Source organism: Salvelinus namaycush, chromosome 24 (assembly GCF_016432855.1).
Source record: "Salvelinus namaycush isolate Seneca chromosome 24, SaNama_1.0, whole genome shotgun sequence".
NCBI classification, from domain to species: Eukaryota; Metazoa; Chordata; class Actinopteri; order Salmoniformes; family Salmonidae; genus Salvelinus; species Salvelinus namaycush.
In genome coordinates, this window is record NC_052330.1 from 3728201 (window position 1) to 4016558 (window position 288358).

The window sequence follows — 288358 nt, forward strand, 5'->3', positions numbered from 1 at the left end:
CATTAGCCTCATATACCCGAAGACAAAGCCTCACAAACAATGGACATTTATTGATGAGCTTTGGGAAACTTAAATCAGTTGTACCAAATTTCTATCAGCATGGTAAATGTGCAACCAGAGGGAAAAGAACTCTGGACACCTATACTCCACACACAGAGACACGTACAAAGCTCTCCCTCGCCCTCCATTTGGCAAATCTGACCATAATTCCATTCTCCTGATGCCTGCTTACAAGCTAACATTAAAGCAGGAAGCACCAGTGACTAGATCAATAAGAAAAGTGGTCAGATGAAGCAGATGCTAAGCTACAGGACTGTTTTGCTAGCACAGACAGGAATATGTTCCGGGATTCCTCCAATGGCATTCAGGAGTACACCACGTCTGTCATTGGTTTCATCAATAACTGCATCGATGACGTCGTCCCCACACTCTCTCTGCAGCCGATGTGAGTAAGACCTTTAGACAGGTCAACATTCACAAGGCCGCAAGGTCAGACGGATTACCAGGATGTGTACTGCGAGCATGCGCTGACCAACTAGCAAGTGTCTTCACTGACATTTTCAACCTCTCCATGTCCGAGTCTATAATACCAACATGTTTTAAGCAGACCACCATAGGGCCTGTGCCCAAGAACACTAAGGTAACGTCTGGAGCCATGAAGTGCTTTGAAAGGCTGGTCATAGCTCACAAACACCATCATCCCAGAAACCCTAGACCCACTCCAATTTGCATACTGCCCCAACAGATCCACAGATGATGGAATCTCTATTGCACACCACACTGCCCTTTCCCACCTGGACAAAAGGAACACCTATGTGAGAATGCTATTCATTGACTACAGCTCAGCGTTCAACACCATAGTGCCCTCAAAGCTCATCAATAAGCTAAGGACCCTGGGACTAAACACCTCCCTCTGCAACTTGATCCTGGACATCCTGACGGGCCTCCCCCAGGTGGAAAGGGTAGGTAACAACACATCCACCACGCTGATCCTCAACACAGGGGCCCCTCAGGGGTGTGTGCTCAGCCCCCTCTGTACTCCCTGCTCACTCATGACTGCACGGGCAGGCACGACTCCAACACCCTCATTAAATTTGTCGATGACACAACACTGGTAGGCCTGTTCACCGACAACGAGGCAGCCTATAGGGAGGAGGTCAGAGACCTGGCCATGTGAGGCCAGGACAACAACCTCTCCCTCAACGTGACCAAGACAAAGGAGATGATTGTGGACTACAGGAAAAAGAGGACCGAGCATGCCCCCATTCTCATCAATGGGGCTGCAGTGGAGCAGGTTGAGAGCTTCAAGTTTCTTGGTGTTCACATCACCAACAAACGAACATGGTCCAAGCACACCAATACAGTCGTGAAGCAAGCACGACAAAACCTATTCCCCCACAGGAGACTTAAAAGATTTGGCATGGGTCAGATCCTCAAAATGTTCTACAGCTGCACCATCGAGAGCATCCTGACTGGTTGCATCAATGCCTGGTATGGCAACTGCTTGGCCTCAGACCGCAAGCACTACAGAGGATAGTGTGAACAATGTACTGGGGCCAAGCTTCCTGCCACCCAGGACCTCTATACCAGGCAGTGTCAAAGGAAGGCCCTAAAAATTGTCAAAAACTCCAGCCACCCTAGTCATAGACTGTTCTCTCTGCTACCGGAAGGCAAGCGGTACCGGAGCACCAAGTCTAGGTCCAAGAGGCTTCTAAACAGCATCTACCCCAAGCCATAAGACTCCTGAACATCTAGTCAAATTGCTACCCAGACTATTTGCATTGCCCCTCCCCTCTCCACACCACTGCCACTCTCTGTTGTCATCTATGCATAGTCACTTTAATAACTCTACCTACATGTACATACTACCTCAACTAACCGGTGCCCCCTCACATTGACTCCGTACCAGCACCCCCCTGTACATATTGTTATTTTTTACTGCTCCTCTTTAATTACTTGTTACTTTTATCTCTTATTCTTATTATTCTCAGTTCTACCTGCATATAATAGACAATATGAAATCCATAGTTTTTTATAATTCAGTTTCCTTTTACTGTAAACCACTCTACATTTTTGGGTTGAGTGTCAAATGTGTGCATTTTTGGAAACATACTATCTAAAAGTGAATGAGTCACCTTTACTTCATAGAATGTACAGTAGAAAAAAATTCTAAATGACAGAATTTCTGCAGTAAAAGCTTTATTAGCAACATGAAATTACTGCCAGTGATCAACAAAACATCCTACACACATGGCCTATGGGTCAAAATAAAACAATTACAGTAAAAACGGCACAGAAGGGGAAAAAACACAAAAACGCACAGTCCTGTTCTAATCTAAACGATCTTCAGCATTTGGCCACATGCTCTCGTCCACATCACATCTTATGTCGTCTCTTGCTATGCACCTGCTTGGCATGCCATATCCACCCCTGGCAGTCTTCAGCTGAGATGTCTCTGCAGCCGGCATCCATTGCATCCAGGAGGGACATTTGGTCATGTGGCCGATGATCATGCACTTTCCACCTCCAGGCAGAAAGGCGAGTAGGTGGGGAGGAAAAGGGAAACCGTTCATGGATGGGCTGCAAACCAGTTTGTGATTGCATGTGAATGGCGGAATGCTACATTGTCCCATGCAATCACAAATGTCCTCATGTTTCCTCCCAGCGGTTCCCTTTCTGCTTCTGGCGCCAGTTGTTTGTGGAGGTCATCTAAAAACAAAAGAAGGAGCTCAGTGTTGTAGGGATTAATCTGGCATTTGTGCAGGACCAAACCAGCACTCGAGATTGCAGCACACATTGTGATATTTGCTCCTCTCTGACCCGGCACATCAACGGTGGCACTTTTCCCGATGACGTTTCTTCCCGCCGACGTGTTTTTGCCAGGTTAAACCCTGCCTCGTCTACGTTAATGATTTCATGTGTCTGATTAGCCTCCAACTCCATGACTTTCTGAAAGAAATCAAACACAGTATGTTTCAGTACGTCCTACTGTATGTACTGTAACCCAGAGTAGCATAGTGTAAAACTCACTGGAGAACAAGACATAGACATACCTGGACGTATTGGTGCCGGAGTTCCTTGACCCACTCACTATTCCTTTCAAAAGGAACTGTGTACAACTGTTTCATTCAAACTCTGTGTTTGCTCAGAGTCCGAGCAATGGTAGTCAAGCTGATGCTTTCCACATTGTGAAATACCAGGTTGTCCTCTACAATTCTGGTCTGAATTTCTCTCACTTTTATTGCATTGTCAGCAATGACCAATCCTACAATAGCTCTTGGTTTTCACTGAGGAGCTTTTCTCTTCCCCAAGAGGGAGGAAGACGTTACGTCCTTTAGAGGAACAAAAATACAACATACAGTTGAAGACGGAAGTTTACATACACTTAGGTTGTGGTCATTAAAACTCATTTTTCAACCACTCCGCAAATTTCTTGTCATCAAAATCTATTTTTGGCAAGTCGGTTAGGACATCTACTTTGTGCATGACACAAGTCATTTTTCCAACAACTGTTTACAGACAGATTTCACTTATAATTCACTGTATCACAATTCCAGTGGGTCAGAAGTTTACATACATGAAGTTGACTGTGACTTTAAAAAGCTTGGAAAATTCCAGATAATGATGTCATGGCTTTAGAAGCTTCTGATAGGCTAATTGACATCATTTGAGTCAATTGGAGGTGTACCTGTGGCTGTATTTCAAGGCCTACCTTCAAACTCAGTGCCTCTTTGCTTGACATCATGGGAAAATCAAAAGAAATCAGCCAAGACCTCAGAAAGAAAATTGTGGACCTCCACAAGTCTGGTTCATCCTTGGGAGCAATTTCCAAATGCCTGAAGGTACCACGTTCATCTGTACAAACAATACTTCGCAAGTATAAACACCATGGGGACCCAGCAGCCGACATACCGCTCAGGAAGGAGACGCGTTGTGTTTCCTAGAGATCAACTTACTTTGGTGCGAAAAGTGCAAATCAATCCTAGAACAACAGCAAAAGACCTTGTGAAGATGCTGGAGGAAACGGGTACAAAAGTATCTATATCCACAGTAAAACGAGTCCTATATCGACATAACCTGAAAGGCCGCTCAGCAAGAAAGAAGCCACTGCTCCAAAACCGCAATTTAAAAAAAAGCCAGACTACAGTTTGCAGCTGCACATGGGGACAAAGATTGTACATTTTGGAGAAATTAACACTGGTCTGATGAAACAAAAATAGTACTGTTTGGCCATAATGACCATCGTTATGTTGAGGAAAAAGGAGGAGGCTTGCAAGCTTAGGAACACCATACCAACCGTGAAGCACGGGGGTGGCAGCATCATGTTATGGGGGTGCTTTGCTGCAGGAGGGACTGGTGCACTTCACAAAAAAATTGATGACTTCATGAGGGAGGAAAATTATGTGGATATATTGAAGCAACATCTCAAGACATCAGTCAGGAAGTTAAAGCTTGGTCACAAATGGGTCTTCCAAATGGACATTGACCCCAAGAATACTTCCAAAGTTGTGGCAAAATGACTTAAGGACAAAAAGTTAAGGTATTGGAGTGGCCATCACAAAGCCCTGACCTCAATACTATAGAAAATTTGTGGGTAGAACTGAAAAAGCGTGTGGAGCAAGGAGGCCTACAAACCAGACTCAGTGAAACCAGCTGTCAGGGGGAATGGGCAAAAATTCACCCAACCTATTGTGGGAAGCTTGTGGAAGGCTACCCGAGGTGTTTGACCCAAGGTAAACAATTTAAAGGCAATGCTACCAAAAACTAATTGAGTGTATGTAAACTTCTGACCCACTGGGAATGTGATGAAGGAAATAAAAGCTGAAATAAATCATTCTCTCTACTATTATTCTGACATTTAACATTCTTAAATTAAAGTGCTCATCCTAACTGACTTAAGACAGGGAACCTTTACTAGGACTAAATGTCAGGAATTGAGAAAAAACTGAGTTTAAATGTATTTGGCTAAGGTGTATTTAAACTTCCGACTTCAACTGTATGTATTTGAATTGGGACTGGTGGCCTACAGTTACTGTGGGACATAGCAACAGTAATGATAGAAGAAGCCCTTGTGAAATCCATTACTTACCTGTTGGTTTGTTGAATATTCTGGATAATGGAAGCCACGGTTGACCGTCTGAGATTAGGCTGGACTCTTTCACCAGTATCCCTCAGTGATAGACCATGGTTTATCACATGGTCTATGATGGTGGCTCTTATTTCATCAGTGACAACAGCTCTTACTCTCCTTTAAACACCACCACGCATTCTTACTCCTCTCCTCTCCCCTTACCTCACCTTCTCCCTTGTCCTGGTCCAGCTACTCCTCTCACTGGTCCAGCTACTCCTCTGCCTGGTCCAAGTACTCCTCTCCCACTACCTCTCCTTCTCCCTTGTCCTGGTCCAGCTACTCCTCTCCCTGGTCCAACTACTTCTCTCCCTGGTCCAACTACTCCTCTGCCTGGTCCAACTACTCCTCTGCCTGGTCCAGCTACTCCTCTGCCTGGTCCAGCTACTCCTCTGCCTGGTCCAGCTACTCCTCTGCCTGGTCCAGCTACTCCTCTGCCTGGTCCAACTACTCCTCTGCCTGGTCCAGCTACTCCTCTGCCTGGTCCAGCTACTCCTCTGCCTGGTCCAGCTACTCCTCTGCCTGGTCCAACTACTCCTCTGCCTGGTCCAGCTACTCCTCTGCCTGGTCCAGCTACTCCTCTGCCTGGTCCAGCTACTCCTCTGCCTGGTCCAACTACTCCTCTGCCTGGTCCAACTACTCCTCTGCCTGGTCCAGCTACTCCTCTGCCTGGTCCAGCTACTCCTCTGCCTGGTCCAACTACTCCTCTGCCTGGTCCAACTACTCCTCTGCCTGGTCCAACTACTCCTCTGCCTTGTCCAGCTACTCCTCTATCTGGTCCAGCTACTCCTCTGCCTGATCCAGCTACTCCTCTGCCTGGTCCAGCTACTCCTCTGCCTGGTCCAGCTACTCCTCTGCCTGGTCCAGCTACTCCTCTGCCTGGTCCAGCTACTCCTCTGCCTGGTCCAGCTACTCCTCTGCCTGGTCCATCTACTCCTCTGCCTGGTCCAGCTACTCCTCTGCCTGGTTCAGCTACTCCTCTCTCTGGTCCAGACATTATTTTTTCTCTCTCTACTCTGTGTTGTTCTGTAACCACATTAAACGAAATCAATCCCAAAAGTGACCTTTTTACAGTGTATGTCCATGTAATTGAAAGAACTTCAACATCTGGCTATGTCTCTGATTGAGATTGGAATCAGCTGTGGTTGGTCTATTTTACACAATTTACAGTAAATCATCTATTTCCCAATGTTTCAATGATCTGTTCATTCAAAAAGGCTTATCAGCTGTTTCAATACAGCTTTTGAGCTGCTGTTGTTGCAGAAGTAGAGGCTTTATACTATATTTAAGGTTTTGAACATTAGGTCTTCATTTCTGGCATGTTGTGTGCAAGCATTTGTAAATTAGACAAAGATCCATCATTTTTGTATTGGGTAAGCTTGAATGTAAAGAAAATGTAAGCTTTTTAGAAATGTGTTAATTGACTGCATATTCTGTGAAAACAACATGAATTGTGTTAATGGTATGGTCAATAACAGACGGATGTTGTGCTAATTGTTTTGAAAATGTGAATACAGATTGGACAAAAGTGTCACATCTGCTCCTGCCACACCCCCTAGTGGACATCTGGTGTCTCCTTGACCTGCAGCCACTCCTCCAGTACACACTCTCTCTCTCCCCCTCCCTTTCTGTTTGTTTGTGATTGTGTGGTTGGAGACAGGTGTGCTGGAGCCAGAGCAGATCCTCACCAGCTGCAACCCATTCCATAATCAAGACCTCTACAAATAGTCAGTCCTGCCACTTCCACTCTGCCAGATCGTAATCTCTGCTCATTTTGCCGCTCTGACTCTGTCTCCTGTTCCACATCTCGCTACCCTGTTCTGGATTCACCATACCACTACTCCATTGGATTCCTCTCCGGACCTGTTTACCCTGTTCCAACCCAGCTCACTCCAACCTCAGCCTCCACGTCTACCACTCATCCGAGCTTCCCCGGATCTGCACTCCATATCTCCCTGTGTTACAATAAATACCTTGTATCATTCATCCCTGTTTCTTGGTCTGAGTCTGCTCTTGGGTTCCCCTGTGTTGCTCCGCCTAACAAAAAGGATGTTAGTGATTGTAAAAAAATAAAAAAATAAAAAATAAAAAAATTCTCTATGCTATGCTGTACTCTATTAAGGAACTACTTAGAACTTCGCCATGAGTTTCCGATATTTGTCCCAGCAGGTCTTGGAAGCTTCTTGCAATATCAACTTAGACTTAGAGAATGTGCCCATTGAACACACATTAGTGTGAACGTGCACACACACACACACACACACACACACAATCCTAAAGAGGCTTAGGGATTATAGTCTGGCCTGTACAGTACAGAGTCATGTGACACACACATTGAAACGCACATATTTTATTTTTGCATATGAGTGCATTTGTGTGTGTGTGTATATGTTTGAAAACATAGGTGTATGTGTAAAAGTATACGTGCAGTGTTTGTTTGAGTGGTTGTGTGCATAGATGTTACATGTAGCGGAACTGTGTGTGTGGACAGGCTGACCTTTGCACTGTGGGGGGCAGCCCATTAGGGCCTTGACTGGAGTAAGCAGATAAGGAAACCTGTGTGTGTGTGTACAACCTGGTCTTCAGACAGCAACACAACCACTTTACCCTCACCTCCGTCTTGACATGCCATAGATCAAGGTGACCAGAGATGATCCAGTGTGAGTGACTAGATCCTTTTTAAAATGACAGGCTGATCCCTACTGTGACACACATAGAGGGCCATTGGGAAAACACTCTATCGTGCCACGGTCCAAGAATGTCAATGACCTTATGTCACAGTTGGGTTTGTTAATTGAGTCATATTGTGTGTGTGTGTGTGTGTGTGTGTGAGAAACTGGCCCCTCTGAGGGGTTCACCTTAATGACCAAAGAGCTGACCCCTTCCATCTTCAGTTTACTACCCCCCCCCCCTTAATTTCTCTATGTTCTAGGGTTTCATAACAGCCTAGCAGACAAGGCGGTGACAATCCTGCCTTACACTTCACCCATCATCCAACTCCTGGGTGCTAGAATACACATCGCACCACCATGACAGCTACACCTAATATGGCTCTCATATGCACGATCTAAGGAATAGATCGTATCACGTTACAGTTTTATCATCACTTGCCGTTATAATGCTATGATCCTTTGTAATGCCTTATTAAATCATTGTGTTGATAAACCACATAGGGAGCATAAATTGCAGTGGATTGTGGATTGCAGAATATTCTCATATACACTACCATTCAAATTTTGTGTCACTTAGAAATGTCCTTGTTTTTGAAAGAAAAGCAATTTTTTTGTCCATTAAAACAACATCAAATTGATCAGAAATACAGTGTGGACATTGCTAATGTTGTAAATTACTATTGTAGCTGGAAACGGCAGATTTTTGGATGGAATATCTACATAGGCGTACAGAGGCCCATTATCAGCAACCATCACTCCTGTGTTCCAATGGCACGTTGTGTTAGCTAATCCAAGTTTATCATTTTAAAAGGCTAATTGATCATTAGAAAACCCTTTTGCAATTATGTTAGCACAGCTGAAAATGGTTGTTCTGATTAAAGAAGCATTAAAACTGTCCTTCTTTAGACAAGTTGAGTATCTGGAGCATCAGCATTTGTGGGTTTGATTTCAGGCTCATCTAAGCTACAATCTAAGCTTGATGCCCTCAATCTCACACAAATTATCAATGAACTTTGGGGTACCGCCCCAAAGCCGTAAACACGGGCACCCTCATAGATATCATCCTAACCAACTTGCCCTCTAAATACACCTCTGTTGTTTTCAACCAAGATCTCAGCAATCACTGCCTCATTGCCTGCATCCGTAATGGGTCAGCGGTCAAACGACCTCCACTCATCACTGTCAAACGCTCCCTGAAACACTTCAGAGAGCAGGCCTTTCTAATCGACCTGGCCGGGGTATCCTGGAAGGATATTGATCTCATCCCATCAGTAGAGGATGCCTGGTTATTTTTTTTAAATGCCTTCCTCACCATCTTAAATAAGCATGCCCCATTCAAGACATTTAGAACCAGGAACAGATATAGCCCTTGGTTCTCTCCAGACCTGACTGCCCTTAACCAACACAAAAACATCCTATGGCGTTCTGCATTAGCATCGAACAGCCCCCGTGATATGCAACTTTCAGGAAAGCTAGAAACCAATATACACAGGCAGTTAGAAAAGCCAAGGCTAGCTTTTTCAAGCAGAAATTTGCTTCCTGCAACACAAACTCAAAAATGTTCTGGGACATTGTAAATTCCATGGAGAACACCTTCTCCCAGCTGCCCACTGCACTGAGGATAGGAAACACTGTCACCACCGATAAATCCACTATAATTGAGAATTTCAATAAGCATTTTTCTACGGCTGGCCATGCTTTCCACCTGGCTAACCCTACCCCGGTCAACAGCACTGCACCCCCTACAGCAACTCGCCCAAGCCTTCCCCATTTCTCCTTCTCCCAAATCCAATCAGCTGATGTTCTGAAAGAGCTGCAAAATCTGGACAACCAAACAAATCAGCCGGGCTAGACAACCTGGACCCTTTCTTTCTAAAATTATCTGCCGAAATTGTTGCAACCCCTATTACTAGCCTCTTCAACCTCTCTATCGTGTCGTCTGAGATTCCCAAAGATTGGAAAGCAGCTGCGGTCATCCCCCTCTTCAAAGGGGGGGACACTCTTGACCATAACTGCTACAGACCTATATCTATCCTACCCTGCCTTTCTAAGGTCTTCGAAAGCCAAGTCAACAAACAGATTACCGACCATTTCGAATCACACCATACCTACTCCGCTATGCAATCTGGTTTCGGAGCTGGTCATGGGTGCACCTCAGCCACGCTCAAGGTCCTAAACGATATCTTAACTGCCATCGATAAGAAACAATACTGTGCAGCCGTATTCATTGACCTGGCCAAGGCTTTCGACTCTTTCAATCAACACATCCTCATCGGCAGACTCGATAGCCTTGGTTTCTCAAATGATTGCCTCACCTGGTACACCAACTACTTCTCTGATAGAGTTCAGTGGGTCGAATCGGAGGGCCTGTTGTCCGGGCCTCTGGCAGTCTCTATGGGGGTGCCACAGGGTTCAATTCTTGGACCGACTCTCTTCTCTGTATACATCAATGATGTCGCTCTTGCTGCTGGAGATTCTCTGATCCACCTCTATGCAGACGACACCATTCTGTATACTTCTGGCCCTTCTTTGGACACTGTATTAACAACCCTCCAGACGAGCTTCAACCTCATACAATTCTCCTTCCGTGGCCTCCAATTGCTCTTAAATACAAGTAAAACTAAATGCATGCTCTTCAACCGATCGCTGCCTGCACCTGCCCGCCCATCCAACATTACTACTCTGGACAGTTCTGACTTAGAATATGTGGACAACTACAAATACCTAGGTGTCTGGTTAGACTGTAAAATCCAGAAAATCACATTGTATGATTTTTAAGTAATTCATTTGCATTTTATTGCATGACATAAGTATTTGATACATCAGAAAAGCAGACCTTAATATTTGGTACAGAAACCTTTGTTTGCAATTACAGAGATCATACGTTTCCTGTAGTTCTTGACCAGGTTTGCACACACTGCAGCAGGGATTTTGGCCCACACCTTCTCCAGATCCTTCAGGTTTCGGGGCTGTCGCTGGGCAATACGGACTTTCAGCTCCCTCCAAAGATTATCTATTGGGTTCAGGTCTGGAGACTGGCTAGGCCACTCCAGGACCTTGAGACGCTTCTTATGGAGCCACTCCTTAGTTGCCCTGGCTGTGTGTTGTCATGCTGGAAGACCCAGCCACGACCCATCTTCAATGCTCTTACTGAGGGAAGGAGGTTGTTGGCCAAGATCTCGCGATACATGGCCCCATCCATCCTCCCGTCAATACGGTGCAGTCGTCCTGTCCCCTTTGCAGAAAAGCATCCCCAAAGAATGATGTTTCCACCTCCATGCTTCACGGTTGGGATGGTGTTCTTGGGGTTGTACTCATCCTTCTTCTTCCTCCAAACACGGCGAGTGGAGTTTAGACCAAAAAGCTCTATTGTTGTCTCATCAGACCACATGACCTTCTCCCATTCCTTCTCTGGATCATCCAGATGGTCATTGGCAAACTTCAGACGGGCCTGGACATGCGCTGGCTTGAGCAGGGGGACCTTGCGTGCTCTGCAAGATTGTAAACAAAAAAAATGACAAATCCATTTTAATACCATTTTGTAACAACATTTTTGGTAAAAAAATCAAGTGGTGTGAATACTTTCTGAAGGCACTGTAGTTGTCATCATGTGGTTGTTGTGAGCAAATATATATACACTATATACAGTACCAGTCAAAAGTTTGGACACACCTACTCATTGAAGGGTTTTTCTTTTTTTTTTATATATATATATTTTCTACATTGTAGAATAATAGTGAAGACATCAAAACTATGAAATAGAATATGGAATCATGTAGTAACCAAAAAAGTGTTCAACAAATATATTCTTCAAAGTAGCCCCCCTTTTCCTTGATGACAGCTTTGCACACTCTTGACATTCTCTCAACCAGCTTCATGGGGAATGCTTTTCCAAGAGTCCTGAAGGAGTTCCCACATATGCTGAGCACTTATTGGCTGCGTTTCCTTCACTCTGCTGTCCAACTCATCCCAAACCATCTCAACTGGGTTGAGGTCGGGTGATTGTGGAGGCCAGGTCATCTGATGCAGCACTCCATCACTCTCCTTCTTGGTAAAATAGCCCTTACATAGCCTGGAGATGTGTTTTGGGTCATTGTGATGTTGAAAAACAAATGATAGTCCCACTAAGCGCAAACCAGATGGGATGACGTAGCGCTGCGGAATGCTGTGATAGCCATGCTGGTTACGTGTGCCTTCTAAATAAATCACAGACAGTGTCACCAGCAAAGCACCCCCACACCATCACACTTCCTCCTCCATGCTTCACGGTGGAAACCACACATGCGGAGATCATCCGTTCACCTACTCTGCGTCTCACAAAGACACGGCGGTTGAAACCAAAAATCTCTAATTTGGACAAGCAAGTATTTTCTTCTTATTGATGTCCGTTAGTAGTGGTTTCTTTGCAGCAATTCGACCATGAAGGCCTGATTCATGCAGTCTCCTATGAACAATTGATGTTGAGATGTGTCTGTTACTTGAACTCTGAAGCATTTATTTGGGCTGCAATTTCTCAGGCTGATAACTCTAATGAACTTATCCTCTGTAGCAGAGGTAACTCTGGGTCTTCCTTTCCTGTGGCGGTCCTCATGAGAGCCAATCTCATCACAGCGCTTGATGGTCTTTGCGACTGAAATTTTCCAGATTGACTGACCTTCATGTCTTAAAGTAATGATGAACTGTTGTTTATTTGAGCTGTTGCTTGCCATAAGATGGACTTGGTATTTTACCAAATAGGGTTATGTTCTGTATACCACCACTACCTTGTCACAACACAACAGATTGGCTCCTAAGCATTAAGGAAAGCAATTCCACAAATTAACTTTTTACAAGGCACACACAAGGCACACGCACTTAATTGAAATGCATTCCAGGTGACTACCTCATGAAGCTGGTTGAGAGAATGCCAAGAGTGTGCAAAGCTGTCATCAAGGCAAAGAGTGGCTAATTTGAAGAATCTCAAACATAAAATATATTTTGATTTGTGAAACATTTATGTGTTATTTCATAGTGGTGATGTCTTCACTATTATTCTACAATGTAGAAAATAGTAAAAATTAGTAGAATGAGTAGGTGTGTCCAAACTTTTGACTGGTACTGTATACAAAAGTACTGCATGTGGACACCCCTTCAAATGAGTGAATGTGACTATTTCAACCACACCCGTTGCTGAGAGATGTATAAAATCGAGCACACAGCCATGCAATCTCCATAGAAAAATGTGGAAGTATTTGGTATTTTATTAGGATCCCCATTAGCAGTTGCAAAAGCAGCAGCTACTCTTCCTTGGGTTCCACACAAAACATGAAACATTACATATTACATATTACAGAACATTAATAGAAAAGAACAGCTCAAGGAATGAACTACATAAAAAAAACTTTTTTTTAAGGCATCACAAGTAGAATGGTCTTACTGACAATCTGAGTGACTTTCAATGTGGCACCGTCATAGAATGCCGCCTTTCCAAAAGGACAATTCGTCAAATGTCTGCCCTGCTAGAGCTGCCCCGGTCAACCGTAAGTGCCGTTATTGTGAAGTGGAAACGTCTAGGAGCAACAACGGTTCAGCCACGAAGTGGTAGGCCACACAAGCTCACAGAACAGGAGTGCTGAAGCGCGTAACACGTAAAAATCACCTGTCCTCGGTTGCAACATTTACTACCGAGTTCCGAACTGCTTCTGGAAACAATGTCAGCACACAAACTATTCCTCGGGAGCTTCATGAAAAATCCCAAAGCCAAGCAGCCACACACAAGCCTGAGATCACCATGCGCAATGCCAAGCGTCGGCTGGAATGGTGTAAAGCTCGCCACCGTTGGACTCTGGAGCGGTGGAAATGCGTTCTCTGGAGTGATGAATCTCGCTTCACGATCACACAGTCCAATGGGCGAATCTGGGTTTGGCGGATATCAGAAGAATTCTAGCTACCCGAATGCATAGTGTCCTGTAAAGTTTGGTGTAGGAGGAATAATGGTCTGGGGCTGTTTTTCATAGTTCATGCTAGGCTCCTTAGATCCAGTGAAGGGAAATCTTAACCCTATAGCATACAATGACATTCTAGACGATTCTGTGCTTCCAACTTTGTGACAACAGTTTGGGGGAAGGCCCTTTACTGTGGCAACAGGTTTGGGAAGGCCCTTTCCTGTTTCAGCATGACAATGCCCCCGTACACAAAGCGAGGTCCATATAGAAATGGTTTGTCGAGATTGGTGCGGAATAACTTAACTGGCCTGCACAGAGCCCTGACCTCAACCCCATCGAGCACCTTTGGGATGAAATGGAATGCCGACGGCGAGCCAGGCCTAATCGCCCAACATCAGTGGCCAACCTCACTAATGCTCTTGTGACTGAATGGAAGTAAGTCCCCGCAGCAATGTTCCAACATCTAGTGGAACGCATTGCCAACAATGGCGGGCATTGTTGGCAATGCCCGCCAGCCACACACCCCTCTCCGCCAACACTATCACTGGTACCCAGGCTGTTGATCCACTGGCACTGCCCACTAGACTGCCCTTGGTGAGCAATGTCCATGCAATGTGTATGGTGCAACCCAGGCTGTGTGTGTGTGTCTGCGTGTGCATGCTTCTGGAGGGCAGACTGCTATGGGATGGTCCCTGGATAAAAGAAAGAATGGAGGAAGGATGAGAGCGTCAGGGAGAGAGGAGAAAAAAAAGCCGGGCACAGTCCCAAACACCCACACACAGACCTGACCAGGTGCACTCTGGTAGAGTTCAGCGCTGCAGCAGTGACTGCAGTGGTTGGCCCTTCCTCCTCCTCCATCCATCCAATAAACTCCTCCTCTTTCCACTGGCTTGCTCCTCTACCGACTGGAGTCCTGTCCCGACTAGGTAAGTGAAGATGTTGCCCGGGTCAGAGAGTGCGAGGCTAGGGAGAAAAGGAGTCGGAGTGGGGGGGGCTGGATGTTGAATGGTGGACACACTGTTCCCAAAGCAGAGCGACCGCACAGCCTTATCCGTGCACTCTAAATCATTCATACAGTACGGCTAGGCCTGGGAGCACATGGGGTCTGTGGCGAAGCTCTGACTGCCTAATCTGCTCCTATATGGTACAAGCCATCTGTGTCCTCCAGCGCTATGTGAATTATGTAAAAGGCCACAGAATGAGAGAGAAAGAGAGAGAGGCCATGAGACATAGAAAAAAAGGTAGAGGGAAATGTAAATGGAGAGAGAGAAAGAGTGAAGAGGGAGGAGCATAGGAAGAGGGGGAGTGAAAGAAAGAGTGAAGATTGGAACAAGGAAGAGTGAAGAGAAAGGGAGACCGAGGGAGAGGTGTTCGGATTAACGATAACAAGAGGGAGTATTTAGAAATGGAGACAGGGGATCTGTGAATACGAAGAGATGCACAGATTAAAGGGGAGAGAGGGAGAAGTAGCCTACAGCAAGGGATGGCTTGAGATAAGAAAGAGGATGAAATAGAGAGGAAGGGTGATGTATAAGTGAGTCAGAGGTAATGAGAGAGAGATGGATAGAGAATCTGTTCACACACTAACCCCCCCCCCCCCCCCCCCCACAACTCTCCTCCATCCTAACAGCCTTACAGCAAGCAACAGTGATCAATAACTTGTGACAGCCCTGTGTGTGTGTGTGTGTGTGTGTGTGTGTGTGTGTGTGTGTGTGTGTGTGTGTGTGTGTGTGTGTGTGTGTGTGTGTGTGTGTGTGTGTGTGTGTGTGTGTGTGTGTGTGTGTGTGTGTGTGTGTGTGCATCCAGCCTCCCGCACTGGCCTCCTGTCATTCAAAATTAATTATCACAGCCAAACGCAAGAGCCGAGTCAAGGAGATCCATCATTTATACAATTGTCAGGCAGTAGAACATTTTAAAGTGCATGTACTGGGATTGCCTGTAAAACAGCTATAGTTAGCTGCGGCATTTGTTGATTGGCATCAATAGAGCTTTGAAATCCTTCTGTGCATTTGCTTCCTCTGCTGCCGCTTCGTTGCACAGACACAGGTGGAGAGCGTTTACGGGGAGGAGGAGGGAAGGGTGGGAGACTAGGAGAAAGTGTGAAGGAGAGAGGACGGTTTTGCTCTGTTCTTCCTTCGCTTTGAAGAGAGAACAAAATGGCATTGAGAGAAGTGCCGACACGGCCGGTTGCCATGTCGAGTGGCCAACGCGGATGCCAGGACTCTGTGTGCCTGCGTTTTGAGGGCTCTTCCGCTGTTATTGGTGTTCTGAGGTTGGTTCTGGGGAAAGAACATAAACCACAGTAACACAGGACAGGTTTTCATCAGGCCTGATCTGAAGCCCGGGTTCAAAATGGCACCCCATTATTCCCTTTATAGTTCAGTACTTTTGACCAAGGCCCATAGGGCTCTGGTCAAAAGTAGTACACTATAAGGGGAATAGGGTACCATTTGGGAAGCACAGAAATTCCGGGCTTGAGAATTTAGGGCATAATAGTGCATAGTAGTAGGGTGTGTACTGAGTAGAAACAAGCGGGTGGGAAGAGGAGGGGGAAGAGAGAGAGCCAATCAGAATGTCCTTGGAGGAGGCGGGCAGAGCAAATGACAGTGATGGATGCTTGGTATTAAAAACATCCAAAGGTATGGGGCAAGGGGACAGTGGCACATAACTCAGTGGGAAAACACACCGCTAATGCAAGGAGTGTCATCCTACTTTTCCTGAGGTTTCAAGTTCTACAAAACAGGTCACCGACACCAACTATATTCTCAAATGAATTATCCTGATAGCTCAAACGCAAATGACCTTATAGCAGGTAGTGACGCTTACAGACTCAAACAAGATATGATGCTACAAATGTATTTTTGCATTTAACTGAGACAAAATGGAGGCACTTTGATAATCTGAGATTATGCAGGGCTCATAAAGATGAATGTGAACTGCATAACCAAAATGGATTACTACTTCTGGGAAAGAGAAAGCAAGGCTAAGAGACACGGAGACAGAAAGAGAAAGAGGGACGCTGCTGTGGTGCACTCATGCATTTGTCCTTGGTTTTCTGGTTGTCATAGATATTGGAACTAGCCTGCAATATGTTCTTAGACACAAATAGCGTTGATGACATACAGTACACGCTGTTCATGTGTTTTATATCAAGGTCTTTGCTATGAATATGCATTTCAACTTCACACCATTTGAATTAAGAGATCCTCCCATTTGCTATTAGACCGACAAGTAAGGCACAGATTGTATCATCCCATGGCATGAATCACCCATTCTACCTCCCCTCTACATTTGAATCATCACTACTTCACATTCGGAGGGAATGGATGGCAAAAAGCAGCGAGGGAAACAATGGATGACCACATAATCGAGGATGCTCTTTCCCAAAAGCACTCATGGCTGGCCCTTCAGAGCACTCGTCTGGTAGAAAACCAGAAGGGTTTTTAGGAAAGGAAGATAATGATGTCGCTCTTGCTGCTGGTGATTCTCTGATCCACCTCTCCGCAGACGACACCATTCTGTATACCTCTGGCCCTTCTTTGGACACTGTTAACAACCCTCCAGACGAGCTTCAACGCCATACAACACTCCTTCCGTGGCCTCCGACTGCTCTTAAATGCAAGTAAAACTAAATGCATGCTCTTCAACCGATCGCTGCCCACACCTACCCACCCGTCCAGCATCACTACTCTGGACGGTTCTCTTAGAATATGTGGTCAACTACAAATACCTACGTGTCTGGTTAGACTGTAAACTCTCCTTCCAGACTCACATCAAGCATCTACAATCCAAAATTAAATCTAGAATCAGCTTCCTATTTCGCAACAAAGCATCCTTCACTAATGCTGCCAAACATACCCTCGTAAAACTGACCATCCTACCGATCCTCAACTTTGGCGATGTCATTTACAAAATAGCCTCCAACACTCTACTCAACAAATTGGATGCAGTCTATCACAGTGCCATCCGTTTTGACACCAAAGCCCCATATACTACCCGCCACTGCGACCTGTACGCTCTCGTTGGCTGGCCCTCGCTTCACACTCGCCGCCAAACCCACTGGCTCCAGGTCATCTATAAGTCTCTGCTAGGTAAAGCCCCGCCTTATCTCAGCTCACTGGTCACCATAGCAGCACCCACCCATAGCACGCGCTCCAGCAGGTATTTCTCACTGGTCACCCCCAAAGCCAATTCTTCTTTTGGCCGCCTTTCCATCCAGTTCTCTGCTGCCAATGACTGGAATGAACTGCAAAAATCACTGAAGCTGGAGACTCATATCTCCCTCACTAGCTTTAAGCACCAGCTGTCAGAGCAGCTCACAGATCACTGCACCCGTACATAGCCCATCTGTAAATAGCCCATCCAACTATCTCATCCCCATATTGTTATTTATTTATTTATTTTGCTCCTTTGCACCCCAGTATCTCTACTTGCTCATTCATCTTCTGCACATCTATCTACCATTCCAGTGTTTAATTGCTAGATTGTAATTACTTCGCCACCATGGCCTATTTATTGCCTTACCTCCCTTATCCTACCTCATTTGCACACACACTGTATATAGACTTTTTCTACTGTATTATTGACTGTATGTTTGTTTATTCCATGTGTAACTCTGTGGTGTTGTATGTGTCGAACTGCTTTGCTTTATCTTGGCCAGGTCGCAGTTGTAAATGAGAACTTGTTCTCAACTAGCCTACCTGGTTAAATAAAGGTGAAATAAAAAAATAAAAAAATCATATTTTAATAACCAAGAGCGTCTGACTAACTGGCGAACCCAAAGTAGGCAGGCAGGTAGCCTGGGGGTAAGAGGCAAATAGGGGATGCTGAGAGAGGAGAAGGCATTAAGTTACTGCTGTTTTTGTTCTCATGGCAACAATGGAACCCAATGTTTCATTTAAAACAGTGGCTCAGAGTTCATATGCAAATGCAGGAGGTGATGAATGGTAGTGGAGAGAGAGAGAGGTGGAGAGGAGGAGGCGGTAATGAAGCAGGGAAGGACAGTTGGATCTTGAGCTGTCCAGCTCGACCGACCGACCGACCGACCGACCGACCGACCGACCGACCGACCGACCGACCGACCGACCGACCGTTATAACAGATAAACAGATATACTGTACATACACAGAGTCAAACAGACAGACAGTGTATAACTGTCATAACATGACAGGCAGACATACATAGACTCAGACAGACAGACTAGAGCCATGCTGACATGTATGATGAGTCAGAGCTCTATTTACCGCCACAGAGCCGGAATCAATTCAGAAGGAAAGATAGCTTTTTCCACCCTCGGACTGCCGCAAGGCTTGCAGGAACTGGGTAGCAGACGGATGAAGGTGACCAGAGGAGGAAGTGAATGTCGCTTTGTGGAGAGGAGGGGAGGAGAGTGGAGGCAGAGCAGAGATGGAGAAATAATATGCTCCTGCTAAAAATACTTCAGTGTTATAGCTAGCTCCTCTGCCCATATCAAGTCACATTATCCTTTATTAACCATTGATAGAAAATGAATTTGGTTGTTGAAGCGCCTCATAAAAACACATTATAGAAACTGGGCAACCCGACCTAATTCACATAGAAATGTGAGTTATAGATCGGTCATTTTCATTGAAAGCAAGTCTAAGAAGCAGCAGAGCTGTTCATGCACACTATTTCTATGCTTCCCGTTCTTAAGTTTAGTTTTTGCATCTTTTACCTTCGGTTTTGTACACCAGCTTCAAACAGCTGAAAATACAATATTTTTGCTTATGGAAAATATATTTATTAGCGGTTTAGATGGTACAATGAGGCTCTACACTAAACTTGTAGAGCCTGTTTTGTGAACTATTAGAATTTAGCAAACAATGGCGGAGCGATTTCTGCTTAGTGCACCTTTAAAACAAACATAGGAGGTTGAGCAAATCCCATGAAAGAAATAAGAATGAGACTGAGTTACTAAATACACTGAACAAAAATATAAACGCAACATGTCAAGTGTTGGTCTCATGAGCTGAAGTAAAAGATCCCAGAAATATTCCATATGAACAAAAAGTTTATTTCTCTCAAATGTTGTGCACAAAGTTGTTTACATCCCTGTTATCAAGCATTTCTCCTATGTCAAAATAGTCCCATCCACCTGACAAGTGTGGCATATCAAGAAGCTGATTACACAGGTGCACCTTGTGCTGTGGAGTTTTGTCCCACAGTACAATGCCACAAATGTCTCAAGTTTTGATGGAGCGTGCAATTGGCATTCCGAATGCAGGAATGTCCACCAGAGCTGTTGCAAGACAATTTAATGTTCATTTCTCTATCATTAGCTGCCTCCAGCATCGTTTTAGGGAACTTGGCAGTAAGTCCAACCGGCCTCACAACCATAGACCACGTTTATGGCGTCGTGTGGGCGAGCAGTTTGCTGAGTGCCCCATGGTGGTGGTGGGGTTATCGTGCCATTCATCTGCCCGCCATCACCTCATATTTCAGCATAATAACGCACATCCCAATGTCACAAGGATCTGTACACAATTCCATGGACTGCAGTTCTTCCATGGCCTGTCACCCATTCATCATGTTTGGTATGCTCTGGATTGACGTGTACAACAGCGTACTCCAGTTCTGGCCAATATCAAGCAACTTCACACAGCCATTGAAGAGGAGTGGGACAACATTCCACAAGCCACAATCAACAGCCTAACTAATCAAATCAAATCAAATGTTATTTGTCACATACACATGGTTAGCAGATGTTAATGCGAGTGTAGCGAAATGCTTGTGCTTCTAGTTCCGACCATGCAGTAATATCTAACAAGTAATCTAACAATTTCACAACAACTACCTTATACACACAAGTGTATATGAATTAATAAGAGGAATCACAAGGAAAAAAATATAAAAACAGAAGTATTAGGACCTTAGATGAATATATTTGGACCACAGTTATTCTGCATGACTGTAACTCATCTACTATCCTTGGCATCATATGTGTGAAATACAATGCCTTCAATTTAGGGATAACATTAGTACAGAACTTCACATCAAAAGGCACATCAATAACAACCTGCTCGGCCTCCCGGGTTGCGCAGTGGTCTAAGGCACTGCATCGCAGTGCTAGCTGTGCCACCAGAGATTCTGGGTTCGAGCCCAAGCTCTGTCGCAGCCGGCCGCGACCGGGAGGTCCATGGGGCGACGCACAAATGGCCCAGCGTCGTCCGGGTTAGGGAGGGTTTGGCCGGCAGGGATATCCTTGTCTCATTGCGCACTAGCGACTCCTGTGGCGGGCTGGGTGCAGTGTACGCTGACCAGGTTGCCAGGTGTACGGTGTTTCCTCCGACCCATTGGTGCAGCTAGCTTCCGGGATGGATGTGCATTGTGTCAAGAAGTAGTGCGGCTAGGTTGGGTTGTGTTTCGGAGAACGCATGGCTCTCGACCTTCGCCTCTCTCGAGTCCGTACGGGAGTTGCAGCGATGAGACAAGACTGTAACTACTACCAATTGGATACCACAAAATTGGGGAGAAAAAAGGGGTAAAAAAAAAAGATAACCTGCTCAGATGGAGCCCAGACAGCAGTTTGCATCTCTCCAGTCCTGGAGAGTCCTGGAGCATGCCCATTTCTCTCCAGTCCTGGAGCATGCCCATTTGCACCTGCATGTAGTACCCACAGGCTCCATTAGGTTGCAGCTGAGGAACCCCATCTACCAGCTTCACGTCAGTGAGTTAGCCAGAGAAGAGTTCAGTCAGAGACTCACACTTACTCGGAACAGGACATTTGATTTCTAGAACTTCTTGAGAGTTTAACACTCTATCTGGGCTTGCAGAAAGTCATGGCTCCTTGACACTCACTACTGTGCCTCTAACCGTTACTCTCCAGACTAAACCCGCAGGTATCATCACAATTAGCTAGCTAGCTAAGTAACTAGCTAACGTCAAACGTATCAGTTATAGAAAGGGCAAGTTATGATAAACAAAAAGCCAGCGAGTTAGCTACCTTCCATAGTATTGCAGCTGCATGACTGTAAGACTTCCCCTGCCCTGCAACACATGAACACCCTACAGTCTCCAGATTACAAGAACCCAGGCAGAATGATGCTGTGTTTTACTCTGACTGGGCTGGACATCTGCATTGAGGAACACCAAGTTGTCATCCTCAAGACAGTGAATAAGCACCAGCTTTGTCACTGCGGAGGTATTGATTTGCCTCTGTGCTTTTGTAGCTACTAATCTCTGACCCATCCACACTGAGAGACAAGACAATGATAATTGAAGATGTCTTCGTAGCTGATATGTGGCCATTTTTTCATATCATCCTCCCACTCTTGAATAATCCGCAGATGTGGCACAGACTTGCCATTCGACTTTGAAAGGTTTTTCTTGGTATGATCCCACGACATTTTGACATAGCTAGCTAACGTTCGCAAAACAGCAAGAACGCCACAATGGAAGTTCTCCACAAAACAGAACGTTCAGACATTGTTTAGTTTCCGGGTTCTTAAATAAGGTGAATTCTCAGCTGTAACCAGGACTGAGTCCCAAATGGCAGCCTATTCCATACATAGTGCACTACTTTTAGAGTAGAGCCCTATGGGCCCTGGAAAAAAGTCGTGCAATACTGTACATAGAGAATAGGGTGCCATTTTGGACGCAGAAGCAAGTGCAGACCACATGACACCTCGTCTGCAGTGTTGCCACAGAATGTCCTGGGTAACGAGGATGGCCAGAAGGCCAGTGGGTTCTGTGAAGCAGCTAAAAGGCTTAATTCAGTGCATCAGGGCGCTTTAGCACATCAGCTAGCCCGTGATAAGAGCACCATCTGTGTACGAAGTCACGTGATGGGTGAGTGACACCAGCCATGGAAGAGGCTGAATCAGAGGAAGAGTCCAAGCAGAATCTTTCTCAGAAGGATGGAATGTGCTCAGTGGTATCACTCGTACATACCTCACATACACACACACACTACAAAAATGAGGGGTGGCATGAGTCCGGTGTGGGACAGGCAGACAGCGTAGTGATTCGAGTGGATTCCTTACCTCACAGTGCGTGATCATGGCGGAACTACCTACTGGAAGCACCTGAGCTCTATTATATCGCTCCAATCAAATCGTCCCTACATCATGCCTGACCCCCACTGAGCTTATGTGTGTGTGTGTGAGAGAGAGAGGGAGTATTACGCAATAGGGAATCTGTGCATCCGCCAACTGCACTTTCACTTGATCCACCGGGGATCTTGTTATCCACAAGATGAGCTGAGCACACAATTTTAGCATTGTGCAAAAGTGAGGATGTTTCAATGCAAAGCTAGAGCTAAATAGTCCATATGCAGGGGCCAAGAGATAAGGGAGGCCACCGTTTAGCATATTAGCAGGACTCTTCTGACATGAGGCATAAAGCTTGTCTTAATCACAGCGTACGGAGAAAGAGGCGTTACGTAATCCAACGCATAACTCTCTGATCTATTGCAGCCTACACTGAGGTAGCTTCAATGAAGCCATGAAGGTGTCAGTTCAGCCTTCATTCTTAAGGAGGACCCTTCGCCTTGTGTTTATCGGGGGGTTGCATGTTCAAGGGCTGTCATTGTGGCTACCTTAAAATCACCTGCTAACAAAGCCGCTGCTACAGCAGATTGTGTGGGGGATGGGGAGTGTGTGTGAAAAGGGGAAATGTATGGTGAGAAGCCTCAGCCCCCCCTTCAAAACGCTGTGTTGATTAACAGCAAGCGCTCTTTAGAATCCCTGACTCTGAACATCTCTTTCTCTGCCTCAGTCTCTCCTGCCACAGAAAACGTTGCTTTGCGTCGCTCGAGGTCATGCGGTCGCAGCCAAACGCAAACACACGTACACAGCCACAGAAATGTCTATGATAGCCCTTGCAAATCCATCACGAGACAGTTTATTTGGATAGGGATAGGTCAAAACAAATTGACACATTGAATAAACAATCAGCCCTCGTACCATTAGCATGTATAGCGCATGCTAATATTCAACACCTGTCCCTATATGGGACACAGACACAGACAGGCTAGCAGACACTGACAGTGAGCATGGTATACCATGCTACAATTGAAACACCTCCACCCTGGAACAGAACCATCCCAGATTTATCCTGCCAATAGAAGAATAGCAGGGCACACTTTCTATGCACTACTGGCCCCTCTCTCTAGCAGAGGAAGGGGTGAAGGATTGATTATTCAAGATAATTACGCTCTTATAAAACATCTCTGGTGACCTACATTCATGTGGCTGGTTAAAAATGCAAGAAATGCCACTATTGACTGTCATGCGGGCTACTTTGATGGAAGGGGAAAAATTGAGGCTAGCATTGGAGTTCGGGTTTCATATGTCATTGGTGCATTACCCATACAGTAGCTGATGGTGTTCATCATTGAAGGACCTCGTTGCTCAAAACAAATGTATGATTTCCTAGACCCAGATTAAGCCTACTCTTGAACTAAAAAGCATGCTCAACAGAGAATCTCCATTGAGAGTGCTTTTAGTCCAGGATCTGTGCCTGGGAAACCGGCCCTAGAGGTTGTCAAATGGTTATCCGACGGGAACTACCTAAAGTTGTAATTATTCTCGTGACCCAATGTACCTAGTCAGCCTACAGTGGCTGAACCCTTTGGAATGATCTGGATTTCTATTCTATCGGTTACTATTCTTTAACTTAGAATTTTTGGTTGAGATGTGAATCCAACATGTCAATTATACAAGCATTTCGCTACGCCCGCAATAACATCTGCAAAATATGTGTATGTGACCAATCAAATTTTATTTGATCTTGATTTAATTTGTTCACAAACTGGATATTGAATTGAGTTTGGTTGTCAAGACCAAATGTCAACATTTGAAGGAGACGCTTCTTCTACTTGGATAGTTCTATCTGTGCTACTGACCTAGTGTCTGGCTTTAATTCCAGTTTGTCTACAAATTAATATGTTGGTGTAACGATCGTTTTTGGGTGAGAGAGTGGACCAAGGCGCAGCGGGTGATGAATACATAATGATTTATTTGACAAGACGAACACTGACACGAAATACACTATATAATTACAAAATAACAAACGCACGTAGACAGACCTGAACTAACGAACTTACATATACACGAAGAACGCATGAACAGGAACAGACTACATAAAATGAACGAACAAACCGAAACAGTCCCGTGTGGTGCATAGACACAGACACGGAAGACAACCATCCACAACAAACAATGTGAAACAACCTACCTTAATATGGCTCTCAATCAGAGGAAACGTAAACCACCTGCCTCTAATTGAGAACCATATCAGGTAACCCATTAACCAACATAGATACACAAACATAGAATGCCCACCCCAACTCACGCCCTGACCGACTAAACACATACAAAACAACAGAAAACAGGTCAGGAACGTGACATAACCCCCCCCTCAATGTGCGAACTCCGGACGCACCAGCATAAAGTCTAGGGGAGGGTCTGGGTGGGCATCTGACCACGGTGGTGGTTCAGGCTCTGGGCGAGTTCCCCACCCCACCATAGTCACTACCCGCTTTCGTAGCCTTCTCCAAATGGCCACCCTCCACATTAACCCCACTGGATTAAGGGGCAGCACCGGACTAAGGGGCAGCACCGGACTAAGGGGCATCACCGGACTAAGGGGCAGCACCGGACTAAGGGGCAGCACCAGGATAAGGGGCAGCACCAGGATAAGGGGCAGCACCAGGATAAGGGGCAGCACCAGGATAAGGGGCAGCACCAGGATAAGGGGCGGCTCCGGACTGAGGGACGGATCCTGGCTGGATGGCGGATCCTGGCTGGCTGGCTCTGGCGGATCCTGGCTGGATGACGGCTCTGGCGGATCCTGGCTGGACGGCTCATGGCTGGCTGACGGATCTGGCTGCTCATGGCTGGCTGACGGATCTGGCTGCTCATGGCTGGCTGACGGATCTGGCTGCTCATGGCTGGCTGACGGATCTGGCTGCTCATGGCTGGCTGACGGATCTGGCTGCTCATGGCTGGCTGACGGCTCTGGCTGGTCATGGCTCGCTGACGGCTCTGGCTGGTCATGGCTCGCTGACGGCTCTGGCTGGTCATGGCTCGCTGACGGCTCTGGCTGATCCGGTCTGGCAGAAGGCTCTGGCTGATCCGGTCTGGCGGAAGGCTCTGGCTGATCCGGTCTGGCGGAAGGCTCTGGCTGATCCGGTCTGGCGGAAGGCTCTGGCTGATACGGTCTGGCGGAAGGCTCTGGCTGATCCGGTCTGGCGGAAGGCTCTGGCTGATCCGGTCTGGCGGAAGGCTCTGGCTGCTCCGGTCTGGCGGAAGGCTCTGGCTGCTCCGGTCTGGCGGAAGGCTCTGGCTGATCCGGTCTGGCGGAAGGCTCTGGCTGATCCGGTCTGGCGGAAGGCTCTGGCTGCTCCTGTCTGGCGGAAGGCTCTAGCGGCTCCTGTCTGGCGGACGGCTCTAGCGGCTCCTGTCTGGCGGACGGCTCTGTAGGCTCATGGCAGACGGGCGGCTTTGCAGGCTCAATACAGACGGGCAGTTCATGCGGCGCTTGGCAGACGGACAGTTCAGACGGCGTTGGGCAGACGGGCAGTTCAGGCGCCGTTTGGCAGACGGGCAGTTCAGGCGCCGCTTGGCAGACGGGCAGTTCAGGCGCCGCTTGGCAGACGGGCAGTTCAGGCGCCGCTTGGCAGACGGGCAGTTCAGGCGCCGCTTGGCAGACGGGCAGTTCAGGCGCCGCTTGGCAGACGGGCAGTTCAGGCGCCGCTTGGCAGACGGGCAGTTCAGGCACCGCTGGGCAGACGGCAGACTCTGGCCGGCTGAGACGCACTGTAGGCCTGGTGCGTGGTGCCGGAACTGGAGGCACAGGGTTAAGGACACGCACCTTCAGGCTAGTGCGGGGAACAACAACAGGACGCACAGGACTCTGGGGACACACAGGAGGCTTGGTGCGTGGTGCCGGAACTGGTGGTACCGGGCTAAGGACACGCACCTTCAGGCTAGTGCGTGGAGGAGGAACAGGGCTCTGGATACGCACTGGAAGCCTGGTGCGTGGTGTAGGCACTGGTGGTACTGGGTTAGGGCGGGGAGGTGGCGCCGGAAATACCGGACCATGCAGGCGTACTGGCTCCCTTGAGCACTGAGCCTGCCCAACCTTACCTGGTTGTATACTCCCCGTCGCCCGACCAGTCCGGGGAGGTGGAATAACCCGCACCGGGCTATGTAGGCGAACCGGGTACACCATGCGTAAGGGTGGTGCCATGTAAGCCGGCCCGAGGAGACGCACTGGTGGCCAGATATGTAGGGCCGGCTTCATGACATCCGGCTCAATACTCAATCTAGCCCTGCCAGTGCGGGGAGGTGGAATAACCCGCACCGGGCTATGCACACGTACAGGAGACACCGTGCGCTCTACTGCGTAACACGGTGTCTGCCCGTACTCTCGCTCTCCACGGTAAGTACAGGGAGTAGGCGAAGGTCTCCTACCTGACTTCGCCACTCTCCCTTCTAGCCCCCCCCCCCCAAGAAATTTTTGGGGTTTACTCACAGGCTTCCGTGCTAGACTCGTCCCCTCATAACGCCGGTTCCTCTCTCCGGTTTCCTCCGCTCTCCGAGCTGCCTCCAGCTGTTCCCATGGGAGGCGATCCTTTCCAGCCAGGATCTCCTCCCATGTGTAGCAACCCTTGCCGTTCAAAACATCCTCCCATGTCCATTCCTCCTTCGTGCGCTGTCTCTCTCTCCCGTTACACCGCTGCTTGATCCTTTGTTGGTGGGTGGTTCTTTAACGATCGTTTTTGGGTGAGAGAGTGGACCAAGGCGCAGCGGGTGATGAATACATAATGATTTATTTGACAAGACGAACACTGACACGAAATACACTATATAATTACAAAATAACAAACGCACGTAGACAGACCTGAACTAACGAACTTACATATACACGAAGAACGCATGAACAGGAACAGACTACATAAAATGAACGAACAAACCGAAACAGTCCCGTGTGGTGCATAGACACAGACACGGAAGACAACCACCCACAACAAACAATGTGAAACAACCTACCTTAATATGGCTCTCAATCAGAGGAAACGTAAACCACCTGCCTCTAATTGAGAACCATATCAGGTAACCCATTAACCAACATAGATACACATAACGTAGAATGCCCACCCCAACTCACGCCCTGACCGACTAAACACATACAAAACAACAGAAAACAGGTCAGGAACGTGACAGTTGGATTCACATTTCCACTCCAACCAAAAATATCTAAATTTAAGAATAGGATTAAGCCAGTGGCTCAGATGAAACTATGCAAGCATTAGATACAGTACATTTCCTTTAAATGTTGATATTTGGTTGCGTTGTCAACCAAACACGATTCAATGTTACTTTTGTAATACAGTAAATAACCTAAAGTTAAGGCTATTTTACAAACTAACGTAAGAGTATTTATTCAAATGAGTAACACATCCATGGCCACATTTTGAGGTTACTGTTACTAAATATCTTCCTATGTATGTACAGTAATCATAGAAAGCGTGCATGTTCAAGATAGCATGCAAAAGCCTCCGGTCTGTGGAGATCTTCCCAACTGCTATAATAATCTGTGCAGAATCTTGAACAGCATTCATGTAATCTCAACTACAAGCCTGGTCATTTGCTGTGCTATTAGATGAAGCACAGAGATAACACGTTTTAGTCCCATTTGAGCTTTGTTATGTTTTAAAATGGTTGAAGGTGCAGTAATAACACATTTAGATGCCAACTAAAACAAAAATCAGGCATTGTTATTCCATAAAAATGTGGTTATGCTTTTAGATGGTTGAATAACACTTTGGGTATTCAACAATTTTCTGCCTGTCTATTTGAGTGGGTGAATAAAGGTTGAAATCTCATTGATCAACGTCTCAACCAACTATTACCAACATTTCAAATCAAATCAAATTGTATTTGTCACATACACATGGTTAGCAGATGTTAATGCGAGTGTGGTGAAATGCTTGTGCTTCTAGTTCCGACCATGCAGTAATATCTAACAAGTAATCTAACAATTTCACAACAACTACCTTATACACACAAGTGTAAAGGAATGAAAAAGAATATGTACATAAAAATATATATGGATGAGCGATGGCCGAACGGCATAGGCAAGATGCAGTAGATGGTATAGAGTACAGTATATACATACAGTAGTGTAGGGTATGTAAACATAAGTGGCATAGTTTAAAGTGACTAGTGATACATTTATTACATCCAATTTTTTATTATTAAAGTGGCTAGAGATTGAGTAAGTATGTTGGCAGCAGCCACTCAATGTTACTGAAAGGAGAGGGCTGAGAACACACCCTTGTGGGGCCCCAGTGTTGAGTGTTGAGGATCAGCGGGGTGGAGATGTTGTTTCCTACCCTCACCACCTGGGGCGGCCCGTCTGGAAGTCCAGGACCCAGCTGCACAGGGCGGGGTCGAGACCCAGTGTCTCGAGCTTAATGACGAGTTTGGAGGGTACTATGGTGTTAAATGCTGAGCTGTAATCGATGAACAGCATTCTTACAAAGGTTTTCCTCTTGTCCAGATGGGTTAGGGCAGTGTGCAGTGTGATTGCGTCGTCTGTGGACCTATTGGGGTGGTAAGCAAATTGGAGTGGGTCTAGGGTGTCAGGTAGGGTGGAGGTGATATGATCCTTGACTGGTCTCTCAAAGCACTTCATGATGACGGAGGTCACCTCTCGTGTCTGAGCCATTGAATTGCGACTCTACTTTGTCTCTATACTGACGCTTAGCTTGTTTGATTTCCTTGCAGAGGGAATAGCTACATTGTTTGTATTCAGTCATGTTTCCGGTCGCCTTGCCCTGATTAAAAGCAGTGGTTCGCGCTTTCAGGTTCGCAGGAATGCTGCCATCAATCCACGGTTTCTGGTTGGGGAAGGTTTTAATAGTTGCTGTGGGTACAACATCACCGATGCACTTGCTAATAAACTCACTCACCGAATCAGCGTATTCATCAATGTTATTGTTCGACGCTATGCGGAACATATCCCAGTCCACTTGATCGAAGCAATCTTGAAGCGTGGAATCAGATTGGTCGGACCAGCATTGAACAGACCTGAGCACGGCCATTTCCTGTTTTAGTTTCTGTCTATAGGCTGGGAGCAACAAAATGGAGTCGTGGTCAGATTTTCCGAAAGGAGGGCGGGGCAGGGCTTTGTATGCATCGCGGAAGTTAGAGTAGCAATGGTCCAGGATTTTTTCCGCCCGGGTAGCGCATTCGATATGCTGATAAAATTTAGGGAGTCTTGTTTTCAGATTAGCCTTGCTAAAATCCCCAGCTACAATGAATGCAGCCTCAGGATATGTGGTTTCCAGTTTACATCGAGTCCAATGAAGTTCATTCAGGGCCATCGATGTGTCTGCTTGGGGGGGATATATATATACGGCTGTGATTATAATCGAAGGGAATTCTCTTGGTAGATAATGCGGTTGACATTTGATTGTAAGGAATTCTTGGTCAGGTGAGCAAAAGGACTTGAGTTCCTGTATGTTGTTATGATCACACCACGTCTCATTAATCATAAGGCATACCCCCCGCCCTTCTTCTTACCAGAGAGATGTTTGTTTCTGTCGGCGCGATGCGTGAAGAAACCAGGTGGCTGTACCAACTCCGATAGCCTGTCTCGAGTGAGCCACGTTTCCGTGAAACAAAGAACGTTACAATCTCTGATGTCTCTCTGGAAGGCAACCCTTGCTCGGATTTCGTCTACCTTGTTGTCAAGAGACTGGACGTTGGCGAGTAGTAAACTCGCCAAACGTTGGTGTGCCCAGTGGGATAACTGTGGGCGGGGAATGCAGTGATTATTTAGGTAGAGGTGAATATGTGGTTATAAGAGTGTATCTGTAAATACATTGTGGGTCTGACACATATTTGTTTCTGGAGAAATGCAAAGACATTGATTCATCGATGATCAGATGGGAGTGACAGGCAATTCAGTGAGGTACTGAAGGGTAATGAAGCTCTACCTAGTCCAGTATGGAAAATAATACTTCACATCATTTCATTTGAGGTAAGCATAACTTCTATAAAACATTTACAATTTTCAGAACATTGCTTCCCCTTTTTCTGCATTGTAATTCCCATTTGAACTATCAATAGAACTACTGCAACCGCAGTCTATTGGGACTGCTCAAAACCAAATGTTGACAGTCACCTCTCAATCTCCAAGAAAGATGATTTCCTTTCCTTCTTCGGCTATTGAAAGGGTTCTTTGAAAAGAGAACTCCTCCGTTCTAGACCAACTGGAGCGGCACTTTGGGCATTTTGGTCTCTTAACATTACGATGTGTCTGCTGAGCTTCTGTCACCTTTCTCCTCGCCTCTCTGCTCTCTCCAGCTGTGCCGTTGTCTGATGTCCGTCCTCCTCATGAATATTCACGACGGCACATCCGTCAGTCAGAAACAGGGAGCCAAGTGCAACTCTGGGCATGCGGAGTCTCACAAACTACCTGTGCTGCTGACATTTTACTGTGTCCCCTCTGACAGAACTGCAAAGAGATGGTGCCTACTAAGCAATAACAAAGCTTCGTTTTCCAGAATATGTTGGATGGTTAAAATAGCACTTTTCTGATGTTTGTTTTGTTCACAACTGCACTGAGCCATCTCTGGAACACTGACATGATGTCATGAAGAAAAAGTTTGCCTTTCAACATGTCTGAATGTTTCCCGCAAGGCCATGCATAACTGAACGCATTCTAATAACGTTCAGGAAACATTGTCCTGTAATGTCATCTCACAACCATCTCACAACCAGGGAGGTGTGCTCTTCACCTCTGCTAGGCAATTACCAATTAGTGTTAGTACTTCAGTCTCCCCTGGTTTCTCAGCGGCAGCTGTAAGCAGCGGTTGTGTCAGTGGTGGTCTCGTCTGCAAAACTAAGACCGTTGTGGAAACAAAGACTGTTCTGCTGTAACGGCAGCCTTCCCTCTCTTCACGAGAAGAGAGAATGTAGCAGGGATCGGACCAACACGCAGCGTAGCCAGTGCTCAACATGTTTAATTACGACAAATAAATGTGAACACTTACAAAACAAAATAACAAATGTGGCAAACCGATACAGTCCTTTCTGGTGCAGACAAAACACAAAGACAGGAAACAACCACCCACAAAATCCCAACACAAAACAAGCCACCTATACATGATTCTCAATCAGGGACAACGATTGACAGCTGCCTCTGATTGAGAACCATATTAGTCCGAACACAGAAACAGACAAACTAGACACACAACATAGAATGCCCACCCAGCTCACGTCCTGACCAACACTAAAACAAGCAAAACACATAAGAACTATGGTCAGAACGTGACATTTGCCAAGTTGTTCTGCAGAGTTCTCTGAGGAAGGAAAGAGAGGAGTCCTCCTCACCACTCTCTCACTTGAGTATCTTACCTAGGTATTTTATGATTATCTCATTTTGCTCTTTTGTAGCTGTTGCAACTACGTGTGTGTTTTCTATTAGGGATGCACCGATATCAAATTTTGGGCTGATACCGATATCTGATATTTTCCTTGCCAAAAAAACCTGATACCGATAACCGATATTAGAAAATGTTGCAGCCTTTTAAGCATTCTAGTACAGTTAAACAATTGAAATAAACACACTGTCGTGTCTGGACTGTCATTAAATGTGCAGACTTATTTTATCAAATCAATTTTCTATGTGTTATTAATACGTGATTAAACTAACCATGTACTCTTTAATTAACTAGGAAGTCGGAGCACCACAGATTTGTTGCTCTAGAGTCTCTATTTCCCGAATCCGACTCTTCAGATATTTTCATATCTTATCAAAATAGTCGCTTATTAGTGAATTATTATTACCTCATCAGTTCTCATTACTGAACATCGCAAACCCTTGGATATCTGCACAAACCCAAGCCTAAATGATGAATCAGCGATATACAAATTGGCTTAATTATTTATTTACTATCTAACTAAATAACCAAAGAAATACATAAACAAACAGTAGATATTTGAGCTACTACATGATACAAAGAAAAAGTCCCTAGCGGACGAAGCCGATATGGCGGATTGGTAGACAAAGGAAAGGGGTGAGGACTGAGAAGGAGAGGGAAAGACAAAAGGGATTCACTGTACAAGGTTAATAATTATATTAATTGAAATGCTAATCCTTTGCACATGAACGGCCGCTCATTCGAGAATAATTACAATGTACAGTTGAAGTCGGAAGTTTACATACACTTAGGTTGGATTCATTAAAACTACTTTTTCAACCACTCCACAAATGTATTGTTAACAAACTATACGTAATTTTTCCAACAATTGTTTACAGACAGATTATTTTCACTTATAATTCACTGTATCACAATTCCAGTGGGTCAGAAGTTTACATACACGAAGTTGACTGTGCCTTTAAACAGCTTGGAAAATTCCAGAAAATTATGTCATGGTTTTAGAAGCTTCTGATAGGCTAATTGACATCATTTGAGTCAATTGGAGGTGTACCTGTGGATGTATTTCAAGGCCCACCTTCAAACTCAGTGCCTCTTTGCTTGACATCATGGGAAAATCTAAATAAATCAGCCAAGACCACAGAAAATAAATTGTAGACCTCCACAAGTCTGGTTCATCCTTGGGAGCAATTTCCAAACGCCTGAAGGTACCACGTTCATCTGTACAAACAATACTGCGCAAGTATAAACACCATGGGACCAGGCAGCCGTCATACCGCTCAGGAAGGAGACGCATTCTGTCTCCTAGAGACGAACGTACTTTGGTGCGAAAAGTGCAAATCAATCCCAGAGCAACAGCAAAGGACCTTGTGAAGATGCTGGAGGAAACAGGTACAAAAGTATCTATATCCACAGTAAAACGAGTCCTATATCGACATAACCTGAAAGGCCGCTCAGCAAGGAAGAGGCCACTGCTCCAAAACCACCATAAAAAAAGCCAGACTACGGTTTGCAACTTCACATTGGGGACAAAGATTGTACTTTTTGGAGAAATGTCCTCTGGTCTGATGAAACAAAAACAGAACAGTTAGGCCATAATGACAATCGTTAAGTTTGGAGGAAAAAGGGGGAGGCTTGCAAGCCGAAGAACACCATCCCAACCGCGAAGCACGGGGGTGGCAGCATCATGTTGTGGGGGTGCTTTGCTGCAGGAGGGACTGGTGCACTTCACAGAATAGATGGCATCATGAGGTAGGAAAATTATGTGGATATATTGAAGCAATATCTCAAGACATCAGTCAGGAAGTTAAAGCTTGGTCGCAAATGATCTTCCAAATGGACAATGACCCCAAGCATTCTTCCAAAGTTGTGGCAAAATGGCTTAAGGACAACAAAGTCAAGGTATTGGAGTGGCCATCACAAAGCCCTGACCTCAATCCTATAGAACATTTGTGTGCAGAACTGAAAAAGCGTGTAGGAGCAAGGAGGCCTACAAACCTGACTCAGTTACACCAGCTCTGCCAGGAGGAATGGGCCAAAATTCACCCAGCTTATTGTGGGAAGCTTGTTGAAGGTTACCAGAAACGTTTGACCGAAGTTAAACAATTTAAAGGCAATGCTACCAAACAATAATTGAGTGTATGTAAACTTCTGACTCATTGGGAATGTGATGAAAGAAAGAAATCATTCTCTCTACTATTATTATTAATTTCACTTCCTAAAATAAAGTGGTGATCCTAACTGACCTAAGACAGGGAATTTTTACTTGGATTAAATGTCAGGAATTGTGAAAAACTTAGTTTAAATGTATTTGGCTAAGGTGTATGTAAACTTCCAACTTCAACTGTATATATTTACGCACGTATGTCGTTGTTGTCTTCTCTGTTGGAATCGCCGGTCCGTCTGCTGGAGAGTCAGTTCATCAGAGTGTCTCTGGTTAACTTCCCCAGAAGTCACAATGTCCTTCGTGGTTGTAGCTTTCTCCGCGGCTCTGGATAGTGTCTGTTGTAATGGATACGTCAGGCCTACAGAGAATAGATGCATAGAATAGATGCTTCCACGGTTGTCGGTATTCTTGTACTAGACTTACGTAATTTCCAGCTGCAGACTAGTAGTTAATCATCTAGGATTTGCTCTTATTCTGTAGTGATCGTCTCAGAGTTTAACCATTTCTAGCCATGTAGCCAAAACTACAGCTGTATGGTCTCTGTGGCCTATGGAGTTGTAGTTCTTAACCATTTCACATGTAGTGTCAGCTCCATATTTTATGGTCTGATGGCCTATAGAATGGTAGCCATCCCAACATGGGTACTCTGTCCTGGCGTTCTCTGACTTAATGTACATTTTGTAGAAAGTGGTTTCATACTCTGTGGAAAAAGGGGCGATTCTATGACCCCTGATGTAATGTCTGGCCTCACGGGGGCGTGGCCACTGACTAGTTAAAACTTTACATCTTAACAAGTATCTAATTTAGAAGGCCAACATCACATTACATCTTCTCACTAATAGTTTCATATCTACTCACAAATTTTACCATACAGCTGGGAAATGTACACTTATATGTGTTTCCTGTCCTTCATGAGATCACCAAATGAAACACACTCGTCATTACTGTCCCTTAAGTGTCCACGGAGCACTCCCACGTTCTCAAAAATAGAAATATTGTTTCAATTATTCAATCTTTTGACGTCCAAGAGTCTCTCTGTGTTCCACAGTTTACATTCCAACTCGAACACTACAGAGCATAGGGGCAGCGTATTTTATGACCGACCATAAAACAGACGACTTCCCGCTCTCCCCGTCTGTAGAGCGGACCCACTGTAACCTGATCCTTCAGATCGTCACAGGAGAGTTATGACAACATAACCAAAAATTATTTTGTTGGCATTTACGTATGTCCCCATTACCAGTAAAACATAATCAAAACCTATTTCTTTCACTTACTGGCTGTGCTGTTTGTTGTTAATTTGTTCAGTCTAAACCAGGATTTCATCATACATGTCAAGCAGTGAAGTTTCAGCTCTGCCTCTCTTTTGCCTCTCCTCCTCGGTGCGCACTGTCACTGTGTCCGTTTCCATCTTGTCCAACAGTGTCTGTAACATTTCACGTAAACCCTGTTTCTTGTCTGCATCGAAGTAGCGGTCATTGTACCTAGCATCGAGCATGGTGGCGACACAGTAGAGGCTCAGAGAGAATGCCACCGAATCGCTTGTTCACAGCCTCTAGTAGAGTACTTCTCCAAGTTAACCCGACGGTCTGTGTTGGCATTTTTGTTGAGCAGGCGTTTCAATGCCATGACAGGGTATCACGTCTGCTGCAAACGCAGTTGAGCTTATTTCTCCAGTCAGTTGTTTGAATGGAGCTAGGAGTGTTCATGCTTAAAACATGTTCTCAAATGCCATTGAAATGGCAGCAGCGGTATGAGAACCAGCACATTAATGAGCATGCAATACGGCTTTCCTCAGTAGGAAATCCTCGTCGACCCACTGTGCTTTCAGACTCATAATGCTCATGGGGCTTACAATCGCTGGTCCAAATGTCAGTTGTGAAGGTAATAGCAGTGGCGCCCATAGCAAGTAGCTCATGGGTGTGAGTTTCAACAATACTGTGTAACTTCGGTAGGGCAATATCTGAAAAATAGAGCTTACTTGGTAATGCGTACCGGTACTCGACCAGTCAGCGAAAACCAACATCATCCACGACAGAGAACAGTAGATTGTCAAAGGCAATGAATTCCATTATCTTCGTGTTAATGGATTTCGCCAAGAAATCTCGCAGAAATGTTCTTACACTTTCAAATGACTGCTCGACTTGTTGACATTGTGGGCTAGGATAGGAATGCTGTATTGCACATGTAGTGCTATATTTTAAATTGCGTCATTACGTTATATAGGTATGCACGTCAGCTTGGACATCGGTTTTGCACATCGGCGTTAAACTAGACATCGGGCCGATGTTGGCATTTTTAGCTAATCTCTGATATGCTTACCAATAAATCTTGCATCCCTATTTTCTATACCTGTTAGCTCTTCTCCCTTTAGGCTTTACAGATGCTCCCCACCCCTTGGCTGCAACCATTCCAATTTAATGTACCCTGCTCACACAACCCATGTGGAATTCTGGGTCTCTGGCAGCGTTTGGAACTGCTGATCTGCGGTCCAAAACGCTGAGTTCATTTCAGCCTATGCTGCCCTTCAGTCCCTTGACTTTTTGGACCTTACTGGGACAGGCAATATGCTTCAGCTCATCTTACTAGAGGCTGTTCACCTACTAATCTCACTGCAACCCCTCTCCAGGTCTCTGATCACTACTTTGTTTCCTTTTCTGTTTTCTTTCTTCCTTTCCTCCAACCCTAGCCGGTTTTCACTCTCTCTCTCCCACTACTCTCTCCTCTTCTATCCTATAATCTCTCCCTTCTGCTAAATCCTTCTCCCTCCTGTCACCTCATTGTGCCTCTTCAAACCTTCTCTCCTCCATTTCCGCATCCTATGACTCGCACTGTCCTCTTTCCTCACGGCCGGCTCGGCATTTCCCCCCTCCTTAATTCTCCACCCCTCCCCCTCCCTCCTCCCTCTCCATGGACAACTTTGTCAACCACTTTGAAAAGAAGGTTGTCGACATCCACTCCTCATCCACTCAGCCTATTGAGTCCACTGGTCCCACTCACACAGAACTACTCTACGCCTTGATCTCTTTCTCCCCTCTCTCTCCAGATGAAATCCTTCAACTAGCGCGGGCCGCCCGACAACCGGTCCGGTCGACCCATGCAAACGATAACATACAGACTCCCAGGCATACACAGTCACACACAATGAAATGCATAAACAAGCACAGACAATATGTGAAAAGCTCTGTCAGCTCTCGGATGGCTGCAGTTGCGGCCTGTCATCGAACTGCTTCCTGTGACGCGTCAGTCACAACAACGGCGCTGCATCTCGTTAACAGTTCCCACTCAGGATTATACTCTGACGCAAAAACAAGACCCGTTCAGTGTGCATTTTAGCGTCTGCCACAAACTGTAGTGCCTTCAGAAAGTATTTAAAATACGATTGAATTGAGATTTGATCAGTGGTGGAAAAAGTACCCAATTGTCATACTTGAGTTAAGATACTTTAATAGAAAATGACTCAAGTGAAAGTCAACCAGTAAATTACTTGAGTAAAAGTATTTGGTTTTAAATATACTTAAAATTCAAAAGTAAATGTTATTCCTAAAATATACTTAAGTATCACATTTTATTTTTTTATTTTTTTATTTAATCTTTATTTAACTAGGCAAGTCAGTTAAGAACACATTCTTATTTACAATGATGGCCTACCCCGGTCAAACCTGGACGGCGATGGGCCAATTGTGCGATGCCCTACGGGACTCCCAATCTCGACCGGATGTGATGCAGCCTGGAAGGAAGGAAAAGTATAAATCCTTTCAAATTCTTTATATCCTTAAATTCCGGCCTCTGGTTAGACAAGGGGTGGCGGCCAATGCATATTTGTAAACAACAGCTGGTGCACAAAATCTAAGGAAGTCTCAAGGTTTTGCTCGCCTGAGGTGGAGTATCTCATGATAAGCTGTAGACCACACTATTTACCAAGAGAGTTTACATCTATATTTTTTGTAGCTGTCTATATACCACCGCAGACCGATGATGGCACTAAGACCGCACTCAATGAGCTGTATACGGCCATAAGCAAACAGGGAAATGCTCATCCAGAGGCGGTACTTTAATGCAGGGAAACTTAAATCAGTTTTACCTAATGTCTTTCAGCATGGTAAATGTGCAACCAGAGGGGGAAAAAAACTCTAGACCACCTTTACTCCACACACAGAGATGCGTACAAAGCTCTCCCTCGCCCTCCATTTGGCAAATCTGACCATAATTCTATCCTCCTGATTCCTGCTTACAAGCAAAAAGTAAAGCAGGAATCACCAGTGACTCGGTCAATAAGAAAGTGGTCATATGAAGCAGATGCTAAGCTACAGGACTGTTTTGCTAGCACAGACTGGAATATGTTCCCGGGATTCTTCCGATTGCATTGAGGAGTACACCACATCAGTCATTAGCGTCATCAATAAGTGCATCAAGGTCGTTGTTCCCACAGTGACTGTACGTACATACCCCAACCAGAAGCCATGGATTACAGGCAACATTCGTACTGAGCTAAAGGGTAGAGCTGCCGCTTTCAAGGAGTGGGACTCTAACCCGGAAGCTTATAAGAAATGCCGCAATGCCCTCCGACGAACCATTAAACAGGCAAAGCATCAATACAGGACTAAGATTGAATCGTACTACACCGGCTCCGACGCTCGTCAGATGTGGTAGGGCTTGCAAAGGAAAGCACAGCCACGAGCTGCCCAGTGACACGAACCTACCAGACGAGAATTTACTTCTATGCTCGCTTCGAGGCAAGTAACACTGATACATGCATGAGAGCACCAGCTGGCCCGGACGACTGTGTGATCACGCTCTCCGTAGCCGATGTGGTCAACATTCAAAAGGCTGCTGGGCCATACGGATTACCAGGACATGTACTCTGAGCATGCGCTGACCAACTGGCAAATGTCTTCACTGACATGTTCAACCTCTCCCTGACTGAGTCTGTAATACCAACATGTTTCAAGCAGACCAACGTAGTCCCTGTGCCTAAGAACACTAAGGTAACCTACCTAAAAGACTACCGACCCGTAGCAGTCACGTCTGCACCATGAAGTGCTTTGAAAGGCTGGTCATGGCTCACATCAACATCATCATCCCAGAAACCCTAGACCCACTCCAATTTGCATACCACCCCAACAGATCCACAGATAATGCCATTTCTATTGCACTCAACACTGCCCTTTCCCACCTGGACAAAATAAATACCGATGTGAGAATGGTATTCATTGACTACAGCTCAGCTTTTAACACCATAGTGCCCTCAAAGCTATTCACTAAGCGAAGGACCCTGGGACTAAACACCTCCCCCTGCAACTGGATCCTGCACTTCCTGATGGGCTGCCCGCAGGTGGTAACAACACATTCGCCATGCTGATCCTCAACACAGGGGCCCCTCAGGGGTGCAAGCTCAGTCTCCTCCTGTACTCCCTGTTCACTCATGACTGCATGGCCAGGCACGACTCCAACACCATCATCAAGTTTGCCGATGACACAACAGTGGCAGGCCTCATCTCCAACAACGATGAGACAAGGAGGAGGTCAGAGACCTGGTCGTGTGGTGCCAGGACAACAACCTCTCCCTCAACGTGATCAAGACAAAGGAGATGATTGTGGACTACAGGAAAAGGAGGACCGAGCACGCCCCCATTCTCTTCGACGGGCTGTAGTGGAACAGGTTGAGAGCTTCAAGTTCCAAAAAACTATCATGGTCCAAACACACTAAGACAGTCGTGATGAGAGCACGACAAAGCCTATTCCCCCTCAGGAGACTGAAAAGATCAAAGATCTCTAAAAGTCAGTGTACGGTAAGACAAATTGTCTATAAATTGAGAAATTTCAGCACTGTTGCTACTCTCCCTAGGAGTGGCCGTCCTGCAAAGATGACTGCAAGAGCACAGCGCAGAATGCTCAATGAGGTTAAGAAGAATCCTCGAGTGTGAGCTAAAGACTTACAGAAATCTCTGGAAGATGCTAACAACTCTGTTGACCAGTCTACAATAGGTAAAACACTAAACAAGAATGTTGTTCAAGGGTGGACACAATGGAAGGAGCCACTGCTGTCCAAAAAAAACACAGCACTACTGGCAAAATATTCTGTGGACAGATGTAACTAAAGTTGAGTTGTTTGGAAGGAACACACAACACTATGTGTGGAGAAAAAAAGGCTCAGCACACCAACATCAAAACCTCATCCCATATGTAAACTATGGTGGAGGGAGTACCATGGTTTGGGGCTGCTTTGCTGCCTCAGGACCTGGACTGCTTGCTATCATCAACAGAAAAATGAATTCCCAAGTTTATTTTGCAGGAGAACGTAATGCTTCACAGATACATTAACTTTTTTTTAAAGTAGGGGTGTTGATCAGAAAACCAGTCAGTATTGATGTGATCACTATTTGATTAAAGCAGCGCGACACCTCTCCTTTGCATAGAGTTGATCAGGCTGTTGATTGTGGCCTAGGGAATGTTGTCCCACTCCTCTTCAATAGCTGTGTTGACTTGTTGGACATTGTTGGGAACTGGAAAACGCTGTTGTACACATCTATCCAGAGCATCCCAAACATGCTCAATGGGTGACATGTCTGGTGAGTAATGCAGGCCATGAAAGAACTGGAACATGTTCAGCTTCCAGGAATTGTGAACAGAACTGGAACATTTCTGCTTCCAGGTATTGTGAACAGATCCTTGCGACATGGGGCCGTGCATTATCATGCCGAAACATAAGGTGATGGCGGCGGATGAATGGCACGATAATGAGTCTCAGGATCTCGTCACGGTATCTCTGTGCATTCAAATTGCCATCGATAAAATGCAATTGTGTTCGTTGTCTGTAGCTTATGCCTGCCCATACCATAACCCCACCACCATGGGGCACTCTGTTCACAACGCTGACATCAGCAGACTGCTTTCCCACACAACACCATACACGTGGTCTGCGTTTGTGAGGCCGGTTAGATTTACTGCCAAATTCTCTATAACAACATTGGAGGCGGCTTATGGTAGAGAAATTACAATTAAATTATCTGGCAGCAGCTCTGTTGGACATTCCTGCAGTCAGCATGCCAATTGCACACTCCCTCAAAACTTGAGAAATCTGTGGCTTTGTGTTGTGTGACAAAACTGCACATTTTAGAGTGGCCTTTAATTTCCCCCAGCACAAGGTGCACCTGTGTAATGATCATGCTGTTAAATCAGCTTCTTGATATGCCACACCTGTCACATGGATGGATTATCTCGGCAAAGGAGAAATGCTCACCAACAAAGATGTAAACACATTTGTGCACATAGTTTGAGAGAAATAAGCTTTCTGTGCGTATGAAACATTTCTGGGATGTTTTATTACTGTTGTAAGTCAATTGAATGATTGAAAACAACAACATTGACCATTACTGATGTTAAGGTAGGATCACGTTCAATCAGATGCATGGTTCATCAGGTTAGCCATTTTATTGGACATACTATTATGACCCTCCTTGAATCACATAGATAGATGTTAGATTCCAAAGATGGCGCCGATAGAGATGGCAGCGTTCTTAGGAACCTGGCAGTATTTCGTTTTTTTATGTATTATTTCTTACATTGTTAGCCCAGAAAACCTTAAGTCTTATTACATACAGCCGGGAAGAACTATTGGATATCAGAGAGACGTCAACTTACCAACACAACCAGCATTACGACCAGGAATACAACTTTCCCAAAGCGGATCCTTTGTCTGCACCTTCCAGGGCATTTGAAGTGATTCCAGAGGCCGACCCAAAACAACGCCACTGGAGGAGAGGGTGCCGGAGCGGTCTTCTAGTGAGGCTTCGGATGCGCGCACACCACCCACCACTTCCGAGTATATTACTCGCTAATGTCCAGTCCCTAGTTAACAAAGTCGACGAAATCAGGGCAAGAGTTGCTTTCCGAAGAGATATCCGGGATTGTAACATACTCTGTTTCACGGAAACATGGCTAGCTTGGGACATGCTGTCGGAGTCAGTACAGCCAATGGGATTTTCAGTGCATCGCGCCGACAGGAATAAACATCTCTCCCGTAAGAAGAAGGGCGAGGGTGAATGTTCCATGATTAACTACTCATGGTGTAATTGTAACAACATACAGGAACTCAAGTCATTTTGTTCACCTGACCTAGAATTCCTCACAATCAAATGCTGACCGTATTATCTCCCAAGAGAACTTTCCTCGGTTATTGTCACAGCCATGTATATCCCCCGCAAGCTGATACCAAGATGGCCACCCAGGAACTTCACTGGACTTTATGCAAACTGGAACCCATATACCTGAGGCTGCATTTGTTTTAGCTGGGGATTTTAACAAAGCTAATTTGAGAACAAGGCTACCTAAATTCTATCAGCATATCAATTGCAGTACACGAGTGAGTAACACGCTCGACCATTGCTACCCTAACTTCCGCAATGCATACAAGGCCCTCCCCAGACCTCCTTTTGGCAAATCTGACCATGACTCCATCTTGTTGCTCCCTTCCTATAGGCAGAAACTAAAACAGGAAGTGCTTAGGTCTATCCAATGCTGGTCTGATTAATCGGATTGCACGCTTCAAGATTGCTTCGATCACGTGAACTGGGATGTGTTCCGGGTAGCCTCAGAGAACAACATTGACGTATACGCTGACTCGGTGAGCAAAACAAAAGAGATGATCGTGGACTTCAGGAAACAGCAAAGGGAGCGTTTTAAGTTCCTCTGTGTACGTATCACCGACAAACTGAAATGGTCCACGCACACGGACAGTGTGGTGAAGAAGGCTCAACGGCACCGATTCAACCTCAGGAGGCTGAAAAATTGTGAAATTGTCACCGAAAACCCTCACTAACTTTTACAGGTGCACAATTGAGAGCATCCTGTCGGGCTGTATCACCGCCTGGTACGGCAACTGCACCGCCCACAACCACAGGGCTCTCCAGAGGGTGGTGCCGTCCACACAACGCATCAACGGGGGCAAACTACCTGCCCTACAGGACACCTACAACACCCGATGTCACAGGAAGGCAAAAAAGATAATCAAGGACAATAACCACCCGAGCCACTGCCTGTTCACCCCGCTTCTATCCAGAAGGCGAGGTCAGTACAGGTGCATCAAAGCTGGGAAAAAGAGATTGAAAAACAGCTTCTATCTCAAGGCCTTCAGATTGTTAAACAGCCATCACTAGCACAGAGAGGCGGCTGCCTAGCTACAGACTTGATATCATTGGCCACTTTAATAAATGGAACACTCGTCACTTTAATATAGCCACTTTAAGAATGTTTACATATCTCGCATTACTTATCTCATATGTATATACTGTATACTGTATCCTACACTATCTATTCTATACTATGTATTGCATCTTAGCCGCTCTGTCAATGCTCATCCATATATTTTATACTTATATATTCTCATCCCATTCCCTTACTAGAGTGTGTGTATTAGGCTTTGTTGTGGAATTTGTTAGATATTAGGTTTTGTTGTGGAATTGTTAGATATTACTTGTTAGATACTGCTGCACTGTCGGATCTAGAAGCATAAGCATTTCACTACACTCATAATAACATCTTCTAACTGTGTGTATGTGACTAAAAACCTTTTGATTTAATGGCTTTGGAAAAAGTTATGCTCTCATAACAATGCTTTGATAATCGTCTCTTTATCGAAACAGAAAACCTACTTGAGGTCTTATCGCGACTGAATGTCAACTCATGCATTCTATACCAGTGGAAGAGTGGCATGGGAAATGCAATCACTGTCACAACAATGTCAATGAATCGACGCTCGAGGGGAAAGTAGAATGCTTGTATCACAAATACATCAAAAGGAGTGGCATGATGACATCTATATTGGGCTATAGGGGAGGACAGATAAAGGGCCGGCACTCCAGTGATGATGTCATGAAACAGTCACTTCTCATTTGCTGATCCACACACGATAAGCAACAACAACACATCATTGAACATGGTAATGAACGAAGAGGCCTCTAGGGATTCTTGTGGAATGACTTCAGTGATGCTGAGCCTTCTTGAAGTGTTTCTGTCACACGTAAAGGGAAAGAAAACAACACACCAGTTGGGTAGTGCATCTTCTGCTTCAGAGAGTCATCTTAATGAGAGCTCCATACAGGCATCAGCAAGATGTCATATTTAATAGAAATGCTCCCTACATGGAAGGCAACCGTGCAGCTTTTAATCTCTGAGGTACACCTTATCTCAGCTCACCGGTCACCATAGCAGCACCCACTCGTAGCACGCGCTCCAGCAGGTATATCTCACTGGTCACCCGCAAAGCTAATTCCTCTTTTGGCCGCCTTTCCTTACAGTTCTTTGCTGCCAATGACTGGAACGAACTGCAAAAATCACTGAAGCTGGAGACTCATCTCCCTCACTATCTTTAAGCATCAGCTATCAGAGCAGATTACAGATCATTGCACCTGTACATAGCCCATCAGTAAATAGCCCATCCAACTACCTCATCCCCATATTGTTATTTATTTTATTTATTTTGCTCCTTTGCACCCCAGTATCTCTACTTGCACATTAATCTTCTGCACATCTATCACTCCAGTGTTATTTTCAAAATTGTAATTATTTCCCCACTACGGCCTATTTATTGCCTTACCTATCCTAATCTTACTTCATTTACACACACTATATATGGGAATGTCTTATGTCCGTCCTACATGTAGTGTTGGTACATTGAATATTCCTCAACTGCATAGATCATAAATTGCTATTGCAAATATAAGTATTATGTTCAACAACTGACATTTTCAGATATTATTTTGACAAACACACCTTGGTGCTTACAATTCATTCTCTATTGTCATAGATTTGGTGGGCGCTGTCATCTGTGATCTTTGTGATATGACTTTCTTTAAGCACGTACTGATGAAACTGTCTCTTAATATTTTTTTCTTAAAGTCTACAAACGCTCTACATTTATTCACTCTGTGATAGGGTTGGATCCTATATGCTACTTTTATTATTGTCCTGTAAATGGTTCAGTGCCTATAATTTAGGCTGCGTGTAAAATGGGGCATAAAGGAAATTACCTCTACTACTAAATTACTACTAGATTATAGTGATAAGGAAAACAGCATACCAATTTGGCCTGTGTATTTATTTGCCTATAACTAATCAGAATTCCATTATGTTTACATAAAAAAAGAGAGTACTTCAAAATGAGAAGATCCTGCCATGGAAAGGACGACTGGGTGGACATAAAGTGGAAAGGAGGGGAAATAACTCACACAATGCAGCTGGACACCTTCAGCTGCGGGGTCTTTGTAATGCAGGTTTGATAGTTATATTTTCAGTAATGAATGGTTAGCTGTTATGTGACGATTAGGTCAAAAACTCTATTTTACTTTTTGGTGTAGATGGTCTGTAAAGCTTACAGATTTAAGTCTGATAACATGAGATGAAAGTAGACAAACATCAGAGTGTGCGATATGAAGGCATAGTCAGTGGACATTCTGAACCTTGTTTGAGGTCACATGACCAAGGAGCTATTGAATTTTGAAATTTTGAAAAATTCATGTAAAATAATGTAAGATGAAAATGGACAAACTAAAGGGTGTGCAACGTGTAGGCCCACTGAGTGGACATTCTGACCTTGTTTGAAGTCACTAGGTCACATGACCAAGGAGCTATTGAAATTCTAAATTTTGAAAAATTAATGTAAAAACGTGTGACATGAAAATGGACAAACTAAAGGGTGTGTAATATAGAAGGGTAGTCAGTGGACATTCTGAACCTTGTTTGAGTCCAGTAGGTCATATGACCAATGAGCTATTGAAATTCAAAAATGTAAATAAATCATTTAAAATAGTGCGAGATGTAAATCGACAACAACAAAAAATGTGTGCAATGTGTGTCTATGCCATCAGGTTAGCTAGAAACAGTTTTTAAAGTTTTAGGAGTAGTGGTTAAATAGCTATTGAAATTTGAAAAATTTGATTTGTCACTATGTTGACGGTCCCTAACTGCTGTTGGTGGAGGTAAGGAAAACTAGCAGGCGAATATCGTCGAATATCCAACCTGAAACTGTCTTTACCTCGTTTTTTTTGGGGGGGGGGATATGCCACATGGAGCATATAATATGCCTATTGTTAAAACGGTATTACAAATGAGCCACACAAAAGCACTGGAATATGAAAATAAAACATTATTCATATATATTAATAGGCCACTAAATGTCCGCATCATCATAAAGAACAACGACATTCCCCTGAAACAGCCCAACATTTTAGTTTATGTATATGTATATGTACATCCACCGGATGTGTACCAAACTCACTAAAAGTGGCAGTAATAAAGCCTCTCTTGAAAAAGCCAAACCTTGACCCGGAAAATATAAAAAACTATCGGCCTATATCGAATCTTCCATTCCTCTCAAACATTTTAGAAAAAGCTGTTGCGCAGCAACTCACTGCCTTCCTGAAGACAAACAATGTATACGAAATGCTTCAGTCTGGTTTTAGACCCCATCATAGCACTGAGACTGCACTTGTGAAGGTGGTAAATGACCTTTTAATGGCGTCAGACCGAGGCTCTGCATCTGTCCTCGTGCTACTAGACCTTAGTGCTGCCTTTGACACCATCGATCACCACATTCTTTTGGAGAGACTGGAAACCCAAATTGGTCTACACGGACAAGTTCTGGCCTGGTTTAGATCTTACCTGTCGGAAAGATATCAGTTTGTCTCTGTGAATGGTTTGTCCTCTGACAAATCAACTGTACATTTCGGTGTTCCTCAAGGTTCCGTTTTAGGACCACTATTGTTTTCACTATATATTTTACCTCTTGGGGATGTTATTCGAAAACATAATGTTAACTTTCACTGCTATGCGGATGACACACAGCTGTACATTTCAATGAAACATGGTGAAGCCCCAAAATTGCCCTCGCTAGAAGCCTGTGTTTCAGACATAAGGAAGTGGATGGCTGAAAACTTTCTACTTTTAAACTCGGACAAAACAGAGATGCTTGTTCTAGGTCCCAAGAAACAAAGAGATATTCTGTTAAATCTGACAATTCATCTTGATGGTTGTAAAGTCGTCTCAAATAAAACTGTGAAGGACCTCGGCGTTACTCTTGACCCTGATCTCTCTTTTGACGAACATATCAAGACTGTTTCAAGGACAGCTTTTTTCCATCTACGTAACATTGCAAAAATCAGAAATTTTCTGTCCAAAAATGATGCAGAAAATTTAATCCATGCATTTGTTACTTCTAGGTTAGACTACTGCAATGCTCTACTTTCCGGCTACCCGGATAAAGCACTAAATAAACTTCAGTTAGTGCTAAATACGGCTGCTAGAATCCTGACTAGAACCAAGAAATTTGATCATATTACTCCAGTGCTAGCTTCCCTACACTGGCTTCCTGTTAAGGCAAGGGCTGATTTCAAGGTTTTACTGTTAACCTATAAAGCGTTACATGGGCTTGCTCCTACCTATCTTTCCGAGTTGGTCCTGCCGTACATACCTATACGTACGCTACGGTCACAAGACGCAGGCCTCCTAATTGTCCCTAGAATTTCTAAGCAAACAGCGGGAGGCAGGGCTTTCTCCTATAGATCTCCATTTTTATGGAACAGTCTGCCTACCCATGTGAGAGACGCAGACTCGGTCTCAACCTTTAAGTCTTTACTGAAGACTTATCTCTTCAGTAGGTCATATGATTGAGTGTAGTCTGGCCCAGGAGTGTGAAGGTGAACGGAAAGGCTCTGGAGCAACGAACCGCCCTTGCTGTCTCTGCCTGGCCGGTTCCCCTCTCTCCACTGGGATTCTCTGCCTCTAACCCTATTACAGGGGCTGAGTCACTGGCTTACTGGTGCTCTTTCATGCCGTCCCTAGGTGGGGTGTGTCACTTGAGTGGGTTGAGTTACTGACGTGATCTTCCTGTCTGGGTTGGCGCCCCCCCTTGGTTTATGCTGTGGTGGAGATCTTTGTGGGCTATACTCGGCCTTGTCTCAGGATTGTAAGTTGGTGGTTGAAGATATCCCTCTAGTGGTGCGGGGGCTGTGCTTTGGCAAAGTGGGTGGGGTTATATCCTTCCTGTTTGGCCCTGTCCGGGGGTATCTTCGGATGGGGCCACAGTGTCTCCTGACCGCTCCTGTCTCAGCCTCCAGTATTTATGCTGCAGTAGTTTATGTGTCGGGGGGCTAGGGTCAGTTGGTTATACCTGGAGTACTTCTCCTGTCTTATCCAGTGTCCTGTGTGAATTTAAGTATGCTCTCTCTAATTCTCTTGTTCTCTCTTTCTTTCTCTCTCTCTGAGAACCTGAGCCCTAGGACCATACGTCAGGACTACCGGGCATGATGACTCCTTGCTGTCCCCAGTCCGCCTGGCCTTGCTGCTATTCCAGTTTCAACTGTTCTGCCTGCAGTTATGGAACCGCCACCTGTCCCAGACCTGTTGTTTTTCAACTCTTAATGATCGGCTATGAAAAGCCAACTGAAAATTATTCATGATTATTATTTGACCATGCTTGTCACTTATGAACATTTTTGAACATCTTGGCATAGTTCTGTTATAATCTCCACCCGGCACAGCCAGAAGAGGACTGGCCACCCCTCATAGCCTGGTTCCTCTCTAGGTTTCTTCCTAGGTTTTGGCCTTTCTAGGGAGTTTTTCCTAGCCACCGTGCTTCTACACCTGCATTGCTTGCTGTTTGGGGTTTTAGGCTGGGTTTCTGTACAGCACTTCGAGATATTAGCTGATGTACGAAGGGCTATATAAAATAAACTTGATTGATTGATTGATAGGCTACCTGAAGCCCATTTGACCATATTTGACATTGCTACATGAGCAAGGCAGGGTTCTGTGTGTTGTGACATTCAGGCTTGCTAGGAGAATCAATATCCATCCATCCCAGTGCGGATAAATGGAATGTAGCCACTGGTACCATTCAATTCTCTCTTACTGTTGTCAATAAAGAGATCTGTCAAGGATAGCACCACTTGATCTGAGAGGTTTCGGCTGTTAAATCGCAGCGGTGACGCTATATGCAATTGCGTTATTCCCATCTCCAATAGGATGAATGAACTTTAAATAGTATCCAATCAGAGGAGAGCTCTCTGGCATATAAAAACCTAGCGAAGCTGATTCATTCTGGACACCATTATTAGCTTTGGTGTGTCGAGAAAAAGGATTTGTGTCTTTCCCAAAGAAAAACGTCCTACGGTGGGTTTATTTTTTATTTTTACGTTGTATAAATGCATAAGTATGTCATCATATTTGCAGAACTGTTAGGTGTCTAATGTGCTTTGTATTTAATACATGTATTGGCTATATGATAATGGCAAAACGTTTGGAATATAGGCTGAACAAAGACTGGTATTTTAGACAGCATCTCGGGAAAGCGCATCTAACTCTAGAGAAATGGGGAGACGTCAGTGATTTGGTTTCACGCAAAACGATTAAATCGAACTGACATGTACAATATTTCATCCTGGTTAAAATCGTCTCAACTAGTGTAGAGGGGTGTATTTTCCGTTTGGCATAGCAGTTTACAAGGAAGAGACCGCAAGGTCGTGGTCTATCTGCAAGGTCTTATCTGGTGCTGGACATTACGCATTCGGTTTCTTCAAACAAATGTGAACAGTATGGCCTCGCATTGTAACCTACATATTTGGATTAACGTGGATGAATATGCATTCCCTTTATGTTGGACATTTTATATTTTAGAGAAAATAAATTACTATATTTGGGCACTGATTGTATGTTGCGTGTACCCTCTCGGATTATGAGGAATTGGCACGCTGGCAGGAATTTGTTTGCTACCTCAAAACCAGGTGTCGAAATAGCCTACCACTGCGTCACAATGCATACAGTAACTTCTCAAGTCTTTGTCGACCCTGTTCCTATGAGTTATTTCATTTGCCGGGTATAGGCTCTTGACCACTGACATCGCTTCTTTTCATCCTTGCGCACAGGTGAACGCAGTCATGCCTTTCGGTGACACCCACAACAAACTGAAGATGAGCTACTCCACGGAGCAGGAGTACCCCGACCTCAGCCAACATAACAACCACATGACCAAGGTGCTCACTCCAGACATGTACGCCAACCTGCGGGACAAAGAGACTCCAAGTGGATTTACCGTGGATGATGTCATTCAAACTGGAGTTGATAACCCCGGTAAACAGCCCGAGCTTGCCAAATTGGTCATAAGCCGTCTGTTATGCCGCGTCGAGAGGGCGGAGGGTTTTAGCCTACCCACTCATCCGGTGCTTGGATTTTGCAATGTCAGCCATGTACCGAGTGAAAAACCTCCGCTGTTGGTAACAAGGTCACCGTTGCAAGTGCCTGTGATGTGGCCACTAATGCAATGTTCAGTATAATAATAGGAATTCATTATTTGTGGCCTTGTCGAGCGCATTGTTCCAGTTAACTATCAATGCATTAGGACTGACATGGGACCCATGGCCATACACCAATTTATTCCAATTTGTCACAGCAGCATCACCAACGAAATTTGTTGAGCAAGGTCAAGTCCACTATTTGTCTGCAGGTGACATTACAGGCTAAATTGAGGCCTTGTATTTTATTCCCCTCTGTTGTTGGGTCACATGTCCATTTAACAGCAGAATTACTGACTTTGAATTGTAATGTAGGCCTTTCATTTGATCATGTCTATTGTGAGGCCCTACTACAACATCCAGTGTAAGCGGCAACCAGCGGAAGATGTGTACCGGTATGCACACTAGACCTGGGTTTAAATACTACTTCAAATACTTTCACATTTTGAGTAGTAGCGTATATATGTTTTTTATTTTAAAATACAAGTAGTTGAGTATTGGAATGTATTTGGAAATGCATGTAAGGTATTGGCATGCATTTAAAAATATATATATATTTGTACTCCCATGCATTTTAACTTGGGTCCTACATTGGGAGTATTTTAAATACATGTATTTGAAAACTCAAATACACAGAAAATAAGTATTTAAATGACAAATAATTCAATACAAATTATTTTAAACCCAGGTCTCCTGCAAACCTTAGTCACCTCAACATTGTTCTTAATCAGAACATGTACAGCATTATGAATGTCAACCCAAATGTGTATTAATGCCCAATGGGTTCATTGTAGATCATGTTACTCTGACAGCAGTTTGCATCTGAAGGGTGGCTAAAGCTATTATTGGAACTAAGACCGGTGTGACTGCTGGCACAGCTGACCAATTTTGTATAAAATTCCAAAACCAATTACTGACGACCAATGGACAGCATTTTGTCAGTGAAATTTTCACTTGGATGGTGTCAACTGTTGGCACCATTGGCTGGCATTTTATTCCTTCACTTTGTCCCTGTTTTATTCCAGGCCACCCCTTCATCATGACGGTGGGCTGTGTGGCCGGAGACGAGGAGACGTACGAGGTGTTCAAGGAGCTGCTGGACCCCATCATTGAAGACCGCCACGGCGGGTACAAGCCCTCAGACAAACACAAGACCGACCTGAACCCAGATAACCTTGTGGTAAAGGCACACAATGTCCACACACTCTGAATCGCCTCACACTCTGATTCACCACATACACACTCCCAAGGTTGTCCTACATGAGTCAACAACTATTTGGGAAATTAATTTGAAAATTAATTTGTCAATGAAAATCCATATTGGGCATAATGGCCACACAATGCATTATTTTCAAACCTCCATGTAGCCCCAACCCTGGTTTAGTCGATGTCAAATGTCCATACCTGTTTGCTTTCATGCTAATTGCTAACACGACGGTTGTTGTTTTGGCAGGGTGGGGATGACCTGGACCCCAACTTCGTCCTGAGCTCCAGAGTGCGAACTGGCAGGAGTGTCCGCGGTTTCTGCCTCCCCCCACACTGCAGCCGTGGGGAGCGACGTGCCATTGAGAACATGGCAATCGAAAGTGCGTATCCGAGCCCTGTCCTCTTCAATGTCGAGTCCTGCTGCATGCCCTTTGTGACACTGCCCCCTGACAGCACTGAGTGGAACTGTCTTAATTATACTATTGAAGTCATGCCACACTGCAATTGACTTGCTGCTCTTGACTGGCATTGGTTAAGACTTCATTATTCTAGATGCGTTTTATATAGTGGCAGTTGTGTGAAAAGTAGCCAATTGTCAAAGTAAAGATGCCTTCATAGAAAAATAAAGTAAAATACTACTTGCGTAAAAGTATGTGGTTTTAAATGTACTTGAGTATCAAAAGTAAATGTAATTGCTGAAATATACTAAAGTATAAGGAATTTGGAATTATTTATATTAAGCAAACCAGTCAGTACAATTTTTATTTACAGATAGCCAGGGGCACACCAACACGCCGACATAATTTAAGCATTTGTGTTTAGTGGGTCTGCCAGATCAGAGGCAGTAGAAAGTGTAGTAAAGTAAAAGCAGTCACCCCCAAAAATACTTGGGTAGTACTTTAAAGTATTTTTACTTAAGCACTTTACCCCACTGTGTAATTGAAGCCTTAACTAAAATTGCCACTTTGCAAAAAATATAACTGCTTGATTGTTGGTCTAATCCTTACAAATATGCAATTTGCTTTATATTTGGTGAAAAAGGATGACCACTCATGTAGGCCTACTTGTTTCACTGAAGTTCTCATTTTTTGCAGGTCTAGCCTCACTGGATGGGGACCTCAATGGCCAGTATTACGCCCTGAAGAACATGACAGACGATGAGCAGCAACAGCTGATTGACGACCACTTCCTGTTTGACAAGCCCGTGTCCCCCCTGCTGTTGGCGTCCGGGATGGGCCGTGACTGGCCTGACGGCAGGGGCATCTGGTGAGTTCCCCGGGCACCACAGCAGAGTTTACTCCATGTAGACGTCAAATGGCTTCCCTTTCCTTTCATGATGGCAGATGAATAAAGGGACTTAGTCTGGCATTCTCCTGCCATTCAGCTTTTCTAGTGAATTCCTCCCATGGTCTGTCGGTATTCATTAAGGAAGGAGCAAAAGTGCCGTAAAGGATAAAATGGTGCCGGAGAATGCTGACGTTTTACGTGTCCCCAACCAATTTTTATTATTTTTTATTTTATTTGCATTATTTCTAACTTTCTTTAAACTTATTTTGTACATGATGTTGCCTCTACCGTCTATGACCGAAAATAGCTTCTGGACATCAGGACTGGGATTACTCACCACGGACTGGCAGAATACTCTTTTTCCTTTGACGAGTCTGACGAGCCCGACGCGAATGATTTACTGCTTTCTCGGGAACAGGCCCAGATCCCCGTGATTAGCGTGAAGAGGAGGCGAAGAGAAAGGTGCCAGAGGGTGTACTGACTTCTGAGAATTTGTAGGCGATCGAATAAACCCCCACTTCCTTCCATTCTGCTAGCAAATCTGCAATCTTTGGAGAATAAAATTGATGACCAATGCAGGAGATTAAACTACCAACGGGACATTAAACTCTAATCTCTTATGCTTCACGGAGTCGTGGCTGAACGACGACACTATCAACATGCAGCTGGCTGGTTATACGATGTACTGGCAGGATAGAACAGCAGCGTCTGGTAAGACTAGGGGGGGTAGTTTATGTATTTTTGTAAACAACAGCTGGTGCACGTTATCTAAGTCTTGCGCTATTGCTCGCCTGAGGTAGAGTATCTCATGATAAGCTGTAGACCACACTATCTACCTAGAGTTCATCTGTATTTTTCATAGCCGTTTACATACCACCACAGGAGGCTGGCACTAAGACAGCATTGAATTAGCTGTATTCCGCCTTAAGCAAACAAGAAAACGCTCGCCCAGAGGCGGTGCTCCTAGTAGCTGGGGACTTGAATGCAAAGAAGCTTACATCTGTTTTACCAAATTTCTATCAGCATGTTAAATGTGCAACCAGAAACTCTGGACCACCTTTACTCCACACACCGAGACGCATACAAAGCTCTCCCTCGCTCTCCATTTGGCAAATCTGACCACAATTCTATCCTCCTGCTTACAAGCAAAAATTAGAGCAGGACGCACCAGTGACGAGCAATAAGTGGTCAGATGAAGCAGATGCTAAGCTACAGGATTGTTTTGTAGCACAGACTGGAATATGTTCTCGGATTCTTCGGATGGTCACTGGCTTCATCGATGACATCATCCCCACAGTGACTGTACGTACATACCCCAACCAGAAGCCACGGATTACAGGCAACATCCACACTGAGCTGCCGCTTTCAAGGAGCAGGACTCTAACCCGGAAGCTTATAATAAATCCCGCTATGCCCTCCGAAGAACCATCACAGGCAAAGCGTCGATACAGGACTAAGATTGAAACGTACTACACCGGCTCTACCGCTCGTCGGATGTGGCAGGGTTTGCAAACCATTAGACTACAAAGGGAAGCACAGCCGAGAGCTGCCCAGTGGCACGAGCCTACCAGACGAGCTAAACTACTTCTATGCTCGCTTCGAGGCAAAGAACACTAAAATATGTATGAAAGCACCAGCTGTTCCGGGAAGATTGTGTGATCACGGTCTCCGCAGCCGATGTAAGACCTTTTAAACAAGTCAAAATTCACAAGGCCACAGGGCACGACGGATTACCAGGATGTGAACTGACCAACTGGCAAGCGTCTTCACTGACGTTTTCACCCTCTCCCTGTCCGAGTCTGTAATACCAACATATTGCCTGTGCCCAAGAACTAAGGTAACCTGCCTACATGACTGCCCTCACGTCTGTAGCCATGAAGTGCTTTGAAAGGCTGGTCATGGCTCACATCAACACCATTATCCCAGAAACCCTAGACCCGCTCCAATTTGCATACCGCACCAACAGATCCACAGATGCGATATCTATTGCACTCCACACTGCTCTTTCCCACCTGGACAAAAGGAAAACCTATTTGAGAAATGCTACTCATTGACTACGGCTCAGCGTTCGACACAATAGTGCCCTCAAAGCTCATCACTAAGCTAAGGACCCTGGGACTAAACACCTCCCTCTGCAACTGGATCCTTGTCTTCCTGACAGGCTGCCCCCAGGTGGTAAGGGTAGGTAACACATCCGCCACGCTGATCCTCAAAACAGGGCACCCTCAGGGGTACGTGCTCAGTCCCCTCCTGTACTCCCTGTTCACTCATGACTGCACGACTCCAACGCCATCAAGTTTGCCGATGACAAGTGGTAGGCCTGATCACCGACAGCAACGAGACAGCCTATAGGGAGGTCAGAACTGGCCGTGTGGTGCCAGGACAACCTCTCCCTCAACGTGATCAAGACAAAGGGGTGGCAGGTAGTCTGGTGGTTAGTGTTGGACTAGTAACCGGAAGGTTGCAAGATCGAATCCCTGAGCTGACAAGGTGTAAATCTGTTCTACCCCTGAACAGCAGTTAATCTCTCTGGAATATCGTCCAACGTCCAGTGAAAATGCAGAGCTTCAAATAAATAACTATAAAAATTAAACTTTCATGAAATCACACATGCAATACACCAAATTAAAGCTGCATGTGTTGTGAATCCAGCCAACATGTCAGATTTCAAAAAGGCTTTACGGCTAAAGCAAACGATGCTATTATCTGAGGACGGCACCCCAGTAAACACAGACAATCCTATTTCAACCCTCCAGGTGCGACACAAGACGCAGAAATAAAGATATAATTCATGCCTTGCCTTTGACGAGCTTCTTCTGTTGGCACTCCAATATGTCCCATAAACATCACAAATGGTCCTTTTGTTCGATTAATTCCGTCTATATATATATATATATATATATATATATATATATATATATATATATATATATATATATATATATATATCCAAAATGTCCATTTATTTGGCACGTATGATCCAGAAAAACACCGGTTCCAACTTACGCAACTACAAAATATCTCATAAGTAACCTGTAAAATTTGTTCAAACATTTCAAACTACTTTTGTAATACGACTTTTAGGTATTTTTTTTACGTAAATAATCGATCAAATTCAAGACGAGATCTGTGTTCAATACCGAGGGGAAACAAAGTGTAGCTAGCTTTCAGGTCACGCGCCTCTAACAGAGTACACTTCCCTCGAGCCTCATTCTGAACAGTGCTACTTCATTTCTCAAAGGAAAAACCTCAACCAATTTCTAAAGACTGACATCCAGTGGAAGCGATAGGAACTGCAAGAAGGTCCCTTAGAAATCTGGATTCCCATTGCAAAGTGACCTTAAAAAAATAAATTCTGAATGGTTTGTCCTCGGGGTTTCGCCTGCCAAATAAGTTATGTTATACTCAGACGGGATTCAAACAGTTTTAGAAACTTCAGTGTTTTCTACAAATCTACTAATAATATGCATATCTTAGCTTCTGGACCTGAGTAGCAGGCAGTTTACTTTGGACACGTTTTTCATCCGGGCGTGAAAATACTGCCACCTATCCCAGGGAAGTTAACCCACTGTTCCTAGGCCGTCATTGAAAATAAGAATTTGTTCGTAACTGACTTGCCTAGTTAAATAAAGGTAATAAAAAAAAAAGTGGACTACAGGATAGAGGACCGAGCATTCTCATCGAGGCTGCAGTTTGAGAGCTTCAAGTTCCTTGGTGTCCACATCCGCAACAAACTAACATGGTCCAAGCACACCAAGACAGTCAGAGGGCATGACACAACCTATTCCCCCTCAGGAGACTGAAAATATTTGGCATGGGTCCTCAGTTCCTCTTAATGTTCTACAGCTGCACCATCGAGAGCATCCTGACTGGTTGCATCGCTGCCTGATATGGCAACTGCTCGGCTTCTGACAGTGTAGTGCGTACGGCTCAGTACATCACTGGGGCCAAGCTTCCTGCTATCCAGGAACTCTACCAGGCGGTGTCAGAGCAAGGCCCTAAAAATTGTCAAAGACTCCAGCCACCCTAGTCATAGACTGTTCTCTCACTTTAATAGCTCTACCTACATGTACATATTACCTCAACGAGCCGGTGCCACCGCACATTGACGCTGTATATAGTCTCGCTATCGTTATTTTGCTGCTGCTCTTTAATTACTCGTAACTTTTTCTGATTCTTATCTGTATTCTTTAAATGCATTGTTCGTTATAGGCTCGTAAGTAAGCATTTCACTAAGGTCTACCTACGCCTGTTGTCTTCGGTGCATGTGCCAATAAAATGGATGCTAGTTGACGTCTTCAATGGTCAAAATTCACTGGAGGCCCCATCTACGATTCTTCAATCCACATTATACTCCAAAACGGGGGTGGTCAACCCTGTTCCTGAACAGTTATGAGTCATCTAATTATTAGAACCAGGTGTGCTAGATTAGGGTGAGTGTGAATACCTACAGAATGTTAGCTCTCCAGGAACCGGGTTGGCGTGCCCTGCTCTAAAATAGTGATATGCAGTTATGTTCTCTGATGTTGTGAGTCAATTAAAGGAGGCTCTGGGTCGAAGTTCCACTAAGTACAGATCTAGGACAAGCTACCCTCCCCGAATCCTAACCATTAGTGGTGGATTTATTTTTTAAATCTACCCAAGATCAGCGTCTATGACTAACTTCTCCCTACACTGGAGTACCAGCTGGAGGGTGCCTTCAGTGAGAATAAACATGATCGTTATGTATAATGGCGTCTCATTCCAGCCAATGTTGAACTAATATGTTGATTTTTGTTGACAGGCACAATGATGGCAAGACCTTCCTGGTCTGGGTGAATGAGGAGGACCATCTGCGTGTCATCTCTATGCAGAAGGGTGGCAATATGAAGGAGGTGTTCCACCGCTTCTGCACAGGCCTCACAAAGGTGTGTCATAAACTGTTGCCAAAAAAAGGGGGAAACCTTTTAAACTTAAACAGTCCCCCAACACTGCAGTTGCTTTCTCAACACAACGTATAACCTTTGGCTCCTTACCTCCCTGTTTCCTCTGACCACTTCAGATTGAGAGCCTGTTCAAGGACAAGGGCCATGAGTTCATGTGGAACGAGCACCTGGGCTACGTGCTCACCTGCCCCTCCAACCTGGGCACAGGGCTGCGTGCCGGCGTGCACGTCAAGCTGCCCAACATGAGCAAGCACGAGAAATTCAGCGAGGTCCTCAAGAGGTTGAGGCTGCAGAAGCGTGGCACAGGTATGTACATTTTCAATACACCAATTCTATTAGGAAATGTAGATGGGGCATTCTGTCTAGCAGTTATTGGGATTAAGTGAACGTCGAGCAGATCTGGAATAGTCTCTCTACGTTTGATTTATTAACCAATGTTTGTTACTGTAGCCTGGTAAAACCATTGTGCATTCAAGATGTCAATGTTTAATTGAATCGGAATCCATGTACTTAAATTGACAGTTATACAAATCCAACATGGCTGTAACTGGCTACAATTCTCCTAAATGTGGATAACACTTTCCACTAGGTCTTAAAACTTCTTATGGCTGCAATCCCGTTAACGGGATGATATGACAACAGCCAGTGAAAGTGCAGGGCGCCAAATTCAAACAACAAATCTCATAATTAAAATTCCTCAAACATACATGTATCTTATACCATTTTAAAAGTAATCTTGTTGTTCATCTCACCAAGGTGTCCGATTTCAAATAGGCTTCACAGCGAAAGCACCACAAACGATTGTTAGGTCAACGCAAAATCAGACACAGTCATTTTTCCAGCCAAAGACAGGAGTCATAAAAAGCAGAAATAGAGAGAAAATTAATCACTAACCTTTGATCTTCATCAGATGACACTCATAGGACTTCATGTTACACAATAGATGTTTTGTTCGATAAAGCTCATATTTATATCCAAAAACCTCAGTTTACATTGGCGCCATGTTCAGAAATGCCTCCAAAATAGCCGGAGAAATTGCAGAGAGCCACGTCATAACACAAATACTCATCATAACCTTTGAAAGATACATGTTTTACATAGAATTAAAGATACGGTTGCATTAATGCAACCGCTGTGTCAGATTTCAAAAAGCTTTACGGCAAAAGCACAATTCAATCTGAGAACCGCGTTCAGCCACAAAAGGAAGCCATACAGTTACCCGGCAAATTGTGCAGTCAACAAAACTCATAAAAGCATTATAAATCTTCACTTACCTCTGCTGATCTTCGTCGGAATGCACTCCCAGGACTCCCACTTCCACAAGAAATGTTTGTTTTGTTCGGTAATATCCATTTATGTCCAAATAGCTATTTTTGTTAGCGTGTTTTAAACAAATCCAAAGTCAGGAAGCGCGTTCACTAAAAGCTGACAATGTCCAGAAGTTCCGTAACAGTCAGAAACATGTCAAACGATGTATTGAATCAATCTTTAGAATGTCTTTAACAAATCTTCAATAAAGTTCTAACCGGAGAATTACATTGACTTCAGATGTGCGATGGAACAGAGCTCCATGTGAACGCGCATGGCCAGGTCATGGTAGACCTGTCTCCTTCGGCCCCACTTCACAGTAGAGGCATCAGACAAGGTTCTAAAGACTGTAGACATCTAGTGGAAGTCGTAGGAAGTGCAAACTCATCCATATCCCACTGTGTTCAATAGGGGCTGTGAAAATTGACCAACCTCAGAATTCCCACTTCCTGTTTGGATTTTTTCTCAGGTTTTTGCCTGCCATACGAGTTCTGTTATACTCACATACATCATTCAAACAGTTTTAGAAACTTCAGAGTGTTTTCTATCCAATACGAATAATAATATGCATATATTAGCAACTGGGACTGAGGAGCAGGCAGTTTACTATGGGCACCTCTGTGCACCTTTTATCCAAGCTACTCAATACTGCCCCTGCAGCCATAAGAAGTTAACTGTCCACTGAATAGGGCCAGGATGGCCAACTCTCCTCCTGGGGAGCTACACTGCTGTGGGATTTTGATTCAGCCCTACTCCTATTTTGGCTAAATAGCTGCTCCTCGGGCCTCATAACTGTACACCACTTCTGAAAAGACTGCACACGTACAAAAGTACTGAGATTTATAAACTACGTGCACGCCCGTTATAAATCAGACTTGTCCTGAAACTGCATGTGTGAACAAGCATTAAAACACTGCCTGAAATGCCCATCTTTCCCTTTTTTATGGTGACAACACAGCACGTCTCTCTAGATGTATTGGAATTAGGCCAAGGCGGTTTCCAAAGGCAATGGTCAACTACATCAAATGTCTCTCTGGAGGTGTTGGCAGAATGTTTTAAACTTTTAGTTACGTTTGCTCTGACAGTTCCTGAAAAACGATTTGCAAATTGTTGAGGACCTGTAAACATGGTTGTTTAGTTTTCCCGACCCTAAATATACTGCACTGCCTGCAAATTCTGAAACATTGTCTGTTGAATTTTAAACTACAGTAGGCCTACTTAGTGGTAGTCTACACACTTCAAAGCAAAAAGTCAACTCTGTTCATTTGCATTCTACTGTATTATAAATCACACTCCCTTTTCTGATGCATAGAGCAAAACACTTCAAATAATAGCTTATCTAACCCAATTTAAATGAGGGATGCCCATGGTAATTTGTAGGCTAAAGCTTATTCTGTAATGGTTATGACAATTATGTTTATTAATGAAATATTGTTTACGTGATACATTTGCAATTACAGTAGGCTAAGATGTGCAGTACCCTAAAATGTAAGTTGAAAAGGTGAACCTTCTGTTCTACCTTTTAAACTGCGCTTGATTGGATTGCATGGACCTAATACTTAAGACAAACCACTCATGGGCTGCCAGTTGGGGAACCCTGGTCTAAAGGCTGCAGGAAGCTAAGCACATTCATGTCAAATTCCATTGTATAAATGCTCACTTTTGAGGGAACTGGAGCATGCATATTTGTGTATTTTGTGCATATGCAACTTTGGAGGCCCCAGGACTTAGATTACAGTAGCTGAAAGGTGTTAAAGTAGGGCTGCCTGGAACTAAAACCTGCATACCCACTGGCTCTCCAGGAGCAGGATTGGCCGATCACCCCTAGTTGTGGAGAAGCCAACCGTATCCAGCACCATTTGGCTCAGCTTTTCTTTGGTACCCCCTCCCAGGTGGTGTGGACACTGCAGCGGTAGGCGGTGTCTTCGACATCTCCAACGCAGACCGTCTGGGCTTCTCCGAGGTGGAGCTGGTGCAGATGGTTGTCGACGGCGTCAAGACCCTTGTTGAGATGGAAAAGCGTCTGGAGGGCGGCCAGTCCTTCAACGACCTGATGCCCGACCAGAAGTGAACACGCTCTCTCTCAAACCTTCTAACCTCTTACCTCTCACCTCGTCACCAATATATCCCCCTTGTCTCCATAAACAGTCTTAACTACATCAAGGAAATGCACTCTGCCCGACACGTTTAGTGGCACAAAAGTTAGATGAGTCTTCATCTGCGTGATGAAGGATTTTGTATCAAATGCAATCTTTGCGGATGGATATTAACACCTGAAATAAAAGTATCTTTGGCCCATGGAATGTGCTTGTTGTGTTTTTCACTTTGAGCAAGTGATTTGTTTGCACATTGTGTCATGAATTAGTCATTTCTAATACTTTCTCTGTGCTTAATTACACTTGCCTACTGTAGCTCAATTGACAAAGGGAAATTCTGATGCAATTCCTTATGCCATTTGTCTCCATTTATTCTCACCTTTAACTTAAGCATAATAGCATGCTATTTGTAGGGAGTGGAAACCAAATGCATGGTGTCTATAGATGCATTGTATTCTGACTGAATTCCCTTAGTGTAAAACCTTCTGTGCAATTGTTACCCTTCCAATGAGCTTATATAAACTACAACGCGAAAAGTACGGTTTACTTCACTTTAAATCATTTCAGCACAGGTAACAGCCGTTTAGTCTTGTTTTTCATTCTTACTCAAACGGTTTCTTTATTTCCCATGTGCTTCACCCGAGTACCCCCTAGTGGCTGGAATACAACTATATTAAGCCCCTTACACAATCGTTGAACAACGTTCAACCTGTCAGTTCCAAGTGGAACATCTACCTTTTTCCTGAAAGGCAATAGCGCTTGTCAATTAGAGAATGGTGCTATGTAAATGAGTAAGCCATTTGGTTAAGAGGATTGTAAATATTAATTGTTTTGGCTCCATTTTAACACTGGAGACATGTGAAACCAGTCATACATGAAGCATGTCATCTCTTCCACAGAGGTTTATGAAATGCTTGTCTTAACTTGGAATGAAATTGAAACCCAAGCTATAGGCTTCTGTAGCCATGTGCAAATGACAGTATAGCACCAAACCTAGTTTATTTGTTTTAATTATCCCCAGACTTAATGTTTCGTTAAATATTAGTCATTATCGGTAGCCATCGTCAGTTAAACCTACATGTTACTGACTTGTTCATTTACATTTCTTTCCTCAAGTTAATGTGGTTGTTCCTGAGGATAGCTAGCAATGGTGGATCATATTAGGTTTACTTATTTAGTTGCGCAATTTGGGACGTGGCTGATTTGAATCATTACGGAACGCAGACCATAGGTAGCAGTTTAAACCTGGAGCCTGGTTCACTACGACTGGACCATTGTCATAACGGGATCATTATTGAAGATTATTAGGGTTGAGTATTACGACTACTGTTCAACCCCTATTGTACACTTCTCACCTTCCAATATGTCATGAATGTCAACTTCCAGGATGACTCAACCCCTAAATAATATACACGATCAGTATTTTTAATCTACCAATTGGTGAAGACATTAGTTTACATTGTCTTAATATTTTAAACCGTTCTCGCCATAAATTAGAATTAAAAAGTACACAATTTAAAGGGATGGCTTCAGATACTTACTGAAAATCTGTTGGCCAGAAAGTGGGGTTTTAAGCGGTTTAATTGTCTTCGGCGCATGTAAGAATCATGCCTATTACGCATCTGCAGAAGTTAAGTCGGAATACTAACTACTGAAATGTACGCCTTAAGTCTGAATCGGGCCCCGATAGAATAGACATAACTGTAAATCCTGCCCATTTGGCACTACGTGCAGGCTAGAGCAACCACTCAACGTATTTGAACCCAGGTCTTGAGTCAGAGTAGCATCACTACTCTGGACGGTTCTGACTTATATGTGGACAACTATAAATACCTAGGTGTCTGGTTAGACTGTAAATTCTCCCAGACTCACATTAAGCATCTCCAATCCAAAATTAAATCTAGAATATGCTTATTTCGCAACAAAGCCTCCTTCACTCATGCTGCCAAACATAAATCTGACTATCCTACCGATCCTTGACTTCGGCGATGTCATTTACAAAATAGCCTCCAACACTATACTCAGCAAATTGGATGCTGTCTATCACAGTGCCATCCGTTTCGTCACCAACGCCCCTTATACCACCCACCATTGCGACCTGTATGCTCGCGTTGGCTGGTCCTCGCTACATACTCGTCGCCAAACCCACTGGCTCCAGGTCATCTATAAGTCTTTGCTAGGTAAAGCCCTGCCTTATCTCAGCTCACTGGTCACCATAGCAGCACCCACCCGTAGCACGCGCTCCAGCCGGTATATTTCACTGGTCACCCCCAAAACCAACACCTCTTTTGGCCACCTTTCCTTCCAGTTCTCTGCTGCCAATGACTGGAACGAATTGCAAAAATCAGACGTTGGAGACATATCTCCCTCACTAACTTCAAGCATCGGCTGTCAGAGCAGCTTACCGATTGCTGCAGCTGTACATAGCCCAACTATCTACCTCATCCCCATATTTCTTTTTTTCTGCTCTTGCACCCCAGTATTTCTACTTGCACATCATCATCTGCACATCTATCACTCCAGTGTTATTTGCTAAATTGTAATTACTTCGCCACTATGGCCTATTTATTGCCTTACCTCTTCCATTTACACACACTGTATACAGATTTTCTATTGTGTTATTGATTGTACGTTTGTTTATCCCATGTGTAACTGTTTGTGTCGCACTGCTTTGCTTTCTTGGCCATGTCACAGTTGTAAATGAGAACTTTTTCTCAACTGGTTAAATAAAATGTAAAACAATTTAGTTTGAATAATTTTATAGGATTAGTTCTCATTCTTAAGCCTTGTTAAGAATGTTAATAGTTGAATGCTCACCCTTGACTAATTGTTTCGATAAGATTTTGACATATCTAGCTACACCATGTTGGTATCCACTGAACCATATGATCTGAGAATCTATTCATATTCATAGCCAAACTGTTTAACGTAACTAACTGCCTTCAGTCTGGACCACGATTATTGTTAGCATGTGTAATACTGCTGTGTTAATACTGCCCTGTCATACAGTGACACCTAGTGGTCCCATTTATGGGAGCCTACCTGTGGGGGAAGTCATTCAATTCAACAGAACCCATGGTAACACTTTCTTACCCACTGTAGCCAAAGTATTAAGACATCTGTTAAATACAAACCAGCTCAGTAACATAAGATAGGCGTGTAGCTGTGAGCACAGTTCACTCAATGACTCAGGAATGGGTCCCAAATGGAGCCTTATTTCTTATTCCAACTGGGCCCTGTTCAAAAGAAAATGCATTACAAAGGGGATAGGGTGCCGTTTAGGACTCACCCACAGCCCTGCTAAAAGACCGACAACTGATGGGGCCAGAAACCTACAATTTAGAGTCATGGAGCTGTTCTTGAATACGGTGATCTAAACAGTGGCATAGATCTACAGTACATCGGAAGATCTACACATGCTTATCCAGATGTCAGGTCATTGAAAGCAGAGCAATAGGCATTCTATTTCGATTCCCAATCTGCGACACTGCATCCATTTTTGGACTTTAAAATGCATGATACATACCCATTGATTCTTGAAGAATATAACTTAAATTCCCCATGAGCTTAGTTCAACTGTCGTACTCCATCAGAACCCAAAATATGCCTGTTTTCTGTTTGTAAACATGTTCATTGTAAAATACACTGTATAGCCTCGAAGCATGGTTAAAACTATCATTTTAAAATCATGGATGGTCAGTCCCCGCTTGCGTAATTTAAATGGTACAAATTAATCAATGTGGCATGAACACAACCAGTCATGATGGTTTCAACTGATTGTCAAACAAAACACTTAAAGTAGGCTATCTGTGCATGTTTGTCCACTCCAAAATAATCCAAACAGTGCAATGCATGTACACTCGTGCCATTTAAAGAATTTTAAACATGTCTATTTCCAAACACAAAGTGTGCCCAATGACATTCTTGCTGACAAATGTACCTTTTTTTTTTGTAACCTAAAATGGGCCTGAAACTGTCCCGGGATGGTCACCCTCACACATGGTCAATTATCGTGACTGGGCTAAAATGTGTAATAGGCCTATTACCATAAAATTCAAATAGGCCTACAGGTAGCTAGTGGTAGAAAAAAATAATTGGTTGATAAACTCTGATTGCCGGTCCCGTGATCTTACGCTCCATATACTTTCAATGCATTTTTCTGAAAAGGGAGGGTCAACTGCGTTCAGTTGTGTTTACCCTCCATTAGGCCTACACCACTGCCGATAGATTACCCTCTAAACTGATGCAGTTTTACACACGCAGAACAGGTAGCCTACATTAATATAACACACACGTTGAATTCAAATGTGTTTACACCCTAATTCATGAGTTGAATGCTTGTCTTCACAGATTGTGTGACATAAAAGACTACCTTTCTTTCCTTACATTAATGACAGTGTTATTTGTCATTATTAAGCATTTAACAATTTAATTCGATTCCTGGATCTTGGAGATGTCAGAAAATGCATTGTAACTATGCAACATTTTATTATGTTTCTCTGTGAAAACAGTTCTCATGGGCACTCAAATCCAAAATAATGAAGGTCTACGCCATTGCAAAATCAAATGCTTCTAAACGAAAGAGTCAACTATCGTTCATCTTGGGATGTTTTGGATGCGCACTGGTGTCTAGCCGTAGGCTAGTTGTCTAGTGATATTGGCGACCATCATCAGCTGATCCAGGAAAGAAAACAAATATTGATATTGATAGAAAATAAAGTTAAATAAATGGTCTACTTCTGGCCACATTTAGGGGAGCTAATATCTCATTCATGGAAGCTGAACCCCCCCCTGGCTCCCCTGTAATTTGCACCCTGATCAGACCTTGCATCCATTGTCTCGGTCTATGAATTTGAGTCTCCAGCTCCATCCCTTAATTTTTTTACTAAAACAGTGGCAGGGTTTCTGCTTTGTTATTGATGAAACCGCAGATGGCCCCTTTAATGCCTTTTCAGTGTCAATGACGGCTGAGTAATGTAACAATGTAGGCACTTTCTTCAACCTTCATTACTGCAATAGATAACATGGAAAAATATAAAAGATCTCACATTACCCGCATCCTTTTTTCAAAACTATAGTCACATAATATAGCATTTTCATCTAAAACTTTATTGACCAAATAGCTTTTGCAAGAGAGAATATGGTCACTTTATTTCTAAAGCGACTTCTGAAGTCAACACATTCGTTAGGTGTCTCATGCGGGAATCGAACCCACAACCCTTGAAGTTGCCATGGATTCAGTCAGACACAGAGGCTAGTCACTGAAGGTATTTTAATAGAGACACGTGTTAAACTTACCCGGTGATGAATGAGTTAACACTAATTCCACAGCTCCGGGCTCAATAAAAAAACAAGGAAGTATATCAATATGCAGCTGTTGCAAAACTAAGGTATATTATTTACATTCTCCCCCACCCCCCCAAAAAAAACAGTGCCAGCGTTTTTAGGAGGGTGGAAGTGAATACTGAAGGCCTGAATATGGCCGTGGTTGATCTTCGATCTGTTCCAGGAATGGCCGACCACATCTGAACCGGCCCAGGTAGGTGGGACCAGATAGAAGGGGGCATTTCAGTAATATCTGAGAAGAGAACCGTTGAAACAATTATGCAAACAAAGGGGAAAAAAACTAAATATGCAGATATGCCAGGAAGGAAAATCTTCACTGAAGTCTCTTTTTTGTAGCGAGTGACCCAGTCCCATGATACTTTGCAACAATCCCCCATTTTAAATCGTGGGTCTGCCGAAGTGCGTCATCCTCCAGGCCCTGCTTTCTGGAGTGGGTGACCCCGTACAGCAGAGGCTTAGCTGGGTCCATACATTGCATTTATGCTGTTATCACATGGATGAACAACCGGTTCAAATCATAGAATGAAAGTGTGTGTGCAAGTGTGTAGAAGCTGGCTAAGTAAGGGTAGAGGGCGCAAACTGCCAAAATCAACAGTATTTGACAATAATACCGTAACTACTTGTGCAATTAGCTAGGCTATCCAACCACTCATATCTGGCAGCCATATTCTCTTGGCAAGAGAGATTCTGGGTACTCTGTAAGAGGGGGAAGGGGTCCATTTGTAATGTTCTTCCTCCACTCCCTCGTATGAGAGTTTAAACTCCCAATGGGGAGGCATCTTCCAGACAAGGGCTCTCCAACCCTGTTCCTGGAGAGCTACCTTCCGGTAGGTTTTCAATCCAACCACAGTTGTAACTAACCTGATGTAGCAAAAACCTACAGGATGATAGCTCTCCGGGAGCAGGCTTGGAGAGCCCTGTTCCAGAGCCACAATGGCATTAATGCGTTCGGCAAAAAAACAAGACAACTAAATGTCAATGTCAGACCAACGTCCCGACAGCTCAAGACCACCTCTCACATCATCAACAATGATAATGCTCCAAAGACACAGGAAATGATTGTCAAAAGCTATACATAGTTTTCAATACATACTTTGTAAGTGTCTTGGAGGAAAACCGTTGTGAATTTGCGACCTAAGTTTTTTTTATAACGACTGTACGGCTCGTTCAGAGTCCATTTTGAAGCGCTTTCTTTCCCCCACGTTACGCAGCCTCCTTTAGTCCCGTCAAATACAACTCTGGACCTCAAAGCCAGTTCCACCGCATGTTTTCATTGTTCCCCTCTAATCAGGGACTGATTTAGACCTGGGACACAAGATTGGGTGCAATTATTTATCATCAGGTAGAACAGAAAACCAGCAGGCTCCGGCCCTCATAGGGTAAGAGTTGAATATCCCTGCTTTAGTCTATTTCAAATCGCAAGATTTTACCTGCTCGATCAACACTCCCCCACCCTCGTATCTTTAGGAGGCCCTACAACTTGAGCTCGTTGGCGATTTTGGACGCAATGTTCTTAAAGGCGATGGATGTGCCCGAGATCCGCTTGAAGCGCACACCGTTGAGTGAGAGTCGCGGCAGTTTGCACACTTCCATCTCCCACTGAACCAGGCTCTCGGCGTGGCCGTCACCGTGCACACATAGCAGCAGGAAGCGCTCGCGCTGCTCGTAGTCGCAGCTGTTGGCGTCCAGCACCTTGCGGATCTCGCTCATCATGTCGTGGGGCTCCATGGACGATGTGGTCTTCATGCTCCAGGTGAAGCGGAGGGAGCGTGGCTTGGTGTCCTTGGGGTGTTGGCCGTGGGGGGGCTGAGGCTGCTGCTGGTCCTCCTGATCACCTGACATGTTGCGACTGCCGGGGAGGAGAGGAGTTAGTTAGAGGGGTGGAGATGGAGGGGTGTGTGTGTGTGAGAATCTATGCATCTGCCTAAGTGAGTTTTGTCGTGGCAGAATCAGATTTAGCAAGGTAACATAGATAGATAAGATGTTATTTTCATCATATGCTTGTGAGATACTTGTCATTAGAATCTTCTGAGCTAGGGATTGGTAACTTGGGGCCAGAGAGGGGAGAGGTCAGGCTTGTCTTCATAAGTCAATGTATCTGTTAAACCATGTGAATGCTAAATAGAATATCAGAAGGGGAGGAGGACAGAGTGGAACGTTGGTTTCTTATGGGAACGTTGTTTGTAACTATTCCTAAACCATGTGAAGGGATGGAGTTATTAATTGGGGAACCAGTTAGTTATCTCATACAATGTCTGTACGCCAGTCACTCCCTACTTTTCTCATAGGGGGAAGGAGTTTGGCCGTGTTTGGAACTATTGTATGTCCCCTCTGAGGTTGCCCTTATCTTGACCTACTATTTGACCTAAGGGGCTCACTGTCTGATTTTGAGTTTGTCCAGGTTTGGGAATATCTAGAAATGACAATTGATATACAGTGATCCCTCGCCACTTCGCGGTTCACTTATCGCGGATTCGCTATTTCGCGGATTTTCATAATGCATTTTTTTTTTTTTTTTGGTGCATTGTGCTCTGCATTCTGATTCGCTAAAAACTCACTCCCGCTTCTTGTATCAAAACATGCTACGAATTGTGCTATCATTTTGTCGTCTCGTGCAGTTATGTGTACGTACATAAAACAGCTTGGCAAATTTACATTAAGTTGGCCAAATTATCTTGTAATTTCGAACATCTCCTAAACCCATAATGTCGACGAAACGGCCTACACGTGAGTCACTGTATTTGTATACATGTAATAGTTGCTAATTGTAAAAAAAAAAAAAAGTTTTCTATTTCGCGGATTTCACTTATCGCGGGTCATTTTCGGAACGTAACCCCCGCGATAAACGAGGGATTACTGTATACCATTGGATGAGGTAATGGTTGGTAGACAGTGAAGTACCAAGCATGAGATTGAAACCTTGTCTTGGGAGATCAAACTGAACGATGATTTATAGCTGATGCTGTCTAGCGATAGGATACTCCTCTTTCGGGTAAAGGATTCTTTGTAAGTTGAGAGGGGTGTATCTTGGCTATAAATTAAACTAAGAATTGTTTTGTAGACACTCTCAGAGAATTCATTTATACACACTGAATTGATCTGAGAGTCATTGAAGGGCTTTGGTGAAGCTTGTATATATATTAAAGATGGAATATATAATTTAACTCTGACTTGTGTGTGGTTGGCTCTCTCTCTCTCTTTATTGAGTAATACAGGAAATTACCACGACAGTTTTGAATGCCAATGTGTTTAAATATGTAACATGATCAAATGTGTGTAGTGGATCACCTGTTCACACATTTAATTTAGCCTGCTCATGAATATCTTACAGGCTACAACACCATATCGACACATGGCACTGAGTGTACAAAACATTAAGAACACCTTCCTAATATTGAGTTGCACTCCCCCCTTTGCCCTCAGAACCACCTCAATTCATCAGGGCATGGACTACAGGGATGCTGGCCCATGTTGACACCAATGCTTTCCACAGAGGTGTCAAGTTGGCTGGATGTTCTTTTGGTGGTGGACCATTCAGTGTGGAAAAACACAGCGTTTCAGACACAAACCGGTGCGACTGGCACCTACTACCATATGTCGTTCAAAGGGACTTAAATCTTTTGTCTTGCCCATTCACCGTCAATGGCACACATACACAATCCATGTCTCCATTGTCTCAAGGCTTAAAAATCCTTTTTCCCCTTCATCTACGCTGATTTATGTGGATTTAATAAGGGATCATAGCTTTCACCTGGTCAGTCTGACATGTTTTGTACACTCAGTGTATATAAGCAGACACTGGTGACAGATTCATTTTAACGTCATTGGTGCATTTACACCCCACGTCCATGCAGCGGCACTCTTGTGTACTTTCAACAGGCAGTCATGCAGTGGGGGGGACACAAAGGCAATTTCACAATACATCTAGTGACATGCACAAGAATGCAGACTTCACTTCTGCATGCAGGCAAGGCAGAAAATCACTTGCCACTAATCAAAATAATTCCAACACATGAAATAGAGCATTATGTTCAACCAGAACCGTTGTTCTACATGGGCAAGGTAATGCCATTGACTCAAATTAAAGTCTGCTCCCATTACACTGGTTCGCATTAATGAGTTTCACCATTAGATGTCAGTAAAAAACAGGAATTCAAAATTGAGGGAGAGTCAGGGCTGTCCTCTGTTGGACTCCTAGCCACTCTCATAATGGTCCTATTGGAGACAGCAGTACCTCTACACATACAGAGAACCAGTGTACATGTTCAGCACTGTGCATAGCAAAATAGATCAGCGTGAACTAGGTCCAGCAGGGCCTTATTTTTTTTGCCTGATTCCATTGTTTTCCCAAATTCTGTTTTCTCTGTCTTGTTTTTCCAGGTTTCCGTTTATCATTAACATTGTTACTAACAGCTACATAGCATACAATTGTGGCCAAAAGTTTTGAGAATGACACAAATACATTTTCAGTTTGTATGATGGCAATTTGCATATACTCCAGAATGTTAGGAAGAGTGATCTAATGAATTGCAATCAAGTCCCTCTTTGCCATGAAAATTAACTGAATCCCACAAAAACATTTCCACTGCATTTCAGCCCTGCCACAAAAGGATCAGCTGACATCATGTCAGTGATTATCTCGTTAACACAGGTGTGAGTGTTGACGAGGACAAAGCTGGAGATCACTCTGTCATGCTGATTGAGTTTGAATAACAGACTGGAAGCTTCAAAAGGAGGGTGGTGCTTGGAATCATTGTTCTTCTGTCAACCATGGTTACCTGCAAGGAAACACATGCCGTCATCATTGCTTTGCACAAAAAGGGCTTCACAGGCAAGGATATTGCTGCCAGTAAGATTGCGCCTAAATCAACCATTTATCGGATCATCAAGAACTTCAAGGAAAGCGGTTCAATTGTTGTGAAGAAGGCTTCAGGGCACCCAAGAAAGTTCAGCAAGCGCCAGGACCGTCTCCTAAAGTTGATTCAGCTGCGGGATCGGGGCACCACCAGTACAGAGCTTGCTCAGGAATGGCAGCAGGCAGGTGTGAGTGCATCTGCACGCACAGTGAGGCGAAGACTTTTGGAGGATGGCCTGATGTCAAGAAGGGCAGCAAAGAAGCAACGTCTTTCCAGGAAAAACATCAGGGACAGACTGATATTCTGCAAAAGGTAAAGGGACTGGACTGCTGAGGACTGGGGTAAAGTCATTTTCTCTGATGAATCCCCTTTCCGATTGTTTGGGGCATCCGGAAAAGCTTGTCCGTAGAAGACAAGGTGAGCGCTACCATCAGTCCTGTGTCATGCCAACAGTAATGCATCCTGATACCATTCATGTGTGGGGTTGCTTCTCAGCCAAGGGAGTGGGCTCACTCACAATTTTGCCTAAGAACACAGCCATGAATAAAGAATGGTACCAACACATCCTCCGAGAGCAACTTCTCCCAACCATCCAGGAACAGTTTGGTGATGAACAATGCCCTCTAGCATGATGGAGCACCTTGCCATACGGCAAAAGTGATAAGAAAGTGGCTCGGGGAACAAAACATCGATATTTTGGGTCCATGGCCAGGAAACTCCCAAGACCTTAATCCAATTGAGAAGTTGTGGTCCATCCTCAAGAGGCGGGTGGACAAACTCCAAGCATTGATTATGCAAGAATGGGCTGCCATCAGTCAGGACGTGGCCCAGAAGTTAATTGACAGCATGCCAGGGCGGATTGCAGAGGTCTTGAAAAAGAAGGGTCAACACTGCAAATATTGACTCTGCATCAACTTCATGTAATTGTCAATAAAAGCCTTTGACACTTACGAAATGCTTGTAATTATACTTCAGTATTCCATAGTAACATCTGACAAAAATATCTAAAGACACTGAGGCAGCAGACTTTGTGACAATTAATATTTGTGTCATTCTCAAAACTTTTGGCCAAGACTGTAGACTAGACATACACGCTCACAACACACACAGATGGGCCGTTTCCGACATTTACTTTATGTCCTACTAAGTTCAATACATTTTTGAATATTGTTCAATTCCATTTTAATGTCTGGATTCCGTACACGTTTTCCACAATGCAGACCCAAAACCCCAGGCACGCCTGGAGTGGAGACCCAGGATGGCAGAGCAGATGCCTGGGTTGACTATACATTAGGTTGGAGGGGATAAGAGATGAAGGTGGAAGAAAACACTGATGATTTTAAGTATTCCGTCTCACCTTGAACCCTCCAACCTCCCGTTTCTCTCAAACTCTGCTGGGCCTCTGAGATATGGAGGCGTGAGAGAACACAGAGAGGAGAGAGGAAGAAAGACATGGAGAGAGAAAATCTGATCTTACAGTCCAGTTAAAAAGAGAGCGGATCAAAAATACTGATACAGAAGGGGGAAAGACACATTTTAGGTATTAGGAAATGAGAGAGAGAGAGAGAGAGAGGAAAAGAAGGGGAAAAGACAGTATTGACAGGAAGGCAGTGTTAAAACTGTATCTACTCCATAAAGGACCATGCCTAATGGCACGTCTGGTAGTCGGACATTTCACACCACCAGTATAGGACGTGCAAACAGCAGAGAAGTCCTGTGAGTTGTGATGAAACAAAAGGCAGATGCTGTGTGTCAGTGCTGAACTTCCTGTCCTCAATATTGCCATGCAGCTCCAGCCAGTTTGATTACCTATATACATTCTCTTTGGCAATGGGAAGGGAAAACAAAGGGAGCACAAAAGAGTGAAGAGAGACAGTTTGTTTTGTGGGGGTGTTTGGTTGAGGCGTGCAGGCAGCTGTGTGTGAGTTCAGATAAATACTTTAAGGCATATTCACACACTCAAGTGCAGATACAGTACATTCGGAAAGTATTCAGACCGCTTGACTATTTCCACATTTTGTTACGTTAAAGCCTTACTCTAAAATGTATTAAATAGTTGTTTCCCCTCACCATTCTACACACAATACCCCATAATGACAAATCCAAAGCAAATTTTTGCCCCCCTAAAAAATGAAATATCACATTCAGACCCTTCACTCAGTACTTCGTTGAAGCACCTTTGGCAGCGATTACAACCGCAAGTCTTCTTGGGTATGACGCTACAAGCTTGGCACACCTGTAGTGGGGAGTTTATCCCATTCTCTGTAGATCCTCTCAAGCTCTGTCAGGTTGTATGGCGAGCGTCGCTGAACAGCTATTTTCAGGTCTCTCGAGATGTTTGATCGTGTTCAAGTCCGGCCACTCAAGAACATTCAGAGACTTGTCACGAAGCCACTTCTGCGTTGTCTCTGTACGTTGCTCTGTTTATCTTTGCCTCGATCCTGATTAGTCTCTCAGACCCTGCCACTGAAAAATATCTCCACAGCATGATGCTGCCACCACCATGCTTCACCGCAGGGATGGTGCACGGTTTCCTCCAGACGTAATACCTGGCATTCAGGCCAAGTAGTTCAATCTTGGTTTCATCAGACCAGAGAATCTTGTTTCTCATGGTCAGAGTCCTTTAGCTTGCTTGGAGTTTTCCAAAAGACACCTATCATGTGCCTTTTACTGAGGAGTGGCTTCCGTCTGGCCACTCTACCATAAAGGCCTGATTGGGGGAGTGCTGCAGAGATGGTTGTCCTTCTGCAAGGTTCTCCCATCTCCACAGAGGAGCTCTGGAGTTCTGTCAGAGTGACCATTGGGTTCTTGGTCACCCCTCTGACCAAGGTCCTTCTCCCCTGATTGCTCAGTTTTTGGCCGGGCGGCCAGCTCTAGGAAGAGTCTTGGTGGTTCCAAACTTCTTCCATTTAAGAATAATGGAAGCCACTGTGTTCTTGGGGACTTTCAATGCTACAGAAATGTTTTGGTACCCTTCCCCAGATCTGTGCTGAGACACAATCCTGTCTCTACAACTATTCCTTTGACTTCATGGCTTGGTTTTTGCTCTGACATGCACTGTCAACTGTGGGACCTTATATAGACAGGTGTGTGCCTATCCTAATCATGACCAATCAATTGAATTTACCACAGGTGGACTCCAATCAAGTTGTAGAAACATCTCAAGGATGATCAATGGAAACAGGATGCACCTGAGCTCGATTTCGAGTCTCATAGCAAAGGGTCTGAATACTTATGTAAATTCAATCGCTTTATCATTATGGGGTATTGTGTGTAGATTGATGAGGAATCCATTTTAGAATAAGGCTGTAACGTAACAAAATGTGGTAAAAGGGGTCTGAATAATTTGAATGCACTGTATAAGTAGACACACACACACACACACATTCACGCCAAACCCTCTCACACAGATGCACACAGACACATCGAATAGTCATGCGGGTGGAGAATGCTGGACCTAGTTGGCTGTGAGATTGAAAAAAAAACAAAGCGAGAAAGGTTGTTCGATGCTCAGACAGAAGGAACATTATCTCTGGGCTGGATGGACTGGAGTTCCCCTGAAAAGAGACAGGACACTAGAACTGGTGGAACAACGATTGTGGTACTACACCATAGAACTACACCCTATTAATAGAGCAAGACTGTACTGAACTGAAGAGCTTCAAAATACAGCTATAATTGAAGTCCACAAAGCATGGCTCATGTGGCTACGCTTCACAGCTAAACCAAGGCCTGCACTTTTGAGCTGCACTGTGCAGGTAATCGACAGTCATCAGGAAAACTTAAAGGCCTACTTGGAACTGATTCTAAGTCAGTCATACTACTCTGTGCGTCTGTCTGGGACTGAGTCAAGGAGAAATTGAGGGACAAGTTCCTTAGCCAGGTGGATAAGGGTTGGGCCACCAGCTTGCAAATCAAGGATAAGTTCCATTGCTGGGCCAGAATAGCTTCGAGGGACACCAACGTGAGGAGAGAGAGGACGATGGGGAGGAATGTATCTATAGTCTGGGGGATTCGGTACCTGAACTCCGTCCTGCAACGAACCACTTCTCAAATCATCATCTCGATCGGCAGCCACATTAAGAGCCCAGTAGGGTACCCTAAATTACACAGCCAAGAAGAAAAATGAAGCAGAGCTCTCTGAAATTAAAGATGGTGTCCATTGCGTGTGAGAAAAAAGTACAGCCTAGCCCTAGCCCACGAAACTATTCTCTTTAAGAATGTTGGTTGTCTTCAGTGTGTGTGTGTGTGTATATATATTTATATAGTTGAAGTTGGAAGTTTACATACACTTAGGTTGGAGTCATTAAAACTAATTTTTCAACCACTCCACTCCATTTCTTGTTAACAAACTACAGTTTTGGCAAGTCGGTTAGGACATCTACTTTGTGCATGACACAAGTAATTTTTCCAACAATTGTTTACAGACAGATCATTTCACTTATAATTCACTGTATCAAAATTCCAGTGGGTCAGATGTTTACATACACTAAGTTGACTGTGCCTTTAAACAGCTTGGAAAATTCCAGAAAATGATGTCATGGCTGTAGAAGCTTCTGATAGGCTAATTGACATCATTTGAGCCAATTGGAGGTGTACCTGTGGATGTATTTCAAGGCCTACATTCAAACTCAGTGCCTCTTTGTTTGACATCATGGGAAAATCAAAAGAAATCAGCCAAGAAAAAAAAAATGGTAGACCTCCACAAGTCTGGTTCATCCTTGGGAGCAATTTTCAAATGCCTGAATGTACCACATTCATCTGTACAAACAATAGTACGCAATTATAAACACCATGGGACCACACAGCAGTCATACCGCTCAGGAAGGAGACGCGTTCTGTCTCCTAGAGATGAACGTACTTTGGTGCGAAAAGTGCAAATCAATCCCAGAACAACAGCAAAAGACCTTGTGAAGATGCTGGAGGAAACAGGTACAAAAGTATCTATATCCACAGTAAAACGAGTCCTATATCGACATAACCTGAAAGGCCGCTCAGCAAGGAAGAAGCCACTGCTCCAAAACCTCCATAAAAAAGCCAGACGGTTTGCAACTGCACATGGGGACAAAGATTGTACTTTTTGGAGAAATGTCCTCTGGTCTGATGAAACAAAAATAGAACTGTTTGGCCATAATGACCATCGTTATGTTTGGAGGAAAAAGGGGGAAGATTGCAAGCCGAAGAACACCATCCCAACCGTGAAGCATGGGGGTGGCAGCATCATGTTGTGGGGTTGCTTTGATGCAGGAGGGACTGGTGCACTTCACAAAATAGATGGCATTATGAGGCAGAAAAATTATGTGGATATATTGAAGCAACATCTCAAGACATCAGTCAGGAAGTTAAAGCTTGGTCGCAAATGGGTCTTCCAAATGGACAATGACCCCAAGCATTCTTCAAAGTTGTGGCAAAATGGCTTAAGGACAACAAAGTCAAGGTATTGGAGTGGCCATCACAAAGCCCTGACTTCAATCTCATAGAAATGTTGTGGGCAGAACTGAAAAAGCGTGTGCGAGCAAGGAGGCCTACAAACCTGACTCAGTTACACCAGCTCTGTCAGGAGGAATGGGCCAAAATTCACCCAACTTATTTTGGGAAGCTTGTGGAAGGCTAACCAAAACGTTTGACCCAAGTTTAACAATTTAAAGGCAATGTTACCAAATACTAATTGAGTGTATGTAAACTTCTGACCCACTGGGAATGTGATGAAGGAAATAAAAGCTGAAATAAATCATTGTCTGACATAATCTGACATTTCACATTCTTAAAATAAAGTGGTGATCCTAAAACAGGGAATTTTTACTTGGATTAAATGTCAGGGATTGTGAAAAACTGAGATTAAATGTATTTGGCAAAGGAGTATGTAAACTTCCGACTTCAAATGTGTTTGTGTATGTATGTATATACACACATATACATATATACACACACACATATAAATATATATATATACACATATATATACACACATATATACATATACACACATATATATACACATATATATATATATATACATACTCATTCATATATATATATATATACACACATATACATACATTCATATATACGCACACACACATATATATATATATATATATATATATATATATATATATATATACACACATACACATATATATATATATATATATATACACACATACACATATATATATATATATACATACACACACACACACACACACACACACACACACACACACACACACACACACACACACACACACACACACACACACACACACACACACATATATATATGTACATACATATATATACATATATACACATACATACATATATATACACACATATATATATACACATACACACATATATATATACACACATATATATATACACATACACTCATACATATATTACACACACACACACACACACACACACACACACACACACACACACACACACACACACACACACACACACACACACACACACACACACACACACACACACACACACACACACACACACACACACACACACACACATATACATATATTACACACGCACACATATATTACACCGGTCAAAAGTTTTAGAACACCTACTCATTGAAGGGTTTTTCTTTATCTTTACTATTTTCCACATTGCAGAACAATAGTGAAGACATAACACACAAGGAAATAACACACAGGGAATCATGTAGTAACCCCTCCTCCCCCACAACACAACTGATTGGCTCAAATGCATCTTGGCATTCTCTTAACCAGCTTCATTAGGTAGTCACCTGGAATGCATTTCAATTAACAGGTGTGCCTTCTTGAAAGTTATTCTGTGGAATTTATTTTCTTAACATGATAAGAAAGCATATAGGTCTTAGACATGCTAAATTGCACACCGATTAGGGCTTGACGAGCCAAGAGGTCAGTCAGTTTCAGGCATTTTATTCAAGCTCTTTGTCCACACAGGGTTAAAAAATGAATTACACAGCTGACCGATTAGTCGTGTTTCTGATTAATTGCACACTGAGCCAATTGGCGGGGTCTTCCTACCTTTTAATAAACCTGAATGAAATATTTGTATAAAAAAAAATGTAACAACCAGTCAAATTTTGTACAAACAAATATTTCGTTTTCAAAAAAAATAAAAAATATCATGTTTGACATTTATTTTTTTGGAGGAGCATAATACATATCAGTAGATTTTACGTGTCAACATTTCTGTGAGACATCTCTGTCTGAGCCTGGCTGCTAGCATCTGTTACTGGCATATTTCAGACAGCTTGGATAATGAATCATTGCAGCTTCCCTAGTATAGAGTATAATTCTAGAGTTTAGGTGTTTTAAATCTGGTCCAGGAAATACCTGAATAGCAGCTATGAAAGGATAAAGTGTGTGAAAAAAGTTTAATTAATATATTAAATAATACTTTCATGTCATGTTAATTTTCTGATTGAACTTGAGGGTCTTTGTTCTTTAGTCATCTAAAGCAAAAAGGCCCCAAGAAGTAATGAAGCGATTCTGTACATGACAGAGCATCGTGACATCAAAATATAATTTGGGTTAAAATGTGGAACCAGATTGATTCTGAGGGGAGGCTATTCATCTCACTTTTCAAACGAATTTCAGTCTATGACCATATCTGTCTGGACAGAATAATGAATATTACCCACAAAAACTGAGACGCTGCCTCTATTCATTCTAATTCTGGTACACAAACAAATGAAAAGCCGCATTGATAGATTTTGTCAGTGGGGAAGCCAACATGGACTACAAAGAGAAGTGAGAGATATACATATTGGCATTTAGTGTTAAAAGCAGGTCTATTACTCAGTTACACTAAATCCAAGTGTACAACATGGCAGACCTTTGAGGGAATGATGTAGCTGCACTAAGACTAAGGCACTGTAAAGGGGTTTCTGAGGTAACAGAAAAACAACTTTCATTTCACTCAGTGAGTCAAACTACAGTGAGCTCCAAAAATATTGGGACAGTGACATTTTTTGTTGTTTTGGCTTTGTACTCCAGCCCTTTGTGACGGGGGTTCAAGTGCAGACTGTCAGCTTTAATTTGAGGGTATTTTCATCCATATCGGGTGAACCTTTAGAAATTATAGCACTTTTATACAAAGTTTTCGTCAATATGATGGTTATTATATACATTCTTTAGCATAATCAATTTTACCGACACAAAAAGATCCCACCTTGTCTATCGTATTTTGTTGCCATTTGGAAAGTTTTTTCTTCATTTCCATCAGGCCTGTCATGACATTTCTTATCCGACGTACTTTACTCGCATAAAAAGGTTGGATGGAAACCTAGTTACTTTCCCAATACTTTTGGAGCTCACTTTATATGACTGGGCGATATGGTCAAAAATCCATATCACAATTTATCACATTTTATTGAGTCTAATCATCACAATGAAGATGTGAAGGATGATATTATATCCACCTAAATTAGACAGACTTGAGTATGAAATAGGGTATGGATACATTCCTCAAACCCCCGGTGCTGAACACAGCGTACAGTGGGAAGTTGTAATTGTTTCGGGGATACCATTGGCGGCTTTGACTTACCTGCGTGTGAGCTTGGAGGTGAGCTTGGTGAAGAGGTTGGAGGAGCCGCGGCTGCGGGACTGCGAGAGGGGTGTGGCGTCATGCGAGAGCGTGGGCGAAGCAGGCGGGCCGTTGTAGGTGGCAGTGCGGCGCTCCCGCAGCTGGCCGCCGTGGAAGGTGCTGCGGCTGGCCGTGCCACGGGGGAAATGCACCCGGTCGGGGGGCGTGGCGCCGCCAGGGTTCCGTTGACTGGACGTCGCCGTTGTGCTGGGGAGGAAAGCGGGGTGGAAGGAAGGGGAGGAGTTAAGGGTCAAGACTACACAATCAAGCCTGGGTCACGGTCTGTTTTTCTACGTTAGGCAAAAAAGTTGGCTAAAGCAGAATGGGTTCCAGGTTATTCATGTTCATAACAGAGGGTAGCATCACCCTGCAGCAGATGTCAACTCGGATGGTTTGGTTAGTTATGACTTTATCAACCACATCATGTGAACACTTGTTTTTATTGTTTAGTTGACTAAAGAGTTAAAGGGACACTAAAAACAGAACCTTTAGGACATTCGAGCCAATGAAAAAGAGGTTGCTTATCTTTGCTACATTAGGGATGGTTTGTTAATCAGGTGGCTAGCACTACTTTCGGACCAAATACACTTGGGGTATGTTAGAGGAAAGAGACCAGAGCAGGAGGCAATCCTTCTTCGTATTAAGACACACATGGACCTTTAAAGGGGGTCCTCAGCCATTGGAGGTGGTGTTTTGGGGGGTGAAGCTAACGGAATGACAAGTGAGCAAATGTGTGGGATGAGTGTTCGGGAGGGAAAGGGTACGACTGGTCAGAAACTCATTCAGTGGGAGGTCAGAGGGCGTTAGAGAGAGAAAGTGTGGACAGAGGGGGATGGAAAACGAGGTTAGAGAGAAAAGCAGACAGATCAAATGGGACCCCCTGGCCATACCCCTTGGAGTTGGGGTGGGAAGCCTCTTACTTAGGCCTGAAGTCAACGCCTTCGGTAGGTGGCAGCGTTTGGCGGCATGTGTGGCCCGAAGCCGACAGGGCCTTCTGGTGGCGCAGGCGGACTGAGGCCGAGGAGGAGGTGAGGGCCTTGGAGTAGGCAGAGAGGCTAGTGGTGCAGGCCGCCGACATTTCACTCGTGCTGCCCCCAAAGAGGACAGGAGGCGAAGTGGGGCGAAAAAGGCCACAGGGCCAGAGCAGAAAGCGTGGATTGTAATAAAGCATTGAGGGCATAAAAGGACAGAAAAGGCTCTATTGAATTTATGTACTGTAGCAGCAGTGTAGTATAGCTAGTTAGACAAGCAGAAGTTTAAGGGAGCTTATTTGGCAGTGGTGACTGCGTCTGTATTGGGTTGCACTGGTAAACGGGTGTGGATTGTCGAATGGATAGGAGTGTGTCGCCCTCAGTCCGATACATATCGGTTTTATTTATAATTGAGGGGAATTGGATCAGTGTATAGCAATGCTGCATTGCACTAATTTTATTTGTGAATGTAGTGAATAACTCATTCGCCGACATGCATGACTCATTCAAAAAGTCATCTCGCTGATAAATCTGAGCACTCAACATTAATTGCCATGGTAACACAAGGAATCTCGGCAAAACAAAATGTGCGTTTCTTAGTGGGCAAACCCAGGTAAGTCCAGCCCCGTTTTACTCAATCTCTTCCATTTGGTGCCTAATGAACACGAGAAAGATGAAAGACTGTGACCCCTGCTAACCGACGGCGGTCAAATAACGGTCAACAACCAATAGAGGACAAGCTTACATCTCAGTTTTAAACCATGAGTAGAAATTCAAACATACCTTCCAAGCACTTTTGTCCTCAAGATTCTCTTGGAATTGTCTATCTTAAACATGACCAGGCTCGTATAGTTGTAATCAGAACACTTCACCAAGCAGGCCATCTATTGTATTTTCGAAGAACTCAGAGTTAGGACTTTCAAAAGTGTTTTATCCAACGCTACATATGGACTACTTAAAAAGACAGGATAAGACAGTCCTTTCAAAGTAGCAGTCTTGCGTAATATACACTTTGGTTTTTCTTGAGCTTGACATTTACCGGCCCCAATGTATCCTTCTGTTGTTCCAAACCAATGGGTTTCTGGCATGGCTGTGTCCCCCTAGTGTTACAGAGCAAACACTGTGTGATAATGATGAATAGGGCCTTCCGGCACCTCTATTGAAACAACAACCCCCCTTCAGAGACACAGCGTTTAACTAGAACACCATATTCAAGGCCAGCATGAATTTTGAATAGGGTGCTGTACGGAGCTGCCGCGGGCATAATGTTTCTTCCAATAGTGTGGAAAGAGATGTGTGAAATTGTGTGTCTTTGTTCATGAGACAGAGAGTGTGAGAGTGCGTTCGTGAGAGTGTGTGTGTGAGAGAGTGCGAGCGTGCATGCGTTTGTGGGAGTGTGTGTGTGTGTGTGTGAGAGTGCGTTCGTGAGAGTGTGAAAAACCAAAGTGTATATTACCCAAGATTGCTACTTTGAAAGGGGGGAGGGGCAAAGCAAATAGTCTGGGTAGCCATTTGATTAGATGTTCAGGCGTCTTATGGCTTGGGGGTAAAAGCTGTTTAGAAGTCTCTTGGACCTAGTACCGCTTGCCATGCGGTAGCAGAGAGAACAGTCTATGACTAGAGTGGCTGGAGTCTGACAATTTTTAGGGCCTTCCTCTGGTATAGAGGTCCTGGATAGGAGGATGCTTGGCCCCAGTGATGTACTGGGCCATACGCACTATCCTCTGTAGTGCCTTGCGGTCGGAAGCCGAGCAGTTTCCATACCAGGCAGTGATGCAACCCGTCAGGATACTCTCTGGTGCAGCTGTAAACCCTTTTGAGGATCTGAGGACCCATGTCAAATATTTTCAGTCTCCTGAGGGGGAATAGGTTATGTCGCGCCCTCTTCATGACTGTCTTGGTGTGCTTGGACCATGTTAGTTTGTTGCTGATGTGGACACCAAGGAACTTGAAGCTCTCAACCTGCTCCACTACAGCCCCGTCGATGAGAATGGGGGCGTGCTCAGTCCTCCTTTTCCTGTAGTCCACAATCATCTCCGTTGTCTTGATCACGTTGAGGGAGAGGTTGTTGTCCTGGCACCACACGGTCAGGTCTCTGACCTCCTCCCTGCAGGCTGTCTCATCGTTGTCGGTGATCAGGCCTACCACTGTTGTGTCACCGGCAAACTTAATGGTGGTGTTGGAGTTGTGCCTGGCCGTGCAGTCATGAGTGATCAGCGCGGCGGATGTGTTGTTACCTACCCTTACAACCTGGGGGCAGCCCATCAGGAAGTCCAGGATCCAGTTGCAGAGGGAGGTGTTTAGTTTCAGGGTCCTTAGCTTAGTGATGAGCTTTGTGGGCACTATGGTGTTGAACGCTGAGCTGTAGTCAATGAATAGCATTCTCACATAGGCGTTCCTTTTGTCCAGGTGTGAAAGGGCAGTGTGGAGTGCAATAGAGATTGTATCATCTGTGGATCTGTTGGAGTGGTATGCAAATTGGAGTGGGTCTAGGGTTTCTGGGATATTGGTGTTGATGTAAGCAATGACCAGCCTTTCAAAGCACTTCATGGCTCCAGACATGAGTGCTACGAGTCATTAGTCATTTAGGCAGGTTACCTCGGTGTTCTTGGGCACAGGGACTATGGTGGTCTGCTTAAAACATGTTGGTATTACAGACTCGGACAGGGAGAGATTGAAAATGCCATTGAAGACACTTGCCAGTTGGTCAGCGCATGCTCGGAGTACACGTCCTGGTAATCCGTCTGGCCCTGCAGCCTTGTGAATGTTGACCTGTTTAAAGGTCTTACTCACATTGGCTGCGGAGAACATGTTCACACAATCATCCAGAACAGCTGATGCTCTCAATGCATTTTTCAGTGTTACTTGCCTCAAAGCGAGAACTAATTTTGCTCGTCTTACTGGGCAGCTCTCGGCTGTGCTTCTCTACGTAGTCTGTAATAGTTTGCAAGCCCTGCTACATCCGACGAGCATCGGATCCGGTGTAGTACGTTTCGATCTTAGTCCTGTATTGACGCTTTGCCTGTTTGATGGTTCGTCGGAGGGTATAGCGTTATTTCTTATAAGCTTCCAGGTTAGTGTCCCACTCCTTGAAAGCGGCAGCTCTACCCTTTAGCTCAATGCGGATGTTGCCTGTAATCCATGGCTTCTGGTTGGGGTATGTACGTACAGTCACTGTGGGGATGACGTCCTCAATGCACTTTTTGAGGAAGCCAGTGACTGATGTGGTGTACTCCTCAATGTCATCGGAAGAGTCCCAGAACATATTCCCAGTCTGTGCTAGCAAAACAGTCCTGTAGCTTAGCATCTGCTTCATCTGACCACGTTTTTTGTTGGCTCAGTCACTGGTGCTTCCTGCTTAAATTTTTGCTTGTAAGCAGGAATCAGGAGGATAGATGTATGGTTATATTTGCCAAATGGAGGGCGAGGGAGAGCTTTGTACGCATGTCTGTGTGTGGAGTAAAGGTGATGTAGAGTTGTTTTCCCTCTGCTTGCACAATTGACATGCTGGTAGAAATGAGGTAAAACGGATTTACTAAGTTTCCCTGCATAAAAGTCCTCAGCCACTAGGAGCGCCACCTCTGGATGAGCGTTTTCCTGTTTGCTTATGTCCGTATACAGCTCATTGAGTGCGGTCTTAGTGCCAGCATCGGTTTGTGGTGGTAAATAGACAGCTAAGAAGGATATAGATGAAAACTCTCTAGGTAGATAGTGTGGTCTACAGCTTATCATGAGATACTCTACCTCAGGCGAGCAAAATATCGAGACTTCCTTAGATATCGTGCACCAGCTGTTGTTTACAAATATACATAGACTCCCACCCCTTGTCTTATCAGAGGCTGCTGTTCTATCCTGCCGGTACATTGTATAACCCACCAGCTGTATGTTACTCATGATGTCGTTCAGCCACGACTCTGTGAAACGTAAGATATTACAATTTTTAATGCCATGGTGGTAGGATATACGTGCTTTTAGTTCGTCCATTTTATTATTGAGCGATTGTACGTTGGCAAAGGCAGATTAGCCACTCGTCGCCTGTTCCTCACAAGGCACCCCGATCTCCTTCCGCAGAATCTCTCTTTCTCCTGCGAATGACGGGGATGAGGGCCTGTTCGGGTGTCTTGGAAAATCCCTCTCGTCCGGCTCATTAAAGAAAAAATCTTCCAGTTTTTTAAAAAACGTGTGTGTATGCATGCATCTGGGTCTGTGTGCCTGTATTTAGGGGGCCAGGAGGGACAACAGGACAGACAGAGCTTTGGCTTCTCTCACCTGTTCTCTTTTCCATTCTGGATGACAGCAGAGTGGCGGTCCGAGGCATTCCTGTCACTACACACATACGTGTTCCTCCTCGTCATGCCCCCTGACACTGAGTTAGCCTGGAGGGAGAGAGAGAGGGTTATGAAAAGAGAGAAAGAGGATAAGGGTGAGAGAGTGAAAGAAAGAGAGGAATTGTTGTTTTCAAAGAACACAATCCAGTTACACTGTTGTGCTTTGGCAATGTCAGTTCTTTCACTTTTCGTGCCAATAAAGTTTCTTCAATTGAATTGATCGAGGGTGAGGAAGGAAGCTGAGATAGATGGTGACAGACAGAGAAATAGATACAGAAATAATGAAAGAACAAACAGAAGAAAGAACGTCATGCAGACTACAACACACTAGCTCATAACTGTAGAAGAATTATGGAGTGGATAACAGGCAATCAAAGAAAGAACAAGAGAAGATACTGCACCAATGAGGACCAGTACAAATGCTGTAAACATTCTCTCTCTCTGTCTCTCTTTTTCTAACATTGACATCAACACTACCCTGTGAGCGAGAATGTTTGTGTGTTAATGTCTGCGTAATTGTGGTTGGTGTGTGAACCTGTGTGTGTATACACTATACAGTGCACTTGGAAGTATTCAGACACCTTCACTTTTTTTCACATTTTGTTACATTGCAGCCTTATTCCAACATTGATAGAAAAAATGTTTAATGATCACCAATCTACACACAATACCCCATAATGACGAAGCAAAAACAGGTTTAGAAACGTTTGCAAATAAAAATTAAAATATCACATTTACGTAAGTAATCAGACCCTTTACTCGGTACTTTGTTGAAGCACCTTTGGCAGCGATTACAGCCTCGAGTCTTCTTGGGTATGACGCTACAAACTTGGCACACCTGTATTTGGGGAGTTTCTCCCATTCTTCTCTGCAGATCCTCTCAAGCTCTGTCAGTTTGGATGGATCTCTCCAGAGATGTTCAGTCGGGTTCATGTCCGGGCTCTGGCTGGGCCACTCAAGGACATTTAGAGACTTGTCACGAAGCCACTCCTGCGTTGTCTTGGCTGTGTGCTTAGGGTCGTTGTCCTGTTGGAAGGTGAACCTAGCCCCAGAGGTCCTGAGCGCTCTGGAGCAGGTTTTCATCAAGGATCTCGCTGTACTTTGCTCCGTTCATCTTTCCCTTGATCCTGACTAATCTTCCAGTCCCTGCCGCTGAAAAACATCCACACAGCATGTTGCTGCCACCACCATGCTTCACCGTAGAGATGGTACCAGGTTTCTTCCAAATGTGACGCTAGGCATTCAGGCCAAAAAGTTAAATATTGGTTTCATCAGACCAGAGAATCTTGTTTCTCTTGGTCTGAGAGTCCTTTAGGTTCCTTTTGGCAAACTACAAGTGAGCTGTCGTGGCTTTTACTGAGGAGTGGCTTCCGTCTGACCACTCTACCATAAAGGCCTGATTGGTAAAGTGCTGCAGAGATGGTTGTCCTTCTGGAAGGTTCTCCCATCTCCACAAAGGAACTCTGGAGTTCTGTCAGACTGACCACTGGGTTCTTGGTCACCTCTCTGACCAAGGTCCTTCTCCCCCGATTGCTCAGTTTTTGGCCGGGCGGCCAGCTCTAGGAAGAGTCTTGGTGGTTCCAAACTTCTTCCATTTAAGAATGATGGAGGCCACTGTGTTCTTGGGGACCTTCAATGCTGTAGAATGGTTTCGGTACCCTTCCCCAGATCTGTGCCTTGAAACAATCCTGTCTCGGAGCTCTACGGACAATTCCTTGGACCTCATGGTTTGGTTTTTGCTCTGACATGCACTGTCAACTCTGGGACCTTATTTTGACAGGTGTGCCTTACCAAATCATGTCCAATCAATTGAATTTATCACAGGTGGATTACAATCAAGTTGTAGAAACATTTCAAGGATGATCAATGGAAACAGGATGCACCTGAGAAATTTTGAGTCTCATAGCAAAGGCTCTGAATACTTATGTAAATAAGGGTTCTCTTTTTTATACATTTGCAAAAATGCTTTGTTATTATGGGGTAATTGCGTGTAGTTTGGTGAGAAAAAACTAAATGTAACAAAATGTGAAAAAAAGTCAAGGGGTTTGAATACTTTACGAATGCACTGTGTATACGAAACGTCTAGGAGCAACAACCGCTCAGCCGCGAAGTGGTAGGCCCACACAAGCTCACAGAACAGGACTGCCGAGTGCTGAAGCGCGTAAAAACCATCTGTCCTCAGTTGCATCACTCACTACTCAGTTCCAAACTGCCTGTATATGAAATGGATTTCTATGGCCGAGTAATCACACACAAGCCTAAGATCACCATGCGCAGCCTGCCGAGTGGCGCAGTGGTCTAAGGCACTGCATCACAGTGCTTGAGGCGTCATTACAGACCCGGGTTCGATCCCAGGCTGTGTCACAACCGCCGTGACCGGGTGTCCCATAGGGCGGCGCACAATTGGCCCAGCGTCGTCCGGGTTAGGAAAGGATTTGGCCGGGGGGGCTTTACTTGGCTCATTGCGTTCTAGTGACTCCTTGTGGCGGGCCTGGCGCCTGCAGGTGGACTTCGGTTGTCAGTTGAGCGGTGTTTCCTCCGAAACATTGGCGCAGCTGGCTTCCGGGTTAAGCGGGGGCGGATGTTAAGAAGAGCGGTTCGGCGGGTCATGTTTCGGAGGACGCATGACTCGACCTTTGCCTCACCCGAGTCTGTTGGGGAGTTGCAGCGATGAGACAAAATAGTAATTGGAGAGAAAAAGGGGGTCAAATACAAAAAAATGCACAATGCAAAGCGTTGGCTGGAGTGGTGTAAAGCTTGCCGCCATTGGACTCTGGAGCAGTGGAAATGCGTTCTCTGGAGTGATGAATCACGCTTCACCATCTGGCAGTCCGACATACGAATCTGGGTTTGGCGGATGCCAGGAGAACGCTACCTGCCCGAATGCGTAGTGCCAACTGTAAAGTTTGGTGGAGGAGGAATAACGGTCTGGAGCTGTTTTTCATGGTTCGAGCTAGGCCCCTTAGTTCCAGTGAAAGGAAATATTAACGCTACAGCATACAATGACATTGTAGACGATTCAGTGCTTCCAACTTTGTGGCAACAGTTTGGGGAAGGCCCTTTCCTGTTTCAGCATGACAATGCCTCCATGCACAACGCAACGGTCCGTACAGAAATGGTTTGTCGAGATTGGTGTGGAAGAACTTGACTGGCCTGCACACCTTTGGGATGAATTGAATAGCCAACTGCGAGCCAGGCCTAATCGCCCAACATCACTAATGCTCGTGGCTGAATGGAAGTCCCTACAGCAATGTTCCAACATCTAGTTGAAAGCCTTCCCAAAAGAGTGGAGGCTGTTGTAGCAGCAATTAATGACCATGATTTTTGAATGAGTGTAGTGTATCTTCCGTGTGTATATTCTTTGTACTCACGGTGGGTGTGGTGGAGCCTTTCTTGTGGTCGGGGATGTCGGCCTTGTTGGGGTTGTTGGCATTATCCAGTAGAGGACTGGCAGGGGCAATGCCGCTGCTGCGCCCACCCGACGAACCAGACTTCCGGGTCTGAGCACCCCCGTCCTCTTTGTAGTCGCCGTTGTCGGCTGAGGTGGTCTGGCTCCTCTTGGGGTAGCCCACCGAGGGGATGGACGGACCGGCTGGATGGATGGAGGGAGAGATACAGGGATCAGTGTGGAGTTAGAATGGGAACTGTGCTGCATTGGAGGTTCACATCCATCTTCCTATATTATCCCATATTCTCTTTACCTCCTTTCCTCCTGTCCCACTTACATCATCTTCCTCCCTCCCCTCTCTCCTCCCTCCCTGCCCCTCTCTCTCCCTCCCTCCCTGCCCCTCTCTCTCTCCCTCCCAGCCCCTCTCTCTCTCTCTCTCCCTCCCAGCCCCTCTCTCTCTCTCTCCCTCCCAGCCCCTCTCTCTCTCTCCCTCCCTCCCTCCCAGCCCCTCTCCCTCTCTCCCTCCCTCCCAGCCCCTCTCTCTCTCTCCCTCCCTCCCAGCCCCTCTCTCTCTCTCCCTCCCTCCCAGCCCCTCTCTCTCCCTCCCTCCCCCCTCTTCCCTGCCCCCTCCCAGCCCTCTCTCTCCCTCTGCTCCCTCCATGCCCCCTCTGCTCCCTCCATGCCCCCTCTGCTCCCTCCATGCCCCCTCTGCTCCCTCTCTCTCACCCTGGTCGCTGTAGCGTCTCTGTTTCTGGGTGCTGGAGATGGACCGCTGGGTCTTGAGATGGGCAGAAGACTGGTCGTTGTTGTTGTGCTCGCTGGCGGGCCGCGCCTTGGCCAGAGACAAGTTACTGCTAGAGCTGGAGTCACTGGCCTCCAACTTCGAGAGAGAAGAAAGGTTTCCAATTAAATCACGCTGCAGATGAGTTTCACTGTATTTTTTGGACAGATCTGTGCATTTGAAAAGTCACTCAATATGTTTAACATAGCATTTCAAATAGGGACATGTGTGACTGTGACGGTATCATCCAAACAGACTGTATCACTTCAGATATCATGCATGTCATTTGGTTTCAAACCTGTATACGTTCAACCACTTAAATTGTGCTAAAAGCGAGGAACCAATACATGATAGAACCAGTGCTTTCTAACATGGTAATTTATGGCCAGGTACTGGGTCAATCCCAAGTCGTTCCTTTAACCCTACACACTTGTGGAGATTGAGAGGATTTGATTGGTATAAGCAATATTGTGAAACTTCCACCGAGCCTATCAGAGGGCAAGGTGGAGCTATTACCAGATTGATTACACAGGTCAAATCCTCTCAGCATCCGCTCAGTGCAGGGCTTGGGGGACAATTTGGGATTGGGCCACTCTTGCCCTGTCTGTCCTTACCTCTGTGGACTTCCTGCCCAGTAGCAGGTAGGTGGCGGTGATCTCATCGTACTTCATCTTGGTTAAAGACTCAGTGACCTCCTCTTGAGTGTAGCCCATCTCCACCATGATGTCTGCAGGGGATCAGGAGTGGGACAGGACAGGACATTAGACCTTATAACTGGAACCTCGATCAGAAGCTAGGCTTCAGAGGCCAGCCAGCTAATTAGCTACTAGCTATTTAGTCATTGTTAGCCACCGCTAGCAGTCTTTACCTTTAGCACAGACACCAGCTACTTTAGCCCGGATAATATCTGCCAGTCTGCATAGTGCAATATCAGCCCTGAGCATATCGGACTGCTTTCCCCCCCCACTACATCTCCGGATTCCTGCCGCAAGGTCTGGACCATTAGACCGGATCATCGCAGCTAGCTAGCGGCTACCGAGTGGCTATCGTGGCTAACGCCCTTGTCCAGAAGCAAGCACCAGTTAGTTAGCCTCGAGCTAGGCCCATTCCCCCGGCTAGCAAACAAAGTACACCAACTACAATACCTCTCTTGCCAATTGGCCTGGACCCTCTGTCGACACAGAGCCCCGCCGATCCATCACGACTGGTCTGCTGATGTATTTCGACCGATGTGCTCTCAACCGGCCTCTGCGTCGTTGATGTTGGTGAGGACCCAGCTACTAGCCCCGGCCCGCTAACTCTCTGAGCGCCGTGTCTACCGCTCGCCTAGCGTAGTGACGACTGTCGAGCGGCTCACTGTTTCGTAAATTGCTGCTTATTGGACACTATGATCACTCGGCTACACAGCTGATGCCTACTGGACTGTTCATTAACACGGTACTCATTTTGTTTATTTGTCGGCCCCAGCCTCGAACTCAGGCCCCGTGTGTAGCTAACTGACCCTCTCTGCCTATTCATCGCCATTTACCCGTTGTTGTTGTCTTAGCTGTTTACCCGTTGTTGTCTTAGCCCTCCCAATCAACACCTGTGATTGCTTTATGCCTCCCTCTAATGTCAATCTGCCTTGTATACTGTTGTTTAGGGTAGCTCTGATTGTTTTACTGCGGAGCCCCTAGTCCCTCTCTACATGCCTCGGTTAGCTCCCTTGCCCCACCCCAACACACATGCGGAGACCGCACCTAGTTTAACTGGCGCCTCCAGAGATGCAGCCTCTCTCATCGTCACTCAATGCCTAGGTTTACCTCCACTGTTCTCGCACCCTACCATGCCCTTGTCTGAGCATTATGCCCTAAATCTATCCTACCACGCCCAGAAGTCTGCTCTGTTCTGAACGCACTAGATGACCAGTTCTTATAGCCTTTAGCCGTACCCTTATCCTACTCTATTCCTCTGGTGATGTAGAGGTTAACCCAGGACCTGTGTGTCCCTAAGCGCTCTCATTTGTTGACTTCTGTAACCGGAAAAGCCTTGGGTTCATGCATGTTAACATCAGAAGCCTCCTCCCTAAGTTTGTTTTATTCACCACTTTAGCACACTCCGCAAACCCTGATGTCGTAGCCGTGTCTGAATCCTGGCTTAGGAAGGCCACCAAAAATTCAGAAATTTCCATCTCCAATTACAACATTGTCCGTCAAGATAGAACTGCTAAAGGGGGCGGAGTTTCAATCTACTGTAGAGATAGCCTGCAGAGTTCTGTCCTACTATCCAGGTCTCTGCCCAAACAGTTCGAGCTTCTACTTTTAAAAATCCATCTCTCCAGAAATAAGTCTCTCACTGTTGCCGCTTGTTATAGACCCCCCTCAGCCCCCAGCTGTGCCCTGGACACCATATGTTAATTGATTGCCCCCCATCTATCTTCAGAGTTCATACTGTTAGGTGACCTAAACTGGGACATGCTTAACACCCCGGCCGCCCTACAATCTAAGCTAGACGCCCTCAATGTCAAACAAATTAGCAAGGAACCAACCAGGTACAACCCCAAATCCGTAAACATGGGCACCCTCATAGATATCATCCTGACCAACTTGCCCTCTAAATACACCTCTGCTGTCTTCAACCAGGATCTCAGCGATCACTGCCTCATTGCCTGCGTCCGTTATGGGTCCGACCACCCCTCATCACTGTCAAACACCCCCTAAAACACTTCTGCAAGCAGGCCTTTCTAATCGACCTGGCCCGGGTATCCTGGAAGGATATTGACGTCAGTAGAGGATGCCTGGTTATTCTTCAAAAGTGCCTTCCTCACCATCTTCAATAAGCATGCCCCATTCAAAAAATTTAGAACTAAGAACAGATATAGCCCTTGGTTCACTCCAGACCTGACTGCCCTTGACCAGCACAAAAACATCCTGTGGCGCACTGCATTAGCTTCGAATAGTCCCCGCGATATGCAACTTTTCAGGGAAGTCAGTTAGTTAGAAAAGTTAGTTAGAAAAAAGGCTAGCTTTTTCAAACAGAAATGTGCATCCTGCAGCACTAATTCCAAAAGGTTTTGGGACACTAAAGTCCATGGAGAATAAGAGCACCTCCTCCCAGCTGCCCACTGCACTGAGACTAGGAAACACTGTCACCAACGACAAATCCACGATAATCGAGAATTTCAAGAAGCATTTCGCTACGGCTGGCCACGCTTCCACCTAGTTACCCCAACCCCGGCCAACAGCTCTGCGCCCTCCCCGCAGCAACTGGCCCAAGCCCAACCTACCTAGTTATATAAAAGTGAAATACATTTTTTAAATAAAAACACCCAATAGGCTGTGGCCTGTGGTCGTCTAGCAGTTAGGGCTGCTGCCTACAGAACACACATCTACCGAGTCGGCGTGGGTTTGAATCCGGCCCACACCCTTCTGACACAAACCCTCTCAACTTTCCCGTCTCTCCCACTCACGGCCTCTATTCAATAAAGAAACAAATATGTGAGGAAAAAAGCAAATAACCAATAGGCTGGGAGTGTGTGAACATCTATCGCCATTTCCTATTTGTTAAGGGGAAACCAAAAATACTAGGGGGCATTGAACTTATTAATTTAATTGAATAAACATTATTAATCCCACAAGGCTAAATTGGAGGTACAGCAACAACATACTAATGCATACATCAGAGGCATATTGACAGAGCACTGACGGCTGGTGAAACAAACAAAACTCAACCCAAAATCTAAATCTAAAATGAAGACCGTAAATAAAGGTGAATAAACTGTACATAATGTGGGGAAACAAACAGGGCCTCCTTGTTGTTGAGGTTGTGGAATATCCTTTCTGACACACACTCGTCTCTCTCCCACTGCTGAGTGAGATCAATGCTGCCATCGACAGAGGGCATGGTAGGGGAGGGGGCAAGCCCTGGGGGTCCGAGTGTAAAGAACCAGGCCTGCCAGACTGTATCGACTTGTGGATCTGTGTGTGCGTTTGTGTGTTCGCACGCACACATGTATTTCAATAATGACTGTGTTACTGAGTGTGGTTCTGTTAATGCATGGTCGTGCATGATTTTTAATGACTCTGTGTTTTAATGACTGTGTGTGTGTGTGTGTGTGTGTCTAAGTGATGTGCTAGACCATGTGCTGCCTGTGTGTGTCTGAAAACAACACAGCTCTGCCAGGCTCACGTTGGGCACAGCATGCAAGGCTAGCCCCTAACACAGGGGGTAAGGGGCGATTCCCTCTAAATACATGTGCCAACCCATCTGAATCAGGTGTGTTAGAGCTAGACAGGAACAAAAGCCTGTATACTCAGTAACTCTCCATGAAGAGGCATGACCATCCCTGGTTTAATAAAGTCATTGACTGTGTCCCAAATGGCACCCTATTCCCTACATAGTGCACTACTTTTGACATAGTATCAAACATAGTACATTATATAGGGAATGGGGTGCCATTTAGGACGATACAGTGTATAGATTTATAGATGTAAAGCCAGTCCCCAATTCCCTCCCTAACCCCTCCTTAATGCAGATCTAAGGTGTAAGCAATATGGTAGAAGCTCCACCCCTACACTCTTTAAACCTATACCTGTTCAGATCTGAAAACATTGAAAGGTAAGGAAGCAAATTGGGAGTGTTTGAGTCAATGTACCTATTCTCTTCTGGTCTGTGATGTCCTGTTCTGGCTCCATGAATGGCTTCAGTTCATGCTCCTCTAGGCCTGCGTTTATCCACCGGTCCTTCATGATTTGCTATGAGGGAGAAGGACAGACACAAACATCAGTCTCTGCTCTAGAGGCCCAATTACCCGCCAAACGAAGAGGAATTTCATAACAGTGATGCCCAATCCTAAATCAACCACTCACCCCTACACCATGCGCATATGCACGTAGATCTGTAAAGGATTGGATAGATACTACCAGCAATTTGTAAATATTTTCACCTAAGCTATCAAAAGGCAAAATTAGGAGCCATTATAATATTGCTTATCTAATCCTTTCAGATCTACCCAAGTGAGGTAAGGCGAGGGCTCGCGGGTAGGGGTAAGGGGTCGATTTGGGATTGGGTAAAATAGTGGCATATACAGTGCATTAAGAAATGATTCAGACCTCTTGACTTTTTCTACATTTTGTTACGTTACAGCCTTATTCTAAAATGGATTACATTCCTTTTCCCCTCAAAACCCATAATAACAAAGCAAAAACAGGTTTTTAGAAATGTTTGCTAATTATTATAATTTTTTCAACAGAAACACCTAATTTACATAAGTATTCAGACCCTTTACTCAGTACTTTGTTGAAGCACCCTTGGCAGCAAAAACAGGACGAGTCTCAGAGCAAAGGGTCTGAATACTTATGTAAATTAGGTGTTGCTGTTTTTTTTTCTTAGCAAAAATGTCTAAAAACATGTTTTCGCTTTGTCATTATGGGGTATAGTGTGGAGATTGATGAGGAAAAAATGTAACTTAACCAATTTTAGAGCAAGGCTGTAACGTAGCAAAATGTGGAAAAATTGAAGGGATCTGAATACTTTTTGAATGCACTGTTTGTGCCGGTCTCTTTCTGCTTCGGCCAACTCTTTTCTCATAGGCTTGTTTGACAATTCCAGGAAGTGGGGTTGCTGAATGTAGAACCAGCCTGGCACCCTACCCTGAATGTTAGGAATGGATCCTTTAGTACAGGGGTAATGACAGGGTTGGACTCAATTCCATTTCAATTCACATTTGGTTCAATTCTTTGAATTTAAATAGTATTGTGCCCAACTCTGGTACTCAAGTCACAGCTTGGACGTCTGCAGTACTGCTGGTTTTAGATTCTTCCTGGTAGTAAAATTATTGATTCATTTCACTGAATGGCCCGAGATGCCATTCACCTAGGTTGTGTTCATTGGGGCACACCACAGAAAACATTTCGAAACGTTTTCCAACAGAGAACACAAACAAGCGTTGGTGCCTAATGAAATCGACCCTAGTGTCCCATGTCTGAATAGTTCCTTGATTAGAAGGGAAGGATGAAAACCAGCAGAGTGGCGGACCTCCAGGCCCAGATTTGACAGAGGGGGGTAGGGTTGGGACCAATTCCAATTTCATTTCAAATCAGGAATTGACTGAATTGAAATAGAATTCACCACAACTCTGGATGAGGGTCTGTAGAAGGACTGTCGGTCAGTAGAGTACTTTACTGGGGTCACATTCAGCAGAGAACTTTACATACCATTCAGATTGAAGAATACATCTTTCTCTCTCAAGAGGGAATTGTGTCAACTCTATACAATATATTTATATCTGCAACATTCTGGAACGTTGCAACATCCTGAACGTGACCCAGGATCCTTTCCAATGGGGAGCATCTGATAAGTTGAATGGGGGAGCCAGAGTTGGGCTCAGTTCCATTTCACTTCAGCCATTTCAGGGAATCGAATGCTTTGGTTCAAATTTTTGGGACTTTTAGCATAAAGCAAGATTGAGATCTTAGTGTTTTCATTCCGAGCTAGGTAAAAAAGCAGTTTTCCTAAAATGGCCTTATAAATGGGGATGTACCAGTGTTTGAGCCTGCATGTTGCAAGTGATGTCCACCTGACAGCACTGTAGCGATCGCAATGAGTTAGACGTCTCCGATTGGTGACAAAACAAAGGGCTGCAAGATACACAGCGCCAAGAGCCTTCATTGTAGAGCTAGAGTCTTGAGTCACATAAATAGTATGACCATAGTCCAAGTACAACAAAATCAAATCAAGTTTATTTTATATAGCCCTTCGTACATCAGCTAATATCTCGAAGTGCTGTACAGAAACCCAGCCTAAAACCCCAAACAGCAAGCAATGCAGGTGTAGAAGCACTGCTGCCACTTGAATAGAGAACAGTGTCATCCAAAACTATTTTCTCGCGGCATAGGAAAACAAGCTTTGTGCCGGTAATAGAACCCAATACGCAGCTTGAGTTTCCTGGCAAGGTTCTCCACATGGGTGGTGAAGCTCAACTTCTCATCCACCCAAACTCCCTGATATTTGTACGTTCTGATTTGCTCTATAGAATGTCAATCCAAGGTTGTAATTACATGGTTTTCAGGGTGGTTAGTATTAGAAAATAGCAAGCATTTTGTTTTAGAAGATTTCAGAACAAGCTTGAAATTGTACAGATTCTGTTGAACGATGTTAAAAGTCAAACTGCTGCCACTTGAATAGAGAACAGTGTCATCCACATAAAAATGAACATCAGCTGTCTCAATATGGCTCCCAATGTTGTTGATATAGATAATAAACAGGAGGACCTAAAATGTATCTTTACGGTGTCCGACTCACAACCATCTGGCTTAACACACTGTGCTTGAAAATACAGAGAGAGGTACTCAGTAATGTGTTGTATTGGATTTGCCCCAAACATAACACGTTGTATTCAGGACAAAAAGTGAATTGCTTTGCCTAATTTTTAGCTAAATAAATAAGCCTGTACAGAATAAAAATATGCATTGTGTTTAATGGCTATGCATATTTTTATTCTGTACAGGCTTATTTATTTTCACTCTGTCAAAGAGGTTATTATTGTGGAGTAACTACAATGTTGTTGATCCATCCTCAGTGTTCTCCTATCACAGCCATTAAACTCTGGAACTGTTTTAAATTCACCATTGGCCTCCGTTTCCTTCCTCTCCGCAACTTAAGTCAGGAAGGACGCCTGTATCTTTGTAGTGACTGGGTGTATTGATACACCATCCAAAGTGTAATTAATAACTTCACCATGCTCAAAGGGATATTCAATGTCTGCTTTTTTTGTTTTTACCCATCTACCAATAGGTGCCCTTCTTTGCGAGGCATTGGAAAAGCTCCCCGGTCTTTGTGGTTGAATCTGTATTTGAAATTCATTGCTTGTTAAGCAAATGTTTACTCCTAAACTTATTTATGCTTGCCATAACAAAGGAGTTGAATACTTATTGACTCAGGACATTTCAGCTTCATTGTTTATTAATTTATATAAAAAAAAAAAAATAGTAATAATAATTCATTCCACTTTGACAATATGGGGTATTGTGTGTAGGCCAGTGACCAAAAATATCTACATTTAATACTCAGGCTTTAACATAACAAAATGTGGGAAAAGTCAAGGCACTCTTGTTCACAAACCACTCCAGACATTACCAGTAATCCCAATACACTTCAATATCTGCACCAAGACAGACAGTATGTTCCACACTGTCAAACGCCTTTGACTAGTCTATCGATACAGATACACAATGAAGATTCTTGTCCAGAACACAGTGAAAATCATTCAAAACCCTCAACGTTGCTATGACAGTGCTGTGGCTAGACCTGAAACCTGATTGCATACCACTCAAAATATTTTTTCCCTGGAGGTAAGGCCTCCAATACCTCTGCCAGAACAGACTATTTAGATGTGGGCCAATAGTTATTCAGAAGACCTCCTTTCAAAAGAGGTTGGACAAATCCTGATTTCCACAACTTGAATATTTCATTCTAGGGTGAGGTTAAAGATGCATGTTAACTCATCCTCCTGAAACTTGAAAGCATTTTACACGACAATACTCATCCCCTTCACTCAAATACTCATCCCCTTCACTCAAAATGCAGTCACAGCAGCAGCCAGACAAGGGGAAAGAAACTTCTTCGAAAGAAAATGAAAACAGATAGATATGGAGACTATTCCGACATCCATTAGGCTGTATAATAGATCGTCTGTTGGTCCCAAGAGTATACACCATATTGCACTTTCACTTTAAATGTGTAGCTATAGCACTTTGAATGAATTATTGTGTAGTTTAGGTTTTCATGTTGTATGTATTTTTTAAGGACATGAACAAATGAATTTCTCCCTGGTGGGATAATAAAGTTGATATGAATCTAAAGGAGGAGCAATGACGTCTGCAGCTCCGAGACAGAGAACCTGGAGAAGGCTTGCTTTTTTATTTCATTTCACCTTTATCTAACCAGGTAGGCCAGTTGAGAACAAGTTCTCATTTACAACTGCCACCTGGCCAAGATAAAGCAAAGCAGTGCGACACAAACAACACAGAGTTAGACATGGGATAAACAAACGTACAGTCAATAACACAATAGAAAAATCTATATACAGTGTGTGCAAATGTAGTAAGATTAGGGAGTGATAGAGTGATTATTGGAGTGATAGATGTCCAGAAGAGGAATGTGCAAGTAGAGATACTGGGGTGCAAAGGAGAAAGAAAATAACAACATGGGGATGAGGTAGTTGGGTGGGCTATGTACAGTACAGGTGCAATGATCGGTAAACTGCTCTGACAGCTGATGCTTAAAGTTAGTGAGGGAAATATAAGTCTCCAGCTTCAGTGATTTTTGCAATTCGTTCCAGTCATTGGCAGCAGAGAACTGGAAGGAAAGGCGGCCAAAGGAGGAGTTGGCTTTGGGGTTGACCAGTGAAACACCCACCCGCGTGCTGCGGGTGGGTGTTGCTATGGTGACCAGTGAGCTAAGGAAGAGCTTTACCTAGCTAAGACTTATAGATGACCTGGAGCCAGTGGGTTTGGAGACAAATATGAAGCGAGGGCCAGCCAACGAGAGCATACAAGTCACAGTGGTGGGTAGTATATGGGGCTTTGGTGACAAAACGGATGGCACTGTGATAGACTACATCCAATTTCCTGAGTAGTGTTGGAGGCTATTTTGAAAATGACATCGCCGAAGGCAAGGATCGGTAGGATAGTCAGTTTTACAAGGGTATGTTTGGCAGCATGAGTGAAGGATGCTCTGTTGCGAAATAGGAAGCCGATTCTACATTTAATTTGGATTGAAGATGCTTAATGTGAGTCTGGAAGGAGAGTTTACACTAAACCAGACACCTAGGTATTTGTAGATGTCCACATATTCTAAATCAGAACCGTCCAGAGTAGTGATGCTAGACGCGCGGGCAGGTGCAGGCAGCAATCGGTTGAAGAGCATGCATTTAGTTTTGCTTGCATTTAAGAGCAGTTGGAGGCCACGGAAGGAGTGCTGTATGGCATTGAAGCTCGTCTGGAGGTTTGTTAACACAGTGTCCAAAGATGGGCCAGAAGTATACAGAATGGTGTCGTCTGCATAGAGGTGGATCAGAGAATCACCAGCAGCAAGAGCGACATCATTGATGTATACAGAAAAAAAGCAAATTCAACATCAGGGATGAATTCAACTTTATTCCAGGCAAAGTTAAAAACATCATGTACAAAACCCTGAGTATCAAACTGCTTCCAATTCCTTTTCATGATGATACGTGAAGGAAGTTTAGGAATTTTACAATCCCTCACATAGGCAACAGCACAGTGATCACTTAAATAATTTGAAGTTTAAGATGAGGGAGGACAATAAAAAATGTTTATGCGCATGGCCTTATTTCTATTACAGCATATTGGAACTGTCATCCATTTTCCATTCACCCAGTTCAAAACATAATTGAAAGGCTGAGGCTACTACATGATACTTAAACTTTCCATATACCCATCATGAGGTTGCTACAACCTAGCCTATGAATGACATTTTACAACGTACACTACATTCGAAAAGTATTCGGACCCTTGACATTTGTTACTTTACAGCCTTTTTCTAAAATGGATTAAATACTTTTCTTTCCACATCAATCTACACACAATACCTCCTATTGACAAAGCAAAAACAGTTTTTTAGAATTTTTTACAAATGTATTAAAATAAAAAAACAGAAATGCATTATTTACATAAGTATTCAGACCCTTTGCTACGAGACTCAAAATTGAACTCAAAGTTCCCATTGATCATCCTTGAGATGTTAATACAACTTGAATGGATTGTGGTAAACTCAATTGATTGGACATGATTTGGAAAGGCACACACCTGTCTATATAAAAGGTCCCACAGTTAACAGTATACAGTTGAAGTCGGAAGTTTACATACACCTTAGCCAAATACATTTAAACTCAGTTTTTCACAATTCCTGACATTTAATCCTAGTAAGAATTCCCTGTCTTAGGTCAGTTAGGATCACCACTTTATTTTAAGGATGTGAAATGTCAGAATAATAGTAGAGAGAATTATTTCTTTCAGCTTTTATTTCTTTCATCACATTCCCAGTTGGTCAGAAGTTTACATACACTCAATTAGTATTTGGTAGCATTGCCTTTAAATTGTTTAACTTTGGCCAAACATTTCAGGTAGCAATCTACAAGCTTCCCACAATAAGTTGGGTGAATTCTGTCCCATTCCTCCTGACAGAGCTGGTGTAACTGAGTCTGGTTTGTAGGCCTCCTTGCTCGCACACACTTTTTCAGTTCTGCCCACAAAATGTATATAGGATGGAGGTCAGGGCTTTGTGATGGTCACTCCAGTACCTTGACTTTGTTGTCCTTAAGCCATTTTGCAACAACTTTGGAAGTATGCTTGGGGTCATTGTCCATTTGGAAGACCCATTTGCGACCAAGCTTTAACTTCCAGGCTGATGTCTTGAGATGTTGCTTCAATATATCCACATAATTTCCCTTGCTAATGATGCCATCTATTTTGTGAAGTGCACCAGTCCCTCCTGCATCAAAGCACCCCCACAACATGATGCTGCCACCCCCGTGCGTCACGGTTGGGATGGTGTTTTTCGGCTTGCAAGCCTCCCCCTTTTTCCTCCAAACATAACAATGGTCATTATGGCCAAACAATTCTATTTTTGTTTCATCAGACCAGAGGACATTTATCCAAAAAGTACGATCTTTGTCCCCATGTGCAGTTGCAAACCATAGTCTGGCTTTTTTATGGCGGTTTTGGAGCAGTGGCTTCTTCCTTGCAGAGCGGCTTTTCAGGTTATGTCGATATAGGACTCGTTTTACTGTGGATATAGATACTTTTGTACCCGTTTCCTCCAGCATCTTCACAAGGTCCTTTGCTGTTGCTCTGGGGTTGATTTGCACTTTTGGCACCAAAGTAAGTTAATCTCTAGGAGACAGAACGCGTATCCTTCCTGAGCGATATAACGGCTGCGTGGTCCCATGGTGTTTATATTTGCATGCTATTGTTTGTACAGATGAACGTGGTACCTTCAGGCGTTTGGAAATTGCTCCCAAGGATGAACCAGACTTGTGGAGGTCAACAATTATTTTTCTGATGTCTTGGCTGATTTCTTTTGATTTTCCCAAGAAATCAAGCAGAGGCACTGAGTTTGAAGGTAGGCCTTGAAATACATCCACAGGTATTTGGCTCAAATGACGTCAATTAGCCTATCAGAAGCTTCTAAAGCCATGACATAATTTTCTGTAATTTTCCAAGCTGTTTAAAGGCAAAGTCAACTTAGTGTATGTACATTTCTGACCCACTGGAATTGTGATACAGTAAATTATAAGTGAAATAATCTGTTAGTAAACAATTGTTGGAAAAATTACTTGTGTCATGCACCAAGTAGATGTCCTAACCAACTTGCTGTCGCGATCGTCTTGCGAAGAGAGTGAGGACCAAAATGCAGCGTGTGGAAAGTACATCTTCTTTATTAAAGAAAGAAGACAAAAAACGACACGAACACTATACATAAACTAACAAAATAACAAACTGACGACCGTGAAGCTATACATATAAATAGTGCTGACACAAACACTACACATAGACAATTACCCACAAATGCATGATGCCCATGGCTGCCTTAAATATGGCTCCCAATCAGAGACAAATGAAAGACATCTGTCTCTGATTGAGAACCACTCAGGCAACCATAGACATACCTAGAAACATTCACTCAACACAAACTCATACACTACACCCAACACCCCCTTTACCATATAACCACCCAAAATGACAAAACACAAACATTCCCCATGTTACACCCTGACCTAACTAAAATAATAAAGAAAACAAAGAATACTAAGGCCAGGGCGTGACATAACCCCCCCCTTAAGGTGCGAACTCCGGGCGCACCAGCATAAAGTCTAGGGGAGGGTCTGGGTGGGCGTCTGTCCACGGTGGCGGCTCTGGCACTGGTCGTGGTCCCCACCCCACCATAGTCACTACCCGCTTTCGTAGCCTCCTCCAAATGACCACCCTCCACATTAACCCCACTGGATTAAGGGGCAGCACCGGACTAAGGGGCAGCACCGGACTAAGGGGCAGCACCGGACTAAGGGGCAGCACCGGACTAAGGGGCAGCACCGGACTAAGGGGCAGCACCGGACTAAGGGGCAGCACCGGACTAAGGGGCAGCACCGGACTAAGGGGCAGCACCGGACTAAGGGGCAGCACCAGGATAAGGGGCAGCACCAGGATAAGGGGCAGCACCAGGATAAGGGGCAGCACCAGGATAAGGGGCAGCACCAGGATAAGGGGCAGCTCCGGACTGAGGGACGGCAGCTCCGGACTGAGGGACGGCAGCTCCGGACTGAGGGACGGCAGCTCCGGACTGAGGGACGGCAGCTCCGGACTGAGGGACGGCAGCTCCGGACTGAGGGACGGATCCTGGCTGGATGACGGCTCTGGCGGATCCTGGCTGGACGGCTCTGGCGGATCCTGGCTGGACGGCTCATGGCTGGCTGACGGATCTGGCTGCTCATGGCTGGCTGACGGATCTGGCTGCTCATGGCTGGCTGACGGATCTGGCTGCTCATGGCTGGCTGACGGATCTGGCTGCTCATGGCTGGCTGACGGATCTGGCTGCTCATGGCTGGCTGACGGATCTGGCTGCTCATGGCTGGCTGACGGATCTGGCTGCTCATGGCTGGCTGACGGATCTGGCTGCTCATGGCTGGCTGGCGGCTCTGGCAGATCCTGTCTGGTTGGCGGCTCTGGCAGATCCTGTCTGGTTGGCGGCTCTGGCAGATCCTGTCTGGTTGGCGGCTCTGGCAGATCCTGTCTGGTTGGCGGCTCTGGCAGATCCTGTCTGGTTGGCGGCTCTGGCAGATCCTGTCTGGTTGGCGGCTCTGGCAGATCCTGACTGACGAATGGCTCTAGCGGCTCCTGACTGACTAACGGCTCTGACGGCTCGGGACAGACGGGCGGCTCTAATGGCTCGGGACAGACGGATGGCTCAGATGGCGCTGGGGAGACGGATGGCTCAGATGGCGCTGGGGAGACGGATGGCTCAGATGGCGCTGGGGAGACGGATGGCTCAGATGGCGCTGGGGAGACGGATGGCTCTGGCCGGATGAGGCGCACTGTAGGCCTGGTGCGTGGTGCCGGAACTGGAGGCACCGGGCTAAGGACACGCACCTTCAGGCTAGTGCGGGGAGAAGGAACAGGGCATACTGGACCCTGGGGACGCACATTAGGCCTAGTGCGTGGTGCCGGAACTGGTGGTACCGGGCTGGGGACACGCATCTCAGGGCTAGTGCGGGGAGCAGCAACAGGATGCACAGGACTCTGGAGACGCACAGGAGGCTTGGTGCGTGGTGCCGGAATTGGTGGTACCGGGCTGGAGACACGCACCATAGGACGAGTGCGTGGAGGAGGAACAAGGCTCTGGAGACACACTGGAAGCCTGTTGCGTGGTGTAGGCACTGGTGGAACTGGACTCGGGCGGGAAGGTGGCGCCGGAAATACCGGACCGTGCAGGCGTACTGGCTCCCTTGAGCACCGAGCCTGCCCAACCTTACCTGGTTGAATGCTCCCCGTCGCCCGACCAGTGCGGGGAGGTGAAATAACCCGCACCGGGCTATGTAGGCGAACCGGGGACACCATGCGTAAGGCTGGTGCCATGTATGCCGGCCCGAGGAGACGCACTGGAGACCAGACGCGTTGAGCCGGCTTCATGGCACCTGGCTCAATGCCCAATCTAGCCCTACCAGTGCGGGGAGGTGGAATAACCCGCACCGGGCTATGAACACGTACAGGAGACACCGTGCGCTCTACTGCGTAACACGGTGTTCGCCCGTACTCCCGCTCTCCACGGTTAGCCTGGGAAGTGGGCGCAGGTCTCCTACCTGCCCTTGGCCCACTACCTCTTAGCCCCCCCCAAGAAATTTTTGGGGTTTCTTCGCGGGCTTCCAGCCACGTCTCCTTGCTGCCTCCTCATACCACCGCTCCTGGGCTGTGGCTGCCTCCTTCCACTCACGAGAGTGGCGATATTCTCCAGTTTGCGCCCAGGGTCCCTTTCCGTCCAGTATTTCCTCCCATGTCCAGAAATCCTCCTTATTCCTGTAATCCTGCGTTTGTAGTTGCTGCTTTTTCCCTCGTTGCTTGATCCTTTGTTGGTGGGTGGTTCTGTACGAGGTCGTCTTGCGAAGAGAGTGAGGACCAAAATGCAGCGTGTGGAAAGTACATCTTCTTTATTAAAGAAAGAAGACGAAAACGACACGAACACTATACATAAACTAACAAAATAACAAACTGACGACCGTGAAGCTATACATATAAATAGTGCTGACACAAACACTACACATAGACAATTACCCACAAATGCATGATGCCCATGGCTGCCTTAAATATGGCTCCCAATCAGAGACAAATGAAAGACATCTGTCTCTGATTGAGAACCACTCAGGCAACCATAGACATACCTAGACACATTCACTCAACCATAGACATACCTAGAAACATTCACTCAACACAAACTCATACACTACACCCAACACCCCCTTTACCATATAACCACCCAAAATGACAAAACACAAACATTCCCCATGTCACACCCTGACCTAACTAAAATAATAAAGAAAACAAAGAATACTAAGGCCAGGGCGTGACACTTGCCAAAACTATAGTTAGTTAACAAGAAATTTTTGGAGTGGTTGAAAAACGAGTTTTAATGATTCCAACCTAAGTGTATGTAAACTTCCGACTTCAACTGTATATCCTACCAATGGGACATTAAAAACTGTAATATCTTATGTTTCACCGAGTCGTGGCTGAATGACGACATTAAGAACATACAGCTGGCGGGTTATACACTCCATCGGCAGGACAGAACAGCAGCCTCTGGTAAGACACGGGCGGGGGCCTATGCATATATGTGAACAACAGCTGGTGCATGATATCTAAGGAGGTCTCAAGGTTTTGCTCGCCTGAGGTAGAGTTTCTCATGATAAGCTGCAGACCACACCATCTATCTAGATCGTTTTCATCTGTACTTTTCGTAGCTGTCTACATACAATCACAGACCAATGCTGGCACTAGAACTGCGCTCAATGAGCTGTATACCGCCATAAGCAAACAGGAAAACGCTCATCCAGAGGCGGCACTCCTAGTGGCCGGGAACTTTAATGCAGGGAAACTTAAATCAGTTTTACCTCATTTCTATCAGCATGTTAAATTTGTAACCAGAGGAAAAACTATTCTAGACCACCACAAAGCTCTCCATTGCCCTCCATTTGGCAAATCTGACCATAATTCTATCCTCCTGATTCCAGCTTACAAGCTAAAATTAAAGCAAAAAGCACCAGTGACACGGTCTATAAAAAAGTGGTCAGATGAAGCAGATGCTAATACTACAGGAATGCTTTGCTAGCACAGACTGGAATATGTTCCGAGATTCTTCCGATGGCATTGAGGAGTACACCACATCAGTCACTGGTTTTATCAATAAGTGCATCGAGGACGTCATCCCCACAGTGACTGTACGTACATACCCCAACCAGAAGCCATGGATTACAGGCAACATTCGCACTGAGCTAAAGAGTAGAGCTGCCGCTTTCAAGGAGCGGGACTCTAACCCAGAAACTTATAAGAAATCCCGCTCTGCCCTCCGACGAACCATCAAACAGACAAAGCTTCACTACAAGACTAAGATCGAATCGTACTACACTGGCTCCGACGCTCGTCGGATGTGGTAGGTCTTGCAAAATATTACAGACTACCAAGGGAAACACAGCCGAGAGCTGCCCAGTGACACGAACCTACCAGACGAGCTAAATAACTTCTATGCTCGCTTTGAGGCAAGTAACACTGAAACATGAGCATCAGCTGTTCCGTACGACAGTGGGATCACGCTCTCCGCAGTCGATGCGAGTAAGACCTTGAAGCAGATCAACATTCCCAAGGCCGCAGGCCCAGACGGATTACCAGGACGTGTACTCTGAGCATGCGCTGACCAACTGGCAAGTATCTTCACTGACATTTTCAACCTCTCCCTGTCTGAGTCTGTAATACCAACATGTTTTAAGCAGACCACCATAGTCCCTGTGCCCAAGAACACTAAGGTAACCTGCCTAAATGACTACCGACCCGTAGCACTCACGTCTGGAGCCATGAATTCTTTGAAAGGCTGGTCATGGCTCACATCAACAACATTATCCCAGAATCCCTAGACGCACTCCAATTTGCATACCGCACCAACAGATCCACAGATGATGCAATCTCTATTGCACTCCACACTGCCCTTTCACACCTGGACAAAAGGAACACCTATGTGAGAATGCTATTCATTTACAGCCCAGCGTTCAACACCATAGTGCCCTCAAAGCTCATCACTAAGCTAAGGACCTTGGGACTAAACACCTCCCTCTGCAACTACATCCTGGACATCCTGATGGGCCGCCCCCAGGTGATAAGGGTAGGTAACAGCACATCCGCCACGCTAATCCTCAACACGGGGGCCCCTCAGGGGTACTCTCTGTTCACTCATGACTGCACGGCCAGGCACGATTTCAACACCATCATCAAGTTTGCCGGTGACACAACAGTGGTAGGCCTGATCACCGACAACGATGAGACAGCCTGCAGGGAGGAGGTCAGAGACCTGACCGTGTGGTGCAAAGACAACAACCTCTCCCGCAACGTGATCAAGACAAAGGAGATGATTGTGGACTACAGGAAAAGGAGGACCGAGCACGCCCCCATTCTCATCGACGGGGCTGTAGTGGAGCAGGTTGAGAGCTTCAAGTTCCTTGGCGTCCACATCACCAACAAACTAACCTGGGCCAAGTACACCAAGACAGTCGTGAAGAAGGCATGATAAAACCTACTCCCCCTCAGGAGACTGAAAAGATTTGGTATGGGTCCTCAGATCCTCAAAAAGTTATACAGCTAAACCATCGAGAGCATCCTGACGGGTTGCATCACTGCCTGGTACGGCAACTGCTCGGCTTCCGACCACAAGGCACTACAGAGGGTAGTGAGTACGGCCCAGTACATCACCGGGGACAAACTTCCTGCCATCCAGGACCTCTATACCAGGCGGTGTCAAAGAAAGGCCCTAAAAATTGTCAAAGACTCCAGCCACCCTAGTCATAGACTGTTCTCTCTGACCGCACGACAAGCGGTACCGGAGCGCCAAGTCTAGGTCCAAGAGGCTTCGAAACCCCAAGCCATAGCACTCCTGAACCGCTAACCAATTGGCTACCCACACTATTTGCATTGCCTTTACGCTGCTGCTACCCTCTGTTATTATGTTATTATCTATGCATAGTCGCTTTAATAGCTTTACCCACATGTACATATTACCTCAATTACCTCGACACCGGTGCCTCCGCACGTTGACTCTGTACCGGTACCCCCTGTATATAGCCCCTCTATTGTTATTTACTGCTGCTCTTTAATTATTTGTTATTCTTATCTTTTGGGGGGGGTATTTTCTTAAAACTGCATTGTTGGTTAAGGGCTTGTCAGGAAGCATTTCACTGTACGGTCTACACACCTGTTCTATTCGGCGCATGTGACAAATAACATTTTATTTGAAGACACGGTTTTATTTTCCCCCCCAAGAATGAAGTTGCCCCTAGACACTGATCTGAGGTCAGCTTTAGATAAATACTAAAATGTACACAAATGCACACACACGGACACACACAAAGAACTCTCACACACACGTGATGTGAGTGGTAGGACTGCCGTTTGCTGTTTCATTAATGATGTCTGTTTCCTCAGCACAGGGCGATGAGTGTGTGTACAGACAGGACTATGGTCTAGATGGGGGAGGGATAGGTGTGTGTGTGAGTGTGCGTGCGAGTGCATGTGCGTCTAGGAGTGGGAAATCGACTTTATCGGATGGAAGAGGTGTGTGTGTGCACGTACCAGCGTGTGCATGTACGCATGCGTGTGGGCGACCACACGAAGGTGCTGTGTTCAAACCTTTACATCCCATACATCTCCACACAGACAGAAACCAGGCAGGAGTGACGTGAAGGAAGGAAGGAGTCCGCGGACGACGAAGTAAAATAAGTAGTAAGCGTAAGACATATTTACATTTTGGACATCCTCCCTCACCTCAAGTGTACCACGCTTGGATGGGTTGAGCACCAAGAAGCGCTTGAGGAGGTTTTCGCAGTCGGTGGACATGTAGAAAGGGATACGGTATTTACCCCTCAGAACACGCTCTCTCAGCTCCTATAGGGGGAGATAGAGAGGAGAGGTTAAAGGCAGGGTCGGAGGTCAGGGGTCAGTTGGTGGACATGTAGAAGGGGATACAGTATTTCCCCCTCTGACAACACTTTCAGCTCCTACAGAGGACATATAGACCCTGTGTCTCAACCTGTCTCCCAAAGTGTGCAATCTGGTACTCTTCCCCACACAGTTAGCATGGTAGGCAAGTGTAAGCATGGACTAGATGGAGGTTTCCACCATTCTTACACTAGTCCTTTCCTTTCAAAGCAAGTGCACATTTAGGACAGATGGGTAGAGAATTGGGACATAAGAGTGGAGGCCAGGGTTAAAGGTTAACACACACACACAGAGATTTGCACACACCTTCAGATTCTGACCGTCGAAGGGCAGCGACCCTGACACGAGCGTGTACAGTATGACTCCCAGGCTCCAGACATCCACCTCAGGCCCGTCGTACTTCTTTCCCTGGAACAGCTCTGGGGCGGCGTAGGGTGGGGAGCCGCAGAATGTGTCCAGCTTACTGCCCATTGTGAACTCGTTACTGAAGCCAAAGTCGGCGATCTTGATGTTCATGTCGGCGTCCAGGAGTAAGTTCTCAGCCTGTGGCGGGGGGGGGGGCGAGAAGGTGAAGTGGGTGTGTTTGCGTGTGGCATTTATTCTGTGATGTGAAACACTGGACATTGTTGTTGTTTACAATGAAAAGAAGGGGGATGTAGATGGGTAGGTTTTACACCGGAACTAGTGAACTATAAGTGGGGTGTGTGGGGACATCATTCAGTGTGACACAAGATGTCGATCCCACGTGGCTTAGTTGGTAGAGCATGGAGCTTTCAATGCCAGAGTTGTGGGTTTGATTCCAACGGGGGACAAGAACGAAAAATGTCAGTCGTTCTGGATGAGAGCGTCTGCTAAATGACTCAAAATTCTACAACGTATGAGACGCTAATAGCGAAGTGAACATTGGACATTTACACCCGGCAGTAGCGTTGTCAGACCGTCAGTCACCCACACTTTATAGTCGTGAATGTTGCAGGTCAAAAAGAATGAATAGAGCCGACACGATTCCCAGTTGTTCTGACAATAACAATATACACTAGACATTCATGTCGGTGTTCTCTAACGTTACGTCCTCCTGAACAGGACACAGGTCTCGTGACATGCCTGTGGATCTCCTCAAACAATCAATGTGTCGTTATGAACGATAACAAGTTACATCAGGTCATAATGCGGACAATAATAGGCACTTCTAATGCAGTAATAAGTAAGTGCATTCACAGTGTAATAAGAAGTAGACACATGCAAAGTTCTTTCTTTCCTTCTTCTGGTTTCTACCACTCCATCTTCCTCTCCCTCTAATGTTTGTCTATCCAACTCTTTCTGGTCCTTCCTCCCACTTTCTCCCTCCATCTTGTGCAACTGCATCATTCAGGACATGTCACCGTGGAAACAGAGTGGCGGGAACAGCCGTGTACTGCCCTGTGGAGACTACTATAGTATGTCACACGCACCTCCGGGGGATGGTAACACCACATCCCTTTGTCGTAGCAGGTGAGAGGATGGAGATGGGAGGTGGGAGATGTGGGATGTGATAATGAACAGGGTTTCTGCCAGGGCTGTGAAGGAGTGAGTGTGTGTATGCCAGGGTACATGTGTGTGTGTACATAAAGCGTTCATTACCTTCAGGTCTCTGTGGACAATCTTTTTCTGATGGCAGTACTGCACAGCTGACACAATCTGGAAAGGAATGGACCAAGACCATAGAATTAAAGTTAGAAGATATTATGGCGTTTATAAGTTGTTATAAAAGTTATTATAACTACAGCCACTGCAGCCCTTTAGATTTGGAGTTTGACACGTGACAGAGGAGCTTGGGGTTAATTTGGCACTGGTCAACACTGTCTGGTGTGTGTCTGTGTGTGTATGTAAGATCTGGTGGTTTTCTCCATCCAGGTAAGCAGGGGTTGAACAGAACTAGCTAGTGACTGATTACTGTCACTAACATACTATATAACTACAACAACATCTATCAATGTACCTATCCATTGGGGTAATACATATCAATGTACCTATCCATTGGGGTAATACATATCAATGTACCTATCCATTGGGGTAATACATATCAATGTACCTATCCATTGGGGTAATACATATCAATGTACCTATCCATTGGGATAATACATATCAATGTACCTATCCATTGGGATAATACATATCAATGTACCTATCCATTGGGATAATACATATCAATGTACCTATCCATTGGGATAATACATATCAATGTACCTATCCATTGGGATAATACATATCAATGTACCTATCCATTGGGATAATACATATCAATGTACCTATCCATTGGGATAATACATATCAATGTACCTATCCATTGGGATAATACATATCAATGTACCTATCCATTGGGATAATACATATCAATGTACCTATCCATTGGGGTAATACATATCAATGTACCTATCCATTGGGGTAATACATATCAATGTACCTATCCATTGGGGTAATACATTTTCATTTTATTAATTTTGACGTGTCCTGGTTGCTCTCCTCTCTCCTATCCTCCTCTTTTATCCCATCCCTCTTTTCTCCCCCTCCACCTCCCCTCTCCTTTACTCCTCTTTCATCCATCCCTCTTTTCTCCCATCCCTCTTTTCTCCCCCTCCACCTCCTCTCCTTTACTCCTCTTTCATCCATCCCTCTTTTCCCCCCCTCCATCTCCCCTCTCCTTTACTCCTCTTTCACCCATCCCTCTTTTCTCCCCCTCCATCTCCCCTCTCCTTTACTCCTCTTTCACCCATCCCTCTTTTCTCCCCCTCCACCTCTCCTTTACTCCTCTTTCATCCATCCCTCTTTTCCCCCCCTCCATCTCCCCTCTCCTTTACTCCTCTTTCACCCATCCCTCTTTTCTCCCCCTCCATCTCCCCTCTCCTTTACTCCTCTTTCACCCATCCCTCTTTTCTCCCCCTCCACCTCCCCTCTCCTTTACTCCTCTTTCATCCATCCCTCTTTCCTTCCCCTCCATCTCCCCTCTCCTTTACTCCTCTTTCACCCATCCCTCTTTTCTCCCCCTCCATCTCCCCTCTCCTTTACTCCTCTTTCACCCATCCCTCTTTTCTCCCCCTCCACCTCCCCTCTCCTTTACTCCTCTTTCATCCATCCCTCTTTCCTTCCCCTCCATCTCCCCTCTCCTTTACTCCTCTTTTATCATCCCTCTTTTCTCCCCTCCCCTCTCCTTTACTCCTCTTTTATCCATCCCTCTTTTCTCCCCTCCCCTTTACTCCTCTTTTATCCATCCCTCTTTTCTCCCCTCCCCTCTCCTTTACTCCTCTTTCATCCATCCCTCTTTCCTTCCCCTCCATCTCCCCTCCCCTTTACTCCTCTTTTATCCATCCCTCTTTTCTCCCCTCCCCTCTCCTTTACTCCTCTTTTATCCATCCCTCTTTTCTCCCCCTCCCCTCCCCTCTCCTTTACTCCTCTTTTATCCTATCCCTCTTTTCTCCCCCTCCCCTCCCCTCTCCTTTACTCCTCTTTTATCCTATCCCTCTTTTCTCCCCCTCCTCTCCTTTACTCCTCTTTTATCCATCCATATTTTCTCCCATCTTCCTTTCACCCCCCTTCTCCTAGCTCCCTGTCCCAGCTCTTACATCAAGTGACCCAGATATCCCCATCTCCACAGCGACAGTGGGCTGAACCAATGAGGAGAAGGGGTGGGGTCAGGGGAGTTACGGGAGACCCCCTTTCACTGATTGGCTGAAAATGACAGGAATGGCCAAGGATCTTCCGAGTTCCCTACAAAATATGATGATATGTGTGTGTGTTAGCATGTTTGTGTGTGAGGGGGGGCTTAAGTCTGTGTGTGTGTGTGTGCGGCTTGAAAGTCTGTCACCCAGCCAGGGTGACTTTGAACATGGGGCGTGTATGTTAGTGTATGTGCGTACGTGTAGGGCCGAATCCAGTCTGCTGCAGTACCTGTCTAAATTTAGCCCTGGCTTCCTTCTCCTTCATCCTCCCGTGAGCTACGAGGTAGTCAAAGACCTCCCCTGAAAGGAAGGGAGAGCGAGACAGAGAGAGAGTGGGGGAGAGAGCAATATAGAGTGAAGGGAAAGAGAGAGAGAGACAGAGAGGGAGAGAGAGACAGAGAGAGAGAGAGAGTCCGAGAGAGGTTTAAGTTCAACTTTGACCGAATGGAGACATTCTAAAATTTGGTCTCAGTCTCCCAACTTATTCTTAATGTCTGGAACCCATCAACAAAGCATCAATTGCTAGTTCGGCAGCCTCATTTGTACTAGATTAAGGCAATACTATGTGTTATAATAAAGTACTATGGATATCAGGAGACAGACCAACCCTCCTCCTGGAGAGCTACTGGTTGTGCAGGATTTTGCTCCAACCCTGCCCTTAAACACAGCTAATTCCACTAATAGACAACTAATCAGAACCTTGATTGCCTGAAGCAGGTGAGTTACCCGGTAGCTCTCCAACAGAAGGGTGTCATACTATAATAATCATAATGCTTGTATTTTAGATAAATAAATGAGCTTTTCATGGATTATGCTCAAAGCATATTATAAATATGATGTTGTACAGTATGTCATATTGCTAAGTAACTTACCTCCACTGGCATATTCCATCACCAGGTAGAGAGTTTTCTCAGTCTCTATCACCTCAAACAGTTTCACTGTGGAGGGAGGGAGAGAGAGAGAGAGGTAGCGGGTGAGCGAGTGCACGTGACATAACGAGATTAGCCAGGTTGCCTCAGGAAAGAATCAGAATGGCTGAATCAAATCAAAATTGTTGCAACCCCTATTACTAGCTTGTTCAACCTCTCTTTCGTATCGTCTGAGATCCCCAAAGACTGGAAAGCTGCCGCAGTCATCCCCCTCTTCAAAGGGGAGACACTCGAGACCCAAACTGTTACAGACCTATATCTATCCTACCCTGGCTTTCTAAGGTCTTCGAAAGCCAAGTTAACAAACAGATCACTGACCATTTCGAATCCCACCGTACCTTCTCCGCTATGCAATCTGGCTTCCGAGCTGGACATGGGGGCACCTCAGCCACGCTCAAGGTCCTAAACGATATCATAACCTCCATCGATAAAAGACAATACTGTGCAGCCGTATTCATCGACCTGGACAAGGCTTTCGACTCTGTCAATCACAGCATTCTTATCGGCAGACTCAACAGCCTTGGTTTCTTAAATGACTGTCTCGCATGGTTCATGCGTAGAGTGCCTCCAACACTCTACTCAGCAAATTGGATGCAGTCTATCACAGTGCCATCCGTTTTGTCACCAAAGCCCCATATACTACCAACCACTGCGACCGGCTGGCCCTCGCTTCATATCCATCGCCAAACCCACTGGCTCCAGGTCATCTATAAGTCTCTGCTAGGTAAAGCCCCGCCTTATCTCAGCTCACTGGTCACCATAGCAGCACACGCTCCAGCAGGTATATTTCACTGGTCGCCCCCAAAGCCAATTCCTCCTTTGGTTGTCTTTCCTTCCAGTTCTCTGCTGCCAATGACTGGAACGAATTGCAAAAATCACTGAAGCTGGAGACTCATATCTCCCTCACTAGCTTTAAGCACCAGCTGTCAGAGCAGCTCACAGATCACTGCACCTGTACATAGCCCATCCAACTACCTCATCACCATATTGTTATTTATGTTATTTATTTTATTTATTTGCTCCTTTGCACCCCAGTATCTCTACTTGCAGACTCATCTTCTGCACATCTACCATTCCAGTGTTTAATTGCTATATTGTAATTACTTCGCCATCATGGCCTATTTATTGCCAGTAGACTCTTTCTACTGTATTATTGACTGTATGTTTGTTTATTCCATGTGTAACTCTGTGTTGTTGTATGTGTCGAACTGCTTTGCTTTATCTTGGCCAGGTCGCAGTTGTAAATGAGAACTTGTTCTCAACTGGCCGACCTGGTTAAATAAAGGTGAAATAAAATTAATTTTAAAAAACATGAGACAGACAGGTCTTAGGGCCACAGGCAGACGGGCAGACACAAAAAGACACAAGAAAAGACTGACGAGTAGACCGTCTCTACCATAGCAGCTCACAGCAACTCTGCTGCAGCCTCCAGCCCACCACCACCTGAGCAGATAACGTGTGTGTGTGTGTTCCGGGGGAACAGGAGTGTGTAACGCACGGGATACAGAGCATGGAAACGGTGAAAGGAAAGAAACAACACATATGGGTGATGTGTGTGCGTGCCTCCAAGCACTCTCATAGCCATTTCTCATAGGCCTTGAATGCATTATGCCAATTGCTTCAGTGATGTGCCATGACTGGACACGAAGCGCTAGGCTGAGGGAATGTGAAATCAAAGCATACAGTTAGATGGAAAATCACCAGCCATCAGGCTAAATCCCTTCCCATCTAATTGGAGCAGAGATGAGCACGACTCTCTCTTTCTCGCTTTCTAAATCACTATCTGTTTCACTGTGTCTGTGGGTGCACTCCAGAATACACACATTTTGCAGAATTAGGATAACGTGACAATATTGACATCATATTGATGTGTGGTTCATTAAAAACTTATGTGGATGTTGAATTGCACAGAATGCACCCGGCTTGTCTGTCGGTTAGGGCTGCACAATTAATCAAATTCACATCCAAATATTGACATGTGCGATATCCATATCGCATGCAATATTTTGAAGAACTATTTTTTTAACTAGGCAAGTCAGTTAAGAACCAATTCTTATTCTGCCTTGTTCAGGGGCAGAATGAGAGCTTTTTACCTTGTAAGCTCGGGGATTCGATCCAGCAACCTTTTGGTTACTAGCCCAACCACGAGGCTACCTACCGCCCCAATGACGCTGCCTTCCACTTTGCTTCTTAATATAAATCATTCTATTACTATGATTCCAACAGTTCACCCAAGTGTTTTGATTTATATCAAATCAAATTGCAATATTTGGTTTAAAAAAAAGATTACATTTTTTGCCCATATCGTGCAGTCCTACAAACTGTCTGTCATTCAGACTTGCTCAACTGATCACTAAGTTCTTGATTGGGCAAATCAGGAGTGTTTTTTAAATTTAATTTAACCAGGCAAGTCAGTTGAGAACAAATTCTTATTTACAATGACGGCCTAGGAACAGTGGGTTAACTGTCTTGTTCAGGGGCAGAACGACAGATTTTTACCTTGTCAGCTTGGGGATTCGATCTAGCAACCTTTCGGTTACTGACCCAACGCTCTAGCCACTAGGCTACCTGCCACCCCTATATGCCAGTGTTAGAGATGAGAGAGAACAAAACTGTGCACTCCCTGGGTGTCCCCACCAACAATGGAAACCCTGCTATTAAGGTAAGAAAACTGAAAATATGGTCCAAAATTCACAGTTACTCTTAGCAACATTTGGCATAATCTGAACATTTATGTATCTGGGTGCTTAATTTTTTTTTTTTTTTAGGCTACTTTTCATCCTGCCGAAGAAATTGTCGAGGAGAGAAAACTTGCAGATTTTTCGAGCATATGTTGGTGCCAGGCTCAATGGCCACATACTGTTCCGAAATGAGACCGCAGCCAACTAATCTCACAGTCACTGTCTGTATCAATTAGTCTCGCATCTCTCCCTCTGTCTTGCTATTTCCTTCAGTCTGTCTCCCTCTATATGACTTCTTCATTGTCTGTATCACTCAGTCTCTCTCCCTCTCTTCCAATGTCTGTATCCCTCCGTCTCTCTTCCCCACCAACAATGTTCCCTCTAAGGTGCGCGCACCTCCTCTGGGACTGCAGGGCATGAAAAAATGCCAGGCTGCGCAGCGACAAGAGATTGAACTTCACTTCAGTTCGCACAATTAGTTTGCATTATATGGATCAATGTTTTTTCTGTGATCGAATTAAAATTATGTCAGCCCCTTTTCAATGCAACAAACCAAAAACAAATCCGATCAGTTGAGAGCCACGTTTTCACATCTGTTGATATTCTTTGCTAATTAGCAAGTTATTAGCCCAGTTATAGATAAGTATAGGTCAGCCATGGGGAGTTACTGCTTCCTACAAGAGTACAAAACGTGTAGGCTTATAGCCTGACTAAACCGCTTGCGTCGCGTGCGCAAGCGTTACAAAATCAATGTAGAAATCTATATTATTCAATTATTGCACCCACACTGCTCGCGCGCGCCAACAAGCGTCTGCGTTGCCAAGGGCTAAAATAGAAGTCAGTTCTATTTGTGATGCGTTGCCAAGGGCTAAAATAGAAGTCAGTTCTATTTGTGATGCAGATCGCGCTGCCTCTTCCAGTCCTGCCTCTCCCATCTCCTCATTGTTTTCTAGAAGCAGATACCCACGTGCCATCTCCTCATTGGTTATACCCACATGGGTGACTGAAAGACAAACGAGGTCGGTGGTGGTAATGCACCTAATTTATGAAAGTTGCCAATCGCAATGTAAAGTCCAGAGAAGAAAAGGCCTGAAAGGAGGAGAGATGACTCGAAACGATTCGGTTGACCGTTTTATGTGTGGATTAATTGTCGGAGTAGAGGACCTTGTGCAATTCAGGTAAAATAACTCAATGTTTATATCCCAGGACAAATTAGCTAGCAACAGCAAGCTAGTTAAATAGCTAGTTAAACTGCTGCTCCAGTTTCAACTGTTCTGCCTGCGGCTATGGAACCCTGACCTGTTCACCGGATGTGCTACCTGTCCCAGACCTGCTGTTTTCAACTCTCTAGAGACCGCAGGAGCGGTAGAGATACTCCTGAATGATCGGCTATGAAAAGCCAACTGAAATTTACTCCTGAGGTGCTGACCTGTTGCACCCTCGACAACTACTGTGATTATTATTATTTGACCCTGCTGGTCATCTATGAACATCTTGGCCACGTTCTGTTATAATCTCCACCCGGCACAGCCAGAAGAGAACTGGCCACCCCTCATAGCCTGGTTCCTCTCTAGGTTTTGGCCTTTCTAGGGAGTTTTTCCTAGCCACTGTGCTTCTACACCTGCATTGCTTGCTGTTTGGGGTTTTAGACTGGGTTTCTGTACAGCACTTTGTGGCATCAGCTGATGTAAGAAGAGCTTTATAAATACATTTGATTTGACAAATTAGCTAGCAAGTGCAAGCTAGCTAGATAAATTGCCATAAATGTTAAATGCTTTTCGACCTGTCCCCAAATTAATGTAATTGGTTCAGAATTTGTTTTGATATTTTAACCTGCGTGTCATTATCGCGTTTGGTGTAGGGGGACAAAATAAATGTATGCACGATGGCAGACGGTTTGGGTTCCGTGTTAGCCTACATTTCAAGCTGTCTTGAGAACAGCCAGTCAGGTCAAATATGCAATTAAGCCAACAGGCAGAGGGGTAGCTTACATTGTCTAATTCTCTGTATGGTAATAATTCATGTTATTTTGTAAAGTAAACACAGTAAAATGCAGTTTAAAGTCACCTATTTGGCCCATGGTGTTACAGACCAAGTAAAAAATTACAAATTAAAATGTCAAGTCTTCATAATGTAAAAAGCATTTTTTTAAAGTGTCATGCAATGTAAGCCTGAATTGATCCCCAGATATAGGCTACTGTAGGCTATATTGCAAAAATCTAAAAGCTATTTCCATGTGAAAATGTTATGGGATTTGTTCCATTAGTTTTGTTGGTAGGCCTACATTATACTCAAATTGCCACAATAGCCTATTGGCTACTGTCTTAAACTGTGAGGGTACAGCCTCAGTGGTCACTGTAAACGACCACCAGAAGTTGCACAAAATTCTCACAACATTCGCGTTTTCGCTCACAAGACCTCAAATGTGCTCGGCGGCAAAAACATGAGGGAACATTGCCCACCTCGTCTCTCACTTTTCTTGAACACCTGTCATATTTGAACTCAATATGCTTTATTGGCATCGCAATTTGAAATTCACTGAGGGCATATCTTTCCGTCCCTCCCGTTCACCCTATTAACTAGCACCCATTCTTTCTCCACATCATCCTCCTTCCCTCCCTGACCTACCTGGCTTCGGGGGAGGGAGAAAGTGGGAGAGCGGAAGAGAGGAAGTTGAGTGAGAGAAACACAAACAAAATGGCTTCCCCCCAGGCATAACCAAACGATCGCCAACCACATGCCGGCGGATTCAGACCACCAAAGGGGAGCCTGCTGGGCAAGGCAAGGCGGGGCGATCACAAATCGGCTTCGTAGATGACATTTCCCATTTTGTTTTGTTTGGCATATGAAACTTAATGAATTTATGAGATCATTGCACACTCCTCTCGCATGAGCAATTTTAAGAAGACCAAAACATTCAAATAGAGGCATTTATTACTAACTTGATTTAAATAAATAATCAACACATCCTGGTCTTCAATCTGGACCATCAGCTAACTCTGGTCTGTTAGAGCCGGACTAGAGCATAAGCTTGAGGGAGTAGCCCAGGAGGAGGGAGTAGCCCAGGAGGAGGGAGTAGCCCAGCAGGGAGTAGCCCAGCAGGAGGAAGTAGCCCAGGAGGGAGTAGCCTTCCTATTGATATGAACAGAGAAAGAAACGGCGTTGCTATGACAACTGGTACCACGTCTCATGGCCTCTTTCTTTTTGGGCTCTTTCCAGGTTTTCCTGAGAGGGCTGGTGTGTATGAGCGTGGACACACTCACACAACACGAACATGGACAGACACAAAACACAGCAACACGGACACATACACATTTAGGCTAAAGATATCCACGGTAGGAAGTGGAGTGCCATTTTTCAGTTCGTTCGAATGAATGAGAGAGATTGGGAGGTACACTATGTGGACACCTGCTCATCGAACATCTCATTCCAAAAACATGGTGATTACTATGGAGTTTGTCCCGCCTTTGCTGCTATAACAGCCTCCACTCTTCTGGGAAGGTTTTCCACTAGATGTTGAGACATTGCTGTGGAGAGTTGCTTCCATTCAGCCACAAGAGCATTAGTGAGGTCGGGCGCTGATGCAGTCGGCTTTCCAATTCATCCCAAAGGTTTTCGATGGGATTGAGGTCAGGGCTCTGTACAGGCCAGTCAAGTTCTTCCACACCGGTCTCGACAAACCATTTCTGTATGGACCTCACTTTGTACATGGGGGCATTGTCATGAAACAGGAAAGGACCTTCCCCAAACTGTTGCCACAAAGTTGGAAGCACAGAATCTTCTAGAATGTCATTGTAGGCTGTAGCGTTAAGATTTCCTTTAATTCGAAGGGGCCTAGCCTGAACCATGAAAAACAGCCCCAGACCAGTATTCCTCCTCCACCAAACTTTCGGGCAAGTAGCGTTCTCCTGGCATCCGCCAAACCCAGATTAGTCTGTCGGACTGTTGCAGCATGATTCATCACTCCAGAGGAGGCGTTTATACTGCTCCAGAGTCCAATGGCGGCGAGGATTTAGACCACTGCAGCCAACGCTTGGCATTGCGCATGGTTATTTTAGGCTTGTGTGCTGTTCGGCTATGGAAACCCATTTCATGAAGCTCCCGACGAGCAGTTCTTCTGCTGACGTTGCTTCCAGAGGCAGTTTGAAACTCGGTAGTGAGTGATGAAACAGAGGACAGACTACAGCACTCGGCGGCCCCATTCTGTGAGCTTGTGTGGCCTGCCACTTCACGGCTGAGCCGTTGTTGCTCATAGACATTTCCACTTCACAATAACAGCACTTACAGTTGACCGGGGCATCTCTAGCAGGGCAGAAAGTCACTGAGCTCTTCAGTACGGGCCATTCTACTGTCAATGTTTGTCTATGGAGATTGCATGGCTGTGTGCTCAATTTTACATACCTGTCATCAATGGATATGGCTGAAATAGGATTGTGCACATAGTTTTGGCAATGTAGTGTAGGTGGGCCATTAGAATAATTAACCATTCACACTGAGCAAAGCTGCATGGTGTATTAAACAGTGAATCATTGATGGACCTCCTCACACACGCACGCAAGTAAGCATTTTCACGTGTGTGTGTGCATCTGCTGCCCAGAAGTCATTCAGAGGATTCGTCCAGGGTAGAGATGAGGAAGTGTGTGTGTGTGTGTATATAGTGGTGGTGGGGGCGCATGTGTACTGAACAAAAACATAAACACAAGATGCAACAATTCTACAGAGTTACAGTTCATATAAGGAAATCAGTCAATTTAAATAATTTCATTACTCCCTAATCTATGGATTTCGTAGGCCCACCCACTTGGGAGCCAAGCCCAGTCACTGGGGAGCCAGGTCCAGCAAATCAGGCTTTATTACAGACAGAAATAAGCTTTTTGTGTGTATGGAAAATTTCTGGGATCTTTTATTTAAACTCATGAAACATGGGACCAGCACTTTACATGTTGTGTTTATATTTTTGTTCATTATAGATGACATCACCAAAATGACAGCGGGAGAGAGGCATGTGGGGACCTGTTAGATAATCGCCAGGGCTTAATGACACACACAAAGAGTGACATGGGAAAAATGTCACTGTGTTTGTGTGTGTGCGCATGAGAGAGAAAGAATGTGAACAATCTAGGAAAATAAGGGTGGAATCCTACCCAGGGATTAGAATAAAGTTTGGGAATGTCACAATGTCACCACTCTAGAGAGGATTTCCCAAACATGGGACAAGGGAGGAGGGGGAAAGGGCAGAGGAATGGACACAGCTACCATTTTGACTGGGAATGAGCCCATTCATTCAAGAAATGAACAAAATTCCTAATTGAAAGTGAATAGACCCATTCCACCTTGTTATTAAAATACGCTAGGAAAGTGTTAACAAACTCGTACCAGCTCGTGAATTTTTGGAGGCATGAAACCTCCATATCTTCTTGTGTTGTTTTTTACGCATGTGCAATCATGCCTATATAATTGCCAGGGGTGAAAAAATGTAAGGCTTTAAATTGTTATAAAATGTTAAAAACATAATAAAAATCGATTTTTTACCATTTATCAACGTCTTAAGTTTTACATTTTTTCCTCGCTCTACTTTTTTCATTCAACTTTTTCACCCTGGACGCTTTATCTGGACATGGTTCTACAGGACCTCCACCGGCCGAAGGTGAGTAGTAACATTAACACTATGCCTTCTAATTGCGTCGCTGTACTCGTATAATATATAGGAAAACTATCGCTTTATGGTGAGGATAGCCGTGCTGCAAGCCCAGCTTCAGACACAATCGTTAGGCAAGGGTCATTTAAGTGTAGGAAAGGATGAAACAGCGTCTGTGCCACCAGTAAGTACAGATAGTAGTATAAATCCCCTCGCACGGTCCTGGCTTCTGGAAGGAAATGCTGCTGAAACGGTGTTGCTCATTCAGCCAACAAAAACTTTCAACCGGTTCTACCCATCAAGCGAGTCGAAGTCAGAGGCCGAGCCTTCTCTGGTCTCTGCTCCACCCTTTACGGGATCTGAGCCACCGAAGCCTCCCGCCATTAGCTCTGACAAAATGAAAACCCTAATCATTGGCGACTCCATTACCCGCATTAGACTTAAAAATAATCATCCAGTGAGGGGGCAGGGCTACCGACGTAAAGGCTAATCTGAAGAGGTTGCTGGCTAAGGTTAAAACTGGCGAGTGTAGAGAGTATAGGGATATTGTTAACTACGTCGGCACCAACGCTGTTCGGGTGAAACAGTCAGACGTCACCAAGCACAACATAGCGTGTAAACTAGCTAGAAAGATATCGGCATCGAGTAATTGTCTCTGGCCCCCTCCCAGTTAGGGGGAGTTGAGCAGAGGCTTACAACTCAATCGCTGGTAGAAAACTGTTTTCTGACCATCCCAAAATATATAATTTGTAGATAATTGGCCCTCTTTCTGGGACTCATCCATAAACAGGACCAAGCCTGGCCTGCTGAGGAGTGACAGACTCTATCCTAGCTGGAGGGGTGTTCTCATTTTATCTATGAACATAGACAGGGCTCTAACTACCTTAGCTCCACAATGAGATAGGGTGCAGGCCAGGCAGCAGGCTGTTAGCCAGCCTGCCAGCTTAGTGGAGTCTGCCACTAGCACAGTCAGTGTAATCAGCTCAGCTATCCCCATTGAGACCGTGTCTGTGCCTCGATCTAGGTTGGGCAAAACTAAACATGGCAGTGTTCGCTTTAGCAATCTCACTGGAATAAAGACCTCCTCCATTCCTGCCATTATTGAAAGAGATCGTGATACCTCACATCTCAAAATAGGGCTACTTAATGTTAGATCCCTCACTTCCAAGGCAGTTATAGTCAATGAACTAATCACTGATCATAATCTTGATGTGATTGGCCTGACTGAAAAAAATGGCTTAAACCTGATGAATGTGCTGTGTTAAATGAGGCCTCTCCTTCTGGTTACACTAGTGACCATATCCCAGCGCAGTTTTGCTAACATTTACGAGAGCAAATTTCAACAAAAAAAATTGAAAGAATTGCTGCATTTTCGTCTTTTGAGCTTCTCGTCATGAAATCTATACAGCCTCCTCAATCAATTTTTATAGCTACTGTTTACAGGCCTCCTGGGTCGTATATATTGTTCCTCACTGAGTTCCTATCGGACCTTGTAGTCATGGCAGATAATATTCACATTTTTGGTAACTTTAATATTCACATGGAAAAGTCCACAGACACACTCCAAAAGGCTTTCGGAGCCATCATCGACTCAGTGGGTTTTGTCCAACATGGTTCCGGACCTACTCACTGCCACAGTCATACCCTGGACCTCGTTTTGTCCCGTGGAATAAATATTGTAGATCTAAATATTTTTCCTCATAATCCTGGACTATCGGACCACCATATTATGTTCGCAATCGCAACAAATAATCTGCTTAGACCCCAACCAAGGATCATCAAAAGCTGTGCTATAAATTCTCGGACAACCCAACGATTCCTAGATGCCCCTTCCAGACTCCCCCCACCTACCCAAGGACATCAGAGTACAAAAATGTGTTAACCAACTAACTGAGGAACAAAAATGTACCTTGCGTAATACTGTAGATGCAGTCGCACCCCTAAAAATAAAACAAAAAACATTTGTCACAAGAAACTAGCTCCCTGGTATACAGAAAACACTCAAGCCCTGAAGCAAGCTTCCAGAAAATTGGAACGGAATTGGTGCTCCACCAAACTGGAAGCCTTCTGACTAGCTTGGAAAGACAGTACCGTGCAATATCGAAGAGCCCTCACAGCTGCTCAATCCTATTTTTCCAACCTAATTGAGGAGAAACAGAACAATCAAACATTTATTTTTGATACTGTCGCAAAGCTAACTAAAAAGCAGCATTCCCCAAGAATGGAATGGCTTTCACTTCAGCAGTGATGAATTCAACGAACTTCTTCCACGAAAAGATCATTAGAAAGAGAATTACGGACTCCTCTTTGAATCTGCATATTTCTCCAAAGCTCAGTTGTCCTGAGTCTGCACAACCCTGTGCAGGTCCCTGTCAAGGACCTAGGATCAAGGGACACATGTTTTTAATCCTATATCTCTTGACACATTCATGAAAGTAGTCAAGTCATGGCCTGTAAACCTTCAAGCTGCATACTAGACCATATTCCAACTAAACTACTGAAAGAGCTGCTTCCTGTGCTTGGCCCTCCTATGTTGAACATAATAAATGGCTCTCTATCCACCGGATGTGTACCAAACTCACTAAAAGTGGAAAAAATAAAGCGTCTCTTGAAAAAGTCAAACCTAGACCCAGAAAATGTAAAAAAATAAAATCATCCTATATCGAATTTCCCATTCCTCTCAAATGTCTTTGAAAAGGCTGTTGCGCAGTAACTGACTGCCTTCCAGAAGACAAATAATGTATATGAAACGCTTCAGTCTGGTTTTAGACCCCAGACTGCACTCGTGAAGGTGGTAAATTACGTTTTAATGGCGTCAGACCAAGGCTCTGCATCTGTCCTTGTGCTCCTAGACCTTAGTGCTGCTTTTGACACCATCGATCACCACATCATTTGGAAAGATTGGAAACCCTAATTGGTCTACATGGCCAAGTTCTTGCCTGGTTTAGAGCTTATCTGTCGGAAAGATATCAATCCGTCTTTCTGAATGGTTTGTCCTCTGACAAATCAATTGTAAGTTTCGTGGTTCCTCAAAGTTCTGTTTTAGGACCACTATTGTTTTCACTATATATTTTACCTCTTGGTGATGTACTTCGGAAACATAATGTTAACTTTCACTGCTATGCTGACATACACAGCTGTACATTTCGATGAAACATGGTGAAGCCCCAAAATTACCCACCCTGGAAGCCTGTCTTTCAGACATAAGGAAGTGTATCCCCTATGAACATGGCTCTCTTGTAAAATTGATTTTAAAGTCAATGTTTAAATAAAGGTTAAAAAAAAATATTATTTAAGTGGATGGCGGACAAAACAGAGATGCTAGTTCTGGGTCCCAAAAAACAAAGAGATCTTCTGTTGGATCTGACAATTAATCTTAATGGTTGTACGGTCGTCTCTAATAAAACTGTGAATGACCTCGGCGTTACTCTGGACCCTGATCTCTTTTGACGAAAATATCAAGAATATTTCAAGGACAGCTTTTTTTCCATCTTCGTAAACATTGCAAAAATCTAACTTTTTGTCCAAAAATGATGCAGAAAAGTTCATCCATGCTTTTGTCACTTATAGACTACTGCAATGCTCTACTTTCCGGCGACCCTTAATAAGGCACAAAATAAACTTCAGTTAGTGTTAAACACAGCTGCTAGAATCTTGACTAGAACCAAAAAATGTGATCATATTACTCCAGTGCTAGCCTTAGCACTGGCTTCCTGTTCAGGTTAGGGCTGATTTCAAGGTTTTACTGCTAACCTAAAAAGCATTACATGGGCTTGATCCTATCTATCTTACCGATTTGGTTCTGCTGTACATACCTAAACATACGCCTCCTTATTGGCCATGTACTCTTATAATCTCCACCTGGCACAGCCAGAAGAGGACTGGTCACCCCTCAGAGCCTGGTTCCTCTCTAGGTTTCTTCCTAGGTTCCTGTCTTTCTCGGGAGTTTTTCCTAGCCACCATGCTTCTACACCTGCATTGCTTGCTGTTTGCGGCTTTCGGCTGGGTTTCTGTATAGCACGCTGATGTAGAAAGTACTTTATATATAAATGTGATTGATTGAAACATGTATGGGCACACATTGTCATGAGGATTTACAGAAGTGAGTCAGTCAGTGATACACTTACCAATGTTCGGATGGTTTAGAATCTTCATTATTCTGACTTCTCGGAAGAGCTGAAAAGAAAGGAAGTTGAGAAGATGTGAGATTTTCTTTCCTGCAGACATTTAGAGGATCAGGTACATCACTGGTGACATTCTCTGGTTGTTAGAGGGATAGTATAGGCCAATATTGGACACTAAATCTAAAGTATGTACTTTAGTACAGGCTTCCATCACATTACTTTTTTCATTGTTATTGGTAACTTCCAGTCCCCCCCATACTGCTCCTAAAACAATTTCACTTCCCACAGGTTACTTCCACACGAAAGCCCAGAACACCACAGACAGACAGAGACGGACAGACAGAGAGAGAGAGACAGACAGAGACAGAGAGACGGACAGAGAGCCTCCCAACTCTCCCAGACTATGACTTCCTGGTGAGTTTGGAAAACACTTACTCTGCCTTTCTTTCCCTCTCCCTCTTTTCCTTTCCTTTCCCTCCCTCCCTCACTCTTTTTCTGTCATGAATGAATGAGCAGGACAGTCTCTCGTTCCTGTAGCCGCCCATTGTGATGCTATTGGATCATGGGGTCTCAGATGACCTTCCGACCCCGATCACTCGTCATTGCCCTGGGACGTAGATGATCTGATTGGCCGGTTGTCAGCCGTGGTCTCCCACGCCAGACGGTAAGGCCTACCCTTGGTATCCCTCTACCACTCCATCTATTCGCCTCTCTCCCTAAGAGAATACATTCAATGTAGCCAAAAATTATTGGGTCCCCTAGGAAACACTTATCAATTTTGTTTCCTACCCTGTCACAAGAACTCCTCCCTGGGATTTGAATTTGTTGTCAAACAACACTGTATTCAAAGTGCCCACTATTATATTCTAACTATAGAATTAGAATAATCATTATATTTCCATGATGCCAACAGTTCACCAAACTGTTTTGGTCTAAATCACAAGTTAAATCGCAATTGCAACATTTGGTAAAAAATAAGGCCTATAATTGTGGAAATGATCTCAAATGAGTGCAGGAAATGCAGAAATTGACAAAAGCGCTGAAAGTTATTTTAGGTTGAATTGAACAGTATAAAACAATCAGAATGGAGAAAGACTCATTGAAATCCCTTAGAATGTATGTGATGCCACCCTGGGATCACTCACTACTCATAAAGCACCCTGGGATCACTCACTACTCATAAAGCACCCTGAAATCACTCACTACTCATAAAGCACCCTGGGATCACTCACTACTCATAAAGCACCCTGGGATCACTCACTACTCATAAAGCACCCTGGGATCACTCACTACTCATAAAGCACCCTGGGATCACTACACTACTCATAAAGCACCCTGGGATCACTCACTACTCATAAAGCACCCTGGGATCACTCACTACTCATAAAGCATCCTAGGATCACTCCCTACTCATAAAGCACCATGGGATCACTCACTACTCATAAAGCACCCTGGGATCACTCACTACTCATAAAGCACCCTAGGATCACTCACTACTCATAAAGCACCCTGGGATCACTCACTACTCATAAAGCACCCTGGGATCACTCACTATTCATAAAGCACCCTGGGATCACTCACTACTCATAAAGCACCCTAGGATCACTCACTACTCATAAAGCACCCTGGGATCACTCACTACTCAAAGCACCCTGGGATCACTCACTATTCATAAAGCACCCTGGGATCACTCACTACTCATAAAGCACCCTGGGATCACTCACTACTCATAAAGCAAATGTAGAACTTTTATTATTCAAAAACTAAAAATACCGTCATTTTTTAAAATGTTAAATACTTTGATATGATATTTTGGCCATGTCGCCCAGACCTAATCTCTCTGTATCTCCAACCATCTCTTTTGCTGCAACTTCCCCTCCAATCCAATTCTTCCTCTCCACTCCATCCATCTCCCTCCCCTGCGCACTCTTCAGGCAGGTGGCATAAATAGGGGCTGAGGCCTCAGCACGCTGAATCATAAAGTAAATCGGTATATGAGTGTATGCCTTGGTGTGTTATAAGAGTATGGTATGTGTGTGTGCATGTTTATCAAGTAAGTGTGTGTGTGTGCTTGTGAGTTGAGCCCGAGTGCGCGTGTGTGTGTGTGCAAGTGTTGTGCATTGACTTCTGAGTACTGGGAGGAGTTCACTATCTCCGAGTGCTCTGACTCATGGCTGGTAGCTCAGAATAGATCCCTGACGAAAACGGGCCATTATCTCCTGCGTCACAGGTACGTACACATTGACTCAACGACCCACACACACACACACAACCAACTTACTGAAGCATGTGTGCACAAACACACGGCTTCACTGACACACACACAAAATGGTTTCACACGGGCCTCTTTCTTTTCTTTTTTCTTTTTTAGCTTCGTCTTGCCAGTGATCATTCTCTGTCCATACCTGCAACTGATGTGAAAACATAAGAATGTGGCCCCTCAATCATTGAAACCCTTTTACTAAATAAGAAACGGTGGGGTATGTAATATCTTTAAACATCCCTTTAAGTGAGGGGAATATTTCTTGGCAGAACTTTATTCCACAGGACACCATTTAACCACAATTGACTTCCTGGTAAAGTAAGACATCAGAATTATAGCTCAGCAACATATCTGAGATAAATACATGGTTTTGAAACATGAATGATCTCCCTGCCTAGAATAAATCCCCTGCCTGGGTCATGATCATTAGGCACCAAACGATATAAAACGTTTTGATTAGGGTAGCCACCCACTTTGCCCAGAGTGGGTAAAAACCTGTTTTGGTGATGAAATTACAATACCTTATGTTATGAAAATACATTTTACCATGATAAATATGAGTATTAATGTTCTGAATAGTTCAGTGTGGTCTTTAACATATTATTAACATTATAAACATTTTTTTTTTTTTAAGTCCGATTTCAGAACATAATACATCCGATAATAAGCAGAGCTTTGTTGAAACCTGCGATGGGACAGGTTTCTCGTAATAACTTGAGGATTTGACATTTTGTGGTCTTCGTCTTCAATGTTGTTTCAGTGGGTCGCAGAAAGCAAAATTACCATGACTCGAGCTGAATTAAATGTATAAGGCTTCGAAAAATAAAAAGTGTTTCATACACTCATTGCGCCATAGACATTTCACAGAAATATGCTTGTTTTTGTGAGACATTATCGAAAAATAAGACATTTTGTAACGGAATTCGTCCTCCTCATCTGACGAGGAGTAAGAAATGTCAGACCAATGCGCAGCGTGGTAAGTGTCCATATTATTTAATAATACTGAACACGACAACAATACAAAAATAACAAAGTGCATAGATAAGAAAACCGAAACAGTCCCGTAACGTGAACAAACACTGACACGGAAGACAACCACCCACAAAACACAACAGAAAACAGGCTACCTAAATATGGTTCCCAATCAGAGACAATGACTAACACCTGCCTCTGATTGAGAACCATATCAGGCCAAACGAAAAACCCAACATAGATAACCCACCGGACTCACGCCCTGACCATACTAAAACAAAGAAAATACAAAAGAACTAAGGTCAGAACGTGACACATTTAGAATATGAAAAGTGTGTACTTAAATATGAAAATACATGTCATGTCTCAAAATCGATGTCCATCTTACCTCTATATTGTTTTATTTCCGGTAGATTTCAAGAAGAAAGATGACAAGTTCAATGGGAAAGTGAGCCTGTCAGGTAGCCAGTAAACCTAATTCTTGCACAAATTCCAGTCTAGCTGACCTGATGCAATTTTCCAGATTTTTGACCACTTTTTCTTTTTATCTGGCCTCCATTGATTTATTCACCCTAATTTTGGCCCATCCTACAAGGGTAAAAACTCCCATTAACTTTTTAACTGATTATGATAGAGACTTGAGATTTGGACCACTGTTTTTCTTATAGGATTAGTAGCTACACAATTAAAGTATTATTTTACCCATTGGTCAAAATATGCATTTCTGATTGGACACCCTAGAATGAAAAAGAGAGGTCCTACATGGATTTGTCCAATAAACACTCATATTGATTTTCCGTTGCCAAGAGTTTATCTTTCTCCCCGATTTCATGATATCCAATTGGTAGTTGGGCCATTCCGCCAAATCAGTGCATTTTCCGTCCCCAGGACATTACATGCATGAATATGCATGACAAATATCAGTATAATACATTATATTATCAAGCAAAGTGTCCTGCACTTTGTCCGAATTGCAATTTGAAGATACATCATGTAAAACTTTAATAAAAACTTTAACACTACGTGAAACATGATGATTAGAATCCTATAGAAATCTACATTGTTTTGTATTATTGGGTGACTATTTCCAATTTAGACATAAAATAAAAAATTTCATCAGAAATTCATAATATGTTAGTTAAAATACACATTTTAGTCATGTCCCCAGGTTTTCACTCAGTCATGTTACCCTGACACATTTTCCCCACCCTGACTTTCCCCACAAGTCACATGATCAACAGGAAGTAGCATCATTTGAGTCTCCTGACCAAAAGTTCTTACTCTTTTTCTGTATTTTGTATCATACTGTAAGTATGACTGATAATGTCCATCTCAACATACAGTCCTGTTACCTAAATGATTTCTTAGATGTTATAATGTTGTTTTTTAAAGATAGTTTTGGTAAACCACTTGAAGGTGCTAAGTATTCTCATGCTATTAGCATTGATGCCATGTGGCTACATTTCATGTATTTGCTAATACTATGCTAAAAACTAAGTCCTGTTACTTTCAGTCCTGTTCCTCATATGAAGGCCGACCCTCACCCAGAGGAAAATCTAAAATCAGAAGAGGTTCCTTTTGGACACGATGAAAAATCTACATGTGAAGTTTTTGGTAGAACATGATGGGTCGATCTCATACTCCCTCTTCTGCTCACTGCGCCCTTTTTGGGTTGTTGACCCAACTCTAAGTGACCGGGAGACTTGCATGTGCAAGCTGCACGAAAACCTCCGTTTTATAGTACAGAAACTGCACCACCTGAAGATCATCAACACTTTCAGTCCTGATGAACTTCTAAAATCCATCACATGCAACAGTGCATGAAGTGCATGTATGGAGAATGTGCAGTGTGCAAGGACTTCTCTTGTCCCGTCTCTGGCCAATACAATGATAAGAATGAAGTGACTTATGTCCAGTGGGCAATGGTGGATAAGGAGCACAAGAATGACCCCAATGGCAGAACATCCAAAGTCATCATCAAAAATGAGTTCCAGACCACCCAAGAGCAACTGCTGGTACAGCTGAACCTGATGCCGCGCAAGTTTAAGATGCACACTTACATCAAGAATCAGTTTACCCACTACAGGGCACTGAAACAAGGCTTCGAAGCACATGAATGCTTAAATCATGTTGACTTTGCACACAGGTGTGCTTTTTGTGCATACAACCCCCCAACCAGTGTCCTTCTGCACAGTGTCCCCCTCTAGACAGAAGGGCCCACCAGCAATCTGGCAGCACTTGTCACCCGTGCTTGATTATGTGCAGAGTGCATATCCAGAGGTTTCCACTATCCATTTTTACAGTGATGGCCCTTGTACTCAGTACAAGCAGCGAGGGGATTTTTCAGAAGAGGATTCACTGGAACGTGGAACTTCTTTGAAGCAAGCCACGGCAAGGGTGCCCCGGATGGAGTGGGAGGGGCCCTGAGGAGGACGGCTGACAGTCTTGTCAGCAAGGGGACAGATATCCCTGATGCTTCAGAGCTGTTTTCTGTGTTGAGCAAGACGGATATAGCAAGCAAGTTGTTTTTTTTTGTGGAAGAGGAAGCAGTCGACAGAGCAGTGTCAGAGATGCCCAAGGATGTGACACCAGTTCCATCTACGACGAAGATGCATCAGGCAGTAACCCTAGGCCACGGAGAGCTGACCTACAGGGACGTCAGCTGCTTGTTCACAGCAAGACAACATCTGAGCCGTGAGTGCTTTAATGCAAACCATTTCACATTCAATCAACAGACGGCTCCCACGACCACAGAAAATCAGTGGCAAAGTCCTGAGGTTGTTGGCAAATGGTGTGTGCTGAAGTACGACGGTCAACGGTACCCTGGCATCACCACAGACACAAACAACACACATGTCAAGTTCTGTTGTATGAAAAGGATTGGGGCCAACAGGTTTCGCTGGCCAGCCTGCGAAGACATCCTTTGGTACCCGTTTCAAGACATCCTGTGTACCATCCCACCAGCGAGGCAAGTCACAGCTCGTTACATGGAAATTGACAACAAAGTCTGGGCCAAACTAGAGACTGTTTCTTAGAAAAGGCATGTTTTTGTTCATTAATTGATTGCAATTCTATATGAAATACAATTGTATGTTCTGTTTTATATGCAGAAAATAGTATAAGTTAATATTAGGTACTGGTAGTCAATGTAGAGATCTGAGGATCTGCTTAATATGCTCAGCTTTTAGTGTTTGTTGTCTTTCTTGCCTTTTGTAGAGGAAGATGGAGAACCCATACTGTGCAGAGGCAGGAGCCAGACACACATGCTGCATGGGTAGGAGCGATACTCACACCTCTCTCTCTCTCCACCGCCCACCCCACCCCGCACACATGCACACGCTCACATACACGCACACACACACTCATGCAAAAGCATGCACACACAATTGTTACTGCTTTTATGTTGCTGTTTAGACTCAGATCTTTTTGGCCAAATATAATGACCTCTGTTTTATCTTTGTTTAATTGAAGGAAGTTCTGTGACATCCAGTTATTCTCACACACACACAAGCACTCATTCCTGTTACTCGGCGCTCATTCCTGTTACTCGGCGCTCATTCCTGTTACTCGGCGCTCATTCCTGTTACTCGGCGTTCATTCCTGTTACTCGGCGCTCATTCCTGTTACTCGGCGCTCATTCCTGTTACCCGGCGCTCATTCCTGTTACCCGGCGCTCATTCCTGTTACTCGGCGCTCATTCCTGTTACCCGGCGCTCATTCCTGTTACTCGGCGCTCATTCCTGTTACTCGGCGCTCATTCCTGTTACCCGGCGCTCATTCCTGTTACCCGGCGCTCCTTCCTGTTACCCGGCGCTCATTCCTGTTACCCGGCGCTCATTCCTGTTACCCGGCGCTCATTCCTGTTACTCGGCGCTCATTCCTGTTACTCAGCGCTCATTCCTGTTACTCAGCGCTCATTCCTGTTACTCAGCGCTCATTCCTGTTACTTAATTGTTTTTTTATAAAAATAATAAAGATAAACCACTTATTTTTCAATTATGTTTGGTCCATCATTTAAACAAGTGTTAGTTAAATCACATGATAGATTTTTGATAAAATTGAGGTTCGGGTCTCCCTTAAAAAAATTGCTTTGTGCGTTTAAAAAAATAAATAATTTGCCTGTATATGTTGTGACTTTTTAGCTACAGATATATATTTTTTGAACATGTAAACAATTATTTATTTAAAATACCCACTTTATTGAGGGAAAACCAAAGAAACTAGTTGGCATGACTTTTAATTGATATTTAAACAGTTGTAAGAGTTTTGGTAACAGGACTGAGAAAATTGCAACCATCTTCCATTTAGAAACCTTGTAAAAAAAAAGATATATAAAATTGCCTGAGATTGACCATTACACATTTTGAATAGTTAAACATGTGTGTTATTAGATACAGTGCTAAAAAAAGAATGAAGTTTAATTTAGAAAAGTTACAACATGCAAATGGGACTGAGTTGGCAGAATGGCCCAGTTACAGTCTTGTCCCATCGCTGCAACTCCCGTACGGACTCGAGAGGCAAAGGTCGAGAGCCATGAGTCCTCTGAAACACGACCCTGCCAAGCCGAACTGTTTCTTGACACACTGCTTGCTTAACCCGGAAGCCAGCCTCACCATTGTGCCAGAGGAAACACTGTACAACTGGTGACACGACCGTGTCAGCGTGCATGCTCCCGGCCCACCACAGGAGTCACTAGAGCGCAATGGTACAAGGATATCCTAGCCGGCCAAACCCTCTCCTAACCCAGACGACGCTGAGCCAATTGTGCGCCGCCTCATGGGTCTCCCGGTCGTGGCCGGCTGCGACACAGCCCGGGATCGAACACGGGTCTGTAGTGACACCTCAAGCACTGCAGTGCCTTAGACCACTCGGGAGGCCCTGTTGCAAAGAGTTTTAAAACATTATTCCATTGCTTGCCCTAATAAACATGACCCAGGGTCACTGCACACGTGAGGGTCATTCTGAACATAGTGGTTCTTCCTGTAAAAGTTTTGTCATACCGCAGCATGCCTTGTGGGCTGCCGCAGAATTCTATGGCACGTTATTTAAGTGTCAGCCATTGCTGCCATTAATGCTAGTTAGCGCTAGTTTGACCACCAGAGGGCATCTTTGAGAAGCATTTGACTTTTTGTAATATTGGCTGTACTAGAGAATTTAAAACCTTTTTTGTAAGAACATAGTATATGGGATTGATTTTAAATTTAGCTTAATTTGATTAATATTATGGTGTTTCTATTCCAAGAAAAACGAAACCCTCTGGGTTTCTGTGAGGAAAATATGCCGCTGTACAACGTGACAGTTGCACACCCTAATTGTAGTCTAACCAATACCCAAACGGAGATGAAAGTATTGAAAATAAAAATCTCATTGATTTATCAAGACCAGTCCCCGTGCTTGTCTCAGAGCAGCGCAAAACGGTGCTGAAATAGTTGACCACATGCGGGTAGGCTATTGCTTCAAATCCTATTAGAACAATTGGATGATGGCGGGCCAGAACATGACAAGTATATAATATTAGCATAATTAATTGGACTACACTACAAATTGAACATGTTTAACACATATGCTTAGTACATAATACATTCGGTGACAATAAGATCATTTGATTTGATTACGCTCATAAAATCACTATGTCTCTATTCAATTATTATTTTTGTCTATTTCTCTGTGTGTTGATTGGTGGGGAAAAACAGGTCTACGTAACCTATTGTCGGCTACACTACTTTTTTTAACGTCAACATTTGTTCAGAACAATTTTGTTCAGAACAATTTTGCTTGATAGCAAGATAAAATGTCGCTCTCAAAAAGTATCAAGAATAAAGGTCTCAGACTAATTATACCACTTTCAGTGCTATTCCCGCCTCATATAGAGGCCCGACACAGAAACATTGAATCGTTAACTGCAAGCTGCACACGCAGCTTTTTTTGCGGACATATTTTGTAACTTAAGCGGGTTAAATCTGCAGTCACAAGGAAGAGGGAAACAGTCGCGGACAAGGTGGAGAAATTTGAGGCCTTTACTAGGAAGCTTGAGTTGTTCGATTTGGACTTGTCATCTGGAAGGCTACTGCACTTCAGCACACTGAAGAAACAACAGGCAGAGGGACCAGGCCGCAGCATTGTCACAGAGGTGATGGAAGATTTCATCAAGCACCTGAGGGACAACTTATCCACCAGATTGGAAGACTACAGCATGCCCAAGGATATTATTGCATTTGTACGTGATCCTCTCACAGTCCACCCAGGTGGAGAATTCTCCTCCCTTGCTAAGAAAGTGATACCCTCGCTGGATGAGTTTTTTTTTTTTTTTTTTTTAATGTAACCTTTATTTTACAAAATGCCTCCAGCTGTCCATCACTACTGTAAATAAAAACACAGAATATCTAAGGGGCTTTTATATAATTATAATTCAAGGTTAATAATAATACTTTTAACCACCTTCCACTTGTTAGGTTCAAATTGATTTTTTTTTAATCAATTAGTATATTTTAGTTTAACCACAATATTTGTTGTATTATTTTTTCTGTCTTTTCTGGTGGATTAAACTGAAATTGCAACCAACTTTCTATGGCTTGTTTAAAAAATAACGATATTTTGGAGAGGATTTCGTTTTCAAATAACCAAAAGTGAGCGATTGGGTAGCACCATAGAAAGAAGCTGGCTTGATGAAAACGATGTCCATTTCGTCTGTTCTCTTTGGTCGCAGTGTCATTTTTTTTCAGATAACACAGTTACCATTAAAGAATTAGCTGTTTAAGGGTGGAGTTTGGGGTGTGGTGAGGAGTACTGGAAATGTGTGACTTTCAAGTTACAATAGGCCATAAGTATACAGCAGATCGCCAATTGTCCTCAGTTTGATTATGCTGTAACATACTGTAGCACCATGACCAGGATCTCTATTCATTTAAGTGAGCAGATTAGGGCTTTCAGGAGGAACGGAAAATCTACTGGAGACATTTCAACAATACTGGTAGACTTGGAGATTTTGGTCACGAACAGTGCTATTCACAAACACCCTCATCAGATGCCTGTGTTACGCCGAACGCGAAAGCCCAGGAAAATGAACAGGTACAGTAGGCTACACTACTGTAAAGTAGGCCTAATAATGCTAAAAATAATCGACTGCTGGTCTTTACTGTATGCTGCATATTTTTACATTGTGTTCCATTTCCAGCAAGACTATTCAAGCCATCGACTCACTAATGGTTGAAGATGATGAGCGCTCGGGAAAAAGCCATCAAAATTGCTACAGAAAAAAAAGATCAAGCAAGCCGAGTCCCAAGCATCCCCTCAAAATCCATGTGTGGTGGGCAATTTCTCGCCAGGGACCAGGCCCATTTTTGATTGTTGATACTAAGTTTAGCTATTTACAAAGCAAAAAGGTATTGAACACCATGCTTGGCCCCGGTACAGTAGGCCAGGGGGCTCTTGACTTGGGTCATCCGGTTTCTCAAACACACAAGGCCGACAGAAGTAAAAGGCTCAACTTAGCTGCTAGCTCCCCCGGCCAATGACTTTTAACATGAAACGAGGTAACAGTATCTCCTCATCAACGGTGTCTAATCCAACCCCCCTCAAAAGGCTTTAGGGGACATTGTTAGTGAATGAGAAAAAGAGACTGACAGAAAAACTGACCGACTGACTTGCAGCCTGTTTTGCCAACTCAATCTCTGGCTTGGTTGAGATGGTTGACTTAGTTTGTCAAGGACTGATTTATTTTTCAAGGACCATCAATTTGTAATAATTCCTATTAAGCAACTGCTTCTAGTCACCACCAGTTGGCAGTATATCACCACAACCTCATGAGAAGAAAAAAACGTACTAATCATCACTGCCTACAAGTTCTACTCAATAATACGTGTTTCACTACATACAGGAGTGGTAAGTCAGTACTGATGATGTTGACTTATTTCCTGATATGAACTGTGACTCAGTAAAAGCTTTGAACTTATTACATGTTCCGTTTATATTTTTGTTCAGTATACATGCGTACAATATTAAATTGTCTTTATTTAAATTGTCCTTATATTTCCCTACACTTTAGGTCCCACAGGCTGTCCCAATACATAAAGACATATTCAAGGTATTCCAGTACTTGAATTTCAGAGTGACAAATTCAAGTAATTTAAGCACCTTGTGCAAACCCTGGTAGTGGCTCCCTCTCTATTTAATTTCCTGTATCTGCACTGAAGGAAATAGACAAGAGCAAGCTAGCTTATCGCTAAACATCCACCATATTGCTTTCACTCATCGTGTCACTTCAGCCCCCTTAGACTGTTGGGGTAAGAGTCGGGTTTACCCCATTTAGTCGACTGGTCAATTGTTTAGTCTGTTTTTACATCCATTGAGAATGACAATAGCTCCTAAATGTAGCCTATTTAAAAAATATTTCCAACTCTCTCTCCCTTTTGATAACCACTTGGCATGACGGGGGGGGGGGGGGGGGGGGGGGGGATGTCATGCTCTGATCAGGTGGAAACGTCATAAAATAGGTCCACCTGATTACTTATGAGCCCTTGTGCAAATAGCCTACAGTTGTGTTTGTTTGGCGCTCACTGGTGCGGGAAACTCTGAGGGTCCAGAATATTTTGTACAAATGTTTCAAGTTTGTTAGGTCAAGCTTCTGGCTGGACCAAATCGATAGTTGATACGTTTCAAGTTCCTTGCAGACATGCCATGTGTAGTCGATTCGATAGATTTTTACAAGGATATTTGTTGCAGCCTGTAATGTTTTTATTTGTTGGCTTTATATAGGCTATTTTTACATAGTTGGCAATAGAAGTAACTTTTAGATGGTATAATTTTCATAAAGATATCATTTTAATTAATCACATGACAATGATTTTGAAATAGGAAGACTATTATAAAATAAACGAAACTGTTCAAACAAAAATATGCATACGAAAATCCTAACTGGCACGCACATCAGTAGAATTGGTAAGATAAATTCGCACTCCAAGGTTGCCAACCCCTGGTGTAGCCTATTACCGGCAACTTCTGGAGCTTAAAAGCCAGCGGGAGTTGGTGGTTCGGGAACATTTTTTTTCTTCTATTGGTTCGGCTACCTTAAATCTCTGGCTCCTTCTTGAGTCATTTGTTTCTCTTAACTATTTCAATCACAGTGTGCTTAAAGCATCATCCAAGCTCAGTAGCCTAAAAATATTGGATTTCATTAAAACACATAGGGTATGTTAATATATGGAAAAATACACATTTTAATATTTCAACCAATTGATTGTTCGACCAAGATTTGTTTTTGTCGGGGACAGCCCTAGATGAGAGAGAGGAGACGAGGACAGGAAGCCAGTTTAAACTATTGGGATTGGGGAAAGGAGATGAAGACAGGAAGCCCATTTAGATTGTTGGAATGAGGGAGAAGAGACGAGGACATGAAGCAAGTTTAAAGTGTTGGAATGAGGGAGAGGACACACCTCAGAGTATGTGAGCGCCGTTTCATCTGTCTTCCTCAAAATATTTTTTGCTCTTGAGAGAGAGAAAGAAACGAGGAGACAAAATAATGTTTCCCTCCCCAGTGTTTTAACTTGTCTCCTTTGGATATGGAGGGGGATTTTTAGTTCAAATCAAATTTCATTCGTCACATGCTTGGTGTAGACCAACAGTGAAATGGTTACTTAAGGGCCCTTCGCAACAATGCAGAGAGATAGAAAATATACAAACAATAGAAAAATAAATACACAATGAGTAACGATAATTTGGCTAATACAGTGGATTGGGGAAGTATTCAGACCCCTCGACTTTTTCCACATTTTGTTATGCTACAGCCTTATTCTAAAATTGATTAAATAGATTAAATAAATCCATTGCACCCCATTATTTCTATCTCCACTTTGCACATTCTTCCACTGCAAATCTACCATTCCAGTATTTTACTTGCTATATTGTACTTACTTCACCACCACGGCCTTTTTTTTGCCTTTACCTCCCTTACCTCATTTGCTCACATTGTATATAGACTTATTTTTCTACATTTACATTTAAGTCATTTAGCAGACGCTCTTACCCAGAGCGACTTACATTTAACCTTTTTATTTTATTTAAGTAGGCAAGTCAGTTAAGAACAAATTCTTATTTTCGATGACGGCCTAGGAACAGTGGGTTAACTGCCTTGTTCAGGGGCAGAACGACAGATTTGTACCTTGTCAGCTCGGGGATTTGAACTTGCAACCTTTCGGTTACTAGCCCAACGCTCTAACCACTAGGCTACCCTGCCGCCCCCCTACTGTATTATTGACTGTATGTTTGTCTTACTCCATGTGAAACTCTGTGTTGTTGTATGTGTCGAACTGCTTTGCTTTATCTTGGCCAGGTCGCAGTTGTAAATGAGAACTTGTTCTCAACTTGCCTACCTGGTTAAATAAAGGTTAAATATTTTATTTTTTTACAATAAATAAATAAATACATTCTCAATCTTAACACAATACCCCATAATGACAAAGCAAAAACAGGTTTTTAGAAAATTTTGATAATTCAACTTGGAGTCCACCTGTGGTAAATTCAATTGATTGGACATGATTTCGAAATGCACACACCGGTCTATGTAAGGTCCCACAGTTGACAGTGCATGTCAGAGCAAAAACCAAGCCATGAGGTCAAAGGAATTGTCTGTATAGTTCCGAGACAGGATTGTGTCGAGGCAGAGATCTGGGGAAGGGTACCAAAAAATACTGAAAGTCCAAGAACACAATGGCCTCCATCATTCTTAAATGGAAGAAGTTTGGAACCACAGAGACTCTTACTAGAGCTGGCCGCCCGGCCAAAACGGAGCAATCGGGGGAGACGTTCACTCTGAAACAGCTCCAGAGTTCCTCTGTAGAGATGGGAGAACCTTCCAGAAGGACAACCATCTCTGCAGCGCTCCACCAATCAGGCCAGACGGAAGCCACTCCTTAGTAAAAGGCACATAACGGCCCGCTTGGAGTTTGCCAAAAGGCACCTAAAGACACTCAGACCAAGAGAAACAAGATTCTCTGGTTTGATGAAACCAAGATTGAACTCTTTGGCCTGAATGCCAAGCGTCACATCTGGAGGAAACCTGGCACCAACCCTACGGTGAAGCATGGTGGTGGACGGATCATGCTGTGGGGATGTTTTAAACGCTGCAGGGACTGGGAGACTGGTCAGGTTTGAGGGAAAGATGAACGGAGCAAAGTACAGAGATCCCCTTCATGAATAATTTCTCCAAAGTGCTCAGAACCTCAGACTGGGGAAAAGGTTCACCTTCCAACAGAACAACGACCCTAAGCACACAGCCAAGACAACCAGGAGTGGCTTCGGTACAAAGTCTCTGAATGTCCTTGAGTGGCCCAACCAGAGCCCGGACATGAACCCGATCGAACATCTCTGGAGAGACCTGAAAATAGCTGTGCAGCGACGCTCCCCATCCAGCCTGAAAGAGCTTGAGAGGATCTGAAGAGAAGAATGGGAGAAACTCCTCAAATACAGGTGTGCCAAGCTTGTAGTGTCATACTCAAGAAGTCTCGAGACTGTAATCGCTGCCAAAGGTGCTTCAACAAAGTACTGAGTAAAGGGTCTAAATACTTAAGTAAATGTCATATCAGTTGTTTTTTTATACACTTGCAAACATTTCTAAAAACCTGTTTTTGCTTTGCAATTATGGGGTATTGTGTGTAGATTAATGAGGGTATTTAAAAAAAAAAAATGTAACGTAACCAAATATTGAAAAAAATCAAGGGGTCTAAAGACTTTCCGAATGCATTGTATGTACACAGTACCGAGTACATAGTTGATGTGCAGCAGTACGAGGTAATTGAGTTAGATATGTACATAATTAGGAATAAAGTGACAGAAACTGTAGCAGCAGTGTACGTGATGAGACAAAGCATTTGTGCAAAAAGGGTCAAGGCAGATTGGTTACTATTTCACTTTTTAAAAATGTTTTACCTTTATTTAACTAGGCAAGCCAGTTAAGAACAAAAACAATGATGGCCTAGGAACAGTGGGTTAACTGCTTTGTTCAGGGGCAGAACAACAGATTTTTACCTTGTCAGCTCAGGGATTCGATCTAGCAACCTTTCAGTTACTGGCCCAACGCTCTAACCACTAGGCTACCTGCCGCCCCAAATGCTTGATGTAGACCAACAGTGAAATGGACAAACTACTTAGCAGTCGTATGGCTTGGGAGTAGAAGCTGTTCAGGGTCCTGTTGGATCCAGAAGTGCTGCATTGGTACCGCTTGACATGTGGTAGCAGAGAGAACAGTGTATGACTTGGGTGGCTGGTGTCTGACACTTGTTAGGGCCTTTCTCTGATACTGCCTAGTATAGAGGTCCTGGATGGCAGGGAGCTTGGCCACAGTGATGTACTGGGCCATACGCACTACCCTCTGTAGTGCCTTGCGGTCGGATGCCAAGCAGTTGCCATACCAAGCGGTCATGCAGCCAGTCATGGTGCTCTCAATGGTGCAGCTGTAGAACTTTGAGGGCCCATGCCAAATCTTTTCCGCCTCGAGGGGGGAAGGGTCGCTGTCGTGACCTCTTCACCTGTGTTGGTGTGTGTGGACCATGATAGATCCTTAGTGAACTTAAATCTCTCGACCCGCTCCGACTACAGCCCCGTTGATTTGAATGGGCGTGTGCTTTGGTCCTCCGTTTACTCAAGTCCACGATCAGAAATGCTTGTGCTTCCATTTCCCGCAGTAATAACTGCGGGAAATATGCAGTAATAACCAACGAGTAATCTAATCTAACAATTTCACAACAGCTACCTTATACACACAAGTGTAAAGGGATGAAGAATATGTACATAAAGATATATGAATGAGTGCTGGTACAGAACGGCATAGGAAAGATGCAGTAGATGGTATCGAGTACAGTATATACATATGAGATGAGTAATGTGGGGTATGTAAACATTATATTAAGTGGCATTGTTTAAAGTGGCTAGTGATATATTTTTTTTTTTACATGTATGGCAGCAGCCCCTCAATGTTAGTGGTGGCTGTTTAGCAGTCTGATGGCCTTGAGATAGAAGCTGTTTTTCAGTCTCTCGGTCCCTGCTTTGATGCACCTGTACTGACCTCGCCTTCTGGATGATAGCGGGGTGAACAGGCAGTGGCTCGCGTGGTTGTTGTCCTTGATGATCTTTATGGCCTTCCTGTGACAACGGGTGGTGTTGGTGTCCTGGAGGGCAGGTAGTTTGCCCCCGGTGATGCGTTGTGCAGACCTTACTACCCTCTGGAGAGCCTTACGGTTGTGGGCGGAGCAGTTGCCGTACCAGGCAGTGATACAGCCCGACAGGATGCTCTTGATTGTGCATCTGTAAAGGTTTCTGAGTGCTTTTGGTGACAAGCTGAATTTCTTCAGCCTCCTGAGGTTGAAGAGGCGCTGCTGCGCCTTCTTCACCACGCTGTCTGTGTGGGTGGACCAATTCAGTTTGTCCGTGATGTGTACGCCGAGGAACTTAAAACCTTCTACCTTCTCCACTACTGTCCCGTCGATGTGGATAGGGGTGTGCTCCCTCTGCTGTTTCCTGAAGTCCATGATCATCTCCTTTATTTTGTTGACGTTGAGTGAGAGGTTATTTTCCTGACACCACACTCCGGGGGCCCTCACCTCCTCCCTGTAGGCCATCTCGTCGTTGTTGGTAATCAAGCCTACCACTGTAGTGTCATCTGCAAACTTGATGATTGAGTTGGAGGCGTGCATGGCCACGCAGTCGTGGGTGAACAGGGAGTACAGGAGAGGGCTCAGAACGCATCCTTGTGGGGCCCCAGTGTTGAGGATCAGCAGGGTGGAGATGTTGTTACCTACCCTCACCACCTGGGGGCGGCCCGTCAGGAAGTCCAGTACCCAGTTGCACAGGGCGGGGTTTGGAGTTTGGAGGGTACTATGGTGTTAAATGCTGAGCTGTAGTCGATGAACAGCAGTCTCACATAGGTATTCCTCTTGTCCAGATGGGTTAGGGCAGTGTGCAGTGTGGTTGCGATTGCGTCGTCTGTGGACCTATTGGGGCGGTAAGCAAATTGGAGTGGGTCTAGGGTGTCAGGTAGGGTGGAGGTGATATGGTCCTTGACTAGTCTCTCAAAGCACTTCATGATGACGGAAGTGAGTGCTGCGGGGCGGTAGTCGTTTAGCTCAGTTACCTTAGCTTTCTTGGGAACAGGAACAATGGTGGCCCTCTTGAAGCATGTGGGAACAGCAGACTGGGATAAGGATTGATTGAATATGTCCGTATACACACCAGCCAGCTGGTCTGCGCATGCTCTGAGGACGCGACTGGGGATGCCGTCTGGGCCTGCAGCCTTGCGAGGGTTAACACGTTTAAATGTTTTACTCACGTCGGCTGCAGTGAAGGAGAGTCCGCAGGTTTTGGTAGCGGTCAAGTAGCGGCAGGTTTTGGTAGCGGTCAGTCAGTGGCACTGTATTGTCCTCAAAGCGAGCAAAGAAGTTGTTTAGTCTGTCTGGGAGCAAGACATCCTGGTCCTGTAACTTAGCATCCGCTTCATCGGACCACTTCCTGCTTGAGTTTTTGCTTTTAAGCAGGAATCAGGAGGATAGAGTTATGGTCAGATTTGCCAAATGGAGGTCGAAGGAGAGCTTTGTATGCGTTTCTGTGTGTGGAGTAACAATGATGTAGAGTTTTTTCGCCTCTAGTTGCACAGGTGACATTCTGGTAGAAATTAGGTAAAAACAGATTTCCGTTTCGCTGCATTAAAATTGCCGAACACTAGGAGTGCCGCTTCCGGATGAGCATTTGCTTGTTTATCCATTGCAGCGCCATTCAAACATTTTAGAGAGAGGCAACTCAAAAATAGATTCACACACGGTCTTAGAAGTTAGATTAGGAGTAGTGACTATCAGGACTTTACAGCGGTGATGTAAGTCAGTCTTGTGTTCACCGTTTCCTACCTGCCTGTGAGTCTAGCTGTGAAGTAAACACACAGGCAACATACATGCTCATCATTTTCATACAACCCACAGACACCAACTACCCCCCCCCCCCCCACTGCTCAAAGGTTGTACTTTTATTGCTTTATTAACCCGGCGGCTCATCTGTGTGAGCGAGGTTAGTTGATGATTGGCAGCGCTCTCTTTTCCTGGAAGAGAGAGGGGAATGAGTGTTCACCACTGACGACTCTTGGGAAAGAGGGATTGAGCGAGGGACGGAGCCAGGGAGCGAGAGAAAGGGAGTGAGTATGTTCCCATCTCAAACTCCCACAGAAGTGAGTGGCAGAACAGTAGACAGTACTGAACACACACACAGTTCATGTCAGCATTAAACCTGAGAATCTGCTTAAGACAGGAGCACACACACACAATTCTATCTTTTGTCACTCACTCACACACACACTTGACGTGTGAGCAACAGCAGGAGGGTTGATACAGGGAGCCACTTTACCGTAACAAACATTTTATGGATGATCTGAACAGTCAGCCCACACAGGTCTCTGTTGCATGGGGAGGTATCTCTCCCTGTGTGTATGTCTGCTGCACATCTGTCAGCTAGTATAGGTAACTGCATTCAAGTATTTACCGGTGTACGCATGTCTGCATGACGTGTGTGTGTGTGTGTGTGTGTGTGTGTGTGTGTGTGTGTGGTGCCCGCGGGGCAGTGGCAGCAGCATCCTGTGTTTCACCACGACACAGCTGTTCAGTGGGAGAGGGAGAGAGATGTGAGTACTGAATAATTCACTCTACTCATGTGGATAAACACACACAAGCAGACATGCATCCAAATGGCATGCCGACGAATCACACACACAGTAAGTGTAAAGGAAAATGTCAAACGGTACTGTCACTGCAATACCGTGAAGAACATTTGTGACGGGAAAACAATCCTCACACAACTGTATGCTGCTCAGCTAGAGCTGGGCGATATACATCGTGTGACAATAGAAAGACGTCCATCGTTTCATATTATGCTCTATCGTGTATTTCCTTGTGTCGCAAATCACTCTTTACGGCAATATTTTCCGTCAATTGGACGACGCTTTAAACGTTCTAAATTTGCAACACAAACAAACATGGAGGAGAGTGAACGTGACACAGAGCTCGTACCTAAAATAGGGGCTACTTCGGTCGCATGGACGTGGTTTGGGTATGAAAAGTCTGACAAGGACCAGAAAACCGTCCTCTGCTAAATATGCAGTAGGCCGGTCCCGACAACAGGCTCAAACACCCCTAACCTCTTTCACCATCTATGTGAAGAATCATGTGAAACAGTACGGAGAGAGTCTACGGATGAGAGCCAATAAAGTACATTCGAGTGCTCAAAACAAACCCCCGACTCAGACGTTGCAAGAGGCTTTTGCCCGCGGCACACCATATGGCAAAGAATCACAAAGATGGAAGGAGATAACAGCTGCCGTTACAACTTACATCTGCAAAAACATGGCCCCAATTTACACGGACGAGAAACGGGGGTTTCGTGAGTTGGAGCTAACACTCGACCCAAGGTACCAAATGCAAATTGATATGGGACAAGTATTAATGCCAAAATAACATGCAAGCCCCCAAAAATATATATACATTTTAGGCCTACATTTATTTTGTGTGTTTTCTCTTTACCTTTTTAGATTTTATACATTCATATTTTATATTTTGTCACATGCTTAATTGAACATTTGCACAAAGGTTCTTAATAAAAGGAGAAATAATTAAATGTGAGTAAGTACCTTTTATTTGTTGAGTTTAATTCAAAAGGTAATAAGAAATAGGCCTTTACATGTGGTCATTTTATATAAACTATTTATTCATTCAATTTCAGAAAATGTGCCATATCGTTATATGTATCGTTATCAGGATATGAAATGACCTGTCGGGAAATGAGATTATGGCCATATCGCCCAGCCCTATGCTCAACTAACGATTAACAAAGGAGGTCCATTGACACAACCCTGCATGGATGTCACAGAATAGGTTTTTAAATAAATGGAGCTACAAATATGATGCATATGAATGCTCTCTCACACACACACACACACACACACACACACACACACACAGAGCAGTCTCAGTGGAGGAGACAGGTTGACCCTGGAGAAAACACACTTCGCGAGCTTTTCCTTCATATCAGCCGCATACATTCTCAGCAGGAAAAAAGTTGATCGATATAAGAGCCGAGGTTAACGAGACGATCTGAGTCAGTGCTGTAAATGTTTGTTCCAGCCTAGCACTAACACAACAGATGAAACAAATCAACTAAGCATCAAGCCCTTTATTTCTTTAATAGGGTGTGCTAATCAATGATGTGTAACGGCTGAGGACCTGGTTTCTGAGGACTGGGTTGGCATCTATACTAGTGAAACACGGATCTAGATGGTGTGGGAGCAGGGCTAGAGGTGGTTTGAGTTGGCTATAGATCACAGGTCGAGCCCTGGCCCTAGTTCAACAGGTCAGGATGAGCTATCGACTAGTGGGGACTAGGCAATGGGTTCGTGTCTTGTGGGAACCATTAAAATATACAGCTGCTAAACAGACGTATCCACAGAGAATGGTCGACAGAAAGACAGACACAAATGCATGCAAACACACAAGAGACACACACATTCCTTTACAGGCACAGCAATCGATATGGCATGCTAGGCTACTTGGCCACTGGCCCACTTTCCACAACCCCCATTAATGTGTTTGCCTCTCCAGCTTCATCCCTGTTTTTCACATGCATACATTTATTGCTCTGTTCACACACACGGCAGCCATACTGTTCCCTCCTTGTACATACCTTCCTGTTTGTCACATTCACACACACACACACCATTTCCTGCCTCCTGTGAGTTAGGCCCTAGTGTTGAGAGTCTGGGGCGTTCCCCTCTGCCGTTGTCATAACGCTGCTGCTAGTACCACCACCACTGCTAGTAACCCCTGTGTTCGTGAGCAAGAAGTCAAGACTCACTATGTGTGAGAGAGAGGGTGGGTGGAGCAAGGAGGGAAGGAAGGAGAGAAGGGGTGAGATTGATAGAGATGGGGAGGGGGAGAGAGAATGGTGGAAAGAGAGGGGGGAGAGAAAGCGAGAGGAAGACGGACAGGGAGAGCGAAGGGAAGGGTTATTAGGAGTGATAAAGAAGAAAGGAGAGAAAGAAAAGATAGCAAAGATAAGTCTCAACGTCTATTGCGGTTCCTCTTTGCTACACCCCTATGCTGACCTCAATATATCCCTCAGTCGCTCTCCTATACTCTCTTTTTCTGTCTCTCCCTCCATTACAATCTCCCTTCCATACCATCTTTTTTGTCACAGTTTCTCTCCCACTCTCCTTTTCTCCCTCCATCACCTGTTCTTTTGTGGGCAGGACCACAATGTTTCTTATCATCAAACGATAGCTACAGCACAAACATATGGAAAGCTACTATTGTTAAGGTTTCACAATCATATCTGTACATTATGTTTACGTAAGAAAACAGAATTTAGAAGGAATTTATATAAACACCGTGGTTTAACCCAGAGCTTTGGTGCAACATGAGGTCCATTGACTTTTCAATGCAGCCAATTCAGGAAGAGAATATAAAATCAGCTTTTAAAATAAAACAAGGAAACAAAAATGGGCAATTTTTCCAACTGAATTGAAAACCCCTGTCTCCTGTAGTCCTGACGTTCAGTTGGCTCTAGAGAAATGTATCCTCCATATTTATTCCTCTGGCAGATAAAGACGCCTCTTTTACACAATTCAGTCGAAGATAGATCGAACCCTTGGTTTTCTTCTGCATTTATCTGAGCTCATTCAGAGGAGAAATCAGACCAGGGCCAAAGCAAGAAAAACTGACTGTAGTGAACTGGAAATCTTTCAGACAATTGAGAAACCGATGTACTCTCTCGATTAAGAAAGCTAAATCAAGCTACTTTTTTAAGCTCTCAGACTCTGCTGGTGATCCTTCTAAAGTTTGGAAAACAGTAAATGCATTGATGCGTAACAATGATGCTTTTAAATCAAATTGAACTTGGCAGGCTTTTTATTTATGATTTGATAGAAATGGTGGTGTAGTTGACCCTGGTCAGCCAATCGAATACTCTTACCTCTGCCAGCCTATAGCGGACTCAATGGTTAAACTTCTAGAGAATCTTTGTTTTCTCGCTAAAAAAATAGAAAGCAGATTATTCATTCGACGTTCCTAAAAATCAGTCCTAGACCACAGCGACATCATCTACAGTTGAAGTTGGAAGTTTACATACACCATAGCCAAATACATTTTAACTCAGTTTTTCACAATTCCTGACATTTAATCCAAGTAAAAATTCCCTGTCTTATGTCAGTTAGGATCACCTCTTTATTTTAAGAATGTGAAATGTCAGAATAACAGGAGAAAGAATGATTTATTTCAGCTTTTATTTCTTTCATCACATTCCCAGTGGGTCAGAAGTGTACATACACTCAATTAGTATTTGGTAGCATTGTCTTTAAATTGTTTAACTTGGGTCAAGCGTTTCGGGTAGCCATTCACAAGCTTCCCACAATAAGTTGGGTGAATTTTGGCCCATTCCTCCTGACAGAGCTGATGTAACTGAGTCAGGTTTGTAGGCCTCCTTGCTCACACACGCTTTTTCAGTTCTGCCCAAAATGTTTCTATAGGATTGAGGTCAGGACCTTGTGATAGCCACTTCAATACCTTGACTTTGTTGTCCTTAAGCCATTTTGCCACAGCTTTGGAAGTATGCTTGGGGTCATTGTCCATTTGGAAGACCCATTTGCGACCAAGCTTTAACTTCCTGACTGATGTCTTGAGCTGTTGCTTCAATATATCCACATAATTGTCCTACCTCATGAAGTAATCTATTTTGTGAAGTGCACCAGTCCCTCCTGCAGCAAAGCACCCCCACAACATGATGCTGCTGCCCCCCCCCCCCCCCCCCCCCGTGCTTCACAGTTGGGATGGTGTTCTTCGGCTTGCAAGTCTCCCCCTTTCTCCTCCAAACATAACGAGGGTCATTATGGCCAAACAGTTCTATTTTTGTTTCATCAGACTAGAGGACATTTCTCCAAAAAGTACAATCTTTGTCCCCATGTATACTTGCAAACCGTCGTCTGGCTTTTTTATGGCGGTTTTGGAGCAGTAGCTTCTTCCTTGCTGAGCGGCCTTTCAGGTTATGTCGATAGAGGACTCGTTTTACTGTGGATAAAGACTTTTGTACCCGATTCCTCAAGCATCTTCACAAGGTCCTTTGCTGTTGTTCTGGGATTGACTTGCACTTTTCGCAACAAAGTACGCAACAAAGTACGAACAAGAGTGTTCAGAGCTGTCATTAAGGCAAAGAGTGGCTACTTGGAAGAATCTCAAATATAAAATATGTTTTGATTTGTTTAACACTTTTTTGGTTACTACATGATTCCATATGTGTTATTTCATAGTTGTGATGTCCTCACTATTATTCTACAATGCAGAAAATAGTAAAAATAAAGAAAAACCCTTGAATGAGTAGGTGTTCTAAAACTTATGACCGGTAGTGTAAGTAGATCTGCCCTGGGGAGTACGAACAATGGATCCAATTCGTGAAAGTCGTATTCCTGGTCATAATGAGTTACCACCGCTCTGATATCCAAGAGTTATTTTCCGGCTGTATGTAATAACACAAAAAAAATATGGGCTAATAATGTAAGAAATAACACCCAAAAAATTATAATACTTCAAAAGTTGCTTAGGAGCCAGAAGCAGAGCTGCCATATTTGTCAGCACCATTATTTTACCTGGGGGAGAGTTGCAGAGGAGAGGAGAGAAGAATGTGCCAATTTGAAAGCAATAAAAAAAATGTTTAAATGTAAATGAGTAGCTCAGGACATTTTTTTAAAGTAGTTCTCATGCTAGAAAAAGGTTGGAGACCACTGCTCTAGGGAAATTCTAAAGGCTGATTGAAGAACTTTTTACGGAATAAATGTGTTTCTTTTCAATGACTGTGTTTTGCTTCTTGAGTATTCCTGTGAATATGTGTGTTTGTGTATTGATGTGTATACAGGGCTTATCTGTTAGAGACCTTGGTCTCAGCATGACTCCCAGACAAAATAAAGGTATTTTTAAAAAGCACACAAATTACTTTCTCTAACGCTAGAGTTTGGCAGTATACCGTATCCCAGGGTATGATTTTCCAATCATGCATTTTAAGATTTGTACTTTTTAAAATAAATAACTGCAGTCAATTTGTGCATCAGGTTAATATATATTCCCCAAAACAGCTGTTTGAGCCAGTCCGTGTTTGTTTACAAAGCACAACGAGCAAAACGGGAGCGTCAACGGGTGAGTCACTCCTGCAGCGCAACTTAAGTGAGGTGATCATTTACACTTGTATGAAATTGACTACTCACGTTAACTTAATACTTCTAAGATGTGTAGCTGGCCAACTAAGATGTGTCAAATAAATTCACTCCAGCTGGGTTTTGAAAACTCGCTCATGTTAGTTTGCAAAATCAAGCTTCTTGGTAACAGCAGCGGAGACAATCCCCTTGTGGATTAAGATGCATGCTATCTAATATTTATTTTGTGCTGTAAACTTTGTTTTGAGATACTTGCATTATGTTATGAGCTGGGTTGTCCTAGTACTACATGTTTGCATGCGCTCATTAGCATTTACATATGGCAATTCCTCAGTACATGTTAGAATTTTCTTAGCATTCTGTTAACTGATGTTTTCAGGGCTTTTTTTTTTTACCTTTGAAAAAACAAATAGCGCCCCTTGTGTGCACTGCCGGTAATTCCGTATATCCCGGGATGGCACAGGCACACCATGAAGGTATGGAAATCTGGATATCACCCAATCCTATTCACACAAACACTCACACACCCAGTGTACACTGCCCGATATACAGCCATCAACATCAAACACTACCGTAGTGCAAAAAACAATCAGCTACTGTAGTGCAGTCAATATCAGCCCACCACTCAAAGATTCAGGACTGACCTGATGGAGCACGTCGAGATGAATAGACAAATACTGGGAGCCCAAATCCTGTGGAAGAGGCCATCAGCTGGCTGCCAACATAGCCCCTTCCCAAAACCCAGCAAGGTGGTCGTCATTGCATCACGCACACTGATTCAAGGACACTTGGGGGCTATTCTGACACCAACTCCCTCAGTATCCATGGACATGGTCCTCCTTGCATACTATCTAATACAAACACATTAATGTAATATCATTTGTTAGCCTCTGGTCATTATCAATCTGTAGCATTTTTTATTTTGACAAAATCCATTGTGTGAATGTCTTGTCTATACTATCAGTATTGTGTTGTAAACATTTTTAGAATTGTCTTTGCCGGTTCATCAATCATGTCATTACATAGGTCTAGACTATGTTTTGTTGGCTTTTACCATTTTACCTTTAGTATTCAAATGTTACAGATACATTTATCTGACCGCTATATTTCATACACAACACTATCTCTCATGTGGCAAACTGTAATGAATCATTTATAGTAGATAGTTACAGAAAATATGGTACGGTTTCAAATGGCATATATTACAGTGATTTGGCAACATTACCAAAATAGGTTGTACTGGTTTAAACAGCAATTATTAGAGTCATTTGACAAAATTGGTTAGACATGGTCTGTCTGTGAAGCCGAATCGGAGTAATTACAACAGGCCCATTACATCCTTTGCCTCCTTGAATCCCATAGACTCCAGTCGGTAAGGGATTCTTGTGGCGAATGGCACAAACAACACATGAAGACAAGACTCTTCTGTTCCCTCATCCCAGTATTTCTCCCTTCAGTGCCCACTCCAACACCAGTCGATACGCAACCAGCCTGTATTGACTGAACAAATTGTTATTCGTGAGTACCTAGATACAAATCATTTCATAACAAGAAACAATTTGATTCAACAAAAGTCATCAATAGATGACCTTCTTTACATTTTGTTACTGTGTGCTGGGGACAAGCAATAATCACGTACTTTACTTGATAGACAGCTGTGTAGTCAGTCCTGAAGGTATGGGCTGCTTCTTCTAGTTTACTTTTGAAACATGGAATAATGTCTCTATAACTCCGGGGTAGATGAGCGTAGAAAAGTCCTCGGGTTTGTTACAGTTTCTGGGCGGGATGCTTTCTTCAACGTAGATATCAAGCTCCCCAAATCGATGACGGTGACAATCGTCAGTTGCCACACGCCGCAGTTGCACCACCAGTGCCTTAGACCTGGTTCTCGCCACTGCTCCTGGTCTACCGGCTACGCTGACTCAGCCTCTCTCCGTGCTCTGAAACTGCACAAGTTCCTCCTCGGTAAATTCTGGCTTGAATAAATATGGCTCTGACTAAAAAACCTGATCAAATGTTATGATTATTTGCCAATAAGCAAGAAAGATAGCTACTTTAGCTACTGGAGCACGCAACAGCTGACTGCCTCCAGGGAGTTTTGTTAACAAATCCACACCAAGTCTTACAGGAAGAGAGTGCAGGCAAAACCCAAAGCAGTCCATAAATGAGGAAATTGATAGAATCTAATTTCTTGGGATTATCAGAAAAATGTATGAATATATAAAATATTGATTACCATGTATAGCTTTGTAAGACTATGAATGACCAACCGCCCAGCTTTGGAGTAGTTAGAAGGGTTATTTCCCTGCTTTTGAGAGGAGCTGGCTAGTAGACTTCCAGCAATTGCGCTAAGCTAACAATATGCTACCTTCAACTTCCTTCAAACTGTAAGCAGAGACATACAAATTATATCCATGAGTTTGTCTGACTCTGGGTAAGTAGGAAATTACCCCAAATACCGAAGTAGCCCTTAAAAAAAATATCATGGCTTAATACGTGTTCATATGACATTTCGATACTAGAACATGAAAAATGGTTCGGTAGTTGAATTTGTTACTTTCAGTTCTTATGTCAAATGTGTCTCACGGATCAAGTCTGTATCAGTGCAGCCGATGTCCCCCTTACAGCGCGAGCACACTGTGCCAGCTCCACTTAGCGCCTACCGGGAGTCTCGGCTGCATCATGTTAGCTAACCACTCATTCTGCAGAGAAGTTTGCACACTTGAACAATGAAACACGGCATGTAGAAATGTTTTAACAGTTAATTACGGTTTGCAAAACATACAAAACACTTCACAATGCAAGATGATAACGGTAACTTCCAGCTTTGTAGGCTAACTTTTCTTGCTAGCTTACAGCAGAAGCTAACATCAATTCACTACCCTAATACTTGGGCAAAAATATGCTAATTGCCACCAAAACTTTATTAATTAACTTAAAAATCAGTCTCTCCCAAAGATTATCTATTGTCTCAGCGAACTGACTAGATGTGTAAATTGGGCTTTGACAACCCTCCTGAATTACGTCATTACTTGTTAAAGAGACAGCGCGCATTTTTATAAAATAAGATACTTCTATGCAAATGTTGTTGAATAGTACTAGGAATGACCCTATTTAGTAGACTGGTCGATTGTTTGGTTGATAAGGCTGTTGGTCGACCGAGATTTCTGTAGTCGAGCAGTCGCAATTATTATTTAAAAAAATTGATGGTACACAAAACACTTATGTTGCCATGTGCATAACGGAAAAGTTAACCGGCATATTGGGATTGAGAACAATGCGGCGCGGCAGCAGAGACGAGGAAAAAGCCCTTGACTTAGCCTAATTGTCAAAGAAAATTGAGGGTAGAGGAAACCAACTTAATTAGGTCAATAGCCTAGCTGCTATCTGTACCTGGCTTTATAAGTCATCCATACACAGAACAAGTCAAAAGTTTGTACACCTACTCATTCAAGGGTTGTTCTTTATTTTTACATTGTAAAATAATAGCAAAGACATCAAAACTATGAAATAACACATATGGAATCATGTAGTAATCAAAAGTTTAAACAAATCAAAACATATTTTAGATTTTAGATTATTCAAAGTAGCCACCCTTTTCCTTGATTACAGCGTTGCATTTACCATATCATATGGAGACAGAAACAAACCTTTTACCTTATCGTAAGCAGACAATTGCAAATGGTTAAATCCTTCCAATAGAAATATAAAAAATTGTTACGAATTGAACTTAAATGAATTAACTCTTCACATGGGATGATTTCACTGAACAACAAAAGAAAGGGAATATTGAATGATCCCCAATGATCCATCGCATCTCCCAAAAACTTTTTCAACATACATCTGTAAAATGATAGTCTAGAAACTAAAGCTTTGGTTGTCTTCCTCTCAAGCTTCCATGTCTTCTCCCTGGACCTCCTCAATGTCCACCTCTTGAACATCAGACCTCATCTTCACTGTCACTTTCCAACCTTGTTGAGGATGGCTCGTTGTTAGGCTCAAAAAGCCTAAAATTGCCAGGATGTCAGCCAATTTTTCAACCCATGTATTGGTCAGCCTGTTGCGTGCCAGGTGGCTGATGAGATAGGTTGGCACGACTGCAATATTGCGTCTCCATCCCAAAGCCCTTGCTTGGAAGTGTACTTCGCCAGACTGCCAAGAACCTTGCCCTCATCCAGGCCAAGGTGGTGAGACACGGTAGTGATGACACCATAGGCTTTGTTGGTCTCTGCACCAGACAGGATGCTCTTGCCAGCATACGTGGGGTCCAACATGTACGCTGCGGCGTGTATGGGCTTCAGGCAGAAGTCTTCACACTTTTTTATGTATTTCAGAACTGCAGTTTCCTCTGCTTGGAACAACAGTGAAGTGGGCAGGGCAGTACGGATTTCTTCTCTTACATCTGCAAGCAGAGTCTGAACATCAGACAGGATGGCATTGTCTCCCTCAATCTGTGCAATGGCTACTGCTATAGGTTTCAGGAGTTTCAGGCTGCTTACCACGCTCTCCCAAAATACATCATCCAGGAGGATTCTCTTGATGGGGCTTTCCATATTGGCAGACTGTGATATGGTCATTTCTTGGAGAGACTCCTTCCCCTCCAGGAGACTGTCAAACTAGACAACACCACCCCAAAAAGTGTTGCTGGGCAGCTTCAATGTGGTGCTCTTATTCTTCTCACTTTGCTTTGTGAGGTAGATTGATGCTATAACTTGATGACCCTTCACAACCTAACCATTTCCTTGGCTCTCTTGTAGAGTGTATCCATTGTTTTCAGTGCCATGATATTCTTGAGGAGTAGATTCAATGCATGAGCAGCACAGCCAATGGGTGTGATGTGAGGGTAGGACTCCTCCACTTTAGACCAAGCAGCCTTCATGTTCGCAGCATTATCTGTCACCAGTGCAAATACCTTCTGTGGTCCAAGGTCATTGATGACTGCCTTCAGCTCATCTGCAATGTAGAGACCGGTGTGTCTGTTGTCCCTTGTGTCTGTGCTCTTGTAGAATACAGGTTGAGGGGTGGAGATGTTGTTAATTATTCCTTGCCCACGAACATTCGACCACCCATCAGATGATTGCAATACAGTCTGCTTTCTCTATGATTTGCTTGACCTTCACTTGAACTCTGCATCCAGGAAATGAGTAGATAAAGCATATCTGGTTGGAGGGGTGTATGCTGAGCGAAGAACATTCAGAAATGTTTTCCAATACACATTGCCTATGAGCGTCAGAGGTGAACCTCCTTTGAGTCAAAAAAACTTCTTATTCCAGGAGGACTATGAGCTGTTGCTATTGATAAGGTGTCTGATTCATAACTTTCACCTCGAAAAGAAGTAGAGGGACTTTTGTCAGAGGTTGCTTGTTGTGAGCACTGAGGGAACTTTATGCACTTGGCCAGATGATTCTGCATCTTTGTAGCATTCTTAACATATGATTTGGCACAGTATTTGCAAATGTGCACAGCTTTTCCTTCGACATTAGCTGCAGTGAAATGTCTCCACATCAGATAGTGCCCGTGGCATTTTCCTGTAAAGATTAGGGGGAAAAATTTGTACAAATAAAATATATATATACACAATTCCATGTTCTGATAAATAGTTAAGCAGTTAGATTAAACAGCTCCTTTGTAAGATACATGTTTTAAAATGAAGCATGTATGGAAACAGGTTAGCAGGCTCAAGCAAGCTAAAACCCACATGGTAACAAAAACTAACTAGCAGAAATTGTTAACAAGTTAGAAATGATTTAAGTATACTTTGCTGTAGGGTACTATTTACTAGTTAACAAAAATTTGGTCTGTCATAAAATATATTCACCCCATCCAGTATTGTAATCAAAACTTACCAGAAAGCATGTAGTCCTGGGCTCAGACAGTGTAGTAGTGTGGACTCAACAGCATCTCATTAGTGTGCAAGATCTTGAGAATCAGCTGTACATGTGATGGGAGAGTGCACTGCACATGTGATGGAAGAATGCACTGTGCATGCAGAGGGTTGCGATTCCATTGAATTGGGGATAGTTTAACCAAAATATGCCACAAGACCTAGAATTGCGGTGTGTATCCCACAAAAAAGGTTCTGTATTAAGCTAACTTTTTTGATAAATTCCCAAAATTCCCGGGCTTAACTTAATTCCGGAAATTTACCAGAAAGTTTCCAACCCTAGGTGTGACCACCATTTGCCTCATGCAGCACAACACATCTCCTTTGTATAGAGTTGATCACGCTGTTGATTGTGTCCTGTGGAATGTTGTCCCACTTCTCTTCACTGGCTGTGCAAAGTTGCTGGATATTGGCGGGAACTGGAACACGGCGTAGTACACGTCGATCCAGAGCATTCAAACATGCTCAATGTGTAACATGTCTGGTGAGTATGCAGGCCATGGAAGAACTGGGCCTTTTTTCAGCTTCCAGGAATTGTGTGCAGATCCTTTCGACGTCGGGCTGTGCATTATCATGCTGAAACATGAGGCGATGGAGGAGGATGAATGGCACGACAATGGGCCTCAGGATCACGTCACGGTATCTCTGTGAATTAAAATTGCCATCGATAAAATGCAATTGTGTTCGTAGCTTATGCCTGGCCATACCATAACCCCACCATGGGGCTTTTCACAATGTTGACATCAAACTGCTCACCCACACGACGCCATACACTGTCTGCGATCTGCCCAGTACAGTTGAAACCGTGATTGATCCTTGTAGAGCACACTTCTCCAAGCATGCAAGTGGCCATCAAAGAATACATTTGCCCATTGAAGTTGGTTACGACGCCAAGCTGCAGTCAGGTCAAGACCATGGTGAGGACGATGAGCACGTAGATCAGCTTCCCGGAGATGGTTTCTTACAGTTTGTGCAGACATTTGTTGTTGTTGTACAAACCCACAGTTTCACCAGCTGTCTGGGTGGCTAATCTCAGACCATCCCGCACGTGAAGAACCCAGGTGTGGAGGTCCTGGGCTGGCGTGGTTACACGTGGTCTGCGGTTGGGGGGACGGTTGGATGTACTGTCAAATTCTCTAAAACGATGTTGGTAGAGAAATTAACATTCAATGTTTTGGTGGACATTCCTGCAGTCAGCATGCCAATTGAACACTCCCTCAAAACTTGAGACATCTGTGGTATTGTGTTATTTGACAAAAAAAACGGCACATTTTAAAGTGACCTTTTATTCTCTCCAGCACAAGGTGCACTTGTGTAATGATCATGCTGCTTAATCTGCTTCGTAATATGCTTATTGATATGCCACACCTGTCAGGTGGATGGATTATCTTGGCAAAGGAGAAATGCTCACTAACAGGGATGTAAACAAATATGTGCACACAATTTGAGAGAAATAAGCTTCTTGTGCGTATGGACATTTTCTGTGATCTTTTATTTCAGCTCATGAAACATGGGACCGACACTTTACATTTTGCGTTTCTATATTTTTGTTCAGTGTATGTTAAAAGTACTCTAACAGGGCCAGCGTATGCTGAGAAATGGGAAAAGAGATGTGGAGGAGCAAAAACGAGACATGCTTCCACCCGTGACCCAATTTGCTGCACCCAAGACGCACTGCAGGAAATAAACAGTCCCCAAAAAGACTACTGAACACACATAAGTGCAGAGTCTGTGGTCCAGTGGATGCTCCCAGGTCTATAAGCACATACCACTCTTTGAGACCAGTGTTAAATCCCGGTCTGTCTAAATCGTGTTAAAAAACACACACAGGAGCCTTAACAGGGGGAGAGCATTCATGTGCCACCACAGTATCTTACCAGTTCCATACATACAATAAGATGGATCAATATTGTGTTAAAAGTCCAGCTGAACTCATTTACATAGTTTATTTGGTCTGCATTGGGAGTCTGTTGGTCGAGACGTTGGTGTTTTCTAGTTTCACCCCACTCGTTTGAAGTGACCTAGCTTCGGGGGGAAATAACAAGATCCTACGGAAATATGAACTGGACACCTATTGTACCGTCCAGCACAAATATCTCTGCATAACAGGGAGGCGGCCCTAAAGACAAGGTTTACCCATTCAAGGCAAGGGACAATGTAATAGAAGAAAAACAATTGTCTGTAGCTCTGGGTAAATGTTGCACTCCATTGCTCATACGAACCCTAGCAGGAATTCATTTCAGTGAGGGGGTTATAGTCACCCAACCCCCACCCTTGCTGAAACTACTTGTTTGAGGCCATCCTGGGTTATGGATGATAAAACACCCACAATGCCGGGTGACATATCACTTCACAAACAGGGCCTGAGAGGAAGGAAGCAGGCTGGCTCGGTGGCGTGGGTGTGGGAGTGAGTGTTGCCTGGGTAAGGCTGCCTGTCTGCCTGGGGTCATGGAGGGACAAGTTGCTGGAGGGATTGAACCCAGCCACAGCCCCCCAGCCTCTGACTGTCGCCTGGATTGACCCCTCAAATACAACCCGGACATGAGCACTTCCGAGGTCAAATGCCTGACAGAAATAAATTATTAGGAAAGAAAATATGTGCAGTGCGGACAACGTCTCAGCCGAGCTGACCCAAACATAAAACACAAACGCTCCCATTACAATGCTGAGTAATGAGTCGCACAAACAGTTCGAAAGGTGTCACGAGATGGTTTAAAAAGGCCCGGGGTTCGATTAATAACGCTGCACTATGAAAGGGAGAAGATAATAATATTTATATTGCATGGCAAAAAGAAAATGTCACTCTCCTAGAGAAAGAAAAACAGGAAAGGAAATGTTCCAGTAACATCTGATGGCAGCGTGCCTCTGGAGTGCCGGAGAGAGGCCAAGAGGAATGACTTACGGGCCTGCTCTACCCCTAGTTAGGCCTAGTTATTTCCTTTACATTCTTGCAAAGCTAATAAAACACAATTGGTACATTTTGTGGCTGGAGAAAGTCACATTTTGGAGTGCCCCAAAATCATTTCTCTTCTCCTCTAGCACATGCCCTGGTGGAATTTTCCAACCCGATAGGAAAACTGTCTGCAACCCACACCGTGATACAGAACACCCGGTGACTCGGTGTCTGCAGAAGACATATCAGCAAGGAACACTAGGAGGAAATTGAGTAATGGTGGAGATACAAAGACACACAATAAATCTTTGCAGAGCTCTTGGATGATGGGCGTCTGTGGATCGCAAAGATAAAGTGTGAGGGGTGCTTCACATTTCACTGTAGAAGCTCATTTATTTAAAAAATGGTACCATAGAATTAATTTGGCTGGCTCCTCATCCTAAAATCCTATAAAAGCATTTTGAATCTAAAGTGACCCCCACCCCCCAAAAGAGTGCAATATGCAAAAGCGAGACAGCTCGCTCAGACCTTATGAAAACGCAATGTCGAGTCCAGACACAAAAGCTCCACAGATGAGTAAACAAATGGAGCAGCACAGACATAACAGCAACAGTCCCTTTCTTCTACTGGCTGATGTCAACGCCAATGAGGTCACTGCCTGCCAAAAGTAAATGGGACTGGACCACATTTGAGGGTTTTGAGGGAAACGTTTACATACAGTAGTATGATTTGACATGTTTTCTTATTTTTCTTACAATTTTATCCTGTTTTAGCATATAAAAAATGCTTGGAAAGATCAGAGGTTGGACCTAAGCAAATGTATAAATACTTCTCTACACATATAGACTGGCCAGACAACCCTGATCGCTCCGGTGCAAGCATTCATGAGGCATCGCTGACTGCAGCCCCACAGTCCCTCCCAAAACTGTTCTCACCGGTTTGTGGATTACACCTACATAGTACCTGCTCATCCCCTCTGCTTCCGCAATAGGGCAATTGCCGTATGTTCAGGAGTTGGGATTCACTAAAGGGTGTTATTCAATCAAAAGCGCCATTTCATCGATTGGACAAAAACATTCTCTTCCCGTACTGTGAGGAAGGTGAATGAACACCCAATTGGGTAACTTTTTGTTTCACACATGTCATTCTCTTCGTGATTATGTAAATTGAAACATGTATTATTGCAGCACAGGCAGACTATTGTTTTGTCTTTCCCCAGACATTCACTGTTGCCAGGTTGGATTGAATATGGCCTCATATTAGTGGAATAATAGAGATTGTGGAAACACTCATTTCAATCCAGAGTGTGAAACCACCATATTGATAGGAGCTGACACAGAGAAGCTGACGAGAAAATAAACTGTGTATGTAACACTAACTTAGAGATAAAAGCAGACAACTACACTACTGATGTTATCTACCAAAGCTGGAAAACTATTCTTCTGCCCAACATCTCTGACCAATATCCTTCTAATCCCCTCCTTCCACCCCCACATCCTATGGCTGATTAACATAACTCATAACGCCCAGGTAAAAATGTGACCACACCTCTAGCAGATCCCTTATGGTGTTTGATGGGTTTCAGGAGTATACTTCCATACCCCCGGCGCCCCGACCCAGGTCTTAATAAAAACCACTCCCTTCTAAAAGCAGGAATATCGACTGACTCGGCAGCAGGGTTCTCCTCCCACCAATTACATAAGAGGTCACACCGACGCAAATAAAAACAGCCACAGCGAACGAGTCTGTGAAAAACTGAGGAGCGCAAGAGGGGAGGTAAGGATGGAGGGATGACATTTTTGTTTTGCTGTGCAAACTAAGGTGCTCATTGTCTGAATGAAGGTCCTGAGTTGTCTGGGTTTGCCAGTGTATTTTAATCTAGGATGGCACTGCAGTGGAAAGTCACTGTTTTGCGGGCTCCTGACCAATTCTGTTATTTTGTGTGTTTTTTGATGCTGATCTAAAAAAAAAATTGTACATAACGTCTCCGCAATCATTTCCTAAGACCGAAAACAGCTTCTGGACATCAGAACAGCGATCGGTAACCTCGATTTGGATGAAAATGTTTACTTCAACGAGGCGGCAGCTCTGGATTTTCTGCTTTCTTGGGACCAGGCCCTAATCACCAGGACTCGAAAGAGGAAGCGGCAGCGAAAGTGTGGCAAGCGAGGTGGCAACCTGACGAGACCATGTCAGCAAGCAAATAGAACAGAGGGCAATGGCGGTCTATTTGTAAACTTGCAGTCACTGGAGAACTCATGCCAAAATCCTATGAAAGCATTCCTGTTTTGCATTCTGAAGTGACCCCCACCCCCCCCAAATATCATGATCAGCTCCTTTATTTTACTGACATTGAGGGAGAGGTTGTTGTCCTGGCACCACACTGCCAGGTCAGACCTTCCATCATCATCGGTGATTAGTCCTACCACCATTGTGTCGTCAGCAAGCTTAATGAAGTCATGCACGGCCACACAGTCGTAGGTGAACAGGGAACAGGAGGGGACTAAGCACACACCGCCGAGGGGCCCCTGTGGCGGATGTGTTGTTGCCTACCCTTACCACCTGGGGGCAGCCTGTCAGGAAGTCCCGGATCCAGTTGCAGAGGGAGGTGTTCAGTCCCAGACTCTTGAACTTCGAGGAGACTATGGTGTTGAATGCTGAGCCGTAGTCAATGAACAGCATTCTTACATGGGTATTCCTTTTGTCCAGGTGGGTGAGGGCAGCAGCAAAGATTCCACGCGAGCCTTTGCACGAGCCAAATTGCTCACAGCTCCCGGGGAGGAGTCCGTGCCTGTCACCTGCAAGCAACGAGTTTTTAGGAAGTGTGTTAAGCTTGTGAAAGTGGCAAAGATTTGTGTTGACTGTGAAATCCAACTGATTCCATTGTGTGAAAACGCACACTAGAGGGTTGCATTCCCGTGGGATGCCCTCAGGACCTGTAGGTTTTATGACTGCGGCACGGTCTGCATTTTTCATGTTGCAGGCGAGAGGTCAGAGATAATTTGGAAATGGTCGTCTTTCTGCTTTGTATGCGTTAGCCTACCTATTGTATTAACCTTATTGTATTAACCTTTTCACACTGACATTTGCGCAGTCTTACATGAACTGGCACATTATCGGGCTGGCGTTCACATTGTCTTCATTGTTGTTGTTCTCCTTACAAATCAACTTTGGACATGTATGTGTTCCTATCAAAGTGCCTTATTTTCTGTATGTCGTGTTGTCGTTTCTAATGTAGCACACACTATGTATGTATGGAGCATAATGCATTTACAGTTATATTCACATGTTTTCAAGTACTCGTGACAAATAATGCATTCCGATTATTGCATAGATTGTAGTAATGGACACTAATGATGTGTGTAAAATACCTTTTTGAAGGTTGTACTGATTATAACGAGCTAATGTTAAGCTATTTGCCAGCTATGTGTGGCGCTGTTTGTTGACATTATACAATGCATTCTGGGTGTCATGTAAACGTCTGTCAGACCAAAGATGTTATGAGGTGAAGGAATGGTTCACTCATCTTTCAACTAAACTTCCGGAATTGAATGAAGGGACGTGAATGATCGTAGACAACACACCCCCTTCAATATACACACTGCAAACAGACCAAACTCATCTAGGTCTCCTTTTATTATCTTTGGTAGACTAGAAAGAGCGAAATGGCGGTGCGCAAAAACTACCCATGATGGATTACTTTCGTTTTCTAGAAAGTGTTTTACTCAATTATTTTGATCAATGGTGAGCTCAACCGTGATGTGATGCATTTTAAATAGTAAATTGCTATTAGCCAATTCATATTGTTGTTTCTGTCAGACGAGAGATATCTAATCTAAATATGACCGCATGTGTTATGTCAATCTTTCCTCAGTTAGCGCTAGGACTAATGTACCCTACATTTTCCGGTTTGGTTGATCGTGTTTGCTGTCGTTACTTCTGTGAATGTCAGAACATTGCATCCAAAAATAAACTGGTCATATTCAGAACATAGCTTGGTAAGGACTGCGTTTGTGCAAAATGTTTGTGGCTAGCTCAAATGCTGACTGTTGCAGCAATCGAAGCTGGACGTTCTAGTCAAACCAGTTTGAGTGTACGCTGCAGGGACCACTGTAGACTGATCACATCCATTTGTTGGTACTTGTGAAAAGGTTAAACCTCTTTTGGCGCATGAACCGCTAGCGGGACACCTACGACAACATCCGGTGAAATTGCAGAGCGCGAAATTCAAAATACCTAAATCGTAATATTAAACACTCATGGAAATACAAGTGTCATCTGATGAAGATCATCAAAGGTTAGTGATTCATTTTATCTCTATTTCTGCTTTTTGTGACTCCTCTCTTTGGCTGGGAAAATGGCTGTGTTTTTCTGTGACTTGGCTCTGACCTAACATAATCGTTTGGTGTGCTTTCGTCGTAAAGCCTTTTTGAAATCGGACACTGTGGCTGGATTTACAACAAGTTTATATTTAAAATGGTGTATAATACATGTATGTTTGAGGAATTTTTATTATGAGATTTCTGTTGTTTGAATTTGTTGCCCTGCACTTTCACTGGATGTTGGTCAGGTGGGACGTTAGTGGCAACACCAGATACTGACTTTTGATTTTTACCCCCCACCCTTTATTCAGGGCACATTATTCCATTTCTGTTAGTCACATGTCTGTGGAACTTGTTCAGTTTATGCCTGTTGTTGAGTCTTGTTATGTTCATACAAATATTTACACGTGAAGTTTGCTGAAAATAAAGTTGACAGTGAGAGGACGTTTCTTTTTTTGCTGAGTTTATGTATGTATGCATGTATACAGATCAAATATTGATTCTCTGGGTTTTAAAGGCCTGTCCTGCATTTAAAAGCACATTCAATGAAGATTCTCCATTGAGCATGCTAATCAATCAATCAAATGTATTTAGCCTAAAACCACAAACAGCAAGCAATGCAGATATAGAATCACAGTGGCAGGAAAAACTCCCTAGAAAAGCAGGAACCTAGAGTAGCCAGGCTCTGAGGGGTGGCCAGTCCTCTTCTGGCAGTGCAGGGTGGAGATACGAGTACACGGCCATTAAGGCCAGATTGTTCTTCAAGATGTTCAAACGTTTCTAGATGACCAGCAGGGTCAAATAATAATCACAGTGGTTGTAGAGGGTAGTCAGTACCTCAGGAGTAAATGTCAGTTGGCTTTTCATAGCCGATCATTCAGAGGTCGAGACAGTAGGTGCGGTAGAGAGTCGAAAACAGCAAGTTCGGGACAGGGTAGCACATCCGGTGAAACAGGTCAAGGTTGAAACTGGAGTACCAACATGACCAGGTGGAATGGGGGTAGCCAGGCCAGATAGTCCTGAGGCATGATCCTAGGGCTTAGGTCCTCCGGGAGGAGAGGGAGAGAATTTGAGGGAGCATACTTACATTCACACAGGACAGCAGATAAGACAGGAGAATTACACCAGATATAACAGACTGACCCTAGCCCTCCGGGGACTGAGCTTAATCGGTGTCTGGGAAACTATCCTTTAAGCAATCTAGCTTAACGATCTTATCTATCAAACCCCATCCAGAGGGCACTTTCACTGAAACCACACTGGTCAATCAGTCACTTAACATTAGTACCGTAGGGCCTTGAGGGACCTACCCTTCAGGCTGACAGCTAACGGTGTAATTCATATATTTCATATATGCTATTGCTAAAATAGTCATGTGGTTGTGTTCATGAAGGTGTCAAGTAACAGAATTTATTTTAGTTTAAAAAATATATTTTTTAAATGCATTTTTCATTAGTTTGTTACTGTAGGCTATAGGTAAAAAAACTGGTCAATGAATTTTATTTGGAGTGCTTTTGTTCCAACTATGAAACAGAAACCATATGTCTTAGAACACTGTAAAAGCTTATTTTGATTTTAAAATAGTGTACAAAATACCACAAAGACGCACAGTCAGCAACACAAACGGTCAAGTGTTGAAAACAGTAACCTAAACATCATTATAAGCGCCAAGTGTGCTTGATAAATAGTGAAAATCAGCACAAAAGCAACAATGGCATTAAATTAAAAATTTGTGTCAATATGACAGCAGTCAAAAATAGTCAAATATTGTCAGCTCGTGCTTATGATGTCTGCGCGGGATGGATTTCTTCATCCCGCTCCTGCATGCACCTGCAGTTTTTCATACCACACTACCGACTCCCACCCGCTACTGCAAGAACTGGTCCCAAACCAAACCGCAGTCCTGCAATGTTATTTTAGGCGAATGTGATACAGCTCACTTGTCAGCTATGGTCTCAGCAATTTTGCGCCCTATAGGCAATATCAAATGCGCTAAAATAACTGGACTATATCATTCGATATGCTAGATGTAGTTTGGGGAGCAGAGTTGGAGACTTGCCCTTTTCTCTTTATAGCCTACCTTTTAGGAGTGCGAAGATTTTCATTATTTATTTTTCTTCTCCCCAATTGGTAGTAGTTACAGTCTTGTCTCATCGCTGCAACTCCCGTACGGACTCGAGAGCCATGCGTCCTCCGAAACACAACCCAACCAAGCCGCACTGCTTCTTGACACAATGCCCATCCAACCCGGAAGCCAGCCGCACCAATGTGTCGGAAGAAACACCGTACACCTGGCGACCTGGTTAGCGTGCACTGCGCCCGGCCCACCACAGGAGTCGCTAGTGCGCAATGAGACAAGGATATCCCTGCCGGCCAAACCCTCCCTAACCCGGACGACGCTGGGCCAAATGAGCTTCCCGGTCGCGGCCGGCTGCGACGGAGCCTGGACTCGAACCCAGAATCTCTGGTGGCACCGCTAGCACTGCGATGCAGTGCCTTAGACCACTGCGCCACCCGGGAGGCCCCTAGGAGTGCGACGATTTTCAGCCAGCGCAATATGGATGATCAATATTTATATCTAGGCAATGTAGTAAACTATAGCCTAATCATATTTAGGAAGTACATTTCCTTGGAAAGAACTGCCCTGTGCTTCTCCGCCCATACTTAGGCTATAGCCTACTCTATTTAATTGAGACCACACAGGCTCCTGATCTCGAAGGTATGGAATCTGAACTGGAAGCGGCAAGAAAGATGACTGCTACACTTGCCACGTTTTGCATAAGGACATAGCCTACCTTTTTAGGACGACGATTTACAGGCAGAGACAAACAAAGGGGTAATCAATAGTTAATGAAACGGGTGCCACGCCTGCTCACCATAGTAGCCTAACCTATGCACCCGTTGTTCGACTCACGTTGGTGAAGCGCACACTTTATTCCATTATCAATATTTATTTAGGCACTGTAGTAAACTACAGTCTAATCATATTGAAGTTATTGTCATATTGAAGTTAACTGCCACGTGATTCTCCGTCCATGTAGGCAGCCTACTCTATTTCATTGAGTCCACACATACCAGGCACACTTGAACTCGCACACCCAACTTGGAGAGAAGTGGGCTACTGAAGTTGCAAATTCTGAGTGTGTGAATAATGCGACAAATAAAAATGCGCTATTAAACCCTTTACAATGATCTGTGAAGTTATTCAGATTTTTACAAATTATCTTTGTAAGACAGGGTCCTGAAAAAGGGACGTTTCTTTTTTTGATGAGTTTACATACATACGAAAAAAGGCCAGTTCAAACCATCATTGGGAATTGTGTTCCCTCCGGACAAAATGCAAAACTAGTGTTGCTTTCAAGACATTACAATGAACACTTCTCTCCGAGGGCCCTGGCCCCTGAGCGGAGCTGTGATGTGGAGACTGATACTGCACCGAGGAGGCAGTAACAGATTGGTAAGGCTTAGCATGGTATATTGTCAGTCTGACTGCAGGCTGCCAGCGAACTGCGTGGAGCCGTGGCAGCCATCTAGTCGGCACCGTTCCCTGAAGGACACTTGTGCATTATAGACTCCGGCTCCGATCCTCATGGAAGGAACGGGACAGCATGGTGTACCCTCAGCTACCTTTGCATGTGGAGGTTTGTCCATTTTGACTCAGTGATTGGTGTATGTGGCAGAGGCTCTCTGGCTACTGTTAACTACGGTTTAAGGGAGGGTGTTGTGTTTATTAAGACCACTTCATCACTCAGAGGCCTGTTCGCTTTGATTGCCAACCCAGAAAGCAGTGGGTTCCTGATGAAGTGGTAAGCACACAGGTGGAGACTGAGAAACTAGAGAGAGCAGCATGACGCTGGCCCTCTCTCCCTCATAGTCCCCGTCCCCTCCTCTCTCTCACCCATCCCGTATACCCAGTCTGAGCCACGGGCTGTCGATTGGCCAACGAATGGAAAACTAACTAAATCGATAGCCTGTGCTGGCTAATTATAGGGGTTGGTGGGGTGGATGAACATCATCAGTCTCACACTGGCCCCAATGTGACAGTCTGGTCTGTATAGCTGCAAGGAAAGGCGACAGGACAGGGCAGCAGCCGCAGTCTGGTACAGAGCCACCCAAGGGCACCATAGTAAAGTCTACTACAGTTCCAAGCGGATCTCAGAAAATAGATAGAAAAGTATATTTGTATATATGATATTACCAGTTGACACAGGTCCTAATATTGGGTTAGGGTTACTCTGCCACAAAACATTGGGGAAAAGTTCTGATGTCCAAGTTAAATACAAGTACAGAAAGACGCACCTCATTTGTTGCCTTTAACTCTTTTGTGGGCCAGCAGGTGTGTTTTAGCATCAGCTCATTCCAGTTTCATCAGAGCAGAATAATAAAATGGGCCTTGAGGAGGAAATGTGGGTACTGTGGCCCTCCAACCATCCAATGGGTCAATGGCCCCACTTCCCTGCCCTTTCCCCACCACAGCCAAAACCCCAGCCCCTTCTCCTTGGAAAGTTGTTGCTTCTCTTCCCATGTTGGCAGGGCCAACCCTCTTCTTTCACCAGCCACCCATTTGGATTTCTCCTCCGAGGCTATTATTAGCAGCCTCTGAAATTAAAGTCCACCGAGGGTCCCTCTAACAGCCACCGCTTTACCCCCTACCTCCCATCATGCAGTGGGGCACAACGACTGAGACCTTTAAGGGGGTAGGGACTCTGCACCTCAGCTCAAACTAATGCAGAGTCCTCTGTGAAGTTAGTAACACACTCTGAAATGAAGCTAGTTATGTCACCAAGACACGTACTGTGGTGTGTAGCACCCACTATGACAAGGTGTCAAGAACTCATAGGGAATCAGATTAATTAGCTATAATTGTGCGTTTCGCTACAAAAATAGTTTCAATGGCTACTCGATGAAGGGAAGTCCCATACACTCACAGGGCACCTCCATCAATATAGAAACAAGACTGATTTTATAATACATAATGAATATAGGGCATAAAAAGTGTTTTACTAATGCTTTTAAAGTGGGAATATTACATGCAGGCCTAATGATATCCCCGTCATCCACAACCAGAGAATGCACTAATGTGGAAATAACGTTGGAGAAAGATGTGTACATTTCAATAGGGAGACAACAGCTTTTTCTTTTACCTTTTGAAGACTGGTAGGATTCATTTGTGTCTTGTCAATGATTTTAATGGCAACCTGTCAAGAAAGAGTAAAGGAAAACAATCAATCCTGTAGCAACCACTCCTAAAGACTCAAGAATTGGCAAGCCTGTAAACGGGCCACCAATGACAAAGGTGTTTCTCAGAATGCATAGCTGCCATTGTAGAGTGTGTAAAGCATTGCCTCTAGGAGAACTGCGAGGGCTGGAGGGGGCCTCAATACAATTTGCTTCAGTTCCTCTAGTTTGTTGCTTCAATACGTTTAGATTACAGAATTTAAAGCACAGTGTATCTAGTTCAATTTCCCTATTACTCTCAGGACATTAACTTACATTTTGTTTGTTTCACCAATGAACAAAATGCAATTACATTGACTATTGTTATGATTAGTGCAGTGCGTTGCCCCTTGACGTTTTAGGTACAGGAAGGGTGAGATGGCTTGTATTAGCTTAGCCCACAAACGAACTTTGTGAAAATAACTTCCTCCAAAAAGTACAAACAATTCTAATTTACTGTATTATTTTCTAGCCAAACAAATGAGATAATGCACTAATCAAACATGGCAGGTGCCTCCGGAGTCTGATGGGGTCTCACCTCTCTGCCCGTGAGGACGTGGCGTGCCAGCTTGACCTTGGCGAAGTTTCCCTTGCCGATGGTCTTGAGCAGCCGATAGTTTCCGATGTTCGGCTGCTCGTCGGCACACGAGGCGATAGAGTTCCGGCAGCGGGAGCCCGAGCGGCCGGGTCGCGTGGTAACCTCGTTGCGCCCATCAGCGTGCGAGGTGTGCTGTGGACAGAAGATAAGTCTCTCAGATGTCATTTGAAGTCACGTGTCTAAGGATATCGACTAGAGGGGACATTGGTCTTGCGCAGACAGGCAGCAGCAAAGCAGCTTAGAACTTGACACAATCAAATGCCAAAGCTAGAAAAGGTAAACATTTTCTTGCCTAGAGGGCATTGATCAGAGCTGAACTTATCAATAGGCATTCAAACAATCACTACGGGTAGAGCCGTGGTCTAGTGGTAACACTTCCCGGCACGTGTCACATCTGGGTCGTTTCATGTCATTTCAGCAAGCAATGACACCCACCATCTCAGATTGTTCTGACATAGATTCTGTAGTTCGAAACTGATAACATAAGCATTCCCGGAAACATTACTTTGTTTAAATATAATTTGATCTCTTGAGAAATGAATCTAATTGACTGCACCCAAATTGGCCAGTTCAAACGATAGGATTCATATAATACTTAATTATAGTACCTGACGTCCGATTTGGACTAAACTTTTTTCTAACAATGAACAAGACATGAAGAATCCAAAAGACATGGTCAAAAGCCACGAGTTGACATAAGGGTAAGAAAGTACTGGTGAGTAAATCATATCAGCACTGCCTGGTAATGAGGGTCGAGATTGCTAAATGTTTGAACAACGTTGAAAAGTCATTAGTATTAAAGAATGAGCAAAGCAGTCGAGTGAGCATGTGGCTGCACGCACACAAACTTGACATTGAGAAACCTTCCCACGGTATAATACCTCATCTAGAGAAGCCTTCCCACGGTATAATACCTCATCTAGAGAAACCTTCCCTCGGTATAATACCTCATCTAGAGAAACCTTCCCACGGTATAATACCTCATCTAGAGAAACCTTCCCACGGTATAATACCTCATCTAGAGAAACCTTCCCACGGTATAATACCTCATCTAGAGAAACCTTCCCACGGTATAATACCGCATCTAGAGAAACATTCACACATTGTAATAACTCATCTAGAACAGACTCAAATCAATCCAGGTATACAATGTCTGGCAGTGAGTCTTTTCTTCACATAAGCGCAATATCAATCCATTTATTGACTGACTGTCTAACCAACCAACCAACCAACCAACCAACCAACCAACCGTGTGCAGTATGGCATTGCTATCAACTGATGAGATCCCCATACAAAGATGTAGATTGACCTTGATTGAGATGAGTTGTCTTGGAGGCAGAACTGAGCAGTGTCCCATAGATAGGCCAGCTGCAAAGTCAAAATTGGCTATATTGCTAAAATACATGAAACCAAAAATGTGCTTTAAATTTAAGGTTAGGTATTAGGGTTAGCAATGTGGTTAAGGTTAGGTTTAAAATCAGATTTTATGACTTGGTAGCTGTGCCAACTAGTGACCACTTGGCAAAGCTGCCTCCAGAACAAGATTCATGACGATAAAAAACCTAACCTGCAACAAAGATTTTATTTTTATTTAACCAGGCAAGTCAATTAAGAATAAATTCTTATTTACAATGACGTCTCTAGCACTGAGACGCAGTGCCTTAGACCGCTGCGCCACTCGGGAGCCCAAGTTAAGCTCCAAACACAACAAATATGAGATTGAGCCTCACCGTGGTGTTTTCCTCTACTCTGAAAGCCCTACTCACAGTTGAATTGTCAACTAGTACAGCGTGGATAACTTTGGAATGGGTTAATGTACAGTGCCTATAGAAAGTCTACACCTCATTTGGATTAAATGTGGGATTTTTTTTGTCAACGATCTACATAAAATACTCAGTCAAAGCGGAATAAATGATTTTATTTTGGGGGGGGGGGGATTCATACCTTGATTGGATAAATATTTTAACCAAGTCAATACATGTTAGAAAACACCGTTGGCAGCCATTACAGCTGTGAGCTTTCTTGGGTAAGTCTCATAAGAGCTTTGCACACCTTTATTGTGCAATATTTGCCCATTATTCAAGCTCTGTCAAGGTGTTGGGGATAATGTCTGAACCGCAATTTTGAAGTCTTACCATAGATTTTCAAGCAGATTTAAGTAGAAACTGTAACTTGGCCACTCAGGAACATTCACTGTCTTCTTGGTAAGCAACTCCAGTGTACATTTGGCTTTGTGTTGTTGATGGAAATGCAGGAAATACTTGTTGATTGAATTGAACAGTTTAAAACAAAATCAGAATGGACAAATACCCTTGGAAAATCACTTAGAATGTATATATGTTGCCACTGTAGGGTCACGCACCACTAAAAACCAATTTAGAACTTTCATTACTCAAAAACATAAAATACCCTAAAAAATGTGAAACACAGTGCTATAATTTGGCCATATTGCCCAGCCATATTTTCCTTCATATCATGCAGCTCAATTCAGAAGGACAACTGCATCCTTGATGTTTCTGGGTGGTTTAATACAATGCATTCAGAAAGTATTCAGACCTCTTAACTTTACACATTGTTACGTTACAGCCTTATTCTAAAATTGATTAAATAAAACATTATACTAATCAATCTACGCGCAATATCCCATAACAACAAACCCGAAAACAGGTTTAAAAATGTATTAAAAATAAAAACAGAAATACCTTATTTACATAAGTATTCAGACCCTTTGTTATGAGATTGAGCTCAGGTGAATCCTGTTTCCATTGATCATCCTTGAGATGTTTCTACAACTTGGAGTCCACCTGTGGTAAATTCAATTGATTGGACATGATTTGGAAAGACACACACACACACACACATATACACATCTAGATAGAGGTCCCACAGTTGAAAGTGCATGTCAGAGCAAAAATCAAGCCATGAGGGTGACGTAATTGTCCGTAGAGCTCAGAGACAGGATTTTGTCGAGGCACAAATCTGAGGAAGGGTACCAAAAAAATGTATGCAGCATTGAAGATCCCCAAGAAAACAGTGGCCTCCATCATTCTTAACTAGAAGTTTAGAACCACCAAGACTCTTCCAAGAGCTGGCCGCCCAGCCAAACTGAGCAAACTGGGGAGAAGGGCCTTGGTCAGGGAGGTGACCAAGAACCCGCTGGTCACTCTGACAGAGATCCAGAGTTCCTCTGTGGAAATGGGAGAACCTTCCAGAAGGACAACCATCTCTGCAGCACTCCACCAAGCAGGCCTTTATGCTAGAGTGGCCAGACGGAAACCACTCCTCAGTTAAAAAGGCACATGACAGCCCGCTTGGAGCCAAAAGGCACCCAAAGACTCTGACCATGAGAAACAGGATTCTCTGGTCTGATGAAACCAAAATGTAACTCTTTGGCCACGACGAAGCATGATGGTGGCAGCATCATGCTTAGGGGATGTTTTTCCATCGGCAGGGACTGGGAGACTAGTCAGGTTCGAGGAAAAGGTGAACGGAGAAAAGTACAGTGAGATTCTTGACAAAAACCTGCTCCAGAGTGCTCAGGACCTCAGACTGGGGCGAAGGTTCACCTTCCAACAGAACAATGTCCCTAAGCACACAGCCAAGACAACGCAGGAGTCTCTGAATGTCCTTGAGTGGCCCAGCAAGAGCCCGGACTTGAACCCGATCAAACATCTCGAGAGATCTGAAAATAGCTGCCCAGCAACGCTCCCCATCCAACCTAAATCAAATCAAATTGTATTCGTCACATGCGCCGAATACAACAGGTGTAGACCTTAGTGAAATGCTTACTTACGAGCCCCTAACCAACAATGCAGTTTAAAAAAGTACAGAGAAGAATAAGAAATAAAGTAACAAGTAATTAAAGCAGTAAAATAACAATAGCGAGACTATATACCGGGGGGGACCGGTACAGAGTCAATGTGTGGGGGCACCGGTTAGTTGAGGTAATATGTACATGTAGGTATAGTTATTAAAGTGACTATGGAAAGATAAGAGAGTAGCAGCGGTGTAAAGGAGGGGGGGGGGGGGGGGCAATACAAATAGTCTGGGTAGCCATTTGATTAGATGTTCAGGAGTCTTATGGCTTGGGGTAGAAGGTGTTTAAAAGCCTCTTGGAACCTAGACACGGCGCTCTGGTACCGCTTGCCGTGCGGTAGCAGAGAGCCGTCTATGATCCAGAAGACAGCCCTATTTGGTAAAAGACTAAGTCCATATTACGGCAAGAACAGCTCAAACAAGCAGAGAAATGACAGTCCATCATTACCTCAATACATGAAGGTCAGTCAATACGGAACATTTTCAAGACCTGTGCACTTCAAGTGCAGTCCCAAAAACAATCAAGCGCTATGATGAAACTGGCTCTCATGAGGACCGACACAGGAAAGGAAGACCCAGTTACCTCTGCTGCAGGGGATACGTTCATTAGAGTTACCAACCTCAGAAATTGCAGCCCAAATAAATCTGTCAAAGTTCAAGTAACAGACATCAACATCAACTGTTCAGAGGAGACTGCGTGATGCAGGCCTTCATCGTCAAATTGCTGCAAAGAAACCACTACTAATGGACACCAATAAGAAGAGACTTGCTTGGGCCAAGAAAGACGAGCAATGGACATTAGACTGGTGGAAGTCCAAATTTGACATTTTTGGTTCCAACCGCCGTGTCTTTGTGAGAAGCCGATTATCTCCACATGTATGGTTCCCACTGTGACGCATGGAGGAGGAGGTGTGATGGTGTGGGGGTGATTTTCTGGTGACACTGTCAGTGATTTATTTAGAATTCAAGGCACACTTAACCAGCATTGCGAATACAGCATTCTGCAACGAGACGACAATGACCCAACACCCCTCCAGGCTGTGTAAGGGCTATTTTACCAAGAAGGAGAGTGATGCAGTGCTGCATCAGATGACCTGGCCTCAAGCCAATTGAAATGATTTGGGATGAGTTGGACCGCAGAGTGAAGAAAAAGCAGCCAACAAGTGCTCAGCATATGTGGGAACTCCAACACTGTTGGAAAAGCATTCCAGTTGAAGCTGGTTGAGAGAATGCCAAGAGTGTGCAAAGCTGTCTAGTCAAAGAGGGATTTGTTTAACACTTTTTTGGTTACTACATGATTCCATGTGTTATTTCATAGTTTTGACATCTTCAATATTATTCTACAATGTAGAAAATAGTACAAATAAAGAAAAACCCTTGAATGGAGTAGGTGTCTTTTGACTGGTACTGTATGTAAATGTGATACCAGTTTTTTATTTTTAATACATTTGCTAAAATTTCTAAAAACCTGTTTTTGCTTTGTCATTATGGGGGTCATTATTGTGTGTAGATTGACAAGGAAAAAAATATTTTATCCATTTTAGAATAAGGCTGTAACATAACAAAATGTGGAAAACGTCAAGGGGTCTGAATACTTTCCGAATGCACTGTACATCATCCACAGCATAATTATTGACTTGACCATGCTTAAAGATATATTCAATGTGTGATTTGATACCCATCTACCAATTACTGCCCTTCAATACGAGGCTTTCAAAAAGCTCCCTGGTCGTTGTAGTGGATTCTGTGCTTGAAATGCAATACTTGACTGAGGGACCTTACAGATGTATGTATAGGGAACAGAGGAAGGTGTAGCCATTAAAATAAAATCACGTCAACCCCAAATTTTGCGAGCTAGCATTAAACTTCTTATAAAAAAATATATATAAAAAGAATTATTCAAACTTCACATAATCACTAGTTAACTACACATGGTTGATGATATTACTTGGTTAACTAGCTTGTTCTGCGTTGCATGTAATCAATGCGGTGCCTGTTAATTTATCATCGAATCACAGCCAGCTTCAACTTCGCTAAACGGGTGATGATTTAACCTCTCTTGGGTAAGGGGCAGTATTTTCACATCCGGATGAAAAGTGTGCCCAAAGTAAACTGTCTGTTACTCATGCCCAGAAGCTAGGATATGCTAGGAATACACAGAAGCTAGGAAAACACTCTAAACTTTCTAAAACTATTAAAATTATGTCTGTGAGTATAACAGAACTGATATGGCAGGTGAAACTCCGAGGACAAACCATCCCCCCCCAAAAATGTCAGCATATCACTGTTTTCAATGGCTGTCAGTTTTATTAAGGCTATCCCTTTTATTGGCTGTCACTGTGGCGGTCACTTTTATTGGCTGTCACAATGGCTGTCACTTTTATTACTTTTATTAAGGCGAAATCCTCCCAGATTGCAGTTCCTCTGGCATCCACTAGATGTCAACAGTCTTTAGAAAGAGTTTCAGGCTATTTTTTTTTTTTTATTAGCCAGAAATTGTAGTTTTTCTAGGTTGCTCCCATTTTGGCTGTAGTGTTTCTAAGCACGTGGGAGAAAGCGCGTTCTTTGGTATTTATCTCTGGTAAAGACAATAACGATTCTCCGTCTTAAATTTGATCGTTTATTTAAGTATTAGGGTACCTAAGGTTTGATTATAAATGTTGTTTGACTTGTTTGGAAAAGTTTATTAGTAACGTTTGGGATTCATTTTGTATGCGTTTTGACGAAGGGAAACTGTGTGGATTATTGACTGAAGCGTGCCAGTTAAGCTGAGTTTTTATGGATATAAAGAAGGACATTATCGAACAAAATGACCAATTGTGATGTATCTGGGACCTTTTGGAGTGCCAACAGAAGAAGATCATGAAAGGTAAGGCATTTATTATATCGCTATTTCTGACTTTCGTGGTGCACCTGCCTGGTTGAAATATGTTTTTCATGCTTTTGTATGCGGGGTGCTGTCCTCAGATAATCGCATGGTGTGCTTTAGCCGTAAAGCCTTTTTGATATCTGATACAGCTCCTGGATTAACAAGAAGTTAAGCTTTATTTTGATGTATTACACTTGTGATTTTATCAAAGTTAAATATTTATAATTCTGTAGTTTGAATTCCGCGCTCTGCAATTTCACGTGATGTTGGGACGCTACCGTCCCACCTACCCATAAGAAGTTAACAAAAGCGCATTCGCGAAAAAAAGCACAATCGTTGCACAAATGTACCTAACCATTAACATCAATGCCTTTTTTTAAATCAATACACAAGTACATTTTTGAAAACCTGCATATGTAGTTAAAAGAAATTCATGTTGCAGGCAATATTAACTAGGGAAATTGTGTCACGTCTCTTGCCTTCAGTGCAAGCAGAGTCAGGGTATATGCATCAGTTTGGGCCGCCTGGCTCATTGTGAACTGTGTTAAGACCATTTCTTCCTAACAAAAGACCATAATTGTACATAATTATGACATACCATTGAAGGTTTTGTAATGTAACAGCAATATTTAGACTTAGGGTTGCCACCCTTTCGATAAAATACGGAACGGTTCCGTATTTCACTGAAAGAATAAACGTTTTTTTTTCCGAAATTATAGTTTCCGGATTTTACCATATTAATGACCAAAGGCTCGTATTTGTGTGTTTATTATACTATAATTAAGTACTTGATTTGATAGAGCAGTCTGACTGAGTGGTGGAAGGCAGCAGCAGGCTCATTAGCATTCATTCAAACAGCACTTTACTGCGTTTGCCAGCAGCTCTTAGCAATGCTTGAAGCACAGTGCTGTTTATGACTTCAAGCTTATCAACTCCTGAGATAAGGCTGGCAATACTAAAGTGCCTACAAAAACATCCAATAGTCAAAAGGTATATGAAATACAAATAGTATAGAGAGAAATAGTTCTATAATAACTACAACCTAAAACTTCTTAACTGGGAATGCTGAAGACTCATGTTAAAAAGGAACCACCAGCTTGCATTTATGGTTCTCATATTCTGAGCAAGGAACATAAACGTTAGCTTTTTTACATGGCACATATTGCACTTTTACTTTCTTCTCCAACACTTTGTTTTTGCATTATTTAAACCAAATTGAACATGTTTCATTATTTATTTGAGACTAAATTGATTTTATTTATGTATTATATTAAGTTAAAATAAGTGTTCATTGTTCATTCAGTATTGTTGTAATTGTCATTATTACAAATACATACATATACACAGTGGAAGTTGTAAGTTTACATACACCTTAGCCAAATACATTTAAACTCAGTTTTTCATAATTCCTGACATTTAATCCAAGTAAAAACACCCTGTTTTAGGTCAGTTAGGATCACCACTTTATTTTAACAATGTGAAATGTCAGAATAATAGTAGAGAGAATGATTAATTTCAGCTTTTATTTCCTTCATCACATTCCCAGTGGGTCAGAAGTTCACATACACTCAATTAGTATTTGGTAGCATTGCCTTTAAATTGTTGAACTTGGGTCAAACATTTTGGGTAGCCTTCCACAAGCTTCCCACATTAAATTGGGTGAATTTTGGACCATTCCTCCTGACAGAGCTGGTGTAACTGAGTCAGGTTTGTAGGCCTCCTTGCTCGCACACACTTTTTCAGTTCTTCCCACAAATTCTTTGGGATTGAGGTCAGGGCTTTGGTTACGGCCACTCCAATACCTTGACTTTATTGTCCTTAAGCCATTTTGCCACAACTTTGGAAGTATACTTGGGGTCATTGTCCATTTGAAATAATCTGTCTGTAAACAATTGTTGGGAAAATGACTCGTGTCCTGCACAACGTAGATGTCCTAACTGACTTGCCAAAAATATAGTTTGTTAACAAAAAATGTGTGGAGTGGTTGGAAAACGAGTTTTAATGACTCCAACCTAAGTGTATGTAAACTTCCGAATTGAACTGTATAAATAGATATATATATTTTTTTTAAAGAGTAAATTAATCGGTATCGGTGTCGGTCAACCTCTAGCTGTGACGCAGGTCCTCTTGGTCAAATTGGGCACTGCTGTCCTTTCCTGCCCAGCATGTCAGTTGGGCCAACCAAAACCAAGCACCTTTCTCAATCTCAACCCTCTGTCAACGGTGAAGGGGGTCCTGCAGGGTAAAAATATACCCTCATCTTTATGTAACTAAACATTATATTAACATGTGGTTTCTTGGGAAATGTCATTATTTTGTTTGGTGACAGACTTACAATGAACAGGGGTCACCTTAAAGCATTAAGAAATATCTTGCTGCGTTTGGTAAATGCAGATCTAAAAATGATTCGTATTGTCATTTCTGCTCAGCATCAAACTAATGTTGTGCTTCGGTTGCTCTTCTCCACTGGGATGTCGAACGGGAATTCTATTAGCAGACAGCCTCTGACGTGTAGCTACTTGTCTCTGGTAAAACGCAAGATTAACTTTAAACAAAACATTTGGAAATGTAGCTGGCTACATTCTTTCTATAATACACATTAGAAATATAATGGCCATGCATCGTTTTGGGCAAAAAATACCTTGCTATTTCATTGTAAGCTCCATTTACTTGTGTGGCTAGCCAGCCAAATAGCGTTGCACTTTGTTGTCATCTGATGAAAATGTAGATATTTTCTGCCGAATGTGTTGCACTAATGTATCTTCTGTGAAGGAAGACTATAGTTGTACGCCCCTGATCACTCTATTGAAGCAAAAACAATTGTAGACTTTCAATACAAAATGCAGGTCTGCTTTTTGAAAATGCAGATTTCTGAACTCTAACGTGACCCCTGATTTGTTTAAATTCATTGGTTTCAGTAGCTAGGTTTATGCAAATATTGTCAAATCTGCATTAAAAAATATATATCTCCATTTTCACACCAGAGGTGTTTCCATCCAATTGACGTTTTAAGCGGATAAAATGGTTTGCATCATGACAGCGCTTCTATTGCATTTTCAACTCTACAGAATGGTTTTGTCACAAAAACTGTTGCGATAAATAGCATACTTGCCGGATCTGGTTTTGGCGCATGCGCTAGACAACAGTTCACTGATAAAGTGGACAGGAAATGTTATTTGATGAGGTTATGGATAATAAAAAATAAATTATTAAATGATAGTCAAGCACCGATCCTTATGTCACCAGCATCATTCAAATGACAGCCTACCCTCAATATTTATTGGACATTTGCATGAAGCACATCACCGTGCACATAACTTATGTCACGTATTGTGGTTATTACATCTGCCTATAAACTCTGAAAAACAACCCCTTAGTTTGTGGTTTCTCCTTTTCAGTCACAACACTTTCTATTTGTCTATGACCAAGTGTTTCATAAGACACAGTGACTGTTCAAACACAAACAAAACACTTCATGGAGGGGTAATAGTTTTGCTACTTGTGCGCGCACAGTTCTGTGCCTACAACTACTGTGTTGAACTCGTTTTCCCCCCCTCCTCGCAGATTAGGCCCATTTTAAATGCTAATGACACCAGCAACAAAGTAGCTTACCATCTTATCGGGGTTTCTGTTAGGAAAATGTGGTTTAATTTACCGGAGATTTGAGAAATTCACCAGACACATATGCATTGCGTGCGCAACTCCACCCCACAGTGCTCAGAAGGACTGAAAATCACATTTAGAATCTGGTAATTTATCTTAACAGAACATGCAAGTCGAGGATTGAAATTACATGTCTTTACCACGCACTTTGAAGATGTTAGAATTACTGTCCACATTGACTTTTCCTCAGCCATCAAGACCAGTAACAAACAGCTACATTGCTAGCCTATGCATGGGTGGAGCGTGAGTTTCAAGTTTGGGGAAACACATTCGATAGCGCGCCAGACCTCGGGCTAGAAGGTCGAGGGTTCGAGACCTGCTCCCGGCTGTTTACAATAGCGTAGAGGCCTGGGATATAGGCTATATCAGATACGTTTCTTCTTTCTTTGCACAGGAAAGAAATGTCATGCAATTCTACTCCTTTATAGGAAAGGGGACATGATCAGACTTTTTTTTTTTAATACGACAAATTAGAGGGTGGCCTACTCTGTTGACAATGACAAACAGATCAATGAAAACGACCGTGACCATGTAACGGGCCTAAGAGAAGGGGAGACACCAATAGAAGATGACGGCCATCTAAACTGGAGCAGGAAAAACAAAACTGAAGTGGCACAACAATGATAAATAATGAATATGCCCAACGCGCACTCACCGGGGATATGGCTGATGCTCTCCGCTGGTGACAATAAGATGTACCTACTGTTGTTCGTTCCATTAAGTTGATCATTTTGATAACTAAAAGACAGAGGAGTCTTTTCATCGTCTTCTCTTTACAGCAATAGCCATTTGCTTTGCAAACTGTTTTCCCACGATTGCATTTTTTTTGTTGATATTGTGACATGCCTGGCTGGGCCTCCACTAATCACTGACAGTCGTAACTCAACAATAATCTATTTGGTATTTGCAGGGCATGCTGCATTTCCTTCCAACAGTAGGCAATGCCATTTAAAACAACCCACTCTTCTTCCCCCTCGCTAGGGGAAGCTAAATGATCCTCTGTGGCCAAATCATGCTTTAGAAGCCTTTTTATTATTTTATTTACTTCTGTATAGACAAGAGTAGCCGAAATTAGGCTATATCATTTTGGCAATTCAATTTACTTAGCTTCCCCTAGCCTTATGGACGCGTCGCCTATGTCAATCTAATACCCCCCATAGAATAGGTCAACTTTTTTCTACTAATGGTCAGCTTGTTGAGAAAGAGATCACAGACTCTGGAACAGTCGTTGGATGATAGATCCCAAATTCATACAAACAGTGGGCCTAGGCTACATCATTCGTTTTTTTTAAAGCAATGAATCCGATGCAACCGATAAGAACGTTTAGCTGAAATATGTTGATAAACTATTCATTTCTTAACATTATTAGCGCAACAATGCACACGGCGCAGTTGGCTATCGGGCAATAAAAGAAAGTTGAAATCCAATAGAACATGAGAGAAATAGGCTACTGGTTTCAATGGCATATGGAAGGAAGTCCTTACAAAATAATTTCCTTCACGGATATGGTCAGATTTTGCCTAGGCTACATTCCTCACAATATGTAGTAAAATGTTCTGGTTTCAAACAATTAAGTAGCTATAGGTTTTCAAAATGCATACAGCCTCCAGCTTATTGCAAAGTGGTGTGTGGTGCACTGATGAAACCTGCCTTACGTTGCCTATGCATTTGAATTGTGAATGGGAAGCGCACTTAAATTAGCCAGTAAAGAAATAAAAATAGCTATTTTTTTAAGTGGCCCCCCAAAAATATTTAACACACGATTGCATTTAGAATGGTTGCACGATGATTGGGCTTATAAAAGCGCTGTCTAACAGATTTTCCCTCCGAGGCTCTGTATCTGTGATACTTAACGAATATATACACACACGCGGCAATTTAATTACACAAAATTATGCAAATTAACCCATATACACCGATAAGCATGACCGGTCAAATTTAATTCCTTACTGTTTTTTCCATCAATTAATAGGCTAAAAAGCCTTATTTCGCAATGGATTCATTTCCTTTTCCCGGACAATTGGCCCGGTGTCAATTGTATTTAATCGGTTTAAAAATAAAAAATATACCGACTAACTGAAATCCTCTATCCTCTATATACCCAAGTTCTGACAGCTCTGAGCAAACTGGGGCACGCTCAAAACTCAAACTGAAAGAACATTGAGTCTCCTAACCTTTCAAAAGATCATCCAAAAGGCAATTGTGAAATATAATCCCACAACGTGCAGCACAATGAGACTGAGGAGGAGTCTGTATGCCACCATAACAATTTGGCTCTATGGAATAGGCCCTAAGAATCAGAGCATCTTCATTTCTCGGACCATATAGCGATGTGAACTCCGTATTGGGATAGGTAGGCTACAGCATGTGGCTTGTGTGGTCCAACAGTTAATGCTGTGGACCCTGTCATGTACAGCCTAGGCAACCAGAGTTCAAATACAACCCACTGCCCCTCGGACTCACTCGGTCTCCTAATTTTCCTATCTCAATAAAAAATAAATCCAACCCACAAAACATACAATTTAAAAAGAGATAGTTAGAGACGATCCTCTTTGATAGCGTCAGAAGGCCCATCTGTGGTTTCTAATTCTGCTAAACCACTTGCAGTTTAATGCCTTTCAAAAGGAAAGCACACAGACAATGAATCAACCTTGTGCCCCAAAATAACAGACCAAGGTTGCAACCGTAGTGTCAAAGGCTTGGTCAGGGACGGAGTCGTCTGGTGTCAAGCAATGGCTCCATTGTGAAAGTCTCTCCCATTTATGGTGTCACGGGTCGGATGTAGCCTAATTAAAGTATGTGCTGTGAGAGCAAGGGGGCTCATTTTAAAACACAGCACCGGTTGTTCAACTCAAACTTGAATGTGACATCGGTATGGGTAGCAGAATACAGGTTTTCGAAATTGCAGGTCTCTCTTTCTTAATAGGACGCACAGAAATGGCTGATTTGCGCACAGAATTCTAAAGTCTCCAAATATCTCAACCTTGGTTTACAGTAAAAACTATAAACCCTGATAAATTTAAAATAGCCCGATTGATACTTTTGCAAATTCACTAACTTCAACATTATCTTAACTAGATATTCTCTCTCGCGCCAATTGGCATTAATGATGACAATGCAGAAGTTCGCCCAATTTGACTTTACGTGACAAAACATGCAAATGTAGTGTGGAGAATCATTGTAACATCTAAATCGTTGTGAAATATATTTTCCATAACCCAAAATATTGTATTTTCAGCTGGTTTACAAAACAAAAAGTAAAAGACACAAAAACGACACAACGCATAGAAATAGCGCACATTGAACAGATCTACAGCTTCGTAGACTTGCTTTCAATGATGACAGATCTATAACTGTATTTCTATGTAGATCTGGTCAGCTTGCCCAAAAAGTTTCATATTGCAGCTTTAACTAAAATGGGTCACTTCTGGAAGAAAATAGATACTTACTATGGCGATGCGGTGCCTTTTTACCGAGTGTGAACCCTTCATCCTAGCATTGGCGATCTGAATGGCATCAGAAGAGAGTGCTCGTCCGGTTTTGTGCTGGTGGCAGGTTATTGATCCAAATTGCGCTCAGTGATGCTCAGACAAGTGTGAACACATTGTGGGCACCTGTCGCTCAATTCAAAGGGGGTGGGCAGACAGAGCCCAAACTACTTTTTTGTTTTTACAAATTGCCAGCGTCTTGAAGCTAAAATTGGGATTATGTATACGCTGCCAATGACCATACAAAACAAAGTAACGGAGAGGAATATCAATACAGCAAATTTAGGAAAACTATGAATTTGAGGTAAGTGCATGGGGACCTCCACTATTATAGTGTATGGTCTATTGTATAGTGTATATTATCATCGCTTCATTTCCAACGCCATATATTCATGTGTTCCGGTGACCGCTCCATCATTGAAAGTATTGAAACAGAGTGCGTGGGTTGGCGACCTAGATACTGCATATTACCTGTAATGCTGCCTCGTATATATACAAATGCAATTGTGGTGGGGCAAGGTCCAATCTTTACATTACAAAGATGCCTGCTCTGTTATTGGTTGGCACGGTAATATGAGGTACAGTGCCTTCAGAAAGTATTCACACCCCTTGACTTATTCCACATTCTGAATTCAACATGGATTAAAATGATTTCTCACCCATCTACATGCAATACCCCATAATGACAAAGTGAAAACACGTCTAGAAATTTTTGCCTGCAGGCTGTTTCCTCCAACACATTGGTGCGGCTGGCTTCCGGGTTACGTGGGCGGGTGTTAAGTAGCGCGGTTTGGCAAGTCATGTTTCGGAGGACGCATGATTCGACCTTCGCCTCTCCTGAATCTGTTCGGGAATTCCAGCGATGAGACAAGATCGAAATTGAGGGTAAAATACAAACAAACAAAAATATTCCACTTTGACATTATGGGGTATTGTGTGTAGGCCAATGACAAAACAAATCTAATTTTTATACATTTTCAATTCAGGCTGTAAAGCAACAAAATGTGGAAAAAGTCAAGGGGTGTGAATACTTTCTGAAGGCACTGTACCTCATAATGCCAACCAATAACAGCAGAGGCATCTTTGTAATATAACATTTGGACCTTGCCCCACCACAATAGAATGTATCTACACGAGGCAGCATTACAGGTAATATGCAGTATCTAGGCCGCCAACCCATGCTCTCTGTTTCAATGCCTTCAATGATGGAGCTGTCAGTGCCTGTCATCCAAGCACATGAATATATGGCGTTGAAAATGAACAGATGAAACTGAACACAATCACCAGTTGGATCTCTAAACATTACGAATTGCAAGAAATTGGTCAGAAAATAGCCCAAAGGCTTTCCATATGTTGGTGTGTAAAATACAGACACATATATAACACACACTAGGGATGCCCGATATATTGGAAAGCATATCGGAATCAAACGATATTAGCTAGAAATGCCAACATTGGCCCGATGTCTAGTTTAACGCTGATGTGCAAACCAATGTCAAAGCTGATGTGCATACCTATATAAAACGTAGGTAGATGGCGTGTTGCTACACAGCATTCCTAACCTAGCCCACAATGTCTGCTGTGTGGATCAAGCAGTCAACAAGTCAAGCAATCATTTGAAAGAGTAAGAAAATTTCAGCGAGACAACTCAAAGGCGAAATCCATTCATGCCAAGATAATGGTATTCATTGCCCTTGACAATCAACCGTTCTCTGTCGTGGGTGATGTTGGCTTTCGCCGACTGGTTGAGCACCGGTACACATTACCAAGTAGGCGCTATTTTTTAGATATTGCCCTACCAGAGTTACACAGTATTGTTGAAACTCACACCCATGAGCTACTTGCTATGGGTGTCACTGCTATTAGCTTCACAACTCACATTTGGACCGGCGATGTCAGCCCCATGAGCATGCCAAGTCTGACAGCACAGTGGGTCGATGAGGATTTCGTACTGAGGAAAGCCGTATTGCATGCTCATTAATGTTACTGGTTCTCATACCGCGGCTGCCATTTCAACGGCATTTGAGAACATGTTTGAAACATGAACACTCCTAGCTCCATTCAAACAACTGACTGGAGAAATAAGCTCAACTGCGTCTGCAGCAGACGTGATACAGTGTCATGGCATTGAAACGCCTGCTCAACAAAAATGCCAACACAGACCGTCAGGTTAACTTGGAGAAGTACTCTACTAGAGGCTGTGAACAAGCGATACGGTAGCATTCTCTCTGAGCCTCTACTGTGTCGCCACCATGCTCGATGCTAGGTACAACGACCGCTACTTCGATGCAGACAAGAAACAGGGTTTACGTGAAATGTTACAGACACTGTTGGACAAGATTTAAACGGACACAGTGACAGTGCGCACCGAGGAGGAGAGGCAAAAGAGAGGCAGAGCTGAAACTTCACTGCTTGACATGTATGGTGAAGTCCTGGTTGAGACAGAACAAGTGAACAACGAAACAGCACAGCAAGTAAGTGAAATAAATAGGTTTTGATTGTGTTACTGGTAATGGGGACATTCGTAAATGACAACAAAATCACTTTTTGGTCAGCGTGTTTCAACTATTTAACTGTACTAGAATGCTTAAAAGAAAGCAAAAAAAATAATAATATTGGTATTGTTTTTTTTGGCAAGGAAAATTAAATCGGTGCATCCCTAATAAACTCAGCAAAAAAAGAAACGTCCTCATTGTCAACTGCATTTATTTTGAGCAAACTTAACATGTGTAAATATTTGTATGAACATAAGATTCAACAACAGACAATCTGAATACGTTCCACAGACATGTGACTAACAGAAATTGAATAATGTGTCCCTGAACAAAGGGGGGGGTCAAAATCAAAAGTAACAGTCAGTATCTGGTGTGGCCACCAGCTGCATTAAGTACTGCAGTGCATCCCCTCCTCATGGACTGCACCAGATTTGCCAGTTCTTGCTGTGAGGTGTTACCCTACTCTTCCACCAAGGCACCTGCAAGTTCCCAGACATTTGAGGGGAACGGCCCTAGCCATCACCCTCCGATCCAACAGGTCCCAGACGTGCTAAATGGGATTGAGATCCGGGCTCTTCGCTGGCCATGGCAGAACACTGACATTCCTGTCTTGCAGGAAATCACACACAGAACAAGCAGTATGGCTGGTGGCATTGTCATGCTGGAGGGTCATGTCAGGATGAGCCTGCAGGAAGGGTACCACATGAGGGAGGAGGATGTCTTCCCTGTAACCCACAGCGTTGAGATTGCCTGCAATGACAACAAGCTCAGTCCGATGATGCTGTGACAAACGGCCCCAGAACATGACGTACCCTCCACCTCCAAATTGGTCCTTCTCCAGAGTACAGGCCACAGTGTAACGCTCATTCCTTGGACGATAAACGCATATCCGACCATCACCCCTGGTGAGGCAAAACCACGACTCGTCAGTGAAGAGCACTTTTTGCCAGTCCTGTCTTGTCCAGCAACGGTGGGTTTGTGCCCATAGGTGACGTTGTTGCCGGTGATATCTGGTGAGGACCTGCCTTACAACAGGCCTACAAGCCCTCAGTCCAGCCTCTCTCAGCCTATTGCGGACAGTCTGAGCACTGATGGAGGGATTGTGCGTTCCTGGTGTAACTCGAGCAGTTGTTGTTGCCGTCCTGTACCTGTCCCGCAGGTGTGATGTTCGGATGTACCGATCCTGTGCAGGTGTTGTTACATTTGGTCTGCCACTGTGAGGACGATCAGCTGTCCGTCCTGTCTCCCTGTAGCGCTGTCTTAGGCCTTTTACAGTACGGACATTGCAATTTATTGCGCTAGCCACAGCTGCAGTCCTCATGCCTCCTTGCAGCATGCCTAAGACATGTTCACCCAGATGAGCAGTGTCCCTGGGCAACTTTCTTTTGGTGTTTTTCAGTCAGTAGAAAGGCCTCTTTAGTGTCCTAAGTTTTCATAACTATGACCTTAATTGCCTACCGTCTGTAAGCTGTTAGTGTCTTAACGACCGTTCCACAGGTGCATGTTCATTAATTGTTTATGGTTCACTGAACAAGCATGGGAAACCGTGTTTAAACCCTTTACAATGAAGATCTGTGAAGTTATTTGGATTTTTACTAATTATCTTAGAAAGACAGGGTCCTGAAAAAGGGACATTTCTTTTTTTGCTGAGTTTATATACACACAATACACTGGGAAAGTATTCAGACCCCTTCCCTTTATTAAGTTACAGCCTTACTCTAAAATGTATTAAATAAATAAAATCATCATTAATCTACACACAATTTTAGCAAATTTATAAAAATGTATTTACATTTATAAAAATGTATTTACATAAGTTTTCAGACCGTTTGCTATGAGACTCGAAATTGAGCTCAGGTGAATCCTGTTTCCATTGATCATCCTTGACATGTTTCTACAACTTGATTATAGTCCACCTGTGGTAAATTCAATTAATTGGACATGATTTGGAAAGGCATACACCAGTCTATAAGGTCCCACAGTTGACAGTTCACGTCAGTGCAAAAACCAAGCCATGAGGTCGAAGGAATTGTCCGTAGAGCTCCGAGACAGGGTTGTGTCGAGGCACAGATCTGGGGAAAGGTACCAAAACATGTCTGCAGCATTGAAGGTCCCCAAGAACACATTGGCCTCCATTCTTAAATGGAAGAAGTTTGGAACCACCTCTTCCAAGAGCTGGCCGCCCGGCCAAACTGAGCAATTGGGGGAGAAGGGCCTTGGTCAGGGAGGTGACCAAGAACCCGATGGTCACTGATAGAGCTCCAGAATTCCTCTGTGGAGATGGGAGAAACTTCCAGAACGACAACCATCTCTGCAGCACTCCACCAATCAGGCCTTTATGGTAGAGTGGCCAGACGGAAGCAATGCCTCAGTAAAAGGCACATGACAGCCCGCTTGGAGTTTGCCTAAAGGACTCTCAGACCATGAGAAACAAGATTCTCTGGTCTGATGAAACCAAGACTGAACTCTTTGGCCTGAATGCGTCACACGTCATGTCTGGAGGAAACCTGGCACCATTCCTACATTGAAGCATGGTGGTGGCAGCATCATGCTGTAGAAATATTTTTCAGCGGCACGGACTGGGAGATTAGTCAGGTTCAAGGGAAAGATGAGCGGAACAAAGTACCGAGATTCCCTTCATGAAGACCTGCTCCAGAGTGCTCAGGACCTCAGACTGGGTCAAAGTTCACTTTCCAACAGGACAATGACCCTAAGTACACAGCCAAGACAACCAGGAGTGGCTTCAGGACAAAGTCTCTGAATGTCCTTGAGTGGCCCAGCCAGAGCCCGGACTTGAACCCGATCGAACATCTCTGGAGAGACCTGAAAATGGCTGTGCAGCGACGCTCCCCATCCAACCTGACAGAGTTTGAGAGGATCTGGAAGAGATGGGAGAAACTCCCTAAATACAGGTGTGCCAAGCTTGAAGTATCATACCATAGAAGATTCGAAGCTGTAAACGTGATTCAAAGTACTGAGTGAAGGGTCTGAATACTTATGCACATGTGTTATCAGTTTATTTGTAATAAATTAGCAAAAAATTCTAAATCTGTTTTTGCTTTATGGGATATTGTGTGTTTTTTTATGTAAGTTTATTTAACTAGGCAAGTCAGTTAAGAACAAATTCTTATTTTGCAAGGACGTCCTGGCCAAATCCTAACCCGGACGACGCTGGGCCAATTGTGCGCCGCCCTATGAGACTCCCAATCACGGCCGGTTGTGATACAGCCCGGGATCGAACCAGGTTTTGTAGTGATGCCTCTAGCACCGAGATTCAGGGTGTAGATTGATGGGGGGGAAAAAACATTTAATCCATTTTAGAATAAGGCTGTAATGTAACAAAATGTGGAAAAAGTCAAGGGGTCTGAATACTTTCCCAAAGGCACTGTATGTATTTCTCTGTACGCACACATAAATACGCTACGCAACCTGTGCATCTTGCATAAACTGCGTGCCAAGTAGTCTTACTTAGAGCTTTCTGTCCTGACTAATTACCAGTCTGGAAAATGTGTCAGTCCGAAATCAATTCTGTAGCAATAGGCCTAATGTGAATCTAAAGTTTGGGCCACATATAGTCTACGCGTTCTGCGTCAGTCTGACATTCGGATACAAAGCTTAGTTACGCACTATTGTGGATGGTTACTTTGTATCACTGTTGGGTACAAGGCCATTTTAAACCAATAGCCTAACATAATTCTTAAAAGTTGACCAACACCAATTTGAGAGCTGAAAATGGTGAAGAACTAAACGTTATTCAACTGAACAAATACTTACATTTTCAGTGTCACGCTCATTGACAGTAGGTAGTGGCGTTCTAGTTGACATTTTAATAATTTCTTGATCCCCGAAGTGGTTCTGCGTCTGCTTTTTGCTTTTGCTGCACCCTAGTCTAACGACAGTAAAGCAGGTCTGGAACTGATATTTAAGATCATGGAGTCGTTCTCCCACATTAACGCAACGCCACAGCCAAGTTCCAGCAAAACATACGCCGGAAGATGTCTATAACACCGATTCATTAAATAAATTATCGAACCGCATTACTGTACAGAACACCGATGGGACAGATTGCGACAAAGGCAATTCCCCCCCAAAAAAGTTGTCCAAAAACAAACCATAACCCCGAGCTCCAAAATGTAACAATCCGTTTTTCGGAAACGAATCTATTGTAAAGCTCAATAAACGGTGTTCCGATAGTTCACAGGTCCTCAACAAATTCACAGAACGTTCAGACAAGGAATAGCGGATGGAGGAGTTCACGTAAAAACCGGTCTCAGAATTTGCAGCCAAATTTGGCGGCTTGGGTTCCTGTTGATTTTCGGCTTCTGACACACACTGCCCCGGTTTCCGATGGGGCTGGTACCCCGAAAGACTCAAATTCGGTTAAAGTCCTCCCTCTCATCCCAAAAGTAAGGGTGGTTTGCTTGATTGGTAGATCCAAAATGGCCGCCAACTAACTGGAGAGAGCCAAGCCAAACCCAATGTGTTGAGAGGAAGTGAGGAAAGAGAGGCTTTAAAGCTTATTGGCGCTTCGGCTGAGGTCAGCGCGTTTGTTGTTGCTAGGGTGATTACTGGAGAAAAATATCTACCTGCTGCACAAGACATGAAATACCCTGCCTACTGTACCTAAAGGCATATATGCTGCCCCCTCCATCCCATGCATGCATTGTCAGTGCATCAACTGAAAGCACAGATTGACTTGGCTGTTTTTTATTTATTTTGTGTGCTGCTCCATCTCTCATGATTCTGAACACCCAAATCTATCCATCTATATTGTAACCACAGTCATTCAGTCTCACATGCTTCATCACACACACACGTTTACAGTTGAATGCTTGCTGGAAACAAAAAAAGAAGTTCAAATACATTCATTGCCACACTTAATTCTGAAATGGATTTGAAAGAAAATAAACTAACAATCAGGACTAACAATTGGGGTGTGTGTGTGTGTGTGTGTGTGTGTGTGTGTGTGTGTGTGTGTGTGTGTGTGTGTGTGTGTGTGTGTGTGTGTGTGTGTGTGTGTGTGTGTGTGTGTGATGACGCATGTGAGACACAATGACTGTGGTTACAATATAGATGGAACTCTCAGATTATTATTGCATTAGGGGAACCCTGGCACTCAAAATAGTGTGCACACCCAGCATCCTGTCTTGTGTTTCTCACATGCGAGGGAGGATGAGCCGCACCTCTAGCAATGCACTTCCTGTGTGGCCCACATGCACCGGCAAAGGGTCTATTCACATAGAGAGAGAGAAAATGGAGAGTGACAGAGAGAGAAATGGGGAGAGCGAGAAAGACGGGGAGAGTTAGAGCAAACAAGAAAGACAGGAAAATATTTTCTCTCTCTCTCTTCATGTGAGAATAACAGCTGTCTTCTTCTCTCACCATGAGATGGACTCTGGGGCAACGACGTGCAGTTTTGCCCTGGCTGTCGCAGGGAGAGTACGCAACCAGCAGAGAGGAGCCTGGGAGTTCACTCACGTCACACTGACCTCACCTAAATAGCAAGAAAGTGTCTTTGCACGAGTCCAGGGTGATCACACAGACCCGTACACACACACCTTACTCTTTAAACATCCCAAAAACACTTCCCACAGTTTCAGGAACATCTGACAGCAAAACACACTCATCACGTTGCATCATAGTGACTCAATCAATCACACTGACTCTGGTCCTGCAGCTCACGTAACTAGAACATTCAGGGTTAGGGTTGTATAATATTTAAAAAAAACTCCTAAAATTAATCCGATCCAAGTTATACTGAACAAAAATATAAACGCAACATGAAACAATTTCAAAGATTTTACTGAGTTACAGTTCATAGAAGGAAATCAGTCAAGTGAAATAATAAATTCATTAGGCCCTAATCTATGAATTTCACATGACTGGGCAGGGGTGCAGCCATTGGTGGACCTGGGAGGGCAGGCCCATCCACTGGGGAGCCAATCTATGAATTTCACATGACTGGGCAGGGCGCCATTGGTGGACCTGGGAGGGCAGGCCCATCCACTGGGGAGCCAGCACCCGCCCTCCCTCCCCTCAGACAATCCCACAGGTGAAGAAGCCGGATGTGGAGGTCCTGGGCTGGCGTGGTTACATGTGGTCTTCAGTTGTGAGTCCGGTTGAACGTACTGCCAAATTCCCTAACGTTGAAAGCAGCTTATGGTAGAGAAATTAACATTCAATTCTCTGGCAACAGCTCTGTTGGAAATTCCTGTAGTCTGCATGCCAAATTCACATTCCCTCAACTTGAGACATCTGTGGCATTGTGACAAAACTGCACATTTTAAAGTGGCTTTTTATTGTCCCCAGCACAAGGTGCAACTGAGTAATGATCATGCTGTTTAATCAGCTTCTTGATATGCAACACCTGTCAGGTGGATGGATTATTTTGGCAAAGGAGAAATACTCACTAATAGGGATGTAAACAAATTTGTTCACAAACTTTGAGAGAAATAAGCTTTTTGTGCGTATGGAACATTTCTGGGATTTTTTATTTTAGCTCATGAAACATGGGACCAACACTTTACCGGTTGCATTCATATTTTTGTTCAGTGTAAATTTTATTCCAAATCAAATCAAACTTTATTGGTCACATACACATTTTTAGCAGATGTTATTGCATATGTAGTGAAATAAGTGTTCCTAGCTCCAACAGTGGAGTAGTATCGGACAATAATTCAAAACAATACACACAAATCTAAAAGTAAAAAAATGGAATTAAGAAATATATAAATATTAGGACAAGCAATGTCAGAGTGGCATTGACTAAAATACAGTAGAATAGAATACAGTATATACATATGAGATGAGTAAAGCAGTATGCAAACATTATTAAAGTGGCCAGTGTTTTAAAGTCTATGGGGCAGCAGCCTCTAAGATGTAGGGCTGAGTAACCGGATGGTAGCCGGCAAGTGATGGCTATTTAACAGTCGTCTGGCCTTGAGATCGCTGTTTTTCGGTCTCTCTGGCCCAGCTTTGATGCACCTGTGCTGACCTCGCCTTCTGGATGATAGCGGGGTGAACAGGCCGTGGCTCGGGTGGTTGATGTCCTTGACGATCTTTTTGGCCTTCTTGTGACATCGGGTGCTGTAGGTCTCCTGGAGGGCAGGTAATTTGCCCCCGGTGATGCGTTGGGCAGACCGCACCACCCTCTGGAGAGCCCTGAGGTGGTGGGCGTTGCAGTGATACAGCCCAACAGGATGCTCTCAATTGTGCACCTGTAAAAGTTTGTGAGGGTTTTGGGCCAAGCCAAATTTTTTCAGCCTCCTGAGGTTGAAGAGGCACTGTGTGGGTAGGTCTGTGTGGGTAGACCATTTCAGATTGTCAGTGACGTGTACACAGAGGAACTTGAAGCGTTCCACCTTCTCCACTGCGGTCCCGTCGATGTGGATAGGGGCGTGCTCCTACTGCTGTTTCCTGAAGTCCATGACTCAGCACCTTCATTTATTGAGGGAGAGGTTATTTTCTTGGCACCACTCTGCCAGGGCCCTCACCTCATCCCTGTAGGCTGTTTCGTCATTGTTGGTAATCAGGCTTACTACTGTTGTTTCGTCTGCAAACTTGATGATTGAGTTGGAGGCGTGCGTGGCCACTCAGTCATGGGTGAACAGGGAGTACAGGATGGGGCTGAGCACGCACCCTTGTGGGGCCCCTGTGTTGAGGATCAGTGAATTGGAGGTGTTGTTTCCAACCTTCACCACCTGGGGCGGCCCATCAGGAAGTCCAGGACACAGTTGCACATGGCTGGGTTTTGAGCTACAGTCAATGAACCGCATTCTTACGTAGGTATTACTCTTGTCCAGGTGAGATAGGGCAGTGTGATGGCGATTGCATCGTCTGTTGATCTATTGGGGCGGTCTTGGGTGTCAGGTAAGGTAGAGGTGATATGATCCTTATCCTTAGCCTCTCAAAGCCCTTCATGATGACAAAAGTGAGTGCTACGGGGCGATTAGTCATTTAGTTCAGTTACATTTGCTTTCTTGGGTACAGGAACAATGGTGGACATCTTGAAGCAAGTGAGGACAGCAGACTGGGATAGGGAGAGATTGAATATGTCCGTAAAGACTCCAGCCAGCTGGTCTGCGCATGCTCTGAGGACGCGGCTATGGATGCCATCTTAGGAGGCAGCCTTGCGAGGGTTAACAGGCTTAAAGGTCTTACTCACGTCAGCCACGTAGAACAAGAGCCCACAGTCCTTGGCCGCATCGGTGGCACTTGTCCGGGAGCAAGACGTCGGTGTCCGCGACGTGGCTGGTTTTCCCTTTGTAATCCATGATTGTCTGTAGACCCTGCCACATACGTCTTGTCTGAGCCATTGAATTGCGACTCCACTTTTTCTCTGCACTGACGTTTTGCCTGTTTGATTGCCTTATGGAGGGAATAACTATACTGTTTAGATTCAACTATATTCCCAGGCACCTTGCCAGGGTTAAATGCGGTTCACAATTTCAGTTTTGCTCGAATGCTGCCATCTATCCACGGTTCCTGGTTTGGGTAGGTTTTAATAGTCACAGTGGAAACAACATCCCCTATACACTTCTTAATGAACTCAGTCACTGTGTCCGTGTATATGTCAAGGTTATACTCAGAGGCTACCCGGAACATATCCCAGTCTGCGTGATCAAAACAATCATGAAGCATGGATTCCGAATGGTCAGACCAGAGTTGAATATACCTTAGCACGGGTACTTCCCGTTTGAGTTTCTGCCTGTAGGAAGGGAGAAACATGGAGTTGTGATCTGATTTGCCGAAGGGAGGGTGGAGGAGGGCATTTTAGGCATTTCGAAAATGGGAGTAGCAGTGGTGTAGTGTTTTACCAGAGCTAGTACTACCATCAATGTGTTGATAGAACTTCAGTAGTGTTTTACCAAAATTTGCTTTGTTAAATCCCCAGCTACAATAAATGCAGCCTCAGGATATGTGGTTTCCAGTTTGCAGTCCAAATCAAATCAAACTATTTGTCATATGCGCCGAATACAACAAGTGTAGACCATACCGTGAAATGCTTACTTACAAAGCCCTTAACCAACAGTGCAGTTCAAGAAGAGTTAAGAAAATATTTACCAAATAAACTAAGGTAACACAATAACATAACAATAACCAGGCTATATTCAGGGGGTACCGGTACAGAGTCAGTGTGCGGGGGTACAGGTTAGTTGAGGTAATTTGTACATGTAGGTAGGGGTGAAGTGACTATGTAAAGATAACAAACAGCAAGTAGCAGCAGTGTCAATGTAAATAGTCCGGTGCCCATTCGATTAATTGTTCAGCGGCATTATGGCTTGGGGTTAGAAGCTGTTAAGGACTTTTTGAGGATCTGGGAACCCATGCCAAATCTTTTCAGTCTCCTGAGGGGGAAAAGGTTTTATCATGCCCTCTTCACGACTGTCTTGGTGTGTTTGGACTGTGATGTGGACACCAAGGAACTTGAAACTCTCGACCCGCTCCACTATAGCCCCGTCGATGTTAATGGGGGCCTGTTCGGCCCGCCTTTTCCTGTAGTCCACGATCAGCTCCTTTGTCTTGCTCACATTGAGGGAGAGGTTGTTGTCCTGGCACCACACTGCCAGTTCTCTGACCTCCCTATAGGCTGTCACGTCGGTGATTAGGCCTACCACTGTTGTGTCGTCAGCAAACTTAATGATGGTGTTGGAGTCGTGTTTGGCCATGCAGTCGTGGGTGAATAGGGAGTACAGGAGAGGACTAAGTACACACCCCTGAGGGGCCCCAGTGTTGAGGAGACACCCCAGCATGGCACACGTGTTGTTGCCTACCCTTACCACCTGGGAGCGACCCATCAGGAAGTCCAAGATCCAGTTGCAGAGGGAGGTGTTTAGTCCCAGAGTCCTTAGCCTAGTGATGAGCTTCATGGGCACTATAGTGTTGAACGCTGAGCTGTAGTCAATGAACAGCATTTTCACATAGGTGTTCTTTTTGTACAGGTGGGAAAGGGCAGTGTGGAGTGCGATTGAGATTGCGTCATCATTGGATCCGTTGAGGCGGTATACGAATTGGAGTGGGTCTAGGGTTACCGGGAGGATGCTGTTGATGTGAGCCATGACCAGCCTTTCAAAACACTTCATGGCTACCGACGTGAGTGCGGCAATCATTTAGGCAGGTTACCTTCGCTTCCTTGGGCACAGGGACTATGGTGGTCTGGTTGAAACATGTAGGTATTACAGACTCGGTCAGGGAGAGGTTGGAAATGTCATTGAAGATATTTGCCAGTTGGTCCGCGCATGCTTTGAGTACACGCCCTGGTTATCCGTCTGGCCCCGCGGCTTTGTGAATGTTGACCTGTTTAAAGGTCTTGCTCACATCGGCTACCGAGAGCATGTAGTTCCTTGAGGGCCGTCGTGGTATCGGCTTGAGGGGGAATATACATGGCTGTGACTATAACCGAAGAGAATTCTCTTGGGAAGTAATACAGTCGGCATTTGATTGTGAGGTATTCTAGGTCCGGTGAACAGAAGGACTTGAGTTTCTGTATGTTATCACAATCACACCATGAGTCGTAATACTGGTCAGTTACCGTCACTCTGATATCCAGCTGTATGTAATAAAACAAAAACGTTGAGGCTAATAATGTAAGAAACACACAAAAAACTAAATACTGAAAATTTGCTTAAGAACTAGAAGAAGAGCTGCCATATCTTTCAGCGCCATCTTGCCACCAACAGGATTTGTTATTCAAGTTAATTTATTGAAATCTACAACTGGAAAGTGGTTTCTATCTACAAAGTGTATTGTAGACAATGAAGAACATTCATTTAGATTAAGTATTGTTGATGTCCAAAATCTCTAAGTGCATGGTTAAGGAATATCTAACAATACTGGTACTAAATACATTTACTTAGTTTAAGTAAGCATAACACCTTATATGGAATATACTTAAGGTGTTTATTAACAACTTAAATGACAGCTACAGTATTATTCAACTTAGTTTGACGGTATATGGTATGTATAAGCTGTAAGTAGAGACATTGTAGAAAAATAGTGAAGACATCAGAACTATGAAATAACACATGGAATCATGTAGTTAAACAAATCAGGTGATTGTGGAGGCCAGGTCATCTGATGCAGCACTCCATTACTCTCCTTGGTCAAATATCCCTTACACAGCCTGGAGGTGTGTTGGGTCATTGTCCTGGTGAAAAACAAATTATAGTCCCACTAAGCGCAAACCAGATGGGATTGCACATCGCTGCAGAATGCTGTGGTAGCCATGCTGGTTAAGTGTGCCTTGAATTCTAAATAAATCACAGTGTCACCAGCAAAGCACCCCCACACCATCACACCTCCTCCTCCATACTTCACGGTGGGAACAACACATGCGGACATCATTCGTTCACCTACTCTGCGTCTCACAAAGACACGGCAGTTGGAACCAAAAATCTCAAATTTGGACTCATCAGACCAAAAGACTGGTCAAATGTCCATTGCTTGTGTTTCTTGGCCCAAGCAAGTCTCTTCTTATTGGTGTACTTTAGTAGTGGTTTCTTTGTAGCAATTAGACCATGAAGGACTGATTCACGCAGTCTCCTCTGAACAGTTGATGTTGAGATGTGTCTGTTACTTGAACTCTGAAGCATTTATTTGGGCTGCAATTTCTGAGGCTTGTAACTCTAATTTAACTTATCCTTTGCAGCAGAGGTAACTCTGGCTCTTCCTTGCCTAGGGCTGTCTTCTGATCCTCATGAGAGCCAGTTTCATCATAGCGCTTGATGGTTTTTGCAACTGCACAAATTTTCTGGCTTGACTGACCTTCATGTCTTAAAGAAATGATGGACTGTCGTTTCTTTTTGCCTATTTAAGCTGTTCTTGCCATAATATGGACTTGGTCTTTTACCAAATAGGGCTGTCTTCTGTATGCCACAACTACCTTGTCACAACACAACTGATTGGCTCAAACGCATTAAGAAGGAAAGAAATTCCACAAATTAACTTATAACAAGGCAAACCTGTTAATTGAAATGCATTCCAGGTGACTACCTGATGAAGCTGGTTGAGAGAATGCGAAGTGTGTGCAGAGCTGTCATCGAGGCAAAGCGTGGCTACTTTGAAGAATCTAAAATCAATTTGATTTGTTCAACACTGTTTTGGTTACTACATGATCTCATATGTGTTATTTCATAGTTGTGATGTCCTCACTATTATTCTACTATGTAGAAAATAGTAAAAAGAAAAACCCTGGAATGAGTAGCTGTGTTCAAACTTTTGACTAGTACTATATATACAGTATATATACACTGCTCAAAAAAATAAAGGGAACACTAAAATAACACATCCTAGATCTGAATGAATGAAATATTCTTATTAAATACTTTTTTCTTTACATAGTTGAATGTGCTGACAACAAAATCACACAAAAATGATCAATGGAAATCAAATTTATCAACCCATGGAGGTCTGGATTTGGAGTCACACTCAAAATTAAAGTGGAAAACCACACTACAGGCTGATCCAACTTTGATGTAATGTCCTTAAAACAAGTCAAAATGAGGCTCAGTAGTGTGTGTGGCCTCCACGTGCCTGTATGACCTCCCTACAACGCCTGGGCATGCTCCTGATGAGGTGGCGGATGGTCTAATGAGGGATCTCCTCCCAGACCTGGACTAAAGCATCCGCCAACTCCTGGACAGTCTGTGGTGCAATGTGGCGTTGGTGGATGGAGCGAGACATGATGTCCCAGATGTGCTCAATTGGATTCAGGTCTGGGGAACTGGCAGGCCAGTCCATAGCATCAATGCCTTCCTCTTGCAGGAACTGCTGACACACTCCAGCCACATGAGGTCTAGCATTGTCTTGCATTAGGAGGAACCCAGGGCCAACCGCACCAGCATATGGTCTCACAAGGTGTCTGAGGATCTCATCTCGGTACCTAATGGCAGTCAGGCTACCTCTGGCGAGCACATGGAGGGCTGTGCGGCCCCCCAAAGAAATGCCACCCCACACCATGACTGACCCACCGCCAAACCGGTCATGCTGGAGGATGTTGCAGGCAGCAGAACGTTCTCCACGGCGTCTCCAGATTCACACGCACATGTGACAGACGTGACAACCTGCTTTCATCTGTGAAGAGCACAGGGCGCCAGTGGCGAATTTGCCAATCTTGGTGTTCTCTGGCAAATGCCAAACGTCCTGCACGGTGTTGGGCTGTAAGCACAACCCCCACCTGTGGACGTCGGGCCCTCATACCACCCTCATGGAGTCTGTTTCTGACCGTTTGAGCAGACACATGCACATTTGTGGCCTGCTGGAGGTCATTTTGCAGGGCTCTGGCAGTGCTCCTCCTTGCACAAAGGCGGAGGTAGCGGTCCTGCTGCTGGGTTGTTGCCCTCCTACGGCCTCCTCCACGTCTCCTGATGTACTGGCCTGTCTCCTGGTAGCGCCTCCATACTCTGGACACTACGCTGACAGACACAGCAAACCTTCTTGCCACAGCTCGCATTGATGTGCCATCCTGGATGAGCTGCACTACCTAAGCCACTTGTGTGGGTTGTAGACTCCGTCTCATGCTACCACTAGAGTGAAAGCACCGCCAGCATTCAAAAGTGACCAAAACATCAGCCAGGAAGCATAGGAACTGAGAAGTGGTCTGTGGTAACCACCTGCAGAACCACTCCTTTATTGGGGGTGTCTTGCTAATTGCCTATAATTTCCACCTTTTGTCTATTCCATTTGCACAACAGCATGTGAAATGTATTGTCAATCAGTGTTGCTTCCTAAGTGGACAGTTTGATTTCACAGAAGTGTGATTGACTTGGAGTTACATTGTGTTGTTTAAGTGTTCCCTTTATTTTTTTGAGCAGTGTGTATATATATATATATATATATATATCACACACACACACACATACATATACAGTGGGGCAAAAAAGTATTTAGTCAGCCACCAATTGTGCAAGTTCTCCCACTTAAAAAGATGAGAGGCCTGTAATTTTCATCATAGGTACACTTCAACTATGACAGACAAAATGAGAAAAAAAAATCCAGAAAATCACATTGTAGGAATTTTAATGAATTTATTTGCAAATTATGGTGGAAAATAAGTATTTACTTACTTCTGAGTTTAAATACTTCTGAGTTTAAGTATGCATAACCCCTTATATGGAATACACTTAAGGTGTTTATTAACAACTTAAATGACAGCTACAGTATTATTCAACTTAGTCTGACGGTGACATTGGTTTCGACATTCAGTTCTCTATTTGCACTCAGGCATTGATTTATTAATTATTTTGACTTTTCATTCTTATTTTCGTAGGATTGTGTAACGTCTATTTTCCTGTTGAATATACTACACGAGTTGAGTACTTCCCTGCTATTCATTTACATCTTTGCTTGTTTGTTGTTGCTGGATTCAAGTTGAAACTGTAGGTAATAGCTCCCCCTACTGTTTTACATGGGAATAGGACTACTTGTATGAGCGTCATGAAATCAATTCAATTGCGCGATCTTGTGAATATAGTTGAAAACGGCTGATTCCATAGTATTAAACTTTGTCCTAAATATGTCATTCTCGGCCTGCTAAATTGGTGTGGTCACTCACTCATAATCCCCTTGTTCTCATAAAAGAAAACACTAACTCAAGTCCAGACAATGTAGGAACAAAGTACCGTACCTAATGCTGAAAAACATCCCCACAGCATGTTGTCACCACCATGCTTCACCGTAGGGACAGTGCCAGGTTTCCTCCAGACGTGATGCTTGGCATTCAGGCCAAAGAGTTCAATCTTGGTTTCATCAGACCGGAGAATCTTGTTTCACATGGTCTGCGAGTCCTTTAGGTGCCTTTTGGCAAACTCCAAGCAGTCTGGCCACTCTACCATAGAGGCCTGATTGGTGAAGCGCTGCAGAGATGGTCCTTCTGGGAGGTTCTCCCATTTCCACAGAGGAACTCTGTCAGAGTGACCAGTGGGTTCTTGGTCACCTCCCTGACCAAGGTCCTTCTCCCCAGATTGCTCAGTTTGGCCGGGCGACCAGCTCTAAGAATCTTGTTGGTTCCAAACTTCTTTCATTTAAGAATGATGGAGGCCACTGTTTTTGGGGACCTTCAATGCTGCAGCAATTTTTTGGTACCCTTCCCCAGATCTGTGCCGAGACACAATCCTGTCTCTACAACTATTCCTTTGACTTCATGGCTTGGTTTTTGCTCTGACATGCACTGTCAACTGTGGGACCTTATAGACAGGTGTGTGCCTTTCCAAATCATGTCCAATCAATTGAATTTACCACAGGCAGACTCCAATCAAATCATAGAAACATCTCAAGGATGATCAATGGAAACAGGATGCACCTGAGCTCAATTTTGAGTCTCATAGCAAAGGGTCTGAATACTTATGTAAATAAGGTATTTTTCATTATTTGTAATACATTTGCAAATATGTTTAAAAACTTGTTTTCGTTTTCTCATTATGGGGTATTGTGTGTAGATTGACGAGAAAAACAACAAATTGAATCCATTATAAAATAAAGTTGTAATTTAACAATGTGGAAAAGGAAGGGGTCTGAATACTTTGTCATTATGGGGTAGTGTGTGTAGGGGGGAAATATTTTATAATAAAGCTGTAATGTAACAATGTGGTAAAAGGGAAGGGGACTGAATACTTTCCCAATGCACAGTGCCTATAGAAAGTCTACACATTGTGTTAAAGTGGGATTAAAATTCATTTGTAATTTTTTGTTAACCATCTACACTAAAAATGGTAAGATGAAAAACAAGACACTAATATTCGACAAGTATTCACCCCCAAGTCAATACATGTTACAAACACTTTTGGCAGCGATTACAGCTGTGTCTTCTTGGGAGCTTTGCACACCTGTATTGTGCAATATTTGCCCATTATTCTTTTCAAAATTCTTCAAGCTGTCAAGATGGTGGGGTTCATGGCTAGACAGCAATTTTAAGTCTTGCCATAGATTTAAGTAAAAACTAGAACTAGACCAAAGGAGGATTCACTGTCTTCTTGGTAATCAACTCCTGTGTAGATTTGGCTTGGTGTTGTAGGTTATTGTCCTGCTGAAAAGTGAATTCCTCTCCCAGTGTCAGGTGTAAAGCAGACTGAAGCAGGTTTTCCTCTAGGATTTTGCCTGTGCTCATCTACATCTAGTTTATTTTCATCCTGAAAAACAACAATATTTGGTGTAGATCAATGACAATAAAAATTACAATTAAATCTATTTCAATCCCACTTCGTAACACAAAATGCGAAAAAAGTTCCAAGTGGGTGTAGACTTTCAATGGCAACCGTACATCCTGATGTAGTTCCCTGTTAATCACAGATTATGTGAACTCACTGCTGTCTAGTGGATTTAGAACCTGCAGCCAAATCCCAAATGACCCCAAAGTCAGTTGGAAATCCATACAGGAGTTGCTTGTTGCACATTTTACACCATTGTCAATTTAGCACGACATCTCGATTCTCACATTAACCCGTTTGGGATATTCCTAGGTAGACTAACTACTAGCCTCAACTTTAGTAGAGATCATAACATTACCATCTGTAGGCGAAAATAGTATCCATTTTACTCCACTATGAACAACAATCATATTGGTGTAATACCTACAGGCATTGAAGAGTAAACCGCACCAGTCCAATTCATTGTCAGTTTCCGTTTCGTCCCTATATTCAGTACGCTAGTATCGGATCTGCCTTGGGAGTTTTTGTTTTTGGAAACATTATTAACCATGAAAACACCTGAAACTGTTTTACTATAGAAACAACACAATTAAATAAGGCAAAACTTATTTAATGATTGAAGAGGAAAATATTTCAGGGAGAAAACAAATGCAGCATTTGTGTTTAGTCTCTAGTATTAACCAAAAAATAACTCTTCATCCATATACAAACACAACATCGCATCACTTCAACTAGCGCAAAGTAAATAGATTCATCGCGCAAAGCTGGAAGGTAGCCAAAGCAGCAGGTGGGGTGAGGGTCGACCAGGACCAAAGGCATGCTGTTATTATTTTCATCATAATCCTCAGAGTGCTTGCAAAACTCATGTCGGTGGAGGCTTGTTAAGTTTTGTTTTTAGATGGCGTCGATGTCAAAGTCGTCCTCTTCCTCTGCAGGCTTCTCTGGTTTCACAGTCTCCACTTTCAGCTCGCGGGCAGAGGCTGAGTAGACCACCTGGGAGGAAAGAAGGGGGGGGATGTTAATTGGGTGAAATTAAAGACACTGCGGTGCCACTCATTTCTCACCAGGCACTTCAGTAGGAAGCATAAGTATTCTGTACACTCGAGTCAATACTTTGTTGAAGCACCTTTGGCAGCAATTACAGCTGTGAGTCTTTCTGGGTAAGTCTCAGAGCTTTCCACACCTGGATTGTGCAACATTTGCCCATCATTTTTTTCAAAATTCTTCAAGCTCTGTCAAATTGGTTGTTGATCATTGCAAGACAGCCATTTTCAAGTCTTGCCATAGCTTTTCACCCAGATTTAAGTCAAACCTTTAACTCAGCCACTCAGGAACATTCAGTCTTCTTGGTAACCAACTCCAGTGTAGATTTGGCCTTGTGTTTTAGGTTATTGTCCTGATGAAAGGTGAATTAATCTCCCAGTGTCTGGTGGAAAGTAAACTGAAACAGGTTCTCCTCTCGGATTTCCCATTTCCATAACATGACGCAGTCACCACTAGGCTTGAAAATATGGAGTGGTACTCAGTAGTGTGTTGTATTGGATTTGACCCAAACATAACACCGTATTCATCTCAAAAAGTCTATTGCTTTGCCAATTAAAAAAAAAATAGTATTACTTTAGTGCCTTTTTTCAAACAGAATGAATGTTTGCTTTTAAAAACAAATTCTGTACAGGCAACCTTTTCACTGGCAATTAGGTTAGTATTGTGGAGTAACTACAATGTACAATGTTGATCCAGCCTCAGTTCTCCCATCACAGCCATTAAACTCTGTATCTGTTGTAAAGTCACCATTGGCCTCATTTTGAAATCCCTGAGCGGTTTCCTTCCTCTCTGGCAACGGAGTTAGGAAGGACGCCTGTATCTTTGTAGTGACTGGGTGTAATGATACACCACACAAAGTGTAATCAATAACTTCACCATGCTCAAAGGGATATTCAATGTCTGCTTTAAAAAAAAAAAATTAACACCCATCTACCAATAGGTGCTTATCTTTGCGAGACATTGGGAAACCTCCCTGGTCTTTGTGGTTGGATCTGTGTTTGAAATTCACTGCTCGACTGAAGGACCTTATAATTGTATGTGGGGTACAGGTATGAGGTCGTCATTCAAAAATCATGTTAAACACTATTATTGCAAGTCCATGCAACTTGTGACTTGTTCAAACACACTTTTGCTTCTGAACGCATTCAGGATTGCCATAAAGGGGTTGAATACTTATTGATGAAAGACAAGCTTTTCATTTTTTATTACATTTGTAAAAATGTAAAACAGTATTCCACTTTGACATTATGGGGTATTGTGCGTAGGCCAGTGACAAAATCTAAATTGAATCAATTTTAAATTCAGGTTATAACAATAGATATGTCAAGGGGTGTGAATAGTTTCTGAAGGCACTGGATCTGAATAGGTCCATGGTAAGAGGAAACCTTGCGACAGTGGCCATTTTCATGTCAGTGCCATAATACCAAACCTATGTCTATATGCACGTGATGGGAATTAATGTATATAGATCAAATCAGAGGCAGTGATAAGTCATTACCTCCACATTATCTTCATCTTCCTCCTCGTCCACCCCGCTGCCCTCGCTCTCCTCTTCCGCTTCCTTCAGCCACTTGACGAATGGCGCTGCCTTGGCGTGGATCTCTTTGGCCAGCTCCTTGGACACGTATTTCTTGGACACCTGACAAGACACACAGGATTGATGTGTTAGAGGTAGGATGAAAAAAAAATGACAGTCTCATTTCACAGGTTCTAGTGTAGGTTACAGACTCTCCTCTTAATATGTAAAATATCTTGGACGGGTCTCTTGCCTTCATGACACTGACCTGGGTAAATAGAAAGTTGAAAAGCAGAAAAAAATATCCCATCATCCCCGTTACCTTCTCAGCCCAGGCCAGGATGACGTCCTCCTCCAGCAGGTCGGCGTCGTACAGGTCTTTGAGGACAAGGGGCACGCGGGGCAGAAGCTGGGACTGGTGCAGCTTCACCAGACACTCAAAGCCCCCCAGGAGGTACTTCTGGGCCTTCTTGTTGTTGTGGGTAAACTGGACACCAAATAAATGTTTTAAATTCACGGTGCGGCTGGAGTTTGAGCAAAACCCAACAACAGGATTATAGCCGTTTCTATTGCCACAATTATTTTGGTTGAGGTTATGTCCGTACAAATCGCTACTGTTAAGATTACTAAGCATATCTCCGTCAACTAGTGTTGTGACACTGCTTCATGTCTTATGCGTTATGGAACTCACAGTTCACAAACACCAACTATGGACAACATTATGCTGATGTCCATCAAATGCATCAGGGCACTGACCTCATGCCCAACAACTGATGTGACGGCACTGACTTAATGCAAATTTCAGTTAAATATCAGACCAAATGGCACACAAGGAGTGTGACAGCACTGACCTAATGCCCAGTTTGCATTAACAGAGGTCCTCTGTAGCTCAGTTGGAGGAGCATGGCTCTTGCAATGACAAGATTGTGGGTTCGATTCCCAGGACCACCCATACGTAAAAAAAAATATATGCGCCTGACTGTCAGTCGCTTTGGATAAAAGCATCTGCTAAATAGCATATGTTATTATACTAAACAGGTGCAGAAGACACATTTCAGTTGAATGCAATCAGTTGTACAACTGACTAGGTATCCCCCCCTTTCCCCATCAACTAGAGTAGCAGCCCTGACCCTCACACTCGAGAGCTGCAAGACCTGCAGCCCCGACAGAGCGGCAAGCATTTTTCACGCAGCAGGCGGTCATAAACAACTTCAGGATTAAAATATTTTACTATTCATGAACTCTCAAAGGATAATTCTGCTTGAAGTTCAGTGACATCCCTCAACTCCAGTGTTGTGTACATGCGAGATCAAATGTGCATATTAAAAAGCCTGCGTAGGCTACAGGCATGGGCCGAAAAGCACGCGCAGTAATATTTCCATGGAAATGAAAAAGGTATACCTAACGATTTTGGCAATGAGCAGCACTTAATCTACAGAGTCAGACAATCTTATGGATACCATTTTAATGTCTGTGTCCACTATGAAGGAGAGCAAATACCAAATAAACTCAGCAAAAAAAGGACCGGCCCTTTTTCAGGACCCTGTCTTTCAAAGATAATTCGTAAAAATACAAATACACAGATCTTCATTGTAAAGGGTTTAAACACGGTTTCCCATGCTTGTTCAATGAAACATTAATGAACATGCACCTGTGGAACGGTCATTAAGACACTAACAGCTTACAGACAGTAGGCAATTAAGGTCATAGTTATGAAAACTTAGGACACTAAAGAGATCTTTCTACTGACTCTGAAAAACACCAAAAGAAGGATGCCCAGAGTCCCTGCTCATCTGCATGAACGTGCCTTAGGCATGCTGCAAGGAGGCATGAGGACTGCAGATGTGGCCAGGGCAATGAATTGCAATTTCCGTACTGTGAGACGCCTAAGACAGCACTACAGGGAGACAGGACGGACAGCTGATCGTCTTCGCAGTGGCAGACCATGTGTAACACCTGCACAGGATCGGTACATCCGAACATCACACCTGCGGGACAGGTACAGGATGGCAACTGCCCGAGTTACACCAGGAACGCACAATCCCTCCATCAGTGCTCAGACTGTCCGCAATAGGCTGAGAGAGGCTGGACTGAGGGCTTGTAGGCCTGTTGTAAGGCAGGTCCTCACCAGCAACAACGTTGCCTATGGGCACAAACCCACCGTCGCTGGACCAGAAAGGACATGCATAAAGTGCTCTTCACTGACGTGCCGCGGTTTTGTCTCACCAGGGGTGATGGTCGGATTCGCGTTTATCGTCGAAGGAATGAGCGTTACATCGAGGCCTGTACTCTGGAGCGGGATCAATTTGGAGGTGGAGGGTCCGTCATGGTCTGGGGCGGTGTGTCACAGCATCATCGGACTGAGCTTGTTGTCATTGCATGCAATCTCAACGCTGTGCGTTACAGGGAAGACATCCTCCTCCCTCATGTGGTACCCTTCCTGCAGGCTCATCCTGACATGACCCTCCAGCATGACAATGCCACCAGCCATACTGCTCGTTCTGTGCGTGATTTCAGTGTTCTGCCACGGCGAGCGAAGAGCCCGAATCTCAATCCCATTGAGCACATCTGGGACCTGTTGGATCGGAGGGTGAGGGCCAGGGCCATTCCCCCCAGAAATGTCCTGGGACTTGCTGACTAATACTTTGATTTTGACCCCCCCCCTCTTTGTTCAGGGACACATTATTCCATTTCTGTTAGTCACGTCTGTGGAACTTGTTCAGTTTGTCTCAGTTGATGAATCTTATATTCATACATATATTTACACAAAGAAACACTTTTTTTGCTGAGTTTTGCATTAGCGCAATGACTAAGTCTAAGTATCTACTAGCATGCTACTCGGAGACTCACTCGGAGGAAGTGACGTTTGTACTTCTTGATCTGGTCGCGGATGTTCTCGTCCATCAAAAGCTCAGTCAGGATCAGCGGGGCCGTGTCCTTCACATCCAGGCGCTCCGCCTCGGCCAGGATCTCTTTGTCCGAGAAGTCGACGGCACCGTCCTCCTTCTTTTGCTGTCGAGGGAGTGACAGAGTGAGCCACTCAGAGACATCTCACAAACAGTTATGAGGACATTGAGTCAGCTTTCCACTCACTCATTTTCTTTATTGATCCTTATACAACTGATATATACACAGTACCAGTCAAAAGTTTGGACAACTACTCATTCCAGGTTTATTTGTACTATTTTCTACATTGTAGAATAATAGTGAAAACATCAAAACTAATGATATAACACATATGGAATCATGTAGTAACCAAAACAGTGTTAAACAAATCAAAATATATTTTTTATTTGACATTCTTCAAAAGTAGCCACCCTTTTGCCTTGACAGCTCTGCACACACTTCACATTCTCTCAACCAGCTTCATGAGGTAGTCACCTGGAATGCATTTCAATTAACAGGTGTGCCTTGTTAAAAGTTCATTTTTGGAATTTCTTTCCTTCTTAACGCGTTTGATCAGTTGTGTTGTGACAAGGTGGGGGGGGGGGGGTTACAGAAGCTAACCCTACTTGGTAAAAGACCAAGTCCATATTATGGGAAGAACAGCTCAAATAAGCAAAGGGAAACAATACTCAATCATTACTTTAAGACATGGAGGTCAGTCAATGCAGAACATTTCAAGAACTTTGAAAGTTTCTTCAAGTGCAGTCGCAAAAACCATCAAGCGCTAAGATGAATATGGCTCTCATGAGGACCACCACAGGAAAGGAAGACCCAGAGTTACCTCTGCTGCAGAGGATACGTTTCTTAGTTACCAGCCTCAGATATTGCAGCCCAAATAAATGCTTCAGAGTTCAAGTAACACACATCAACATCAACTGTTCAGAGGACACTGTGAATCAGACCTTCATGGTAAAATTGCTGCAAAGAAACCACTACTAAAAGGACACCAATAAGAGACTTGCTTAGGCCAAGATACACAAGCAATTGACATTTTTGTAGGCTCCCCGGTGGCGTAGAGGCTTAAGGCACTGCATTTCAATGCTTGAGGCATCAATACAGACCCTGGTTCGATTCCAGGCTGAATCACAACCTGCCGTGATTCGGAGTCCCATAATGCAGCGCACAATTGGCCCAGCATCGTCCAGGTTAGGCCGTCATTGTAAATAAGAATTGGTTCTTAACTTTTCTAGGGTAGGGGGCAGCATTTGGAATTTTGGATGAAATGCATGCCCAAATTAAACTGCCTGCTTCTCGGGCCCAGAAGATATGATATGCATATAACTAGTAGATTTGGATAGAAAACACACTAAAGTTTCCAAAACTGTTAAAATAGTGTCTGTGAGTATAACAGAACTGATTTGGCAAGCGAAAACATGATAAAAATCCATTCAGGAAGTAGTTTGTTTTGTTGGTTTCTATTCAATGCCATTACAGTATCCATTGACTTAGGACTCAAATTGCAGTTTCTATGCCTTCCACTAGATGTCAACAGTCTTTAGAAATTGTTTCAGGCTTGTATTCTGAAAAATGAGGAAGAGCAGTCTGAATGAGTGGACCCTAAAGTGGCACAGAGCTTTTACATGCGCGAGACCGAGAGAGTGCCTTTCTTGTTTACCTTTTCAATTGACGGCGTTATTGTCCGGTTGAAATATTAACGATTATTTAGGCTAAAAACAACCTGAGGATTGAATATAAACATCATTTGACATGTTTCTATGAACTTTACGGATACAATTTTGATTTTTTTGTTTGCCTGTTTTGACTGCGTTTGAGCCTGTGGATTACTGAAGAAAAAGGGGGAACAAAACTGAGGTTTTTGGAAATAAAGAGACTTTATCAAACAAAAGGAACATTTATTGAGTAAATTAATGTCTGCTGAGTGCAACCATATGAAGATCATCAAAGGTAAGGAATTAATTTTATCTCTATTTCTGACTTGTGTAACTGTTCTACTTGGCTGGTTACTGTTTGTAATGATTTGTCTAGTGGGCTATGTTCTCAAATAATCGTAAGGTATGCTTTCGCCGTAAAGCATTTTTAAAATCTGACACCGTGGTTGGATTCATAAGAAGTTCATCTTTAAACCTATGTAAAATATGTTTTGTTTTCTGAATTTTAATAATGAGTATTTCTGTATTTGAATTTGGCGCCCAGCAGTTGCACTGGCTGTTGAAGAGGTGGGACGCTAACGTCTCACGTACCCAAGAGAGGTTAACTGACTTGCCTGGTTAAATAAAAAATAAAAAGTTACACCAGTGGAAAGCTGGTGGTTCCAACCGCCGTGTCTTTGTGAGACGCAGAGTAGGTGTACGGATGATCTCCGCATGTGGTTCCCACCGTGAAGCATGGAGGAGATGTGATGGTGCTTTGCTGGTGACACTGTCAGTGATTTATTTAGAATTCAAGGCACACTTAATCAACTTGGCTACCACAGCATTCTGCAGCAATATGCCATCCCATCTGGTTTGGGCTTAGTGGGACTATCATTTGTTTTTCAACAGGACACTGACCCAATACACCTCCAGGCCGTGCAAGGGCTATTTGACCAAGGAGAGTGCTGCATCAGATGACCTGGCCTCCACAATCACCCTACCTCAACCCAATTGAGATGGTTTGGGATGAGTTGGACCGCAAAGGGAAGAAAAAGCAGCCAATAAGTGCTCAGCATGTGGGAACTCCTTCAAGCATTCCAGGTGAAGCTGGTTGAGAGAGTACCGAGAGTGTGCAAAGCTGGTGTCCAAACTTTTGACTGGTACTGTACATATACTTTTTTATAGACATAAATAAATAAATAATGGTTTTACATTCAGTCATCTAGCAGACACACTCATCCAGAGCTACCAGGGTCAAGTGCCCCACCCAAGGGCACATCAACATATCTCCCACCAACTCAAATCGGGGACCCGAACCAGCGACCTCCCCACACAGTTCCCCCAAGAGCTGCTCTCAACCAACCTGTGAACCCCCCTCCCCACAAAATCTTGAGTCTCGCATCATTTTATGTATCAATTCATAACACCCTGGAATGGAATTGTGCCATGGAATTGGTACATAAAAAAATCTCTTCCCGTCTATTTTGCAATCTGTATGGCACTGCTGTCAACATCCTGGTCCTCAAATTAGCGCAAAAGCAATAACAGGAAGACATAGTGGAGTGGTAACGCCCTTTTGCGTGGGGGGAAACCTCATTCTGATTGGCTGGGCCTGGCTCCACAGTGGGTGGGTCTTAGCCCTCCCATCCCCTTTTTTTATTTTTTATTCTGGGTTATGAAATTGAAATTCTAACCAGCTCTGCATTGCTTGTTTGAAAAAGGTTTCAATTTCAATTACTCAAATGTGACATGGCAATCTGCAAAAAGGCCATTTCAAAACAAGGAATAAGCTTTTCTTAATTATCTACTTGAGAACCATTTTGGGTTCAAGTAAAACATTTGTATAAGTGAAGCTTTTACAGTGGTGTATGCATGCTATATATGGCCTGGTTTAGCATCCCAGATCGAGCGAAAGTTTTTGCCCATATGATTTGAAAAACAAATCCACAGTAGGCACCGTCATAGGTACTTTTTTTATTTCACCTTTATTTAAGTAGGGGGCAGTATTTTCGTTTTTGGCTAAAAAACGTATCCATTTAAACTGCCTATTTCTCAGCCCCCGAAACTAGAATATGCATATAATTGTCAGATTAGGATAGAACACTCTAAAGTTTCCAAAACTGTCAACATTTTGTCTGTGAGTTTAACAGAACTGATATTGCAGGCTAAAACCTGAGGAAAATCCAATCAGGAAGTGCCTCTGTTTTTGAAACCTCTGTTCTTATGCATCCCTATTACCCATTTAAAGGGATATCAACCAGATTCCTTTTTCTATGGCTTCCCTAAGGTGTCAACAGCCTTTAGACATAGTTTCAGGCTTTTATTTTGAAAAATAAGCGAGAACGATCACATTGCGTAAGTGGATAGGTGGGGGCTCTCAGAGTGAGTTGTGCGCAACAGAGAAAGGCAGCCATTGTTACTCCCGGTCCTAGTGAAAAACCAACACTCCCGGTTGATATATTATCGAATAGATATTTGAAAAACAACCTGAGGTTTGATTATAAAAAACGTTTGACATGTTTCTGTGGACATTATGGATATTATCTGGAATTTTTGTCTGCGTTGTCGTGAACGCTTTTTCCTGTGGATTTCTCAGCATAACGCGCGAAACGAACAGAGGTATTTGGATATAAAAATATCTTTATGGAACAAAAGGAACATTTGTTGTCTAACTGGGAGTCTCGTGCGTGAAAACATCCGAAGATCAAAGGTAAACGATTAATTTGATTGCTTTTCTGATTTGTGACCAAGTTACCTGATGCTAAGTGTACTTAATGTTTTGTCGAGCGATCGATAAACTACCACAAACGCTTGTATTGCTTTCGCTGTAAAGCATAATTTCAAAATCTGAGACAACAGGTGGATTAACAAAAGGCTAAGCTGTGTTTTGCAATATTGCACTTGTGATTTCATGAATATGAATATTTTCTAGTAATATTATTTGACTGTGGCGCTATGCTATTCAGCGTTGCTGATGACAATTATCCCGGATCCGGGATGGGTGGTTCAGAAAGGTTAACCAGGTTGGCTAGTTGAGAACAAGTTGTCATTTACAACTGCGACCTGGCCAAGATAAAGCAAAGCAGTTCGACACAAATAGTTACACACGGAGGGGTGCAAAGGAGCAAGATAAATAAATACAGTATGGGGATGAGGTGGATTGGATGGGCTATTTACAGATGAGCTATGTACAGGTGCAGTGATCTGTGAGCTGCTCTGACAGCTGGTGCTTAAAGTTAGTGAGGGAGATATGAGTCTCCAGCTTCAGAGATTTTGCAGTTCGTTCCAGTCATTGGCAACAGAGAACTGGAAGGAAAGGCGGCCAAAGGAGGAATTAGTTTTGGGGGTGACCAGTGAGATATACCTGCTGGAGCACGTGCTACGGGTGGGTGCTGCTATGGTGACCAGTGAGCTGAGATAAGGCGGGGCTTTACCTAGCAAAGACTTATAGATGACCTGGAGCCAGTGGGTTTGGTGACGAGTATGAAGCGAGGGCCAGCCACCAGAGCGTACAGGTCGCAGTGGTGGGTAGTGTATGGGGCTTTGGTGAAGAAACGGAGGCACTGTGATAGACTGCATCCAATTTATTAAGTAGGGTATTGGAGGCTATTTTGTAAATGACATCGCCGAAGTCGAGGATCGGTAGGATGGTCAGTTTTACGAGGGTATGTTTGGCAGCATGAGTGAAGGATGTTTTGATGCAAAATAGGAAGCCGATTCTAAATTGAATTTTGAATTGGAGATGCTTAATGGGAGTCTGGAAGGAGAGTTTACAGTCTAACCAGACACCTAGGTATTTGTAGTTGTCCACATATTCTAAGTCAGAACCGTCCAGAGTAGTGATGCTGGACGGGTGGGCAGCGATCGGTTGAAGAGCATGCATTTAGTTTTGCTTGCATTTAAGAGCAGTTGGAGGCCACGGAAGGAGAGTTGTATGGCATTGAAGCTCATCTGGAGGTTTGTTAACACAGTGTCCAAAGAAGGGCCAGAGGTATACAGAATGGTGTCATCTGCGTAGAGGTGGATCACAGAATCACCAGCAGCAAGAGCGACATCATTGATGTATACAGAGAAGAGAGTCGGCCCGAGAATTTAACCCTGTTGCACCCCCATTGAGACTGCCAGAGGTCCAGACAACAGGCCCTCCGATTTGACACACTGAACTCTATCTGAGAAGTAGTTGGTGAACCAGTCGAGGCAGTCATTTGAGAAACCAAGGCTATCGAGTCTGCCGATAAGAATGCGGTGATTGACAGAGTCGAAAGCCTTGGCCAGGTCTATGAATACGGCTGCACAGTAATGTCTCTTATCGATGGCGGTTATGATATCGTTTAGGACCTTGAGCGTGGCTGAGGTGCACCCATGACCAGCTCTGAAACCAGATTGCATAGCGGAGAAGGTACGGTGTGATTCGAAATGGTCGGTAATCTGTTTGTTAACTTCTTTGGGACAGGGGGGCAGTATTGAGTAGCTTGGATAAAAAGGTGCCCAGAGTAAACTGCCTGCTACTCTATCTTAAAAGCTAGAACATGCATATAATTAGTAGATTTGGATAGAAAACACTCTGAAGTTTCTAAAACTGTTTGAATGATGTCTGTGAGTATAACAGAGCTCATATGGCAGGCAAAAACCTGAGAAAAAAATCCAACCAGGAAGTGGGAAATCTGAGGTTTGTAGTGTTTCAACTCTTTGCCTATCCAATATACAGTGGAAATGGGGTCATGTTGCACTTCCTAAGGCTTCCACTAGATGTCAACAGTCTATAGAACCTTGTTTGATGCTTCTACTATAAAGGAGGAGGGAATGAGAGGGGATTGAGTCAGAGGTCTGGCAGAGTGCCACGAGCTGGCCACGAGCTGGTCACACGCATTCACATGAGAGGTAGCTTGCGTTTCATCGCATTTCTGAAGACAAAGGAATTCTCCGGTTGGAAAATTATTTAAGATTTATGATAAAAACATCCTAAAGATTGATTCTATACTTAGTTTGACATGTTTCTATGGACTGTAATACGACTGTCTGAACTTTCGCCTGGACCTGCCAGCGCGTCGTCAGTTTGGATTGTGTACTAAACGCGCGAACAAAAGGAGGTGTTTGGACATAAATGGACATTATCGAACAAATCAAACATTTATTGTGGAACTGGGATTCCTGGGAGTGCATTCTGATGTAGATCAAAGGTAAGTGAATATTTATAATGCTATTTCTGACTTCTGTTGACTCCAACATGGCGGATATCTCTTTGGGTTGATTGGGCTCTGAGTGCTGTACTCAGATTATTGCAAGGTGTGCTTTCTCGGTAAAGCTTTTTTGAAATCTGACACAGCGGTTGCATTAAGGAGAAGTTTATCTAAAGTTCCATGCATAACACATGTATTTTCATCAACATTTATAATGAGTATTTCTGTAAATTGATGTGGCTCTCTGCAAAATCACCGGATGTTTTGGAAGCAAAACATAACTGAACGTAACGCGCCAATGTAAACAGATTTTTGGATATAAATATGAACACAAAACATACATGTATTGTGTAACATGAAGTCCTATGAGTGTCATCTGATGAAGATCAAAGGTTAGTAATTCATTTTCTCTATTTATGCTTTTTGTGACTCCTTTCTTTGGCTGGAAAGATGGCTGTGTTTTTCTGTGGCTATGTACTGACCTAACATAATCGTTTGGTGTGGTTTCGTCGTAAAGCCTTTTTGAAATCTGACACGTTGGCTGGATTCACAACAAGTGTAGCTTTAATTTGGTGTATTGCATGTGTGATTTCATGAAAGTTAAATATTTATAGTAATTTATTTGAATTTGGCGCTCTGCATTGTCACTGGATGTTGGCCATGTGGGACGCTAGCCCAGAGAGGTTAACTTGGCTTTTGAAAACAGAAAGGCAGGGTAGAATAGATTTCGGTCTGTAACAGCTTGGGTCTAGAGTGTCTTCCCCTTTGAAGAGGGGGATGACTGCGGAAGCTTTCTAATCTATGGGAATCTCAGACGATACGAAAGAGGTTGAACAGGCTAGTAATAGGGGTTGCAACAATTTCAGCAGATCATTTTAGAAAGAGGGTCCAGATTGTCTAGCCCAGCTGGTGCAGGGCTATTGATCGGGGTAGGGGTAGCCAGATGGAAAGCATGGCCAGCCGTAGAAAAATGCTTATTAAAATTCTCGATAATTGTAGATTTATCGGTGGTGACAGTGTTTCCTAGCATCAGTGCAGTGGGCAGCTGGGAGGAGGTGCTCTTATTCTCCATGGACTTTACAGTGTCCCAGAACTTTTTGGAGTTTGTGCTACAGGATGCAAATTTCTGTTTGAAAAAGCTTTCCTAACTGCCAGCGTATATTTGTTCCTAACTTCCCTGAAAAGTTGCATATCACGGGGGCTGTTCGATGCGAATGCAGAACAGATGGATGTTTTTGTGCTGATCAAGGGCAGTCAGGTCTGGAGAGGAGCAAGGGCTATATGTGTTCCTGGTTAAAAAAAAATAGAATGGGGCATGCTTATTTAAGATGGTGAGGAAGGCACTTTTAAAGAATAACCAGGCATCCTCTACTGACGGGATGAGGTCAATATCCTTCCAGGATACCCGGGCCAGATCGATTAGAAAGGCCTGCTAGCTGAAGTGTTTTAGGGAGCGTTTGACAGTGATGAGGGGGTGGCCGTTTGACCGCAGACCCATTATGAGTAAACTGATATGACTAAGGAGTTTCCATAAATTTTTCCATAAAGAGACAGGTATTAACCTCTCCATGTTTGCAGGATCTAGTCCATTTTTACTAGTTTTCTATTGAAGTTCATTGTGGAGAGCTCATCTATATATTTTGTGATAGGAATACCAAGTATGTCTACTTCACCATCAGCCCACTTTATAGGTCAACAGCAGGGTAATGTAAAAGTTTTTTATATATTTTTTTATCCAATACGTAATATAATTAGGTTTTCATCCAGAGACCAGAAAAGTTACCTAGATCTTCAATGAGAAATTGCAGGGACCTAGCTTGCGGACTTCTTTTAAAACTTGTCGACTTTGTTTTTAAACCTTGGATTTCTAATCCTGTTATTTGATCTGATTTTAATAGCTAGCATTTCGATGGCCATAATGAATAAATATGGTGACAGTGTGTAATTTTAAACGAAGAGACCTGCTCAAAAGGCAGCAGCAACATAATTACATACCACACTGCATTTGAGCTCTGCTTAGTGCGTGTTCATTTCCTTGTGGAGTCTAGCAAACCCATTTAGATACATCTATGAATTATTTAATTAATTTATGCAAGCGAGCAATAAGCAAGGCAACAGGACCCAGGCAAAATAGGCTTTAGTTTAGAGAATTGAGGTGACAACCCTAAGGTCACTTTTTTTTTTACCCCTTATTTTACCAGGTAAGTTGACTGAGAACACATGTAGTTACAGTAACGACCTGGGAAATGGTTACAGGGGAGAGGGGGGTGAATGAGCCAATTGTAACCACTGTGACCTTTAAACGGAATCTCTATGAAGCCTGAACTAGGGAGGTGCGGGTTGTTTCTGCGCAGGGCTCGAATCTTCACACGTAACTGAGCAATAAGCAAGTGTGTTATGGCAAAACAGAAAAAGGGTCATTCCTAGACAGGGTCCGGAGTCTGACCTTGACAAAGTTGTAGAAGAGGTTGACCCTCTCCTCCAAGGGCTTCTCCAGGTCCTCGCTGAGGGTCAGGTTCTTAGCGTGCGTGCTGATCTCCTCCATCCTGCGCTGCTGGGCCTCCTCAGTCGTCTCCTCTGCCCAGTCCTCGTCATCGTCGTCTCGGTCCTAGAGCATATCCATTAGATTTGAGTTATACAGCGCTATTGAAAATAAGACGGATCAGTGTTACACAGTGGAAACTATTCCAATGAGGCTGTATGCTACAGAGAAACAAGACCAATGGGATAGAATGGAGACTGGGGTTGGGTTTCATCCCCTCCCATCTACTCTCGTTCACTCACCGTCATGGCTCCGAGACAATTGGTTAAGTGTAATAAACAGCTCTACCTAGATCGTGCTATATTGCTTTCACCTATCCAGTTATATCAGATCTGTGAAGGAGAGTGAACAAAGGCAGAGGGATGGGAATACAATCATGTGCCATAATGTTGTCATGACTGTCCTGTAAGGATCACAATGGGTCAAATCAGCCTGGCAATGTCTGACAATAACCATACCCTCTCCCACCCCTTAGGTAAATGTATGTAAAAGGTAAAGACCTTAAGAGTTTAATTCGGGAGATGTTTAACTCTTTAAAACTACTTCTTCCATGGTGCACCAAATCCTAATGAGTTAATTGTGACATGATTCATTTAAATCGGGTAACAATTAAACATGGTAACATAGACGTATGACGTAAAGGTAACGTAAGGGTAATGGCGGACTGAAGGGATTTATGTAGAGCACCTCAAGATAAAACATAATATTCGAAATATCTGCTAAATTAGACTAAAATATTAGCACTACTTAATCTGGTGAGTGATAACCTTCAATCTGGACAATAACACAAAACAAATCCTAAAACGAGACATTTATCGACAAATATTACGAAAACAGGCAACAACCAAACATGACGGAGAGTAAGACAGGGGAACCGATTACAAAACGAAAACGTGACTCTTCTACAGACACTGATGATTTAATATTCTCACCACCGGGAATGGTAAAGGTCGAAACCGATCTGTTAAAATCAATAAATGACAAACTGGGTATACTTGAATTAGTTAGTAAGGATATAAAAGAGTTGAAGGCAAGCCTAGAGATGAGTGATGAAAAAGCTGCGACATTGGAGAAGCAAACACACGCGCTAAAAGGGACAGTCAATAAGATTGAAACCGAAATGAATGGAATTAAAAAGGAGAACACCGTTCTGAAAGAAACCTTACTGGACATACAAACTAGATCCATGAGAGAGAATTTGGTACTTACAGGTATCCAAGAAAAAGAAGGAGAAGTTCCTGAATCTATAGTTAGAGAGTTCCTCCTTACAGCGCTTCAGATTCCACGCGAAGTTATCGACAAAATCCAACTTGAACGCGTTCACCGCTTCGGACAGAGAGGGCAGAGGTACGAACGCCCAATCGTTGCCAAATTTGCTTCATTTAAAGATAAAATAATGGTTAAAAGCCTGGGTAAAAGACTTGCTGGGACCAAAATTGGCATGAATGATCAGTTTCCGAAGGAAATTGCAGAACGGCGCAAAGTTCTGTATCCAATTTTCAAAGAAAATAGATTAAAAGCGAAACGAGTAGCTCTCGTCGTTGATAAACTATATATTGATAACCAGTTGTTCAGAGACACAAAGACTACTCCATGGTTATTTTAAAAATTACAAAGTTCTCATAGACGAGGGAAATAAACACAATTCAAGCCCGGTTACTGATTGTAACAATACAATAAAAAATATAGCTTTTCTATAAATCTTCACATATAACTAATTGAACACACAAGCACTAATTCAACATAGTGAAGATAAAAACTAAGTAAACAGAAGGCACAGTATGTGTGGATGGTATGGTTTGTGTTTATTTTTTATTTTATTTGTTATGTTTGGAAAGTTGAGTGAGTGAGTAATGAAATGGTTGCATATCCCAGAGCCAATGTATTGCTGTGAGCCGGGTATGAGAGGGCTTTCAATGTTGTTAAGATGATGGATATACTTTTATAATGAATTATACGTCTTATTTATTTATTGTCCTATCATGGAGAACTACATTTTTTATTTATTTTTTTATAAATTATATCTAATTATTTATTATCCTATTTTAATGGTACGGTCCATGGCACTATACCCTAGACACCCACCTGAATGACCCAGATACTAAGGAGAAGTCCCTAACTGTTATATGTGCCCGCTGTAAGCGGTCTGTATGCAGCTAAAATGAGGTCAGAGACCAAGAGCAGCACTGCCCCCTCAAGATTCTGAGCCTGCTTGGCAGGGTTGGTCCTGCAAAGCCAAAGCCCCATAAAGGGAGAGCATAATATACAAGGAAATTCTCAAAGCTGCTAATGAGAACCATGACGACCTTGTACCTAGCCGGTGGGGATTCCGGTGGGGTGCCCCCACCCAGGCAGTGGCAGTGCTGGCAACACTAGCTGCAGTAACCCATGGGGAGGGGGTCACACTCGGACATTCAGAGAGGGGGTATATTATTGTGGCCCTGGCGGCACAAAATCAAAGTCGGACTGCATGGAGATGCGTGGGGACATGGTCATGACGGGTGGCCGTATTGTGGGTGTTTCAGGAATAAGGTGTACATTTGACCTCCATTATCTAGGATATGACAATGGTAAATAAATCTCTCAATTTTTGCTAATTTTTTGTGCGGTCTTGCAGGCCTTCTCATGCAGCTGCAACTGCAAGTGCATTTGTAAATCATGACCCATCTTGAGTTGGGCTCTGGGATGGTGCAATTGTTGAGAAAGTGAGCTTATGGTTGTGTGGGGGTAAGGGCTGAGTGTGTGTGGGTGTATGTGTGTATCCCACAACTGTTGCGAAGGAAGAAGTAAAAGATGTTAGGGACAATAGAGGATGATCCACAGATATATATAATACAAATCGAGGTGAGGGCAATGGAAATGCATATGGTAATTGATCTTCTTCAATTCGGTAAATGGCACTGTATGCTCTTTTCAAAGAATGGATCCCAGTCGGTTCAGGGCTATGGGATACAGGGGGTCGAGGGTGGTCTACCAGGCATTGGGATGACAAGCCATCTCGAGATGAGGCCTTTTAGCGGGTGGAATAGTAGGGACCAATTGGAGGTTTACTTAGTAGAAATGCAAATATCATGGTACAACTATATAGACACTCAATCATTATGTTACTTTTTAATAGTACGTTTACAAAAATATATTCTGATTAAAAGAATGAAAGGTGTGTCTCATTATGGTAAGTGGTGAAATAAGTATAGCCAGTTACAATTGTAATGGCTTAGCAGATAATAAGAAAAGACGATCAGTATTTACCTGGCTAAAAGAGAAGGATTATAATATCTATTGTTTACAGGAAACCCATTCAACAGTTTTAGATGAAGTTTTGTGGAAAAAGAACTGGGGGGGCAAAATATATTTCTCCCATGGGCAAAGAAATTCAAAAGGGGTGATGGTTTTAATTAACAATAATTTTGATCCAAATGTGCAAATTGTCCAAACAGATCCTCAAGGTAGATGGATTATTTTAAATATGTTATTGGACAATAAACAAATATGGCTTGTTAACCTATACGGTCCGAATAATGATGATCCAAGCTTCTTTGAAAATATATATAAGAATTTATCAACTCTACAAGCAACACTAGACTCTATTATTATAGTGGGAGATTTTAATACGGTCTTAAATACCTCTATAGACCGGAAAGGAAATCACACTACAAACTATCACCCTCAGGCACTTAAGGAAATCATGAATGTCATGGATATATTGGAATTAGTGGATATATGGAGACTTAAATACCCTGATTTAGTGAGATATACATGGCGGAGGCTGAATCAAGCTAGTCGTATTGACTACTTTCTTATACCATTCTCTCTGGCACCAAAAGTTAAAAAAGTGTTGATAGGGGACAGAATGCGGTCGGATCATCACATAATTGGCATATATATTTATCTTACAGAATTTCCACGTGGGCGAGGATATTGGAAATTTAATCAAAGTCTACTAGATGATAAATTGTTTAGAACTAGGACAGAAGATTTTATAACTGACTTTTTCAGACATAACATAGGTACAGCAGATCCCCTTATTGTATGGGACACTTTTAAGTGTGCCTTTAGAGGCCATGCAATTCAGTACTCATCTATAAAACAAAGGGAATTTAGATCAAAAGAGTCCATATTAACAAAGGAAATTGAAGGACTAACAGTACAGTTAGATAACAATAAAAACGGTACCATAGAGGCACAGAATAAGTTAGAGGAAAAACAAAAAGAAATGGAGGAACTTATTCAAGAAAGATCCAGTGTAATATATTATAAAAATAAAGCGAACTGGATGGAATATGGGGAAAAATGCACCAAATTCTTTTTCAATCTTCAATATAGAAATGCTACCAAAAAAAATGTATTAAAACTTGTTACAAATGATGGAGTCACGCATGATTCACCAAATGATATTTTGAAAGAGGAAGTAAAGTACTTTAAGAATATGTTTTCGTTTCAGGCTCCTCCATCTCCACTAACTGAAACTAATTGTATGGATTTTTTTCCTATTAATAATGTAAAATTAACATCTGTACAGAAAGACTCATGTGAAGGCCAAATTACAGAGGAGGAACTGCTTGATGCAATTGGGGCCTTTAAGGATGGGAAAACTCCAGGGCTGGATGGCATACCAGTGGAAGTATACAAAACTTTTTTTGATATACTCAAAGGACCATTATTAGCTTGTTTTAACCACTCCTATATAAATGGTAGATTATCAGACACGCAACAAGAAGGTCTGATATCGTTATTACTGAAACAGGACCCAAGTGGTATATATAAAGATCCAGTCCAATTAAAAAATTGGAGACCTCTTACACTTCAGTGTTGTGATGCAAAAATCCTAGCAAAATGCTTGGCGCATAGAATAAAAAAAGTTTTGTCAGATATTATTCATCCTAATCAGACAGGTTTTTTACATGGACGATACATTGGAGATAATATAAGGCAAGTACTGGAAACAATAGAACACTATGAAATATCGGGGACACCAGGTCTGGTTTTCATAGCTGATTTTGAAAAGGCTTTTGATAAAGTACGACTGGAGTTTATATATAAATGCCTAGAATATTTCAATTTTGGGGAATCTCTTATAAAATGGGTTAAAATTATGTATAGTAACCCTAGGTGTAAAATAGTAAATAATGGCTACATCTCAGAAAGTTTTAAACTATCTAGAGGAGTAAAACAAGGTTGTCCACTATCGGCATATCTATTTATTATTGCCATCGAAATGTTAGCTGTTAAAATTAGATCAAACATTAATATTAATGGATTAGAAATCCGTGGCTTAAAAACTAAGGTGTCATTGTACGCTGATGATTCATGTTTTCTTTTAAAACCACAACTAGAGTCTCTCCACGGCCTCATAGGAGGATCTAGATACCTTTGCTATCCTCTCTGGATTAAAACCAAATTATGATAAATGTACCATATTACGTATTGGATCACTAAAAAAATACACATTTTATATTGCCATGTAGTTTACCAATTAAATGGTCTGACGGAGATGTGGACATACTCGGTATAAAAATCCCAAAAGAAAGAAATGATCTCACTCCAATAAATTTTTATAGAAAGTTAGCAAAAATAGATAAGATCTTGCTACCATGGAAAGGAAAATACTTGTCTATTTGTGGAAAAATCACCCTGATTAACTCTTTAGTCATATCACAGTTTACCTATTTGCTTATGGTTTTGCCTACACCTAGTGACCTGCTTTTTAAATTATATGAACAAAAAATATTCCATTTTATTTGGAACGGCAAGCCAGATAAAATTAAAAGGGCCTATTTATATAACGAATATGAATTCGGAGGGCAGAAATTATTAAATATTAAAGCATTAGACCTCTCACTAAAGGCATCAGTCATACAAAAGTTATACTTAAATCCAAACTGGTTCTCTAGTAAATTGGTACGAATGTCTCATCCTATGTTCAAGAAGGGCCTTTTTCCCTTTATTCAGATTATACCTGCTCACTTTCGGTTGTTTGAAAAGGAAATAATCTCCAAAATATCCTTATTTTTTAAACAAGCCTTAGAAAGTTGGTTGCAATTTCAGTTTAATCCACCTGAAAGGACGGAACAAATAGTACAACAAATATTGTGGTTAAATTCAAATATAGTAATTGATAAAAAAAAACTGTATTTATCGAAGAAATGTTTAAAAAAGGTATAATTTTTGTGAATGATATCATAAATAGGACTGGTGGAGTTATGTCACACATGCAGCTAACACAGACATATGGAAATGTCTGCTCTACCCAAAATTACAACCAATTAATTGCAGCATTACCACAAAAATGGAAGAGGCAAGTAGAAGGGGAAAAAAATAAGGAACTTGTATGTCGGCCCTGTATTAAAGAACATAAATGGTTAAAGAAAAGTGTGATAAATAAAAACATATACCAATTTCATTTAAGGACCAAAAAACTGACAGCTGTGCCATATAAATTGCAAAATAGTTGGGAAGAGATTTTCGATGTACCCATTCCATGGCACATGGTTTATGAATTGATACGCAAAACAACGCCGGATTCAAAACTTCGAATTTTTCAATTTAAATTACTGTACAAAATTCTTGCAACTAATAGAATGTTATATATATGGGGTATACAATCTTCCCAGCTCTGCAGATTCTGTTGTGAGGAGGCAGAGTCATTAGATCATTTATTTTGGTATTGTCCATATGTAGCTCGTTTTTGGTCACAGGTCCAGGAATGGCTGAAGAATTGCAACATTTGCCTAGAACTAACGCTACAGATAGCAATACTGGGGGATTTGAAAAGCCATAGTCAATCAATCAATAATATAATAATTATTTTAGCAAAAATGTTTATTTTTAATTTACAATCTGTAGAAGCTATGAGAATAGGAAGGTTCAAATCTTTTGTGAAGCATCACAGCACAGTTGAAAAATATATGGCAAATAAAAATCCGAAATGGATGATGTTGGAAGATAGATGGGAAGGGTTGAGTGGAACTGAAGGGTGGGACTAATAACAAGATAAACAATGTAGGGCATACGGGATCTGTGAAATGTGTATAGGTGCGGAGCTTTTGTGAAATAGCACAGTTACAAGTGGAAATAAAATTGGATGGACAACAGAAATAGAGGAAGGACTAAGAACAAACAAGAGAGAACTATTATAAAGTAGTCTGTGTCTGTAAAATAGGTATAAGATGTATAAATTGAAGGTAAAAGCAGAAGTGTTTATTAGTTTACTCCAATTGGGGGAGCGGTGGTAGGGTTGCGGGGAATAATAATAAAGGTATATTCTTTAAAAAAGTATGTATGTCTATATAGGTATGTGTATGTATATATGTATATATGTATGCATGCGTGTATGGATATATATATTTACCCCAAAAAATATGGGGGATTGGAAATGATGCAGACAATTACATTGGAAGCAACATTCTTTCCGCAATATTAAGCTGATCCACCCCAAAAAAATAAAAACAAATTAAAAAAAAACAAAAAAAAACAATTAAACATGGTGGATTAAATAAATAGTTATCAGATTAATGAAAGTAAAGCCACGACAATGTCAACGGTTAGGCAACTAGGCCTTGCAAGACAAGTCTCCAGGTCAAGGTCTGTCAAGCGCAACCTTCACGCCAGTCAAGCTAAAATCGAGCGCACCTGAAGTTTACAACAACGTATTTGACCGAGGTCTGGCTGGCACTGGGAGATGAAGTGCTTGTACTCACCACAGCATCAGGGGCGTCTATGTCATTGTGGTTCGCGGCTTCGCCATCACTGGAGCTGTTCTCCTTGTCCTTCTTCTTGCTCTTCTTCTCCTTCTTCTTGGCAGACCCAGTGTCCTCTGTTTGCAGACAGCGAGATGACGGCAGTCAGGATAGAAGCTATTATTACAATCTGTCCTCCAATCCTTGTGTTTCTCAGACATTTACCCAGCAGGAGAAGCAGTGTTTTTTTAGTGTAGTAAATTCAATACACCCAGGGAGCCTTCAATGATTTCTGGCAGTGTTAAAAACCACTGGGAGAGCAGATGACACAGCAGATGCTGCCCTCAGAATACTCCAATGCTCACTGCTGCTCATCTTTGACAATGACTCATGTAAATTCACCCTGCACATTGACACCCTTAACAACCCACTTAACGTGACTCAAATAATGCCTTTATGTTGCTTGTGTCTAGCAACATAAAAGAATGGCTGTGTTCACGTGTGCATTAAAATGAAGGCTAGTGTGTCTGGGGTTCTCTTTAAACCAAGGCCACATTGAACAACCTCAGACTGAACAAACCTGTACAGTATATTCAGAAATTTCCTGACTTTGCAAGACAACAGTAGCATATTAAATGAATGGAATTTCCAGAATGTCCATGCTAGGAAAGCAGTTTTCCTGAAAGAAATAAAAGGCTTCTGTCCAGCTACATTTGAACACATACTTTACAATTCCCTGCTTTTCTCAGGCATTCCCAGAGCATGCATAAACCCTGTTTGTTCCTGGTCTGGCGCACCTGGTGGATTCCTGAGGATGAACGTGCAGAGCTTGTGTCGTGTGTCCAGCATGCCCCTGTAGCCGCAGGCCTTGCAGGAGTTCCCAATGGTTTGTTTCTTGGCGTTGATGTGCTGGAGGACAGTGATATATAAAAATTACAATAACATTTTCAGTACAGCCTTAGGGCTAAAGCCTAAGTTATACCCTTTGCAGTAGGCAAAGGAAGAACTACAATAAGATATGCAAAATGGCAATCCTGTGTAGTTGCGTCACAAAAGTACGCAGACGTGTGCAGCCCCAAAATTATAAAAACACAAGTATGCAGGATTGCCATTTTGAGTAGCTAAATTGCATTCTTGCAGCTATAAAAATGCTTTTGTGACCATCAATTCTGTTTAATTTCATCTCCTAAACATAATGGTGCATCATTACGGGCCAGCTGCACGGACCTAGATTAAGCACAGGCCAGGACTAAAAAGTAGACTCAACCGAGTCTTGGCTTAATCTACATGTAACAAAAATATTAAAAAGGTGTTGGTCCCATATTTGATGAGCTGAAATAGGAAGATCCCAGAAATGTTCCATACACACAAAAGCTTACTTCTCAAATTGGTTTACATCCCCATTAGTGAGCAATTCTCCTTTGCCACAATAACCCATCCACCAGACAGGTGTGGCATATCAAGAAGATGATTAAACTGCATGATCATTCAGGGCCCGAAATGAACACCCGCCACTTGCAAGTACATTTTGGCTAGTAAGAGGTCCATTTCACCAGCCACATTAGCAGATGGTCAGGGCTCCAGAGTGCGAGCATTTCACTCATATTTGTGAATAAAAAAAGTCCAGTATGATCATATATATAGTAAAATAATTGCTGCAGTAGCTGTTTTCAAAGTATTTCTGCCATTTTGTTTCATAGCTGGTAAATTATAAGCACAAAGTCAAAAATCTATGAATTATATAAAATCGCCTATCCCACCTGAGCTACAACACTGCCTGGCTGGGGGTTGTGCGCACTTGAAGAGCAGAGTAAAATATACATTTTTTGAAGCACAGGCATAAAAGTTAATCTTTACTTTAAACAAAAGTTGCTAACACTACTTGACACCCAGTGTCAAAACACATTATGACGCTGTCACAACCTGTCAATACTGTCATGACATTTAGTTAGACCTGTTGTGACTTCAGTTACCTGATGTGGAATAGAGTTTCATGTAGTCATGGCTCTATGTAGTACTGTGCACCTCCCATTGTCTGTTCTGGACTTGGGAATTGTGAAGAGACCTCCGGTGGCATGTCTTGTGGGGTATGCATGGGTGTCCGAGCTGTGCGCTAGTAGTTTAAACAAACATCTCAGTATATTCAGCTTGTCAACACCCCTTACAAAAACAAGTAATGAAGTCAAATCTCTCTTCCACTAAGCCATGAGAGATTTGACATGCATGTCATTAATGTTAGCTCTCCGTGTACTTTCAAGGGCCAGCCATGCTACCCTGTTCAGAGCCAACTGCAATTTTCCCAAGTCCCTCTTTGTGTCACCTGACGACATGATTGAACAGCAGTCCAGGTGAGACAAAACCAGGGCCTGTAGGACCTGCCTTGTTGATAGTGTTAAGGCAGAGCAGTGCTTTATTATGGACAGACTTCTCCCCATCTTAGCTACTGTGGTATCAATGTTTTGACCATGACAGTTTTACAATCCAGGGTTACTCCATGCAGTTTAGTCACCTCAACTTGCTCAATTTCCACATCATTCATTACGAGATGTAGTTGAGGTTTAGGGTTTAGTGAATTATTTGTCACAATGCTTTTGGAAATATTTAGGACCAATTTATTGCTTGCTACCCATTCCCGAAACTAAAACTGCAGCTCTTAAGTGTTGCAATCATTTCAGTCACGGTAGTAGCTGATGTGTATAGTGTTGAGTCATCCGCATACATACACACACACACACACACACTGGCCTTACTCCAAGCCAGTGGCATATCGTTAGTAAAGATTGTAAAAAGCAAGGGGCCTAAACAGCTACCCTGGGGAATTCCTGCTTCTACCTGGATTATGTTTGAGAGGCTTCCAATAAAGAACACCCTCTGTGTCGATGGTGTAATGCCATAACGTTTTTCCAGCAGCAGACTATGATCAAAAATGTCAAAAGCTGCACTGAAGTCTAACAAGACAAACCCCACAATCTGTTTATCAATTTCTCTTAGACAATCAGTCATTTGTATAAGTGCCGTGCTTGTTGAGTGTCCTTCCCTATGAGTGTGGAAAGTCTGTTGTCAATTTGTTTACTATGAAATAGTATTGTATCTAGTCAAACACAATTCTTTCTAGAAGTTTACTAAGGGTTGGTATCAGGCAGATTGGTTGGCTATTTGAGCCAGTTACGGGGGCTTTACTATTCTTGGGTAGTGGAATGACTAGCTTCCCTCCAGGTCTGAGGTCACACTTTCTAGTAGACTTAGATTGAAGATGTGGCAATATCATTAGCTATTATCCTCAGTAATTTTCCATCTAGATTGTCAGACCCCGGTGGCTTGTCATTGTTGAAATAATTTTTTCACCTCTTCCACTTCACAGAATTACAATCGTCTTTCATAATTTGGTCAGATAAACGCTAACACCACAGCCAAGTATGTTGCGGGCATGTCATCCATAAGTTTGCTTATCGTGCCAATGAAAACATCTTTAAATTAGTTGGCAATATCAGTGGGTTTTGTGATAAATGAGCCACCTGGATTCAATGAATGATGGAACCAAGTTGGCTTCCCCCCCCCTCAAAATATCATTTAAGGTGCTCCAAAGCTTTTTACTAATCATTCTTTATAGTATAGTTTTTTTATTTAGTTTAGTAACATTTCTTAAATTTGCAGTACTTTTCAATTCATCATCAATCCAAGGGGATTTAACAGTTTAGTCATTTTCATAATGGGTTCGTGCTTATTAGTAACTGGAATAAGCAATTTCATGAAATGTCAGGCACAGCATCTAGTTGCTCATCAAGACACACACCCAACATGCATCTACCACAATGCTCTGTTGCCGATGAAGGAGCAGATTGCAGAAGCAGGACAAGGACCCTCTGATAAGGTAATGTACAGTGCAGTCAGAATATATTCAGACCCCTTGACTTTCTCCACATTACAGCATTATTCTAAAATGTATTAAAAAAAAGTTGCCTCAATCTACATACAATAACAAAGCAAAAACAGGTTTAGAAATGTTTGCGAATTAAATAAAACAAACACATTTACATACAGTACCAGTTGGACACCTACTCATTCAAGGATTTCTTTATTTTGACTATTTTCTCCATTGGAGAATAATAGTGAAGACATCAAAACTATAAAGTAACATACTGAATCATGTAGTAACCCCCAAAAAAGTGTTAACCAAAATACTTTAAAGTAGTCACCTCTAATGCATTTCAATTAACAGGTGAGCCTTGTCAAAAAGAGAATGTGGAATTTCTTTCCTCCTTAATGCATTGAGCCAATCAGTTGTGTCGTGACCAGGTAGGTGTGGTAAACAGATAGCCCTACTTGGTAAAAGACCAAGTCCATATTATGGCAAGAACAGCTCAAATAAGCAAAGAGAAATGACAGACCATCATTACTTTAAGACATGAAGGTCAGTCAACAAGGAAAATTAAGAACTTTTAAAGTCTCAAGTGCAATCGCAAAAACCATCAAGCACTACGATGAAACTGGCTCTGATGAGGACCGCCACAGGAAAGGAAGACCCAGAGTTACCTCTGCTACAGAGGATAAGTTCATTAGAGTTGCCAGCCTCAAATTGCAGCCCATATAAATGCTTCAGAGTTCAAGTAACAGACATCTCAACAACTGTTCAGAGACTGCATGAAATCAGGCCTTCATGGTTAAATTGCTGCTGCTGCAAAAAACACTACTTAAGGATGCCAATAAGCTGAAACACACGCAACAGACATTAGACCAGTGGAAATCTGTCCCTTTGTGGTTGGAATAAAATTTCAAATTTGGACTCAGACCAGTGTCTTTGTGAGATGCAGAGTAGGTGAACGGATGATATCCGCATGAGTGGTTCCCACCGTGAAGCATGGAGGTAGTGCGGGGGGGGGGTGCTTTGCTGTTGACACTATCTGTGATTTATTTAGATTTGAAGGCACAATTAACCACCATGGCTACCACAGCATTCTGCAGCGACACACCATCCCATCTGGTTTGGGCTTAGTGGGTCTATCATTTGTTTATCCACAGGACAATGACCCAACACACCTCCAGGCTGTGTAAGGGCTATTTGACCAAGGAGAGTGATGGAGAGCTGCATCAATGACCTGGCCGCCACAATCACCCTACCTCAACCCAATTGAGATGGTTTGGGATGAATTAGATCGCAGAATGAACAAACAAAAAAAGCCAACAAGTGCTCAGCATCTGTGGGAACTCCTTCAAGGCTGTTGGAAAAGCATTCCAGGTGAAGATGGTTGAGAAAATGCAAAGCTATCAAGGAAAAGGATGGCTACTTCGAAGAATCTATTAGATAAAATATATTACATTTACATTTAAGTCATTTAGCAGACGCTCTTATCCAGAGCGACTTACAAATTGGGTTTGTTAGATTTTAGATTTGTTTCACACTTTGTTACTAAATGATTCCATGTGTTATTTTATAGTTTTGATGTCTTCACTATTATTCTACAATGTGGAAAATAGTAAAAATAAAGAAACCCTTGAATGAGTAGGTGTCTAAACTTGACTGTTACTGTAAGTATTCAGACTCCTTGCTATAAAAGACTCGAAATTGAGCTCAGGTGCATCCTGTTTCCATTGATAGAGATTTTATATATATATATATATATATATATATCTCTCTCAATCACAACTAGTGTAAATATGGGTCAGGAGAGTTAGGACCAGTGGAGCAGCGGTCTAAGGCACTGCATCTCAGTGCGAGAGGCATGACTATAGTACCTGGTTCGAATCCAGGCTCAAACACAACCAGCCGTGATTGGGAGTCCAATAGGGCGGCGCACAATTGGCCCTGCGTCGTCCAGGTTTGGCTGTCTTTGTAAATAAGAATTAGTTCTTAACTGACTTGCCCAGTTAAAAAGGTTAAAAAAATAAATGACATGTTATGACGCTAGTCAAAGTGTAACCCGAAAGTCATCGGCCCGATGAAGTGAGACTGTTCGGTTCACAAGCTAGGTTGTTTTGATGTTTGAGTTTCAACTGCTAGGGAGAAGACAACACTTCTATTAGTCAGACTCAACGCAAACATGACAAGTTGCATTACCACGATAAACTCCCGCACTTTGTGGCAGTTGAACATTTGTCTAAGTTAATTTGTTCAAAGACTCAAGTCACAATATATTTTTATAATATACACCACGTTATTTCTTACTCGTAATACACATGACCAGAAGTATTCGGAAACCTGCTCGAACATCTCATTCCAAAATCATTGTCATTAATAAGGAGTTGCCATGACAGCCTCCACTCTTCAGGGAAGGCTTTCCACTAGATATTGGAACATTGCTGTTGCCAAAGTTGGAAGCAAAGAATCTCATTGTAGGCTGTAGCGTTAAGATTCCCCTTAATTCGAACTAAGGGACCTAGCCTGAACCATGAAAAACAGCCCCAGACCATTATTCCTCCTCCACCAAAAATTGACCGTATGCTTTTGGGCAGATAGCGTTCTTCTTGCATCCACCAAATCCAGATTTGTACGTCGGACTGCCAGATGGTGAGCGTGATTCATCACTCCAGAGAACGTGTTTGCACTGCTCCAGTCCAATGGCGGCGAGCTTCACGCCACTCCAGCCAATGCTTGGCATTGCGTATCGTGATCTTAAGCTTGTGTGCGGCTGCTCAACAATGGAAACCCATTTCATGAAGCGCCAGATGAAAAGTTCTTGTTCGTACTTTGCATCCAGAGGATGTTTGGAACTCAGTGAGTGTCGCAACCAAGAACAAATGATTGAAGCGCTACGCACTCATCGATCCTGTTCTGTGAGCTTGTGGCCTTCCACTTCACGGCTGAGTCGTTGTTGCTCCTAGACGTCTCAACTTCACAATAACAGCACTTACAGTTGACTGGGGAAGCTCTAGCAGGGCAGAAATTGACAAACTCACTTGCTGGAAAGGTGGCATCCTATGACAGTGCCACATTGAAAGGCACTGAGCTCTTCAGTACAGGCCATTCTACTGCCAGTGTTTGTCTATGGAGATTGCATGGCTGTGTGCTCAATTTTACACAGTGTACATTTACTTTAGAAAAATCAAATATTTTTTTTGGGGGGGGTTGGATAAAACAGTATAAAATCAGGGGTGTCAAACACATACTAAGGAGGGCCTAGTGTCTGCAGGTTAAGATAACCAGGTGAGGGCAGTTCTTTACTAATTAGTGACCTTAATTCAGCAATCAAGTACAAGGGAGGAGCGAAACCGCGCAGACATTCGGCCCTCTGTGGAATGAGTTTGACATGTGGTATAAGTGGAGAAAGCCCCATTGAAAAATCACTTACATTTACGTGGTGCCACCCTAGGGTCATGACCTACTCAGAACTTTCATTATTACAATGTATTATTTTAATACCACCAGTCATAAATATATTTTTTCCATATCACCCACCCCATTAGTGGGTATTATGGTTGTGGAAGACATTTAGCCTAGGTAGGCTAAAACTTCACAAGCCTTAATTCATTAGATTATTGCTGACTGTTAGAAATGCAGTGTAATTGACCTTTACATTTTACAACAAAACTTAGAGAAAACAAAATCAAGATGTCGTAAATTCACCCATAAATATGAAAAATGATTTTTTTGGCCATATTGTCCAGCCTTACCTCTAACCCTGGCAATTTGACTGGTAAACTGTTGGTAAACAGCTGCCTGGTAATGTGATGCAATCATTTCCATGGTAATGTAAAATCTTCATTCAAATGATGTGGCCCATGCAATCAAATCAAATGTATTTATTTAGCCCTTCTTACATCAGCTGATATCGCAAAGTGCTGTACAGAAACCCCCCCCCCAAAAACCTCAAATCAAAGGTAAGTCAGTACCTGGTGTGGCCACCAGCTGCATTAAGTACGGCAGTGCATCTCACGGACTGCACCAGATTTGCCAGTTCTTGCTGTGAGATGTTACTCCACTCTTCCACCAAGGCACCTGCAAGTTCCCGGACATTTCTGGTGGGAATGGCCCTAGCCCTCACCCTCCGATCCAGCAGGTCCCAGATGTGCTCAATGAGATTGAGATCCGGGCTCTTCGCTGGCCATGGCAGAACACTGACATTCCTGTCTTACAGGAAATCACACAGAATGAGCAGTATGGCATTGTCATGCTGGAGGGTCATGTCAGGATGAGCCAGCAGGAAGGGTACCACATGAGGGAGGATGTCTTCCCTGTAACGCACAGCGTTGAGATTTCCTGCAATGACATGCTCAGTTCGATGATGCTGTGACACCGCCCCAGACCATGACGGACCCTCCACCTCGATCACGCGCCAGAGTACAGGCCTCGGTGTAATGCTCATTCCTTCGATGATAGAAAGCAAATCCGACCATCACCCCTGGTGAGACAAAACCGCGACTCGCCTAAGAGCACTTTTTGCCAGTCCTGTCTGGTCCAGCGATGGTGGTTTTGTGCCCATATGATGTCTGGTGAGGACCTGCCTTACAACAGGCCTACAAGCACTAAGTCCAGCCTCTCAGCCTATTGAGGACAGTCTGAGCACTGGAGGGATGGTGCGTTCCTGGTGTAACTCGGGCAGTTGTTGTCGTCATCCTGTACCTTTCCCACAGGCGTGATGTTCGGATGTACCGATCCTGTGTAGGTGTTGTTACACGGTCTGCCACTGTGAGGACAATCAGCTGTCCGTCCTGTCTCCCTGTAGCGGTGTCTTAGGCGTCTCACAGTATGGACATTGCAAATTATTGCCCTGGCCACATCTGCAGTCATCATGCCTCCTTGCAGCATGCCTAAGGCACATTCACACAGATGAGCAGGGACCCTGAGCATTATTCTTTTGGTGTTTTTCAGAGTCAGGAGAAAGATCTCTTTAGTGTCCTAAGTTTTCATAACTGTGACATTAATGAGCATGCAATACGGCTTTCGTCAGTACGAAATCCTTGTCGACCCACTGTGCTGTCAGACTTGGCATGCTCATGGGGCTGACGTCGCTGGCCCAAATGTGTACAGGTGCTTGACCAGTCGGCGAAAGCCAACATCAACCACGTCAGAACGGTTGATTGTTAAGGGCAATGAATTCCATCATCTTGGCATTAAGGGATTTCGCTTTTGAGTTGTCTCGCTGAAATTCTCTTACTCTTTCAAATGACTGCTCGATCCACACAGCACATTGTAGGCTAGGAATGCTGTGTTGAACGTGTAGCGCTATATTTTACGTGGTGTCATTACGTCAGCTTTGACATCGGTTTTGCAAATCAGCGTTAAACTAGACAAAAATCGGGACGATGCCGATGTGCTTACCGATACATTGTGCATCCCTAGACATAACACTTAACTAAACACAGTTTGGGCCGGCCCCAGTTATCCAATGAAAGCTGTGGAATGAGTCACTGTACACATTTCATTCCATCCAGTCATTTGTAACGGCACTGCCGCATAGATATTCATCAGCGAAAAACAGAATCCCCCTGGCTGCACGGACCGACGACAATGCTAACATTATTAGAATAGAAACCTGCCCTGTCAATGAAAACATGGCATAAACAGAGGAGTGGGGTATAGGGGTAGAGAGTTCACCCCTCCCTTCCTCACTGTACAGACAACACAGGCCAGAAGATGCCAAGCCCAGGAGACAAGGCTGTTTTGATGGAAAACTGCACTAATGCCAAATGGAACCTCAATCATGTGACCCTGCTGCTACAAACAGTGGATTTATTATTTAAAACGAAGGAGGCCGGTCGGTACTGGTTGGATATAGGAAACAAGTATTGTCAAAAGCCAAAATGGATTGATAGTGAAGAGCTGGCATTCCCACCCCTTTCAAGTGATAGCAGAGTGTGGGTCGGTTTTCAATTAGACCTTTTCCAGAATCTGACAAATGGTGGACGGGGGAAAGGAAAAGCTTTCCGGACTATTTACCAGGTCGGTTTCAGGATTGTCACACTCGGGACACAGAACAAACTTCCGGATGAATCCGTCCAGCATGTCCTGCAGCTTGTTTGCCTCGTGGGACCCATTGACGATGAAGCGGTCGTTTTTGGCATCAAACTGGGTCTGGGCACCCAACTCACAACCAAAAAATTTGGTGGGATCTGGACAGGGAGAACGAGAAAGACATACGTTTGAGTTTAGCGTTGTTTAAAGCCTTCCTATCCTCATCATAGGTTTTGGAGAGTGGGTTATATTTTCTTCTGATATTCATAGCCAATAGGCTCTTCACCTTTCCTAAAGATAAAGGGGGTCCACCACATCAAGATGATTCCTGCTCCCATGCCATCAGTGTTGTAGATCAGGCTATATGCCACAATCCAAAATGAATGCAAAAGCACCATATAATTTGATTCACTTTGAGCCCAATCTACACAACTAATGTGGACTCATCTTGTCAGACTACTTGAGGCCTGAAAACATCCAACAAACTATGATTTGAGTGTGAAGTCCCCTTTCATACTATCTTTACAGATGACTGGGCACAATGGAGAGGCCAGGGAAAGTGTGCAATTTACAAGTACTGACAAATATTCCAATCTGTTCACAATCACAACCTTGTGAAATGGATGCCAATTTAGTGGGTCAGACCAGTGCCCAACAGGCACTGAGCTGGGGAAGGGGGTATACTCACACGTGGGAGGCCTATTCAGAGACTTGGCAACGTCGGTCATGTTGACTATGACAGTCTTTATCCCATTCCCCTTGCCTTCCACCTGGAGGATAGGGGGGGGGGGGGGGGGGGGGGGACATCTTTCAAACTGTTTCACAGTGGTCACATTCTAACAGCGTAAATACCTTTCCACTCAATGTGCCAATTAAGTTGCTCCTCGTGTGCGAGACGAGCGCACAAAGGCAGACGGGGTTCACTTTCATTACAACATTTGAGTACAACATTTGAGAAAAACTACATTAAATCTAAGCATCTTTGAGTGGAAAGTATGTCTCGTAAAGTCTTTCAGAGGGAACATTTATTTCAGTGTTGTTTCAAGAACAAGGTTTCCCCTAGGGCTATACATGACCTTCCCTTGAGCAATTAAATGGATTGGTTAGGTCTCCACCATAGTGATTTCATTGCATTTCCGTGCTCAATAAGGAAGAGACAAGGGAATGAAGCTCTGTGACCATCGGGACATCCCTCGGCCCCCGACACTAGTTGAGCTCTGAACAAACCTTCATGACAACCACCGCACTGTTCAAGGTAAAGGTTCCCCATAACCACAGGTCTAGGATCAGATCCTGAGCCCCAAATATGAGGGGGATGACAGTGACTCCAGACCACCACAACCCGTACTCACCTTGGCGATTATACGGGGCATCTTGTAGCGGTAGAACTGGTCCAACACGCTGCGGTTGACGTTAACAGACATGATGGCTGGCCGCGGGCTTTATCAGTACGACAGGAAGATCTTGGACTGAAAATTTTTGGTATCCTCTGTCTGGCGAAGAGGGGATGACATAAACGACTGGAAGAGGGTTCGGGCTCGGACATGAAAAAGGTCTTGCCACTGAGGCTGCAAGCACCGCGCTTGTAGGCTAAGTTCCCCGCACACAGGTTCCAACAGCTGCGCAACAGCTCTGAGAAGAGAGGGGAAGACTTAAATCGATGGAAGGCATTACAGCAAAGAATGAATGTAGTATAAAGTATGATTGGACGTTGCTTTCTAGTGTCAGACTGGAACAAGACACGAGTCCCTAGGCCCTATGGGCTTCCCACACTTGCATACGGTCACTTATGTCACCTGCCAAACGGCAGTGCCCATGTATTTACATTTGTTGTATCCCATTATACGGGTTATTACAGAGTCATTACTTAATTTCTAAACTTGAGATGTACGAATAGTCCTAATTGTCAAATCAGACCAATTATCATTAAAGTCCCTTAGTAGGTTGACAGTCACCACAATGTACAAGATCACATTTGCAGAGTAATAACTAGTCCACATACAGTGGTGTAATATGGTCAGGTATGCCATTGCAGCTTCCTACCTATGTAACACTAAACATGTGGCAAATGCACATGAATTCCAGAAACATATGGCATATAAATAATCCAAAAGCACAGTGGACTAAAATAAATTAAGACAACCAGCACATGTTAATTGCACCATTGCTACGAATACATTCATTGTCAATATAGTTAACACATCACTATAAATCATCGCACATGTAATGTAGGTGATAAATGAGTAAGACCGAGAAGCACACCAGGCCTCAATTGTGCTGCAGAGTGCGTCATACAGTGAAGCAGTGCGCGGGGGGAGAAAGACGCCATCTTTGGTCCACATAGGAGGCGCATTCACTATACAAACAGGTTTGAAATAAATTAAATACGTACTGACACAGAGCAGTAGGGATTAAAGTATAAGTGAGGTTAAAATACCTTTCCCATCCGTCGCTCCTTTCGTCCGGGTACTCACCGTTTTCGCAAAACAAAGACATAAACACACCGCTGGTCGCCCAGGCAGAGAAGCAATAAAGTGTTGTGTGGATGAGCAGTAAGGTTGTAGTGGAGACCGAGCCGCACTGCAACGGTGCCGAAAGAGTAGTCCGACTTTACGATGGGAGGGGGGGGGGGGGGGGGGGGGGGGGGGGGTAGAGCCCACTAATAAAACTCGAGACGCCCAAAAATGGGGTATCTGTAACGAACAACAAACAAGTTACTATAACTTATAAAATGACAGCGAAAGCTGACATCTATCTGTACTGTGGTGATAATAGCTAGCATCGGCACATTAGCAACGAATATATATATAGAAAATAGTATTAACGTTAGCTACCTAAAAAGGATTCAAGTTGATTTGCTCTATTACGTTTGAATATTTGCTGATTAATACAAATTATATTTCTAGCTAGCCAACTTGCTTGGACTCACCCCCAGAACGCTCTCACATAGGTGCTTGCAACGCCACTATAATGTGCTGTCAATCTACACGAGCTCCGACACTATTCCCGCCCATTTTGACGACGTCATTAAATCAGCGATTTGAACGGGTCCTTAAAGTATGGAAACATGTTCTACTAAAATAGACCACATCCTGTCGTTTCCGATGGGAGGCAAGTGAGCCAAGTAGGCCTGGCTGGTTGCCTACTTGGCAGGCCAACCAATCAGAATTTGGGTTTAATACTTTTTATGGAAAAGTTTGATCTTACTGATATATGGAGAGAGAGGTTTCCTTCCAGACAATCCAGAATAGATTTTTGGCTTATATCCAAATGTATTGATAGTGAGTGTTACTACAAATATTTGTACTATTCCCCTCACAGGCCATAGAACCATTTACATTGATATCAAAATATTTACCCCTGATACTAACCTTGGTAGAGCATCCTACTGGAAGCTAAATAGCTCGTTATTAAATAATGATATAGTTAAGTTTGAGGTTAAAGATCTGCTTTCACACTTTTGGGAAAGGGCTTGTGAAGAAAAATATTTTTGCAAGAACTGGGAGCTCTTTAAATTTGAGGTGTCTAAATACCTTAGAAAATATGGTAGTAATCTTGCTAAGACCAGAAGAGCTGAGGAGAAAAAGGTGATCATTAACATAACTTCCCTTTCTCAGAGGTCCCCAGCCGGCCTCTCAGGAGAGGAGAAGATGGAACTGATTGAGTTACAAAATAAACTGGATAATATATATAGATTAAAAGCAGAAGGAGCCTTTATTAGATCTAGAAAAAATTTAATTGAGGGAGAACAGAGTTCATCCTATTTCTTTAGACTTGAGAAATTTCACTCTACAAATAACACTATCCATAAATTAAACATTGATGGTGTTATTACAGATGACCATTTTACAGAAAATGGTATAGCTCTACGTACTGTCAGGAATCCACAGATATGTTTTTTGGCTCACTGAATAATGTTCACTCTATCAGTGATACAACATCTAAACAGTGTGATGAACCCATCAAAGTTGGAGATTATAGAGTCTATCAAACATCTAAAGAACAATAAATCACCAGGTGTTGATGGAATTACATCAGAATTTTACAAATAATTTTCTGAACAAGTAGCTCCCTTCCCACTTGAAGTATTTTTAGAGAGTATTAAAAACAATGTTCTCCCTCCTACAATGAGTCAGGGGTTAATAACACTGATACCTCAGCCTAAAAAATAAGTGCTGCACATCGATAACTGGCGTCCAATTTGTCTTCTTAATAATGACTATAAGATATTAGCCTTACTATTTGCAAAAATAATTAAAGAAGTCCTGGATGCAATCATTGATGAAACACAGTCTGGCTTTATGAGGAACAGACATATTTCTAACAATATCAGACTAGTATTAGACATACTTGACTACTCAGACCTAATAACCGAGGATAGCTTCATGTTATTTTTAGATTTTTATAAAGCACTTGACACAGTAGAGCATCAGTTCCTCTTCCACTACCTTAAGAGACTTGGATTTGGGGATTTTTTCTGTAAGGCTATTAAGACTCTCTGTACGGCTATTAAGACTCTCTATACAAATGGTAACAGCTCTATCAAATTGAAATATGGCACCTCACCTAGATTTGAGTTAAAGAGAGGAATTAGGCAAGGTTGTTCTATCTCTCCGTACCTGTTTTTATTAATCACCCAACTTCTTACAAATTCTTTAAATAATAATCATATTCACAAATGTAAATTCACAAACAAAACACCACATTTTCTTACCTTACAAAAAGAAATTGAACTGTATTTTAAGACAATTATATACTCTACTAACAAAAAAGCTGTTCGAATAATAAGTGTATTTATGTCCCTAAAGGTCCTTGTGTAATGTGATATTGTACCCCCTAGCCCAATTGTCCTTGGTATATTATTTATATATACTTGTGTTCCCACATGTACTTCCTGTATTGATTTGTTGTTAATAAAAAAATAAAAAATAAAAAGTGAGCCAAGTAGTTAGGATCAAGTGTCGAGATGGGTTTTTGGGGCGGCAGGATCTAGTTGCTAGATCGAATATCCCCGAGCTTACAAGGTAAAACAGCTGTCGTTCTGCCCCTGAAAAAGGCAGTTAACCCACTGTTCTTAGGCCGTCATTGTAAATAAGAATTTGTTCTTAACTGACTTGCCAAGTTAAATAAAGGTTAAATAAAAAAATACATTTTCAACGTCACGTTTATTGGTCTATCAGATTAGTCAGATGGCTTAGTGACGTCAATAAAAATATCGTCATCATATTCCAATTAGGTTCAAAATGAGATGCAGATGTTGAACTTCAGCTTTTTATAACGCCACCAAGATAGAAAAGTTAGTTTTAAATATATAGTTTAATGTTATAAGTGATATATTAAAATGTTTTGTAGTGGGCGTTAACTGTTTGGCTAGCTATTTTCCGGTAACATGCTGAGGAACAGTAACGGTTAGCTAAATGAATAACGTTACATTTGCTGGGCTCCGCACATGCAAGAAACTAGCTGAGGACTAGTTAACAGTTGTCATTTTCGAATCAATACGGAAGACCTTTGGTAACATAATTGATTAAAGTTATTAATAGCTAACCCTTTACTCTTCTCTTAATACATTATATAATTTCACATGGGCAAGAAGAAATAGTAGCTAACTCGGTAAATACAATATTATATATTTCTCAGCTAGTTAGCTAGCTAACGTTACTGTAGCACAATAAATCCGATTCTGCACGTGTCAGAAAAATAGCAGAGTAACTAGCTAGTTTAGCGAGCTAACGTTAATCATTCAGGACCGCACATCAGAGTGAACAGGACCTACGTTACTTGTTTACTCGAAGTAGAACATGGATGAGCACGGACGAACAGCGTTTGTATGAATTAATGTACTCTCTACAGTACTGCATTGTTACACCTTAAAAGAGCTAGAACAAACATTATTTTACAATCGTTTTGTTTTGAACAGAACCATTACCAGGCGGACATTGGAATTCGTTTGAGTGACAGTGAAAAAAAAAAAACTCTGTTCCCTCAACTCGCTGGCCGAATTTGGCACATGGGTGGGTTTATTTGGCCCTCAAAGTTGAGGCAATTAAAAATATTAATATTTTTATTGTTGTACGTAAGACTGGAAAACACCAGGAAATCAGCTCCAAGTGATTTTTAAGAATCTATTAACGTATTCCCATGCATAAGAGACACCTGATCATATACACATGTAAGCAAGGTTTGAAATATTTTATGGAAAGATTTATATTTGTTTGCAAATTGACTGGAAGATGTAACTACAAATTATTTGTAATTACAGTCCTGCCCCCTAACCATCTGCTCAAGAAAAAAAATTGGCATGCGCCTGAATCTAGTTGATGATCCCTGGGATAAAGGGAATGGATGACTCCCCTTTTCTGTTTGTTTTTGTTCTCTTCACCAGGATAGTGAGACGGGGGAAGTCCAGGCACCGAAAGAAAAGTACTATCTGCTATGGTTTTTGGTTAGTTAACTTCACCATGTTTTTTTCCTAAGCTGCGCTCGCATTCTACACATGGTGCATTTCGTTATAATTTTTTCTATGAAGGCACTAGATCTAAGTAACATGCTGACCAGACCAGACACGTCGCAAAATAAATTTAGAAATCCATGTTATTCAATTATTGCACCCACACTGCTCACTCGCACCAACACGCGTCTGCGATGCCAAGGGCTAAAATAACTAATTTCTATTTCTGACACAGATCGCGCTGCAAGTCCTGCCTCTCCCATCTCCTCATTGGTTTATAGAAGCAGGTACCCATGTGCCATCTCATTGGTTATACCCACGTGGGTGATTGAAAGACGAACTGTTTTGCCAGTTGTTGTGGTAATACTATGAAAGTGTAGATGGATCACCATATAAGTTCAAAGACGAAAAAGCCTGGAAGGAGGAGAGATGACTAGAAACGAGTCGGTTGGCCGTTTTGTGTGTGGATTAATTGTCGGAGTAGAGGACCTTGTGCATTTCAGGTAAAATAACTCAATGTTTATATCCCAGGACAAATTAGCTAGCAACTACAAGCTAACTAGCTAAATTGCCATACATGTTTAATGCTTTTTGACCTGTCCCCAAATTAATGTCATTGGTTCAGAGTTTGTTTTGATATTTTAACCTGCGGGTCGTGATCACGTTTGGTGTAGGGGCACAAAATAAACTTATGCACGATGGCGCACACGCGCAGCCAGTTTGGGTTCCGTGTAAAAGGACTCTTAGTCCTTACGCAATGCCAGAGGCTGCTAAAGTTATCAATTATGTCCTCCATTTTTGTTAATCCAATTTATAAGATGACGATGTACTTGGTTTTGGTGGCTTGCGGCATGCCTACTTTGCATTTGCCTGTTGTTTTTGACTGTTTCTTTTCCAGGGGCTGTATTCTCTTAAAATAATGTCTGTTTGAGATTAACTTTGTGATATTTTTGTCTCAATGTGTGTGCAATTAATCGCTGTGGGTGTATTGTTATTATACGAAAGACCTTCAATTGGATGATGGCCTTCTCCTGCATGACACCTTTGCTACATGAACTTCCTCTATGCTCGTGAGGATGATTTCCTCCGCCACCTGAGCCTTCTCCTGTATGCTTGTGAGGAAGCCTCCTGCCACCTGACAGACCACCTCCTGCAGACCACCTGAACTAAATTCAGCCTCTGCTGGGTCTACGCTCTCCTTCACTTTCTTGTTCTCTCCTAAAACTCCTACTTCCCTGTCCTTCTTCAAAAATAGACAATTCAAGACTTTAAACCTGTTGACATAAAACAATAACAATGCAACTTTAATTTCTACAAACTTTGTGGTTGGTTGGCTTTTTCTACTACGCCGTGCATCTGTTACAGATTGAGGGGGTGAATTCATGCAATTTATTCTGGTAGATACTGCCTCAGGATAGTGTCTTCCGTGAACCCTGTTGAAAGACATTTTTACCAGAAAAGTATGAGTGAAATTTATTTTTATTGACAAAGATAATCAGAATAAAATGCTTCAAAGTGATCACACACAGCATAACCCCCTTTCTTCAGATCCTCAAAGGACTTCTGCAGACTGATGTCCTGACGTTTCTCAGCCACATCTTCCACCTGAGTAATTAAAATTAAAATCTGAAATTTGATTGAATTCAGCTGGATGTTGGTCTATGCTTAAGGTCTCCTGTTTTATAGTTAATTTAGTTGCTATAACATCTGGTAGTATATTGTAGTTTGCAGATAACCATAAACTATTATGTCCTCTATCCCTGTTATTGACCCTGATTATTATTATTTAATAGTACTCTTCAGATAATTTAAACAGCAGCCTGGTTGTTTTTCTCTCTGTATGTGTAAGAGGAGTGTGATGTAGATTCCAGAAGTCATTAGAAAGGCAGCCTTTCTTGCTACTCCCGTGACCAGTACCCAAATGAGGACCTTATATTCTTACCGATCGTGCCCTGCTATAGTTAGTAGTGTATATGAACTCATCCCTGTTGTCTGCAAACTCCTGGGGTATATGTCACACTCCTTCTCTTCCATCAAAACTGACACTACCTTAACAACCATCGCCTGATTAGCAACACCCCCAATAACAGAGAACATATTATAGAATAAAGACCGACACTATCCTATGAAACATTTTCAGTTGCATCCCTCTGAAACCTGATTGATCTTTGGAAGCTCTGCTCTAATGCTACACATGGTGTATGTCTTTCTGCTTGAACCATTTTCCTGTTGAGGGGGTGCATGCACAATGTGTTCTTCCAGGTTGTGATCAAATACTCTACTTTCATGGTGTCTATATGTTTACCGTGTTAATAGGCATTTAATAAATGTACAACCTTTGAGTTGTCTATTTTCTGAAGCTGCATATAATTATAGTTGACTATATTTTGTGGTATTCTTACTTAAATCTGATCATAGAGCAACAGAACATAAGTAGTTGCCTATATAATGTGCTGAGGAAGTAAAAACTCTGAAGCAGCAGAACGCAACATTGAACATTCAGGTTGCAAAGCAGGAGAAGAAACTCACTGAAATGGAGTCAAAGGTAAATGAGAATGACCGGTATAGTCAGAGATGGAATCTTCGAATTTATGGAATTGCAGAAAGATCTGACGAGAACATCAAAGCAAAAGTGACGAACATTTGCAGTGCAGTCAGTGGACATTCTAAACCTTGTTTGAAGTCAGTAGGTCACATGACCAAGGAGCTATTGCAATTTTAAATTTGGTGAAATTCATGAAAAATCATGTGAGATGAAAATTGACAAACTAAAGCGTGTGGAATGTGTAGGCCCACTGATTGTACATTCTGAACCTGTTTGAAGTCAGTAGGTCACATGACCAAGAAGCTATTGAAATTAGAATGTTAAACAAATTCATGTAAAAACATGTGAGATGAAAATGGACAAACTAAAGGGTGTGCAATATAGAAGGATAGTCAGTGGACATTCTGAACCTTGTTTGAGGTCAGTAGGTCACATGACCAAGGAGCTATTGAAAATCAAATGTAAAAAAGTGTGTACTTTGTTTACACTCCCTAACTAATTCAACTAGGAATACAAGATGCTGCTCACATTTCCACATGTTTATTGGCTTTGCAAAGCGAATTACGGTCCAAATCGTGAAAATAAGACCTGTGCAATGTTGTGCACAATTTTTCCCAACATCATGACACTTATTTGGAGTCTGTGGCTCAAGTGGTTTGAAAGCGCGAATATCCGTTGAATATCCAACCTAAAACTGTCTTTACCTCGGTCCACCACGACCAGTGATCATGAGATTCATCTCCAGGACAGCGAGATATCTGACATGGAAAAGTGCAAAGAAAAATGACTATTTACAGAACAACAACCTGAGGTTCAAGGAGGACATGACAACATTTGACAAAGAAGCTCGGAATCGTCTGTGGCCAATGATTGAGAGAGCAAGGGGGGAGTGCATACTTTGCGGGAGCCAAGGCTTTTGATACTGGAAGGGAATTCGCGCTGACGCCTAGCTTGATGCTTACTGGATTTACCAAGTGAGTTGTGCAGGACTGATTTTTATTTGCAAATTATAAAACGTTTTATTTCTAGAGGGAAAAAACAATTACTTTTATTTTTTTAAATGATGTCATGGAAATTTGCACTAACACTTCATGTTAGCTTGATGGCTATTCGTTTTACCAATCTATGGCACAATGTTATTTGCAATTGTATAAAAATATGTATACTTTCGGTCTACCACCTGTGTGGTGCAAAGGACTGTTTTTTTTGCAACTAGTACGAACGTTTCATTTGTGAGAACGCGGTTCATGTGAACGTATAAAAGTTTAATATTCTTCATATTGTCACTGTGATAGTAAAATGTTAATTTCTGTATTTTCTATTAATGCCAGGGTTATCCGTCATTTTGAAAAGGAAATATAAATTTTTGTATTGTAAGGGTAAGAGTGACGACTTATTTCATTCATCTGTTCCACAGATACTGCGTTTTGGAAGTGGCAAAGGGGGAATGATATTTGGCACTGTCGCTATTTTAAAAGGCAACTTTTAAGGGTCATATACTGAGACATGAAGCGGATAATGCAGGGAGATGGATTATGCTATTGGTAGATGTCATCCATATTCAATTCATCGTTGTAAATACTTATGCTACCAATAACAAGTCAAATAACTTTTATTTAGAGACATACATTTCCATTGGCCAAAGTAATATGGGGTGGAGATGTTAATACAGTATTACATGATGATCTAGATGGATGGCCTCCTAAGGATAGCAATTCTGTTTGTGAGATAAGGAATATTTGTCTAAGGTTAGGTGTTCTAGATATTTGGAGACATAAGAACCCAGATAAGACCTCCACAAGTCTGATTCATCCTTGGGAGCAATTTCCAAACGCCTGAAGGTACCACGTTCATCTGTACAAACAATAGTACGCAGGTATAAACACCATAGGACCACGCAGCCGTCATATCACTGAGGAAGGAGACGCGTTCTGTCTCCTAGAGATGAACGTACTTTGTTGCGAAAAGTGCAAGTCAATCCCAGAACAGCAAAGGACCTTGTGAAGATGCTGGAGGAATCGGGTACAAGTGTCTTTATCCACAGTAAAACGAGTCCTATATCGACATAACCCGAAAGGCTGCTCAGCAAGGAAGAAGCCACTGCTCCAAAACCGCCATAAAAAGCCAGACTACGGTTTGCAACTGCATTTGGGTATTGGTATTTTTGTACCATCATTATGTTTGGAGGAAAAGGGGGAGGCTTGCAAGCCAAAGAACACCATCCCAACCGTGAAGCGCGGCGTTGGCAGCATCATGTTGTGGGGGTGTTTTGCTGCAGGAGGGACTGATGCACTTTAAAATAGATGGCATCATGGAGGGAAATTATGTGGATATATTGAAGCAACATCAAGACATCAGTCAGGAAGTTAAAGCTTGGTCACAAATGGACAATGACCCCAAGCTTGCTTCCAAAGTTGTGGCAAAATGGCTTAAGGACAACAAAGTCAAGGTATTGGAGTGGCCATCACAAAGCCCAGACCTCAATCCTATAGAAAATGTGGGCAGAACTGAAAAGGTGTGTGCGAGCAAGGAGGCCTACAAACCCGACTCAGTTACACCAGCTCTGTCAGGAGGAATGGGCCATAATTCACCCAACTTATTGTGGGAAGCTTGTGGAAGGCTACCTAAAAAGGTTTGACCCAAGTTAAACAATTTAGAGGCAATGCTACCAAATACTAATTGAGTGTGTGTAAACTTCTGACCCACTGGGAATGTGATGAAAGAAATAAAAGCTGAAATAAATCATTCTCTTTACTATTATTCTGACATTTCACATTCTTAAAATAAAGTGGTGATCCTAATTCACCTAAGACAGGAAATTTTTACTAGGATTAAATGTCAGGAATTGTTCAACTGAGTTTAAATGTATTTGGCTAAGGTGTATGTAAACTTCCGACTTCAACTGTATATAACGTGACATGACGTAATGATGCCATGTAAAATTTTGCACTACACGTGCAGCATTCCTAACCTAACCCACAATGGCTGCTGTGTGCATTGAGCAGTCAACAAGTTAAGCAGTCATTTAAAAGAGTAAGAACATTTCAGTGAGACAACTCAAAGGTGAAATCAAGTAACACCAAGATAAGGGAATTCATTGCCCTTGACAATCAACCGTTCTCTGTCGTGACTGGTCAAGCACCGGTACACACTACCAAGTGCGCTATTTTTCAGATGTTGCCATACCGGAGTTACAGTAATAGCGTCACTGCTATTAGCTTCACGACATACTATGGAACGCCGTTTGGGTCTTTGCGTGTCAAAAAAGATACGTCAAATAATACTATTTGACGCGTTTAAATAAGCTTTTAATTTTAAAGAAGGTTTCAATTTGACATGTCAAATAACTGTTTTATTATAGAATGTTGTGTGTTCTGAATTTGCATGTGCAAGCCAAGCACCACCACTACCATCAGTAGCACTGTCAAAGCTGTACAAAAGTCTGTAAACACCGGCCACGAACGATGTGTTTACAATACCGCGTTGGGAACAAAGCATAATTTGTTTGACCGCAACTTCTGGGGTAGCTAGCTAGCTTTAGCTTGGTACCTAGTTAGCACCAATACAATCAGCCTGAAAACAATGACCAGTAGAAACTGCAGTCATTTTCATTATTCTTAGCAATGATTTAGGAATCCTTGTGAGTAAGTATTAGCTAGGTAACCACTTGTTGTTCGCCGATTGAAATTTAACTTCAGTTCATGAAAATAAATAGCTAGCCAGCTACTTAACCATGTTGCAAAAGGCTAACGTTATATGCAGCCAGCTAGCTTCATCTGGCTAGTGAGGCTCGACCGGACTGGGTTAGGTGTTGTGAAGCAATGAAATGGGGTATCAGTCTACTTGGTGACACCCACAGAACACAACTGAAGAGTTAACGCAAATATTAGCTTAGTAGCTCTTATCGCGGGACTGTGACTATTGTGTATTGACATTCATATTGTACAGCTTTATCTAAGGATTGGGGATCAATGAATAGGGTATCAGTCTACTTAATATATTTTTATATTTTTTCCAAACGTCCTTCAGAGTTCTCAGACTCCAAAACATCCATGCAGTATTGTTTTTCCTCAGGAATAGTGTTCAATACACATAGGTTGACAATAAATGTGGCTCAATTGAGTTGTTTGAGTCCGGCAATAAGAGCTACGACGCTAATGTTCTCTGGGTGTCACCGAGTAGACTGATGCCCCATGTCATTGATCCACAATCCATAGGTAAGGCTGTACAGTGAAATAAGTATGCCCCAATGCAATTCTAAAGTATAATACATCCAGTGTGATTTCAAAAGCCCCGGCCCGCTAGCTTTCTAAACGCCTTGCCTCCCGCTCGCCTAGCATAGTAGCGACTACCGAACGGCTCCCAGACTCACGTATTGCTGCTCATTGGACACCATGATCACTCGGCTACACATGCCTCTCTAATGTCAATATGCCTTGTGTTCTGCTGTTTTGGTTAGTTATTGTTTTATTTCACTGTAGAGCCCCCAGTCCAGCTCAACATGCCTTAGATAGCTGTTTTGTCACACACCCCACACATGGGGAGACCTCTCCTGGCTTAGCTGGTGTCTCCAGAGATGCAAGCTCAATCATAGTCACTCAATGCCTAGGTTTACCCCCACTGTACTCACATCCTACCATACCCTTGTCTGTACATTATACCCTGAATCTATTCTACCATGCCCAGAAATCTTCCCCTTTTACTCTGTTCCCAACGCACAAGACGACCAGTTCTTATAGCCTTTAGCCATACTCTTATCCTACTCCTCCTCTGGTGATGTAGAGGTGAATCCAGGCCCTGCAGCCCCCAGCATCACTCCCATTCCCCAGGCGCTCTCATTTGTTGACTTCTGTAACCGTAAAAGTCTTGGTTTCATGCATGTTATCAGAAGCCTCCATCACTAAATTTGATTATTCACCGCTTTAGCACACTCCGCAAACACTGATGTCCTAGCCGTGTCTGAATCCTGGCTTAGGAAGGCCACCAAAAATTCTGAAAGTTCCATTCCCAACAACAACATTTCCCGCCAAGATCGAACTGCCAAAGGGGGCGGAGTTAGCCTGCAGAGTTCTGTCATACTATCCAGGTCTCTGCCCAAACATTTCGAGCTTCTACTTTTAAAAATCCATCTTTCCAGAAATAAAGTCTCACTGTTGCCGCTTGTTATTGACCCGCTTCACACCCCAGCTGTGCACTGGACACCATATGTGAATTGATTGCCCCCCATCAATCTTCAGAGTTCAAACTGTTATGTGACCTAAACTGGTATATGTTTAGCACCCCGGCCATCCAACAATCTAAGCTAGATGCCCACATTATCACACAAATGATCAGGGAACCAACCAGGTACAACCCTAAATCCGTAAACATGGGCACCCTCACATATATCATCCTGACCAACTTGCCCTCTAAATACGAGCACCCCTTATCACTGTCAAATGCTCCCTAAAACACTTCAGCGAGCAGGCCTTTCTAATTGACCTGGGTATCCTGGAAGGATATTGATCTCATCCCGTCAGTAGAGGATGCCTGGTTGCTCTTTAAAAGTTATTTCGCCATCTTAAATAAGCATGCCCCATTCAACAAATGTAGAACAGATATAGCTCTTGGTTCACTCCAGGCTTGACTGCCCTTGACCAGCACAAAAACATCCTGTGGTGTTCTGCATTAGCATCGAATAGCACCCGCAATATGCAACTTTTCAGTGAAGTCAGGAACCAATATACACAGCCAGTTAGGAAAGCTAAGGTTAGCTTTTTCAACAGAAATTTGCATCCTGTCGCACTAATTCCAAAAAGTTTTGGAACACCGTATAGTCCATGGAGAATAAGAGTATCTCCTCCTAGCTGTCCAGTGCACTGAGGCTAGGAAACACTGTCACCACTGATAAATCTACGATAATTTCAAGCATTTTTCTACGGCTGGCCATACTTCCCACCTGGCTACCCCGGGCAACAGCTCTGCACCCCCTGCAGCAACTTGCCCAAGCCCCTCCCCCACTTCTTCACCCAAATCCAGATAGCTGATGTTCTGAAAGAGCTGCAAAATCTGAATCCCTACAAATCCGTTGGGCTAGACAATCTGGACCCTCCTTTCTAAAATGATCTGCCGAAATTGTTGCAACCCCTATTACTATCCTGTTCAACCTCTTTCGTATTGTCTGAGATCCCTAAAGATTGGAAAGTTGCCGCGGTCATCCCCCTCTTCAAATGGGGGAGACACTCTAGACCTATATCCATCCTGCCCTGCCTTTCTAAAGTCTTCGAAAGCCAAGATAACAAACAGATCACCGAATCCCACCGTACCTTCCCCACTATGCAATCTGGTTTCAGAGCTGGTCATTGGTGCACCTCAACCACACTCAAGGTCCTAAATGATATCATAACCGCCATCGGTAAGAGACATTACTGTGCAGCCGTATTCATCAACCTGGCCAAGGCTTTCGACTCTGTCTTATCTGCAGACTCAATAGCCTTGGTTTCTCAAATGACTTCCTCACCTGGTTCACCAACTACTTCTCAGACAGTTCAGTGTGTAAAATCGGAGGGCCTGTTGTCCGGACCTCTGGCAGGCTCTATGGGGGTGCCACAAGATTCAATTCTCAGGCCTACTCTTTTCTCTGATATATATATATCTCAATGATATCGCTTTTTCTGCTGGTGATTCTCTGATCCACCTCTACGCAGACGACACCATTCTGTATACATCTGGCCCTTCCTTGGACACTTAACAAACCTCCAAACGAGCTTCAATGCCATACAACCCTCCTTCCGTGGCCTCCAACTGCTCTTAAATGCTAGTAAAACTAAATGCATGCTCTTCAACCAATTGCTGCGCGTACCTGCCCACCCACCTAGCATCACTACTCTGGACGGTTCTGATTTAGAATATGTGGACAACTACAAATACCTAGGTGTCTGGTTTAGTGTAAACTCTCCTTCCAGACTCACATTAAGCATCTTTAATCCAAAGTTAAATCTAGAATTGGCTTCCTATTTCGCAACAAAGCATCCTTTACCCATGCTGCCAAACATACCCTCGTAAAACTGACCATCCTACCGATCCTTGACTTCGGGGATGTAATTTACAAAATAGCCTCCAACACTACTCAGCAAACTGGATGTAGTCTAACACAGTGCCATCCGTTTTGTCACCAAAGCCCCATATACTACCCACCACTTCAACCTGTATGCTCTCGTTGGCTGGCCCTCGCTACGTAAGTCTTTGCTAGGTAAAGCCCTGCCTTATCTCAGCTCACTGGTCACCATAGCAGCACCCACCTGTAGCACACGCTCCAGCAGGTATATTTCACTGGTCATCCCCAAAGCCTCCTTTCCTTCCAGTTCTCCGCTGCTAATGACTGGAATAAACTGGGGGGGGGGGGAAAATCACTGAAGCTGGAGACTTATATCTCCCTCGCTAAATTTAAGCATCAGCTGTCAGAGCAGCTTACCGATCACTGTACACAACCCATCTGTAAATTGCACACCCAACTACCTCAACCCCATATTGTAATTTATTTTTTTGCACCCCAGTATCTCTACTTGCACATCCATCACCCGTGTTAATGCTAAATTGTAATTTTTTTTCCAACTATGGCCTATTTGCCTTAGCTACCTAACCTTACTAAATCAAATGTTATGTCACATACACATGGTTAGTAGATGTTAATGCGAGTGTAGCGAAATGCTTGTGCTTCTAGTTCCGACAATGCAGTAATAACCAACGAGTAATCTAACAATTTCACAACAACTACCTTATACACACACACAAGTGTAAAGGGATAAAAGAACATATATATTTGAAATATTTGAATGAGTGATGGTACAGAACGGCATAGGCAAGATGCAGTAGATGTATCGAGTACAGTATATACTAATGAGAAGAGTAATGTAGGGTATGTAAACATATAAAAGTGGCATTGTTTACATCAATTTTTCCATTATTAAAGTGGCTGGAGTTGAGTCAGTATGTTGGCAGCAGCCACTCAATGTTAGTGGTGGCTGTTTAGCAGTCTGATGGCCTTGAGATAGAAGCTGTTTTTCAGTCTCTCGGTCCCTGCTTTGATGCACCTGTACTGACCTCACCTTCTGGATGATAGCGGGGTGAACAGGCAGTGGCTCGGGTGGTTGTTGTCCTTGATGATCTTTATGGCCTTCCTGTGATATCGGGTGGTGTAGGTGTCCTGGAGGGCAGGTAGTTTGCCCCCGGTGATGCGTTGTGCAGACCTCACTACCCTCTGGAGAGTCTTACGGTTGTGGGCGGAGCAGTTGCCGTACCAGGCGGTGACACAGCCCGACAGGATGCTCTCGATTGTGCATCTGTAGAAGTTTGTGAGTGCTTTTGGTGACAAGCCGAATTTCTTCAGCCTCCTGAGGTTGAAGAGGCGCTGCTGCACGTTCTTCAACACGCCGTCTGTGTGGGTGGACCAATTCAGTTTGTCCGTGATGTGTACGCCAAGGAACTTAAACTTACTACCCTCTCCACTACTATCCCGTCGATGTGGATAGGGGGGTGCTCCCTGCTGTTTCCTGAAGTCCACGATCTCCTTTTTTGTTGACGTTGAGTGTGAGGTTATTTTCCTGACACCACACTCCGAGGACCCTCACCTCCTCCCTGTAGGCCTTCTCGTCGTTGTTGGTAATCAAGCCTACCACTGTAGTGTCATCTGCAAACTTGATTGAGTTGGAGGCGTGCATGGCCACCCAGTCGTGGGTGAACAGGGCATACAGGAGAGGGCTCAGAACGCACCCTTGTGGGGCCCCAGTGTTGAGGATCAGCGGGGTGGGGATGTTACCTACCCTCACCACCTGGGGGCGGCCCGTCAGGAAGTCCAGTACCCAGTTGCACAGAGCGGGGTCGAGACCCAGGGTCTCGAGCTTGATGACGAGTTCGGAGGGTACTATGGCGTTAAATGCTGAGCTGTAGTCGATGAACAGCATTCTCACATAGGTGTTCCTCTTGTCCAGATGGGTTAGGGCAGTGTGGTTGCGATTGCGTCGTCTGTGGACCTATTGGGGCGGTAAGCAAATTGGACTGGGTTTAGGGTGTCAGGTCCGTAAACACACCAGCCAGCTGGTCTGCGCATGCTCTGAGGATGCGGCTGGGGATGCCGTCTGGGCCTGCAGCCTTGCAAGGGTTAACATGTTTAACTCACGTCGGCTGCAGTGAAGGATGGTCCGCAGGTTTTGGTAGCGGGCCGTGTCAATGGCACTGTATTGTCCTCAAAGCGAGCAAAGAAGTAGTTTAGTCTGTCTGGGAGCAAGACATCCTGGTCCGCGACGGGGCTGGTTTTCTCTTTGTAATCCGTGATTGACTGTAGACCCTGCCACATACCTCTTGTGTCTGAGCCGTTGAATTGCGACTCTACTTTGTCTCTATACTGGCACTTAACTTGTTTGATTGCCTTGCGGAGGGAATAGCTACACTGTTTGTATTCAGTCATGTTTCCGGTCACCTTGCCCTGGTTAAAAGCAGTGGTTCGCACTTTAAGTGTCGCGCGAATGCTGCCATCAATCCACAGTTTCTGGTTTGGGAATGTTTTAATAGTTGCTGTGGGTACGACGCCACCGATGCACTTGCTAATAAACTCACTCACCGAATCAGCGTATTCGTCAATGTTGTTGTTTGACACAGTGCGGAACATATCCCAATCCACATGATCGAAGCATTCTTGAAGCGTTGAACAGACCTGCGCGCGGGAGCTTCCTGTTTTAGTCTCTGTCTATAGGCTGGGAGCAACAAAATGGAGTCGTGGTCAGCTTTTCCAAAAGGAGGGCGGAAGTTAGAATAACAATGATCCAGGGTTTTACCAGCCCTGGTAGCACAATCGATATGCTGATAGAATTTAGTGAGTCTTGTTTTCAGATTAGCCTTGTTAAAATCCCCAGCTACAATGAATGCAGCCTCAGGATATGTGGGTTCCAGTTTACATAGAGTCAAATAAAGTTCGTTCAGGGCCATCGATGTGTCTGCTTGGGGGGGAATATATACGGCTGTGATTATAATCAAAGGGAATTCTCTTGGTAGATAATGCGGTCGACATTTGAATGTGAGGAATTCTAAATCAGGTGAACAGAAGGACTTGAGTTCCTGTATGTTATGATCACACCACGTCTTGTTAATCATAAGGCATACCGCCGCCCCTCTTCTTACCAGAAAGATGCTCGTTTCTGTCGGCGCGATGCGTGAAGAAACCAGCTGGCTGTACCGACTTCGATAGCGCGTCTCGAGTGAGCCATTTTTCCGTGAAGCAAAGAACCTTAGTCTCTTATGTCTCTCTGGAATGCTACCCGTGCTCGGATTTCATCAACCTTGTTGATTGCTACATTTGCACACACTGTACATTGATTTTTCTATTGTGTTTTAGACTATGTTTGTTTATCCCATGTGTAACTCTGTTGTTTTTGTCACACTGCTTTTCTTTATCTTGGCCAGGTCTGTTGTAAATCAGAACTTGTTCTCAACTGGCCTACCTGGTTAAAATAAAGGTGCATTTTTTTTTTTCACTTACACACAATCTGTGTTGCATTTGAGTATATGGGCCAATTGTGCAACGCCCTATGGGACTCCCAATCACGGCCAGATGTGATACAGCCTGGATTCGAACCAGGGACTGTAGTGACAACTCTTTCACTGAGATGCAGTGCCTTAGACCGCTGCGTCCGCGTTTTAAATATTTAACTGTAGTAGAATGCTTAAGAGGCCGCAAAAACTTTAAATATGGGGTATACGTTTTTGTTGCAAGGAAAATATCGGATATCAGTATCGTCCAAAAATGTAATATCGGCGCATCACTAGTATTGAGTAGACTGATACCCCAATTCATTACTTCACATTCCAAACTTATTTAACATGATCTAGTCTAAATATGGCATGATTCCACCAATTGTAACCTTCTGCATCACTTTCAGAGAGGTACTTTTACTTTGAAGGCAAACCGCAAATTCCACTATTGTGCCTAATGCTTATTGTGGCTAGCTTCACAACACATAACCCGGTCCGGTCGAGCTTCACTAGCCAGATGAAGCTAGCTGGCTGCTTATAACGTTAGCTTTTTTGCAACATGGTTAAGTAGCTGGCTAGCTATTTATTTTCATGAACTGAAGTTCAAGTGGCGAACAACAAGTGGCAACCTAGCTAATACTTACTCACAAGGATTCCTAAATCATTGCCAAGAATAATGAAAATGACTGCAGTTTCTACTGGTCATTGTTTTCAGGCTGGTTGTATTGGTGCTAGCTAGGTACCCCAGAAATTGCGGTAGAACAAATAATGCTTTATTACCAACAGGGTATTGTTAACACATCGTTCGTGGCCGGTGTTTGCAGACTTTTTGGTCCAGCTTTGACAGTGCTGCTGATAGTCGAGTGGTGGCGCTTGGCCTGTATGTGAATTCAGAATACACAACAATCTATAATAGAACCGTGTTATTTGACGTGCATCTTTTTTGACACTGACACGCAAAGACTCAAATGGCGTTCCATAGAAATTAATATTATTTTTTAGAACACATTTGTGGCCATTCAAATAACATAAAAATTGATCATAAATACAGTGTAGACATTTGATAATGTTGTAAATGACTATTGTAGCTGGAAATGGCAGATTTAGGTGTATAGAGGCCCATTATCAGCAACCAACAGTCCTGTGTTCCCAATGGCACGTTGTGTTAGCTAATCCAAGTTTATCATTTTAAAAGGCTAATTGATCCTTAGATAACCCTTTTGCAATTATGTTAGCACAGCTGAAAACTGTTGTCCTGATTTAAAGAAGCAATACAACTGGCCTTTAGACTGGTTGAGTATCTGGAGCATCAGCATTTGTGGGTTCGATTACAGGCTCAAAATGGCCAGAAACAAAGTACTTTCTTCTGAAACTCATCAGCCTATTCATGTTCTGAGAAATGAAGGCTATTCCGTGTGAGACATTCCCAAGAAACTGAAGATCTCGTACAACACTGTACTACTCCCTTCACAGAGCAGTGCAAACTGGCTCTAACCAGAATAGAATGAGTGGGAGGCACTGGTGCACAACTGAGTAAGAGGACAAATACATTAGAGTAATTTACAACTGTTAATAATCCCTTTTGCTCTACAGTCTAGGGGGATGGCAACAATACCCGTAACATAACTCATGCAAATTATAACAGTGAAAAATAAGTAAAATACATTTGGTAGTGAGAGGAATTCCAGTTACGGGTAGTGGGAGAAGATGAAACTAGGAGGGGACTGAGCACGCACCCCTGACGGGCCCCCATGTTGAGCATCAGCGTGGCGGATGTGTTGTTACCTACCCTTACCACTTGGGCGCCCCTCAGGGGTGGGTGCTCAGTCCCCTCCTGTACTCCTTGTCCACTCAGGAAGTCTCGGATCCAGTTGCAGAGGGAGCTGTTTAGTCCCAGGCTTGCCATTGACATATTTGGTTGCCATTGCTCCATGTGGACTCGTTAAGTTCATCAACCAAACTCTGGCTTCCTGGAATACCTTAATCCTGGTGATGAGGGGACGGTAAACCTTACCAAACCAGCCATGACTCAGAAAGGAGGCCAGCTGTCTGATGAGGTTGTCACAAGCACGAGTAGGATAGCTAATGTACGTATACATGTTGAGAGAGTTATCAGACGACTCAAGGTGTTCAAAATCATCTCCCAGACTGTTCCCATCAACCGGGCACACAAAATGGACAAAGTCCTTAGAATCTGTGCAACACTGCCGAGTGAGCATTGAGAATGTTCATACATCTGAAATGCAACTTTATACACTATAATTTCATCCACATGATACTGTGCATTTGGAAAGTATTCAGACCCCTTGACTTTTTCCACATTTTGTTACGTTACAGCCTTATTCTAAAATGGATAAAAAATATAATCTCATCAATCGACACACAATACCCCATTATTACAAATCAAAACAGGTTTTAAAACATATTTGCAAATGTATTAAAAATAAAAAACAAATACCTTATTTACATAAGTATTCAGACCCTTTGCTATGATAATCGAAATTCAGCTCAAGTGCATCCTGTTTCCATACAACTTGATACAACTGTGATAAATTCAATTGATTGGACATGATTTGGAAAGGCACACACCTGTCTATATAAGGTCCCACAGTTGGCAGTGCATGTCAGAGCAAAAACCAAGCCATGATGTCGAAAGAATTGTCCGTAGAGCTCTGAGACAGGAAATCAGCATTAAAGGTACCCAAGAACATAGTGGCCTTCGTCATTCTTAAATGGAAGAAGTTTGGAAACACCAAGACTCTTCCTAGAGATGGCTGCCCGGCCAAACTGAGCAATCGGGGGAGAAGGGCCTTGGTCAGGGAGGTGACCACGAACCTGATGGTCACTCTGACAGAGCTCCAGAGTTCCACTGTGGAGATGGGACAACCTTCCAGAAGGACAACCATCTTTGCAGTACTCCACCAATCAGGCCTTTATGGTAGAGTGGCCAAATGGAAGCCACTCCTTAGTAAAAGGCACAACAGCCCACTTGGAGTTTGCCAAAAGGCACATAAAGGACTCATAAGAAACAATATTCTCTGGTCTGATGAAACCAAGATTGAACTCTTTGGCTTGAATGCCAAGCATCACGTCTGGACGAAACCTGGCACCATCCCTACGGTGAAGCATGGTGGTGGCAGCATCATGTTGTGGGGATGTTTTTCAGTGGTAGGGACTGGGAGTCTAGTCAGGATCGAGGGAAAGATGAACGAAGCAAAGGACAGAGAGATCCTTGATGAATACCTGCTCCAGAGCGCTCTGGACCTCAGACTGGGGTGAAGGTTCACCTTCCAACAGGCCCATGACCTTAAGCACACAGCCAAGACAACGCAGGAGTGACCTCCCGGGTGGCGCAGTGGTCTAGGGCACTGCATCGCAGTGCTAGCTGCGCCACCAGAGTCTCTGGGTTCGCGCCCAGGCTCTGTCGCAGCCGGCCGCAACCGGGAGGTCCGTGGGGCGACGCACAATTGGCATAGCGTTGTCCGGGTTAGGGAGGGTTTGGCCGGTAGGGATATCCTTGTCTCAGTATGTAAAATGTAATAAAAATGTATGCACTCTACTGTAAGTCGCTCTGGATAAAAGCGTCTGCTAAATGACTAAAATGTAAAAAAAAATGTAAAAGGAGTGGCTTCGGGACAAGTCTCTGAATGTCCTTGAGTGGCCCAGCCAGAGCCCGGATTTAAACCCGATCGAACATCTCAGGAGAGACCTGACAATAGCTGTGCAGCGACGCTCCCCATCCAACCTGACAGAGCTTAACAGGATCTGCAGAGAAAAATTGGAGAAACTCCCCAAATACAGGTGTGCCAAGCTTGTAGCGTCCCACAGTTGACAGTGCATGTCGTAAAAACCAAGAAGACTCGAGGCTGTAATCAAGGTGCTTCAACAGAGTACTGAGTAAAGGGTCTGAATACTTATGTAAATGTTATATTTCAGTTTTTTTATTTGATATACACTGCTCAAAAAAATAAAGGGAACACTTAAACAACACAATGTAACTCCAAGTCAATCACACTTCTGTGAAATCAAACTGTCCACTTAGGAAGCAACACTGATTGACAATAAATTTCACATGCTGTTGTGCAAATGGAATAGACAAAAGGTGGAAATTATAGGCAATTAGCAAGACACCCCCAAAAAAAGAGTGATTCTGCAGGTGGTGACCACAGACCACTTCTCAGTTCCTATGCTTCCTGGCTGATGTTTTGGTCACTTTTGAATGCTGGCGGTGCTCTCACTCTAGTGGTAGCATGTGGACAGTTTGATTTCACAGAAGTGTGATTGACTTGGAGTTACATTGTGTTGTTTAAGTGTTCCCTTTATTTTTTTGAGCAGTGTATTTGCAAACATTTCTAAAACCCTGTTTTTGCTTTGTCATTATGGGGTATTGTGTTTAGATTGGTGAGGGGGGAAAAACGATTTAATACATTTTAGAATAAGGCTGTAACGTAACAATGTGGAAAAAGTCAAGGTGTCTGAATACTTTCCAAATGCCCTGTGTATATATAGTTCCCTGTTTAATCTGAATCATTTGAATGTACTGTAACTTTGCCTGTTCCTGATAATTACAGGCGTCCACTAGGTGCTGCTATCATGCCTTCTTAAATCTTTTTAAAATATATTTTCTTCAACACCAAAATGTCTCTAACAGACCAAGAGGGAAGACAACTGTTTTTCAAGTGCCACACTGTTTTCTAAATTGGTGCCCTTTAAAACCAAACGCAGAATCTAACTGAAAACCCTTAGACGTGACTCCTCGTCCTTCATTTCAAAATGTTAAGTATCAAAGAAAATGTCAACAAAGTGGAATTTCATTGTGTTTTTATTAACACCATCATTTGCCAAGCGCAAGATGAGTTACGGTATGCTTAGATAAGTTCATGAGGTGCCATATGACAAGAATGAGCTATACAAGGTACAATAACAATATTCATAAATCATGAGGAGTTATCCTTGGGTATAAGATAAACATGTATGAAGAGAGCTGTACAAGGCAAGACATAAAAAAACACCAAGAAGAATTATGCAAATATAAATCAGGTAAATGTGCATATGAAGAGACCTGTGCAAGACAAAAAAAAACACCAAGAGTTATGCTTTGATAATAAGGTAGAGCTGACGGAACTTCACAAGGAACAAAATATAAGAACTATTTAAAAACACAAAGTATCAGGCCCCGTGCCTAGATATCACAAAGATGAACATGTTTGGAGCGCAGAGTTAGTCTGCCTGACTGGAACTCATAAACAGTTGAAGTCAGAAGTTTACATACACCTTAGCCAAATACATTTAAACTCAGTTTTTCACAATACCTGACACTTAATCCTAGTAACAATTCCCTGTCTTAGGTCAGTTAGGATCACCACTTTATTTTAAGAATGAAATGTCAGAATAATAGTAGAGAGAATGATTTATTTCAGCTTTTATTTCTTTCATCACATTCCCAGTGGGTCAGAAGTTTACACACACTCAATTAGTATTTGGTAGCATTGCCTTTAAATTGTTTAACTTGGGTCAAACGTTTTGGGTAGCCTTCCACAAGCTTCCCACAATAAGTTGGGTGAATTTTGCCAAATTCCTCCTGACAGAGCTGGTGTAACTGAGTCAGGTTTGTAGGCCTCCTTGCTCACACACGCTTTTTCAGTTCTGCCCACACATTTTCTATAGGATTGAGGTCTGGGCTTTGTGATGGCCACTCCAATACCTTGACTTTGTTGTCCTTTAAGCCATTTTGCCACAACTTTGGAAGCATGCTTGGGGTCATTGTCCATTTGGAAGACCCATTTTTGACCAAGCTTGAACTTCCTGACTGATGTCTTGAGATGTTGCTTCAATATATCCACATAATTCTCCTCCCTCATGATACCATCTATTTTGTGAAGTGCACCAGTCCCTCCTGCAGCAAAGCACCCCCACAACATGATTCTGCCACCCCCGTGCTTCGCGGTCGGGATGGTGTTCTTCGGCTTGCAAGCCTCCCCCTTTTTCCTCCAAACATAACGATGGTCATTATGGCCGAACAGTTCTATTTTTGTTTCATCAGACCAGAGGACATTTCTCCAAAAAGTATGATCTTTGTCCCCATGTGCAGTTGCAAACCATAGTCTGGCTTTTTAATGGCGGTTTCTTCCTTGCTGAGCGGTCTTTCAGCTTTGGTCAATATAGGACTCGTTTTACTATGGATATAGATACTTTTGTACCTGTTTCTTCCAGCATCTTCACAAGGTCCTTTGCTGTTGTTCTGGGATTGATTTGCACTTTTTGCACCAAAGTACGTTCGTCTCTAGGAGACAGAACGTGTCTCCTTCCTGAGCGGTATGATGGCTAAGTGGTCTCATGGTGTTTATACTTGCGTACTGGTGTTTGTACAGATGAACGTGGTACCTTCAGGCGTTTGGAAATTGCTCCCAAGGATGAACCAGACTTGTGGAGGTCTGCAATTTATTTTCTGAGGTCTTGGCTGATTTCTTTAGATTTTTCAAGCAAATAGGCACTGAGTTTGAAGGTAGGCCTTGAAATACATCCACAGGTACACCTCCAATAGGCTAATTGACATTATTTTAGTCAATCAGAAGCTTCTTAAGCCATGACATAATTTTCTGGAATTTCCCAAGCTGTTTAAAGGCACAGTCAACTTAGTGTATGTAAACTTCTGACCCACTGGAATTGTGATACAGTGAATTATAAATGAAATAATCTGTCTGTAAACAATTGTTTGAAAAATTAATTGGTGTCATGCACAAAATAGATGTCCCAACCGACTTGCCAAAACTATAGTTTGTTAACAAGAAATGTGTGGAGTGGTTGAAAAACGAGTTCTAATGACTCCAACCTAAGTGTATGTAAACTTCCGACTTAAACTGTACTATCCTTGGCAGCACGTGTGAAATAGAATGCCTTCAGATTAGGGATAACATCAGCACAGAACTTCATATCAATAGATACATCATTAACAACCTAGCCCAGACAGCAGTTTGCATCTCTCCAGTCCTCTGCAGAATATGCCCATTTGCACCTGCATGTAGTACCCACGGGGTCAATTAGGTTGCAGCTGAGGAACCCCATCCACCACCTTCACGTCAGTGAGTTGGCCAGAGAACAGTTCAGTCAGAGACTCACACTTCTTATTCAGAACAGGACATTTGATTTCTAGAGGTTCTTGAGAGTTTAACACTCTATCTTGGCTTGCGGGAAAGCCATGGCTCCTTGACACTCACTGCTGTGCCTCTACTCTTCAGACTAAACCCACAGCTCTCCATCCATGTGTAGGCCGCCTGCTTGTTCTCCTTGCCGTATGTGGTTGCTGTGTTCCCATGGAACCTGGGGAAGAGATACTCCCGAACAAAGTTTTCGGGATTTGTTGAGGTGTGCACAGGGACCTTCTTTGGTGGGCTAGCAGTGATCTGAAGTTTACGTGCGTCATACCACGCATGGGAGGCACTCTGTGCTTTAGTGACCTCCTCCAAGCTGGCACATTTACACTCCTCCAGCTTCATAAAATGACTAGCATTTCTGACACTGCATGTTGATGCCGTGTTCACCATGAGGCTGCTGTAGCTGTGTGGCTGCTACTGGATCCTGATGAATATTTGGTTTAGCTTTAATGCACTTGTGCAGAAGGCTCCCCACTGGAACATTGGCCCATCCAAACTATTCTTATGTGCGTTGTGGGAGTGCTATGCAGGAGTTGGAGTTGGAGGTAGAGATGGAGAACCGGCCGGGGTGATGTCAGAGAACTCTCACTTGGTTTGTAACGTTTGAAGCAGATCTCGCTCAATGTTTTTGTAGCTAAATTGCGCTACGTCCCCGAGTTCCACTGGCATTGCTCATCTGTACAGGACACCCCTGTCAATCCTCAATACACAGCATTCTGCACCTTCAACAAAAAACTACTGATAGAATAGTCCATTACAGTACAGAACACTAGTACAGAACACATGGTGTTCACAGTTGACTAGTTTAGTTCCATTTTAAGGTTATGTTGGTAATTTCCTATTTGGTTGTAAAACTCACCTTGATTCTGTACCTACTTCATTGCCATTCGAGATTAGACTGATACTTACACAATGAGCCATGTAAACCAATAACCGTGTGTGCATGTTGAAATCAGTTCAGGTCAGTGATATGGTCTCATCACAATTAGCTAGCTAGCTAAGTAACTAGCGAACATCAAACATATCAGTCATGGAAAGGGCAGGTTATGATAAACAAATAGCCAGCGAGCTAGCTACCTTCCACAGTATTGCAGCTGCATGACTGTAAGACTTCGACCTGCCCTGCAACACAACAACACCCTGCAGTCTCCACCGTGTGGTCAGATACCGAGGTGAAGACAGTTTCAGGTTGGATATTCAACGGATATTCACGCTTTCAAACCACTTGAGCCACAGACTCCAAATAAGTGTCATGATGTTGGAAAAATTGCGCACAACATTGCACAGGTCTTAAATGAATTGAACATTAATTTGCTTTCCAAGCTAATAAGCGTGGAAATGTGAGCAGCATTCCTTATTCCTTGTTGAATTAGTTAGGGAGCGTAAACATAGTACAAACTTTTTTAAACATTCGAATGTGACCTACTGACCTCAACCAAGGTTCAGAATGTCCACTGACTACCCTTCTATATTGCACACCCTTTTGTTTGTCCCTTTTCATCTCAGGTGATTTTACATGAACTTTTCAAAATATAACATTTCAATAGCTCTTTAGTCATGTGACCTACTGACCTCAAACAAGGTTCAGAATGTAAACTCAGTGGGCATACACATTTCACACCCTTTAGTTTGTACATTTTCATCTCACATGTTCTGCCATAATTTAAAAAAAAACATTATAATTTCAATAGCTCCTTGGTCATGTGACCTCAAGCAAGGTTCAGAATGTCCACTGACTACCTTTCTATATTGCTCACCCTTTAGTTTGTCCATTTTCATCTCACGCGGTACATACATTTTTAATTTCAATAGTTCCCTGGTCATGTGACCTACCGCCCTAAAACATGCTTTAGATTGTCCACTCTGCCTTCATATCGCAAACTCTGTTGTTTTTCTACTTTCATCTCATGCTATTAGACTTAAATCTGTAAGCCTGAGACCCAGTAGGTGTGGACATTGCTGCACAGTGGACACCCACACTCAGAAGTCATTTGGAGAAAAAGAGAGTATCTGACTGACAGAGTAGTTAACAGTGATTACTATTATCTGTCTGACCCCCTTGTAGCTTCAAACTCTTTGAGGAAATTACAATATAACCATGCAGGATTTTCCATGGTCCCTAGACTCCTTTCTGACTAACTGTTGAAATTCAGATTGTAATGCTATAATTTTTTGTAAGTCTTATGGTCGGGCATAAAATGTTGTTTCCAGTTTCTTGCTTTCTCAGGTCCTGCTGAGTGGACGGTATTGATGCCTTTTCAGTCTAGCTCCAGTCAGGTGTCATTATGTTATAAGCACCACGCCACCTCCCTCACGTTTTATAACACCCTTCTACCATTTGTCTACACTCCAAGAACCACGAGAGCCCTCTAGCTGTAGACTCCCAGTACAGCGCTCTGTACTACTCCCTTCACAGAACAGCGCAAACTGGCTCTAACCAGAGGAGAAAGAGGAGTGGGTGGCCCGGGTGTACAACTGAGCAAGAGGACATGTACATTAGAGTGTCTAGTTCAACTGGCAGCGTCATTAAATAGTACCTGCAAAACACCAGTCTCAACGTCAACAGTGAAGATGTGACTCCGGGATGCTGGCCTTCTAGGCAGAGTTCCTCTGCTAGTGTCTGTGTTCTTTTGCCCATCTTAATCTTTGATTTTTATTGGCCAGTCTGAGATATGGCTTTTTCTTTGCAACTCTCACCATTACATACTTTTAATGTGGGGTAGTCAATTGCAAACGAGTCTATGTCTTTTATCTCCGCACCACTAACGAGATGGCTGTGCTTGATGCATGTCGTGTCGGAGCTTCTCAAAGTCAGGAGGCGTGGTCCACAGTGCACTACTCATCGCTGCTGTCACATCCAACGTGGAATTATTGTCATCAAAAGGAGAGACTTTTACATTTCTTCAAAACAATCAAACTTTATTATTTAATTACTGCAGGAATGGAGCTTGTCAACAACCCTCCCGTAGGGGATTCGATGAGAGCCCAACGAGGGGATTTGAGCCACAGCATTTTATAGCAAAGTCCGTCCTCCAGGATGTTCATGACAAACAGATGTATGGAATGGGTCACAAGGTTAGGATTCGTATGAAAGATATGAATAATTCACAGCAAACAGTATCTGCTGTAAAGATTGTTCTCATTGTGTAGATGCAACAGGGTTGAAATATAAATTCTTAGTTGTACGAGTTTTGTCATAATTAAGCAGTCAGGTTATGTAAACTCAGCAAAAAAGAAACATCCCTTTTTCAGGACCCTGTTTTTAAAAGATAATTCGTAAAAATCCAAATAACTTCACAGATCTTCATTGTAAAGGGTTTAAACACTGTTTCCCATGCTTGTTCAATGAACAATAAACAATTAATGAACATGAACCTGTGGAACGGTCGTTAAGACACTAACAGCTTACAGACGGTAGGCAATTAAGGTGACAGTTATGAAAACTTAGGACACTAAAGAGGCCTTTCTACTGACTCTGAAAAACACCAAAAGAAAGATGCCCAGGGTCCCTGCTCATCTGCATAAACATGCCTTAGGCATGCTGCAAGGAGGCATGAGGACTGCACATGTGGCCAGGGCAATAAATTGCAATGTCCGTACTGTGAGACGCCTAAGACAGCTCTACAGGGAGACAGGACGGACAGCTGATCGTCCTCGCAGTGGCAGACCACGTGTAACAACACCTGCACAGGATCGGTACATCCGAACATCACACCTGCGGGATAGGTACAGGATGGCAACAACAACTGTCCGAGTTACACCAGGAACGCACAATCCCTCCATCAGTGCTCAGACTGTCCGCAATAGGCCGAGAGAGGCTGGACTGAGGGCTTGTAGGCCTGTTGTAAGGCAGGTCCTCACCAAACATCACCGACAACAACGTCGCCTATGGGCACAAACCCACCGCCGCTGGACCAGACAGGACTGGCAAAAATAATTATTCCCTGACGAGTTGCGGTTTTGTCTCACCAGGGGTGATGGTTGGATTCGCGTTTATCGGAGGTGGAGGGTCCGTCATGGTCTGTGGTGGTGTGTCACAGCATCATCAGACTAAGCTTGTTGTCATTGCCTGCAATCTCAACGCTGTGCGTTACAGGGAAGACATCCTCTTCCCTCATGTGGTACCCTTCCTGCAGGCTCATCCTTACTTGACTCATCCTGACATGACCCTCCAGCATGACAATGCCACCAGCCATACTTATTGTTCTGTGCGTGATTTCCTGCAAGACAGGAATGTCAGTGTTCTGCCATGGCCAGCTAAGAGCCCAGATCACAATCTCATTGAGCATGTCTGGGACCTGTTGGATCGGAGGGTGAGGGCTAGGGCCATTCCCCCCAGGAATGTCAGGGAACTTGCAGGTGCCTTGGTGGAAGAGTGTGGTAACATCTCACAGCAAGAACTGGCAAATCTGGTGCAGTCCATGAGGAGGAGATGGACTGCAGTACTTAATGCAGCTGGTGGCTACACCAGATACTGACTGTTACTTTTGATTTTGACCCCCCCCCCTTTGTTCAGGGACACATTATTCAATTTATGTTAGTCACATGTCTGTGGAACTTGTTCAGTTTATGTCTCAGTTGTTGAATCTTGTTATATTCATACAAATATTTACGTTAAGTTTGCTAACAATAAACCCAGTTGACAGTGAGAGGACGTTTATTTTTTGCTGAGTTTATATACACACATATATACATACTGTGGCGTACAGCAGGTCAGCCACCTGGGGGAGACTTGTCTAGGCCTGGTGACAGACAGAGTATACATCGGGTCGAGGCACTATCTGCTGGACGTGCCAGGTCTCGACGGGCTCTCCGCCCAGGACTAATTGGTGCTGATTGGGGAGTTGGTGAGTAATCAAGGTCTGATTGCTCACCAGCTGTACAAGCCCCATAAAGCTGCCAGAAGGGCAGCACACAGGGGAGGACTCGGGGAAGTAAGGTGACTTTGGTGTAGTTGGAGACGGTGCCCGAGCTAAGACGAGGGAGTTGAGTTTGTGTGCCCCGACAGGATACAGCAAGACCCGGACTCCAGAAGACGGTATCCCGGAGAGGGTCTCATGGGGGAGACCTATCCTTTTCTTTTGATTTATTATTTAATAAACACCCTTGAAACCGAGCTAATCCTACTCTGTCCGTGTCTGATCTGTGTAAATGTCTTGACCAAACTCGCTGGTCTGCCACAATACATACACACATACATACAGTTGAAGTCAGAAGTTTACATACACTTAGGTTGGAGTCATTAAAACGTGTCTTTCAACTACTCCACAAATGTCTTGTTAACAAACTATAGTTTTGGAAAGTCGGTTAGAACATCTACTTTGTGCATGACACAAGTAATTTTTCCAACACTTGTTTACAGACAGATTGTGTCACTTATAATTCACTGTATCACAATTCCAGTGTATAACTTGACCCAAGGTAAACAATTTAAAGACAATGCTACCAAATACTAATTGAGTGTATGTAAACTTCTGACCCACTGGGAATGTGATGAAAGAAATAAAAGCTGAAATAAATCATTCTCTTTACTATTATTCTGACATTTCACATTCTTAAAATAAAGTGGTGATCCTAATTCACCTAAGACAGGAAATTTTTACTAGGATTAAATGTCAGGAATTGTTCAACTGAGTTTAAATGTATTTGGCTAAGGTGTATGTAAACTTCCGACTTCAACTGTATATAACGTGACATGACGTAATGATGCCATGTAAAATTTTGCACTACACGTGCAGCATTCCTAACCTAACCCACAATGGCTGCTGTGTGCATTGAGCAGTCAACAAGTTAAGCAGTCATTTAAAAGAGTAAGAACATTTCAGTGAGACAACTCAAAGGTGAAATCAAGTAACACCAAGATAAGGGAATTCATTGCCCTTGACAATCAACCGTTCTCTGTCGTGACTGGTCAAGCACCGGTACACACTACCAAGTGCGCTATTTTTCAGATGTTGCCATACCGGAGTTACAGTAATAGCGTCACTGCTATTAGCTTCACGACATACTATGGAACGCCGTTTGGGTCTTTGCGTGTCAAAAAAGATACGTCAAATAATACTATTTGACGCGTTTAAATAAGCTTTTAATTTTAAAGAAGGTTTCAATTTGACATGTCAAATAACTGTTTTATTATAGAATGTTGTGTGTTCTGAATTTGCATGTGCAAGCCAAGCACCACCACTACCATCAGTAGCACTGTCAAAGCTGTACAAAAGTCTGTAAACACCGGCCACGAACGATGTGTTTACAATACCGCGTTGGGAACAAAGCATAATTTGTTTGACCGCAACTTCTGGGGTAGCTAGCTAGCTTTAGCTTGGTACCTAGCTAGCACCAATACAATCAGCCTGAAAACAATGACCAGTAGAAACTGCAGTCATTTTCATTATTCTTAGCAATGATTTAGGAATCCTTGTGAGTAAGTATTAGCTAGGTAACCACTTGTTGTTCGCCGATTGAAATTTAACTTCAGTTCATGAAAATAAATAGCTAGCCAGCTACTTAACCATGTTGCAAAAGGCTAACGTTATATGCAGCCAGCTAGCTTCATCTGGCTAGTGAGGCTCGACCGGACTGGGTTAGGTGTTGTGAAGCAATGAAATGGGGTATCAGTCTACTTGGTGACACCCACAGAACACAACTGAAGAGTTAACGCAAATATTAGCTTAGTAGCTCTTATCGCGGGACTGTGACTATTGTGTATTGACATTCATATTGTACAGCTTTATCTAAGGATTGGGGATCAATGAATAGGGTATCAGTCTACTTAATATATTTTTATATTTTTTCCAAACGTCCTTCAGAGTTCTCAGACTCCAAAACATCCATGCAGTATTGTTTTTCCTCAGGAATAGTGTTCAATACACATAGGTTGACAATAAATGTGGCTCAATTGAGTTGTTTGAGTCCGGCAATAAGAGCTACGACGCTAATGTTCTCTGGGTGTCACCGAGTAGACTGATGCCCCATGTCATTGATCCACAATCCATAGGTAAGGCTGTACAGTGAAATAAGTATGCCCCAATGCAATTCTAAAGTATAATACATCCAGTGTGATTTCAAAAGCCCCGGCCCGCTAGCTTTCTAAACGCCTTGCCTCCCGCTCGCCTAGCATAGTAGCGACTACCGAACGGCTCCCAGACTCACGTATTGCTGCTCATTGGACACCATGATCACTCGGCTACACATGCCTCTCTAATGTCAATATGCCTTGTGTTCTGCTGTTTTGGTTAGTTATTGTTTTATTTCACTGTAGAGCCCCCAGTCCAGCTCAACATGCCTTAGATAGCTGTTTTGTCACACACCCCACACATGGGGAGACCTCTCCTGGCTTAGCTGGTGTCTCCAGAGATGCAAGCTCAATCATAGTCACTCAATGCCTAGGTTTACCCCCACTGTACTCACATCCTACCATACCCTTGTCTGTACATTATACCCTGAATCTATTCTACCATGCCCAGAAATCTTCCCCTTTTACTCTGTTCCCAACGCACAAGACGACCAGTTCTTATAGCCTTTAGCCATACTCTTATCCTACTCCTCCTCTGGTGATGTAGAGGTGAATCCAGGCCCTGCAGCCCCCAGCATCACTCCCATTCCCCAGGCGCTCTCATTTGTTGACTTCTGTAACCGTAAAAGTCTTGGTTTCATGCATGTTATCAGAAGCCTCCATCACTAAATTTGATTATTCACCGCTTTAGCACACTCCGCAAACACTGATGTCCTAGCCGTGTCTGAATCCTGGCTTAGGAAGGCCACCAAAAATTCTGAAAGTTCCATTCCCAACAACAACATTTCCCGCCAAGATCGAACTGCCAAAGGGGGCGGAGTTAGCCTGCAGAGTTCTGTCATACTATCCAGGTCTCTGCCCAAACATTTCGAGCTTCTACTTTTAAAAATCCATCTTTCCAGAAATAAAGTCTCACTGTTGCCGCTTGTTATTGACCCGCTTCACACCCCAGCTGTGCACTGGACACCATATGTGAATTGATTGCCCCCCATCAATCTTCAGAGTTCAAACTGTTATGTGACCTAAACTGGTATATGTTTAGCACCCCGGCCATCCAACAATCTAAGCTAGATGCCCACATTATCACACAAATGATCAGGGAACCAACCAGGTACAACCCTAAATCCGTAAACATGGGCACCCTCACATATATCATCCTGACCAACTTGCCCTCTAAATACGAGCACCCCTTATCACTGTCAAATGCTCCCTAAAACACTTCAGCGAGCAGGCCTTTCTAATTGACCTGGGTATCCTGGAAGGATATTGATCTCATCCCGTCAGTAGAGGATGCCTGGTTGCTCTTTAAAAGTTATTTCGCCATCTTAAATAAGCATGCCCCATTCAACAAATGTAGAACAGATATAGCTCTTGGTTCACTCCAGGCTTGACTGCCCTTGACCAGCACAAAAACATCCTGTGGTGTTCTGCATTAGCATCGAATAGCACCCGCAATATGCAACTTTTCAGTGAAGTCAGGAACCAATACACACAGCCAGTTAGGAAAGCTAAGGCTAGCTTTTTCAACAGAAATTTGCATCCTGTCGCACTAATTCCAAAAAGTTTTGGAACACCGTATAGTCCATGGAGAATAAGAGTATCTCCTCCTAGCTGTCCAGTGCACTGAGGCTAGGAAACACTGTCACCACTGATAAATCTACGATAATTTCAAGCATTTTTCTACGGCTGGCCATACTTCCCACCTGGCTACCCCGGGCAACAGCTCTGCACCCCCTGCAGCAACTTGCCCAAGCCCCTCCCCCACTTCTTCACCCAAATCCAGATAGCTGATGTTCTGAAAGAGCTGCAAAATCTGAATCCCTACAAATCCGTTGGGCTAGACAATCTGGACCCTCCTTTCTAAAATGATCTGCCGAAATTGTTGCAACCCCTATTACTATCCTGTTCAACCTCTTTCGTATTGTCTGAGATCCCTAAAGATTGGAAAGTTGCCGCGGTCATCCCCCTCTTCAAATGGGGGAGACACTCTAGACCTATATCCATCCTGCCCTGCCTTTCTAAAGTCTTCGAAAGCCAAGATAACAAACAGATCACCGAATCCCACCGTACCTTCCCCACTATGCAATCTGGTTTCAGAGCTGGTCATTGGTGCACCTCAACCACACTCAAGGTCCTAAATGATATCATAACCGCCATCGGTAAGAGACATTACTGTGCAGCCGTATTCATCAACCTGGCCAAGGCTTTCGACTCTGTCTTATCTGCAGACTCAATAGCCTTGGTTTCTCAAATGACTTCCTCACCTGGTTCACCAACTACTTCTCAGACAGTTCAGTGTGTAAAATCGGAGGGCCTGTTGTCCGGACCTCTGGCAGGCTCTATGGGGGTGCCACAAGATTCAATTCTCAGGCCTACTCTTTTCTCTGATATATATATATCTCAATGATATCGCTTTTTCTGCTGGTGATTCTCTGATCCACCTCTACGCAGACGACACCATTCTGTATACATCTGGCCCTTCCTTAGACACTTAACAAACCTCCAAACGAGCTTCAATGCCATACCCTCCTTCCGTGGCCTCCAACTGCTCTTAAATGCTAGTAAAACTAAATGCATGCTCTTCAACCAATTGCTGCGCGTACCTGCCCACCCACCTAGCATCACTACTCTGGACGGTTCTGATTTAGAATATGTGGACAACTACAAATACCTAGGTGTCTGGTTTAGTGTAAACTCTCCTTCCAGACTCACATTAAGCATCTTTAATCCAAAGTTAAATCTAGAATTGGCTTCCTATTTCGCAACAAAGCATCCTTTACCCATGCTGCCAAACATACCCTCGTAAAACTGACCATCCTACCGATCCTTGACTTCGGGGATGTAATTTACAAAATAGCCTCCAACACTACTCAGCAAACTGGATGTAGTCTAACACAGTGCCATCCGTTTTGTCACCAAAGCCCCATATACTACCCACCACTTCAACCTGTATGCTCTCGTTGGCTGGCCCTCGCTACGTAAGTCTTTGCTAGGTAAAGCCCTGCCTTATCTCAGCTCACTGGTCACCATAGCAGCACCCACCTGTAGCACACGCTCCAGCAGGTATATTTCACTGGTCATCCCCAAAGCCTCCTTTAAACTGGGGGGGGGGGGAAAATCACTGAAGCTGGAGACTTATATCTCCCTCGCTAAATTTAAGCATCAGCTGTCAGAGCAGCTTACCGATCACTGTACACAACCCATCTGTAAATTGCACACCCAACTACCTCAACCCCATATTGTAATTTATTTTTTTGCACCCCAGTATCTCTACTTGCACATCCATCACCCGTGTTAATGCTAAATTGTAATTTTTTTTCCAACTATGGCCTATTTGCCTTAGCTACCTAACCTTACTAAATCAAATGTTATGTCACATACACATGGTTAGTAGATGTTAATGCGAGTGTAGCGAAATGCTTGTGCTTCTAGTTCCGACAATGCAGTAATAACCAACGAGTAATCTAACAATTTCACAACAACTACCTTATACACACACACAAGTGTAAAGGGATAAAAGAACATATATATTTGAAATATTTGAATGAGTGATGGTACAGAACGGCATAGGCAAGATGCAGTAGATGTATCGAGTACAGTATATACTAATGAGAAGAGTAATGTAGGGTATGTAAACATATAAAAGTGGCATTGTTTACATCAATTTTTCCATTATTAAAGTGGCTGGAGTTGAGTCAGTATGTTGGCAGCAGCCACTCAATGTTAGTGGTGGCTGTTTAGCAGTCTGATGGCCTTGAGATAGAAGCTGTTTTTCAGTCTCTCGGTCCCTGCTTTGATGCACCTGTACTGACCTCACCTTCTGGATGATAGCGGGGTGAACAGGCAGTGGCTCGGGTGGTTGTTGTCCTTGATGATCTTTATGGCCTTCCTGTGACATCGGGTGGTGTAGGTGTCCTGGAGGGCAGGTAGTTTGCCCCCGGTGATGCGTTGTGCAGACCTCACTACCCTCTGGAGAGTCTTACGGTTGTGGGCGGAGCAGTTGCCGTACCAGGCGGTGACACAGCCCGACAGGATGCTCTCGATTGTGAATCTGTAAAAGTTTGTGAGTGCTTTTTGTGACAAGCCGAATTTCTTCAGCCTCCTGAGGTTGAAGAGGCGCTGCTGCACGTTCTTCAACACGCCGTCTGTGTGGGTGGACCAATTCAGTTTGTCCGTGATGTGTACGCCAAGGAACTTAAACTTACTACCCTCTCCACTACTATCCCGTCGATGTGGATAGGGGGGTGCTCCCTGCTGTTTCCTGAAGTCCACGATCTCCTTTTTTGTTGACGTTGAGTGTGAGGTTATTTTCCTGACACCACACTCCGAGGACCCTCACCTCCTCCCTGTAGGCCTTCTCGTCGTTGTTGGTAATCAAGCCTACCACTGTAGTGTCATCTGCAAACTTGATTGAGTTGGAGGCGTGCATGGCCACCCAGTCGTGGGTGAACAGGGCATACAGGAGAGGGCTCAGAACGCACCCTTGTGGGGCCCCAGTGTTGAGGATCAGCGGGGTGGGGATGTTACCTACCCTCACCACCTGGGGGCGGCCCGTCAGGAAGTCCAGTACCCAGTTGCACAGAGCGGGGTCGAGACCCAGGGCTGCAGTGAAGGATGGTCCGCAGGTTTTGGTAGCGGGCCGTGTCAATGGCACTGTATTGTCCTCAAAGCGAGCAAAGAAGTAGTTTAGTCTGTCTGGGAGCAAGACATCCTGGTCCGCGACGGGGCTGGTTTTCTCTTTGTAATCCGTGATTGACTGTAGACCCTGCCACATACCTCTTGTGTCTGAGCCGTTGAATTGCGACTCTACTTTGTCTCTATACTGGCACTTAACTTGTTTGATTGCCTTGCGGAGGGAATAGCTACACTGTTTGTATTCAGTCATGTTTCCGGTCACCTTGCCCTGGTTAAAAGCAGTGGTTCGCACTTTAAGTGTCGCGCGAATGCTGCCATCAATCCACAGTTTCTGGTTTGGGAATGTTTTAATAGTTGCTGTGGGTACGACGCCACCGATGCACTTGCTAATAAACTCACTCACCGAATCAGCGTATTCGTCAATGTTGTTGTTTGACACAGTGCGGAACATATCCCAATCCACATGATCGAAGCATTCTTGAAGCGTTGAACAGACCTGCGCGCGGGAGCTTCCTGTTTTAGTCTCTGTCTATAGGCATGCTGGCGGTGCTCTCACTCTAGTGGTAGCATGAGACGGAGTCTACAACCCAGGGCGCTGGCAGTGCACCTCCTTGCACAAAGGCGGAGGTAGCGGTCCTGCTGCTGGGTTGTTGCCCTCCTACGGCCTCCTCCACGTCTCCTGATGTACTGGCCTGTCTCCTGGTAGTGCCTCCATGCTCTGGACACTACGCTGACAGACACAGCAAACCTTTTTGCCACAGCTCGCATTGATGTGCCATCCTGGATGAACTGCACTACCTGAGCCACTTGTGTGGGTTGTAGACTCCGTCTCATGCTACCACTAGAGTGAGAGCACCGCCAGCATTCAAAAGTGACCAAAACATCAGCCAGGAAGCATAGGAACTGAGAAGTGGTCTGTGGTCACCACCTGCAGAATCACTCCTTTTTTGGGGGTGTCTTGCTAATTGCCTATAATTTCCACCTTTTGTCTATTCCATTTGCACAACAGCATGTGAAATTTATTGTCAATCAGTGTTGCTTCCTAAGTGGACAGTTTGATTTCACAGAAGTGTGATTGACTTGGAGTTACATTGTGTTGTTTAAGTGTTCCCTTTATTTTTTTGAGCAGTGTATTTGCAAACATTTCTAAAACCCTGTTTTTGCTTTGTCATTATGGGGTATTGTGTTTAGATTGGTGAGGGGGGAAAAACGATTTAATACATTTTAGAATAAGGCTGTAACGTAACAATGTGGAAAAAGTCAAGGTGTCTGAATACTTTCCAAATGCCCTGTGTATATATAGTTCCCTGTTTAATCTGAATCATTTGAATGTACTGTAACTTTGCCTGTTCCTGATAATTACAGGCGTCCACTAGGTGCTGCTATCATGCCTTCTTAAATCTTTTTAAAATATATTTTCTTCAACACCAAAATGTCTCTAACAGACCAAGAGGGAAGACAACTGTTTTTCAAGTGCCACACTGTTTTCTAAATTGGTGCCCTTTAAAACCAAACGCAGAATCTAACTGAAAACCCTTAGACGTGACTCCTCGTCCTTCATTTCAAAATGTTAAGTATCAAAGAAAATGTCAACAAAGTGGAATTTCATTGTGTTTTTATTAACACCATCATTTGCCAAGCGCAAGATGAGTTACGGTATGCTTAGATAAGTTCATGAGGTGCCATATGACAAGAATGAGCTATACAAGGTACAATAACAATATTCATAAATCATGAGGAGTTATCCTTGGGTATAAGATAAACATGTATGAAGAGAGCTGTACAAGGCAAGACATAAAAAAACACCAAGAAGAATTATGCAAATATAAATCAGGTAAATGTGCATATGAAGAGACCTGTGCAAGACAAAAAAAAACACCAAGAGTTATGCTTTGATAATAAGGTAGAGCTGACGGAACTTCACAAGGAACAAAATATAAGAACTATTTAAAAACACAAAGTATCAGGCCCCGTGCCTAGATATCACAAAGATGAACATGTTTGGAGCGCAGAGTTAGTCTGCCTGACTGGAACTCATAAACAGTTGAAGTCAGAAGTTTACATACACCTTAGCCAAATACATTTAAACTCAGTTTTTCACAATACCTGACACTTAATCCTAGTAACAATTCCCTGTCTTAGGTCAGTTAGGATCACCACTTTATTTTAAGAATGAAATGTCAGAATAATAGTAGAGAGAATGATTTATTTCAGCTTTTATTTCTTTCATCACATTCCCAGTGGGTCAGAAGTTTACACACACTCAATTAGTATTTGGTAGCATTGCCTTTAAATTGTTTAACTTGGGTCAAACGTTTTGGGTAGCCTTCCACAAGCTTCCCACAATAAGTTGGGTGAATTTTGCCAAATTCCTCCTGACAGAGCTGGTGTAACTGAGTCAGGTTTGTAGGCCTCCTTGCTCACACACGCTTTTTCAGTTCTGCCCACACATTTTCTATAGGATTGAGGTCTGGGCTTTGTGATGGCCACTCCAATACCTTGACTTTGTTGTCCTTTAAGCCATTTTGCCACAACTTTGGAAGCATGCTTGGGGTCATTGTCCATTTGGAAGACCCATTTTTGACCAAGCTTGAACTTCCTGACTGATGTCTTGAGATGTTGCTTCAATATATCCACATAATTCTCCTCCCTCATGATACCATCTATTTTGTGAAGTGCACCAGTCCCTCCTGCAGCAAAGCACCCCCACAACATGATTCTGCCACCCCCGTGCTTCGCGGTCGGGATGGTGTTCTTCGGCTTGCAAGCCTCCCCCTTTTTCCTCCAAACATAACGATGGTCATTATGGCCGAACAGTTCTATTTTTGTTTCATCAGACCAGAGGACATTTCTCCAAAAAGTATGATCTTTGTCCCCATGTGCAGTTGCAAACCATAGTCTGGCTTTTTAATGGCGGTTTCTTCCTTGCTGAGCGGTCTTTCAGCTTTGGTCAATATAGGACTCGTTTTACTATGGATATAGATACTTTTGTACCTGTTTCTTCCAGCATCTTCACAAGGTCCTTTGCTGTTGTTCTGGGATTGATTTGCACTTTTTGCACCAAAGTACGTTCGTCTCTAGGAGACAGAACGTGTCTCCTTCCTGAGCGGTATGATGGCTAAGTGGTCCCATGGTGTTTATACTTGCGTACTGGTGTTTGTACAGATGAACGTGGTACCTTCAGGCGTTTGGAAATTGCTCCCAAGGATGAACCAGACTTGTGGAGGTCTGCAATTTATTTTCTGAGGTCTTGGCTGATTTCTTTAGATTTTTCAAGCAAATAGGCACTGAGTTTGAAGGTAGGCCTTGAAATACATCCACAGGTACACCTCCAATAGGCTAATTGACATTATTTTAGTCAATCAGAAGCTTCTTAAGCCATGACATCATTTTCTGGAATTTCCCAAGCTGTTTAAAGGCACAGTCAACTTAGTGTATGTAAACTTCTGACCCACTGAAATTGTGATACAGTGAATTATAAATGAAATAATCTGTCTGTAAACAATTGTTGGAAAAATTAATTGGTGTCATGCACAAAATAGATGTCCCAACCGACTTGCCAAAACTATAGTTTGTTAACAAGAAATGTGTGGAGTGGTTGAAAAACGAGTTCTAATGACTCCAACCTAAGTGTATGTAAACTTCCGACTTAAACTGTACTATCCTTGGCAGCACGTGTGAAATAGAATGCCTTCAGATTAGGGATAACATCAGCACAGAACTTCATATCAATAGATACATCATTAACAACCTAGCCCAGACAGCAGTTTGCATCTCTCCAGTCCTCTGCAGAATATGCCCATTTGCACCTGCATGTAGTACCCACGGGGTCAATTAGGTTGCAGCTGAGGAACCCCATCCACCACCTTCACGTCAGTGAGTTGGCCAGAGAACAGTTCAGTCAGAGACTCACACTTCTTATTCAGAACAGGACATTTGATTTCTAGAGGTTCTTGAGAGTTTAACACTCTATCTTGGCTTGCGGGAAAGCCATGGCTCCTTGACACTCACTGCTGTGCCTCTACTCTTCAGACTAAACCCACAGCTCTCCATCCATGTGTAGGCCGCCTGCTTGTTCTCCTTGCCGTATGTGGTTGCTGTGTTCCCATGGAACCTGGGGAAGAGATACTCCCGAACAAAGTTTTCGGGATTTGTTGAGGTGTGCACAGGGACCTTCTTTGGTGGGCTAGCAGTGATCTGAAGTTTACGTGCGTCATACCACGCATGGGAGGCACTCTGTGCTTTAGTGACCTCCTCCAAGCTGGCACATTTACACTCCTCCAGCTTCATAAAATGACTAGCATTTCTGACACTGCATGTTGATGCCGTGTTCACCATGAGGCTGCTGTAGCTGTGTGGCTGCTACTGGATCCTGATGAATATTTGGTTTAGCTTTAATGCACTTGTGCAGAAGGCTCCCCACTGGAACATTGGCCCATCCAAACTATTCTTATGTGCGTTGTGGGAGTGCTATGCAGGAGTTGGAGTTGGAGGTAGAGATGGAGAACCGGCCGGGGTGATGTCAGAGAACTCTCACTTGGTTTGTAACGTTTGAAGCAGATCTCGCTCAATGTTTTTGTAGCTAAATTGCGCTACGTCCCCGAGTTCCACTGGCATTGCTCATCTGTACAGGACACCCCTGTCAATCCTCAATACACAGCATTCTGCACCTTCAACAAAAAACTACTGATAGAATAGTCCATTACAGTACAGAACACTAGTACAGAACACATGGTGTTCACAGTTGACTAGTTTAGTTCCATTTTAACTAGTAGGTTTAGGTTATGTTGGTAATTTCCTATTTGGTTGTAAAACTCACCTTGATTCTGTACCTACTTCATTGCCATTCGAGATTAGACTGATACTTACACAATGAGCCATGTAAACCAATAACCGTGTGTGCATGTTGAAATCAGTTCAGGTCAGTGATATGGTCTCATCACAATTAGCTAGCTAGCTAAGTAACTAGCGAACATCAAACATATCAGTCATGGAAAGGGCAGGTTATGATAAACAAATAGCCAGCGAGCTAGCTACCTTCCACAGTATTGCAGCTGCATGACTGTAAGACTTCGACCTGCCCTGCAACACAACAACACCCTGCAGTCTCCACCGTGTGGTCAGATACCGAGGTGAAGACAGTTTCAGGTTGGATATTCAACGGATATTCACGCTTTCAAACCACTTGAGCCACAGACTCCAAATAAGTGTCATGATGTTGGAAAAATTGCGCACAACATTGCACAGGTCTTAAATGAATTGAACATTAATTTGCTTTCCAAGCTAATAAGCGTGGAAATGTGAGCAGCATTCCTTATTCCTTGTTGAATTAGTTAGGGAGCGTAAACATAGTACAAACTTTTTTAAACATTCGAATGTGACCTACTGACCTCAACCAAGGTTCAGAATGTCCACTGACTACCCTTCTATATTGCACACCCTTTTGTTTGTCCCTTTTCATCTCAGGTGATTTTACATGAACTTTTCAAAATATAACATTTCAATAGCTCTTTAGTCATGTGACCTACTGACCTCAAACAAGGTTCAGAATGTAAACTCAGTGGGCATACACATTTCACACCCTTTAGTTTGTACATTTTCATCTCACATGTTCTGCCATAATTTAAAAAAAAACATTATAATTTCAATAGCTCCTTGGTCATGTGACCTCAAGCAAGGTTCAGAATGTCCACTGACTACCTTTCTATATTGCTCACCCTTTAGTTTGTCCATTTTCATCTCACGCGGTACATACATTTTTAATTTCAATAGTTCCCTGGTCATGTGACCTACCGCCCTAAAACATGCTTTAGATTGTCCACTCTGCCTTCATATCGCAAACTCTGTTGTTTTTCTACTTTCATCTCATGCTATTAGACTTAAATCTGTAAGCCTGAGACCCAGTAGGTGTGGACATTGCTGCACAGTGGACACCCACACTCAGAAGTCATTTGGAGAAAAAGAGAGTATCTGACTGACAGAGTAGTTAACAGTGATTACTATTATCTGTCTGACCCCCTTGTAGCTTCAAACTCTTTGAGGAAATTACAATATAACCATGCAGGATTTTCCATGGTCCCTAGACTCCTTTCTGACTAACTGTTGAAATTCAGATTGTAATGCTATAATTTTTTGTAAGTCTTATGGTCGGGCATAAAATGTTGTTTCCAGTTTCTTGCTTTCTCAGGTCCTGCTGAGTGGACGGTATTGATGCCTTTTCAGTCTAGCTCCAGTCAGGTGTCATTATGTTATAAGCACCACGCCACCTCCCTCCCGTTTTATAACACCCTTCTACCATTTGTCTACACTCCAAGAACCACGAGAGCCCTCTAGCTGTAGACGCCCAGTACAACGCTCTGTACTACTCCCTTCACAGAACAGCGCAAACTGGCTCTAACCAGAGGAGAAAGAGGAGTGGGTGGCCCGGGTGTACAACTGAGCAAGAGGACATGTACATTAGAGTGTCTAGTTCAACTGGCAGCGTCATTAAATAGTACCTGCAAAACACCAGTCTCAACGTCAACAGTGAAGATGTGACTCCGGGATGCTGGCCTTCTAGGCAGAGTTCCTCTGCTAGTGTCTGTGTTCTTTTGCCCATCTTAATCTTTGATTTTTATTGGCCAGTCTGAGATATGGCTTTTTCTTTGCAACTCTCACCATTACATACTTTTAATGTGGGGTAGTCAATTGCAAACGAGTCTATGTCTTTTATCTCCGCACCACTAACGAGATGGCTGTGCTTGATGCATGTCGTGTCGGCGCTTCTCAAAGTCAGGAGGCGTGGTCCACAGTGCACTACTCATCGCTGCTGTCACATCCAACGTGGAATTATTGTCATCAAAAGGAGAGACTTTTACATTTCTTCAAAACAATCAAACTTTATTATTTAATTACTGCAGGAATGGAGCTTGTCAACAACCCTCCCGTAGGGGATTCGATGAGAGCCCAACGAGGGGATTTGAGCCACAGCATTTTATAGCAAAGTCCGTCCTCCAGGATGTTCATGACAAACAGATGTATGGAATGGGTCACAAGGTTAGGATTCGTATGAAAGATATGAATAATTCACAGCAAACAGTATCTGCTGTAAAGATTGTTCTCATTGTGTAGATGCAACAGGGTTGAAATATAAATTCTTAGTTGTACGAGTTTTGTCATAATTAAGCAGTCAGGTTATGTAAACTCAGCAAAAAAGAAACATCCCTTTTTCAGGACCCTGTTTTTAAAAGATAATTCGTAAAAATCCAAATAACTTCACAGATCTTCATTGTAAAGGGTTTAAACACTGTTTCCCATGCTTGTTCAATGAACAATAAACAATTAATGAACATGAACCTGTGGAACGGTCGTTAAGACACTAACAGCTTACAGACGGTAGGCAATTAAGGTGACAGTTATGAAAACTTAGGACACTAAAGAGGCCTTTCTACTGACTCTGAAAAACACCAAAAGAAAGATGCCCAGGGTCCCTGCTCATCTGCATAAACATGCCTTAGGCATGCTGCAAGGAGGCATGAGGACTGCACATGTGGCCAGGGCAATAAATTGCAATGTCCGTACTGTGAGACGCCTAAGACAGCTCTACAGGGAGACAGGACGGACAGCTGATCGTCCTCGCAGTGGCAGACCACGTGTAACAACACCTGCACAGGATCGGTACATCCGAACATCACACCTGCGGGATAGGTACAGGATGGCAACAACAACTGTCCGAGTTACACCAGGAACGCACAATCCCTCCATCAGTGCTCAGACTGTCCGCAATAGGCCGAGAAAGGCTGGACTGAGGGCTTGTAGGCCTGTTGTAAGGCAGGTCCTCACCAAACATCACCGACAACAACGTCGCCTATGGGCACAAACCCACCGCCGCTGGACCAGACAGGACTGGCAAAAATAATTATTCCCTGACGAGTTGCGGTTTTGTCTCACCAGGGGTGATGGTTGGATTCGCGTTTATCGGAGGTGGAGGGTCCGGAGGTGGAGGGTCCGTCATGGTCTGTGGTGGTGTGTCACAGCATCATCAGACTAAGCTTGTTGTCATTGCCTGCAATCTCAACGCTGTGCGTTACAGGGAAGACATCCTCTTCCCTCATGTGGTACCCTTCCTGCAGGCTCATCCTTACTTGACTCATCCTGACATGACCCTCCAGCATGACAATGCCACCAGCCATACTTATTGTTCTGTGCGTGATTTCCTGCAAGACAGGAATGTCAGTGTTCTGCCATGGCCAGCTAAGAGCCCAGATCACAATCTCATTGAGCATGTCTGGGACCTGTTGGATCGGAGGGTGAGGGCTAGGGCCATTCCCCCCAGGAATGTCAGGGAACTTGCAGGTGCCTTGGTGGAAGAGTGTGGTAACATCTCACAGCAAGAACTGGCAAATCTGGTGCAGTCCATGAGGAGGAGATGGACTGCAGTACTTAATGCAGCTGGTGGCTACACCAGATACTGACTGTTACTTTTGATTTTGACCCCCCCCCCTTTGTTCAGGGACACATTATTCAATTTATGTTAGTCACATGTCTGTGGAACTTGTTCAGTTTATGTCTCAGTTGTTGAATCTTGTTATATTCATACAAATATTTACGTTAAGTTTGCTAACAATAAACCCAGTTGACAGTGAGAGGACGTTTATTTTTTGCTGAGTTTATATACACACATATATACATACTGTGGCGTACAGCAGGTCAGCCACCTGGGGGAGACTTGTCTAGGCCTGGTGACAGACAGAGTATACATCGGGTCGAGGCACTATCTGCTGGACGTGCCAGGTCTCGACGGGCTCTCCGCCCAGGACTAATTGGTGCTGATTGGGGAGTTGGTGAGTAATCAAGGTCTGATTGCTCACCAGCTGTACAAGCCCCATAAAGCTGCCAGAAGGGCAGCACACAGGGGAGGACTCGGGGAAGTAAGGTGACTTTGGTGTAGTTGGAGACGGTGCCCGAGCTAAGACGAGGGAGTTGAGTTTGTGTGCCCCGACAGGATACAGCAAGACCCGGACTCCAGAAGACGGTATCCCGGAGAGGGTCTCATGGGGGAGACCTATCCTTTTCTTTTGATTTATTATTTAATAAACACCCTTGAAACCGAGCTAATCCTACTCTGTCCGTGTCTGATCTGTGTAAATGTCTTGACCAAACTCGCTGGTCTGCCACAATACATACACACATACATACAGTTGAAGTCAGAAGTTTACATACACTTAGGTTGGAGTCATTAAAACGTGTCTTTCAACTACTCCACAAATGTCTTGTTAACAAACTATAGTTTTGGGAAGTCGGTTAGAACATCTACTTTGTGCATGACACAAGTAATTTTTCCAACACTTGTTTACAGACAGATTGTGTCACTTATAATTCACTGTATCACAATTCCAGTGTATAACTTGACCCAAGGTAAACAATTTAAAGACAATGCTACCAAATACTAATTGAGTGTATGTAAACTTCTGACCCACTGGGAATGTGATGAAAGAAATAAAAGCTGAAATAAATCATTCTCTTTACTATTATTCTGACATTTCACATTCTTAAAATAAAGTGGTGATCCTAACTGACCTAAGACAGGGAATTACTACTAGGATTAAGTGTCAGGAATTGTGAAAAACTGAGTTTAAATGTATTTGGCTCAGGTCTATGTAAACTTCCGACTTGAATTGTATATTAATATATTCAAAAGGATGTAACACGGAACCCAAACTGGCTGTGCGCGTTCGCTATCATGCGCTATGGTGCATACATTTATTTTGTCCCCCTACACCAAACCCGATCACGACCCGCAGGTTAAAATATCAAAACAAACTCAGAAACAATGACATTAATTTGGGGACAGGTCGAAAAGCATTAAACATGTATGGCAATTTAGCTAGTTAGCTTGCACTTGCTAGCTAATTTGTCATATTTAGCTAGCTTGCTGTTGCTAGCTAATTTGTCCTGGGATATAAACATTGATTTGTTATTTTACCTGAAATGCTCAAGGTCCTCTGACAATTAATCTACACACAAAACGGCCAACCGAATCGTTTCGAGTCATCTCTCCTCCTTCCAGGCTTTTTCGTCTTTGAACTTGTGGTGATCCATCTACACTTTCATAGTATTACCACGACAACCGGCAAAACAGTTAGTCTTTCAATCACCCACGTGGGTATAACCAATGAGGATTTGGCACGTGGGTACCTGCTTTGATAAACCAATGAGGAGATGGGAGAGGCAGGACTTGCAGCGCGATCTGCGTCAGAAATAGGAATGACTTTTCTATTTTAGCCCTTGGCAACGCAGACGCTCGTTGGCGCGCGCGAGCAGTGTGGGTGCAATAATTGAATAACATGGATTTCTACATTTATTTTGCGACGCTCGCGCAAGTGACGTGTCCGTTCTGGTCAGCATGTAAGCAAGACATGTTTGTAGAAGGATGTGTGACTTTTTAATTTAACTATAGTATCAGAGACTCCAAACTATCAAAAGTTTAATGAATAAAAACAAACCCAGAACATGCATTGAAATTGGGCATAACCTGAAAGTTATGTTTTTTTCAGTTAGTCCTTGATTGAAAAGACGTGCTATGTAAAATATTAACTACGATGATTCTTCAAAGCCTATGGTTTGAAAGAAGAAGAAAAAATATTGTAATAAGTGCTTATAGATAATAACATGCATATGAGCAGAAGCCGTATTTGACAGCTATACAGTTTAATGTAAGATAGCCATATTCCTCATGATGAATTCTCCTCTCCCAAACTCACTGTATAAAACTGTTTATCTTCAACAGGGGTTGGAACCAAAATTATTTTCCAATTGTTCTGAACAGAAACCATATTTTTTTGTTTCATTCCAGTGTTCCAACCAGCATTATAAGGTTCTGAATCAGTTAGAATCCCCGAAAAGTAACGCTTCATATAATTCCCTTTCGTACAATTTTTTTGAACCTGTGAAATCAACATAGTTTTTACATTTAGCTCATTATTTTACCCCACCAATCAGCACGGATAGAGCAGCTTGCTATGGAATGGGTAAGCTACTTGTTGATATGTTTAATTGGTCAGAGATGTTGTGTCTGAGATTTCACAGGTGGGGAGAGAGCAGTGGACATGGAGGGTGCATGGTTAGAAGAGCTAAACCTTATGACATGATGTTAATTGGAGTGTGTTTAGGCTATTACTACAGTAGCATCATAAGTTCACTGAATTACAGAATTACACTACCGGTCTAAAGTTTTAGAACACCTACTCATTCAAGGGTTTTTCTTTATTTTGACTATTTTCTACATTGTAGAATAATAATGAAGGCATCAAAACGATAAAATAACACATATGGAATCATGTAGTAACCAAAAAAGTGTTAAACAAATCAAAATATATTTGAGATTCTTCAAATAGCCACCTTGATGACAGCTTTGCACTCTGTTGAAATTCTCTCAACCAGCTTCACCTGGAATGCTTTTCCAACAGTCTTGAAGGAGTTCCCACATATGCTGAGCACTTGTTGGCTGCTTTTCCTTCCCTCTGCGGTCCGACTCATCCCAAAACATCTCAATTTGGTTGAGGCCAGGGGATTGTGGAGGCCAGGTCATCTGATGCAGCACTCCATCACTCTCCTTCTTGGTAAAATAGCCCTTACACAGCCTGGAGGTGTGTTGGGTCATTGTCTTGTTGAAAAACAAATGATAGTCCCACTAAGCGCAAACCAGATGGGATGGCGTAATGCTGCAGAATGCTGTGATAGCCAAGTTGGTTAAGTGTGCCTTGAATTCTAAATAAATCACAGCCAGTGTTACCAGCAAAGCACCCCCACACCAGAAAACCTCCTCCAGCATGTTTTACGGTGGGGAATATACAATGCGGAAATCATCCGTTCACCCACACCGCGTCTCACAAAGACACGGCAGTTGGAACCAAAAATCTCCAATTTGGACTCCAGACCAAAGGATACATTTCCACCAGTCTAATGTCCTTTGTTCGTGTTTCTTGGCCCAATCATGTATCTTCTTCTTATTGGTGTCCTTTAGTAGTAGTTCTTTCCAGAAATTCGACCATGAAGGCCTGATTCACACGGTCTCCTCTGAACAGTTGATGTTGAGATGTGTCTGTTACTTGAACTCTGTGAAGCATTTATTTGGGCTGCAATATCTGAGGCTGGTAACTCTAATGAACTTGTCCTCTGCAGCAGAGGTAACTCAGGGTCTTCCATTCCTGTGGCGGTCCTCATGAGAGCCAGTTTCATCATAGCGCTTGCTGGTATTTGCGACTGCACTTGAAGAAACTTTAAAAGTTCTTGAAATGTTCCATATTGACTGACCTTCATGTATTGAAGTAATGATTGACTGTCATTTCTCTGCTTATTTCAGCTGTTCTTGCCATAATATGGACTCAGTCTTTTACCAAATAGGGCTATCTTCTGTATACCCCCCCTAACTTGTCACAACACAACTGATTGGCTCAAACGCATTAAGAAGGTGAGAAATTCCACAAATTAACTTTTAAGAAGGCACACCGGTTAATTGAAATGCATTCCAGGTGACTACCTCATGAAGCTGGTTGAGAGAATGCCAAGAGTGTGCAAAGCTGTCATCAAGGCGAAGGGTGGCTATTTGAAGAATCTCAAATATAAAATATACTTAGATTTGTTAAACACTTTTTTGGTTACTATATGATTCAATATGTGTTATTTCATAGTTTTGATGTCTTCACTATTATTCTACAATGTAGAAAATTGTAAAAATATAGAAAAAGCCTTGAATGAGTAGGTGTTCTAAAACTTTTTACCGGTAATGTATATGCTCGACATAAGAAATATTTTTGTAACAAAAAAATATGATTATTTGCCGGTTCTCAAGATTTGAAAATAATGGTTCTGTTCCAGAACACTAGAGATCACTTTTGTTCCTGGTTGTTTCTGTTCCTTGAAAAATGATGTTATTTTCCAATTGTCTGTTCTGACCAGTTCCAACCCGTGATCTACAGTGTACAGTACATATAGTTTTCATAAGAGTACTGTGATAGACTTTGGTCTAAGGCAGCAAGATACATTAAAATTGCATATACAGAACTGTTCATATCTTTATTTTGTATACTGTATCTAAAGATCACAGCTAAACAAACTCTGAATGGGGTGTACATAAAAAATGTTGTTTGTGAAACCTAAAAAAGTAAAACAAGCAACAAATGAATCTACAGTAACAAGCTACTCACTGGAGTTTGGCACCTATGAGCAATTTAAGACAATCGTACAGGGCTCAGCCCCACCAAGTGTTGTGGAGGTCTACCAACAAGTTGGCGGTTCTAGTTGATTACGGGCTTAGCCTGAACACCCTCCTCCTTGCTTCTGTCCATCATGGAGACACTCACAGTGTGTGGCTGGAATGGTGCCAGCACTGTGAGAGTCAGTTTTAAACTCCTCCCATCATTGCTGTACCTCTGCTGGATTATCCTCGCCTGCCACCAACACACACACACACACATTTAAATACATTCAATTTGTATAGCTACATTTTGATTACAGGCTCCACCCCAGACTACAACCGACAAGCTCCTAGTCTTTACCGGTATTCCAAATCACAACCCACAATACTATTGTTTAAAAATGTTATTCAGTAGGCATAGAAAGTAAGAGTTCTGTAGTCCCTCTCTCTTTTGTTTGAAGTTCTGGGAAAAAATAAACCGATTCTATTATATTGTCCCCTGGAAAGCCCTTTTGGTTCTCACTTCTCTTGGCTGGAAATGGATTTGAGCGGTTCTCACCTGCTGCCTGGGCCTGGGCCTCTCCGGGGTCTTCATCAGGGTAACTAAGGTCATCGGGGGGCCAGCGGAGCTCGCCACTCTCCACTTCCCCGCTCTCAGTGGGCTCCACCACGATGGAGGGAAGCCGTTTGGACAGCTGGGGGAACCGTTCGTGGGAGTCTGGAAAGATCTGGAAACACAATCATGTCAGTGTCACCAAAAAAAGAGGGGAAAATCTGGCAACCAGGGTAAGGGTTGGGGTGAATTCCACTGAATTAAAAACTGAATTGCTGGTAACCCCAACCCTGCTTGTAACATGTGACATTGATGGAGTAGTATCAGGTTGACCCTAGATTCTATGGTCAGTTTTCTGATTATGCAACTTTCTTGGCATCCAACAAATGTGTAATTTACCAAGTAGTCTCCAAGGTCTCAAATACATTCCAGAACCAGACAGTATGGATAATCGCAACCACTAGATGATGCTCTGTGAGAGAGGTACTTGTTGTTGCCTCAGAGATGTCTAGTGACTTAAATGGGAAATTAAAGACATAATTATACAGTGCATTTGGAAAGTATTCAGATCCCTTGACTTTTTCCACATTTTGTTGTGACAGGCGAATTCTAAACTAGATTAAATAATTTTTTTCCATCATCAATCTACACACAATACCCCATAATGACAAAGCAAAAATTGTTTTTTAGAAATACAATTTAAAACTGAAATATCACATTTACATAAGTATTCATACCCTTTCTCAGTCTTTGTTGAAGTACCTTTGGCAGCGATTACAGACTCAAGTCTTCTTGGTATGACGGTACAAGCTTGGCACACCTGTATTTGGATAGTTCCTCCCATTCTTCTCTGCGGATGCTCTCAAGCTCTGTCAAGTTGGATGGGGAGCGTTGCTGCACAGCTATTTTTAAATCTCTCCAGAGATGTTCGATCAGGTTCAGGTCCAGGCTCTAGCTGGGCCACTCAAGGACATTCAGAGACTTGTCCCGAAGCCACTTCTCTTGGCTGTGTACGTAAGGTCATTATCCTGTTGGAGGGTGAACCTTCGCCCAGTCTGAGGTCCTGAGTGCTCTGGAGCAGGTATTCATCAAGGATCTCACTGTACTTTGCTCCGTTCATCTTTCCCTCGATCCTGACTAGTCTCCCAGTCCCTGCCGCTGAAAAACATCCCCACAGCATGATGCTGCCACCACCATGCTTCACCGTAGTGATGGTGCCAGCTTTCCTCTAGACGTGACACTTGGCATTCAGGCCAAAGAGTTCAATCTTGGTTTCATCAGACAAGAGAATATTGTTTCTCATGGTCTGAGAGTCCTTTAGGTACCTTTTTGCAAACTCCAAGCTGGCTGTCATGTGCCTTTTACTGAGGAGTGGCTTCCGTCTGGCCACTCTACCATAAAGGCCTGATTGTTGGAGTGCTGCAAAGATGGTTGTATTTCTGGATGATTCTCCCATATCCATAGAGGAACTCTGGAGCTCTGTCAGAGTGGCCATCTGGTTCTGTCAGAGTGACAGCTCTAGGAAGAGTCTTGGTGGTTCCAAACTTTTTCCATTTAAGAATGATGGAGGCCACTGTGTTCTTGGGGACCTTCAATGCTGCAGAAATGTGTTGGTACCCTTCCCCAGATCTGTGCCTCGACACAATCCTGTCTCGGAGCTCTACAGACAATTCCTTCGACCTCATGGCTTGGTTTTTGCTCTGACATGCACTGTCAACAGTGGGACCTTACTTGGACCGGTGTGTGCCTTTCCAAATATTCTTCAATCAATTGAACTTACCACAGGTGGACTCAAATCAAGTTGTAGAAACATCTCAAGGAGGAACAATGGAAACAGGATGCACCTGAGCTCAATTTCGAGTCTCATAGCAAAGGTTCTGAATACTTATGTAAATAAGGAATCTGTTTTTTATTTTTAATACATTTGCTAAGATGTCTAAAAACCTGTTTTCGCTTTGCCATTATCGGGTATTGTGTATAGATTGATGAGATGATATATATTTTTTCATCCATTTTAGAATAAGTCTGTAACGTAACAAAATGTGGAAAAAGTCAAGGGGACTGAATACTTTCCAAATGCACTGTATGTTTT

The 288358-nt window shown here is 43.4% G+C and overlaps 4 protein-coding genes across 7 annotated transcripts in view; 1 reads left to right on the plus strand and 3 right to left on the minus strand.

Annotated features, from left to right (window-relative positions):
* Positions 1-49422: 49422 nt before the first annotated feature.
* LOC120019441 (creatine kinase B-type-like) lies at positions 49423-61607 on the plus strand. Its single transcript, XM_038962732.1, has 8 exons — positions 49423-49474; positions 50227-50431; positions 51618-51772; positions 52046-52178; positions 52893-53064; positions 57869-57992; positions 58127-58316; positions 61211-61607. Exons 2-8 carry the CDS (start codon positions 50239-50241, stop codon positions 61387-61389), a joined length of 1146 nt encoding a protein of 381 aa, XP_038818660.1. The 5' UTR covers positions 49423-49474; positions 50227-50238; the 3' UTR covers positions 61390-61607.
* Positions 61608-66502: 4895 nt separating this feature from the next.
* Positions 66503-190128, minus strand: LOC120019606 (MAP/microtubule affinity-regulating kinase 3-like). The gene is made up of 16 exons (XM_038962947.1): positions 189481-190128; positions 169315-169506; positions 168704-168757; positions 126012-126060; positions 113509-113574; positions 112866-112936; positions 110562-110618; positions 109248-109484; positions 108768-108887; positions 94325-94424; positions 90306-90418; positions 89637-89790; positions 88894-89114; positions 85464-85570; positions 80185-80430; positions 66503-68609 (listed from the first exon to the last, which is right to left on the minus strand). Exons 1-16 carry the CDS (start codon positions 189529-189531, stop codon positions 68234-68236), a joined length of 2214 nt encoding a protein of 737 aa, XP_038818875.1. The 5' UTR covers positions 189532-190128; the 3' UTR covers positions 66503-68233.
* A 12314-nt stretch (positions 190129-202442) lies between these two features.
* Positions 202443-237216, minus strand: LOC120019607 (eukaryotic translation initiation factor 5-like). 3 transcript variants are annotated; one of them, XM_038962948.1, is made up of 12 exons: positions 237163-237216; positions 236708-236926; positions 235586-235865; positions 234922-235003; positions 234219-234391; positions 225142-225253; positions 224366-224481; positions 216573-216734; positions 207259-207420; positions 204731-204895; positions 204391-204531; positions 202443-202841 (listed from the first exon to the last, which is right to left on the minus strand). In XM_038962948.1, exons 3-12 carry the CDS (start codon positions 235655-235657, stop codon positions 202743-202745), a joined length of 1284 nt encoding a protein of 427 aa, XP_038818876.1. In that variant the 5' UTR covers positions 235658-235865; positions 236708-236926; positions 237163-237216; the 3' UTR covers positions 202443-202742. The 3 variants fall into 3 exon arrangements, with proteins under 3 accessions (XP_038818876.1, XP_038818877.1, XP_038818878.1); XM_038962949.1 differs by having other exon boundaries at positions 236671-236926; XM_038962950.1 differs by lacking the exons at positions 234219-234391; positions 234922-235003 and having other exon boundaries at positions 237163-237215.
* A 48099-nt stretch (positions 237217-285315) lies between these two features.
* LOC120019536 (protein LBH-like) overlaps positions 285316-288358 on the minus strand; it is a 13496-nt gene continuing 10453 nt past the window's right edge. For both annotated transcript variants that reach the window (XM_038962835.1, XM_038962834.1), the window contains exons 3-4: positions 286273-286441; positions 285316-285966 (exon numbers count right to left, since the gene is read on the minus strand). In XM_038962835.1, the coding sequence (XP_038818763.1) occupies positions 285935-285966; positions 286273-286441 (201 nt within the window). In that variant the 3' untranslated portion in view covers positions 285316-285934. The remainder of the gene's footprint in view (positions 285967-286272; positions 286442-288358) is intronic.

Coding starts and splice junctions, on each gene's coding strand:
- LOC120019607 (XM_038962948.1), bottom strand. CDS start 235,657: ATGTCTGTTAACGTCAACCGCAGCGTGTTGGACCAGTTCTACCGCTAC. Junction 234,392..234,921: donor TCTGAATAGGCCTCCCACGT/GTGAGTATACCC, acceptor CTCCCTGTCCAG/ATCCCACCAAATTTTTTGGT. Junction 216,735..224,365: donor TAGACGCCCCTGATGCTGTG/GTGAGTACAAGC, acceptor GATATGCTCTAG/GACCGAGACGACGATGACGA.
- LOC120019441 (XM_038962732.1), top strand. CDS start 50,239: ATGCCTTTCGGTGACACCCACAACAAACTGAAGATGAGCTACTCCACG. Junction 51,773..52,045: donor TGAACCCAGATAACCTTGTG/GTAAAGGCACAC, acceptor TTGTTTTGGCAG/GGTGGGGATGACCTGGACCC. Junction 53,065..57,868: donor CCTGACGGCAGGGGCATCTG/GTGAGTTCCCCG, acceptor TTTTGTTGACAG/GCACAATGATGGCAAGACCT.
- LOC120019606 (XM_038962947.1), bottom strand. CDS start 189,531: ATGTCAACTAGAACGCCACTACCTACTGTCAATGAGCGTGACACTGAA. Junction 168,758..169,314: donor ACGTCCTCACGGGCAGAGAG/GTGAGACCCCAT, acceptor CTTTCTTGACAG/GTTGCCATTAAAATCATTGA. Junction 109,485..110,561: donor TTGTCCACAGAGACCTGAAG/GTAATGAACGCT, acceptor CCCCCGCCACAG/GCTGAGAACTTACTCCTGGA.